Source organism: Chiloscyllium plagiosum, unplaced genomic scaffold (assembly GCF_037043375.1).
Source record: "Chiloscyllium plagiosum isolate Xiang-an unplaced genomic scaffold, Cpla_swu_hap1 HiC_scaffold_39, whole genome shotgun sequence".
Lineage (NCBI taxonomy): Eukaryota > Metazoa > Chordata > Chondrichthyes > Orectolobiformes > Hemiscylliidae > Chiloscyllium > Chiloscyllium plagiosum.
Window position 1 is genome coordinate 24,147,016 of NW_028270177.1, and position 280,977 is coordinate 24,427,992.

Below are 280,977 nucleotides of genomic sequence, written 5' to 3' on the forward strand. Positions count from 1 at the left end.
AAAACATACATGAGTGAGTGGTTCAATTAAACTAATATTATTTAAAAAGCAATAAAAGGTAATGCTGCCAATTAAATTAGAATGTCATTACTGGTACTTATGAGGTACTTTTGGCCCTGCAGTACCCATTGATTCCAAAGACAAGAATTGAACCTCGACCTTCTTGGTTGCTGTGTTTCTGTATCAGATCAAAAAGATCTAATGTTAATCGCTCATCCATCAACAGAGCAGTACAGACAGTTACAGAGAACTTCTGTTTGGTGCTAGGTTTATCACAAACCTGATTGGAATCCTATTACTCTCTTACTGTAAACTGTGCTGTACTTATGCTTCTATCTTGCTATATGCAGCTGTCGTGCTTACCTCATGACCTATTCAGTTTATGCACTACCCAATACTACACCTAATATCTCTGACCTGATCCTTCCATGTTCTTTTATGAATACATTGGAATCCCCATGCTCATGGTCTCAAGGTTTTGCTCACTCTTCCCTATTGTTGCTTTCCAATCACTGCCATTCACTTATGTGCATGTTGTGTCACTTCCACTGCTGTTGCCCTCCAATTCCTTATTCAAACATGCATGGTGAGAGTGTGGTGCTGGAAAAGCATAGTAGGTAGGGTAGCATCCAACGAACAGGAGAATGGATATTTCGGGCATAAGTCCTTTATCAGGATGATGCTTCCTGATGAAGGGCTTATGCCTAAAATGTCGATTCTCCTGCTCTTCAGATGCTGCCAGACCTGCTCTGCTTTTCCAACACCACACTCTTGAACCAAAAGAGAAAATGCTGGAAAATCTCAGCAGGTCTGGCAGCATCTGTAAAGGGAGAAAAGCTTTGACAAAGAGTCGGTTAGACTCGAAACGTCAGCTCTTTTCTCTCCTTACAGGTGCCAGACCTGCTGAGATTTTCCAGCATTTTCTCTTTTGGTTGCAGATTCCAGCATCCACAGTAATTTGCTTTTAACCACACCCTTGACTCTGATCTCCAGTATCTGCAGTCTCCACTTTCTCCTCAAACATACACATGCATTGCCAGCCACTGTGATCCTCCAAACTCTGTCACTCACTATCATTCATTCAAATCCTGTCCTCCAATCTCTGTACTCATTCGTGCTAATGCATTGCTGCTGTTCACATTATGGTTTGCTCCAATCCAAGCCCACATCATTATGCATTAAGACCATAAGACAGAAGCAGACCATTTAAGCACATTCGAGTCTGCTCCGTCATTCAATGAGATCATGGTTGATTTAATAATTCTTAACTCTACTCTCCTGTCTTTTCCTATAGTCCTTGACTTCTTTTACTGATTAAAATATCTATCTGACTCTTGAATATACTTAATAACCCAGCCTCTGCAGTAAAGAGATGTACAGGTTCATTATCTTCTGAGAACAGAAATTCTTCCTCATCTTTGTCTTAAATATGCAACCCCTTATTCTGAGATTATGCCCTCTGGTCCAAAAGGCTCCATTGCTGCACTCAACATTTTTGCTCACCTACTCTTGCCATGCACACATCTCCATGTCTGGTGCTCACATTATTGTTGCCTTCCAGTTCCTGTCATAGGAATGCCTCATGCATTGATGCTCACATTATTGCTACCCTCTAAAACCCTGTCAGACATACATCTCCATGCACTGCTGCCCACAATGTTGTGGCCCTCGAACCCTTATCTCCTGGGCATTGCAGCCCCTCCAATCCATGCCATGCGCAAATCCCCTCTCGCGAGGCTGCCCCGCAACCTCTGATGTGCCCTCGCGACTTTGCAAAGATCTCTTCCGATCACCCCCTCAGTCCGCGAGACCGCTGCTCCGTTGGCTGCGGGGCAGTGCGAAAGTAGGTCGCGCGCGCGCACCGCCCAGCCGCGGATGAGGCCGCCGCGGGGGTCCGGTGTTGCGGCTGGCCGGAGCGTCGCTCGCTCGCCCCCCCCCTCACCCCCACCGCCCCAGCGCGCGTGCGTGCGTGCACAGGCGCGGCAGGAAAAGAGTGCGCCGTGAGTGAAGGCGGAGGCTCTGGGAGCTGCAGCCCCAGAGAGCCGGAGCCAGGGCTAGGGGACAGGGGAGGGGGGGGAAAAGAAAAGGCTTCTGGCATGAGCGAGGAAACCGTGGATTAAATGGCGACTTTTCACGGGAGAACTTGTTGGGGGACAGCGCTGGTGGTTTTGCTGCTTCCTATTTCGGGTGAGTTTTTAAAAAAAATTGTTTTTGATTTTTGTTTTCGTTGTTGGATTGAGGAGGAGCTTTGATGTCCGGAGTGGCGAGTGTCCGTTAACCCACCTCATCTCCCCCCCCCCCCCACCCCTACACACACCAACCGCCACCTTTCCTCCGGCCCATTGAGGCTGATGTCCTCCTTCCTCTGGCTTCAGTTCGAATCCGGAGGGGGGGGGGATTTCGGGCTAGGTGGGGGATTGGAGTGAAGGGGTAGTGGTTTGTTTTGTTTAGTGGGTGTGAAATGTGTTTTTATTTGGTGGGGAGGGGGTGTGTGTTGGTGAGAAGATGTGGGCAGGCAGAGAGGGACTCCATCTCTGTCTGTGTGTGTGTGTGTGTGCGCAGCCACTCACTTCATGGCCGGCAGTGTCCGCACTCAGCCCCTGGCTTTTGTGTTGACCACCTTCCATGAGCTTCACCTCCTGTAATCTCGATGATTAATCCTCTCAAACACACTATTTAAGAAAAAGTTGCCTCTCGCTACAGCACGGTCCTCCGCTGCAACAGGGTATCGGTTCCTGCTCCCACGTGCATTTATTTATTTCGGTTTTTTTCCTTCGATAAGTCACTTTTTTTTTAAAGAGGCTCACTCTTCTCTCGGTCCCTCCTTCCTCCACAACAGTGTGGGGTCCGTGGCCACGCTAGCTCCTGTTCCCCCAGACTTTTTTTTTTCAATTTTTGACCAGTTATGGTATTTCGGACTTTTTTTTTAAAAAAAGTGTATTTTTATAATATGTAAATCGGTTGATACCAGCCGTGAAGTGACTTGATGCGCAGCACTCAACATTTGTAAACATTGACTTTAATTGTGCTGATACCAAATATCAATTCGATGAATATGTTGCTACTGGAAAATGAGCAATTTTCGTTTTGGTTTTTGGAAGAAGTGGCCCGGCGTCTTAATGATATCTGCCCCCCCCCCCCCCGCCCCCTTTCTAGCGAGGGAAAAAAAGCCAAGGCAAAGTTGTTCTCTCTTTCTATGAGTGTTGGTGTGATCCCCTGCCGAGTTACATTGTCCCTAAACGGAAGGATTCATTTGCATCCCAGAACCTGAACTGATTAATTCAAGTCGGGTTTTGTTTTGAGGGGGAGGGAGAGCAGAGCAGAGCAGACTCTCTGCAGATTCTGTGTCTGTATTGACGGAAAGGATTGATCAATTGATCGGAGTTCTTCTCGATCACGTACTGCAGATTCTCTCGGCACCTCTAACCGATCCCCTCTGTTGTCACCATAATACTGACAAATATACGGCAAATTAAAAATACGTTATTTCTCTGAGATTTTTTTTCCCTGGGACCACTAGACATGCACATCGATTTTCACGCATTGAAGTTCGACTTCAATTTTAATCCTTTTTAAAAAAAAATCTAGATTTTCAGTCGTACCATGAAAGCTGCTAAAAACCGAAGAATTTGATGTGAATGAATTGTTTTGCCGGGTCATAGGCACATTACTCAACGAGTCAACATACTTGAGTTGATTGTCAGACTGAAGAAATATTTGAAATCCTTGTCAAATCACCAACATTTAGGATGATGCTATTTCTGATTTTCCTCTTTTTAATGTCTTTTGGCTATCCTCGCGGAATGTATGTTGGTCAAGTGGGTTACATATGATAGGCAGGTACAACACTAGAACTAGTCAGTTCTCTACACGTGGTTTGCCAAGGTTTTAGACCAGAAGTGAAGGCTCAAAGTGGGGAGGGGGGAGAACGGCGGTCAGAGCTTATTGATACACAGGGACAGCCTGTTGCTAATGATTTCTCGTAAAATCAGACTTTTACGACTTCGCCTGTTCAGGCTCCTTTTTGACAAGCTTGTAAAATTAGCAAACATCTTGTGCGAAGTCCGCCCTGTATAGCAACCGGTTGCAACTTCAGATTGGAGCAAGTCTTTCTATCGACCCAGTGTTTAGAATCAAAATAATAACACTCTCTTTTACAAGAGTGCTCTTCTTTTAATTCGGATCTTAATTGAGTTTTCTGCTCCATATAAAAGCCCAATAAAACGTTACCACCATTGTAATGCACCCCTGCAGTGATTTTAACACCCACATTTCGGTGTACCTCGATTTGTTTGAATTGATTAGTGCTCGGGTTAGTTTTACACTCTTTGTAACGTTTGAAGGTTTAGAAATTCAGCACAAGGTGCTATCCAGCACTTGTAGTATTTCTCGTTGCGCAGAAAGGCGCTGTAGATCTGACAGTTTTCCACGTATTTTCGTGCATGTTTGAGAAGTATTTTTCACTCCTCCGCTCTAATTAGAGATAGTCACAGAAATTTGTATTCTCAAATATGACGTCTTAATTTTTGGTTAAGCTTAACCTTTGAACCCGAGTGCTTCTTTGGATCTGTGTGGTGTTTGATGCCACAGAACGATGTCGCAGTATTATAAACGTTATTTACAGAGACTGTTAGTAGGATAACTGTTCATGTTTTGGTAGGGTAAATGTATCTATTAAATCATCAAATTAATAATTCACTTCCTATTTTGGGGGGCATTACAAGAGAAACCCTGAAGACCCCTTCCACTTATAATATGAAGAGTTTGTAATTTTGATTTAATTAATGGAGCAAATGACATTTTTGTCAGTATCATAGTCACGAGCGAGACAACTAACAAGTGAACTTTAGTGGTATGAGCTTTGGGATTCCATTTAGTTAAAGTGGGGTTACAAGTTTTTTTCCCCTGATTATAATAAAATGATTACCTGGGTGGAGCTAATTGTCTTTGGTTGCCATTTATAATGGATAAGACTCAAAATCTTGCTTTAGAATTTGAGTCTCCGGCCCAGAGATTGTTTAAGGATGATCTAGTGGTTCTTGAATTCAGAATAATGATCCGTCTTAAATAGAAGCTTTCACCCTAAGAATTAGTAAGAAATTGATGTGAGACATTATGAAACATACATTTTACAATGTTTATTCACTTTATGATCATTGGAAGTCTTGAATTTATTTTGACTCCAGTCAGATTGTTGTGAAAGCTCAATTTCTAAGATTTGACTTCAATAATCATGCACCATTTCACACAATGGTTCTTAACAACTTGCTTTGCTTTAATTGTCTTGAAGGTACCATGTCCCTGGATCATAATTTTATTACTGGATTGAGAAGAAATTGTTTATCAAACATTATATTTTATAATAGTATGAAAACTTGAGGTCTTGAGTTTGGAATGAGTTGTGTTGTTTTCCAGGTGTTTGGTGCTTCTCTGAGCTTTTCTTCACCAGGGAGCCCCAGGATGTCATTGCGTTGCGGAAAGACCCTGTGGTTCTCGATTGCCAGGCTCGTGGAGAGCTCCCAATAACCATTGTGTGGATGAAAAACAGCCAGAAATTAGTTGATAATGAGCGGATATACATCTTATCAAATGGATCTCTTTACATCACGGAGGTTGAACATCGTAAAGGAGAGCGATCGGATGAAGGCTACTATGAATGTTTGGCTCAAAACAAATATGGGGCCATTTTGAGTCAGAAATCTCATCTCTCAGTGGCCAGTAAGTATTGCACATTTAATCTGACAGCATTTATTTTGGGGAAAATCTGTATTTAGCAAATGTAGTTCAGATCAGTAGGATTCTAGGCTCTTCAGTCATGTGAAACGGTATGATGTTTTTGAAGTTTGTTAACGAAGAACCTGATTGTGAAATGTGGAGAAGGATGGTATGGATGATAGTGTTCAAGGGGGTGAGGAGATGGTTTTTAAGTCTTAATAGAGGGACCGTTGAGAGTGCAGGTCTTGAGAGGGAATCTCCTGATATGGTGTGCAGGCTCTCCTCAACCCTCACTAGAATCCTGCTGGATTTTCCCCAATGCTTAACTGCTCTGCACTCTGCAAATATGTTTTGCATTTGGGATGCGGGGAAGCCAGCTGAGGCCTCACCTGCTCCCCACTTAAAACTAAGGTGAGGGCAGTAGGAAGACCACACAGCATATGTGTGCGTACCTCTGTCTTTCTGTCCCACCTCTGTGTGTGTGTGCGTACACCTCTCTGTCCTCCTCCTCGTCTCTGGGTGTTGGTCTCTCTCAAATTTCTTTGTTCATACCTTTTGGAACACAGAATTGTGGGGAGAAGTTTCTGAGATCTGATATTTATCTTATAGAAATTGGCTATTCCAATTTCTGCTGTTTACTATTTCTCGTGAGCAGTAAATGATATTTTGCTCATTCCTTGAGAAATGAGGGATCTAAAAATTACTGCATTTTAATGTTATCCAAAAATTTGCTAATTCTACCTTTCATGTTGATACCACTGAGTTTACTTGCTCACTTTCAAAGCAGTTTTTCACTTGATTCACTGATATTTCATGTCAAAATCAGATATTGAAATTGCATTATTAGATCCTTATGTTTCTTTGTTATACTGAAAGATGTGTATTTAATTCTACGAAAAGACCCAAAATGTTAATTTGTTTCAGACTGTGATGAAGTACTTTGATCTATTGTAACAAGATTACATTCATTGTTTCCAGTCATGTGATGTTGTCCACCAGTATTCAGTGATACTTGTGTGGCAGTGCTGACCACAGACTTGGTTTTCTCCAAATTGTTGGGGGATACAAGCAGAGAGATGTTGTGCAAAGACTTCCAAAGTTGTGTAACTGCCTTTTTCAGTACAACTTAACTGTGTAGACTGTCTTTAGTCATATGATCTTATTTCTGGTGCGTATGTATTGCACCTTGGTAAAAATCATAATTAAAAATTTTTATTCCTTTTGAAACTTTGCACAATGTTTTAACTCCTGTTATTTCACTGGGATTTGAAAATAATTCATCTTTTGCTGGTATGGGTTAATTGTGTTTTAATATAATTGTAACTAGCTATGATCACCCGAGTTTAAAGGTAATGTTTGTTATTGTTTTTATATTGACTATCAAACTTTCAGTATTAGTGCTTAAATTACATAAAATTTAATCCTTGGTCTAGCAACGTTAGCAGTTCTCATTGAGGGTTCCAACCAAGGTGTTCAGTAATGCTAATGGAAAGTGAAGAAATGATTGTGTTGGTTCTCCCTCCTGAATGTAATTTGTTAGCCTCTTAGTTGAAGATTGACCACTTCACTGAGATGTTGCTGGTTTGTTGGCACCTATGGACTACTACCTGAGCATTATCAACTTCAAGTGAGTATTAGAGGGAAAATAAACTAACATTGTGTTGATCATAATCTTGTAGGGTACTGTTAATCTTTCAAAGAACTTAGATTGCATTGGTTCGGCCAGAGTTTCAGCAGGCTTTGTAATTTAGAAATTTGCATTATTTCACAATTTTTTTTGTTCGATGAAAAATCCATTCCATTACATATTGATGTACAGTCTCTTTAATCCATATTTCCAAGGAAGCTGTTAAAGTATTATCTGTAAGTTTGCAGTTGCATACAAAACACTTGTAAAGCAAGCAGTGAAATTTACTTTTTAGTTGGAGAAATAAGATTCATTCTGAACCAGAGCTGATAGTAAGGTGCAGGAGCTTTCTTTCTAAAGTGTATTTTGTAAGTATTGGCTAGAGAGGTTGTCCTGTTATCTCACATGTAACTTATGGTATAATATTTAAAAGTCTTAATCTATTCAAGAATTGTTAGACCTGACCACACTGGGAGGTGTCACTGATTCCAAAGTTAGAAACTAAAAGCTGATACTTGTGCCATGGTCGAGAAATTGATTATTCATGTGCAAATTAAGAATTCTTTGGGTTAAAAGGTTAGAGGCTATGCAGGATGAGGTTTAGCCCTGTGATAAAGAGCAGATGACCCTTATTCATTGTCCATAGCTTTCATGTTGTTTCTCCACAAAGTTTGTGATTGCCAGGAATTGTTCTTGAGGAATGCAAGGAATCGTATGCCTTGCCTTTAGTGTTACTGTGGAGCCTTATCACATAAGGACATCACAGCAGGTCTTTAGGGACAGTTTCTAACTCTGAAACCCTCAAGGCTCTGTTTTCTGCCATTCATCCGTGCATTAAGGAATTTAGCTAATTTTACTTTCTTGGAATTGCTTAAAGTAACTTCTTGAGCACCAATGATTAAGGAAATTAAGATATCAAGAAAACGCTATACATTTAATAGATTTTTTTTCTGTCTTTTAACTAGGAGACAATAGGAAGTTCTTTTCACTGCTGCTGTGTTCGTTGTGGGGCACCCTGCTGGGGAAAATGTAAACTAAACAATTGAAAAGCCCATATGGGTTGCTTCAGGTCTGAGTAAGATCAGAAGTGAAGAGTACTTTGCTACTGATAAGTAATATGTTCAGGACAAAGGACTTTTTTTTCCCCTTTTTTTTAAAAGTAAGCCTGATTGTGATTTAAGAGGAAACTAGCATGTTTTCAACAAACTGATAAAATTACTTTAGAATATATTAATCAATTTGCAAGCTCTGACTGTACCTACAGTACACAACAAATATGTGTACTTCTGGGGAAGGAAGGATGTCTTGCCTTTGTAGAACAAGAACTGGAAATTGTGGAGTTTAAGTTTGCCCAACACTGAGAGTGTGATTTTCAAAGGAATATATTTAGATAAATATCAATACAATTTTGGTGTAGCTAGAAACTTAAGTTATATTTTGTATTTGATCATCTAAGGCTTCACCTTCTCTTTCAGTCTCTGTTTAATTCAGTGTTTCTTTTTGTGATAGGATTGTTATTCCTGTTGAGATGACCTTTCTCCTTTTTAAATTTTGTGAAGATGGGCGTTTGAAATTTTGTCCAACATTTTAAAGTTATTTCACAAAAGAAATTATTATTGTGTATGCTACTTTGAACTGCTTTGTGCATTTTGCCTTGTCTCAGTTTGGATACCATTTTGGATGCATGAGCACCTTTGAATCCTGTGTGTATGGACATTGCCATGTAAATCAGTAAATGCACCTACTTTGAATTAATCATAATACTGTTCTGACAAGAATAAGCTTGTTGGCAAAATTTTTTTTTGCCTAATGATCTCCAAATAGGAATTTACTATTCAGACATTTTAATTATCTTTCATTACATTGCAGTCATCATTGAATTCTTTAACATCTGTTGTTATGTATTGCTGTTATTTAGTCATGTTATGGTTTAGTAATCTGGCATATTCAAACTGACTAGGTTATAAAGATCTGTGGGTTTTTAACAGGTTAGCTTTATCTTTGTGCTGGAGGTTCTATCCAGAAGCCCATGAAATTTGCACATACCTGAGAAATGGCTGTGGACGAAGTGGGTGATGGTGAAGGGACTGTATCTCCTGAACATGTTGCCACCTTTTTTTTGTTGTTTAGTATCCTGCCAAAAGTTCCCTGTGTTACTAAGTGCCTAAATTGTAGTGTTTTATTGCAAGGCAACTTGCTGAAGCGTAGGATAGTTCTGGTCCAGCAATTGTTTTACACTCTAATACTTCAACGGGCTGGTGAAAAGAATTCATTCTAGTCCCATTGTCTGTTCTGATTATCCTAAATAAAAGGGATCTTTTCTCTTTTGCTTCTGTTTGTGCAGGGATTCTAAGATCTCCATAATTTAGCAGCTGGACCTATTGATTATGTTCAGGACAATCAAGGTGATGATTAAAGAGAAATGAGGAAAAGAAACCTCGTAATATGAATTGAAATACGTTGCTGTAAGATTGTGGGGATACTGTTTGAAGTAACACTCAGTACTTGACCAGGAATAGAAAAGCGATTGTGAAATATAAAAAAATTGAAATGTTTGAATGGCAGCTTAAATCTGATTCCAAATTGCTCAGCGTCTAGAGTGTGTAAGAAGGGAATTTTTGACACTCCGTTATTGTAACATAGGATAAAGAAAACAGTTGCTTAGTCTCTAGTGTGTAGAAGGGATTCTTAATACAGAAGCATTCAACTCTGGATAATCCAGGATTCCCCCTGAAGGAGCTGCTTATGCAGCACATCCTAATGGTCTTTTGTTTCAACTGCATGTACGTTGTGGACTATAATTTCATGTATTCAAATGACCTTGTACCATGTTGTGAAAGACATCTTTTCTAAAATAGGAACCAAAAATGCTGGGGCAACTTGGCAGTTTTGGCAACATCCATAGCTTTTTTTTAAAGCTTTTTCTAAAAGCCCTGCTCAAAGGGGTTAAGAACTACATAACAAAGATGTGTTCAAAATCACAATCTTTTTCAGGGTTTTTGTACTTTTCTGTATTTTTTTTAAGAGGCTTGAAATATGTAGCACCTTTTTATCTGAGGATGTCCCAAAATACTTTGCAGCAAAGTATACTCTTGAAGTGTAATTACTGTTATAATATATGACATCCAGCAGCCAATTTCACACAGTAAGCTCCCACAAACAGCAATGTGATAATAACCAGATAATCTGTCTCTGATTAGTATTGACCAGGACACCACCAAAAGCGCTCTACTTCTCTTTGCAAAACAGTTTTGTGTGAGAAGCAAGATGTTAGCTTTAATGGTTCATCTGAAAGGAAGCACTTCTGACCGTGTAGGAGAAAGTGAGCACTGCAGATGCTGGAGATTGGAGTCGAGAGTTTGGTGCTGAAAAAGCACAGCAGGTCAGGCAGCATCTGAGGAGCAGGAGAATTGACGTTTCATGCATAAGCCCTTTATCAGGAATTGCTTATACCCAAAACATCGATTCTCCTGCTGCTCGGATGCAGCCTGACCTGCTGTCCTTTTCCAGCACCCCACACTCGACCTCTGATAGCGTATCATGCCTGCAGTACTGCAATACAATGTCTTTTGTGTGTGTGCGTTTAAACTATGAGTCAAAAGGTGTGTATTGTCAACTGATGCAAAAATCTGACCATATTTAGCATGTAAGTGGGTTCCTCGGCTGTTAGAATATTTGTCACTTAGAGATTCTGTCATTAGATGTAGCTCCGATCAGGAATTAGGCTGATCGTTTTTATTTCTGTCCCAGTCCAATCTCTGTTTAGGGTCCCTGGCAAAGTTTTATGTCCCGATTTGGTTCAGAAGAAAGTTTGAGAAAGCAAAGATGATGGAATCCAGGAACTTGAAATTGACTGTGCATTCATATTTTTAATATGAAAATTGGACCAAGAGTAAACCATTTCAGCCAGTTAAGTATGCTGTGCCATTTAACATGATCACGGTTGATGAAGTATTCAGTGCCTTTTACCCACACTATCTGCATAACCCTTTATGCTATTGGTGATCAAAAGTTTATCACTCTCTCTGTTTTAAACATGCTCAGAGACTGAACTACCGTAGCTTTCAAAAGTCGGGAATTGCAAAGATTCATCACCTTCTGAACAAAAGAAAATCTTGGTCTTTAAAGGACATTCCCCAAATTTTTAAATTGTAACGCCTGGTTCTTTACTGCCCAAACAGGGGAAATATCTTGCATGTATCTATGCTGTCTATCCCTTTCATTTTTTTGCAGGTTTGAATGAGATCGCATATCATTCTTTGAAATTCAAGAGAATAATCTGCACAATCTCTCTTCATAGGACAGTTCTGCCATCCTGGGAACAAATCTGGTGAACCTTTCCCTTTAGTAGTAATAGCTATCCTGAAATGAGATAAAAGCTGCCTACGGTGCTTTGGGTCTGGTTTAGCCTAGCTTCTATATACTTGAAGCAAAGCTTCTCTGCTTCTTTACTCAAATCTTCTTGCATTAAAGGCTAACATTCTATTAGCATTCCTAACAACTTTCTGAACTTTCATATTAACCTTCAGTGACATATTGACAAGGGCACTCTGACCTGTTGTGCACCTACATTTTACAACCTCTTGCCATTTCAGATAAACTCTACATATCTATTTGTCAGGAACCCTATTCTTCTTACCAGTGTGGACAATCTCACATTCGTGCATGTTATATTCCATCTGCCACATTCTTGCCCACTCACTGAGCCTGTCCAAAACTTCCTGAAGCCATTTCTGCACAAGACCCATTCCTGCTTAGCTTTTGTATGATCTGCAAATTTTGAAATATTACATTTGGTTCCCACATCCAAATCATTGACACACATTGTGAATAGCTGACTCAAGTACTGATCCTTGCAGTATCCTACTAGTCCCAGCCTGCTAATGTGTTGGTGACCCGTTTTATTCTGACTTTTCTATCTGCTAGACAATCCTTATTCTGTTGTACAGTATCTCCTACCCTGTTGTGCTTTAATTTTGCTGACCAAAGTTAGCATATATGGATTAAGCATGATGTCTGTCCAGCTTCAGATTTGCATGTGAAATGGTTTTGGGGTAGTTTAGACACAGCACTTCAGAGGCTAGTGTGCAATCATAAAACTCTTAGTTTTGAAGCAACTGGATGTAAAATTGGTGTTTATGTTCAGGGCGACCCTATGGATGGTGGAAAGTGGCACTTTTTTGATCCTGCTGAGAGTTTCTCAGCATTGATCACAGTACAGTATATAGGTTGAGGCAAATGTATTTGGCATTGTTTATTTTGGGCACAAACCCCAATTTTTAAAAGGTTAGATTGCTATCTATCAATTTTCAAAGTGAGTCAAGTTGTTTGTTAATTTCATAAAAGAAACCTTTTTATTCTTTAAAAGAATAGGAGATTTTAAGATTGCAGTAATGTCTAATATAAGTGATCTGAAAGAGAAATTAGCTGGGCATCTAAGGGAAGTAAACTTGCAGGGCCGTAGGAGTACAGCAACCCTGCATTATAGAAAAATGGTGCTTTCGAAACAGCGCTTATTGTGTTGTAGCCAACACAGTTTGAATGTTTACACTTTAGAAACACTGTCCCCAATTCATCAAATGCGTTACAGCGAATTTGCATTAATGAAAACGTGCGTTACAGCAGAATGACCTGTAGGACTGACTGGATTTCAGTAGTGAGTAAAGTGAGCATAACGTCAGTTAGCCACATAGCTTCCTATGTTGTTTTGACTTTTAATGTGAATTTGCTTAGATTGTATTTTCATGTGGCACAGTTTGGGGCTTGTCTTATGATATCACAGCATATTTGAGATCTCCATCTGATTGTTTTACCAAGAAATGGAGAACAACTTTCACCTTCTTCTTGTCTTTTAATCATCCAATTCCTGTCTTAATGGAAAATCCACTGGATAAAAATAAAATGAAAAGAACTTGCAATTTGTTTTGTTTCAGATTTCTGGAAAAGCTCAGCAGGCCTAGTAGCATCTGTGTTCTGAAGAAGGGTCACTGGACCTGAAACATTAAGTCTGATTTCTCTTGGCAGATGCTGCCAGCCTTGCTAAGATCTTCCAGCAGTTTGTTTTTCGGAATGAAGAATCGTCCGTTTCAATCAAGTTGAGTAAGAAGCAATACAAATGACTTCCAGTAAAAGGTTAACAATTCAAAATGTTAACTCCGTTTCTATCTGCACACATGCTACTAAGACCTCCAGATATTTCCATCATTTTCTGTCCATTCTGGTTGATATAAAGTTTCAGTTGGGAGTGAAAAAATCGGTAATAAACGTGTTCTAGTTCATTCAATTCTGTGCCTTTATCTCATTTAAAGTGTCATATTTTTAATCTTTGATTTGGAGTTGAATTCAATAATTTATTGGTCTATTCGGTATGATTTGTTCCAGTCATTTAAACTGTAGTGTTGTGTAATGATGGTTGTTTTGAATGAAATATTTGAAACAAGCTGAATAATTTCAATTCGATACAAAGCAGTGAAGGCATTGGTTTCTTTGTAAACCAGTCCAAAATAAAAGTTAGTAAACAAATTGCTTTCTATATGTGATGGTTCTATAGTTCAAGCCAGCTGTGTGTGTATGTACTGCAAACCAAATTAGCAGCTGCTGTGTAAATGGGATATTAGATTAAACGTGAAGACGAGTCGGTAGCACCTGCTTGTTGTAATAGCAAATCTGATTCCCTTTAGGACAATTGGGTGCTTAATGGAAGATACAAAAGTTTCCCCTTCCTTTTGGTGGTGGTGGGGGGGGGGAGAAAGAACATGAAAACTCACCAAAAGAACATGTTTCTTTCCTCGTTCTTTCTCCTGGTTTTTGCTCCTTTTAAATGATTAGTGTTTGGAATATGCTGTCTATGTGAAATGTTTAGAAAGATGGATTTTGTGGAATTATAGACAATTGGTATTATTGGGCCAGATTTCTTTAACGTTTACACCAATTTGTTTCTCTTTTTCATCTTAAGTAGCTATGGCTGCATCGTTGCAATGTTTAACCTGCTTTTCTTGTGGTCCATAAATTGTATCTGTCAGGATTTGAAAGGTGGGCACCTGGACAGAATCTGCACTGCAGCCTGAGAGAATACCTCCATTTCGGCACTAGCTTTTTATTTTGCCTCTTTAAATTAACAATATTACTTTACCTTTACTTCACCAGCATTATACTAATTTTCCCTTTTCTTTGATTAGAATTTGAATTGAAGTCGCTCCATCATTTCTCATTGGACCTCATGCCATCAAAGGCGACCTTCAATATATTGAATGTGAACCCATGTTAAAAAGATAAAAAGCAGGAGGACACCTACGTTACAATTCTATCTCTGTCATTGCCACTGTTCTGCCCCCTCACCCCCCCTCCGATGTTGATCAGTTTAGAACAAGCTCTTTTTGGATTCTTGGTAAATGATACTGAGATTACTTGGCTTGGTCAGCTGTTTCAGTATTGAAACCCAAAGTAGTGTTGTTTCTGCTGAACTCCACACTTGACTGGTGAGGAGGAGGAGGTATGTTTAGCAGGCCTTATACAGGGTCAAGGTTTACTTTTTTCCAACTTAACATTGAGGAGCTTCCCCTTTTTCCCTTTTTATCAATGATGGGTTCCTCTGTGCCCTCAGTTGTTTTATCTTTGAAGAATTATGTTCTTTATAGTCACTTATAGTCACTTAATGTGGAAATAGTATCAGTGACATTTTCAAAACTGGACTATGATACAACTTTAAAGACTGTTTCATACATTGGTTTGACTCTTCTTGTGCGCCTCCCCCCTTGCCAAAACACTACCACCTCTCCAAGGTCTTCACTTTGTCAATGCAAGCACAACAAAGTACACTGCCTGAAGGGAGATTAATGTTGGTGACTCAAGGCGGTGTCATTTATAAATTACTTCTTTTGCAAGCTTTTAAATAAATCTTTTTAAAAGAACTAATAATTGAGCAACACATCCACAAAGAAAGCTCCCAGGAAATGCCTGAAATAGTTTTGGGAAGCATTATGGTGAGGTAGTCTTAGCTATTTGAAGGAGAAGCATGGTTAATTGAATCTGCTTGTATATAATATTTTCAAAGTGGTTAAAAAGATACATTATTCTAGCTTAATTGAGTTTTGTATTTTAATGGAATAATACTAAATCCGGTGAAGAATGGGGTCTTGAGCATCATGAAGTTGTGATATGGCAGCTGGTATAATTTCAATCTTAAGTCATACTCTGCAGAAAACCTCACTTGTGGATGAATAGTGTGTCTGAACACTGTTATTTGCAGTTGCATTAAATTATTTGGATTTTCTTTTGCTCACCTGACAGTTTTATGGTAGCACTGTTATGGTAGCCAAAGACTAAAGAGAGGAAAAGGTGCACCATGGCCCCAGAAGTGAAATTTTGGGTGTCCGGTTTGGATATGTCTTTTTAAAATCACCTGATTGGTTGTGACACTTGCTGTGATACTGTTACTGAAAGAATGGCTACTTGGCCAATGTATAAGGAGGCTTCTGGTACCTATACAAATGTGCTGCTCCGCATGTCGATCTGAAAGGACAGCAAAAGGGAAGACTGAAAACTCATCTGGAGAATGGTTTTATGTTGAAGTCCAGCTTACACTAAATAGTGAGACGACATATGGGACCTTTCACCTCCTGGGACTTGAATTTGCATCTCCCCTAGACTAATGGGATGAAAGTCTCCAGTCTTGACCAAAAATGGTCAGTCAAATGAGTTTGGGCAGTGTGAACTCTGCTTCTAGAGGTGCAAGCTTGTAACTGCCCAGTTGATTCTTGTGTGACTGAAGATTTACTGCTGAATTTACCCTAGGGGCTAAGAAGATGGGTAGAATAGGAAATGAAAATTTAATGGATGCTGTAAATATAGTCTAGTTAGGTTGTGTTAGGAAGTTTAACTTGCATCTAAGCCCACTGTATAATTTGGGAGTCCTTTAATGAATCTGCATCAAAAAATAAAAAAACTCAATTTTCATTAATAACATAATGTTCTGTTGGTGTTTGACTAGTAGATAGCCCACTAAACTTATAAGTTAGTAAAAATGGTAATGCCAAATCACATTTGATATCATTTCATTACTTTTTTGTTACATTAGCCTGGATTTAGTTATACTGTGTGAAAATGTGCATTCACTTTGAGTTTTCTATTTCTAGTCTGACTAATTAATATTTATAAACATTATCAACTCACAGCTTGGTTGATCTTTGCAATGAATTATGTAGATGAATTTCTCAACTTTTCTCCCTTTGCTGATTTTCTAAAACAATTTTAAGAGAAAGCAATTGGATGCATTTTATTATGAGGTTTGCCATATGATGTATTTCTTACTGCAGTTTTTGAATGCGTAGCAAATGTTGCCAGCAGGGTAACTAAGAAATACAATTTAGTAGCCTGGCTATCAGGTTGCTGTGAATTTCAAACACTGATGGGGTTATTGACATTTAATCAGTATAACCTTTTGGCCTCGTCAGGAAAAATGGCTTCCGTTTAGGATGCTGACATTTTGGCAAAAATGTGAGATTTCAGAAAATCTTTACGAGGAATATTCATTGATGGTGAAGCTTATTTTCTTAACTGGCATTTATGGTTACATCTTTTTTAGAGCAGCAAAACATTGGCTTAACGGAGAATTTGAGTTACTGTACCCATTTTTAATTTGTAGTTTTCGCACAAAGCCCTTTCCATTGTTGGCCTAATAAGTGTAACATAGCCCCAAGGCTATAACTTGTGTTATCACTGCTCCACTTCAATAGCAGTCATTGAGTTTATCTACACAATGACAGGCATTCATCATTTTATGTATAAAGCTTGTGTATGTCATTCAGCCATGGGCAAAAACTGGAAACGTCAAGCTTTGTTAAATCAGTCATTGGCCTTTAGAGCTGCTTTTTTTTTTGGATGTCATCTTCCTGCATTTTGGAATCTGGCTACTAATGAATTCCTATAAAGTTATTAATTAAGTGGCAACCTCTTTGTTTGGAGCCAAACATACAAAGCATTAAAATACTTCAAAATACTGATTATAGGTCATGTTGAGCATGTTTGAATGAGAGTGGGAGGAAACTGGGCTAATAAAAGTTATACTTCTAGATTAGATTAGATTAGATTACTTTACAGTGTGGAAACAGGCCCTTCGGCCCAACAAGTCCACACCGCCCCGCCGAAGCGCAAACCACCCACACCCCTACCCCTACATTTACCCCCCACCTAACACTATGGGCAATTTAGCATGGCCAATTCACCTGACCTGCACATCTTTGGCCTGTGGGAGGAAACCGGAGCACCCGGAGGAAACCCACGCAGACACGGGGAGAATGTGCAAACTCCACACAGTCAGTCGCCTGAGGCGGGAATTGAACCCGGATCTCTGGCGCTGCGAGGCAGCAGTGCTAACCACTTAACAGTGAGTTACAATGAAACTTTGAGTGTCTCCATTATCTGAAATCAAGTGACTCTCTGATCTTAATATGCTAGCTGCACTTCTTGTGGACTACCTAAATTTAAAGTGCTAGTGTTACAAAATGCATCTTCTAAATTTTATTGATCGCAAGTATCAACAATATACTAGATATACTTAGGTTCGGTAACACCTATAGAGAGAAAAAAGTTTTTTTTTTAACAATTAACTATATATAATATTAAGCTAGAAATGTGAATCAAGTGATGGGAATACTTCTGACTAAATGATATAAATGCTTCTGCTTTGGCGGCACAGAATCTAGTCTCAAGTTTTCTACCTATCAATCTTGAAGATTCAAAACGAGTCCCATGGGCTCTGTCTGTCCTCTGCTGTCTCTCCCTGTGGGCATTTCTTGCGTATGAGCTGATAGGCTGTTTTCAGTTGTGACAGTTCGTGATTCTGTTCCCATTCTTGTGCAAAAACTGTGTGCAATTTTATCACTAGACAGCAATCCGTATGGGTGGCTTCTGGTACAACTGCTCTCCCTCACCCATTGCTGTCAGAAGTGCTGAATTTCTGGGTCACTAAGCTCAATTCTACATATGTGGAAGCTTTTTGGGAAGAAAAATTGCATTTGAGACCATCTACTGCATCATTGTGTGATCTCTCCTATGATGTGAAAAGTAATTTCACTTACAATTTATTTTGAAAAAAGTGGCAGCATCATTTTGTTTTTCTTGAGGGGTTTGTTATTTATATGTTTGTGGAAGAGCTGTCTGAGGATGTTAACACATGAGCTGGAAAATATGCAGTGTGTTTTAAGCAAGGCATACTGGACAGCGGAAATTGAGAGTTTTAGTTTTCTAAAGACCATAGTTACTGTAATTGATCTAGCTATTAAAGCTAATTGTAGACTAAATCTTGTAAATTTATCCTTCTTGTACCGCAGCAGTGTTATACTGTTCCTTTGGTCTATAGATATGTCTCTACACCATAATGAATGTGAGGAAAAAAAATCGAAGTGGGTAAAATCTAGTGTATGAGAGCAAAATTCTCAAAGATCAAAAATTATTTCATTTTTACATTGTGTTTTCAATAAAACAAAATGCCATTAGTTTGAATGGTACTACAATTTTTTTTAAAAAAAAGAAATGTTTTCTCTTGAACAAAAGAGCTTGAGGAAAGTTGGTTCCTGCCCCTGTGGCAAAGTATTGACATCTTAAAATGATGGCATGGCCAGCACAATAACCTGAAAACTTAGGAACTGCCACAGAGCCTTTTGCGGGGACTGCCCGATGACCTCTCGGTTCTGGGGCCAGGCTATTCATGGGAGAATTGGCTTTGTTATCTTTTGGCAGTGGTCAATGAACACTCGAGCAGGCTTTGCTAACTATCCTAGCAACAAACTATCAGCTCCATCTATCTCTTGATTTAATTTAGTTTATTCCACCCACACATTCGTTCCTTCGGTACTGTTTTTTCCAGAATGAATCAGTTTTTAAGAAACGCTCTCAAGCTAGAAAAGGGATGCTGTTTGATTTAGGTGGCTTTGTTGTTTTGTAAACAAATTTAAAAGTTTTAAAATTGTCAAAGAAGGCTATTAATGACTCGCTTAATCATAAGTCATTGGTATTTTGGTAGAATCTGTGATTGAGCAGGAGCAATTAACTAGCAAAAGATAAGTTCCCAATTTTCGCCTGGTCATACATGAGGACTATTCTTCTGTGCCTGTTTGCCAGTCTCTCATTTTCCTTCTTCACAGCATGCAGTAGGTTTATGGCGATTTGCATGTGAAGTGACAAAATGACCCTTTTGAGTCAGCTCAGATTTGTGGAAGATCAGGCTGCATTCCATTGCAGAATTAACTCAGTTGCAGTCAGGAAAATGCAATATCTTGAGCTTTTGCAGTGAGTGTGCTGGACTTTAGGTAGTGGTGTTCATAAAGCAGCGTGCTAAAAGTCAGCATACTGAGCTCTGTCCACTGTTGTTTGGTCATATCTATTTATAATGAAATGGAAAGGTGGAGTCAAAATACACTGTTTACCAAATCAACTGCTTGTAATAAAGACTTCATGAAGAATTATCATTTGTGAACTGGAAACTGTGATATGAATACTTTTGACAAATTTGTATTGTCTCCTTTTTAAAAATGGTAAATAATTTCTGATAGAGTCACTGTTGAAAGCAATTTTTGTCTTTAACTAGGAAAGTTTAAAAAATATATATTTTGTTGTAGCATTCGTACAACAACTAATTTTCAAATCGTGAAGGGACCCCTCCTGTCTATAACAAAGTTTTTTTTTACTTTTTAACAAAGCAGAACAGTTGTAAGAAGGGTCACAGGATCCAAAATGCTAGCTCTGATGTCTCTGCACAGATGGGCCAGAGCAGTTGAGTTTTTCCTACAATTTCTGGTTTTGTTTCTGATTTCCAGCATCTGCAGTCCTTTTGGATTTTGTTTCCATCTTTTTAAACTCATTTACCAACTCCTCAAAAACATGATGAATAAAATGCCATTTGCTACACTGCTAACTCTATAAAGAAGGTGTAACTTTAAAGAATTGGTCTATACCGACTTTGTTAGTCTAAGCTCCAATTATTTGTGATGCATTATAGTTGCCCTCAACCAGGGATGGATGGGGTGGGGTATTCTTTTCCTGAAACTTTACCTGTTAGAAAGTGTAACCTGTCTAGTAATTCTCAGATTTATGAAAACCGACTCCAAATTAAATTATAAGATCTACATAAGATTTAAAACCATATATAATCTAGGAAGTGGTTGAGGTCAACAACAGGCTGAATTGCTAAAACTCTCATCAAACTGTTCAGTGATGTTTGCTTATTCAAATCTCCCCTGAAGAATAACCACATGAATGAAGTACTGAAGGACTATCTCTGCTCAAAAACAAACTCCAGCTACATACAGTTTATTCAGAAATGAGGAATATTGGCCAAGCCACTGCTTGCATCTTTTTCAACATGAACATTCGATTTAAATTTCCAAATGTAATGATCAAAACTTTGTGAAAGACCAGAATTGGGACTGAATTTCACTTGATTTTAATATAAATCTCAAAATTGTCAAGGCGCATCATCACAGATTGACCAGAAACTGATCCAAGTATTTCAATGTTCTGATTTGTAAAAAAATTTGGATCACTCTTAACATTCAGTTAGGTTGAATATATAACTTAGAAATTGCTTAAAGCTTGCTAGAGAACGTAAGTAAATTGTTAAGTTATTCTTTCAGTAGAAATATCTTTTGATTCTTGAAGCAACATTCTTAACAATCTTCTCTGGACATTGGTCAAGTGTGTGTGTGTGCATAAATATTAAAAATAGTCATTACATTTTCTTTAGAAGCTCATGTTGAATGATCACAGATGTGGTTTTGTGTAACATTGATGAAGTTGATGTTTTGCTTAGTGTTCAGACTAATGCTGATGTATTTTATTGATCTTTGCAGATGGTAGCTAAGCAAGTTGCTTTTTCCCCTTTTGTTAAGCCTGAATAAATCTCAATGGCAATGTGTGCTGCTTGGTCACTGGTTTAGAAGTGGATAGTTGTCAATGATTAATTTCTCATTTTTGCTCGTTTTTGCTCCTTTCTTTTTCTAAAGTAACTTAGGGTTGAATAACTCCTGCGAGATTAATTTGTCAAGTTTTTTAAAAAGGTGCTCTTGGGCATGCGTATTGTATGAATTTCTTATTTTTAAAAGGAGGCATTCATTGTTGAAATAAATAGTTTATTTTAAGGATCCAGTTTCCTGCCACTTGCTTATCCAATTGGTTTCTATTTTCCAGGGAGGGCTGACATGTTACTGCTGAGAGCACTGATTTTGGATTTAAGGAACAATCTATCAGCGGTGTCATTTGTCAGCTCTGAAGTGCTGTGGCAGCAGATAGTTTCATTCTCTCTGATGTAGGTTTCACTCAAGCGAAACTTATGAGCTGCTGAAGAAAGAGATGCTAGCTTTTCCTTCCAGTCGACCTAATGAGCATTTAAAGGCAGATCCAACCATTTAACCTCCTGCCTTTTTTTTGAATGAGTATGACAAGCATCTTTAGATGAAATATGATCTACAATAATTATTTTTCTGTAACATTTTTTGTGTATTGCTTTATTTGACTTATTTAAGGTGTTCAACGATGCTGACTAGAGCTGATCCGCATTGTGATTCAGAAACTTTGTTCTGGTTGTTAAGAGATCATATTAACAACTTGAGATTTTGTTTTGGTAAATTCCTTTGCTAATATTTTTCTATTGCCCATTTTCCCAGGATAATGTATAAGGATAGCCCTTATTCTAAGACTATAAGAAATAAGAACAGGAGTAGGCCATTCAGCCCCTTGCCTGCTCTGTCTGTCATTTGGATATTAGGTGAACCATTCCTTGCATTCACTTTCCTTTATTTTCCCTGTAATGTTAGATGTCCCCTCCTGATTAAGAAACTGTATATTTAAGGCTAATAAGGAATCTACCTCTCAACTATCTGCGGCCAGGAGTTCCTCAATTCCAAGACGCTCAATTCTGAGAAGAAATTCTTCATTTCAGTCTTAAATTTACACCCCTTTTATTCCAGTTCTGGACTCTGAGGGGAACCATCCTCTCAACAATTGCGCTGTCAAGCCCCTTAAGAATCCTATATGTTTCAATGATATTACCCCTCATTCTTCTCCAATGAGTAGCATCCCAACTTATTTAAACCTTGCTCATAAGATAATCCCTCCATACTGGGGATCATCCTAGTAAGCCTTCTCTGAATTGCCTCCAATGAAATATTTTTCATTTAAGAGAACCAAAACACTCTGCTCCACATCTGGTCTCACCGGCACCTTGTAAAGTTGCAATTAGACTTTACTCTTGTACTCCAACCCCCTTGGAATGAGGGCCAGCAATCCATTAGCCTTCCTGATTTACCTTTGTGCCAGCTTTGTTTTTAAGCCCCTCTATGTTGTAGCTTTCTGCAGTTTTTCTTCATAATACAATAATAATTATTGCTAATTGGTAATCTTTTGATGCAAGGGCTAAGACAGCTCAGTCTTTCCCCAATATATAAATGCCCTTTCATCAGTAGCTGCTGAATAGCAAGTGGAGGGCAACATAAGCCAATTTTCATTCCATAGCCCTTGCTCTATCATTGGATTAGCTGACAGCACTGACCTGCGAATTAGATTTTTTTTTAAAAGCTGCTGTTCAATAATTGATGAACAACCGGAGAAGTTGTAGGTTTTTGATCATGTGTGTTGTGTAAAAGTGAACACAAAGACTGATGGTATATTCTTCATATTCTTTTAACATTGCATTTTCCATTTTTGATTCTGAAATTGAAGCTATTGGTAGAAATTGATTGGAGCTAATCACTAAACAGTATTGAGTCAAAAATGCTTTTTAAATTGTCTAAATTCATTGCACTATTCTCATTCAGAACAAAGCTCCAGTGACTTTTTTTAAAAGCATATACAAATGCATGATTCACTACTTGCTGAATGTGTATGTCTTTTGAAGATGTTATTGCGGGTGCTGAGTAGAAAAATTCAATGTTGCAAGTTTCCACTTTGTTGCTTTCTTATTGGTAAGGAAAATTTTACTGCAATTTAAACCAGCAGTTGCACTGAAATCTGATCAACTTGTTTAAACCAAATAATATAAGCCTTGAAGAAATGTTCTTTCTCATCAGCTCAAAGGTTATACAAGAAAAAGTTAGTTACATAATTTGATTTCAGAATAAACACATTCAGGACTTGATCAATAAGTCATGGATGATTTGCAAACTTGTGGACTGGTAAAACATGAGAATAGTGTTTGATTACAAGGGGATAGAGATGGGTTGGTCAGATATGCTGATTGTTGTAAAATGGAAATCAACTGGGATAAGTGTGCATGATGCACTTAGGCAACACAAACCCAACAAGGGAATATGTAATGAACAATAGGACCCTGGGAATGAAGATCAGATGTGCACATCCACTGGACCTTTAAGGTTGCAGAGCTGTAAGATCAAATGGTCAAGGAGGCAAATGGGATACTTGCCTTTATTGGCCAAAGCAGACAGTTTGAGCAAGGAGGTTATGCTGGACATAAAATGTTGGTTAGCTCACAGCTAGGGTGTAGTATGCAGTTCTGGAATCCACATGGGGGGGATGTGTTTGCATTAGAGGAGTTTTATCAGGATGTTGCCTGGGCTCGAGACTTTTAGTTGTGAAGAGGGTAGACCAGGACTGAGATGTATAAAATTGAGGGGCCAGAAAGAGTGGTTGGGAATCTGAAATACATTACCTGCCACGATGGCAGAGGCTGAAACTCTCATAACATCTAAATATTTAGAGTCACAGAGTTGGAGATGTACAGCATGGAAACAGAACCTTCGGTCCAACTTGTCCATGCCGACCAGATATCCCAACCTAATCTAGTCCCATTTGCTAGTACTTGGCCCATATCCCTCAAAACCCTTCTGATTCACATATCCATCCAGATACCTTTTAAACGCTGCAATTGTACCAGGCTCCACCACTTCCTCTGGCAGCTCATTCCATACGTGCACCACCCTCTGTGGAAAAAGTTGCCCCTTGGGTCCCTTTAATATCTTTCCCCTCTCACCCTAAACCTATGCCCTCTATTTCTGGACTCTCCTATCCCAGGGAAAATACTTTTGTCTATTTATCCTATCCATGCACCTCATGATTTTATAAACCTCTATTAGGTTACCCCTCAGCCTCTGACGCTCCCAGTGAAAACAGCCCAAGCCTGTTCAGCCTCTCCCTATAGCTCAAATCCTCCAACCCTGGCAACATCCTTGTAAATCTTTTCTGAACCCTTTCAAGTTTCACAACATCTTTCCGATAGGAAGGAGACCAAAATTGATGCAATATTCCAAAAGTGGCCTAACCAACGTCCTGTACAGCCGCAACATGAACTCCTGACTCCTATACTCAATGCTCTGACCAATACAGGAAAGCATACCAAATGCTGCCTTCACTATCCTATCTACCTGTGACTCTACTTTCAAGGAGCTATGCACCTGATATTGACAAAAGTAAGATTCTGTAACCAAATTTTATAAAAGAGGCATACAAAGCTATAGGCCATGTGCTGGGAAATAGAATTAGAATAGCTAGGTGGTGGTTTTTGACTGGCATAGATTCAATGGGCCAAAGGGATTTTTTTCTGTGCTGTAGGACTCTGATTCTGTGATTCTATTATAGAAAGTAGGTTGGTGACTACCCTTTTGAGTCATTAAAAATTTAAAAGAAATTTTGTCTCAAATTTTCTTTTCCCTTCGCATTTTAATAGAAAGGTCCTGTGCAGATGTATGATGTAATTATTGTAACCTTTCCAGTACTTCTACCCAGGTGTCTATTGTCAGTGAGTGGAGATAGTTTAGGGAACATCTCTGGGCCACCCGCACAAATCAACCACACTGCCCTGTGGCCCAACATTTTAACTCCCCCTCCCACTCTGCCGAGGACATGGAGGTCCTGGGCCTCCTTCACCGCTGCTCCCTCACCACCCGACACCTGGAGGAAGAACGCCTATCTTCCACCTCGGAACACTTCTATCCCAGGGCATCAATGTGGACTTCAACAGTTTCCTTATTTCCCCTTGCCCCACCTCACTCCAATCCCAAACTTCCAGCTCAGCACTTCCCATGACTTGTCCTACCTGCCTATCTTCTTTCCACCTATCTACTCCACCTTCATCCCCTCCCCCACTCACCTAATGTACTCTATGCTACTTTCTCCCCAACCCCACCTCCTCTCATTTATCTCTCCACCCTTCAGGCACTCTGCTTGTATTCCTGATGAAGGGCTTTTGCCCGAAATGTCGATTTTACTGCTGCCTGAACTGCTATGCTTTTCCAGCACCACTAATCCAGAATCTGGTTTCCAGCATCTGCAGTCATCATTGTTTTTACCTTATTGACACTGTCTCAGCCCTGAGCCATCATAGTTGCCTGTCCAACCTCCTTACGCAGTTGGTCTCCTGCAAAAGTCACTGGATAGTGACCAGTTGTGTGGGACGTTCTGATTTATCTCCTTTCTTCTATGCCCTCTCACCAAAGATCAGAGGCATGGGTTAGTTGTTCTGCTCTTTCTGCTGCTCTGCCTGAGATCAGTTCATTCAGTGAAGATTTTCTTGATCTGCATAACTCTGTATTCCATCACATTTAAAAACACCTGAGTTGTAAAACAAAGACCACATTTTCCTTTGTTTTAAACATATTCAGTAATGAAAATTTATAATTTGTATTATGCAGTGTCAGTTCCATCTGTACGCACATGGACAGTACAACCTGGTTTGACTTCATGGAAAAGTTATCTCTGACTGAGATCTTTTACCCATTTCTTAAAGAATCTTGAAGGTTCTTAAGTTTTTAAATGTGCTTTTGGGATGCTTTATTGAAATGTCTGTTTTTTATACACGCGCAATTGTTCTAATTTTGTAACATGATTTTACTTTGGATGAGATGCCCTTTTTTTTCCATGTACTCAATTTCCAGCATTCAAACACAGAATTTCACCATTTGTAATTCTGCAAGGTCAACTTATTACTGAGCAGTGCACTTCAAGATGAGTGGAGAATGCTAAAAATACTACTTGATTAATAAAGGCTTCTTATCTAATTTGTCAGTTAGAATGCTAAAAGAAACACAGTTTCAAATTAGTATTGGTTTCTTTGAGGTTGCACAGATTCTTGTGAATCATAGGTCCAAATACCTGAAAATCAAAGACTGTGCTCATCTGCTGTATGAACCATTCCAACAATCACTTTGGAGCACAGTAAATAGACCAGGCAGGGTAAAAGCATGTGAATTTCTTGACTGACTGACTGAACAGCAGCCACACAAGTTGAACTACTTTGATGCAACCTGATGTGGCTTATTGGGTGTCACTGCAGCCGTTTCCTGCTTTTTCACAGCCAAGGAAAGAATGAAAAGAATTCTTGATTAGAGAATCAGTTTTATTGGCCTTTCTGTGCCAACATATTAGTGCCTTGTAAGTAGATGGGATGAAGAGAACAGATGAAAACATGAGGCTAAACATTCATTATGAATTTTGTCAACTGCAGAAATGCTGATCTTTCATCGCATTCATATGTGATGAATCTTAATTTGCATGCAGAACTGTCTTGGTCTGAGGGCAATATTAGACATATCTTCCTTACTCAACTACAATTCTAGATGACTAATTGAATACATTTTAAATGGTCATTTCTAAATTTATACAGCCTTTTTTATTGACCTGTTTTAGTTCATATCTATTCTGGTGACAAACTAAATGCTTTTTGGGTGAAATTAATCAGCGTTTTTGGATTTAGGCGACAATAGTTTTCTTCAGGCAATTCCTTTTGAGAACTGCTGAAGCAAAAATCTCCAAGAAAATGGGTAGGATAGCATACCAGTATTGCAAGAAGAATAATGAGATTGCCTTTGACATCTCTGAGGAAACCTTTGTTCTGTGCTGACCTGGCAACTGACCTCTTGTTTACTCTGTTGCTTTGCTTAGTGTTTCAGCTTCTCCGGTTACAGAACAATTGAGCAAATTAGCAGTAGAGTTTCAATGAAGAGAGCAAAAAAGACTTGTGTGAAAATCTTCAGAGATACCTCTCGTTGCTTTCAGTTTGCAAATATGAAAACAATCAAAATTTTATTTAGTAAGGCATTGGAGGGTTTACATAAGTGATTGGATAATTAAGGCAGTAAAGGGATTTAGATGGGTTTTTTTTGTGCATATCACAGCTTTTCCTTCAATGTGTCTTAAGAATCCCAGTGGAGTTGGGCCCCTGCTTGTGATTGGCAGTTAGTCAGGAACTAGGAAGCTTTATGTAATAAAGCCTATGAAGCAACTCTGCCTTTGGTTTACTAAGTATTGCTTCAGCAAGGATTTGTGGAGGGCAGAGGTGATGGGGCAGGGGCAGCAGAAGGGGCAGATGGTTAAATCCTCTTTCAGTGCACATGGAATTCTCCAAATGATTACCTCTGAAAGGTTTCTGAAAACACGTTTGAACACCATGCACATTTTAGGCTGCTAACCAGCTCGGAAATTAGACAAAGTAAGATGTGAGAGAAAGCCACTAACCAGTTAAGTGTGCAGTTTCAGGTTATTGCAGTCAGGCCATGTGAAAGTAACATTAACCCAGGTAGCTGAATCCAACTTACTCTAAACCACTTTCCATGTTAACTTCTAAGTGATAACAAGCATTTGGTTAGGAATATGAGGATTTTGAAGCAACTTGTGGTGAAATTAAATGAGTAATGGTTAACTGCAACTTGAAAACAGTTATTGTGAATGGGAAAATAAAACACTTTGATTTGCTTTGATATGTTTTTGAAAGCTCCAAAGTACATTTAATGTGCAAGTTTATCATACTGAACACTAAATGCAACTTAAAAGGAAACACTATCTTTATCCAATTAGCTGTCTGAAACCAGGAATAAGTAATTTGTGAAGCTATTATTTACAGATGGATCACCTCTTGGTAAGAAATTTCTTAAGATAAAATAATTAACTTGTCTAAACTTCTCAACAGTCCAGTCATTACGACAAATGTTGGGTCTGTGCTTAGTTGTGATATTTTGGTGATCGTTAAGAGCCCCTCTATCTTTCATTAGTAGGAATCTTCATCCTGTGTTGTATCTGTAAGGTTCTTCTGTAATAACATCCCTGTGTTACCCTCGGGGCTTGTGCTGATTTGATACCTGCCTGGTGAGAATCTGTTGTTGTGTAGCAGCAAGGAATTTCCTTTGAAGTTGATTAAAGGTCTCTACCCTGTTCTTTACATAGTGGGGTGGGGGTGGTGAATGGGGAGGATACTGGACAGGCCGCTGTGTTCTCCCCACAGTTACGATTTCAGGGTGGTGAGAGAAATGTAGGCTTCAAAGATCATGGGACAGTTAGATGACGGAAGACATTCAGAAAATCCAAAATGGCAGAAAAGTGACTGGCAGAAGACAGGCCAAATGTCGTCATCTCTGCAGATAGTGGTTGTGCAATTCAGAATATCCATGATTTGGAACTGTAGCTTTCACTGAGAAATCATGTCTTTTATATATGCCACCATATCAGAAGGGCTGTTTGCGTGCACTTTTTTTTAAAAAGCTAGTAAATACAAAAATAGATTAAATCATCTGTCTGACTGGAGCTTTAGACAACAGCATATGACTAATCTTGGTAAAAAAAATCTCAAAAGTTTCAGGATTGTTATAACTACTTATGGAACAGTAATCTGCCTCTGATCTAAGAATGAGCAAGTGCTTATGGGGCTTGTACTGCTGTTATTGAGACTGTATTGTTAGGAGTTTTTTTTTTGTGAATTGGAGAGCGTATAATTCTTGTATATTTAAACAACACTGGCATTGGTGAGAAGTTGTTTTTGCTGTGGCTGTCTTGTAAACACAGCTTTGCTGTTTACAGTTTGGACCTAACCTGATGCTGAAGCAGAGTTTCTACAGCACCATAGTTGGGATAGAGCAAACATTACTTAACATTATGCAAAACTTGGAGCATGTGTATTCCTTTACAACCTGAATAAAAATATTCTATTCTATAGTGATTTTAGCACAAAATATCTGAGCACTGTTGTGTAGTATAATTTCCGTTTGAGAATTCTAATGTGATTTTAAGGTAACTTTGGAACTTCTAAATTTCTTCGAGAACTGTTGTATTGCAGACAGTACCTTCAGGTAGTGTCTTGTCCATGCTTGTGTCTATCTTTTCCTGTCTTTCACTATGAATTACCTTTTGAGTTATCTCACTGAAATATGGTGAAAGACAGCTCCCACAGTGAAAGCCATTTCTAAATCCTAGTGGGAGGCTATAACTAATTTTATTAACTATTATGATTTTGTCAGTCAAACATAACTTTTTTATGCTGAATAGAATGACTTGTGAAACTGTTTGTCATTGTTGTAGTTCTTTGTACCTTGGTGAACATGAAGTTTAAAGTAAAAGCCCATCAGCTGCTTACTCCATACCTTGTGCCTAAAAGTTTCATGAATAGTTAACTGCCAACATGCTGAAAATTTTGTTATTTTATTGAGCCAGGTAATTAGTCATCTGTTGTGCGATTCTCATCTGTTTTTTTTTCTCTCTTGTTTCTTCTTCCACTCCTGCCTCTCCTGACTGGCTCTTCACTGAGCAATGGTTCCATTGCTGCTGATTTGACTGGTTTGCAGATGGTTGTTTCGCCTTGAGTGTTGGAACCAAACACATCCTGATATGCTTGTGAAATGTACAAAAGTTTGTTTCTTTCTAAACTTGAGCAGTGAGGCTAGTTTTGAAGACCCCATTGCTAAGACTAGCTGACTATAGTAATTGGAATCCAATCTTATTGACTGAGATCCTTGCTTGGGCTTGTTAACCTAGGCCAATCAAGGAGTCCTGACTGATTCAATCTCCTGACTTCATGGACCGACTCCCAGCTGGCTGGTGTTAGCCATTGTTCTGTGCCCATGTAAATAAAGGATGACTTGATGGGATACCAGCCTCTGTTGAGTTACTTCACTGACCCAGCATGAAATGAACATTGAACTATGGAGTTTCCTGGCCTGTCTTATTTAGTCACCAAGTAATCTGCACAGCCATTGGGAGCAATGGGCAGGACTGTTCAAAGATTCCACTGCCATGCATTTTTAAAAAATATTTTTGAGAAATTTTTCTTTACAAAATTATAATATCAATTACAATAAACTAACAACTACCCTACTCTACAAAACAAATCAAAATTATACTCACTACAATACAAATCAATACAGAAATAATGCCATTCAGCGCAACCAAACCAAAGCTCCCAACCTTTGGAGAGCATTAATTGTTACATCCATATTTATTCGGGATTTGTCCTTCCGGGGCATTAGGTTCACTAAACTTAATCATCATGGCTAAACAAAGGCCCGAATTAAAACAGCAGACAAATCTGCTTCCAGATAATTTAAAAAGGGCTGCCATGTCTTATTTTAAAAATTCTATTTTATTGTGCACCGTATTTGAGTAAACACAAAGGAATGTGTTCAATAATTAACTTACACCACCCTGATAGGCCCCGGGGGTTCTCAGACATGCAGCTCATCTGAATGTTCTTCCTCGCATCATAAGTGAAGATGTTAAAAGGCTTTTTTCCATATTAATCTAAGGAAGGTAAGTTGGGCAAGCCCAGGAGAAGAGAGACTGGGTATACTTTAACTTCAGTCCCCAAGACCACCTCTGTTACTCCTGCCACAGTGCTGCAATACCTACGAAACTTGTGGCATGGCCACAAACAATGAGTGAGATACCTGTGCTTATTTTGCACTTGAGGCACATTGGAGATGCACCCTCTTTCAATTTCACGAGATGATCTGGGGCCAAATGAACCATATGAAAACCTTCAACTGCATGACATATTGTTCTGTTGCACATCATGATCTTTCTCATGTTCTCGCAAAAGTCCTCGCGTGTCTCAGATCTCAACTCCCAGACCTCCTAGTTGCTTGATATCATCCAAGGCACTGCCCCCCCCCCCCAGTAGGCAGTAGAGAGTAGTAACCGAGAGAGAACTTTTGGCATGAAATGCACTCTGCTTTCTATCAGATCTATAGGGGTTGGTAAAAAGCATAGTTCCTTTTTTGGATAAGTCCCTGACCTGGAAAAAAGAACTGTTAGATAATTCATACTTGCGGCTCAGTTGGTTAAAGGACATCATGGTCTCCCCCTCAAACAAGTCATCCACGTGGGAGATCCCCTAGTTGCCCAAAATTAAAATCCAGGGTCTATTATCTCTGGCCGGAATCCTGGCATACCATCTGTAGGGGTGAGAAAGGAGGTTTTGGATTTCTCTCACTCTGTCTCATTACTCTCCATGCTTTGACAGTATTAATAATTGGATTCTGACAATACTCCATAACTATCCTCATCTTATCCATAAACAACAGATTAGTAAGAGGGCACTTTTCCTGGGAGGCCTTGATATCCAACTAATTTGATGTCGGGTCCTCACAAGCCCAGTCACTCGAAAGACAGAAGGGAGCTTAGCTGGTGTCGCTTAATATCTGGGAAGTCTACTGCTGACAATCCTTGGGGTAGTGGCAAGTTGAATTTGGGGGTGGTGGTGGAGAGGGAGGTTTCCTGGCCAGATATGCGAGGTATTTGCCTAGCTATCACCATGTTCAAATGGCATTTGTTTTGTGAAAGAGTTATTTCTCTGCTGTCTGAGCATGGAGTTCAAAGTAACATGAAGAGTTGTTGCAGTTTAGTCAACGATAGCATATTTTGATAGACCCTCTTGGCTGCTTTCAACTGTGCCTCAAGCAGACGCTGCTGCTCTCCCTTCTGTTGCTTCTGACTGGCTGAATAAGAGAATTATTCCCTTTGCATAGGCCTTGGCAGTCTCCCAGAGCATAGACTGGTTGCCATCTGTACCAGAGTTAATAGTCAAAAACACTTGAAACTCATTCGCAGTACTCTCTAAACTTACTGTCCTTGAGAATAAAAAGATTCATTCACCAATGCCGCAAATCTGTCTCATTGCCCTTAATTTTAGCCTCCAATTACACTGTGATTGGAAATGGCAGGGTTTCCGATTTTACAGGACACCACTGAATCCAAAAAAATGAGGGAGCTAAGAAAAGTTCAACCCTGGTGTGACACTTGTGCGGATTAGGGAAAAAATTGTGGGTGGAGACATCTCCCAAATGTCTACGAGCCCCAGTTCCACAGTCAACCAGTCGCTTAGATTGCAAGAAATGTTTGGGAGACCTTTTGTATATTCTATCCACTATGGGGTCCATGAGGCGATTAACCTCGTACAATAGTGTATCACGTTCCAAGGGCAATCAATTTAGTGCATCAGTCAGGAATTTGAAGGGATATACCTGGGGACAATAAACATTTTAGAATGCATACTCTTCTTTGTGTGTATTAAAGCTTTAAGGATTAAGAACCGTCTATACTCATCGTTTAAAATGACATATTAACTTAAATGGGAGATTGTTCTGAACAAGTATGGTGACTCCCTTTGCTCTAGTGTTAAAGGCCAAAAAGAACACCCGGTCAAATCCATCCTACTGTAACTTTAGATGCTCCTTAGCATCAAGGTGGATTTCCTGCAATAGGGCAATATCAACCCTCTCCTTGAGACTCGAGCACTTTTTTTGTCTTGACCACTAGTAACTCCCCTTAATATTTCAGGTGCACCATTTAAGAAGACACTTAGCCATATCCCTCTATAACAACCTGTGAACCCCTGAGCGGAAGAACCCCACTCTCATTGCTGAATGCAAATAAATAAACGCATGGAGTCTAGAAAATGCACACTAATGCTACATTAACAACATTTTCAAAAACTACACCTACTAAAAAATCAACAAACTAAGCCAAATATAAAATACAAAAAATGCTTCATGGGAGGTTCTGCCCCCTGCCTACTGGGTGCGCTTACGCTACCCACATAACCTCCATAACTCCTCCTAGCTTGAGCTGTGTCCCAGACTCCGGATAAAAGAACAACAAGCATTATAAACAAAGTAACTCTAAGTGGGAATTCCACCCATCCCCAACCATACATTGACCTTAATTAACACTGTCGGGGTGGGGGGGGGGGGAATCCAACAACACTTTCTGTAATAAAGAGAAAAAGGAGAAGTAAACAGGGAAAAGAGAAAAACCATTATTGTCCATCTCCTTTGGACCATCCAATCAATTTTAAACTGTCCAGAAGTTTTTTTTTGCTTTTTGAGTCAAATACATGCACGGAGCACCGCCAGGTACATTTTACGGAGTACTGAATATCCAGATCCCTCGGTCTCCTCTTCATCTCATCAATGGACTTAGTCTTGCGGATCATGGCTGCAGAAAAGTCCTGAAAAAACATAATCTTGGATCCTTTTCTAAATCAGGGCCAGTGGATCCTTCCCCAGAGGATCTAGAGGCTTCCATTAACTTTTGTTTGTCCCTATAGGACTGGAATCAAACTAGGAATAGGCAGGGGCACTGGTCCGAACCGGGCCTGCGCACCGCAACCCGCTGCATTCTGTCAGTCTTCACCTGGCCAGCCTCTGGGTGCTCCCAGCCAAGAAATTGAGGCAGTCTTAAAAAAAATCTGGCTGGCTGCGTACATTCCTCTCCCTCAGGCAGCCTGACAACCCAGATGATTTTCTCTTTGCCCCCGATTTTTGAGGCCGTCGACCTGCTTTATTAAGGCCTGTACCTGCTTCTCGAAGGCCTGGATCTGCCCCGACGAGGACTCGGCCGCAGTCTCTGTCATCTTGGTCCGTCGCTCGATGTCCTCCACTCGCTTCCCAAGACACTCCTGCTCGTGCTTCTGCAGCTTGGCAAAGATTGGTTCTAGTGTGGTGTGATTGTCTTGAATCAATGCTTTGATCTTCCCCTGGAGCTTCTCTAACTCTGCAACAAAGGCTTGTTAAGTTGGTGAGTCTATCTGTTTTCATTGGAGACAGAGGTTGTGATTGGGCCTGATGCTACAGGGAAATGTCTTGCCTGTGCAGTTTGTTTGGTCCCTTGCTTAAAAGGTATGTAGCAATTATGCCAATATTTAACTATCTATTTTCTCCAAAATAGTTGAGGTGGGAAGGGTAAAAGCACCACTTGGTCTAGGTTGTGGTGCAGACCTGTTAGATCTTCACCATCTTGGATTCCCCCGTGCCATGCATTTTAAGCAAGCATTAATTACAGTCTGCAGTCTTTGTATTTGTTCATGAATTGTATTTCATTTATAACCATGCATAGAGGCACAGAAGTATTCAAAGCCCCATAGTAAACATGTCTCTGGGACTATTCTACATCTAGTGCCTATATTCATAACAATGCCTGGTACCTTCCAATGAAGTAAAAATAACTTTTTTTTTAAAGAAAGTGAATAAAACACTATCAGAATTAAATATTCTGTTAAATTAATTGGCTGAAACATGCCACTGACAAAACACAAAGTAATCAAAATCCTTAGTGGCATTAATAAGACAGTAACACAGGTAGAAACAAGCAAATCACTCCATTTTTGTTTTCAGATTTAGTCATCCAGAAAATTATTAAATGCTCCCACAAAATCAGCCTGTTAATATTAGGGCATGTTTTCTGTTAAGCCTATGGTGAGTATTTGGGCCTTGGGATGTCAGTGAAATCTGACTTCAGGTTATGGTGTTGTATATGTGCCTCTCTGTATGTCGTGATAAAATGGGTGTTGGGCATCATGGCAACTATTGCCCCATAGTGATGCAGCTATTATTCCCAGGCTATGCTATGTCCCCCAGTGAAGGTGATGTTGCGTTCTTCACTTTTGTTTTGGAAGTACTTGTGTGATAAATACTTAACATTTTGTATATATTCAGGTAAGTAAAAACTTATATTAAAGGTGCTATATGAATGGAATAAAATATCTCCAGATGTACCACATTGTTCTAAAAGTATGACACTGAGCCCCATAGGAGACTGTGGATCAGCTGACTACAAGCTTAGTCGAGTTTAGGTTTTGAATGCTTTAAGGAAAGCAAAATTGAAAGGTGTATCCTAGAATGTCAGACCTATGTAACTGAAGGAATGGTTTCTAATGATGGAGCAATTTTAACTTAAGAATGCACATGAAGTCTGAATTAGAATTACAGATACCTCTGCTAATACTCTTAGGTTATGGGGATGTGGAGTAGGGTGTCTTGCTGCTCAGGTGTGTCTCTGGAAGCCTGACTGAGTAGAGGTACTGGCAGTATTAGTTAGGTGTGTGTTTTGCTTTTATTTACTTAAAAGGTTAGTAGAGTGCAGAATGGGTAAAGTGACGATCAGTACAAAAAGGGAAGGATAAATTAAGCTAATTGTTCATGAGTGAAATTGGTCATTGCCAGGAGTGTGAAGTTGCCAGGCTGTTTTATACCACACCCAACTTTCTTTTCCATAGAAATCAGTTCTGTTCTGGCTTTGTTACTGGAATTGACTGATTTTCATCCTTTACATTTCGGACCTCATCTCTGTAAGCAGCAGTAGGATACTCAGATTTAGGAAATAACTTTCGAAAGAGATTCTTAGTAAGAAAATTTAACTATGGAGAAGGAACCTATTCTGGAGCTCATGTATATTTTCTGTACACCACTATTCAGTGCAAATATGAAGGCAAACCTGCTGGTCTGGGATTTCATTATTGCTAGTCAGCTTTTAGTTAAGCGCAACTTCCTTGGTTCAGTGATGTCTGAAGATTACAGAAAACACTATTGCTGCCTTCCTATTGATGCACCACCCCCTCACCTCTGCCATGAGCTGAACAGGAGGATAGAAAGAAAGACAATTAAAGGATAATTTAAAAATTACATAAGAGATAGTAGCTAGAAATATAAAGATAAAAGTAAATGGAAGGTAAGATTTCTAAAGCAGTAATGGGTATGGAAGTGGAAAATTAAAGAGGATACCAGCTGTAGAAAGTCAATTATATAAATACAATACAGCGTTTTAAAGATGTGTTCAAGAAAGTGTTCTTTTTAAAAAAAAAAGGAAGTAACACATCTCCCATGTGCTTAGTTTTTAAAAAAAGTTTCAAACTCTATGCATTTTAAGGATTTGATTTCTTTCTCAACCCCAACCCCCATTCTCCCCCACCACCTCTATTTAGAAATCCTCCAGTAATTATCCTGTTGACAGGAAATAAGCTCCTGCATTCCTGAAGGCTCTTTAGTCAGGACAGTTACAAAATGTTTTCAGATGCAGAGGGCTTTTTTGTCATTTGAATTGAATTGCCACAGCTGAACAATCAGACTAGATAAAATAGAATTAGTGCAACTTTCATGCATGTGAAATTCAGAAGATCCTTTAATCCTCTTTCTTGGCTGGTTTCTCTTTCTCTCCCTTCCTTCTCTCATTTCACTATATATATCCCATTAGCGCACAAACTTTGGTAGATGGCTTTAAAAAGCAAACACTGTTGAATACTTTACATTTTTAACTTAACCTGAGTTAGTGCAGATATCAATCAGCTCAGTGGTTGGAACACAGGGCAAAGGATATTTCTGATTTTGTTGTGTAGATTAGTTTCTATGGATCTTTTGACACTTGTATTTTTTTAATCATCAATTAAGGCTTCAGATCCCAGTGCCTGCTAATCTGGACTGGTGTCATTGGATCTTGGGTGACTGAGAAAAACTCTAAGCCATTGCCTCTGTTTGAAGATAAAGCTTCTTAAAGAAGCACTATGATAGATGAGCTAAGCAGATAAACAACTAAACACCTGATGTGTAGATAGTTCTTTGTTTGCCTGCCATTTATGATGAGGGGTATATGTTTATTTGCTATTAGCCATGAATATGCTATCTTTCCAGAGGTGGCTAGATTGCTTGTAGCAACAAGCTTATATTTGCAATCATATATGGCTAAATATTGCTTGTTGCAATTGAAGAGATGCCGACTACCCTATGCCATATGAGTAAATCCCATGGTGTAAACTTTGGGATGTTGTGATTGATATCTTTGTTACCTTAAAAATAAACGTAAGTAGTTTGAGGTTGTTCCCTGAGGCAAATTTTAAAAAACATTTTTCCATTAGATCAATTATTTGAAGACTTATTGTTTCAGAGCAAATCAGCTTAGTGAATTGTTGCTTTTCATTATGTAGCTAATTTCTTTCATTTATTATCATTCTTTAGGTAATTAGTATATGAAATAGCAAAATTACAGCCTTCCAATGCAGAGGCCAATTTAAATACACAATGTATTTGTTTATATTATGAAACACATTGAAGTTTTGCATTGTACAAAATTGTGGGCATTTTCAGTGGCTCAGTGGTTGGCACTGCTGCCTTACCGCTATGGACCTGGGTTCAGTTCCACCCTGTGGCTACTGTCTGTGTGGACTTGCATGTTCTCCCCATGTCTGTGGGGTGTTTTCTCCAGATGCTCTCGTTCCCTCCACAGTCCAAGAACGTGCACATTAGGTGGACTGGTGATGCTGAATTGCCCATAGTGTCCAGGGATGTGCAGGCTTGGTGGATTAGTCATGGCAAATGCAGGGTTACAGGAGCAGGGTGTGGGGATGGGCTTGAGTAGTGGGTGCTGTTTGGAGGGCCGATGTGGACTGGGTGTACCAAATGGCCTGCTTCCATGCTGTGGGAATTCTGGTTTAATTTTTATGATATTACTTCATGTGATTTGTGATCTTCCTGCATTTGGGACTATTCAAAAGTTGTCTTTTTTAAAATTTGGACGTTTTGGAGCATTGAAAATCTACTCTACCTCCTGGATAACTACTAAATGGAACCTACCAACTAAAAAACCCTAACCGCTAGATCTGAAGAAGAGTCTCCTCCACAAATCTGCAACCTGACCCCTCAACCTCTCCTACATGGCCATCCACCTTTCCTGGCATCCTACATCTTCCCCTCCCCCAACCCTGATTCACTTGGAAAAATAACCATTGCTCCAAACTTGAAACTTGTTTTACATCTTTGCTCTTTCACAGGTGTCTGAAGTGTTGCTGAAAATTTAAATTGAGGAGCACATCGCATTATATACGCACACGCAGACAGATGCACACGCTGTAATGATTCCTCGACTACTTTCCTATTTTTGTGACGGGAAGTTCTTAACCAAGAATTGTGTGGGGACCCTCCTAAGTGTAACTTGGCCCGATTAGTGTCAAAAATATGGTTTCCAGTTGAGATTGGAATCTGTGTCAATATATCAAATAGTTAGTGTATCTGTAATGCAGAACATATTAAAATTTAAAATGGGTAAATGTATTTAAGCAAATGCAGGAAGATTGTTAATTTAGTAGTTGTTCCAATAATGCAAGTCATTTAATTGTGAACCTGCTTTTAAGAGATCATTGTTTTATTGACTGATTTCCATGTATTCCATTGTAAAAAAGCATGGTAAGAAACTTAAACAACCAAGAATGAAATACTTATCAGCGGACAATGAACAATTATGAGTTGTATGGAAAAATACAATTGTTCAATGTGATCAAATCAAGAGAACCCAAATTTATATTTTCTTTGTTGCTTTTAGTGTCAATTTAAAATATTAAAGCAAAGTTTTTACAAATATATTCACCACAGTTAATGCTTCTGAGGGCAAGAAGTTTAATTTAATAAATTGCCAATTTCTAATGATATAATCACAAGTATTGGAAACTGGTCAATTATTTTGTAAACTGTCTTTTGGGATTTACTAATGACTTTCTGGAAATTGTTGATTTGTGTAAAAGTGAGAACACGAAACTGAATCTCCTTTATGCAGGTTTGTTGTCTCATCTCTGCCTAGGCAAGACGGTAGCTGGAAGAGAATCCTGAAAAGAACTAAATAGTATGGTAATAGATTTTGACAGGCATAGGAAGTAACTACTGTGTTTTAACTGTTTTGATTTGTAAATCACAAAGTGGATTACTGTGTTGATTGAAGAGTTATGTCTTGGAAATTAAATCTATTATAGAGGTTATTACCATGGGTTTGGGTCATTGAATTTTTTGGCAGCATTCCAAGCTGTCACTTGAACAACTATGGCATTGCCAATAGATTGAACTTTGCTTCATTTGGTATTTGAGCTCCTGCTTACTTTGAAAATAATATTCTGCCTGAGGACCTGAGTTACATGGAGTCAAAATGATGCTTTGCTGCAGTTTGAAATTAATGCCCCTGAAGTGCACCATTTGATATTTATTGATAAACTCAAATATGTATATTCAATTTACAATGGAAGCAGTCCAGTTACCCTATGAATTGACTACTTGGTTAAAAGCATCAGTGGTAATCAGTCCTGAATTTGCACTGTTTGAGCCTTCTAGGAAATAGAGATCAAACATATTGGTGTGCAGCTCTATCCAAATGTTGCTATTATTCTGATCCCAGCTGATGGTAATATTAGGCAAGCCTGTGGCTAGCTTGAAAGATCATTCGGAGTTTATTTTTTTAAACCCTGGAGGTCAGGCACTGAACATATTCACAAGAGGCTGCCAACGTACTTAGGTTCTTTTAAGACATTTGTTACACAAGACAGTGCAAAGTGTATTAATGTATGAGCGATCTTAACATCGTGGCATAGACAGAGAACACAGGGGGCTATCACCCATTGTTACAGCAAACCTGAAAATGCAACTTTTTAAAAAAAAAGGTTTGTGATTTACACATGAAAGAAGTGAAGCTATCATGGTATTCAAACAGATGAAAGACTCTACAGACAATCAAGGTATTTTTCAATGTATAATTTCAGTTACATCACGCTGTAAATGTTTGCTATAAATTCTGTGTGTTAGGAATGAGCCCTCCACTATCACCTGATGAAGGAGTGACGCTCTGAAACCTAGTGTGCTTCCAATTAAAACTGTTGGACTATAACCTGGTGTTGTCTGATTTTTAACTAATGTATGAGAATTATTTGAGTAATCTTGTTACAAGCATCAAAATAAAAAAATTCATCCCTTTTCACCCAGGCACTCAAACCTTAGTGAAGTCATTCCCTGTCTCAGGTGCTTGCTCAGATGGCACCACCAATCCGTTTCCTTTTGACAATTTTTTGTGCATTTATTCAATGCTGTTTTCTTAAAATAATGCATCTCCCCAAGATAACTTTTAAAACAAGCCATTAACTCTGATCACTTATCACTTAATATAGTTGACTCAACTCATCTTCAAGAACCTTGATAAATATCTTCCTCTGACACAATTTGAAGAAATGTGGGGAATAATTATTGACTAATTCCTTCCTAAAGCTGTGCATATCAGAAAGAGGCACCTAACTTAGTTATTGTGGAATGTTATGGATTAGTTGTGACATTTACCTGGAAATAATCACACTTTATTTCAAATATGGGTTTTTTTTTTAGCATAATTATTACAGTATAGGAAGCCATTCAGTCCATCTCATCTGCACCTTTGAGCATTGCACTTTGTGCCATTTTTCTGCTGGTTTCCTGTAATCCTGTTTCAGTTACCACTGAATTTCCTTTTGAAAGCTTTTTGGATCTAAATGCTTGCTGTGTGAAATTTTCCTTTCTCATTTCATTTTTTTTCTTTTGCCAATTACTTTAAATCTGCACCTTCTGGCTTTGATCATTTAGATCTTGGTCAGATCATCTGTTAGTCTACCGTGGAAAATTCACCTGAAGTCTACAGTCTATCGTCCTAACTGAAATTCCTCATCCCTAGAACCATTCTCTCAAATCTTTGAATTGCCTTCCCTTTGTTCTAAAAATGTGATGCCCAGAACAGGAGACAGTACTCAACTAAGGCAGAATGAGGGTCTTTTTAGATGTTGTCGTTGGAGATCAGACATTGCATTTCCTCGATTCTTCTCTTTTTCCCTATGGGAGCAATTATGTGAAGCTCCTGTAGCTTCATTTCACCCTAATTTAGGGAATGAAATGCCTCCTGCTTGCAATAGTCTTCATGAACGAAAAACCATCCTCAACTAATCAGGGAAGCATGTCATGTCTTTAAGCATATTTGCCTTTGTACCAAATTTGGTTCTTTGGGCTTGTGAAGAAAGGTTCGGCAAATTGGGCTGCATTAGGCTTTGGAAAGATGAGGTGATCTTCATGAGCTACAAGATTCTGAGAGAATGTTGGGGATTTTCTTTTGTGGGTGTTGATTTTTAAATAATTACTACAGGTTGGGAGGAAAGTTTTTAAAATGCATTTATTTTGGAAACTAATTTTAAAAATTGGCAAGTAAAAAGCAAATTAGCCAAAGGGTTTCCAAGTCAAATCACACCTAGGTTGTTGTCATGTTATAATGTTTTACTGGATGCAGAATTGTTAACTCATTCATATTTCTATAAACATTGAGTGTTTATTCCACAGTTTGAAGGGAGATAATCCATGCCAGAAAGCATTGTCTGAGGGAAACAAATGTGCGCTTCATTTTTCTCTTCAAACCAGTAGTTCAGGTATTGAAAGGTTCACCTCTTATTATATAATGCATGGATAAAGCATTTCTGGCATAATACATGCTTTGAATTTGGGTGCCGGATTGACTGTGGAGGATTTTCAGAAAATGAAGGAGAGAAGGGGGCAGTAGGTATTACTGCTTCCACCTCTGCCTGACCTTATTTAGATTGCTTAATTAGCCTGTCACATGGAACATCCCAAGAAAGGAATTGCCTCTTGATGCGGAAATAAATCCTGGACATTATTAATCTGTAGAAAGGTTCATGTTTGAGTGATGTTTTAGTGGAGGGGGTTGCCCTGAAATATCCAGGATCTGTAGTTCTCACTTCCTCCTGAAATGAGAGGCAAATTAAATGGCAAATGAAATAATTTGTACTAACTCTAAACTCATGAATTATTTGTAAAATCTAACTAGCTTTCATCACTCACCTTTAATATGTTTTATTTTTGTACATATTAGCCATATCTGTAACAGCTCCCCCTCCTCGCCTAGATTTTAAAAATCTTGTCAGTAATGAGTGAGGTAATGTTCTGTGATATTCCTTTTATTGCTAGTTTTAACATTTAGCTTATGCAGATCAACAGGGAAACATTCACTTAAGTAGCCACTTACATTAAGATTTTTCTTTGTACTTTAATTTGTCAAAAGGTAAAGTGCGTTGTAGGTAATGTGACCTAAATTTGAGCTTGACTGTGGTGTTTGTCTTGCTTGGATAGCTTTGGAGACACTTATAAGCTTATTGATGTCCTGCTTAAAGCTACTTTGCTTTGTAAACATTTAACTATGGATAGCATCAATCATACAGTATACACTAAAACTGTCCTGATGGACAGTTAATAATTCAGATACAATGCTTCACAATACTGACACTTTTTTTTTCAAATATGAAATGGAAGTATTTTATACTGCAGTCCACTGGCTGGAGCTGTTGTATTTGACTTTAACAATGAAGTGATCTCTGCTTTTTGCTAATTGTAGTGTTGTGAATTAAGGTTAAGGAGTAGAATTCTTGATGCCAATCAACCGTATACAGAGGAACCTTGATTATCCGAACAAGATGGGTGGGTGCTATTTCGTTTGGATATTGATTGTTCGAATAATCAATTTTAGTTCAAACAGGGGAAGCCATACTGATCTAACGCTGTGTTCTATTGGAGAATTTGTTTAAAGCTATAATTTTAATGAGTCTGCTGTTTAAACAAATTAATCTTTGCAGTATGCAAATTACAGGTTAAAATGAGAACTAAACCCTTACCATGAAATCTAGTACTAAACAAGGTTCTGAACAGCTTCCACGATTGCAAGACCCCATTTACAGTATCAGTTTCCGGGAACGCTGTCTCACCATGGAAAGGCGGAAGCCCTGCCTCGTTTATGTTCTCTACCTTTTTAAAATGGCCTGGTAAAGTGCCAGGAATACTGTAAAACATTACTTTTGCAAAGGGCTGTGTAGCAACCCTTACGTAAAAAAAAATCCAGTCACTAATGCTTGATTTGCTTGTGTTTCTTTTGTTTTTGCCAGCACTTTCACATTTCAGTACAGGTAAATTGAATCCACTTGCTACTTTGATATAATGTTTTTGCGGGAGCTTGAAATCATCTCTGAATAATCTGATGTTTGGATAATTGAGGTTCCTCTGCAATCGGTCTCTAATTTTCAGTTTAGACTATTTGTATTGTATTTTATTGTACTTCGGCCTTGTATTTAGAGTGAACCAGCAACAGTACTACTGAGTCAAGAATACCAGCTTGTAATATCAATTCTCATTCATTTGAATTTTTTTTATTTTTCATGGAATATGGGCATCGCTTTAGGACAACATGTATTACCCATTGCTAATTCCCGTGGAGAATGTGATGGTGCATTTCCTTCTTGAATCACAGACCCTGAGGTCTACTGAAACTCATGGTGCTGATAGGAAGGAAGTTCTGAGATTTTTGACTTAACAATTTTATAGCTCCAAGCCAGAATGCTGTGTGACTTCGAGGGAACTTGCAGGTGATGTCTCCATGCATCTGCTGCCCTTGTCCTTCTAAATAGAGCTTGTGGGTTTGAAGGATCCTTGGAGCTACTGCAGTGCATTTCATTAATGGTACATCATGCTGCTGCCACGCAGGGAAAGGAGTGAATGTTGAAGGTGGTGGATGAGTATTGGTTAAACATAGTGCTTTGTCCTGGATGTTGTGCTTCTGAGTATTTGAAGTATATGCATTCAGGCAAGTGGAAAATATTCAACCAACTCCAGACTCATCTCATAGATGTGCAGGCTTTAGGAAGACAGGAATTATTCATCAGTGGATTCCTGGTGTCATGATATTGTAGCCACAGTATTTGCATGTGTAATCCTGTTCAGATTCTGGTCAATGGTAACCCTTTGCCCCAGTGGCAACATCCAATCAGCTTTGGTAATACCATTGAACATCAAAAGGTGATGGTTAGATTTCTCTCATTGGAGACAGTCATTGCTTGGCATTGGCTTTGTATGAATGTTACTTGCAACTTTTAAGCCGAAAACGGGCTATTGTCCAAATTTTGCATTTGGAAGTAGACTCCTTCAGTATCGGAAGAGTCGTAATTGCTGGATATTGAGCAATGATTAACAAACATTGCATTTCTAATCTTCATGATGGAGAGATGAGATTGAGTCTTGTTTGTATGACTTTAGATTTTTCGTTTTGAAATGTTGCTGGTACTGGTGGGAAAGCCCCTAAATCAGTGCATAATTTCAGGTGTTACTTTCCATTATAATGCCACATGGGCATTTTGCAGTTTTATGTGAAATATTACTGGGATGACACTAGCATGTTAATTCTGTCATTGCATCAAATATTCTACATTTTCAGAACAAATTGTGATGGTGTGCAAACTGAGGGAATATTCAAAGATAACTATGTTGATCGTGACAATATTGTGTTGGCTTTCATTGTAGCATAATATTCTAAGGCAATTTGCAAAAATATAATGAGACAAAAATGGATGTTAAGCCAAGGAAGGGAAGAATTGGGAGCTATGACCAAACCTGTTCAAAGAAGTGTTTTAGCATGGAATCTTAAATGAGTTCAAGGAAATGGAGGGATTTTAGGGAAGGATTAGCAGAATATAGAACCACTACAACTGAAGTCATCCATGATGGGGATAAGGCCAAGTGGAGTTCTGGGAGACTTTAGCACAGAGGAAGAACACACTCTTGAGGGAACCATTTCCAATATCATGTGGGAAGTTAAGCCTCCAGTAGTTTAATTGGGCTAAGGGAGTAGCTGATGGGCCTCATCAATGAGTGGAACTCAGAAAGGTCATTGGAGGGAAACCTGAAGCTGTTGGTTCAGGGCTGGAGATGGGAAGGGTTTACCATAGTGCGAAAACTGAATGATGCCTTCAGAATACTGCCAGATATGTTCAAATGCTTTATGCATATTGAAGATGGAAGGGACAGAACAGAGGGTAGTTGGTAATCAGGATAATCGTTTCTTTTCAGTTTGGCCCTGGCGTAATGGGCAGTTTTGGCAGAAAAGAAAGATAGCTCAGCCATGCTTGAGATGGCCAAATGAGAGAAGCGCATGTTCAATTGAACAAACATTGCAGCAAATAGAGGGTCAATAGTTCAAGAATTGGAAGTTTGAAATTGTGATTGACTGACTCGGGATAGGATTTTGTGTACTTCTCAAGAGTGAGAAGCAAGGTGGGTAGGGAATTTGCGCTATAAATCCACTGACAGTGGGATGAAACTGACAAATTCTGGGAAGCTTCAGAATGTGCTGTCATGCTCTTTGGCAAATGTCTGGAAGTCTGCTTGTGTGTATTGTTATGTATGCTAATTTTACGAATTTCACTGAGCGCAGAGGCTTACCTGGGGGATGCTGTGCAGAGGTTTCATCTCTAACAGCAAAGTACCAAGGACCTGAGCTTTTACATGTTCCATCTGCTGTGCTCTGTCCATCATCTTTGCTTACTCAGAATTTCTCTGCCAGAAGATGGTACAGGGAATGTCATGATAATGCATTCTGAGGATTTGATCCCTCATCCTCTGAGGTTGTGATGGAGTTTGGCCTGGGCTTAGATTGTCTGCCTCTTTTTGTTTTTCTTGCTGTTCTGGAAACCTGAAGAAAATAGAATTGGTCCAGCTAAGTTTCATGCATTAATCCAGTAGATGTATTGGTCATCACAAGACAGGACAAATCTTCACGGACTCTGGAGCTTGTGGCCTTTACATCATGGATTCTTGCCTAGGGTCCTTCCCTGACATCTGTGGCCTATAGTTTGGCTGAATGAGGAGCCTGATGTCAGGGGCACTTCCGTTAAGACTTTTCTCACTTACATTGATTGGTCTGCTGTGGGCAGCAAAGGATTGGGTGTCAGTCCAAAGGGTCAATAATCAGTGTAAATGAGCTTGCGTGCCTATGATGTGTGCTCCTGTGCCCTCCCTAGTAAGCACATACATTCCTGCAGTTGGTACACCTTTCAGAGCATTAACTGCCCCTCTCAGTCCACTTTCCCATTCGATGCTGAGGTCTGCAATCCCCTTTCCTGTCTACAATTCAGCTGCACTTGTGTATGCCAGCTTGCAGTGTAAACTAAATGGTCATTACTGTTTTTTTAAAGTGTGCAGATCATCGATCTCTTGCTGTGTTTCACCCAGGACCTTCTGTGGGCCATATAGCCCCGAACATATGCTGCCTATTACCAAGCAGGCTGCCTTGGACAAATGGGAGAGCCTCTTGCTGCCAACCCTGGAAAGCAAGACCCCTTGATGTTCCTGAACGGTCTGCAGGAGAATCTGCAGAGGGGGATTTCTAAAAAATGGTACCGGTCTGTGTGGTTTTATCGGGCAGGGGTTTGAAGTAAGGGAATCTAAATAGGATGGCAAGTGAAGAGAGGGCATGCACAGCTGCAGAGCCAAATACAAACCCAAACATGAGAGTCCATTGAGACACCTGGGTTGCAGGGAGTGAATGTCTGTCTTGGCATCCTTTTAAATATGTTGTTCAATCATAAATGTTGAAAGGAAACAGCTGGGCATTGACCTCCTACCCACCCCTACTGGAAGATGTGTTGCATGGTTATGTATCCAGTTAGTTAACTGCCATGTAATTGTGTGAGAAGTGAGGATTGATGAGGGTAGAACAGTGGACGTGATCTATATGGACTTCAGTAAGGTGTTCGACAGGGGTTCTCATGGGAGACTGGTGAGCAAGGTTAGATCTCATGGAATATAGGGAGAACTAGCCATTTGGATACAGAACTGGCTCAAAGGTAGAAGACAAAGGGTGGTGGTGAAGGGTTGTTTTTCAGACTGGAGGCCTGTGACCAGTGGAGTACCACAAGGATCAATGCTGGGTCCACTACTTTTCATTATTTTATATCGATGATATGGATGTGAGCAAAAGAGGTACAGTTAGTAAGTTTGCAGATGACACCAAAACTGGAGGTGTAGTGGACAGTGAAGAAGGTTAACTCATTACAACGGGATCTTGAACAGATGGGCCAATGGGCTGAGAAGTGGCAGATGGAGTTTAATTTAGACAAATGTGAGGTGCTGCATTTTGGGAAAGCAAATCTTAGCAGGACTTCTACACTTAATGGTAAGGTCCTAGGGAGTGTTGCTGAGCAAAGAGACCTTGAGTGCAGGTTCATAGCTCCTTGAAGGTGGAGTCGCAGGTTGACAGGATAGTAAAGAAGGCATTTGCTATGCTTTCCTTTATTGTTCAGAGTATTGAGTACAGGAGTTGGGAGGTCATGTTGCGGCTGTACAGGACATTGGTTAGGCCATTGTTGGAATATTGCGTGCAATTCTGGTCTCCTTCCTGTCAGAAGGATGTTGTGAAACTTGAAAGGGTTCAGAAAAGATTTACAAGGATGTTGCCAGGGTTGAAGGATGTGAGCTATAGGGAGAGGCTGAACAGGCTGGGGCTGTTTTGCCTGGAGAGTCTGAGGCTGAGGGGTATCCTTTCTAGAGGTTTGAAAAATCAGGAGGGGCATGAATAGGATAAATATTCAAAGTCTTTTCCCTGATGTGGGGGAATCCAAAATTAGAGGGCATAGGTTTAGGGTGACAGGGGAAAGAGATGAAAGGGACCTAAGGGGCAGCTTTTTCACGCACAGGGTGGCACATGTATGGAATGGGCTGCCAGACGAAGCGGTGCTGGTACAATTGGAACATTTAAAAGGCAGCTAAATGGGTATATGAATAGGATGGGTTTGGAGGGATATGGGCTGGGTGCTGGCAGGTGGGACTATATTGGGTTGGATATCTGGTTGGCATGGACAAGTTGGACCAAAGGGTCTGTTTCTGTGTTGTACATCTCTATGACTCTAATGCCCTCTTTTGCTCTATTGAACTTCTACAACAGATTTGAAGACCTTGCTGAATGCTGTTTATCCTGAGCAGATTCAAGAGGAAATGAGGCATTGGAAGAATGCAAGGGTGGCATGGTGGCTCAGCAGTTAGCACTGCTGCCTCACAGTGCCAGGGACCCAGGTTCAATTCCAATCTCGGGTGATTGTCTGTCTGTGTGGTGTTTGCACATTGTCCTCTTGTCTGCGTGGTTTTCCTCCCACAATCCAATGATGTGTAGGTTAGGTGGAGTGGCCATGCTAAATTACCCATTGTCTTAGACAATAGGTGCAGGAGTAGGCCATTCTGCCCTTCGAGCCAGCATCATTCATTATGATCATGGCTGATTGTCCTCCATCAGTACCCTGTTCCTGCCTTATCCCCATAACCCTTGATTCCAATATCCTTAAGAGCTCTATCCAACTCTCTCTTGAAAGTATCCAGAGACTTGACCTCCACAGCCTTCTGGGGCAGAGCATTCCATACACCCACCACTCTCTGGGTGAAGAAGTTTCTCCTCAACTCTGTTCTAAGTCACCTACCCCCTTTTTTTAAAAAAATATGTCCTCTGGTTCGGGACTCGCCCATCAGCGGAAACATGCTTCCTGCCTCCAGAGTATACAAGCCCAGTCGCTCCAATCTTTCAGCGTAAGATAGTCCCGTCATTCCGGGAATTGACCTCATGAACCTACGCTGCACTCCCTCAATAGCCAGAATGTCTTTCCTCAAATTTGAAGACCAAGACTCTGAGGATGTACAAAAGTAAAATATTCCACTGCCAATTGTTATTCTTAATCTGGTTTTTAGCTTCAACATTTGTTTTTGCTCTACCTAATACATTATTAAGTCAACTTAGTTTTTAACCCCCAAATAAACATTTCCTACCCTGTCAAATTCCTTGCATCTTTTAAAGGTTGCTTGCTTAATTTTTTCACGTTGTTTGATGCCCTTTTTCAGAAAAGTGTATTTACAAGTAAAAGACAACTTTCATGTCCTCCGCTTATTCCGAAGCATTTTGCAACCAATGATGTAGTTTTGAATGATTAGTCTTATTTGTGAGACCAGACATCAAAATTTCCACCTTGTGTTTATTTAGAAGAATTTAGAACCTATTTAGAATGTCTACAGTATGGAAGGAGTCCATTCAACCCATCGAATCCACACTGATCTGCTGAAGAACGTCTCACCTCGACCCAACTCCTACTTTAATCCCTGTAACTGCACATTTGCTGTGGCTAATCCACCTTAGCTTACACATTCCTAAACATCTCAGACAATTTTAGTCCGCCTAACCTGCACATCTTTGGACTGTGGGAGGAAACTGGAGTAAATGTATTATACTGTTTTTGCATTCAGATACCTGCTTCTCAGATAAAACTTGGCCAAGTTTAATTATCAAGTTAATGAGATAGTACAGTCCAAGCGGGATGGAGATTCTACTTTCAGTTGAGGTAAGTAGTCAGTCATCAAAAACCACAAACCATTCTTGGTAGAAAGCAAGTAGACAGTAAGTACACTTTCTCCTGTTTATGCATTCCCCAGAATGAAGTGTTTATTTTTATCCATTGTTTTTCTTGTTTTCACAAAAGTCTGGGGACAGTGTGGCTCTCGGCCAAATAAGAAAATAGTACCCCAACCTGAATTGCTGACATTGCTACATCGGAAGAAATCAGCCAGAGTTTCCACTCTTGGTTTATATTTTTTTAAATCCCCTGCAGCAACTGTACATTGGACTATCTGAGGATGTTAATCTTGAGTGATTTACAGCTGATTAATTATCACTACCTAGGCAGGATTCGCAAGGTGTGGGTTACATCAAAATGTTTTAAGGTCTGCCAGTGTCAATAAAACTCTTTGGGGACAATAAGTTGATAGGGAAACCCACAAAACTGAAGAAGAGGGAATGATGAATATAGAGGTAAATTCTCCACTCAGCACAAATGAGCTGGTGTTGATATCCAAAAGATTGCAAAGTATTATTTACATAATCACTCTAGCCATTGCCCAGTAATGTAATTGCGTCAAGGGTGAGGAAATGATGATTCTGCTTTCTGTAGTATTTCACAAATGTTGTTTTAACTTCGGAAAACTATCCTCCAGCTAAACTCCTGGAAATCACCTAGCAATGTAATCTTGCTTTCTACCAAGAATGGTTTTTGATGACTGACTACTTACCTCAACTGAAAGTAGAATCTCAATCCCTCTTGGACTGTACTATCTCATTAACTTGATAATTAAACTTGGCCAAGTTTTATCTGAGAAGCAGGTATCTGAATTGCATTCTTTCAGGTCTTGGATCTTATGCACAACCTGACAATTTGAATTGTCACCCTGTGAAAATGGCTGTGATCTGTCTGAAATCAACTCATCTGTTATCTCCTGTGTCAGCCTTGGCTTATTGTTTGGCACTATAGTTGAATACTGAGGGCACTGTCAAAATCCAACCTGAATGTTTGTGTTGTAAGACTCTGATAGGTAAAACATGGCCTGTCTATTTTCTGATCAAAATAAAATTTCTCTCGCATCTTAATAGCTTGGACTTCTACTGTGCATGCAGTACGAGAAACACTTATTCACTTTCCCTGCACATTTTCTTAGTTTGTAATGTTTTATTAAATTCTTTATAAGGGTAAGAAAGTACTGTGTAAAAATATAAATTATGGTTATTTTGTACACACTTTTGCGCAAATTAAAGTTATTTTCTTCGCACAGTCAGTAAAGCTTCAGCTTGATCTGCGCAAGTTACCCACAGTATTTCTTATCCTGTAATACGTGCATTGAGTGTTTGTGGATGTAGAGGGAAGTATCTCATTTCTTATTGAAATCCTTGTATTAATTTTGATGCTGTACATCTCATCCAACATCTGCTCTTCTGGACCATGAGTAAACACTAATGTGTAGAGTGATGTGAGCAAGTACCTCTCATGCAGCAGGGGTGTAAAATGCTGTTACATATGGGAAACCTTAACTGTTTGTAAATTGGATTAGCATTGGCTAGCTTTTTGGCTTTCATCTCTCAGGAAGATAATTTTGTTGTAGTAAGAGAATGTGACAAGGCACTTTTCTTAGTTGACCAAGAGAGCGTCAGTGGTATTGTGCTCAGACAAAAGCTGATAGCAATTTATGTTCACTAAAATCAAGTGCATTAAAATTGCTTAGTGTGAAAGCCATTTGGTTCTCAATTTAAATTTCTGCATGAAAATGAGGTGGAGGAGCCAGTGTTGGACTGGGGTGGATAAAGTTAAAAATCAGGAGCAAGTGAGGACTGCAGATGCTGGAAATCAGTCAAAATGTGTGGCACTGGAAAAGCGCAACTTGTTGGGCAGCATCCAAGGAACAAGAGAATCTACCTGATGAAGGAGCCGTGCTTCCAAATAAACCTGTTGGATAATAACCTGGTTTTGTGGTTTTTAACTTTGGATAAAAATGGAGGTGAATATGATTTCACCTCTTGTAAATAAATTGAAGGTTGATTTTGTTAAATTACCCATAATATTTGGTAACTTGTTCCTGACGGGGGATATTTTAGTTTATGCTGCAGATACTGGGAATGACTTGTTATTCCTGTCTTGAATAAATCTGTCATTTTGATCACCATTTTCTTGGATTTGCCAATAAACAACTCTCTCTCGTGTATTGCATCAACTGGTACTTCTAGGAGTTTCAAGGCAGGAAGTTTTTTTTTCCCCCACTAGTTCCTTCCCTCTCTGTGTATCTCTATTTGGATTACAGTTTCGCAGCTGACAAGTGTGTTGCCCTAAGTCTCCTCTGTTCATGTGTGAAGTTTCAGTGAATGTCAGTAAGCTATTGTACCACTGAGGCATCACGTATGTTTCCAGCAGTGGTCCTGCATGATGGTCAGGAATTAAAACGATGTTTCCTTTTTTTTTTGACCAACCCAGGAGAGATGGGGCCAGTTGTGATGCCCTGGATTAATGTTTTATCAACCAACACCAATCTTTGGTTAGTGGGGTGTGGCAATTTGCTGAATAGACTGTGAACCGATGGAGAAGCTAACTCTCTGAAACTTTATTTTTGTTCACATCAAATTTCATGCAGTGCAGGTGGTCTCCTAGTAATTGTGTGCGCGGTGGGATAGGCTTTTTAATTTCCAGTGGTAAATAGTGTGTATCGTTTACAAAGAAGCATGATTGATCTCATGACTGTTATGGGACCCTCTGTGGACTGGTTGGTTATTAATTGATTGCGATCTGTATTTTTACACTGATTGGGTTTTGAGTTTCTTTCATCTTTAAAGATTTCTATTGATCTACAATCATGTCTTTGTTTAAGACATGCAAACTTGAATTTAATCCATTTTTACATATTGATGAGGTACAGATTTCCAGAGGTGTGCAGTATTTATGAGCTGTAATGTTTTTCTGCTTGTTAGTGACACTGGTGTAGGTTGCATGGTAAGGCTCAGAATGATCACATCCTGAAGGAAGTTTTATATCTGCAAATGTGCAATCGTGCAAGGGTTTGGCATCCCTTTCAGATCCTAGTGTGAGAAATGACTCCTCACCAGGTTCTTTTCAATTACTGCTGGTAAAAACACCTGTGTGATGGGGACAACTTACATTGAAAAGGTCAACCTCCTATCAATAGAGCTCATTCTGTTAATCAAATGAGCACATTTGTGCAGAATTCAGAAAACATCAGTCAAAAGTTTTAGTTGCATGTTTTCTTGCATCTAATTAGTTTAAAAATGACACTCCTGAACTGTATCTGTAGGAGTAATGTTCTACCTAGTAACCACATTTATGCATAACCATATTTCTGCTAACTCATTCATTGATCTTTTCTGGCTTGAAAGTAGATTCCGGGCTTGTTTTTGATGTTAATAAAATTTCACAAGATGGAAATGTAGCCCAATTTTGATTCTCTCTATAAATGAGTAATAAAAACAAATTTAAGCTATCATTCCTATAAAAGGAGAAAACATAGCTGGTACATGCAGAACCTCGTTTGGAATTTCCATTTTCTTAAACGTGAATTCAAGTGGAAATGCCAGAACGTTTTAACTTAGCGTCCCATTAAAAAATTAAACAATATTTTAATGGGACACCAGGTTCTTTGGCAGGCCAGATTTAACTGGATATTTTAAGAATTCCCCTAAAATATCTCCTGAACTTTTTAAATTCTATCCCCTAGATCCACATTACCTTTCTGCTTTCTCCTTTGAGAACCATTCATTAGTTTGTGATCATCAGTGTATGTAAACAGTTTTGTAGATAGTTGGTCTGGGAATCTAACTATGTACCTGGATTTAAAGGTTGTAGTGAAAAATGGCAAACGGTTTGTTCTACTTCGAAAAATAAGTTGTGGAATTTGTCTCTATGTAATGAAAGAAAAATTTATAAATGCTGTTGTTTTGGATAATTCTAAAAGTTAATATTTGATCATTATTTACTGTAAGCTGTTGAAACTATTCAGTACTCCTTTTGTAAAGTTGTGGGACATGATTGCAGTTTATATTGAATTCGGAGTTCTTCGTTTTGGAGTTCCCTCCATGAAAGAGGAAGCAACTTTACAAATGTCTAACCATTAGCAATCTCCCTTGAATTTTCAGGTATGTCACCATTTGAGGTTCAGCCAACCCATACAGTGGTCAATGAAGGTGAAGTAGCAAGGTTTATCTGCAAAATATATGCAAATCCTCCACCAATCATCACCTGGGAATTCAACCGTACAGCACTACCGCTTGCTACTGACAGGTAATATCCATAGCAAAATCCATAGCTTTACGCAATCATATGCAAAGAGTGATTGGGACATAATGCTGTCATCGTTCACTAGATGTAGTTTGATTTCTTTTTCAGCAAAAATGTTACCTGTGTTAAAATGCATTGGCTTTGAATTTATGGGTGATAACAGAAAAGCAGTCAGTGTTTGCTGACACGATGTAAAACTGAAAGGTGAGCATCTAGAAGTTGTTGTCCATGATGCTGTGCACCTTGGTGTACTGTTTCAGTCTTGCACCTCAGAATCCATGAATTGAAATGAATTTCAATTTTCAAAGTATTATTCTTGGTGTTAAATATCATTGAAAATATTGAGCCTTATTGAATGAGGTACAATTGTATTTTTCATGCAGTAGGTAGTGCCCCTACAGAACAAACTGCCAGAGGAAGTGGTAGAGGCAATGTACAATTACAACATGGAAAAGTCATTTGGATAGGAAGTCATTTGGATGTATGGATAGGAAAGGTGTGGGCAAATGCAGGCAAATGGGACTAGTTCAGTTTCGGCAACTGATTCAGTTTCATGAGGCAGTTCAGACATTTGAAACACTTTTTAAAATTTTGAGATATTGGATAGACTGCAGTTAAAAGTTGACAAGGCACTAGGACCAGATGAGGTGTATTTAAGGATTTCCGAAGGGAGAATGTGGAAATTGTGGAGGCACTGATCATAATTTTTTCAAACCTCTTTAAACTTGGAGTGGTGCCAGAGTACTGAAAAATTGCAAATGCTAAATCCTATTCGAAAGAAATGTCTGACCACGGCAACTACTGCCAAGTCAATTTAAGTTCGAGGAAGTTTTTAAGAGATGATAATTTGGTATAGTTTAATAGTCGCATGAGCAAATGGAGTTGTAATTGAGAGAAGTTGACAGTGACTTGTTGAGCGCAAATCATGTTTGAGTTGCTTGGATTTCTTTTGAAGTGTTGAGGGCACTACTGATGTGTTGCACTTGGACTCCAAAAGGTTTTTGGTAAAGTGCCAGGCTACAGACTCTGAGCAATGTTGGAATTCGTGTAATAAAAAGGACACCAAGCAACATGGTTACAACATTCACAATGTTAGGAAACAGACCTAGTCGGGAAGACTTCCATTAACTAAAAGATGACGTACAATGAAGTTCCCCAGAGATTGCAGTGGTGCTCTTCCTGATATATTTTAATGGCCGAGAACTGGGTTAGCAGCACAGTTTCAATTCATATGGTAGATAGGATAGTGAAGAAGGTGTTTGGTATGCTTTCCTTTATTGGTCAGAGTATTGAGTACAGGAGTTGGGAGGTCATGTTGCGGCTGTACAGGACATTGGTTAGGCCGCTGTTGGAATATTGCGTGCAATTCTGGTCTCCTTCCTACCGCAAAGAAGTTGTGAAACTTGAAAGGGTTCAGAAAAGATTTACAAGGATGTTGCCAGGGTTGGAGGATTTGAGCTATAGGAAGAGGCTGAACAGGCTGGGGCTGTTTTCCCTGGAGCGTCGGAGGCTGAGGGGTGACCTTATAGAGGCTTACAAAATTATGAAGGGCATGGATACGATAAATAGACAAAGTCTTGTTGCTGGTACAATTGCAACATTAAAAAGGCATCTGGATGGGTATTTGTGGGCTGGTACAATTGCAACATTAAAAAGGCATCTGGATGGGTATTTGTGGGCGGCACGGTGGCACAGTGGTTAGCACTGCTGCCTCGCAGCGCCAGAGACCCGGGTTCAATTCCCAACTCAGGCGACTGACTGTGTGGAGTTTGCACGTTCTCCCCGTGTCTGCGTGGGTTTCCTCCGGGTGCTCCGGTTTCCTCCCACAGTCACAAAGATGTGCAGGTTAGGTGAATTGGTCATACTAAATTGCCCGTAGTGTTAGGTAAGGGGTAAATGTAGGGGTATGGGTGGGTTTCGCTTCGGCGGGTCGGTGTGGACTTGTTGGGCCGAAGGGCCTGTTTCCACACTGTAATCTAATCTAATCTAATCTAAATCTAATCTTTTCCCTGGGGTCGGGGAGTCCAGAACTAGTGGGCGGCACGGGGGCACAGTGGTTAGCACTGCTGCCTCACAGCACCAGAGGCGGGTTCAATTCCCGCCTCAGGCGACTGACTGTGTGGAGTTTGCACATTCTACACCTGTCTGCGTGGGTTACCTCCGGGTGCTCCAGTTTCCTCCCACAGTCCAAAAATGTGCAGGTTAGGTGAATTGGCCATGCTAAATTGCCCGTAGAGTTAGGTGAGGGGGTAAATGTAAGGGAATTGGTCTGGTTGGGTTGCGCTTCGTTGGGTCGGTGTGGACTTGTTGGGCCGAAGGGTCTGTTTCCACACTAAGTAATCTAATTCTAATCTAATCTAATCTAGAGGGCATAGGTTTAGGGTGAGAGGGGAAAGATATAAAAGAGACCTACGGGGCAACTTTTTCACACAGGGTGGTACGTGTATGGAATGAGCTGCCAGAGGAAGTGGTGGAGGCTGGTACAATTGCAACATTAAAAAGGCATCTGGATGGGTATATGAATATGAAGGGTTTGGAGGGATGTGGGCTGAGTGCTGGCAGGTGGGACTAGATTGGGTTGGGATATCTGGTCGGCATGAACAGATTGAACCGAAGGGTCTGTTTCCATGCTGTACATCTCTATGACTCTGACTCTATATGAAACTTGCAAGTATTGTGAGCCATGTTGTCACTGTAGCCTACTTTATTTTGCTAGAAATGCACACAATTCAAATACTTGAGTGTTTTAAAAGGGTATCGTTTTTTCAGAATAACTGCTCTTCCAACTGGGGTTCTTCAAATCTATGGTGTTGAAGGGCGGCATGCTGGACACTACCGTTGTATTGCAACCAATGTCGCGAATAGGCGAAGGAGCATGGAAGCCATTTTAACTGTTATTCCAGGTACACAATGAGTTGTTTCTCCTACTGAACAATGTCCAATAAGTGATACACTTCTGCTTTGTATTCAGCTTCACAGCTGAAGATGTGCATAAGCATCACATTTGATCTAAAGTGAGCACATAGTATATATGTGGCAGGGAAATGATGTAAGAAATGAGAATGCAAGTTTCACTTGATGTGAGAGTGAGTAAAGTGTGGGTGGCTGAACTAATCAGGCAATTCTTAACTCCTTCCTGTTGTAGTCAATGTTTTTGTTTGTTTATAGGGAATGGTTCTCCAACGGGTTTAAATTTGGTAGTGTCCATTCCTGTGGGTCAGAAGGCCTGTATTTAAATCCCACCTGCTCCAGGGGTGTTTCATAAAATGTCTGAACAAGTTGATTTTTGTTTTAAATCCAGAAAGGTAGTGTCCCTTCCTCTCGGTCAGATTCTTGTCCAGCTTGCCACAAATTGTTGTAATCCTACTTGCTCAGCTAGGTTTGTAAGAAAGTTTGGGCGGTTTGGTAATATTGCTGTATGCCATTTGCAAACCAAAGTGGCTGATAACCAGAAGATGTCATACAAGTAGCAGTGATAACTAAAAATATGACTGTATTCAGTCATTTTATCAAGATACTTGGTTAGGACTAAGAGGAGTGAATTGTATGATTAAAATGATGTTGGTTTCATTGTTGGCAAGGAATCTTCTTTGCAAGTAGTGATCAAATGGCCAAGAAGGCTGTCCTAATTAGATTCCAAATTAATTTGAAACTTGAAATGTTGCATGCAGTTAACTTTATAACTAGAAGAAATTTATAGTTAACAGCTTCCCCACCAAACTTAGTTGGTTTAGTTATGCTAGTTTGTTTTTAACTGAGGTTCCATATTTATTCGAAACACATGATGCCATTTTATTAATCTTATGTAATGAAATTTAGTTTCCTTTTTTTTTTCAAAAGAATTTCAGCTTTTGTTTCCTGTCTAGTTGTCCTGGAGACTCTTACCCTTGGAACAGTTGCTTTCCCAGAGGGTTCTGAGAGGTAGTTTCTATTTCGCTTAAAAAGCCTAGGATTCCTTCACTAAGTGACAACCTCATTTTCAATAAAATTATTGTAGAAATGTAGGATGAAGCAAGAGAAAGTAATTTCGTTCTTCATATCTACTCTTCAAAAGATCATAACAAATTCTAGTTACTTTTTCACCATTTATTGGGGAGCTTTGTTTTCTAATATTCATTGATTTGCAGGGTAGTGCTGTTTAAAACATAAGCTCTATTAATACGCTTAACTGCAACAATTGATTAATGTTTAAGTGAAAATTTTCTTTAATTCAAAATATGTGCATCCACTCATGATATGTTTAAAACCTAGCTGAGCCACTTCTATATTACTTTATTTTGTTAATATTATTCCTGTACTCTAAATTATACTTTTTTCATTCTTGATTATTTTTGCTCGTCAGTTGAACATTTTTTTGTGTTCTACACTAATTATAATGGAGGGCCATTATAACACAGATGTTGGGGTCCAAAACTCAAACTGGGTTACTGTTAGACTGTGTAAATAAGAAACTAATTATCCTATCCTAACTTGTTAAATGAAAAATTATCTTTGTACTGAGACCCTCTGCATCATTAATGAAGTCATGCTATCTTGAAGCATGTTGTAATAGCTTTCAATTAGCGATTATTTGTGCTGACAATTTTTTTTCCATTAATAGCTTGGGAGCCAAAAACTTTGCAGAAACCAGTGATTGTAGCAGGTCCCCAGAATCTCACTGTACCTGTGCATCACACTGCCATGCTGGAATGCGTAGCCATTGGTTCACCGAAGCCTCTTGTTTCTTGGAGTCGTTTAGGTGAGTTGCACACTTCTTTTGATTCCTCTTACTATTCAGGCAATAGTTGGACAAAATAGACAATTTAAAATACCGCAACTTTCTTGTTTATCAAATATAACTTAGTATTGTTCTCAGCACTAAAGAAAAATGAAACCATTATCATTTAATAATGCCAAGAATTTTCTGAAGAAATATATTAACATTTAACCCGTTTTTAACAGTTTGAGTTAATCTGTCCGATGTTGACCTGGTTTTAGTGATTTGATATAAATATCTTTTTCCAAACAGATCACCGATCTATTGATGTCTTCAACACTCGGGTTCTGGGGAATGGGAATTTGATGATATCTGATGTGAAAGTGGAGCATGCTGGAATATATGTGTGTCGGGCCACCACACCAGGCACACGCAATTACACTGTCGCCACAGCAATGCTTACTGTTTTGGGTAAGCTAACCAGAACTAACATGCAGTCATAATAGCCAGTACTGTTGGGCTCCTTGGAGCCAACAACTTCAGTAACAGAAATTGTGGTCAGGGACTTTGTGGTCATGTCTGTGCTTCCTGTATGTGCAGTATCTTCAGGTGCAAGTATCTTAATGAAGCAATGTTTCAAGTTGTTAATTTATGTGTCAGTGTTAGCTGCTTGAAGTTTTTAAATAAAATCAAATTATGAAGATATTGTATAGCATTCAACATTTTTCAGAAATAATCCAAGTATTTAATATACAGTGACACTTTTTGGAAATGCTGACATCATTACTAAATCCTTTCACCTGTCATTCCTATACTTACTGACCTCATTGGCTCCTAGTGAAGTGCCTCGTGTTGTAAAAAGTTTTATTGTCGTTTTGAAATTGTGCAATGGCCTTGCCCCCATCCTGACTCAAATCTACAACCCTTGGAGATATTTGTGTTACTGTACTTCTGGCCTTTTTGATTCCTCCATTATTGCCTTGCTTTCCATGCTTTCAGCTGCTAAAACCCTAAGTACTTAGAATTCCCTCACTAATTCTTACTCCCTGTCTCACTGCTTCATCTTTGACATAGCATTTTGGTCCTCTATTACAATATTTCCTTGTGTACTATATTGATTATTATTAGCAATCCTGTAAATCTTGGGCTTTTACTTTATTGGAATTGCTATATAAAGACATTTGTAGTAGTGGAGGTAGAAGTTGATGAACGCAGCAGTATCCAAGTATACCATGAGAATGGGGTGTTCAGTTAATCTCTTTCAATGTCCTTTTGAGGAAAGAATAATGACCAAGAAAGGTACACTGTCACTTCAGCATCTTGGATTTTTTATTTCAAAAATATGCCTTTATATATATACACATTGTCATGAATACAGTTCAGTTCTGTACAGTTGTACATCAAGTAAATGAATAGATCATTGGACTTTGACTCTATCCAAAAACCATAGACATCTCTTACACATAAAGTACTAACATTTACAAATATCTGATGCGCTGGGAGACCCAATAACTGAACCGACTGGCATTACCTTCAGCAAGAAGACCTTTAGACAGTGGTCTTCCCCACTGTGCCTTGGTGGCGGCTGCCCCAAGTTTTAGTGTCTCTCTCAGCACATACTTCTGGACCTTTAGAATGTGACCGTCTGCACCACTCACTCGGGGTCAACTTCTTGTTCTAGAAAACTAACAAGGTTTGGGTAGACCAAAGAGCATCTTTCATGAGGTTGATGGTCCTCGTTGCACAGTTGATGTTTATCTTGGTGTGCATCCCTGGGAACAGGTTATAGAGCATAGAGTTCTATGTCACTGAGCTACTCGGGACGAACCTTGACACAAACCACTACATCTTCCTCCAGTCAACTTTTGCAAAGGCACATAATAGCATCCACTAGGAAATGGTCTCTTCAATCAGAGCACGAGTTTCCAATTGGATTTTGTGTGGCGAAAAATAGAGACTGACTCTCAGTCTGCTCGAGCACTTGCTCTCTCACTCCCCTTAGTGATACTGCTGCAATTGTGTGCTCCGGTTGACAACTTGGTGTTGCCAACCTAACTGACACACAGCTGAGATTGTGTTTACGCTAATTTATGTAGAGTAAAACTTTTAAGGTAATGAGTCAAAAGAATACAATAAGATACTAAGCATTCTGTAAGAGATATGTGAGCAATAGAACAATGGCTAATTCAATATACTCACATAGCTTGGTTGTTGTGAAAGGTTTAGTTGGTAATCAAAGTAGTTTTCTCATAAATAAAAGAACAGAAGTGCGTATTTTAAACCGACTCTGATTGATTTTTCTCTTGCATTGAACATGGGTCTTCTAATTTATGGATTCCTTTTTATCCCCTGTTTCTCAGCTTGTATATCTGATTTACAACATGTAAATAGACGTTTGGGCCATTTTCAGCTTTTTTTGACTTATGACTATTGTCAATATGAAGAGTTCTTAGTGCTGCAAGTTGACATGTTTACCTAAATTTAGGAGAATAGCATCTGTGCTTGCAGATTTAGTTACAGCTCATCAGACACACAATAAAGCTGACCTGCACATAGGTCAGGGCTGGCGCACTTTAGACCAAAGACAATCTCTGTTACATTAATATAAGATTTTCATTATTTTCACCAGCCATCCTGTGGCCACTGCATTGTATAGCTAACAATTGCCTAATTAAAACCAGTTATTGTGGGGTACCGCACTCATTAGGAACTGGACTGAGCACCAAAGCACTTAATACTGTTGCAGTGGCAGACAGGAGAAGTCTGTTCCTCATGGCTGGTCTTGTTTACACTCCCAAGGCAAAGAACATTGAAAGAATCTTGGTGCTTTGAATTTATAATCAGGTGACAGTCATTTGTTTTAATTAAATACCTTTTTAAGAGGACCAGAGAAGTTAGTGTTTGTATATAAACGTTGTTGCGAAGCTATCCACTGTCTTGTAGCAGCTCATCCATCATGATGCACAAAATCAGTCATGTAATGCAGAGTTACTATTTGCATTGACCTATCCCACCAAACGCAAAGTTGATTCAAACGAATTGAAACAGTATATTGCCTTCAGTTTCTTCAAATATAATTTTTCATTATCTATGACCAGAGAAGTTCTTTCACTATAGGATGTTGGATTTCCACTGAAGGTGTGCTTGACTTTGCCACTGAGATTGCACTCCACGCTATGAATTTTTATTTTTTGTGGTGTTTCCTTGTTATTTAAGTTTAGTTCTTTTGTGAGGTAAGATGCATGACACTTGTAAAGATTGCAAAATAAGCATAAAACCTAACTAGGTATTTTTCAATGTTCCAATCTAGCCCCACCTTCCTTTGTGGAGTGGCCTGAAAGCCTGACACGGCCACGTGCTGGCACAGCCAGGTTTGTGTGTCAGGCAGAAGGTATTCCTACACCTAAAATTAGCTGGCTGAAGAATGGACAAAGGATTCACTCCAATGGCCGCATCAAAGTCCAGTATAGCAGGTACTTGGTTCTGTGTTAAGTTTCTTATTTGTAGAAATAAGCATGAAAAGTTGCAACTATTTTCTAAAGTATGTTTAATTTTGATTTTATGGTGTTAAGTGCAGTTTTTTTTTGTCCACTCTATTTCTGTCTAAATTCAGTAGGTAATGACTTTTACTTGCACGGTAAAATAAATTGATTTTTTTAGGTGGTCATGCCTTATGGGTCTGTGCAGTACTAATTCTTAAATTATGATTTTCTTCCTGCTTATTTTTCAGTGATTACGCTTTTCATGCAGTCAGAGAGGCCAAAGATGTACAGGTTAGGTGGATTGGTGATGTGAAATTGCCCTGTAGTGTGTAGGCTAGGTAGATTATCCATGGGGAATGTGGGGTTATGGGAATGGGATGGGATGCTCTTTGGAAGGCCAGTGCAGTTATCTGGGTCAAATGGCCTCTTTGCATTGTAGAGATTTCAGATTCTATGTTTAAAGATACATTTTCAAATTTGTTTAGTTTATATGCAAGTCAATTTGAGTAACTTGTTATTTTTAAAATTGATTTCAAGGTGACTTGATACAACTGTATACAGGGCATAACGTTTCACATTTAAACTTGGTGATGCCGGTTGGTTAATAGACCGCATAGTGTATACAGAACCATCAATATTGGGAAGAGTTGGAGGGGAATGGAGCTCCATTTTATAGGTTCTGTGTTGCAAGATCATTTAAAAATCGCAACACCAGGTTATAATCCAACAGGTTTATTTGGAAGCACTAGCTTTCGGAGCGCTGCTCCCTCAACAGGTAGTTGCGGAGTATAAGATCGTAAGACACAGAATTTATAGCAAAAGTTTACAGTGTGATGCAACTGAAATTATAGATTGAAAAAGACCTGGATTGTTTAAGTCTCTCATCTTTTAGAATGACCTTGTTGGTTTCAGTTGTTTCATATGTAAATCGCAAAACATTTTTAAAAGTTACATTCTCAAGTGAACTTTAATATTTGGTGTCATGTTGGCCCAGATAATGCATTTAAGGTGTGAGCTGCCCTGTGTGAGACTGTCTCTGTTTGTGCCATAATGGTCAGATTGATTCCAATCTAAAAAACAGATTTACAAAATCTTACATGGATTCATGCAGTTTTTGAGCAAAGTAAATTGTAATTCTGCAAGTACACAAGAGTTTGTGGGGTAAATTTGTATGTATGCATGTGGCAGGGTTATGTGATGGGGTGACACTATCTGAGAGAGTGTATCTATGTGTGAGAGTGTAAAGGGATAGAAGTTTGAGAGGGTGTGTGTGTCTGTCAGTGTGTGTATAGTGCAATGGTGTCACCTTTATTGTGATGTGAACCCAAGATCCTGGTTGAGGCCATCCTCATGAGTACCGAACTTGGCTTCAGCCTCTGCTTGGCCACTTTTCGTTGTTGCCTGTCCAGAAGTATGCCTTGGAGGACGGTCACCCGAAGGTCCGAGATTGAATGTCCCAGACCACTGAAGTCTTCTCCGACTGGGAGGGAACACTCCTCCTCTGTTGATTGTGTGGTGTCCATTCATCCATTGGCGAGACCAGAGGCTATGGCAATGTGCTGTGCCTCAGGGCATCCTTGCCTGCAGCCTATGACATAGGCAACTTTGGCTGAGTCGCATGAGTACCTGCCACTTGTGAGAGGTGTCCCCATACGTAATAGTGGTATCCGTGTTAACATTCTGACACGTCTTGCAGCACCTACCGTGACAAGATTGTATGATATCCTGAAAGCCGGGCAGTTTGCTATGAACAGTGATCTGTTTGAGGTTTGATGGTTGTTTAAAATGCGAGAAGAGGTGGTGTGGGAAAGGTCTTGGTGAGGTGCTTATCCTCATTGATAATGTGTTGCAAAGAACATGGCATAGTTTTTCGGCTCCTGGAAAGTTCTGGACAACCATTACGGTTTCTCGCTATTGCATGTCGGAACTGGCAGTCGATGAGTTGAGTATGAATGGGGTATGATTTTTAACTTTGTACACCCCAGTCCAACACCAGCATCTTCAAATCAGGATCATTTACAGCCTTGTATTGCATTTGTTGTATTGACTTGTTACAAGTGTCTTTATTGTCTTGTAGAGCATGGAATTTCAACTTTGAGAGTAATGGAAACTACTGCACAGTGCTAAAGGGCAATATGCCATTGATTCAGTTTTAAGCATTAATATTGGTTTCTGTAAGGGGTATCCAAACTTGTCTGACTAGCACAGTAGTTGCAATTGTTGACAGGCCTAAAACATTATATGTAGACACTTTTACGTCAGGTTGCTGTACAGGGCTCTATTACCTGTAGATCATTGCTACAACAAGAAGTGTGCAATTATCCTTTTTGAGCTTTTGTTTATGCTGCATGAAGTCTGTCCAAACTAATGAAAAGTTGTGGTTGACTGTGTGAATACCTGTAATAGATGACTTTAGTCTTGGAGGTTTTGTGGCTCCTTTCTGCATTGGAATTGTCCTAGATTAACTTTGGAATTATTCTTTTATAGAAATAAAATCTGTAAGTAGATTCAAAGCATTTTCTCACAAATTGTTCACTTTGTTAGTTTTTCAGTTTATTAAATGTACAAAGTATTGTCTCCTTTTAAGTTTTACGTTTACCAATGAAACAATTATTCTATTAAAGAACTGCACTTATTTATTGATTTAATAGTTTTTTGCTTAAATTGAAGTAATTAAATTTTTTTGTTGAAGCAAACTGGTGATAAACCAGATCATTCCTGAAGATGATGCAATTTACCAGTGTGTGGCTGAAAATCAACAAGGATCTGTTCTTTCAGTGGCTAGGCTGATTGTGATTATGTCTGAGGACAGGCCTAGTGCACCTAGAAATATCCAGGCTGAAACTGTGTCCAGTTCAGGGATTCTTCTGTCTTGGGAAAGACCCATGTACAATTCGGATAAAGTAATTGCGTACTCTGTCCATTACATGAAAGCTGAAGGTGAGTCCTGAATTTTATTCATACAATTCAAGCTTGTGCTGCTGAAGTATATTTTCTTTCATCAGTCAGATAGCTAGAATTGTTCATTTTAAAGCAGCCTCCTGGGCAGTAAAGCAATCTTTAATGCAGTCAACCTACAAGATGCATCTTTGCTAGAACTTTTAAAGGAGCAGCTGTTTAAATGTAAATGAAGTAGCTTGTTTTAAAGCTAATCTGCAAGTATCATTTTTTTTTGTTGTGTGGGTTTGGACATTCTCCATTCCCAATGTCTAATTGGAATGTGAGAAGTTGACCATCTGTTGTTAATATTCTGTTGTTGGGCAGAGGTCACAAAGACAGAATAGCCTCTCTAATGAAATGGGAATAGCAGCCTTCTCTGTACAAATAATGTGATCTGTTGAGATGATTAAAATTGGGTAGTAGGTTTACCTTCTCAAGGGAAAGGTGTTTATTATGAGTTCATAGAACGGAGTATAGAAATGTGTGAAGGTATAATTAAAGTGTGTGATGAAGTGTGTACAAGCAGTACCATTAGTTTTCTGAAGGTATTAACATGTTGGCTGTGGAGTGCAGCTTGCAGTCGAATGGTTGCTTTGTATTCCATTATAGTTATTTCATTAAGCCCCAGCATGAGTTCTGTTGGGAGTATTCAGCAGGGTAACAAGACTCTTTAATTTTCCTTCAAGGATTTTGTTTTCTAGGTCAGAAATCAGAACTTTTGAAATACATTATTAGCTGGTAATTACTACTAGTGTATGGGCCTCTTAGGTTTTGCACATTAAGCGGCGATTAAGCTTATTCATGAATGTGGGAAAATGTAATTGGGAATAATTTTGCTTTTGGCTGGGATTTAAAATGCAGTGTTTTGTTGAAGGAGAAAAGCACTGGTAAAGTTCATGATGGGAAGATCGACTTTTTAACATGAATTATGTGACTGTTATCACAGTGGATATGGAACAAAAATTCATTTGTCCTAAAATGATATTGAAAATCAAAAATGTTTGTCATTTTAGACAATGTTCAGATATTTTGTTACTTTTCCATCACATCTCTGCCTTCTAAAGAAATGCAGCCATAATCTCAAGCTTACATATTGAGAGAGGATTTTCTTTCCCCAGGTTTAAATAATGAAGAATATCAGGTGGTTATTGGGAATGACACAACTCGTCACATTATTGATGATTTAGAACCAGCCAGCAATTACACGTTTTATATTGTGGCATACATGCCCATGGGAGCTAGTCGAATGTCGGAGCATGTTATTCAGCACACATTGGAAGACGGTAGGAAAAGTGATTCTGAGATGTGGCATGTAGACATTGGCTTTGATACAGAAATTATGTAATGCAATAAGTATTTCATACACATTCCTACTTGTGGAACAGTTGTACCCCTAGTTTGTTTCTCCACTAGGTTACTGGAAGAGTTTATTTCAATGCAGGATTCCTTCAGTTTTACAACACTTGGAAAGTGGCTAACCAACTTTTCTGTTATAAATTTGAAAAATGTTTACTTTTTTGCAACTGCAGTATATTAAATGAATCACCTGATATCGTTAAATGTTGGAGAATTGGTGTTGTGGATGGTTTTGTTTTTTTTAATGTAAATCACCAGCTTTCTACAAGCATGTATCTTGCCTTCTTCCACTTCAGATGAGACATCTGTTCCATGCAATTCCTATTTTTTCCAACCACAGTCAAAAAATATGCAAGCTATTTTCTTGGTTCCCATTTAAGTTTTTCCTCAGGTTTTCTAAAGCAAGCTGTGAAATACATCAGCTGTTCAGTATTTCACTGTGAATATTGATTTTTAGTTACATCTTGGTGAATCTTGGTCAACCCACTTAATTGAAGTATAAAACTTCAAAACGTTTTGCCCATCAGTTGCATTGTATATGGCCCCATGAATTTGAGTTGACTTCTCCTAACAAATAAATACATATACCAAATGAAGACACCATTTTTTAGAAGCTGTTTGTTGAATAGTGTGCCATCCATATTGTTAAAATAAGCTTTTGATCTCCATAGTTGGCGGTATAATGTACAATTTTTTGGCATTTTGTGCTGCTTTTTCCTTTGAGAAAAAGGTATGTCCTCTTGTTGCTAATTTTGGTGGTGTTGAAAAGTAAGATTACTAGTATTAATTTAACACTTTATTTCTTTTCAATTCTTACTCAGTCCCTTTGAGAGTGCCAGAAATCAGCTTGACTAGTCGCAGCCCAACCAACATCCTGATTTCGTGGCTTCCCATTCCAGTCAAATTCCGAAGAGGGCGTATTATTGCATATCGCATTCATTACCGTAAGAGCACAGAAAGTGCCGTCCATCTTGTGGAGCTTCCAGGAATCATATCAGAACATCTACTTGAAGGTGTGGAGCCTGACAGCACCTACCTTGTACGTATCTCTGCAGCAACCAGAGTGGGGTGGGGAGAATCTTCAATCTGGACATCCCACAGAACTCCAAAAGCTACGAGTGTGAAAGGTAATGCATTATATTGATAAATATCGATGTTCATATTGTGGAATTACAGATTCTGACTGTATAAGATTTGGTCATTGGCTGTCTAATGGCAGCATTGATGCCTGTTGTGATTGACCACAGTCTGTCAGGTGTGAAATAATCATGTATTTGGAATTGGGATGCCTGTTCTGAGGTGTAAGCATATGTTTAAACTTGGTAACTCAATTAGATAGATAGTTGGTGTATTATGATTGTGAAAATGTATAAGAGAATAGAATTTAGAAGCAGGAGTAGGCTATAGGGGCTTGTCAAGCTGCTCCACCATTCAACTAGAGGTTGATCTGCCACAGCACCATTTTCTCACACTATTCTCCTATCTCTTGATGTCTTTAATATCTAGATATCTATTGATATCTGTCTTGAATATGCTCAGTACGTGAACTTCCACAGTTCAATGAGGTGGACAATTCCAACGATTTGGCCCCCTCTGAAGAAATTCCTCCCCTCAATCCTAAATAGCATTGGTTCCCATTTATTCTGAGACACTTTCTTTTTTCCTCTTGGTGCCAGAGCCAATCCTCTTATACTTACAGGGACTAAAATTATACACAAAATGGGTGAAGTCTCCCCAAGACTCTACACAATTCTAGGAAAACATCTTTACTCCTGTTCTCAAATCTGCTTGCAATAAAAGCCAGTGTGTCATTTACACACCTAATTGCTTTCTGCATCCGTATGTTGGTTTTCAGTGACTCATGAACAAAATAAGCCAGATTCCTTCGGACATCAACACTTCCTAGTCCCTCACCATTTAAGAAATAATGATGTTTTCACTTTTTTGCTACCAAAGTGGATAACTTCACGGTGTTTTTCTGCATTATATTCTGTCTGCCATGTTCTCATTCACTCATTTTGGGGGTAAATCCCCTTGAACCCTCTTTATATCATACAGAGAATTCATGTTCCCCTTAATTTTGTCAGCAGTAAATTTGAAAAGTTCAACTTTATTACTACATCCCAATTTTTGATGTAAATTGAGTTGCAGTGGCCCAGACAGTCTTATGATATCCTCTAGTCGCAGCCTGTCAATGTGAGGAAAACTGGTTTATTCCTGTTTTCAGTCCATTAACCAATTCTCTATCCATTCCAGTAAAACATGTGCACAAGCTGTAGATATGAGGTCAGTCATACAGTTATGAGATGAGAACTTCACTCAAAGGGTATGGAATTCTCTACCCCAGAGGGCTGTGGGTGTTCCATAACAGAATGCATTTAAGGTTGGGGAAAAAAAAGTCCCACTCCTCTCCCTTCAGATCATGGTTTCAATTGTCTTGTGTAGTTTGGTGTCAGTTTTGTTCTTCCGATTAATATTGCTGTGAAGTGGCTTAGGAAATTTTGCTGTCGCTCAGGGAATTGAGGGTTATTGGGAATAGGTAGGAAGGTGAAGTTGAAGCCTTCGATCAGTCATGACAGTATTAAATGGTGTACCCTGTGTGTTTTGTTTTATGTTTTCTCATTAGTCCCAATCCTACCTGTCTAATTTTGTTTGCAACCTCTTGTGTATGACACTATGGAAATTCTGCTGAAATTCCAAATGCATCATATCTATGGATGTTTCCCTCCTGCCTCACTCCTGCTAGTTATACTCTCCTAAATGTGTGGGGGCAATATCAAATTTTAATAGACCATGTTAAACAACGTATCTAGCTTAGTTTTGCTTTTGGGAAGCCCTAGTTTTAGTCCTACAAAATTGTGTATACCTTTTGCAATCTCAGGATTCTCAAACATTGGACCAGTTGTGCTGAACACACCTGTAGTATTATGTGCCATCTACCTGTTAGTATGAAGTTGCACTTGCTCATTGTCTTTGGCATGGTCAAATATTCCAATTCTCTTCAGAAGTATTAATCAGAAGGTTAAAAAACAGCACCAACCTCTGTAATGCATTAAAGTGACTGACTGAAAGCTTGGTCAAGAAGGGGGCTTTTAAGGAACATTAAGAAATGCGAAAAAGATGACTAGTCAGGGAAAAAGTTTAGGGAAGGAATTCCAGAGCTTGAGATATTGGCAGCTGAAGGCACGATCACTGCTGGTGAAGTGATAAAATCGGATGCCCAAGAGGCCAGATTTAGAAGCGTACATACAACTGAGGATTGCAATGCTGAGGAACATGAGAGGTAACGATAAGAATTTTGGTGAGGTTTGCTTAACTTGGTTGCTGTGTAGGTCAGCTAGCAGGAGTGATGGTTGAACTGGAACTTGGTATGAGTCACCAGCTGAGATCTGCATCACTTGATGCTTGCAGAAGTTAGAATATTTGAGACCGGCCAGGGGCGTACTTTTGTTAGGACTAGAGGTGTGATAAAGACGTGGATAAGGGTTTCAGCAGATGAGCTGAGTTAGTACAAGGAATTAGGAAGTGATATGGTAATGGCACAGATATTTGGTCAGAAGCCTTGTATGAATCAAATATCCTACCACTCTGGCAATTGAACAGATTCAGCATCAGTCCGTGCCATCTACTTCATCCCTTTCCCTGGCAATGATCTAAGGTCGATGGGTTTGGTCCAATGAGCATTTCTTTGGAAGGGATTTTTGCCAATCCAGCATTGAATGCTGTGCAAGCAGACTGATAATTTAAAAACGGAAGGGGAATGAGAGATGAGGTCATAGTTGTGTTCATTAGTGTGCTTATGAAAATTGACTGACAACCAGGGATAAAGTGCAGATGGAACAAGGTAGGTGGGGGTTTAAGGATAGATCTTAACCCTGGGAATATTTAAGTGGAAACAAACCAAGTTTGTCCAATCTCTCCTCATAGCTAATATCCTTCAAGCCAGGCAACATCCTGGTAAACTGTTTCTGTACTCTATCAGAGAGTAAGGACACTTTGGATAATGTCATGACCAGAGCTCTAGACAGTAGTCCAAATGTTGCCTAACTAAAGTTCTATGCAATATGACTTGACAATTTTTATACTGTATGTCCTTACTGATGAAAGCAAGAATGCCATATGTCGCTTTGACCACCTTATCCACTTGTGTTGTAACTTTCAGGGAACTATGAACCTGTATGCCTAGATCCCTTGTATGTTGATGCTACCAAGGGTTCTGCCATTTACTGTGAACATCCCTCTGCATTGGATCTCCCAAAATGTATCACCTTGCATTTGTCTGGATTAAACTCCATCTATCTTTTCTCTGCCCAAGTCTCCAGTTTATCTAATCTTGTAACCTCTGGAAATCCTCATCGTGATCTGCAGGTCCCCTGATGTTTGTGTCATCTCCAAACTTACTAATCAGGCCACCTACATTATATGCTGGCCCTGAACTCTAATCAATGGCTTTTAAAAGATTTCAACATACCAGATGTGGATTTATCCTCAAACAGCCACCCCAATCTACATTCCCCAGTTCCTGCCTAATATTGTGGTAGCTAGTCTTCCCCCAGTTTAATACTTTCACCTGAGGACTATTCTTGTCCTTTTATCCATAATTAACTTAAAACTTACAGAACTATGGTTGCTGTTCATGAATTGCTACCTCCATTGAAAACAACAGTCCATTTAGTTTTGATGGGAACATAAAGACTTTCTCTAATAGTTCAGTCCATACTTAGGTGAAGCACAGTGGAAGGCTGTGTATTTCATTCTGTTACATAATTACCATAACTCTGACAAGAGTGTTAAAATGATCGTTCATATTTTCACCAATGATGAAGAAAATTCAGGGTTTCCGTTCTTGTCAGCCTTTTTGTCATGCTCACCAGGTCCAGGCAAGAGTGTTGCCTCACACCTGCTAATGAAGCCAGGGGTTTTAAGATCCTGAACCCTTTGCTAAACGTGTTTGGGCTTCCACTCCAAAAGAAAATCATGAGTTAAAATCAGAGCAGTAAAATTGAAATTGACTCAACCTGAAGGCTTATTTGGCACATTAATACTTCTGTTTGCTTTTCCCTGGTCTAAGTTTGGCATTGGAATTAACAAGAGTGGTGAGTCTTTTAACATGGAAAAAGTAATTTTTTTTACATACTGCCAATAGCAATATTGTGGTTTTGCAAGATGAACCATGTATCCTGAGGTGCAATTCTATTTCATTAATGTAGCTATTAAGTCCATTAGAACAATTTTTAAATTTTAAAATGACACAAACTGTGCACAGTGGATTCTGTTACTCAGCAAAATAGATCTGCATGCTCTTTTCTCATTGAATTGTCCAATGTATGAAATAAATCTATAAATAAGCAAGTATGAGTTAGTTTTGTACAATGCATTTTTGTAACTGAGATACAAGATGAAGCTTTTCTGATTTTAGGGATGGAAATTAAAACCACCTATCCTGAGGGAGAGCATATGGTGATCTGCCTGTTGTCCATAAGAGATTGTTGCAATAATCTTGTTAAGATGTTGCTGCTGTTACCCTAGTAACCTTTGCCCTTGTGCCAGTAACATTAGGGTGGGCCTCAAATCAATGGATCATGAATGTTTGCAATGGTCTGCTTGCCCCAAAAATAAAGATGAGCCTGTGTTTAAGAATAACTGATTCTGCAACTGTGGGAGGAGAAGATATCTTGTGTTTACCTTTTGATTTTGGTAAGTGGTATCCATCCAAGAATAATTCAGTTTGGGCACAGACAAAGAGATGGTGTGTTTATGTGTGCTGATACTTCCAAATAAACAGTCAAAGCACCAGTATTTCATTCGGTGCATGCTATCTTAAGCCATCAATCTTGGAGCTGTCAGGCCTAGAGCAGGACATATCCCTGTGGGGCTCCAGGCCTGTTGTTTTCATCAGATTAGGGGAATAAGCAGCAGGGTGGACAGCATTCCTTCCCTTAAAAGAAGAAAAGCAAGACTTGAAAAAGCTCATCCTGAGTTCTGCTTATACTTGTGTTTTTTCTCTTCCCTTCGTGTAGCCTCCTGTCTGTCATCTCTTGATTTCTGTAACTTTTTTGAAAAGCCTATTGTTTTGTGACTACTCAGCACAAATCATGATCTGTGTAGAAACTATGACCTAAAGCAGTGTTTCATTTTTAAAAAAATACGCATGGTTTTTTCAAATCCTGAAAGTTTGGATTTCCAATTTAAATGTTAGTGTAAGGGGCAAGTTTAGCTGTTGGAAAGCAATAGATATTTTCTGAAGTAGCTTTACTGACTGAGATTTGAATACCTGACTTAAGTCACAACTGTACTGCAGTCTTTCTCAAAATAGAGACAGTGGAAGTGCTGCCTGAATTCACCAGCCACTTGTTTTCAAGTTTCCTTCACTTTTTTGACATTTGTGAAGATGTTTGTTTATTTATGGGACTAAAGCTTTCTATAACAGCAAAATAAGATAGCGTCAGTAGCTTTTAGCTAGTCGTAGACATAAATAGTGTTCTAAGAACTAATGCAAGTGCTATGGTGCACATTGACTCGATTGATCTTTTTCTTATGATGGTGTTTGCATTGAATGTAAGTATTTGACTCACTCCCAGGTGTATAGAAATAACTGAGTTCGTTTCTTGAATATTTAAAACAATGATGAAACATATTTGAAATTTGTTGTGCAACTCAAGTAAACATACAATGTAACAGAAAAGGCATAAATAATGTTTCCCATGTCCTGTTTCCACAGTCCCCTTGGCCCCAGAGCTGCGTTTAGAGCCATTGAACTGCACAACTATTACAGTAAGTTGGAAGCAAGCAGAAGAAAATAGTGTGCACATCCAGGGATACAGACTGTTTTACAGGGAGGAAAGTCAACAGGAAACTGGGCCAATTGGACTTGGCATGCAAGATTCCCATTACACCATCAGTGGACTTGGTATGTAATTTTCAAATCTTTCACTAAGCCTTAACTTACAGCCTCTACTTTAGAATATTTGGTGCTGGTACTTTTGACTTTTCATGTTGATGTTTTCTTTATTCTTCCCCTGAATAGATTTGTTCAAAATGCTTTGGTTCCAAAGGTACTTGGTTATCAATATTTGCTGTGCTTGTATTTTACTTACTTTCTGAAAGTCTTTCAATGTTTTTTACTGACCATACACCCCCATTGCCCTGTTAATAGTTCATTTTGTTTCCTTGTATACTTATTCGAGGCTTCAGTTGTGCTGGAATTCCCCAAGGGTGGGGGAAGGGTGAAATCTAATTTTCCCTCTGGATCTGCTCCACAGTAAAGTTTATGAACAACAAACAAGTTGCTTGACACTAGGTACAGAAAGGTCTGAGAAAACTATCCCCATGTTTTGTTCAGGGAAACCTATCCAGTATATTTGAATGGAAAACTGAAATTTATATTCAGCCAATGGACAGAAATTAGGAAACAAAATCTATACTGAAATAGAAACTAATCAAACATTTTCTTAGGTATCTAAGTAACAAACTCAACATACAACTTGCATCTGTGCTGTGAAGGTGTAATTTTTGTTTTTAAAAAGTATACAGCTAGTGCAGTGCTTGCTACTAGTGTATAACTACTGTAAGTAAAAATTCAAACTTCTGGATGCTGTGCCTGCTTTTCCAAATAAGTATAATTGGATTGTTCATGAGCTTGAATAGTATATTTACTTCTTTGTCTCCCTTGGCTCCACTAAAAGGGGGGCAATTTGAATCAGCACAATTCCCGAGAGAAACTTATTTCAATAACTGCAAAATTGTCCACCTTCCATTTGAAAATGCCATTTCTGAACACTTGCATGTTCCTGTTAAATGCTTCATTGCATCTCCTTTTCAGTGGTGATGCAGAAATCATAACCTTTTTCTTAATGTAACTTAGAAAACAAAGGGTTTAGTATTACATTGTATCATTTTACACCTCAGCCCTTCCTGAAAGAATTTTTTTTGTGTTGTGAGAATTATTTACACAACCTTTTCTGTCAACACAATCCTTCAGCACAGTTGTTCGGCATTTATTTTTTGTTTCCAGACCACCTGAAATGATCTGAAATCTAGTTCCTGCAGTCCCATGTAACCATTTCAAACGTTAATCAAATTGTTAAATCAGCACTAAGGTTTATACAGAACCAAATTACAGTGAGGGTATAAATTGGTTTCTGTGCACACAAGAAATCTTTTCACATGCCACTGTAAAGCTTTAGACTTGTATGATAGGCAAACACTATGCTACCTTTTAGTTTTTTCTTTAATGCACATTTGCTAATGGATATTATGTTACTATTAAGATTCTATTTATCTGTTTGGGAAATATTTTCTGCATAGTGCTTTCAGTTGTAAGTTTTTGAATATTTTAGTATATGCTTGGGACTGCTACTGTTGCAATTTAAGCAATGTAGTCCCTATTTGCAAGCATGATTCTTCAGAAAAGAAAAGGAACAGTAATATTTGAATATTATTACATTTGAAATTCTTAGTCTGAATGATCTATTAGTGTAAGTTATTGCAGGATTATTAAGTCTGACCTCAGTCACTGTTTGGCTGTGGCCCTTGACTGTTGCTTGGTGATGAGCTTAGATTCACGGATCCCTGTCAAGGGCCTCAATCCCCGTGTGATGTGGGAACAGCAGCACATTCTTAACTACTAACTGGACAACTGACCATCTGTGGCCATTCCAGCCATAGCAGGTGGCTGGCAGCTGACCATTTAACCAGGCAAAAAACTGTTAGGGACAATGAAGCACGAGATTAGAACAAAACCAAATCATTGATTGGATTCTGTTTCTATTCTAGTGTTTTGGATGTTGTTAATCCTCCTTAATGTAGCTACTCTGGCTTTGTTAAAAAGTCAAATCAGACAAACCAAAATAAATGTAACTTTAAGAAACACTCATTTTTATTCCCCTGTCCTTATTTTCTAGTCCCATTTCTTCAAGTTAATGTTGTTGTAATATTGAAATGCCTAAACCCTTCCTGAAAGGTATCTATCCAAGCTCAAACAGTATTCTTAAAAAGTTGCCTAATTGAATTGCACTTCAGTTGACTCAGCCTCAGTGACCATGTTTTCTAAAATACTTTGAGGATAAGTTTGAATGTAATGGCTGAACTCTGCAATACAGTTTATTGTTTGTAAACGTCTCTGTCAAAAACATAAGCAAAAAATAAATATGTAAAGCTGGTAGGATTTTAAAAAAACTTGCTTAACATTTTGCTCCACACTCTTGTCTCAAAGATGCAGCTCAAGAAAGATAATCTTTAACTTTGCACTCAAATTAGAAAGCATGAACCCAGAAACACCTGTATGCCTTCTAATCCTTTCATTTTAAATTTTAGTTTATCTTTATTTTTGGCATTTTATTTCTATAAAACTAATTTGGGTTATTAGACATTCTCATGATAAACAGTGTGGTTTTATTGACTGTAAGTCTCTGTTTCCAAAAAGTAAACTCATTCCACTTATTTCATTCTTATGCCTTGTCACCAAGTTCCAAATGGAGGTTTTAGACGGAATGGTTTGCTTAAGGCACTTGTCCCAGTCACTGGCTTTTGACCTCTTGAAGCCCATGATTTTATCTCTTCCCTGTGAACAAAGATAAAGCTCTGTCTCTACTCTAACAGACACTGGCAATTTATAAATGTGACCTTTTTGCCACCCTGACCCACTTTAGGAATAAAGTTTAATCAGTCAAGGCTTGAAGTGATACTAAGAAATTTTTGTGTGGGTTTGATTGCCTCATCTAGCAACGAGAGCATATCACTAATGTATTTACCACAGTAAATTACAACTGAATCAACTGTGAAGTTGTGTTCCGCATGGAAAAGTGGAATTACTTCAATTGCTAATGGATAACTCAAGCCTGCAACAACTATGAAGATGAAAAAGGTTTTAATAAGTTTTTCAGGTACAAGTTTAGCATTACCATTTTAAAATCTTTAAATGAAAAGAAATTTCCATGGCAACACCTGTTGACAACAAATGGTCCTACAGGATAAAAATTAATTTTTTAGGTTCTGTCTTCACTGTATTTTCTTTAATACAGTACTGAGGAACCGTAAACTTGGTTTAAGTTCAAGCCTCATCTGCTCCAGAGATATGGAATAATATCTCTGAACAGACTTTTTAAAAATAAAATCTGCACTGGAAAGGTGGAATACAACTTAATGAAGTCCTAGATGTTTAAACACTTGGGTTTGTGGATCCTTACATTAAGGAACTCTGACTGGAAAGGTACCTTGCGTATGTATGGAGCTTGCACATTCTCTGTGTTTGTGTGGGTTTCTGCTGAATGTTCTGGTTTCCTCCTGCATTCCAAGCATGTGCAGTTTAGGTGGATTGGCTATGCTAAATTGTCTTGTAGTATCCAGGGTTATGTAGGCTAGTTGGATTAGTTATGGTAAATGTGGTTAGGGTGGGGGGTGTTGGGTCTGGGTAGAATGCTGTTCGAAGGCTTGGTGCAGATTGGATGGACCGCTTCTGTCTGCATTGTGGGAATTGTATAATTTTAATTCAGCTTAATAAGCATTAGAATTGACAACAAGATTTTTTTTAAAGATCATGAGCACCTAAGCAATTTGCTGTGGCACTTGGATGATAATGCTTATTTATGCATAATTGGTGTTCCCAACTAAACTGTACTTTTTAAAGCAGACTTAAAATTTTAAATGTTGATGTTTAAGCCATAGGAAATTTGCTTTGTAATGATAAACTGAATTTCAAAATAAACCCTCATTCAAAAGATTTAAGGTTTAAAATAAACATTCTTCAGTACAGACATTTAAGAAAATTTACAAGCATGTTCAGTTACTTTTATCTTTTCATCTGTCAAAATTCTATTCTTATCAGAAACATTAAGATGAATTTTTACAGTGGGTTTAGACGTAATATTTTAGACGTAATTAATATTTAGATGTCCTATTCTTTTTATCTTTAAATGTGTTTCACTGTAGACTTAAAAGTACTATGTGCAGTCATGAGACTAAGGTCCTATTACACTATTGCTAATTTTACAATGTCTTTTTTGAGAAAAGAGCAATTTGTCTTCTTTGTTAGTTTGCCACCTGTTACAGCAAAATTGTTTTTCATATACCTGCCACATAAGCCATTGATTACCTTTTTTTTCTTTGCACATGTGTAGATAAGAACAATGTACACTGTGGAAGGTGACATTTAAGAATTGACCTGGTCATTTGTATATTATGATGGTCTGATTAATGTACCAATTGGACAGCACTGCTAATAATGACTTTTGAGCATTGATCCTCACAGGGCAAATCACTAAATAATATACTGTGCAGTGCAAACAGAAATGTGGTAGGTGGTGCTTCAAACATTGGATTTCCAGGGTTGAAGGAACTTATCTTGTCCTGTTAAGATGGGGCATTTAACATACTACTTAACACCGTAATGTAGAGTCTAAAGTGATCTTTGTGGTCAACTGTGCAGATCAGAAAGTTCCAGGTTCTGATCCTTGGACATTGCTTAACTGATCCCAGCTGGGTTATGTTTAGTTAGTGAGATGCAGGGGCTTCTATGCTGGAATGTACTGGGGGGCCTTAACATTAGGAGGAGGAAAGAAATCGTTCACATTGCCACTTCTGATTTGATTTTTGTAATCTAATAACCTCAGCTGGAAAGCACGTGTAATGCTCATGAAGTTGGAATCTGATTCTGCTTTGATACCTTTATGGTTGAATAGCGAAACAAAATCGGTGGAAAAACTCAGCAGATCTGGCAGCATCTTTAGAGGGAGAAGTAGAGTTAACATTTCAAATCCAGTCTGGCTATTCAGAAAGGACAGGTTTCTACACTTGTACCTGAAAAATGGTCATTTGCTAGGCATTTGCATCCAAATGTGAACCTACTCCCGAGAACCACTTCCTGTGGGATAAGGAAAATAAAGGTACAGAGAGACATTTAGAAAAGTACAACATTGTATTGAGTCATGTTTCACCTCTTGCTGGTTTTTTTAACAGTACACCAATTTTAGGCTCTTGTTTTTTGGTGTAAAGTGAAATTTTCAGGTTTGTTTTTGTTTTCGGCAGAATATGAATTAAAGAACAGGAGTTGGATAATCACATTGGGGTGGAGCTTATGTCCTATTCGTAATTTCAGCCTATGCACTTGAGGCCTGCTTTAATGATGGTCTCCCAGGGTGCAATAAAGTTATACAGGCCAGGGTGGACCTGAAAGACAACACAAATTGAGCTAAGCACTATGAAAAGGGGAGGCAAATTGGTAGGAAATGGAGTCTTTTACTAGCTGTTTGTGTTTAAATAGTTGCTGTGAGTTAACAAGGTGTGAAAATGTAATAAAGTTAAGAACACCTGTATGGAAGCGTGCCATTTTACAATGATGTGACCCTTTTTAACCTTCTGAAAGCTCAGTTTGGAAAGTTGCTGTGCTAACTTTAAGATGTGCACTAATCTTTGAATCATTTCAACATAAAGATTTAATCAAGCTGTCTTTAAAATGTATCCTCTGACAATTGATACTTAAAGATTTGTTGAAAGTTGTCCAGGAATCCTAAGAAGATAACTGAACTGCTTTTAATGTCTTTACTTCATGCTTTTACTGTTTCATGATACAGAATTCAATGCATTAACGGTATTTATCAAGAGTCCTATCTGCAAATTATATGCAAATATCTTGATAATTTATGGGCATTAATATTCTGAGGAGGAGCCTATCTTGCATACAGGCCAAAATGTTAGATATTTTAATTGCTATTATATATGATAACTAGAAGTTGTGATTATCTCTTTCTTAACATGTCATAATCAACTTTGTCTTTTACTTAAACACTTGTATTTCAGAAGTTTGAAATTATGCCTCACTCCAAGTAAAATCCAGTATTTGTTACTATGCTCTCCTCTCCCGCTCCCTCGTGCTCTTGCAAGTTTGTGTTGTGCCATCACAGGTGCTTCTCCATTCCAAGGGCAGGATTGCAATTTGTAGGGGAGGACAATGAGAAAGTAACATGTAGTTCTTTTACGTAATATTCCGAAATATGAAATGCCTAAGACTAAACGTTTAAAACTGATTTGGGCAATTACATTGGAATCTATATATTTTTAATACAAAATAACCCAATTTTTAACTAATTCACTCAAAAACTGATCCATTTTGGTAACTAAGCAGCATTTGCTTAGTTACCAAATGTGATTTTCATGAACCAAAGTTTCCTGGTCCTTCCTTTCATTAGAGAATGTTTTGTTTTTTGCAAGTCAAATACTCATGTCCGTGTTAGAAATAATTATCTTAGACACCGATGGTGACAATTACTTGAAGAGTATAAGAAATGATAGGTCTGAAATAACAATGTTATAAAGGGATGTGTGGTATGTATGTTAATAATTTTTATGTGACTGCACCAATATTGCAGGAAATCTTCTTGTCAATTATGGAATTTTAAAAGCGATGGACTGATCTAGTAATTGGCTTTAATAGCTCTGTTAACTAAGTGAAGAGCTTTTGTGTTTACAGTATAGGCATGTTCTCGTCTCTTTGTAGACAGAGTTCAATGATACAACTGAGGAGTAAGCCATTGAGGAATCTTATCTCAGGGGAGCACTAAATTTACAATGGAATGACCAGTCTTAAATGCAGTAGGTTATCATAGGGCTGTGAGTTGGAAGCTTAAGGCTAAAGAGGGACAGAAAATGATAAATATGATTTATTCTCTGCTGTGAGCTTAACAATGTCAGACTTGTAATGTTTGTAGCTCTTGAAATTTGTATGTGATTCTCTAGTCATTTTACATTGCTGATGACCTCCTAAATAATTTGTTGGAGTTAAATTTTACTCTATGTCCATTCAAGCGTTTTTAGTTAATTTTACTAAGTTGTTGATTATGAAGATCAGGTGAGAGTGAAGTGGCTGAATCAGTGAATCCATTCTGCTTGGATTTGCTTATGTACTTTATCTTCAAGAGAATCGTATATATCTGTAAACTGTTATTACCATAAGATGATACTGATTAATTTTTTCCAGTTTCTATTCCTAGTGATTTTTCAGCTCTAACATATATTAAAGGTCTATTGAAAAGAAGACTAAGGCTCTGCTATAGATTTAAGAAGGCATTTTAAATAGATGTAAGGATAAAACCAATCACAACTGGTCAGTTAGTTTGGTGGGGGTTGTTAGCTGGAAGGCTGGTTTGCAATGCAGATTGCCAACAGTGTGAGTTCAATTCCAGCACTGGCTGGTGTTCCACGCAGAACACTCGTTTTCAACCCGTCCCCTCTCCTGAGATGTGCTGACCCTCTGGTTAAATCACCACCAGTCATCTCTGTCTGAAAGAGCAGCCTAATTGTCCTCTGCGACTATGGCGACTTTACCTTTTTACCTGGTGGTGGGAGCACTTTTTTCAAAGTGAGAGAATCCAGCACAAACTTAATAGACACTTACTCAAATGTGGATGAATTAAGGAAAACCAACCCTTTTTTTTAAGGCAAGTTGAGCTTACCTCCAGCACGTTAGTTAACAGTGAGGGATGATGGTGATGTAATTGATGTGGATATAGACTTCTAAAAGTTATTTGTTAAAACGTTGCACAAGTGTTAGTGACAGAAGAGAGCAGTGGCAAATTGTTTTGAATTGGAAAATGGAATATTGTGGGATTTCTGTGGGCCAGTATTAGGACAACTGCTTTTTTTAAAACAAAACCTGTTAATGACCTTATCTTGAGCATACAGGGCACAGTTATTTGAAATTTACAGATGATACTGAACTTTTGACTGAGAAGAAGGTAGTGTTGGTCTTCAAAAGAAAACAAGCTGGTGAAATATCTGGATATGTGGAATTATTTTAATACTAAGAAATGCGTTTTTTTGCTATGAACAACAAAAGGCAACATAACGTAAAGAATACATTTCTAAAGTGGATGCAAGAATAAACATACACATTATTGAAAGTAGCAGGGCAGGCTGAGAAAATATTCTTTACTCTTAATAGGAACATGTCTGGAAAGGCCAGCGTGCCACTCCAAATTAGCGTTGAATTGAGTGAGTTCTAAGCCATTTCATAGAGCAGTTAGGGTTGCTGTGGGTCTAGGGTCACAGTAGGCCAGATAGGTAAGAGTAACAGATCTTTAAAGGACTTCAATGAACGAGATGGGTATTTATGACTATTATAGTTTATTGACACAATTGGTAAGACTAGTTTTCAATTCCAGATTTCTTAATTGAATTTAAATTCCACCAGCTGTCATGGTGGGATGTAGGCCAACATCCCTAGACCGTTAACTTGTCTTCTGTGTTCATAAGGCATGCTACTTCATGGGCTTATAAATAAAGGTGTGAAGTCTAAAAGCAGAGAAATTAACTAACTTGTTATGTAATGTTTGGCTTGAACTCAACTAAAGTATTGTATTCAATTCTGAATGCCATCTAGAAGATATAGAATAGATTTGCAAGCATGGCTCAAGGGATGAGAGACTCTGTTACATGGATAGATTGTAGAAACTGAGGTGGTCTTTTTGGAGGAGATTTGATAACATTCAAAGTTGAGGGGGGCCTGGACTAAACAACTGGGAAGAAACTATTCCCATGAGCAGAAGGCTTGAGAAATAAAGGACACTGATTTAAGGTGTTTGGCAAAAGAATTAGAGGTGATATGAAGAAAAATTTTGCAGTCAATGATTACAATCTCTAATTCAGTGTGTGTCATGAAGGCAGATTAAACCTTGGCTTTCAAGAAGGAAATTGGTGAATCTGAAAAGATTTGCAGAACTATGGGCAAGGCAGATAAATGGGACTAATGGAGTTCTTAGAGATGGTATGGAAATCGTGGGTCAAAGGGCCTTTTTGTGCAGTGAATGTTCTATCAATTTATGATTTAAGATGAGTGTTATTTGGAATGCATTAAGGCAGTTTGTTATCCATCCTGATTAATATCTTGATTATTATCAACAAAATAGTATTTTCAATGTGACTTTGTCTTGGTTTTCATTGCAATATTTTTACATTTAAACACTGACAGCTAGAATCTTTTATAATTTGAGTGCTGCCACTTACTTTTGTTCAGTATTTGAAGTGAAATATAAGCAGCTTTAGATATGTTGAAATTTAAATCAGACTGACTTTGTCTCCTGAATTTCAGATGCTTTCAAAAGAATGAAAGCTTTCCATTTTAAAAGAAGTCTTCTTTACTGAGTTGTGGTATACTGTCCAGATTATAACAGCATATGTTAGGGTTCCCTAAATCATTGAAGAAAATTGGGGAATTCATGCTGGTTTGACAAACTTTTAAAACTGCCATTCTTTATTAAATGTGAACTGGTTTTGTATTTATTGCACACCTAAATTGCTTATAACAGATTGTTCTGTGTTTTGTCTAAAATACTGAAAGTGTCTTTTTTTGGCGTAGATCGAGCACAGACAAGGTGTCAGTTTTTGTGTCGTGGTTATTGTCCTTCTGAGTCAAAATTGAGAATTTAGCCCCTAGGCCCTTTGGAGATTGAACATGTAATTAAACTTGCTTCCCACAGTACTGAGAAATGTTGTTGTACTGTTGGAGATGCCACCTTTCAGATGATGGTTGAACTGAGGTCCTATCTGTAAAAGATTCCATCATGCTATTTGTAGATGAGTAAGGGAGTTTCCCTGGTATCTTGATGATCGTTTATCCCACAATCTGAATGTTTGGTCAGTATCACATTGCTGTTAATGGGATCTTTCATAAATTGACTTCCTCGTTCCTTACTTTATAGAAGAATATACAGAAGAACCTTGATTATTCGAGAGAGATGGGCGGGCAGTATTTTGTTCTGATGATTGATTATTCAGTTAGTTGATTCAATGCCTCTCCTCTGGGGCTTGAGTTTTCTAAAGTTTCATTTTTCCTCTCTCAGCCTGCCTTGCTTCCTCTCCCTGTCTCAGGGTTTGTTTCTGAGCGCGCACAGACTTTTGTATGTAAGGGAGATGCAGCATTGCTGAAGCCTTACGCACACGCACATGCATGCGTGCGCACACACGCCCCCACCCAAATCCGTTCAGTGGGATTGACGCAGCGAGCACTTGCTAAGTCCGTTCCCTGTTCAGGAGACTGGCAGCAGCACCACCGTGCGCACCCAATCCTGCCCACCGTCTGCACTCACGCCAACCCTGCACCCCTGTCCGTGCCCCAGCCTACTGTCTGCATCCCCTGCCCCCTGTCTGACCTGCCCCACCCACCTTCCAGAGCAGCAGGTCTCGACATCAACAGCAGTACTTTGGTCAGTACTTGGGACTACGATGTTGTGGCCATAATGGAGACGTGGGTTTCACTGGGGCAGGAATAGTTGCTTGATGTTCCAGGGTTTAGAATGTTTGAAAAGAACAGGGAGGGTGGAAAAAGGAGGGGGTGTAGCATTGCTAATCAGAGTGCATCACAGCTACAGAAACGAAAGTTGTTGAGGAAGGTTTGTCTACTGACTCAGTATGGGTGAAAGTTAGGAACAGCAAGGGGACAGCCACCGCATTGGGGGTTTTCTACAGACCACCTAATAGCAGTAGAGAGATTGAAGATCTCATAGGCGGGCAGATTCTGAAAAAATGCAAAAGTAGCAGGGTGGTTGTTATGGGCAATTTCAACTTTCCCAATATCGACTGGAACCTCCTAAGTGTAGATGGTTTGGATGGAGCCAATTTTTGTCAGGTGTGTTCAGGAGGGTTTCCTTACTCAGTATGTCAACAGACCAATGAGGGGAGAGGCCATTTTGGATTTGGTGCTCAGCAATGAGCCAGAACAGGTGTCAGATCTCACGGTGGGAGAGCACTTTTTGGTGGCAGTGATCACAACTGCCTCACATTTAGCATAGCCTTGGAAAGTGAAAGGAGCAATTACCGAGGAAGATATTCAGTTGGAGAAAAGGAAATTATGATGCTATCAGACAGGATTTCGGAAGTATAGGCTGGGAGCAATTGTTTCACAGAGGACACAGCAGACATGTGGAGACTATTTAAGGAGTAGTTGTTGCGAGTGATGCACAAATTTGTTCCTCTGAGGCAGGTAAGAAGAGGTAAGATTAAGGAACCTTGGATCCCGCGAACAGAGGAACTTCTCGTCAAAAGGAAGAAGGCAGCTTACGTAAGGTGGAGGAAGCAAGGATCTAGCACCGCTTTAGAGGATTACAGGCTTGTTAGAAAGGAGCTCAGAAATGGACTGAGGAGAGCCAGGAGGGGCCACGAGAAAGGCTTGGCAAGAAGGATTAGGGAGAACCCAAAGGCGTTCTCATGTGAGGAATAAGAGAATGATCAGGGAGAAGGTAGGGCTGATCAGGGATAACGGAGGGAACGTGTGTGGAGTCTGAGCAGATAGGGGAAGCCCTAAATGAGTTTTTTGCTTCGGTTTTTACCAAGGGAAGAGAACTTGTTATCAATGAAGACTTAGAGGAGCTGGGATACAGTCTTGACCAGACCAAGATTGATGAGGTTGATCTGCTACATTAAGACTGAGTCCCCAGGGCCAGACCAGATTCATCCTAGGCTGCTCCAGGAAGCGAGAAAGGAGGTTGCTAAGCCGCTGCCGAAGATATTTGCCGCCTCACTCTCCACGGGAGCCATACTGGAGGATTGGAAGGAGGCGAATGTTGTTCCTCTTTTCTAAAAGGGTAATAGGGAAATCACTGGCAATTATAGACCAGTCAGTCTTTTGTCTGTGGTCAGCAAAGTTTTGGAAAGAGTTCTGAGGAATAGGATTTATGAGTATTTGGCAAAGCATATTGTGATGAATGAGCCTACCATGGAGAATTCTATCAAATGCCTTGCTGAAATCCATATACACCATCATCAACCTATCTTGACACCTCCTCAAACAGCTCAATAAGATTTGTGAAGCATGACCTGCCCCTCTCAAAGCCATGCTGACTGCCTTTAATCACAATATGCTTTGCCAAATACTCATAAATCCTATTCCCTGGTGAGGCCACACTTGGAATATTGTGTCCAGTTCTGATCGCCCTACTATAGGAAAGATACGGAGGCTTTGGAGAGGGTGCAAAGAAGGTTTACCAGGATGCTGCTTGGACTGGAGGGCTTGCCTTATGAAGGAAGGTTGAATAAGCTCAGACTTTTCTCTCCGGAGAGAAGGAAGAGAGGAGACCTGATCGAGGTGTACAAAATAATGAGAGGGATAGATAGACTCAATAGCCAGAGACCTTTCCCCAGGGCAGAATGGGGAGAAGTCATAGTTTGAAGATATTAGGAGGAAGGTATAAAGGAGATGTCAGAGGTAGGTTCTTTACGTAGAGAGTTGTGAATGCATGGAATGCGTTGCCAGCTGTGGTGGTGGAAGCGAAGTCATTGGGGACATTTAAGTGACTGCTGGACATGCACGTGGATAGCAGTGAGTTGAGGGGTGCATAGGTTGTTACTTTATTTTTCATTAGGATTAAATCTCGGCACAACATCGTGGGCCAAAGGGCCTGTTCTGTGCTGTACCTTTCTATGTTCTATGTAAGACGGCTGCTGCCTTAGGAGCTTAGTCTCAAAATAGCGCACATGCGCACGCACACATACAGCCCCACACAACTTTTTACTGCAACATTTTGACAAGTTCCACCTTTGTCCTATACATGACAATGTGAGAGAGATTATCTGGGGAAGGCTGGTTCAGGGTACACCCAAGTTCATTTTAATCATTGCAAACAAAAGATGTGATTGGTGTCGTAAACACCTCTTTGATGTAATGTTTCTATCAGGATCTTGAGATCATTTTGAGATAATCCAAAATTCGGATAATTGATATTCGGATAAGCGAGATTCCTCTATACTCAGTAAAATTGTAGTGCATTGGCTGCAGAATGCCTTGGGACATACTCAAGTTATAAGAAATGCTGTATCAAAGTTCTTTTAACACTTTTAACCTACTGTGTTCAAACAGTAGTAAAGGAAATGTGGCCAAACTTCAGCTAAATGTCTCTACACTTTTGCAAGGTTTGCTACCATTGTAGACTATAGGGTACTTCGTAGGAGAAAATGAGTGCAGCATCAAAGCAGCTGTTGCACTTTGCTTCAGAAATGAGGCCATATGTTTGTCAGAAATCCAAAGGTCACAATTAGTTGATGAAGGGACATCTTCAAAACATTACACCTAATTTATGACATTAGGCTTTCACAGTGCTGTGAGATCAAAAACAGCCCAATTTTATCTGATTAATTATCAGCAAGACTGTAAGATTCTGTTTGAATAAATAAAAGATAAGACTCATGGATGAGCAAGTAATGATATAAGTAAATATTAGAATGACTTGTAAACAGTGTTAATAGCTAGCTGTATTTATCTTGTGTGAATCATTAACATAATACACTTTTCTTTGCAGTGACCTAAATGGTATGGTATGGCAATGCCCATCTGTAAGTGATCTGACCATTGTTAAACCTTTAGAAATGGCCTATGTCATATTCATTTTACATGTTGCTTCATTTAATGAAAATCTCTGCATTGAATAGATGTATCCAAAATCAAATTGTCAGCAACAGTTCTGTGTAGGAAGCCAATTCTCTTATTAGCTTTAAAGCACATCTGTGCAAGCCCATTTTTGCTCATAGAGTAAGATGTACACAATATAATGCCAGAAAATTGGCAAGAACATGTTTAAGCGAAAAGTTGCCTGCTTAGTATTTCTCAAATAAGAAATCTAATGTTACAAGAAATTACATAGAATAGTTTTCAAGTGTTTGTGAGCAACTTTAAAAATTGCTTTCACCTATTAAGAAAAGTTGAAGATAATCTAAATGTGAAGCTTGCACTGATTTCGCCTCATAATCAAATTGTAAGGCAAGATGTGTCTCTGCATTGATTTATCCTCAGAAAAATGTGAGACCCTCCGATGTGTGATTATCCTGTAGGGTGCAACCAAGTCAAAGCTTTGAAAAGATGCTTCAGCTTGCAGAGCTCTTTCATATGCTAAGTTTTTAAATACTTTCGCAGTCATAGCAGAATGTTTTCTAAAGTGAAATGTATTTATTTAAAAATAGAACTGTCAGCAATTTGTTTTCCACTTTAAAAATACATGCATTGTGTTGCACAAGTTCTTTAAAGGCAACTCATTCGCACTTTTTATTGATTGTTCAAGTAATGTACTTTTGAACAAGACTTGTGCAGTAGCACCTCTTAAAAATATTTTTAAGATTTTCCTGAATTAATTAGCAAGTATATTAAACAAATGATGGCAAAATTGGGGAAAGCAGCACTGTGCACTACTACCTGGGTGGCCAACGCAGCAGTGTTCAATGATATCAATGAAGCAACTGTGCAGGCAACCTATCTCCAAGAAATTGACACAAGTCTGCATAGCAGCAGAAGTAAACAAGTTTCTCCAACCCCCCCCCCTCCCCATGAAGCCTAATTTTGTCCAGTTGGCTTTGAAGCTGCTGACCAATACTGCTTTCTCTGTTTAGTATGAGTTGAGCATGTAAATATTTAATAAGCATTTGCTTTTTGATAGTAAAAACGAAGTTTAACATCTATTTTCAATGCTTTTTTTTGTACACCAAGTGGAGATAGACAGACTTACCCTGCCTCTTTCTTCTCTTCAAATAGTGACCCGCTTGCTACTCCCAAAATGTGTTAAGGAATATTTATGCAACTTTGACTACAGATCTTGACATTCGTCTCAAATTTTAATTAACTTATCAGCCATCAATCTTATCAATAAAAATTATTATTCTGATTTATTCACAAATACCAGGGCACAATTCTTAGAGTTCATATTTTCTTATTAAGAGACTTTTGTCTAGTTGCCAGATGATGGGAGGTGGGATGTGTAGATGAAGGAGACATAATTTGAAATTACCAAAATTTATTCCAGTAAAAGGTTTTAGCTTAAAATTCTTGAAGTTTTTATAGTGGTACCTGGACTCTCCTCACTTTCTCCCTTCTTTCCCTGCCTAATACACAGAAACGTATACATATGCAAATACAAGTATCTGAATAAAATTGAGGGGGAATGAAAAATCCAAGCCATTTTACATAATTTATTTTGCAAACAGCTGGAAAGTGCCACGTAGAGGCACTAGACTGCCAGTACTGGCAGGAGGCTATTATCACAGTGCAAGAAGCCTTACTATTTAGGTTTTTCTTGGCAGAGATATTGAACAAAGCCCTGTTTTCCTAGTTGGAATTTATTTTTTAAAAAGTCACTTCATAACATGAATGTTTAGGGTTCTCTTGTTACCCTGCCTAATGTGTTGACTATCCCCAGCATTTTCTCTTCATAAATTAACCATTCACAGAATTGTGGAATTATTTTGCCACATTAGGAACAAACTAACAGCAATTATTCAGCCCCTTGAACCTGTTCTGCCATTTAGTGAGATCATGGTTGATCTGTGGTCTAATTCCTGTTGGACCATATCCTTTAATATCATTGCTTAACAAAAAAAACTAACAACTGATCCAGCATCAACTACTGTTTGTGAAGGTGTGTTCCAAACCTCTACAACCATTTGTGTAGAAGTACTTCCTAGCATCTCTTCTGAATTATTTGGCCCTAATTTTTCGACTATGTCCCTTTGTTCTAGAATTCCTAACCAGTGGAATAGCTTATCTTTACCCTGTGTATTTTCCTGTTTAAAATCTTCAAGCTATTAATCAGATCACCCCCAAACTTTTAAATTGTAGAGAGAGCAAGCCTAAATTACATAATCTCTCTTCCTAACTTCACCCCTTGAAGTTCACATCTCATTCTTGTAAACCTATGTTATACTCTTAAGTCCAGTATATTCTTCCTAAGGTATGGTGTCCAGATCTGTGCTCAGTATTACAAGTGGGGTCTAACCAGGTTTTTGTACTGCCTCGTAACTTCTGTGTCCTTATAAACCAGAGGACTGGAGATAAAGGCCAGCTTTTCATCAGTTACCCCAATTATTTTTTAAATCTGTCACTTTAAAGATCTATGCACCCAAACCTCCCACGTTTTTTTCAGACATCACTGAATTTAGCTACTTGCCATCTAGAAAATACCCTGATCTATTCTCTTTCAGTCCACATTAATCATCTTTTTGGATCCTGGCTGTTGCCAAATTGGCTTCATCTGCCTCCTTAACACTAATGATCACTGTCAATAAAGTAGTTTTGGAGTGTAAAGTGCTTTAGGTTATTCTGAGGAAGTTTAACGGGACAATATTTTCCTGTTTCTAATTAAGGTACGTAACCAAAGTGTTTCGAAGACTTATTATCTAGCTATTAGAGAATGTGGAGCTGATGACCAGCCTATTAAATTTTTAGCTTTCAAATTGAGTGTTCCATTTGGATTGGAATCCTGCCTAAATGCAAGGTCATTTTCCTCAATTGTAATTCCCATCCTCATTACTTCTGGAGCGTAGGAGGTACTTACTTTGGACTGTGGTTTGAACACCGGTATTAGTTTTTAGTGGTGAGATATGAAATTCCTTGTTTTCTGTTTGAAGTCTTCACATTCTGTAATTATTAGTGCTTGCGCTAGAAATTTTACATGTGCTTGTTGAGATCTTTTGCCCGAAGTTCAAAGAACTTCAGAGAAAAATCTTGACATAAAATTTCATTGTAATTAATCAATCTTAAAATTTAGCTTTAGAAAGCAACCCATTTTGGAGAGTTTGGAAGTACTGTTATTTTCTTTTGTGATTGATGTTCCACTCTGCAAAATATCATTCTTGGGTGCTAAATGTAATTGACCAGTATCTTGTAGTAAAGCAACCTCATTGTGTCAGTTTGATTTGTTCTAAATGGTGTTTGCGCATCAAACAATTCTAACTTTTTCAGATCCATTACTTGTTTATACAATTAGTTTTGTAGAATATAAGGAAGAAGTTTTGGTTAGATTATTTTCATAATAAATTCTCTCTCAATGCTTCCTTTCCATTATACAAAAAGGGCAGAGAAGTTTCCTTCGTTTGAGGGATTTGGATACTGTTAGCAATTTTATAACTCTCTGAAAAGTTTCATGTTCAGCTGATGGACCTTTTAATGGACAATAAAGAATTGCTAATTTTCCAAAATTCACAAATGATAAACGTGCACTGAACATTTTTGGGGGAATAACTTCTGATAACTTGTCCCTTTTAATCAGATACCTACAAAGCCAAATGCAACAACAGATTGGCAAATATTTTTTATTTAAAGAAATATATATATTATTCATAAAAATCATCTACAAGCACATACAAATATTCTAAGTCAGTTCTGTGTAGTCTTTGCAGAGACAAATCATTGGAATTTTGACATATATATCCAAAGTTTCTCTGCAGTTGCCAAAAAAGGGCATTTCTACTTGAGCAGGAAAATGGTTATGTTCATTTTAAGGCATCATCTAAGAGAGTCGAACAACTGAACAGACCCTTGTTCTCCTTCTGCAGAAACACCTTTAAATAATGGCCTTTATCCACTGGGCCTTGGTTGCTGCCCCAAAGGTTGGCAAGTATTTCCTCCATGAGCCTCGGGGAAATAATAATTTACACCTTTTCATCCTTTGGATGCTGGGAAAACTGATACAGACTGGTCACCTCTGACTACAAGTGATTGAAGAGATGTCCCACCCTTCTGCCAGTGTATCAGGAGAAAAGATTTGCTTTCACCAATGTCATTAATGGCCCATGCTTGACTCATTTGAACCAAGTCTTTCTACAGCTGGAATTGGATCCAACTCCTAACTGTAGCATGAAAGGACTATTTTACTTATGTTGCAATTACTTGAGGGTACTGATGACAACCATTTAAGTCTAAATTAACTTTAAAATTGGATACTAAGAGTCAACTTTTTTTTAAACTTGAGATTGGGCATCGAGGTTTATTCACTTTTTGTATAACTTTTAATCCCTTCTCTGTGAGCCGATTTTGTATAAACCATATTGAGAACCATAAATTTCCATTTAGCAGTTTGAGTAAAGTTGCAGACCCTTATGTACTGTCAAATCTACTGAACAGGTCACAGCTGTGCAGAGGCAAAGTACTGTTGACAAGGTTATTGCAAGCAACAATGCTGTTTAGTTAAATTCAAATACTTGTATCCTATAGTTCTGTTCTCTGTATCAGCCACAAGCTTTGTTGTCTCAATTTAACCAATTTGATAAATGTAAGTTTTCATTCTGTTACAAGGTCACAATGGTAGTTAACCCATGAAAAACTAATACAGCCATGCTGATTCTCAAAAATGTATTTCTTGGCCTGAGGGTATATTTTGGAGAAAAACAGATATCTCCTTTTTGCAGTGTCCTGACACTGCTATTTACATTGGTTAATGTTAGTCACTGAAATATCAGCTGGACCTCAATTACCCTATTGAATGAGTTATTTTTAATGCTGTAATTTTTAAATTATCTATTAATGAGTTTTTTCTCTTTTTGGTGTTCTCTTGATTTAAGATTTCTCACCTCCAAACAACACTGCCCAACAGAAAAGGAACCATTTACTTTGGAGTTGGGGGTGGGTTGGAGGGGTAAGGGAGTGTTTGACCCGAAGGCCTTCAAAGAGGGCAGAACAAAGGCTTAAGATAGGCAGGATTACACAAATAAATCATAAACATCAGGTGACCATGAAGAAGTGGAAGGATTTACAATGGGGGCAGCAATTAAACCTCAAATCTGGTTCACTCTACAATTGTAAATTTGATTTTCTTCATCCACAATAAATGGTTTGATTGTACACAGGGAGGAATTGTTCATTCTGAGTTTGATTTGGACAATAAACTCACTTTGGCTGCTGTTGCCAGATCAGAAACTTTTTGCAATCTGAGAATTCTGTTTAGCTCACGATGTACATATGTCTCCTTTCTCTGGCAAATGTAAATATAGTATGTGTTAAACTGATCATTTCATGTTAAATGAAGGCAAAAGTGAAAATCTGAATGGACAATACATAGTTTGAATCACTTGAACATGAATGGGCTGTATGTAGCCTGGTATGGTTTTAATTTATTCCAGTGTGCTTTGAAAGTTCACCGAGCTGCAAAATGGGGTAATTGTTTAATAGCATTTTATGGGGATTGTTGTGACTACGTCCGAGGCATGAATAAATTCCTCTCTTCACTCTTTATGATAATATAACAGAGTTTGAAGTTTTTAAAAAGATGTGCTTTTTTGCCCCAAACACTAAGTGGTTGATTGAGAGTAGATGTTGCAGCTACTCTTGAGATTCAGATTATCTCTAGATTTCTTTCAGCTATTACATGAGTATATGAATAAGAAATATTTGGAGGGATATGATCTGAGCCAGGACAGTGGGCCTAGTTTAATTTAGAATTATGGCTGGCATGCGTTGGTTAGACCAAAGGGTCTGTTTCTGTGCTGTATGGCTCTGAGCAGGATTCATCACTGCTTTATGAATAACACCTTGATAGACTTGCACTGATTTTCTGCATTTGAATGCTGCAATATCTGAAGTCTGGTTGTTATGAATAGGAAAAACTGTTTTCTAGAGGTTTCTGTAACATCATACGGCCTTACTTTTGGCTTTGTTGTGTCACTACTCCCTTTGCAGTCCCCCAGACTTCAGTCTCTTATTGCTTCAAAAGCAGACTTTAGTCAAGGCAGATTCTAACAGTGTCAAAGGGCATGGCCCAGATGTCACCATCTAACATGGTTGGATTCTTTCCTGCATAATTGCTGCAGCTTTATTGTGTTCTAAGAATGGGCTTGGGGCACTGTATTCCAGCAGGCTAGCCCCACTGGATTGCTTCAGGACAATATATTGTAAGCTCACTCAGAACTGGGCAACCACTTTTTTTTGTTTTGCTTGTAGTCAAAATTTTAGCCTGGATTACAGACAAATATTATGTATGTCTTACTCTGGATAAATCTCATCTTATATTAAGTAATCAGTTTTTTTTTAAAAAGGAACAGCTGTAAATCTTGCGTTCAGGCACTGTTTTTGTCTTGTCTAGCCAGCTCTTATCTGTTGCTTGGTCCCAGAGGGGGCCTTTTTAGAACCGGAGTGGTCTGATTTTTCAGGGGTTTGTCTTTGTCTTTATCACTACAAAATGAATGTTTTGGTGGAATGACCCTTCAGGGAAAAAAATTTTCTTCATGGCTTTGACCCCAGATTTATTTTTTTCCCCCTTTTTTATCGGTGACCCGTTAGTCACCTTTTTTTGTTTGAATGACCTTTTTTGAGATTCACAAATATTTCTGACCAACAAGGAATCACCTTTTTGAAACCAAGCTATTTACAGCTTGTCAACGGTAGTGAATGGTCAGCAAACATTTGCTGGCAATGATGCATTTGGCAAGTCATCTAAAATACTTTGACATGTTTGTGAAACTTTTTAAATGAGCAGTTATCAATTTTCAAGACTACAGTGTGATACCAAAAATGAAAAGTTAAAATACAGTTTTCATTTACATCACAATTTAAGATTCTTGTTTCCATCATTCTAGATCTTTCATGATAGAATGTAAGGTTTTATGCTATAAAATAAAAAGCAATTGTTACATATCCATTTGAGAATGGCAAACAGTCGCCTGCACAGTACCAGTTGTATGAATGGACTAGCTGGCTTCAGTGGCTTGAAGTTGAGGAATGCAAACTCGAGTTCCTGCTTCTGATTTCTCACTGCTGTAAAATTATGTGGATATCTGACACTGGGTTTAGTGTTGGATCCCAACAGTATGTTCTGTTGAGGTATATGCTGAATTATAAATCCTTGAACAAAGTTCCAGAGAACTGGTGTAGAAACAAAGTGTTGGAGAAAATCAGCAGGCCTGGCACCATCTGTGGAGACAGAAGCAGCTAATTTTAAAGAGTCCAGATGTTATGTCTGCTTCTGTCTCCACAGATGCTGCCAGACCTGAGTTTTTCTAGCACTTCCTAATTTCATTTCAGACCTCCAGTATCCACAATATTGTGCTTTTATGTGGCCAACTATTTTTTTATTTTAAAATTCATTCATGGAATCTGGACAGCATTGGCCAGACCAGAATTTATTGCTCACCCCTAATTGCCCAGATGGTCTGAAGTCACATAGGCCAGACCAGGTAAAGATTCCAGATTCCAAAGGATGTTAGTGAACAAGATGTTGTTTCGTGTCACTTGGCAATAGTCATCCCAGATCTTTTAGAACTCAAATTTCTCCATCTGCTGTGGTGGGATTTGAAACCAGCCCCCAGAATATTATCTGGAATTCTGTGATGATAATACTAGGCCATTATCTCCCCTCTGCTGTTATTTGTGTCTCAGATGCAGTATAATGTCTGTGGAAACCATGAGGTTGAAAAAGCTTATAAAACATCTGAACTAACAACTCAGACACATTATGGTCCAGTTAGGATTGTTTGATTGCATACATGCACCACACTGGACATGAAAAACACATGTTCATTACTATTGGATACTAGTTCAAAGCTTGGATATGTGGAGATGTCGTTCTTGGCTACCATGAAGCTTTTGCAATGCTAAATTTGCCATTCTCAGCGATATGAATACCGAGACGCTGTAGGCCAAAAAAGGTCCGTGCTGTTCCTGTTTAACAAAATTTACATCTGAAATCTGACACATGCCAATTAGTATTGGGAGCTCTGAGAAATTTGTGCTGCTGTCACTTCTCTTACCTAGCAGAGCGATGCTTGGCTCATTGGCTGTTCAGCTTGAAATCAGGAACTCAGCACAATCGGATATTAGTGTTTTGGGTCTGTATTGCTTTGATTAATATTGGGCTATCAGTGGGTTGATTTTGGTTTGTATTCCTTAGAGCAGAGATGGCTGAGGGAGGATTTGATTGAGATGTTCAAAGTTTTTATAATGAGCATAGATATTGAAGATAATCCAGGATAAACCCTCTTTTAGTTGAAGGGTCAGTAACTAGGGGATGCAGTATTAAGGTAAGGAGCAGCAGGTTGGGTGGAATTGAATGGTGAGTATCTGGAACTTTTTGCTTAAAAGGTTGGTAGAGGCAGGAACTCTTAGATGTTTAAGAGTTAATTGGATGTGCACTTGGAAGTGTCATAGCATGCACAGCTATGGACCAAATGCTGGAAGTGGAATTGAATATCATAGGTGCTTGATGACCGCTGAAGGGCCTTTTTCTGTGTTGTAAAAACTGTATCACTCTGCGTGATAGCTTTAACCTACTGAGCTTTGAGAGCTTAAAATTGAATTTGTCTAAATCTCTCTTTTTAAAAAGAGTGTAACCCTAGCCTGCTTGTCTGGAAGACTGGTGCTAGAAACCATGAACCATTCAGACTGCAGCAAAATGTTGCCATGGATAATTGCAAGGATCGTAAGAATTTCCCCAATAATATTATTTGGTTTTAAAACATATGTCATGAATGCCTTACTGATGATGCAGCTGAAGCAAACCTATACCATGTGAAAATGCAATTTTTAAAATGTAATTCCAATTATCTAGCTTTTGGTGTTCTAGAAGAGTGTTTTTTCCTTTTTACCTTATGGAAACCAAAATGCATTGTAACTTTTCCACTTTATCGGTTCTCAAACTGTCTTCACACCTGATTTCTAAGAGTTCCACTATTGCAACACTTAGTGGGGGACCAATACAAGCTTCTGAACTAAACCTGGGAAGGTGCTAAGAGCAGCAACCAAGTCACTTCCTAAAAAGGATGGCATAGTGGAGGTGTTCCATGCGCTGTTATGGTTGTCTGAGGTGTGGACTAGTTTAGATGTGAGAAGTAAGGGAGAAATAATCAAAAATGAGCATGGGGCATTGCACTAGCATGACTTGATTTATTTCTTTAATTCCCACTGGTGTAAAGTAACAATTGGCAGTCTCAAAAATAAACAAGGCTAAATATTATCCTGTCTGAAAGTGCATCAAGATGCTGCAAGGTATTGCTGGAAGCTATTGGATAAAGAATTGTGCCACATTAGAGAGTTCAGTGTTGTCAATTATTGTACCAAGTAGGATATCTAAGAATCACATAGAAACTTACAATGTGAATTTTCACCTTGTGTTAACTTGATTACTTCTCAAATTCCAACTTTTTCTGTTTGACCACAGATGGGTAGTGAGTTTATTTTTGTAAAACATTTTGTTTCTTTTAAAACATTGATTTTTGTGAGAAGCATATCTTTCTCATTAGTTAATTCAAAAGTAAGCAGTTGTGTGGCTAATGTGAATAATATACTTTGTGAAAGGACACTGAATGAGTAGTAAAATAGATCTTCATAATACAGAAAAACTGACCTGTATTTCTTCAACTACACAATCTTTAAAATCAGACTTACAGGTAGAGAAAGCCCTAAGTGGGATTCTGGCCTTACATATTAACATAATAAATATAACATCCAGGAGAGAATAATCAATTTTTTTTTTTGCAGGACTGTTATTTAAACGTTAGTCACATAGTTTGTGTAGCTTGGGGTATCTCACATAATATAACTGGAGAAATGCAATGTTGGAGTTTGAGATGTTATTTGTTGCATGATTATTTCCACTGGCCAGTGATTTCGTATGAAGGGTGCATACATTTTAAGATTAGCACTTGAAGCATGAAAGGGAAGGCTCTTTTCAAAAAAAGGAAATATTATTACATCGTATAATCACAAGTGACCATTGAAATCAGCTGAATTAACTCATTTAAGGGGGCATTAGATAATCACGAAGAAAAAATGCCCAATGCATAGGGGGAGGGAAAGTTGCAAAAGTACCTCTGAAGTGAGGCCTATAATAAGCACTATGGATCAAATTAACCTTTTATTGTGTATTAAATTTCTGTGACAAGTTCCTCAAATGAATAATTAATATTTCAATTTTAATTTGCATTAAAAGCACTGAGATTTTGGGCCTAAATTTCTTCTAAAAAGCTCTAAAGTGAAATAGTTAAACAGATTCCCAAAAGATCATCAGGTTACGTTAAGTTGTGTGGAAACATTAGTAGTTCTTTAGTGTTTCACTTACAGTTTGGATATGCAAAAAAATGTATCTCCAGATTGATGCTGCAGAATGCATCGAAGTATCTCAATTGATGCAGAAGGTTGTCTAATGAACTGTGACATGCTTTAAAATATTCAAGCTTCAAAAATCCTTTGAGATGGTGCCTCATTAGTTTGGGAGATTCAACAGATTATTTTGAAGTCTCTGGAGTGAGGAAGCAAGCAAATTCAATCTGCAATTCTAGAACATGTCTCCTAGATTACTCTGCAGATTTTAATATTTGTTCTTGGTTTTCTATTCTACAAATTTAGTTGTTTTACTTAAATTCTAGATGGTTTTTTTCCAAGTGCGTTTCTTGTTTATTTTAACCAGGTCTAAAGTGTAAACAAGTAGAAAGAAAGTTTTTTTGCTCATTTGGAATTAAGTGAGCAGCATTATGGAAGTAAATATTAAATTGTAAACCAAGATCCAAAGTTTGCTTCTGGACTTGAAACCATAGTGTTTTTATTCTGTGTATGATGTCTCAACCAGTGTGACCTACTGTGGAATGTTTGTTGGTACATTGAATATGTAGTTTGATGTTTGTGAAATTGTAGCTCTGATCTGCGATTATGCCATTTGTACTTGATGATAGAAAGGTCCTGTAACTTTTGCAGCTGTTGGCAAGATCAATGGGATCTTCAGTGATGGCTTTATTCTGGGTTTTAATGCACCAATAGTGGGATCCTGAGCCATGTGGTGATTTGTTGCTGCAAACCAGCTGGTTCTGGAATTGATTTTTTACATAAACAATTTACTACTGAACTATTAATGATGTTCCTCCTTCTTCATATAAAGGACAGTTTGTGGATCTTTAGACTTTGTGGCCAGTTTCCTTTTACTGTCTGAGAAAATAACTCTTTGGAACCTGATAGCAAAAAGTTTCATTCACTGTTTCTTGACCAATTTTATTGATTTCTTGTTAGTGTGTATTTACTTTTCTAATGTTTCCATAGGGATACATGTGAGTAAAATAGTTCAAGATGATTTTGGGTCTGACATTGCACTGTGGTGAGCCATTAATTGGTTCATGTCTTCAGGACAAAATTGAGGAGGAGCAACATGTTTCTGAGTTCTATAGTGACCACAACTGGAATTGTCTGTTGGATCTCAAGTGAGAACAGGAGTCAGTTTATCTGTGATACCCTTACAGTTGAATAGCATGTTAAAACTTGATGTTGGGCTCATATGTGAAAACAGTTACTGATTGAGGAATGTGAAGGCTCGTAATCCTTCCAGAATTGTATCCCAATATGTATCTTTACCTTTACGAAACAGGCAAAGTCAGAATTATAACAGCACAGAACTATTTAATTGTTTAAGACTCCTAATAAACCCACTAAAGTAATCTTTGATTTGGTTACAGCTGACCGTCCAGTATTTTTCCTCCTTCCTTTGTGGCTGCACAGTTTGTATTGGGTCTTATTTCTCACTATTTCCACCATGTGACCTTCTAAACAGTTGAATCTAATTTTCATGACTCTTGTTTTAGCATGTCTGTAACTTCGTTTTTCTGACCTTCCGGTCCATTCCTATTTGAACTGAGCTTTTGACAGACCACTGCAGTCTTTCCTTTCCCACCCCCCCCACACACACATATATAAACGCTGCTGCACAGTCTTCATTACCTGAGAAACTTTGGCACAGAAAGCCATATTTAAAGTTGCACCATGTATTGAATCCCACAACACAAATTACATCAATGTAACAATGTACCACTGCTCAAGTCATTTCTATCAAAGACTCTATTTTGAAATGAACATTAAAAAATTCTGTGACTTTACAGCATTTTCTGAAAATTAAATTGTAAATCTGATCGTGTTCCAGTGTCACTAATTTGTTTTTCCTATACCTTTTAAGTTTGGAAGTGCAATACAAATTCCAATGGCTGCCTGGTGTTAAATGGCTGTATGTTGGATTACTTAGAGTGGATACAAGAAATTTTCATTCCTTTAAAGTTGTAGTTACAATTTTTGAAGTTAAAGCCACAAGAGGACAGAGGGTCATAACAAAGGTCATTTCAGGAATGATGGAGACAATAACAGTGCAGCATTAACTCTCTACAGTCCTTTTACTAAGATGGTGTTATCTTAACGTAAAGATTTCCACTGTTACCACTGTTTGAACTTTTAACAAAGATGGTGTATAATAAATAATGGGTCTGTAGCAGATCTCCTGATAAGTGGTGGCTCTCAGGTTTTATGGGGATTATTTGAATGCACTACAAGTGTTCTGCATCTAAGCCCTCCTGTAGGTTATCTGGTTTCCAGAAACCATTAAAACAGCAAAAGCTGTGCTTTTGTTTTAGGTGATCCATTAACAGCAGCAGCAAAAGTAATGCTGTGTAATGAGAGCACTGCATATCCAAGTTAGAGGAGAAACTTCACCATTTATTCACGCATTTATTTACTTAAGCTGATTTTTATTGGGTGTTTCACTATTGCCATTTTTAAAAACTGTGCTAATAGACCTAAAAGCAAAACCTGAGTTTTTTGATTTTTGAATCCAAGTTTCTGAGAAAGTACTTCTGTTGTTTTATAATGTACTTTACTGACTCTTAAAATTCCTGCAGTGTCTTTGATAACTTTATTTTGATTTTCTCCCCCTCCCAATGACAATTTAATGTGCTATGATGTGCTTATCCACCTCATGCCAATAACTATATCTTCTCAGCGGTACATTATTTTACTGAAAAGCTAAGTGGAGGTGCTTTGCATTATAGAGTCTGTAATTTGTCAACATAATCATTTAATCTTTTTCAGTGAAAAGAATTTGCGCAGTCATGCACCTTCAGGTTTTCCCAGCATTTGCCCTGTTTAATCCTTTTGAACCCATATGTCAAGAGAGACAGAAGGACTGTTTAATTCCAGACACTAAATCAGCAGCCCAGTGAATCCTCCTCCAGTTATTTTTCTGACTAGATTATTTGGATTATGATTGAGTGCCAGGGATGAATCTACATTTCACTTTGTGGAGCTGTTGTGATAATCATAGCCCTGTTCACTTTGAAAACAATTTGTAAGTGGAGATCTTTGTAAGGAAAGTTATGAAAATCTGAATTTCAGCGTTCATTTAGGATTAATTGTATAATAATAAATTATGAGCATGATGAATTGTATAGTGTTAATTAATAGGTATGTAACAAAAATTAAAGCACTATTCTAATCCTGTCACCTTGTCATATGTTGCGGACCTACACAGACTGCTCTTAGCTTATCTTGGTAAGAATGGTAGTGGTGGTGCTACATTTATCCATGGTGCCTCTGGCTAAGGAGGAGAAATATCAGCTTGGTTTGTGCTCCTGATTGCTATCTAGTGACCTCTGCTGGAAAGTGCTGTGGCATGGATATTCTCATGATCAAATAGTCTTATCGACATTGATTCTCAAGTCTCGCTTTGCAGAAATGCCAGGAGGCTTCTGACACTGAGAACTGTGCCCCACTGATTCTCACTGACATCAGAAGAAAAGAGAATGAAATTTGGGGTGGGGGAAGCAGAAAAGAAGCAACCTTTTTATTCAGCCAATCTTGATTTTAAAACCACGTGAGTTAAAGTTTTATAGGACAATAGTTTTAATCCACATCTCGCTGACTAAATTAGAATTCATTAAGCAAGCTTGAAATATCTTTGAGGGGATGTTTTAATATTGTGTCTTCATTTCTAGCCTGTTGTTAAACTGATTCTTTACCCATTTTGAATTTTCTAAAGGAAGTGGGGTTTTGAATTGGGAATTGAATAGATTTACAATTGTACAAATTTGTCCATATAGAGCATGTTAAAGGTCATCAAAATGATAAATACTAGTGCTTTGCAATCTTGGATAAGAAATTCTTAGTTCATAGAGCTGTGAGGTGATGGATTGGTTGCATTTACGACAAGAGGCCTCGTATGTTAAGATGCATTGTGTAAACTACTGCTGTGTGCAGTATCTCTTTCTGAGGAAAGGCAATTCAGTGTTGACATTAGACCTTCAGTTGTCTCCATTTAATGGAACAGTGACCGGTTCTGGATGACCACTCGGGAGGCCAGCAGACATTTTAAGCCATTTGACATTATGATAAATTGTTCGTGGGGCCATCCTTTGGCATTCAACAAGTCAGGAGGGATCCCTTATAGATAAGTTGTTTTGTAGAAAGATATGTGACGTTGTAAACGTTTGGTTTTGTATTTCATACTCTTAAGAACAATGTTTTTGGTTTTAATGCAAAAAAAATGGTTGAGTATGCAGATGGACGACAGCTTAGCAACAAACATTAACAGCAGCATTTTACTTTCACTCTTGAATGAGTGTTCAAATTAATGTTCTTCACAATTGAATACACCTTCTTGAATGTGTATTACATTTGAAAATGGTGTGCAAATTTCAGAGAGATCAGGTTTGGCACAGCATTGGAAGCATGAATTTCAGAAAAATATTCCAAAACAGTGAATCAATTTTTAAATGAGTACATCATGAAAATGGCCTTACTGCCAAGAAGTAAAGCTAACTAAAACCTCAGATTTTTGGTTAAAAGAAAAGCTAGAGAGAGATGGACTGGGTCCCAGATCCTGGTCACTAGCAAAGGAGGTGGGACTGGCACTAAGTTAAGGAGTTGGATTTTTTTAACTGACAGCAGGATCTCCTCTGATGGCATACAGACTCAGCAAGCCTTGGTGGAATTTGTATGAAAGTGTGGCTTAGAAGCAGGTTGCCTTTCAATCTCCTTTACAGCCTCCTTTCTGGATAGTTTTTTTAGAGAAAGAGAGAGGAGATGGTAAAGGGTGTTTGGGTCCATCTCACTGTCTCCAGTTTCTCTCTCGCACACCCCTTTTTTTTTTTTGCTCCCTCATACAGAATTTGCATCCCCCAAGTCTTTGTTCTCTACCATCCTTTCATTTGTGTTTTCTTCCCCTCTCTTTCTTGGTCTTTCACCCACTCTCACCCTTTTTCCCCACTCCTCACTATCTCCTTCCCTCCATCCTTTTCTCCTCTTCCCTGTCACTTTTTTTTCTTTCCCTCCCAGCCCCCTCGTGGACTGCTGCACATCTTGACTGCCTGCTTCAAGGTGCCTTCAGAGCAGAGTGTGGTTTCTGTCTGCCTATTGTCTCCATGACGTGGAGCTGCCTGTTCTCCTGCAGTAGCCTTGCAGCTCCTGCTGTGCAGGTCTTGTAACTTGCCACTCCTTTGCATCTTCATCCACAACTTCCACTTGTGTTTCCTACATTTATAACACTGGCCTGCACCAGGAGAGACATTAGCTTAGTGGTATAATCGCTGGCCAATTGATCCAAAAGACCCAGTTTAATTATCTGGGAACCTGGGTCCAAACCCTGACATGCAGATTGTGAACTTTGAGTTCAATAAGATCCCAGATTTTCTAATTCTTTATCTTGAATTAAGAGTCTAATGATGATCATGAATCCTTTGTCTGAGAAAAGACATCTAGTTCACTGTTCTCCTTACCTGGTCTGACCTACATGTGACTCCAGACCCACTGCGATATGGTTTACTATTAACTGCCCCCTGGCATTTTACAGGTGGGCAATAAATGCTGGCCTCTCCAGCAATACCCGCATGAATGAGTTTAAAAAATAATCTGTTGCCGAGAAGTGGGATCCTCTTCCTTGGGTGGTTCATCTTGATCAGTTGCTTCAACTCCAGTTCAGTGGGTTCTGAAATAGCGAACTGTTCAATTCCCCATTCACGGACTTTCTTATGCACAGCTTCTGGTGCTTGAATGATTGATTGGGTAGATAGGTTCAAGATTAGTGCACTCCCTCTGTTTTGATTTAGCTTTACACATTAATGCTGTTTTTGGATTAGTGGTGCTGGAAGAGCACAGCAGTTCAGGCAGCATCTGAGGAGCAGCAAAATCGAAGTTTCGAGCAAAAGCCCTTCATCAATCCTTACCTTCTACCTTTTAAAAATGTCCCCTGTCTTGAAATCACCCACTCTAGGGAAACGACACGTGTATTAACCTTCTCTATACCCATCATGATTTTATAGACCTCTGTAAGATCACCCCATAATCTCCTATGCTCCAGTTAAAAAAAAAGTCCCAGCCTTTCCTTATAACTCAAACTCCATTCCAGACAACGTCCTGGTAAATCTCTTCTGAATTCTCTCCAGTGAATCCTGAATGGTGCTTTGCTGGGCAAGTTGGCATAGGAGGAAGTTGCTGTTGGACTGTCTTTCTTTCCACTTGATTTGGGGTTCTTCTAAAGGCACCATATTTAGTAATTCTCAAATGCTTTGGACTGCCTATTGTAGGTCATCCAAGTCTTAAAGACAGAGTGATGTGTCTGACTGCTACCTGGTAAGCCATGAACGTAGCCTTGGGCTTGAGATCCTGGTCCTCAAGTGTTATTCTCTTTTTAGTCATCTGGCACATTGGAGATGGTAATGAAATTTGTCACCAATGCCCTTCTACAGGAGGAGGCTCCAAAGGTACTGCAAATGGTTCATGTTTTCTTGGAGAGATGTTATGCTGTGGGAGCTAGTTGAAAGAGGACCATAATTTCTCAAGTATTTTAAATAGCTCGCTTTCCAGGTTGTCATTTTGCTTTGGAGGAGTTAACAATGACCTGCAGCTCCGAGTGAGGGTATCCAAATGAATCGTCTGCATTCTAGAGCTCTGTGACCAATTCAGATGAGATAGGTTAGCTCTCAGCTAAAGGTGAGGACAGCAGAAAGTTTGACTCTTAGAGCATAAAGTAGCGCTTTGTGGCAAAATCTTTAGTTCTGGGACCGTTGGGATTTTGTCTCTGATGTTTTTACTTCCTTATTGCCCATATCTAGACTGTTGTAAATGCCATGAAGTCTGAAATCATCTATCTTGTCGAGAAATTATTCTTTTTTTGCATTACATTTGTAGATTAAACATATATAACCTATAGATTTTCAAAAAAAATCATTCCTAACTTACACTGATTCATTCTTAATTACTATTGATAGCACAACAAAGCTTCTATGCAAGGAGTTGCTTGACAATATATGAAAATATATAGTAACCAGATAAAAGATCTTTTCTAAGTTCTGCTTTTCTAATTTTAGATCCTCGCAGAAAATATCATATGCGTTTGCTGGCATACAATTATATGGGTGAAGGCTACCAGGCAGATCAGACAGTAAGCACCCCAGGATGTGTGTGTAAGTGTTTTGATTTTTATTCTCCATTAGAATTGTATCGAGTATCACTAACAGTGAGTTAGTGAACTTCATCTCCACCCCCAAATAGCTAATCCAGATAGCTAAATGTTAAATGAAAATTCTTTTCATTTGTGCTGTTTGCAAACAAAGACCTCTGGTCAAAACTAAAACAGTCAGTTATTTATTTTAGAGTCACCAGCTCCCATCAATCACTTGAGATTTAGAGGAATCTGGAACCATGATTTTGTATTATTATAATTAAGAGTTTAATTTTGGCTGAGCCAAAAGTGAAAGATAACTTTTGTTTATGAAGGAAAATAGGTTAGACTTCCAGTTCTCAAGCTGTTGAGAAGTATAACTTGTCACAAAATTCCAAATTCAAGTTGTCAGCAACAAAACCGTATACTGAGGGCACAGTAATTCAGTAAATTGTAAATTCTTTGTCACTTAAGATCTTTTTTTTTGCTTGTGCTTTTTGTATGTCTTCAAGTTACAAGACTGCTGCTACCATTTAGGCTGGCAAAATCTTCACAATTTTCCTAAAACGTATTTACTTTCTCAAAAGCAAGTGCTAGCATGAATAAAATATTTATTTTGCTGTAGCATTGAATAACAAACCCCTGTTGTTCAACATCTTTGCTTCAGTATGTCTGGTGGGGGGAGAAAAGCTGAATTTTTGACCAAAGTTTATGTATTGTTCCAATTCCGATAACATTAATAATTTGAAGACTTTTCTCGGTGAATTCTTTTTGGTCATTTTGAGGGGTTTGCAATCATGTCCCTTGAGCACCGTATTTGCTTGCAGCTGTTCTCCATAGAAACATGTAGGCTTTTTTCAAATTGATAAATACTTGTGGAAAATACACTTTTTCCTGGCAAGTGAAAGTTTTTTCCTTTGAATGAAAAATCAAACTTCATTTCTGATTCAGTTAAATATTGCAAGTACTTAAATATGGTTTTTAAAGCCCAAAATGATGAATAAGCAATATTTTTATTTGATAGCTGTCCGGGATCGCATGGTGCCTCCTCCACCTCCACCTCATCATCTGTTTGCAAAAGCCAACAGTTCATCATCCATTTTCTTACAATGGGGAAAGCCGGCTTTTACTACTGCAGCAATGATCAACTATACTCTCCGTTGCAATCCTGTGGGACTGCAGAATGCTTCCCTTGTTATGTACCTTCAGACGTAAGTGGCAACCACTGCAAAACTAACATTACAAGATGATTTAGCTCAGTAACAGTTTAAAGTTTGGAGTTAATTGTACAGTAGAATGACAGCATATTCCCATGTAGCAGTGTGTCTTTAAAATCAAAAAGTTCCGCTGTAAATTTTCACCAGATCAGGCAGCATCTGAGGAGAGAAATAATGTTTCAGATCAATTACCTGATTGAACTTACTCAGACTCTGTTCTGCTGGAAAGTCACTGACCTAAAATATCAACTGTTTCTGTTTTGTAAGATTTCCAGCATCTGCTGTATTTAACTTTTGAAGCAATGTATTAGAGTTCTTTCACAGACACATCTGAGCTCTGCTGATATGATCGACTAAAAGCAATATAATTTTAAGAGAATTGTCAATTATTGTACACCACATTTTGCATCAAAGCCTTGCATTTAATTCAGACCCCTCTCTCACTGCCTTCTAAACCGAGTGTGTTTGCAATTCTTAATATAAACTACTTGGAGTTGAAATGGAATTGTTCAAGAAAGTTGTTTAGATTTATACTGATATATATTAAATGACTGCCTTTAGGCTTTGCAAGCATGTTCAATTGTTATGCCTTGCATTTGTCTATGTCTGCCCAAGGGGATTCGAGATAGTGCTGTCCGGTGTCAATCTCCAATTGTCCAATCTAATCTCACAGTAAACAAGAATGTCAAATAACAAATTCTAGTCTCCATAGTACTACTTGTTGTCTCGCAGTTTGAAGGAGAAGATTGGGTCCCTCTGGCAGATAATTGTTTACACTACATAAGTATGGAAGTTTCAACCAGCCAGTATCAATGGAGCTTTTAATTAAATAGAACTTCTGAAGTCCAGCACCATAAACCTTCAGTTCTGATTCTTTTTTTAAGATATGGTTCTAAACCAGCTTTTGTTTAATAATTCTGAACTTAATTTTTTATTACAAATGAGAAGCTCACATTGTTAGCACTTTGTGACTGCTGTGTTGACTCTCCAAAGGAAGAGAGCAATCAACTTTTCCTCATACCTTTCTTCTATTCTCTCTGAAGCAGTGAAGAGGGGGTCTTTTCATTGTGCTATGGTACTATTGCAATATTGCCAATGCTACCAGCATGAAATGTCTTCTGAATGATTCAGATCCTGAAAGATTACTTTGCAGTTGTCAAACACTGTTAAAACTGACAAAAGTATACATGAAAGCAAAAATTGTATTTCCCTCTTTCAAGTCATCAAATTGACACCCCCAGCTGTTTATAGAGGGTGCCAATGTTGTCAAAAATTTTGTTCCTTTTTGTAGTCTGCATAAATGAAAGCTAACATCTTATTCTCATGTTCTTGATACACTGAAGGAGACCATTGTTTTTTTTAAAATCTTTTTAATATGAGCCTCAAATTCTGGATTGGCTTAGTGGAACTTGGGAGATATAGCAGCAGCCACAAACTGACCACAACTAGCAATTTCAAGTTTAAACCTGAAATCCTGTTTATTTGGTAGTCCTGAATAGATCTTTGTGCTTTAATGCAACATCACCCTGTCAAGCTTCTTCCACATTGGAATAGGATAATTTGTCATAAGTGAACCCAATCCTCTGTAACTATGGGTTACTTAATGTCAATCGTTTAGATAAATATTGTTCTGATCCAAGGATAGAATTACAGTATTCCAAATTGCTTTATATTTAATTCCTTTGGAGAGAATTTTAACTTCCAATCTTAACCCCTAAATCCTTTTTTTTTTAATCTGTAAGAACAATGAGGTGTCAAACTTTACCATCAACCATTTTGAATGTCATGTGAATGAATTGTGCCTTATTTTGGTTCATGTTGAATTGATGAATGATATTTGTCCACAGTTTGTTAGATATCTCCACAACATTAGAAGTTTACAATAAATTCAAAATGCTTATGGGCTGATTTTAAGCTTGATTTGTCAAGAATTGGTTGGCATTTATAAATACGGTCAGAAAAGCCATCTAAAAATTGACGTTTCTCTATTCCAATATATTTAGAGCTGCATTTTATTTTAATTCAAATAGGTCAGAAACGCACCTGCTTGTTCACGGCTTACAACCATTCACCAAGTATGAGTTTGCTGTACGTCTTCATGCAGACCAACTCTCCAGCCCCTGGAGCCCTGTGGTTTATCAGCTTACATTGCCAGAAGGTAAAGACAGTGTCAAGCTCCTTAGTCTTCCAGAACTTGAAATAACCCAATAGTACTCCACTTAAAGCAAATTGTTGCATTGCTTTTGGCAATACATAGTGTACTACAGCATTTTGATAAGTAAGTAATTGCTTGGTAGTACAGAACTTAAACATTGTTGAAAGGAGACATTAAGTCAAAGCTCAGGCAGGGGATGTTGCTTGGTTAGGATGTTGCATTAGGAATGTAGCAGAGATTAGTAGTCACCATCACCCCTTTCCCAATGAGAGAAATGCAGCAAATGTATAAATTTTGTTGTGCCTAAATAAAACCGGCTCCTATGTATTAATATAATGTTGTTTCTAGCATGCACGAAAGTCTACTGCCTTGTCTGAGGCCCAAGGCACATGATGACCTAATCAATCAGCACCCTCTTGATCTGCTGTATGAATTGGCATCTCTTTTCCAAGTCTTGTTTCTTCCATCCATATTTTGATCAGTGCTGTATGAAAAGGTTTCATTTTTGTCTCTATTTAGCAATGTTTTTCAGATTTGAGAAATGAACAAAGTATTAATTTATCATAGATACAGGAGAATATCAGGAAATTTACTGAAAATAGCAAACTTGTCACAATTTTTCAGATTCATAGACTATAACCCCATCCAAAGGAAATATTTAGCCAACTAGTCTTCACAATTTGTGAAGTCTATTGAAGGTCTTAAGCTGTCACTCTGATAGCTGCAATTAATACTAAAATTGTTTTTAAAAAAAAAAAATTAGCAACCTGCCTAACTCTGTTCCCAAAAATTCTAGTTCTTGCACAAAATCTATCTGTATTGTGACCATTATTTCAAGGATTCTATAAGAAGTTCCTCAGAATTTAAAACCAGTTCATTAGAAGTATGTATAAACTTAAGTTTATAATATGAACTATTTCTGCCACAGCTCCAGTCAATCCACCTTCTAGTGTAAAAGTCACATTAATAGAAGAAGGAACTGCTCTTATATCGTGGAAACCCCCAGAAGATACCAACACTGCTATCACCCGTTATACCATCCTTTATGCTTCCAGAAAGGCCTGGATTGCAGGCGAGTGGCAAATGCTTCATAGGGAAGGTGAGCTTTATCTAGCATGCATACATTTATTTTGCCTATATTCATCTAACTCTGGAAACTACTGAATCATCAGTTCCATTAACTTTAATAATTAGAACTACCTGTCTGAGAATTATTTAATAAAATATAGCTAATATGGCACTAAGAGGACGATCTTGCTAACTGAACCTGTGCTTTTTTGAGAGCTTCCATTCCAAGTTGACAGTGATGGTGACACAAAGGTACCTACTGATGAGGAAGGCCTCTAGCCATAAACTAGTTTATCCATAAGGCCCTAAAACTGTGCCTTGTTGGGCTCCTAGTACCTTTCTGGATGGACTTGTATTCCAAAATGTTGGCCTCCATGATCCAACGCATTTTCTGATCACTGAAGAAAAGCTTCCTAATATTAGACTTAAATTTTTCTTCTAGTTTGACTGTCCCCTGTCCTATTTTTTTCAATAAGTTGAAACCCAGATGGAGAAATCAAACTTATTGACTAAAAGAAAACTGGAGGAATGTTAGGACAGTGACCTTGGACAGGATATAGTGTACGCTCAGTGGAATGCAAAATGGCTCAGTGCCAGAGACCATAATATTCTTGATCAATGACCTGGACTTGAATGCAGGACTAAAATAACTAAATTATGTTAATTATTGCATTAGTGTCTGCCCAAGTCAGATAATCTTCGATCTCTACTAAGACAAGAAAGTGAGGACTGCAGATGCTGGAGATCAGAGTTAAAAAGTGTGGCGCTGGTCTGACCTGCAGTGCTTTTCCAGAGCCACACTTGTCTCTTCTAAGAGGGCTATTGAGTTCAGTTACAGAAAACAAATAACATTCTCCAGGACTGTTGATTAGATACATTTCCTTGGTCAGGATGGTGCAGCACATTGGTATCAGATGTAGAAATGTGCAAATTGATACTTTTTGAAACTGAAATTAAAATAAGTGATCTGTTAATTTTGAATCTCCATATGTCATCTGCTGTGCTGTATGCTGATTCTGCGCTCACAAATTGTTGATCCATTATTGTCATTTTTGTTTTTAGGAACAATTACTATGGCTTTGCTGGAGAACCTCCTTCCAGGAAATGTCTATCTCATTCAGATATCTGCATCTAATGAAGTAGGAGAAGGACCCTTTTCAAACGCTGTAGAGCTAGCAATCCCTGTGAAGGAAACTATATACTTTAGCCAGGGGCCTAAGTGGTCTGACTCTCGCAGTAGTGGAGATGCCAAAGGTCAGTTAACAGTTTGCCAATAGGCAGGTGTGTAACGAATGTAATGGCTTAGGCTTTTCTTTCAAGATATCTCTAAAGGTCGACTCATTGGGCATACTTGTCAGTGAAATGCTGTTAGAATGGCTACAAAGAATCTAAATCGAACAATCTATATTAGAGGTTGGACTTCATATTATCTCACTGGAAATAGCAATTATGCTTGAACTTATTGCATGTGTAATAGCTTCAACTTTAAAGTTTTGTGAGAAGATTTGTAGCTTGGAGGAAAAATCACAGAAGCGCTTCACAGGAGGCTTCCAGGCACTGAGGATGTCACCTAGACAGGGGACGAAATGTCTGCAACACAAATTCCCAGCTCAGCGAACAGAACCACAACAGCTTCAACTTTAATTTTGTGCTGTCTGTACAGAAGTAAATCTCCACCTTTTAACATCATTGGGGGAGGGAAATAAAGCAGCCTTGAAATAATCTGAAGGCTGTCTGACTGGGACATAGTGTTGGTAAGAGCTAGAGGGAAACTCTTTGTCGCAAAACCTCAATGTTTCAATTCTGTGCCTCCAGTCATCTTGCTATATACCTGTACAGAAATCTATCTTGTTTAACTCTGTCCAAGAATTAGTTATTATTTCTGTCTAGATATCCTACATGCTGTTGGTGACAGCAGAAATCTTTTCTAAAAATGATTATTTCAATATGCAAAATGCTCTTTTCATAAAGGTCTGACATTTAATTGTCTTGTATTTGAGGCTTCTGTTCTAATATTGATGCTGATATACTCAATATAACTGTATGGTGGTAACAATGAGATCTTGTCACATCTGCATGAATGTTTTATTTTTACCACTGAAATCAGTAGTTGAAATGAGATAAAATGACCACTACAACTGATGACATTTGAGGCACTTTTTAAATTGTTGTAATGTCTATTATCATTTTTTTTACTCAAGTTAAGTCTGATGTATTTTACCACCTGGACCAAAAGTCAATGACTGGAATTATCGTTGGAGTTTGCATAGCCCTAACTTGTATCATCATTTGCGTACTTATCCTCCTTTATCGAAGCAAAGCCAGGTATTGTTTGAAAGCATGCTATTTTAGGACCGTATATCAAGTATTATCATTAAAAAGCAATGATTATATTAGATTTATTGTAAAAGTATTTAATCTAATTGTGTAGGAAACCATATTGTTCAGTTAAATTTTGGCCTTGTACCACACATCATCAAATCCTGCAATTCCTTTCATTAACCATACAGCATGATGCTGTTAAGATATAATTTGTACACTAATTTAATTTTAGTAGTTTGTAGTTGGATCACCAATCAAGCAAATACAAACTAACACTGCAATACATTGTTGGTGCACTTAATATTAATAATCCAAGTTGCACATAGGACTGGTCATCTACTAGTATATTAGAATTTTTCCTCTTCTACAATATCCTTAACTTAACTCATCTATTTTTCATTTGAATCAAGGATTATGTAAACCTATTATGGTCAGAATTGAATACTTGTCAATAGATGTCATTATTAAATATTACATTTGAGAAGTTACATTTTCATGGAAAACTTTATTTGCCCAGGAAATCTTCTGCAATCAAGGCTGAGCAACAAGGAAATGTACAGATGGCACATGTTACAAGACCACTGGTTAATGGTACCCATCTTATTAAGAGTCAGATTGAGCAGCAAACTGTGGAAACCTTAATGCCAATGATGCCTGAAAATGTCTTTCTGGATACCAAGGTAATAAACATTATATTTACGTTAATTTCTAGTTTCCCTAATTCTTGCTTTTGGTTGGGAAATGCCTTTTGCGAGCAGCTTACTCTTGAGCTGAATGAGGAAGCCCTTTAGTGCGTGTTCCTTAGGATTGAAACTGTGAGAAATCACGTGTTTCGTTTCCTAAATTGTGACTGTGGTCACCCAGGGGTCTCACCCTTTCTTTCTGACCTGAGATCCATTCCTCACCCATCACTGCCATTTATAACTCTGTCATCTGATATTGTTAAGTGGATTGTTAACCCTTGTGTCAATCTATAGCTGTTTCCTCAGTCATCAGAACTTTTTTAAAAAAAGTCTCTGAAATGGAAATTGTAGAATTCCAGTCAGGGATACTTTAGGGTTTTGATATTTTCAGGACTACCTTTTGGTATTCAGGGACTCCTTTGCATTGCTGTGAACTCATTGGGTGATGCAAAATCATAGTAAACCATACCTTATGTATTTATGTTGAGAAGATGGGCACTGATTTAAATAGAGGCAGAATTTGAAGAATCTATCAATAGCCTCAATTATTACCACTACACACCAATGAAAGTATTCACTTCTGGCACCCTATCATATTTCAGTTGGGAGTATGGTGTTGGAAAAGGGCAGCAGGTAAGGCAGCATCCAAAGAGCAGGAGAATTGACGTTTCGGGCAAAAGCCCTTCATGAGGAATGAGGCTTGTGGGCCAGGGAGTTGAGAGATAGGGGGTGTGTGAGAGAGAGTTGGGGGTTAGGTAGCTGAGAATGCAATGGGTCGATTGGAGGTGTGGGAGAAGGTGATAAATCGGAGATGGCCTGAAGAAGGTTTAATATCCAAAATGTTGACTTCTCCACCTCCTGATGCTGCCTGGCTTGCTGTGTTCATCCAGTTTCCTGTTTGTCTACTTTTCCTTTATATGGTGTTGTTTATAATCTGTAACTTAAGTCCATGGAAATACTTTCAAAGTGTAGTTATTTCTACTTGTAATATAGGTTAACTTAATTCAGCCTGCACTGGAGATTGGACCTGGAACTTTCCTGGTTTGCTGTTTATGCCAGTTTCAGATCAGAAGAGGCTAGAATGAGCTCTCCTCATCTCTAATATTTTTTAAGCCTGCCTTAGGGTAGCAGCAAGTGGACATTTTAGCAAGGACAGATCAGAAGGCTGGGAGGCAAATTATATGTAAGGAGTGGAAGTGACTTGCAGAACACAACTATAGGGAAGGAAACAGGCACATTAAATTTGGGAGATGGGAAGCAAGTTAAGAGCAAATATCTGAATTACAACCCTTACTAAATTCTCACCCTTGAAAATGTGTTTATTTTTTGTTTCATCATGTGTTTTTCACTTCTATAATGGTGGAATATTTTGTTATTTATTCTTCTGGTCCAATTGTGGTATTTTCTCTATACACCAGAAAATGAATGTAAATATTGGGATAGGGCAGAAATTAAAATCAAGGAAACCTTTATCAGAATATCATCATGCTATTAAAAACCATCAGAAGTTCAGTCAGCACTAATTTCATGTTCTTCCCATCTTGTGGCTGAAACTGAGTTTTATTATTGGTCAGATGGGTTGGAAGAGCTATCCTTTCTGGAACTTGGATCCACAGAAGTAAGTGTAACTCAAGACACTGCTTCTCTATAATAGCTATGATTGAGCAAAAAGTATATCATCTGAATGTATTCTATTACATCCACAGGGTGGATCTGATATGATTATTCGCAGCTCTACATGTGTGAACAAAAAGGTGAAAAAATGGTCGTTTTTTGGGTCAACAAAGAAATCTGTGAAGGTGCACAAACAGAAGCAGGTGAAGTTTGAAACCAAACTCTCTTGAAGTGACTAGCTTCCTTTTTAAAAGCTTCAATTAGGTAGACACAACAGGGAAAGGAATTGAAGGCCATGTTTATTGGGGGTAGAGATGCATGCAGAATGTTAGCACCGGTTGGCCTGAATGGTGTGTTTCTCCATTGTACATCTTGTCTCGTAACTTGTGGTATGGAAAACACATTCTTCTTAAATGGAAATTACTCCTCTTTACATTTCAGCTGGTGGTTCTTGCAGAACAAACAATTGGGTTTACTGGTGCTATCTGAAACACTCTGAACTTAATGAGCTTGACAATTTACCATCATATGAAAATCAATCTGAGTTCAGTAGATTTGGCTGTGAATCAAATGCTTCACCTGGTTTAGCAAATATCCTGTATTTGTATACTCTGGAGGTGATTATTCTCAATCACCAAATGAAGTATCTGTTGAAAAAGTTATAAATAGTCCAATAATGGCTGCCTGCAGTTGAAGGTGAATCAGTCATCTTGGTGCAATACACAATTCTTACCATCTAATTGTTTTAAGTTTGGGAGAAGATTTGTAGCTCGGGTGCTCGTTGTTGTGGTTCTGTTCGCCGAGCTGGAAATTTTTGTTGCAAACGTTTCGTCCCCTGTCTAGGTGACATCCTCAGTGCTTGGGAGCCTCCTGTGAAGCACTTCTGTGGTGTTTCCTCTGGCATTTATAGTGGCCTGTCCCTGCCGCTTCTGGTTGTCAGTTTCAGCTGTCCGCTGTAGTGGCCGGTATATTGGGTCCAGGTCGATGTGTTTGTTGATGGAGTTTGTGGATGAGTGCCATGCTTCTAGGAATTCCCTGGCTGTTCTTTGTTTGGCTTGCCCTATAATGGTAGTGTTGTCCCAGTCGAATTCATGGTGCTTGTCGTCTGCGTGGTTGGCTACTAAGGATAGCTGGTTGTGTCGTTTCGTGGCTAGTTGATGTTCATGTATGCGGATCGTTAGCTGTCTTCCTGTTTGTCCTATATAGTGTTTTGTGCAGTCCTTGCATGGGATTTTGTACACTACATTAGTTTTGCTCATGTTGGGTATCGGGTCCTTCGTTCTGGTGAGTTGTTGTCTGACAGCCAGACTATTGCGACCACTAGGACTTATAACAGCACACAAACCAACAGCCACCCTCAGACAACAACTCACCAGAACGAAGGACCCGATACCCAACATGAGCAAAACTAATGTAGTATACAAAATCCCATGCAAGGACTGCACAAAACGTTATATAGGACAAACAGGAAGACAGCTAGCGATCCGCATCCATGAACATCAACTAGCCACGAAACGACACGACCAGCTATCCTTAGTAGCCACACACGCAGACGACAAGCAACATGAATTCGACTGGGACAAAACTACCATTATAGGGCAAGCCAAACAGAGAACAGCCAGGAAATTCCTAGAAGCATGGCACTCATCCACAAACTCCATCAACAAACACATCGACCTGGACCCAATATACCGGCCACTACAGCGGACAGCTGAAACTGACAACCGGAAGTGGCAGGGACAGGCCACTACAAATGCCAGAGGAAACACCACAGAAGTGCTTCACAGGAGGCTCCCAAGCACTGAGGATGTCACCTAGACAGGGGACGAAACATTTGCAACAAAAATTTCCAGCTCGGCGAACAGAACCACAACAATTGTTTTAAATTTGTTACGTGCTTTCCCTCTCTGCAAACTTGACTTTTGGCCTCCTGCATTTCTTTTGAAACAATCAGTTTTCTAATGCACGTGTTCAGATTTAGATGTACATATATTGTCCCCACAACACTGTATCAGCAGTCATCGTAAAATCGGTTTATATTGCCTATCATATAAAAGGAGTTTGAAATACTTGCTCAATATAACTGGTACAATTCTTTTACTAGCAGCCAGTAAGAAGACATGGGCAAGGCATGAGTTCTTACCAGCTGACTGGCTTGATCTGTGAAGAATCAGGTGCCTCCATACTCGTTCCACCGATATCGTTGCAAGCGGTGTTTGGCACTACAGGGGATGCGGAATATTCTCATAACAGTGACGGAAGTCATGAAACTGGAGATTCGGGCAGATACTCGCATGATTCTAGGGAGGAAATGGAAATGGCTCACCTTTCTTCTGTCACATGTACTACACCTGCCTTCTTGGGACCATTTATTCAGGCAGAAACAGCCAGGGTTCCTGACACGTCTACCTCAGAGGAAGCTCAATGCCTGTTTGGTTCTCCTTCTACCTCAGACCTGCTGGCACCACCTGAAGTACATCAAATGCCTTCTCCAAAAACTGCTCATGAAAACGCTGACACCGAATTTCCAGTTTGAGTTACCTGATCCAGTTTGACTGTAATTTATCTGTACTATGGACAATGTGCAGTGAGCCAAAGAACATTCTGGAATGGAAATCTGGGTTTTTTTAATCACTCCTGGTTGTTACATGCTTTTGTTTTGTGAATGTTACATTTTTTGTTTTACCCACCATGAATGTCTGTATGTCAAAAATGTGAAAAGGACCGTTACATTTCTTTTGATTTTATTTTGAAAGGTATATCACTGGAGCAGAAGTAATATTTCGGGCTTTCTGCTTAAAAAATCTACCTCAATGTACCTGATGGTAAACTCCAGTATTTATCAGATATTTGATTCCATCATCTAATTGCTGATACTTCCTTTAAAAAAAAATGTCGTTTTGCTGAAAGAAATGTTTGTTGATGTTCTGCTGTGATTTGGGGGTTGTAAGGACATTGCCATGAGAGTGTTTAACTAAAGCTCTGTTTACATGAACAAGTATCATTCTAAATGAGGCCCAAATGCAGCACCTTTTTGAGCTGGAATTGTCTTGATTCACCTGTGCTTCAATTATTTTTGTATATAAGGTAAAAGCAGGATCCAGTCATATGTTTGAATGAGAGTATTTAAGTTACAGTCCCAATTTATGAAACTTAACTGCTGTGAAAAGTGATCATATTATGTTTGTATGTAATACAGATTTACAGAGAGCTGTGAAAAATGCAAAGCATGTTTGATCAGAGGGAAGAGGATAGCATTCATTTGAATGATTTGGAACAGAAGAGATAGACATCTGTGCCATATAGCATCCATGTGCTGAGTAACCTTGCCTCAGCTGTGAATTTTGAAAAGCATCTGAACTATGAAGTGATGCTGAATAAGCAGAATGAATGAATTCTTATCCAATCTGAGTCCAAATGTTTGAGTACACTTCAGTTTCACTGTCTGCTAGGAAGTACAACAGCCAAATTGAAGCAGGCCAGGATAAAAGAGGATAATTACTGAGATGCTTCCTATCCTAGCAAGTGGAGAGTACAATGCAGGGGAACAGCAATAGCATTTGAGTGACTCTTTTCCATGGCCCAACTGTCCTTGTTGAATTCTGATTTAATGTATTATGTTCGATACTCATGTTGTGTGTCCATTCCAGTACACACATGATGTTCATTGGGCTAGTTAATGTGTCTAGTCATTCACATTTATTTTCTAATCATTTATGGACACCTTTTGTAGTTTATTGTGGCATTCTTTTACATAAATTTAAAATTCCCTCCCTTTTTTAATGGTGATTCCTAAGAATGTCACTTTTTTAAGAGATTAAACTGAATTTTTTTTATATAAATGAAATTATTACTCCAAGGGAAATTCAAACTGATGACTTGAAACAATCATGAAAAACTTCATAAGTAGAAAAAAAAAGCTAGAAATACTTATTGATGCTGCTAGACTAAAAGGGAGAAACATGAAGAATTCCTGCCACTAGCTAACTTTATTTATTTCTACTGATTATCTAAACTAATTAGAGCTTGAAAACAAAAAAGCAAATTTTTATCTCCCCACCCCTGTCAGTATACCATAGTTATAACATGGAGTACGTAACTCTGTTCCCCAGTTGTGTATGGATTTAGTTATTTCAATAACCTGGCAAAAGCAAACTACAGTGGTAACCGTATGACATTTGGTTGTTACGAAAATGTGAATTGTATTTAAGTACACAAGAAATAATCCAATAATTTGATTTAATTAAGATTTTTAATTTAAATAAGCAGAATTATCTTTTTTCCTATGATTAAGTTATTTTAGTATTGCTGCTTCATAAAACCCAAATTTAATTTTAATTTATTATCTGAACGTGTGGGACAGAGTTACTTTACAATTGTTAAAATAAAATGGTAAGTTTTAATTGGTTGTCTATGGACTGGGGTAGAGTGGTGTTCAATGACTGTGTGTGTGTATCCCTGTTTGTTAACAGAACTCTACAATTCCGATGAGAATGTTTTCATCTTCCAATAAAAACACCTTCAGCCTAAAGGTATTATATTAAGTAACTCGTTGGAGAGTTGCAATCCAAAGACACTCATTTGGTGCCTCACTGTTTTTAGAATTGCTTGCGTGAAACAGAGCTTTATTTTACCAAAAAATCTTCATAGAGAATAGAAGCTGCTACTCTCATGAGCTTTACCTTGCAACTCCTGTTTGATACTACCTCTTTTAAAAACCTATTTTAGTGTTATTCTTTATATAACCTCAGGGATCAAATAATTACATTTGAACTGCCACGCTGAAACGTGTGGTGTACTGACAGGGTATCTTGTTGATTTTTTTTTTGATTTTGAAGTAGTTACTGTGTAGCTTTTAAGAGTTAGAACAGATTACTAGAAATATGTGCCAGTAAATGTTCACACCACTGTGTCGCCGATATATCAAATTTATTTTAAAACAAACTTACCAAAGAAAATGTACATAAACTTTGTTTCCCTCATTAATGTCTTTTTAGGCCATTTAATTACAATTAAATCTCTTGAATTTCATTGTTACTAATCAATCAAAAGCAGTGACATGTATGTGTTTGAATAGAAATTGATTTTTCTAATCATGTTACACTCTTAATTGGAAAACTGATTTGAGGAAGAAACTGTATTGATGTGTAAACAGCCAAAGGCTATTATAGTTCATCCTTTACTAGAAATATAGAATTATATTGAATAGATATCCAATACTTTTATGTCAAAAATTAGTTAAAGGCAAATTCAAATCTATTCAAATCTAAAGGGTTTTAATGTTTGAGTTTATTTCTTGTATCGGCTCATTGAAAGATCTTTAGTACTATCTACTGAGTACTACTTCTGGTTAGCTGCACTCTGCTCTTTATAGTGTAGATCAGAATTAGAGTAATAGTCAGTTTAGCACTTGTCTTTCAAATTAGTGTCATCCTATAGTAGTAGAAATCAAGGTGGTATGCATAGGTAAATGACGTGTGTCTATATCCAAAGATTTACTTTCCTTGTTGGACCTTTTTTAATATATCTTGACAGGGCACTGTGTCTATACAGTATCTGAATTCAAGACCTAAGAACTGTGTCACTTTTCATCCAACCTACACAAGTTGATGAATGAGAAAAAGAATTTTCTTGTCGTTCCAAGTGTAATTTATAGATGTATATTGCTCCTCAATATTGCAATAAATTGTTTAATATCACTGGATACAAGATTATTCCCTTTTTCTCAATAACGGAAGCTTTATTGGATGCTTCTGGCATTGTTAATTGTTTAGCATTTTAAAAGGAAGCAAACTTTTTCTTCCCCTAATTAACATAGGTTTTACTTAAAAATGTTTCTAAAGAAATACCAAATTTCTCTTGCGCAAACCAAAGTGAAATACTCCAGCTGCTTGTAACACTCAGCAATTTCTTGCACGATTCAGTTGAATAGCAACCATCTTCTATAAAGATGACTGCTTCAGTGGCTTGTTGTCACGTTTGTAGTGGTTACTTACAGATACGTATAATAAAATGGCAGTTCTGGAGTATGAGGGAGGTGGGGGAGAAAAGGGCCTTGTAATAGCTTTAAATAGAATCTGTTAACCAGTGTTGAGCAATAAGAAGGTTCTGTCTCTTGTTAAGTTCCACAAAAAAAGAGGAGAGTAAATAAACTGCTTCCTCCTTAATAAATAGTGTTAATATTTTCAGTGTCAAATACAGCTAGATCAGCTGCCCATAAAAACCAAAGATTACTTTTTATTCACCTTTGTATCAAAAGTAGGAGTTTAGCTCTTCACTCAGAAATAGATGGTCTTCTCTTTAAATGATGTTGTTTAACCATTTGTTTTATTTTAATGCAGCAAAAAAAGTCCATGTTAAACATCCTCAGTCAAAGCCAGCATCTTCTCACTATGTACAGCAGTCATTTTGAAGTACTTTATACATTAAGGTTGCAGTATACAGCTTCCCTGTATCTTCATTCCAGTGAGGTGCTATGTGGTTCAATGCATGATTGGTGAAACTGTCATTCTGCTGAACACTACAACTAAACATCTATATTTCTTGATTTTGATGGTGCTTTTGGAAATTTTGAAGTCAATCTTTTACAGAATAATATTAAAAAAGTCAAAAGCCCATTGGCCCTGTGTTCATAATGCCATTAACTGTTGAGAATTTACAATTCATTTTCATCAGAGTAAATCTAAAATGTTGGACCACTGCTCTATTCCTTATGCAACCTCAACCCACTTTTCTTTCCAGCTTTGCATTTGATCGAGCATCAAACAAAGCAAAGCCTGTTACCTTTCCACCCCATTCCTACAATCCATGGCATGACTCTAGCTATCAGTAATTTTTTTTCCAGAAAATGTTGTGCACATTTTGGTCATTAATAGGACTTGAAATTATGGTTCCAAGTTGAAAGTCTTTTTGGTCATTGTAGTTTTCATATTATGGATGGTCTTTTTGATAGAGATCAAGATATAGCCAGTCAGTAGAAATACCTTTAATGCAATACCTTTGATATGTAATGTATAGTACTTCAAGACTAGACTGCTAAGAGCCACCAGCATATTTTGTCATTTTTCAAATGTTTCCGATATTGTGTAGTTAGATACGGATTGAGACTGAGACTGAATCTCTATATAGGATATAGAGATTTTCATAAACAAAACCCTTGTTTAACTTCATCTTGTCCATAAACTCTGTTGCATTGGCCTGCATCTACAGCAACATTAAATGTTACAAAGTGCTTTTGACTGATCATATTAATTTGTATAACTACCTTTTTTAGGTTTATTAGGGTGATTTGTCTCTGATAAATCTGATGCTACTGACATCACCAACTGATTAGAAAAAGTTAGCACTAATCTTGAGATCCTATCTATTAATTCAGTAAAGGCAGAATCTGATAAATATGCTGGCCTGGTGATGAGTTTTTGCTGAGTGAGATTTGAGGTGTTAATTACAGACAAAAAAAACTACTGCCACACTTATTTTGATGCTCATTAATCTGGAATTTGTTAAACTGTCTGCATTTGTTTTCATTTTGACTTGTTAAAGTTATGCGACTACTGTAATGGGTGCTTAGGTGACATGTAACTACATCCATTTGTTATGTAACTGATGTTGTAGTACTGAAGGATGTCACCTAAGGACATATTACATCGATCTGGTAGGGCGGAAAAACAAAACTCTACTGCTTTTGTATTGCTATTGTATTTTTTCTTTGAGAATAATATTAGTTTTTGTTTTGATTTAGATCATAATGTTAAGATGTGAACTAAAGGGAAGAAGTGGAAGGTACAGTCTAATGATGTATCTCAGGTGTTCTGAACCTTCTATCTTCAGTTGCCAATTGTCTTGTAAAGGCAGTGTTTGTAATCCTGCTACTGGATGGTGGACCTGGATTATATCAAATTTTATTTGTCTCAGGGGATCAGCTCCACTTTGAATCCATTGCTGTAGGAGAATGAACATTTGCCTTGATTTGTGAATGTACCTCATTTATGTCTTTAACTACTTTTCCTGAGAAACTGTGTTTTCCTATTTTATAAAAGCATTACGGTGAATGCTGCCTAGAATTCAGGTGCCTGATCTGTAATTTTGCGAAGTCATGCCAAAAATATAACTAGTCTAAAAGCCAAAATGTTTTAAAACTGTTGTAAAATAGTCTGAATTTTGAACGATTGCACAGTTTAAATAAAGATTTTCCATAAAATATATTGTCATGCATTTAAAGTTCTTAAGAAAAAACTTCTGCAAAACAATTCAAGCTAGTCAAACTCATTAACAGTTTCAAGTGATTATCTTCCCTGGGACCGAAATCCTGTGCACTTTTAGCATCAACTCAGTTTAAATTAAAATCTTTTCTTTGCAATGTTATCTTCATGAGACATTGGCACCAGTACTGGGGAAGGAGGGAGCTAAGGAATCTAACCAGTTACAGTGGATAAGTGGCCAATTATACGAAGGTGGGTGGTCAGTGCAGGACTGAGGATATTGTACTTAAATGCATGTGATGTATGCAACAGTTAATGTGCTTGAGAAAAATATTAGCCATGATTGAATGGCGGAGCAAATTTGATGGGCCAAGTGGCTTCATTTTGCTCCTGTACTTTCTGATCTTATGGCCTGAAGAACACTACTTCCATACAAAGGTGCTGTTCCACAAGTGTCCCATGTACTTGAATTGAGTGCCTGTTGTTCATGTGGTGCCCACTGGCAGCAACACGTTCTTAGCTGATATCCACTTGAGACACCTATCAAAAATAATTGGATAGCAAATGCGAGTGAAATTTTCTTCAACAATCTCATGGTTTATCAAGAAGCACTAAAGCCTAATTATTACATAACTTGGATCAGCTAAGTATCAATCCGACCTCAAACCTTTCCAGTTGGTATGTAAATGAACTCTTCCTTTATCTCGTTGTACACTTTGACCTATTTTTGACCTATTTTTCTAACCAACCTGTTCAGAGATGATATTACACACCTGGAGCAGGTGGGACCCGAACCTGGGTTGCTTGGTCCAGGGGCAGGGACACTACCATTGCACCACAAGAGGTCCCAGGGAGAGTTTATTGAAAGCCATTTTCTTTTTATAAACCAAATCCATGGGGCTCTATTTTATCTTTTCTTCTAAATTAATCTGCTAATTAATCTGTTCAGAGATGTTCACTTCTAGAGCAGGTGGGACTTGTACTCAGCCACCCCTGCTCCATGGGCAAGGACACTCCCACTGCAGCAAAGAGCCCCAATGAAAGCCATTTTCAAGCAGATTTAACTGGAACAGGTTTGAGTTTAATTGGGGCTACCTAAAACAACTGTGAAAATCTATGATTTCTGTCCAGAACTGGTTTATTGTTTTAAAGCAACTTTCATAGACAAAACTGAACGACAGCAAGCAGTGTGACTGCAACTGAATTTTCACCTGGTCCAAAGGGGATTCCTTGTTGAATTCAGAGCCTGGTGAAATGTACCAGATCCCTAACTTTGTGAGCAATTGGAAGAATTGCTGAATAATTGAAATGTTTCAACATTTTCCCATGTTCCTTACTAATGGCTTTCTTTCCTATCTTAATCTATCATTTTTAAAAATCCAGTTGCTAAACATCACTGATACTAAATACTCCAAAATATGTGCAATATTGGATATGAGTAATGAACACTCCAATACTTTTAATCTTACCACGTGCTAAAATTGGTGGGCCCAGAGTTTGTGACCATCAGCAGTAGGATAAAAATCAAAAGAACTTCTGGAATATTGCATGTAGTTCTGGCCTCCTGTCCATTGGAAGTACGTTGTGAAACTTGAAAGGGTTCAGAAAAGATTTACGCGGATATTGCCAGGGCTGGAGGATTTGAGCTATAGGGAGAGGATGAATAGGCTGGGGCTCTTTTCCCTGGAGCATCAGAGGCTGAGGGGTGACTTTATAGAGGTTTATAAAAGCATAAGCATGGGTAGAATAAATAGACTGCTATAACTGCAGCTGTTGTAAATCGGAAACAAAAGCAGAAATTGCTGGAAAAGCTCAGCAGGTGTGGCAGCATCTGAAGAGAAATCAATTAATTTTTCGATTTAAGTGACCCTCCTACGGATGAAGGATCTAGCTATTTATTTGACTTGCATTTGCCCACAAGCTTCCTTCTGACTTTTGCAGTGGAACTTTCAATTGAATTCCAAAATGGTCTAGTGTTATCATCTAGATCATTTAGAATATGTGAACAAATTGAGCAATGTGAGACTCCTTAATCAGATAGAATGAATCTCATTGAGCCATGAAGATTAGAATTTAATTCAATTTCTTATCAGACAAAGCAAAATCAAGAGGAGGAAATATGGGATTCAGTGAGAGATAGCTAACCACATTTTAATCTTTTCTGAAAACTTGCTGTGTGCAAATTGCTGTTTTCGATACTAAGCTGTGACAAATCTTCCAGTGCTTAATTGGCTGTAAAGTATTTTGTGATATCAGAGTGTCTGCAATCCTTCCTGTTTTAATTAGTCATAGAGATGTACAGTATGGAAACAGACCCTTCGCTCCAACTCATCCATGCCAACCAGCTATCCCAACCCAATCTAGTCCCACCCGCCAGCACCCAACCCATATCCCTCCAAACCCTTCCTCTTCATATACCAATCCAGATACCTTTTAAATGTTGCAATGGTACTAGCCTCCACCACATCCTCTAGCAGCTCATTCCAGACATGTACCACCCTCTGTGTGAAAAAGTTGCCCCTTAGTCTCTTTTATATCTTTCTCCTCTCGCCCTAAACCTATGTCCTCTAGTTCTGGACTCCCCCACTCCAGGGAAGACACTTTGTCTATTTGTCCTATCCATGCCCTTCATGATTTTATAAACCTCAGCCTCCGACTCTCCAGGGAAAACAGTACTAGCCTATTCAACCTCTCCCGATAGGTAAAATCCTCCAACCCTGGCAAAATCCTTGTAAATCTTTTCTGAACTCATTCAAGTTTCACAACATCCTACCAAGAGAAAGGAGACCAGAATTGCATGCAATATTCCAAAAGTGGCCCAACCAATGTTGTGGCTGTACAGAACACGACCTCCCAACTCCTGTACTCAGTACTCTGACCAAGAAAGGAAGGCATCCCAAACGCCGCCTTCACTATCCTACCTACCTGCGACTCCACTTTCAAGGAGCTATGAACCTGCACTCCAAGGTCTCTTTGTTCAGCAACACTCCCTAGGACCTTACCATTAAGTGTATAAGTCCTGCTAAGACTTGCTTTCCCAAAATGCAGCACCTCACATGTACCCAAATCAAACTCCATCTGCCACTTCTTAGCCCATTGGCCCATCTGATCAAGATTCAGCTGTAATCCGAGGTAACCTTTTTCACTGTCCACTACACCTCCAGTTTTGGTGTCATTTGCAAAACGTACTAACTGTACCTCTTATGCTCACATCCAAATCATTTATATCAATGACGAAAAGTAGTGGACCCAGCACCGATCCTTGTGGCATTCCACTGGTTACAGGCCTCTAGTCTGAAAAACAACCCTCCACCACCACCGTCTATCTTCTACCTTTGAGCCAGTTCTGTATCCAAATGGCTAGTTCTCTTTGTATTCCATGAGATCTAACCATGCTCACCAGTCTCCATGGGGAACCTTGTCGAACGCCTTACTGAAGTCCACATAGATCATGTCCGCTGCTCTGCCCTCATCAATTTTCTTTGTTGGTTCCTCAAAAAACTCAGTCACGTTTGTGAGACATGATTTCCCAAACACAAAGCTATGTTGACTATCCCTAATCAGTCCTTGCCTTTCCAAATACATATACATCCTGCCCCTTAGGATTCCCTCCAACAACTTGCCCACCACCGACGTCGGGCTCACTGGTCTGTAATTCCCTGGCTTGTCCTTACCACCTTTCTTAAACAGTAGCACCACATTAGTCAACCTCCTGCAAACACTTCACTTGTGACTATCGATGATACAAATATCTCAGCAAGGGGCCCAGCAATCACTTCCCTAGCTTCCTACAGAGTTCAAGAGTACACCTGATCATATCCTCAGGATTTATCCACTTTTATGCGTTTCAAGACATCCAGCACTTCCTGCTCTGTAATATGGACATTTTTCAAGATGTCACCATCTATTTCCCTACATTCTATATCTTCCATGTCCTTTTCCACAGTAAATACTAAGGCAAAATACTCTTTTAGTATCCCCCCCATCTCCTAAGGTTCCGCACAAAGGCTGCCTTGCTGAACTTTGAGGGGTACTATTCTCTCCCTAATTACCCTTCTGTCCCTAATGTATTTGTAAAAACCCTTTGGATTCTCCATAGCTCTGTTTGCCAAAGCTATCTCATGTCCCCTTTTTGCCCTCCTGATTGCCCTCAAGTATACTCCTACTGCCTTTATACTCTTCTAAGGATTCATTTGATCTATCTTGTCTGGATCTGATATTTGCTTCCTTTTTCTTTACCACACCCTCAATTTCTTTAGTCATCCAGCATTCCTTATACCAACCCAGTCTTTCCTTTCACCCTAACCGGAGTATACTGTCTCTGGACTCTTGTTATCTCATTTCTGAAGGCTTACCATTTTCCAGCTGTCCCTTTAAATGCAAACATCTGCCTCCAATCACTTTTGAAAGTTCTTGCCTAATACTGTCAAAATTAGTCTTGCTCCAATTTAAAACTTCAACTTTTAGATCAAGTCTATCATTTTCCATCACTATTTTAAAACTAATAGAATTATAGTCACTGGTCCCAAAGTGCTCCCCCACACTCACCTGCCCTGCCTTATTTCCCAAGAGTAGGTCAGGTTTTGCACTTTCTCATGTAGGTACATCCACATATTGAATCAGAAAATTTTCTTGTACACACTTAACAAATTCTTCTCCATCTAAACCCTTGACACTATGGCAGTCCCCCAGTCTATATTTGCAAAGTTAAAATCTCCTACTATAACCACCCTATTATTCTTACAGATAACATACCTCTTTACAAATCCGTTTCTCAATTTCCTTCTGAGTATTAGGGGGTCTATAATACAATTCTGATAAGGTGATCATCCCTTTCTAATTTCTCAGTTCCACCCAAATAACTTCTCTGTATGTATTTCTGGGAATATCCTCCCTGAGTTTAGCTGTAATGCTATCCCTGATCAAAAATGTCACTCCCCCTCCTCTCTCACTTCTGTTTCTGTCCTTTCTGTAGCATTTGTATGCTGGAATATTAAGCTACCAGTTCTGTCCATCCCTGAGCTATGTTTCTGTAATTGCTATGATATCCTCGTCCTATGTTCCTAACAATGCTCTGAGTTCATCTGCCTTCCCTGTTAGGCCACTTTCATTGAAATACATGCAATTTAATTTATCAGTCCTACTTTGTCCCTGCTTGCCATGTCTGTTTGACTCGATTCTTTTCTCAACTGTACCAGTCTCAGATTGATCCCTTTCCTCAGTCCCACACCCCCACCTTACTAGTTTAAATCCTCCTGAGCAGCTCAAGCAAAATCTTCTTGCCAGTATATTAGACCCCTTCCAATTCAGGTGCAATCTGTCCTTCTTGTACAGGTCACGTCTACCACAGAACAGATTCCAACGATCCAAAAATGTGAATCCTTCTCCCATACACCACCTCTTCAGCCACACATTCATCTGCTCTTTCCTCCTATTCCCACCCTCACTAGCTCGCAGCACTGGGAGTAATCCAGATATTACTACTTTCGAGGATCTTTTAAAATTCCTGCCTAACTCTCTCTCTCCTTTCAGAATCTCATCCTTTTGAATTCTTATGTTGTTGGTTCCAATGTGTACAATGACCTCCTGGCCCTCTTTCCCCTTGAGAACACTCTGCACCTTCTCTGAGACATCATTGATCCTGGCACCAGGGAGGCAACACACCATTCTGATTTTTCGCTGCTGGCCACAGAAACGTCTATCTGTGCCTTGGACTAGAGAGTCCCCTATCACAACTGATCTCTTGGAAACCGACATACCTCTCATTGCATTAGAGCTAATTGCGATACCAGAAACCTGGCTGTTCGTACTACATTCCCCTGAGAATCCATCACCCCCTACATTTTCCAAAACAGCATACTTGTCTGAAATGGGGATAGCCCCGGGAGACTCCTGCACTACCTGCCTATCTCTCTTACCTTTCCTGGAGTTAACCCATCTACGTGACTGTATCTGCAACTTTTCTCCCTTCCCTTAACTGCCATCCATCACATCCCCTTGCTCTTGTAAATTCGTCATTGCCTCTAACTATCTCTCTGACCGATCCATTCGACATGATAGGATTTGCAACCAATGGTATTTATTGCAGATATGATCCTCAGTAACATGTAAACTCTTCCTAAACTCCCACATCCAAGAAGTGCATATCACTCTACTAAGGGCTATTTTTTGCTGCTTCAAATCTACAGACCCAGAAAATAGCACTGTCTTATTCCTCTACAAAACACTGCTCCAGGCTAACTTAATACTTATGGCTTATATTTTTAAGTTTAATCAAAAGACAATATCTCAATAAAACATTTAATCAAGAAAGAACCCACTCAACTCAGTACTGCAGACCTTCTGTAAGGCCACACTTAAAAATATTCACTTCTTTCTTTCTGTGTTGTGACCTTTCCCAAACAGGTTCCTCCAAGATTAGTTGTGAATTTCACTGTTTGTTAATTTTCCCAAATGCACTCTGATGTCCAGCTATACATGAATTCAAACTGCAAAGGCAGTAACTGTGCAGGTTCACTGTGCTGTTAGTTAACAGTGTGGGTCTCTCTCTCTCTCTCTCTCTTCTCACTCTCTCTCTCTCTCTCTCTCTCCTGTACAGATCTCACCATGTGCTGCCTTTGTCTGTCCCTCTCCCTTTTAAAAGTGCTGTTGTTTTGACTTTCTTTTTCTCCAAAGTTCCAAAACAGTGCAACATCATATAGTATTTAGTGGGTTTCTATCATGCAAGTACCCAATGTACTTTAATGTATTTTACTTTTGATTTGCTTGCAATGTGCCAGTAGCGAAGCTGTTGAAGTAAGGCAGCATCATATTAAACACATTCTTCAATGTTTTGTGTACCAACGGTTCAATGATATAGGAGTCTTTAAGGGGAGTGAGTGTTTCAGGCAAGTCTTTTCTCGTTTCACCTGGCATCATGTTGGGTTCAGAAGAGGCTGCGCTATTTTCAAGAAGAGATATGTTTTCATCCATGGATGCATTTAACTTGGGCAACTTCTTACTTCAGTGTATCAAGCAAAAGGGTATGGATGAGTATTTGCACTTCAGAGCTAAATCAAGGATTGGATCTCCCATAAAGTGACCTATACTAATACTTGAACAACAGCCAGATCTTTAGAACTAATTAGCATGTGGATATTCACATTGTTTCATTAGATCTATCGGGCAACATGTGTTTAAAAATAAATGAAAAATTAGGGAACCTTCTCCAATTTTTATAAATGAATTGTAGTTCCATCTATGCAAAAAGAAATGTTGCAGGTTTCCATTCCTTATATGAACTTTCTTCTACAAATGCTAAACCAACCTTCTTGTTTCATTTACTCTATTGTATCATGTAAGTGTGTGCCATCTTTGTGACCTGTAGACAGTGAGAACTGCAGATGCTGGAGAGTCAGAGTGGATAAAGAGTGGAACTGGAAAAAGCACAGTAGGTCATGCAGCATCAGAGGAGAAGAGGAGTTGACGTTTCAGGTCAAAACCTGATGAAAGGTTCTGACCTGAAACATCGGCTCTCCTTCTCTGATGCTGCATGATCTACTGTGCTTTTCCCAGTTCCACTCGTTATCCACCTGTAGACAAAGCAACTTCACGCTTCTAAGCTGATCTGCTGTACAGTTCTTATTCAAAATGATTTATCTTGATGATCTTTTTCATGCCACCAAATTTTATTCAACATCTCTTAATTCACTCAGGACACACTATACCATCACCACTGTCCCTGTCTGAAGTGACAGCTTAATCCAAACATCAATGACACGTTTCCTTTATCAAAGAGATGATATCACCTCCACATTCCTCTTTCTTCAGTTGTTCGCTACATTATCAGGAATTTTAAGACACTATAGAACCCAGGATTGGTTGTTTATTCTTTCTGGATTTACAAACTGTACGGTCAATTCAATTATCATCTGGCAGAGACCTGACCCATATTAATTATTGACTTTGGAGATTTTCCTGATAAAGCTACTAACCAAGTAATAGGCTCAGGTAAGAAATGACTGGGCTTAACTGTGACTCTGTGCAAAATGTAAAATTTCTAATAAAAATATCTATTAAAAAATTGTGACTCTGTGCAATAAGCCTCTAGCATTCCCTGAAACCAGGAGGGCAAAACTCAAATGCGTGTCTCACCTTTACCAAATCACTAACCAGAAAAAGTAATCATTCACCATTGTCACCTCATATCCTACATCAAACCACTTAAGACAGTAGTAGGAAAATGATTGCAATTTTGGAGTCCACTTTATTATAAATATGTTGAGACAATTTTATTTGCAAACTTGCTTGGATACTCTGGTGTGACAATATACAAAATGGGAACTGGAATATTCATAGAATACCTACAGTGGGGAAGCAGGCCATTCAGCCCATCAAGTCCACACCGACCCTCTGAAGAGCATTCCACCCAGACACTCTAACTTGTCCCTGCATTTCCCATGGCCAAACTGCACATCTTTGGACTGTGGGAGGAAACCAGAGCACCCAGAGGAACCCCACACAGACACAGGGAGAATGTGCAAACTGCACACAGTCACCAGAGGGTGGGATTGAACCTGGATCCCTGGTGCTATGAGGCAGTAGTGCTAACCACTAAGCTGCAGGAAAATAGCTAGCTCCTCCACTCCATAAGGTCATGATCAAAATGTATCAACCTAGAGATATTGGATATTAAAGGTGTTACATAAAGATATTAAATTTCTGAACACTTTGGGCCAGATTTTCCTCTCTGAACGTAGGTATGATGTGAGTCAGGAAACATTGAATAATATTTTCTCAGCGAAAAAGAATCTTTTTCTTTGCCTTCCCAACATCACAACATTTTTGTCTGGCCTTTTCAGAAGTCCAGAAGGCGCTGGCCAAATGCATGTGCACCTCTTCTGAGATCAGAACTCCATTGTAGGGACCATGACATAACTGAATTACTGTCTGTGCATTTTTTTCTTCCACTGATATAGTTTTGGTAAACCTAAAATATACACCACAACTTGGCTATTGATGACGATGAAGGGAAGCCTGCTAAGAAGTCTGGAACAATCTGAACTGTAATGATAAAATATTTTGCCACCTTTAAATTTCACTATTAGGTATTATGGTGTAAAATAAGAATGTTTTAATGCATTGATCAAGCTATGGCTCTGTTTTATTTATGTTGATCTGTATTACAGGTATTTTCTCCATTGAAAAAAATGCCACAATTCATTCAAAAATGTATGAAAAGTATTGGTAATTCTATTTGTCATGTTTGGGATTTAAATGCGCAAGACAATTTTGACTGTGATGAAAAACATCCCCTCCTTTTGAAGACCTTTTACAAAATCTTCGCAACTATTGCCCCTCCCCCACAAGATCGACAGGCAATTAGCTTTAAAATGGAGAGGACAGACTTTATTCTTCCAATTACAAGTACAATCAATAATGTTTTAATCACTGTGGTCATTATGACTGCTTGGCTGAATTGCAAAAGAAAATGGTGTAATCATTTCTGCAGACGTTGGGCACACGCAGCAAGTCAGTCAACATCTGACGGTGTGGCACAGTGGTTAGCACTGCTGCCTCACAGCACAGGATCCCAGTTTTGATTCCAGCCTCGGGCGACCGTCTGTGTGGAGTTTGCATGTTCTCCTTGTGTCTGTGTAGGTTTCCTCTTGGTGCTCCGGTTTCCTCCCACAGTCCAAAGATGTGCAGGTCAGGTGAATTAGCCATGTTAAATTGCCCATTGTGTTGGGTGCATTAGTCAGAGGGAAATGGGTCTGGGTGGGTTACTCTTCGGAGGGTCGGTGTGGACTGGTTGGGCCGAAGGGCCTGTTTCCACACTAGGAAATATAATCTAAATCCAAGCAACTCAAACATGATTTGCGCTCAACAAGTCTTGGTCAACTTCTCTCAATTAAAACTACATTTGCTCTTGCGACTACTAACTATACCAAATTATCATCTCTTAAAAAAAAGCTTCCTCAAAGTTAAATTACTTGGCTGTAGTTGCTGGGGTCAGACGTTTCTTTGGAGTGGCATGGTGGCTCATTGGTATAGTGCTGCTGCCTCGCAGCACCAGAGTCCCAGGTTCGATTCCAGCCTTGGGCAACTGTCTGTGTGGAGTTTGCACATTCTCCCCATGTCTGTGTGGGTTTCCTCCCACAATCCAAAGATGTGCAGGTCAGGTGAATTGGCCATGCTAAATTGCCCATAGTGTTAGGTGCATTAGTCAGAGGGAAATGGGTCTGGGTGGGTTACTCTTCGGAGGGTCGGTGTGGACTGGTTGGGCCAAAGGACCTGTTTCCACACTGTAGGGAATCTAATCTAATGTGGAAACAGATGAATCAATACTTTGAGATTGCCTTTCACAGAAATAAAAGACATTATGATTGAACAGAATTTCAAAAAGGTACACCGCACAGAGGTAGGCATGCATGTAGTGTGTTGAAGTGGAAAGCAACAGATTAAATTGTAGACCTGACGTGAGCTGAAGTCAACAGGGACATGCTGAGAGATCATAGAAACAAGAGAAATATTGGACACGACATACAGCTGATCGAGTTGTGGAATGAATCTGGTAGGAATTGAAGAACCTAGAATTAATGTTCTCAAACCTATTATGTTTATCCACCACAGATCTTCCCACACTCCTAATCTTGCTATGTAATCTTCCACTACCCTTCTCACAGATTATTACCCTTAATTTGCTCCTAGCAGCAGATTTTAGAGTAATTTTGTCATCTTATATCTGAATCATACAGATGGAAAACTAGAGATTCTTTGGGAGATGTCATTAGATATAGTTCATCAATTTAAGAAAATCCTTTTAGTCCTAATCTCTTAGATTTATCACTATCGTTTTCCCATTAATTCTATGTCCAAAGCTGTTGTATATTGGTGGTTTTTAAAGGCTTAAATAAATGACATCCAGTCCATCAAAAATGGATAATGTTCCCTGACTATATATCTGTAGGCTGATATATGTTCAAATATGCAGTAGTTTTTCTATTCATCTGACAAGGCTTATTGGTTTATTTTTTGCCCTTTCCCTACAGTGATGTGATGTTTATACTCTATGCTTCTTTGGTATAGTGTCCATCTACAACCAATCACTTTGCTGGGAGTGAAGCTAGTGGTCTAACCACACAAATGCCTGTTCACATTGGTTCACTTGAGCTTCATCAAGCCAGTTAGAAATCTTGACCAAAAAATTAGAACAAAACTGACAATTGTTTCACCATTTTTAGCTAGTTCACACCAAATCCTCTGCCTTGCACAGCCTCCAATAGACGTTCTGGAACTGTAGACTATTCGAGTCAGGCAGTTCATGAATTCTCTGTCTGATTAAGCCCTTAACAGTTCCTTTCTATTACTCTCTCTGCTAGCTGGAAGTTTTTTTTTGTTGACTCTGTCAGACATAAATTTAATCACTCTATTTTGCTTCTTCTGTTTGACTGTGGTACTTCTCCTGAATTTCTTTTGTTGGTTTTAATTTTTAGGACATCTCCTTAGACATTTTTGTTGTAACTAATCTCTTCTTAATTGCTGGAACGCTGGCTTTGGCCTAGTTTGGATATTTTAGTCCATTGCCATCTCATAATTCACCTGTCAACTTTTACATTAATCTGGTCCCGATTCCCTTCCCCTTCCCTTTGCAACCAAATCCTCTCCCTAAATGAGTTGGTCTTTTCCAGTTCAGTAGTATTGGTTTCCACTTGGATTTTTCTTAACTGTTCTGACAGTGTAACTAATTATGTTATGATTTCTGACTCCCTTTCCTGTCCTCTGTCAGAACAGACTGGAGCTCTTATCTCTAGAAAAATTAGAAGTGCTAACCTAATTGAGGCCTTTTCAAATTATGGAAAGGTTCGATAGAGTAGCCAACGAGATGTTTCTTGTGTGTGGGGGAGCTGAAGGCTAGGGGACTCTAGATAAGACAGTCAATGATAAATCCAGTAGAAATTTCAGAAAAGCCTCCTTATCCTGATGCATTAAAGGGGAAACAATACTAACACACAACAGCGAAGAGAATAGAATGGTTTAAAAAGCCTCTGGGGAAGACATTAAAACCTGTGGAAAATCTACTCATGAATGCTACTGTGGAACTTGATAAACCTCAGTTAAATCTGAAAGGCCATGAGCAAATTCACATCCAGTATTGAAAGAGGAGTAGGTCAGGTAGCCACTGGAGCTTGTTCTGCCACTCTGAGATCATTTGCAAACAGACTCTTTGTACTCTCCTTTGCTTGATATCCCATAATACCTTTGGATTAACAATTGAACAATCTTACATTTAAATTGAAGCCACACAAATTGCCATTTGCAGAAGGGAGTGCTGACCTTGTACTTCTTGCATGTACAAGTGTTTCCTGGCTTCACTGCTTAACCTGGCTCTGAGTTTCAGGCTATGCCCAATCCTCAATCCCCTAACCTGAGGATATATTTTCTCTCTATAAAGAGTAAACAGAGGAACCTGCCTATTATCCCTACTCTGCTGTTCAGGATGAAATAGAAAACAGATTACTGGCCATCATTTCAATATTGTTTGGGAGTGCTTGCTGTCAACAAATTTCATGATCATGTCTACAATCTTCTCTCGTTGTATTAATGTTGGTTTTCTACTTGAATAGGTATTCATGAAAATGATCCAAATGCGTGCAAGACAAAAAGCTTTGATAAAATGTCTTTTCAGCAATACCCAACTTCTCTATTACAAACAAGTATTTGCAAGTCTTTATCATTCTCAACCAAATATGCGATGGCTAGGATTGGAAGTATTAATGCAACACCATTAACGGAGGGAGACAGAAAGCAGGAAACTATAGGCCAGTTAGCCAAACAATTGTCATTGGAAAAATTACAGAGTTCATTATTAGGCAAAAAATTGCAGGACATTTAGAAAACCTTAACATAATCAAGCAGAGACAACATTGTTTAATGAAAGGATAATCATGTTTGACAAATTTGCTCAAGTTCCTTCAAATATAAAGATTAGAGTTGATAAACCTGGGAGATTTGGATTTCCAGAGGCATTCAATAAAGTGCCACATAAAAGGTTAATGCATAAGATAGGAATTGATGTATTGGGAGTAATGTATTAGCCCGGATTGAGAATTGGTTAACATACAGAAGCCAGAGTTAGGATTAGTGGGTCTTTTTTAGGTTGGAAAGATGTAACAAGGATCAGTCGTAGGGCCTCATTTATGTACTGTCTATGCGAAAGACTTGGAGAAGGAGGCAGAGTGTAATGTATCTAAATTTACAAATGGATGATATAAAAATAGGTGGGGGACATGTGTGAAGATTTAAGAAATCTGCAAGAGGATCTAGATAGGTCGAGTGATTGGACAAACATTTAGCAAATGGAGCTTGATGTGAGAAAATATGTGATTATGCAATTTGGTCAGAAGAATCAAAGGCAGATCTTTATGAAAATGGATGGAATTTCCATAAACATGCAATGCAGAGGGATTTGGGTGTTCTTGTGCATGCAACATAAAAACTGAACATGCAGGGGCAGCAAGACAAATGGAGTGTTAGTCTTTATTGCTAGGGAGTTGTAACTTAAAAATAGGGTAGTCGCGTTACAATTGTACAGGGTGTTGGTGAGGCTGGACCTGGAGGACTATGTACGGTTTTAGTTCCTGTATTTGAGGAGGAATACTTTGGCACTGGAGACAGTTCAAAAGTGATTTGCTAGACAGATTTCTCAGATAAAGGGGTTGACTTATCAAGAGAAGATAAGTAGGTTAGGCTTTTATTTGGAGTTCAGAAAAATGAGGGATGTTTTTGAAACATACAAGGTTCTGAAGGGTTTGACAAGATGTTTCCACGAGCGCAGTATCTTGAGCTAGGAGCTAATTACAGAATAAGGGAACCCTCATTTAAAACTGAGATGTGAAGGGATTTCTTCTCTGAGGAGAGTAAATGTCTGGAGTTCGGTATCCCAGAGAGTTATAGAGGCTATATCATCAAAATATTTAAAAAGGAGGTAACCTTCAATTCATTATTTCAAAAATCCATGAATAGCTTGTACAAAGGAAGAGTTGAGGACAGTGGTAAACTAGCCATATCCTGTAAAATAGCAAGGCAATGTTGAGGGACTGAATGGCCTACTCCTGTCCCTATTTCTTATGGCATATTGAAAGCAAGTATGGAAAAATCTTTGTATGTTTAAAGTAGAAACTAATTCTCAAATACGTAAGACATCAACAAAAATAAGGAGAAACAGGGTCTTCAGTGTTAAATGAGGGAAAAAAGGACAAAACAAAAGAAGCAGACGATGCATGTTCTGAGGGTTGAAGCATGGAGTCAGCTATTCATTGTGCACTGCAGATTCCGTCAAACAATATATGAGCAAGAAAAGACGATCCACGATTCTGAATAGCACAATAGGAGAGTAATTTTATGCAGGAATGAGTAACAGAAGCTGGATGTAGACATTAAGCTCTGGAAATTTGCAACGTGTAAGTAGCTGTGCCTCTTTAACAGGATGAAGATTAATTTTGCACAGTGATACACACAGTCATTATTGTTTTTAAATATGTGTTCTCAGTCCTCCTGCTGATGGTGAGAAATCCTATGGACTGCACACAGTGAGCTCTCAATACAATGTTCACCCCCACCAATTTGTTTTTTTTAATATACATGTTTCTGTTTCCAGATGATTTGAACCCATGTATTTACTTTATTCAGTAGGCATGACAATTTATTGAGGTTGCATAGTATTAATTTTCTGATTGGCTTATAATGATTTCCATAACAACAACTAGAGTTCCTGCTGTGATAGGTCATTACCATGGAAGCCAATCTGGAAACCTAGGAACGCATGCACACGTGTGGTCAGCGCAGTCTTGCTTAGTCAGTTTCTTTTCATAGGAGTTTATATTCAACTGAAGTGAGCTGGTAATTGTCTTTTAGTTTTCTTTTAAATGATTCCAGATAAAATGGAATGGTTTTTAATTTGACACAATTTTAAAATGAACAAGGATTGCTACAACCCCACAATGCGGAGTAAATTCTGATTGAACTGTATCGCCAAAGTACATCAATTTGGCTTATTTTCTGACTTCTATTTACTGAGCAACAAGCTTCACCTAATCAGAGGGACTTGGGTTCCATAGCACCTTTCCTTACTGCAAGATGTTCCAAAGCATCTAACAGTGAATTTTGTTTTTGAAGACTAGAAAACACAGTTGCTGATTTGGGTGTACCAAGGTCCCACAACCGCTAATGTGATCATGACCAGAACATTGCTCTTTATGATGTTGATTGAGGGATAAATAATAACCAAAACCCCAAAGTGCACTCGCCTGCTTGTCTTCAAGGTCTAGCTTAAATGATCAACTTTGCCATTTTGTAAAAGCAGAAATGTTAAACATCATTGAGACTGTGGGTTGAACCATGTGCCTCGACCTTTGGGACAATATTTATTGATAAGACACCCAACTGCCTCATCCATGTCTACACTGTATTCAAGACTAACATAGACTGCTCCTGGAGGACCATTAACTTGGTGAAAGATGTTCTTTGCCTGAAACTTGTTGGTTTCCTAGAGCAAGAAATTGACCCTGACCAAGTTTTGTAGACTGGTACATTCCATGGTACAGGACTAGGGACACAATAAAGCTTGGACAGGTGTTGTCAAAGCACAGTTGGGTAAGACCACTGTCTGAGGTCCTTCTGCTGAAGTTTAATGCGGGTTTGTTCAGTTGTTGGACCTTCCCAATATCTCAAATATATGTAATTATAGTCTTGCATAAGTAAGAAATGCCTGTGGTTAGTTTGTTGGATAGAGTCAAGCTCCAGTGTTTGTTTGTTCTTTCATATGCAGAACCAAACTATGTATAGATGCATGTACATAAATAAAGTACATTTTTGAAATAAAAGGTATTCAACACAATCATGTAGATTATCCACAAGCATGATTAAAATAACTTCATAGCAACTATCTGTACTGACAGTGATGTTGAATCTTCAGGAAAAATGAGTCACAATCACTCTCTCCTCTGGTTTTGAGGATAGGGGGAGAGAAGGCCTGACAGAGGGGAAGAGGCCGTCTGTCGTATATTTAAACTTATTCCGAATACAGCAGTTTTCAAAAGTCTGGGTAGAGCAAAAGACCACTTACCAGTTCTCCACCCTGGTCCTGCTGCTTCTATTACCTAATGGCATACAAGGCAGACAAAGCACATCCATGGCCAGGTTTTACTGGAACAGCTTACCAGCCTGTGGCCAAAGGCTGTAGCTGGTGGGCCAACCCCAATCCAATATGGCTAACCAGGAGACTGTCCTGCTCTCACCACCTGCCACAGGAGCATATCAGAAGGATTTAAACATTAATAATTACGCTGTTTGGAATGTAAGTTGAACCCAGAGTTTCTGATTCAAAGGCAGTGATGCCACACCATGAGATTTTCTCCTGTATTTGCCTGCCACCTTTAAACAAAAGCCTGAGGAAGAATGGCGCTGCTTTTGGAAGAGGCAGCAATGAGGTGACGTCCAGTTTGAAACTGGAGACACTTCAGGTTCATATTGAGATCCATATTTAGCTGATTCTTAATAAAACCAAAAGAACTGTGGATGCTGTAAATCAGAAACGAAAACAGAAGTTGCTGGAAAAGCTCAGCAGGTCCAGCAGCATCTGTGAAGAGAAATCAGAATTAAAGTTTCATTTCTAATTCTGAGTTCTGAGACGTTAACTCAGATTTCTCTTCACAGATGCTGCTAGACCTGCTGAGCTTTTCCAGCAACTTCTGTTTTTGTTTCAGCTGGTTCTCCTTTATCTTCAACACCACAAATGGATGCTGTGCTATGTTGCAACAGTAAGGGAAACTTTTCTTATAAAACAACACGGTTGTTACTCAAGCCTGGGCAGACACGTGTCAGAGCCAGTCACTTGACCATTCCCAAACAAGGAGAAAAATTTAAATTATTTGAAATAAACCTTCTGTAACTTTAATTAAAGGTGCTGCTGTTCTGGGATCATTGGCACTGTATACCTCTTGTATCATCTCAGCATTCCAAACTGAAGGTAGATCAACAGACAAAAGGCAGAACTTGCTTATGTGAATGATGTCCTTAGAATTCTTTCTATGTGCACGTATGTTCCTGATACCTAACGGTGCAAGACAAATGCAAGTTGTTGTTGCATTTTTCTTGTTCTCCTTGATTGTCGCTCAGACAATGAGCACTAATTCAACCACTCGGTGGTACAGGACATAGATATTAGCAGCAACTAAAATGAAAAATGCAGATCGTTATCAGGAGTGACCCTTTGCCCACTGACGCCATCCCACCCCATCCTCAGGGCAGTTCATTCCACTCTGCACTGGACACTCTCACAGAAACAGCACGGCTGATAACTAAAGATATCAGACAGCACACATCCCCTTGCTGTGAGAAAGAGAGTTGTATGTAGGATAGCCAGTGACACATTGCACGTTCACATCAGTCAGTCTAGAGTACACATGTAGTGACCTCACTCTGTTATAGCACACTGTTCAGTTATTGACTATTCCTTTCCTTATTCCACTAGAATGTTTAATGCTGAAGCAGAGGATTAAATTCAACTCTTGTCTTCAGTTGTGCTGCAAATCATTCAAAGTTACCTTACGGCACAAGGCATTAAGAGATCTGAATTGCTGTCTGTATTTATAAGAATAATTATACTGCTGTGGACTGCAGCACATTAAGGAGGCAGCTCACTCCCATTCTCTCCAGGGCACTTAGGAACGGGTAATAAATGCCGGCCTATCACTTAGGAATGGGTAATAAATGCTGGCCTACCAAGTAATGCTCACATTCATTAATATCAGTCAGTTAGAGATAGCTTTGGTTTCTTTTTCCATTTTGCTCCCTGTTAAACAGAGGGATGTGTGCTGATCATTTCGTGTTGACGGTTTTTCAGAAAGATCTGGAAACATTTGTAGGTTTGACAGGAAACATTGCATAAAAAAGATGGAGCTGTGTACCAAACAGCAGATGTTCCTTGTACCCTCGCCACCTCACAACTCCTGGGGGCTGAATGGGTACAAAGAAGCCACTGAGTTTTCCCACTGACGATAGATCAGGTGCCATATTAATGGAGTTTGAGTCAGGTACTGTTTACTCAGCTCTGCTTCTTTCCCTTAGACAGGCAGCAGACAGTATCAAATTACTGCAGTGACACACACACACACTCTCACTCTACTGGCTATAAGTTACAGAGAAAAAGGCAGCGGTGATTTGAATCCAATCACTTTGGAGCTGTTTAAGAGCCAACGACAGGAGGTGGAAAGTTTTACTTGCAGCCCACATCAGAAGTTAATTTCTACAATTTACAAGGGGGGCATTTTGATTGTAAACAGCTGCAAAGTTGGAACAAATCTGATTGTACAGCTGTGGGTTTCAACAAAGCTTTTGACCCCGTTGGTCATAGTGACCTCTGTACTTAGACAGACTGAGGTCTGCTCCCTGTGTGATGATAGTGTGAGACTAGACACACAATAGATGGTGGAACTGTCACTGATTGATTGAGGTGGGAGGTGGGGGGAATGGGTGGAATGTCCAGCCACAGTTATTTCCTCTCGGTGTACGTGCTAAGCCAAGGAGGAGGAGAACCCTCTGTGTATCAGGGACAGCCAAGAGCAGCAGCCTCCTTTAAATCTTTTGTCTTTTCAATTTCTTTGTTATAATTTCATGGAAGGACCGTTATTTTGAATTTTTATTTCTTTATTTTTCTAATTTATTACTATGATTTTGTACTTTTGAGGGTCTATAATGCTGGATTTTTAACTTGTTTATTTTTCTAATATTTTCCCGAAGAATTTGTATTCAAGAACTTGTACCTTTGTACCTAAGACAATGCCATAAGGTGGCAACTTGTAAACTTTTCACTGTACTCAAGTGAATTCAGTTCCATTCAATTCAATTCAGTTCATCCCAACAACTAATTCTGTAATTGGAAGAAATAACATCTTCTGATTTTCTCTAGCAAGTGATGTGATTGCACATTGCAATAAATGCAGTTGGCCATTGCTGAGAACTCAAGGGACAGGCACAATGCAGATGATGGTACTCTGAGTGTTGGAATTCAAATGAAAAAAACATTTTGTGAGCGGATTTTAAGTGTATGTTTCAGGGTAATGATGGCTCAGGGAATTGTGCACAACGTGGGCAGCACGGTGGCACAGTGGTTAGCACTGTTGCGGCACAGTGGTTAGCACTGTTGCCTCACAGTGCCAGAGACCCGACCTCAGGCGACTGACTGTGTGGAGTTTGCACGTTCTCCCACCCAAGGAAACCCACGTGTCTGCGTGGGTTTCCTTGGGTGCTCTGGTTTCCTCCCACAGTCCAAAGATGTGCAGGTCAGGTGAATTGGCCATGCTAAATTGCCCGTAGTGTTAGGTAAGGGGTAAATGTAGGGGTATGGGTGGGTTGCGCTTCGGCGGGGCGGTGTGGACTTGTTGGGCCGAAGGGCCTGTTTCCACACTGTCAGTAATCTAATCTAATCTAGACGTAACAACGAAATAGTGTGGATGCTGGTGATCTGAAGTAAAAACCTCAGCAGATTTGGCAACATCTCTGGAGAGAGAAACAGTTAATGTTTTAAGTTGAAAATGACTTCTGTAGAACAAAGTAATTCCCTTTTTAGGAAGACCCAATGTAGGTGTCCCTGTGCCCCAAGGATTGCAGTGGTTCAAGAAGGCAGATCACCACTACCTTCTGGTCAATTAGTCAATAAATGCTTGCCTACGCACTGCCATCCACATGCCACCAAGAATAAAAAAGTCAGCATGGCTACACAATGAGTTAATAGGCGACAGGATGTCATTGCAGTGATGCAAATATCCATTTAAAAAATCACTTTTGATAAAACTGACATCCCTTTCTTCTACCAGCACTGAAATTAAACATGATTCAGAATTCAATTTGGTGTCATAGCAACCCAAACAGCCCACCTTCGATTATGAGTTTTAAACCAAGATGAAAATCGAAGGTTTATTCAAATCCTGCTGTGTGTTTTCTCTCCTGACAACTAGGAATGCCAGTGAGCACATTATCAACCTTTCGTCATTGCATGGGTCTTGTGATTGTTACAATCTTCAATAATGAAAGTGGTGCTGCTGACCCCAGAACAGTGCACAGTGCGTGAGCTGTGATTCCAGCTGTACATTCATTTTCTATGAACAATATAACTTCACTTTCACTTCACTTCAATGATGACCTCTAAGAAAGGTCATAGAAGATAATCAGATTGTTAATATCTTAAAAAGAATGCTTCCTTTCAGTGCATCAATAACATCGACGACACAGTTTGTGTATCCCTGTTATCTGTTCACTGGAAGTGAGCCGTGTATCAACTCACTAATCCTGATAACTCGTATTGAACCCATAATCTCTGTAATGCTGGTCAGTGGTGCCTGTTTATAACAAAGGTCCTTTTCATTTATTAAATAGTTAATGGACAAGCCTGATTTGTACTTCAATATTAACTTTCATTCAATGCTTAATCAAACTTATTTATTTTACCTGAAAGATGTTCCTTCCCTGTATTTCAAAGCAAGTCATGAAGTGCTTTTAAGATGTTTTGGGAAGAAGTGCTAAGATGTTGTATAAAGTCTCTCCTTTTTCTCTCTCGAATTAGAATGTAGGCTGGAAACTATGGGGCAGCATGGTGGCTCAGTGGTTAGCACCGCTGCTTCATAGTGCCAAGGACCTGGGTTCAATTCCAGCCTTGGGCAACTGTCCGTATGGAGTTTGCACATTCTCTGTGAGTATGCGTGGGTTTCCTCCCACAATCCAAAGATGCCTGGGTTAGGTGGATTGGCCATGCTAAATTGCCCATAGTGTTCAGGGATGTATAGGTTATGTGCATTAGTCAGGGATAAATGTACAGGACTGGGGAATTGGCTTGGGTGGGATACTCTTCAGAGGGTTGGTGTGGACTTGTTGGGTCAAAGGGCCTATTTCCACACTTTAGGGATTCTATGAAACTCAGAAATGCACTTTTTTTTTGTCCACAGGACATGCACTGAGGTAGCATTCTGAGCTATTGGTTGACATTTGCCAGGCAGGGAAGTTTTTTACCCTGAATCATCTTCTGTTTTTACTTGGGCTGGTTCCCCATATGGGAATACCAAAACAAGGCAACTGTGGAAGAAAATGTCTGTCAAGCAGACCTTGTATTTAGGGACCACATTTAACAAGATAAAAAATTACAAAACTCTTTCCAGGAGCTTTATAAAGCAAATTGCAACACTGAGAGGCAATGTTGTGGTAGATAGTCAATAAATTGGTCAAAGAGATGGTTTTATGAAAGGTAGAGTGCTGTTCAGGGAGAGAATTCCAAAACCAGCTCAGTAATGGACATGTTACCAATGGCAGTGATTGTGTAGGTAACTTGAGACCTTTTAGACTTCATCAACAGTGGCTTCCAAACCCTTGACCATGACCCACCTAGAAGAATGAAGGCAGCAGAGGCATGTGAGAACCACCATCTGAGAAGTGCCCTCCATACCAATCACCATGCTGACTTGGAAATTTATCACCTTCCTTCACTGTTATGGGATCAAATTGCTGAACCTCCTTTTCTGACAACTGTGTGTGTGTTTGTGTGTGTGTGTACCTACCCCACCATGGACTGCAACAACTCCAGGAACTAGCTTACCACCATCCAATTAAGAATGGGTAATAAATGCTGGCTGACCAAATAATGCCCATTTCCCATAAAATGTCACCTTCTGTCACTGGAAGGATGAAGCTGAGTTGCACCATAGAACAATTGACAGGGACTTGTGAGTACATTTCCCCACTCAGTTAGGACACACTATCAGTTAGGACATCAAAAAGAGGTCTGAATAAACCTAAGTTTATCCTAAAGGAAACAGTAGAGGCATAATCATTAACTTCCAGAAGAACAAGACTTGCTTGGTGGTTCAAAACCTACATATTGCTAAAAGGAGATAAAAGGTTGAAACATTTTACTTTGCACTCCTAACGAGGGTACAAGAAACAGAGTTGAAAAATGGGCACCATTTTATAATTTAAGAGTATGAGACGAAGGAGGTGATTGGTTGACTCACTGTTGGCATGGAGATGCAGCAGGAACGGTAAACTGTCAATCTGAATTCTCAGACCAGGCAGGTTGACTAATCAATATGAAAAGTTTCAACTTGCTCTCTACTTTTTAGAAATATTTAACTTCCAGAATAAAGAATACTGACCCAGCTCGGAGTGTGATGACTGGACTGAATAATAGATGTCCTTAAATTGGGATGATTGTTCCACTGATGCACCAGCTGAGAGCTGGAGAAATATTTCACATCAGGAGAACAGATTTCCAGTCCTCAATCTGCCAGAGCTTAAACTATGATCACAACCACATCAGCATCACTCACAGGAAATGGTATTTCTGAACATCTTGCAAAATGAAGTAAGATATTGTAAGTAGGAACTGCTGAAAAGGAAGCTACAAAAATACTCAAAACACTCCTATAGAGAAGAGAGGAGTCTAAATGAAAGGAATGAGGTGTAAGTGATTTGGGAAAAGATCTTGTCATTGAACACCTGAGTAGAAAGGGACAAAGAGTGAGAAACCCACCCAGGATCAATGTACTGAGGCCATAGAAGGTTTTGAAGAATGACCTTGAGAATTATCAATATCCTGAAGCAATAAATGAATGGAGATCAGTGGTGCGAGCTAGTGACAGTAGGAATAGGAGGATAGAGCAGATGAATGCATAGCTGAGGAACTGGTGCAGGGGAGAAGGATGATTGGATTCTCTTCTGGGGTAGAAGTGGCCTGTATAAAAAGGATAGGTTGCACCCGAATCAGAAGAAGACTAATATACTGGCAGTGAGATTTACTACAGCTTTTTGGGAGGATTTAAACTAGTAAGGAGGGGGAACCCAGGGAGGTAGTGAGGAAAGAGATCAGTCTGAAACAGTGCAGTTGGGAAATGGAGCAAATCAAACAATCGGGGCAGGCAGGAATAAAGCAGAGAATGAGGTAGGACTGATAAATTAACCTGCATTTATTTCAATGCAAGAGGCCTAACAGGTAGGGCAGATGAAGTCAGGGCATGATTGGGAACATGCAACTTGGATATCATAGCAATTAGAGAGATGTGGCTCAGGGATGGACAAGACTGGCAGCTTAATATTCCAGGATATAAATGCTATAGGAAGGATAGAAAGAGGGGCAAGAGAGGAGGGGGAGTGGCATTTTTCATTAGGGATAACAGTACAGCTGTACTTAGGGAGGATATTCTTGGGAATATATCCAGGGGAGTTATTTGTTGGAACCGAGAAATATGAAAGGGACGATCACCTTATTGAGATTGTGCTATAGACCCCCCAGTGGTCAACAGGAAATTGAAAAACAAATTTTTAAGGAGACCCCAGTTATCTGTAAGAATAATAGGGTGGTTATGGTAGAGGATTGTAACTTTCCAAACATTGACTGGTACTTCCATAGTGTCAAAGGCTTGGATAGAGAGGAATTTGTAAGTGTGTGCAAGAAAACTGATTCAGTATGTGGATGTACCTACTAGAGAAGATGCAAAACTTGACCTACTGTTGGGAAAAAAGGCAGGGCAGGTGCTGAGGTGTCAGTGGGGGAGCACTTGGAGCCAGCGACCATAATTTTATTAGTTTTAAAATAGTAATGGAAAAGTATAGACTGAATCTAAAAGTTAAAGTTCTAAATTAGAGGATGGCCAATTTTGACAGTGTTAAATTTTGATGTTATCATGCAAGGACTTACAAAAGTTGATTGGAGGCGAATGTTTGCAGGTAAAGGGATGGCTGGAAAATGGGAAGCCTTTAAAAATGAGATAACAAGAGTCCAGAAGCAGTGTTCCTGTTAAGGTGAAGGGCAATGCTGGTAGGTGTAGGGAATGCTGGATGATGAGAGAAATTGAGGTTTTGGTCAAGAAAAAGAAGGAAGCATATGTCAGGTATAGACAGGATAGATCGAGTGAATCCTTAGAAGAGTATAAAGGAAGTAGGAGTATACTTCAGAGGGAAATCAGAACGGCAAAAAAAGGGACATGGGATAGCTTTGGCAAATAGGGTTAAGGAGGTTCAAACGGATTTTGTAAATACATTAAGGACAAAAGGATAACTAAGGAGAGAATAGGACCCCTCAAATATCATTCCTGATGAAGAGCTTATGCTCGAAATGTCAACTCTCCTGCTCCTTGGATGCTGCCTGACCAGTTGTGCTTTTCCAGCACCACACACTTTGACCCTCAAAGATCAGCAAGGCCGCCTATGTGTGGAATTGCAGGAGATGGGGCGGATACTAAACAAATATTTTAATCAGTGTTTACTGTGGAGAAGGATATGGAAGGTATAGAATGTGGCGAAATAAATAGCAACATATTGAAAATGTCCATATTACAGAGGAGTTGCTGGATGGCTTAAAATGCAGAAAGGTGGATAAATCCCCTGGATGAGGTGTACCCTAGAATTCTGTAGGAAGCTAGGGAAGTGATTGCTGGGCCCCTTGCTGAGGTATTTGTATCATCGATAGCAACAGGCAAGGTGCCAGAAGACTGGAAATTGGTTAACGTGATGCCACTATTTAAGAAAGATGATAAGGAAAAGCCAGGGAACTATAGACCAGTGAGCTTGACATTGGTAGTGGGCAAATTGTTGAAGGGGATCCTGAAGGATAGGATTTACATGTATTTGGAAAAGCAAGGACTGATTAGGGAGAGTCAACGTGGCTTTGTGCATGTGAAATCATGTCTCACTAACTCGATTGAGTTTTTTGAAGAAGTAACGAAGAGGATTGATGACAGCAGAGCAGTGGATGTGATTGATTTGGAATTCGGTAAGGCATTCGACAAGGTTCCTAATGGTAGGCTGTTTAGCAAAATTAGATCACACTGAGTACAGGGAAAACTAGCCATTGGGATATAGAATTGGCTCAAAAGTAGAAGACAGAGGGTGGTGGTGGAGGGTTGCTTTTCAGACTGGAGGCCTGTGACCAGTGAAGTGCCACAAGGATTGGTATTGAGTCCACTGCTTTTTGTCATTTATATAAGATGATTTGGATGTGAACCTAGGAGGTAGAGTTAGAGTTATGACTTGGAGGTCCAATCCCTCTGCTAATTAAAACTAAATCACCCAAAAAAGCTTGCCTTGCCTCATAATCTGCTAAACCGTGAGTGAATAAAAGAAAACCCCTGATTTCCACTGTTTACAGAAAAAAATAACAAAAACTATTAACAAATCTAAATATCTTTCTTAGCTAATCACTATCTGACCCCAACTCTGTAAAATACTGCTGTAATAACATAACTATTAAACATTAAATTAACTTAATCTCTCAAACGTCCATACAATCTCTAATGTTATCTTCCTTCTAGTCTCCCTGCTGTTTCTTTCTGTCTATCTGATTCTGCTGTCTTCTCCCTGGGTCTTTTTACTTTTTTATGCCAATGTCTTTGTATATAATTTCTTGGTACCTTTAAAGATAATGCCTTCTGAGAGATTTATTTTGAGAGCTTTGAAAGACCATATCAGATGACATGTGCTCTCCAGTTCAATGGGCAGTTAGCTCTGAATAATTTTCAAAGTGCCCTTCCTTTTTGAAACCCAAGACTCATACTTCTCACTGATCTGATGTCAATACAATCAAATTCAAATTCAATTAGTTTTTGGTACCCTGGCCATAATATAAATTAATTGATTAAATTCTAATCCAGTTGCCATAACATTAAAACACAACCCCAAGCCGATTGTTACAAATTATCAATTTTCATCAGTCTCTGCACCTGTCAGCTAGTCATAGACACATGTGCTGTCACAATCTCTCAGCTCAAAAAAGGCTTTCTCTTAAAGTGACCATACACTCCTTCAACTTTGTAACATTTGGACGTTTGCCAATGACACCAAAATCGGAGGTGTAGTGGACCGCGAAGAAGGTTACCTCAGAGTACAACGGGATCTTGATCAGATGGGCCAATGGGTCGAGGAGTGGCAGATGGAGTTTAATTTAGATAAATGTGAGGTGTTGCATTTTAGAAAGGCAAATCAGTGCAGGATTTATATACTAAATGGTAAGGTCCTAGGGAATGTTGCTGAACAAAGAGATCTTGGAGTGCAGGTTCACAGTTCCTTGAAAATAGAGTTGCAGGTAGATAAGAGAGTGAAGATAGCATTTGGTATGCTTGCCTTTGTTAGTCATTGAGTATAGGAGTTGGGAGGTAATATTGCAGCAGTATAGAACATTGGTTAGGCCACTTTTGGAATATTGTGTGCAATTCTGGTCTCCCTCCAATGGAAGGATATTGTGAAACTTTAAAGGGTTCAGAAAAGATTTACAAGGATGTTGTCAGGGTTGGAGGGTTTGACCTATAGGGAGAGGCTGAATAGGCTGGCATTATTTTCCCTGGAGTGTCAGAGGCTGAGGAGTGACCTTATAGAGGTTTATAAAACCATGAGGGGTATGGATAGGATAAATAGATAAGGTGTATTCCCAGGTGGGGGAGTCCAGAACTAGAGTGCATAGTTTTAAAGTTAGAGGGGAAAGATTTAAAAGGGATCTAAGGGGCAACGTTTTCATGCAGAGGGTGGTGCGAATATGGAACGAGCTGCCCGAGGAAGTGGCAGAGTCAGGTACAATTACAACATTTAAAAGGCATCTAGATGGTATATGAATAGGAAGAGTTTCGAGGGATATGGGCCAAATACTTGGAAATGGGACTAGATTTATCTAGGATATCTGGTCAGCATGGACAAGTTGAACCGAAAGGTCTGTTTCTATGCTTTACATCTGTGCTGGAAATTATGGATGTGTAGGACTGGATGTGGAAGAGAACACAAGCTACAGAAAAAGAATCAAGTTTGGGAAAGGTGAATTCAGAAAGACCAACTAAAAGAATGGACTCAACTCTCCAATTTCAAATAACTCACTTTGGCCCTCAATCCTGCCCCCCCCCCCCTCAAGAGAGGGAATGGGTTGGATACAGCTAAGGCCCTGTGAACCAATGTGGTGGTAATCCTTGTTTGAGGAAAAAGCTGGACATTGCAGAGACCCCTTCTGTAGAAGCTGGCATCATTGGAACAGATGCAACAGAGACAGAGGAACTGGGAGAATAGATTGGAGTTTTTACAGGAAATGGGGTGTGGGGATATATAGTCAAGGTAACTGTGGGAGTTGATGGGTTTGTAGTGGATATTGGTGACCAGCCTAACCCTAGAAAGGGAAACAGAGCTATCGAGGAAGGGAAGAGAGAAGCCAGAGATGGACCAGGTGAAGGTGAGAGTGGGGTGTTTGATCTAGTTGAATGACAAAGCAGGTTCAGGGGCCTATTCCTACACCTATTTCCTGCATTCCTACAGCAAAAATCCAGCAACCTCTGATTTAAACTTTACAATTGATCTAGAAGGATAAGAGTTCCAAAATGCTGGCACAACAGTTTGTGTGTAGAAATCTTTCCTTAACGTCACTGCTGTAAGGCCTGACTTGAAAGTTTAATCTATGCCTCCTCATCCCAGTGGAAGTTGTTTCTGTCCACCTACCCTACCTGCTCTCATTCATATCTTGAAAACCTCAGTCATCTCACTCCTTAACTTTTGAAATTCTGGGAATATGAACATAGTTTGTGTAATTTTATTTCGAATTTAACCCAGTGAACTGATTGCCTGTAACTGACTGGCCTTTCAAACAGAGGTCCACAAGGGCTCTGGACCTTATCATTTCTCTTTCCATTACACTGTCCATTTTCTTCTCTATTCATGATTTTGCTCAAGCCCATTATTTCTCTTGCTGTACACTAGTGAGAATCCCTGTAGGGATTGCCATTTTGAGTTTAGCTGGCTAGTTCCTTGTGAGTTAATCTTCATTTATTTCCTACAGAAATGCCACATCCCAAGCCATGAATAAATGTTGATCCATCAAAATGTCTCACTAAATTACCTGGAGACTATGTTGAGAATGTGATTTGTTTTGGGTATTCATCTCAGCCGCGGTGTTAATAATGTGGAGGTGTTGCTGTTGGGCTGGTATGGCAAAAGTCAGAGGTCACACGACGCCAGGTTATAGTCCAACAGGTTTATTTGAAATCACAAGCTTTCGTAGCATAGCCCTTTGTCATGTGACTTCTGACATAGACTTAATGGAGGATGTTGTAGTGGAAAACCTATGAGTGCTATGCCAACGAGGTGGTTCTAGTCAATTAAGCTCCATTTATTACTCATACTTTGTAATTTTAAATCCTGGGAAAGTGGGGAAAGAGTGTGTACGAAGAACATGTGTGTGAAAACCCTAGTTTTGTGAATTTCTCAAAATGTTTGCTTTGGGTCACACTGATGGGTTTCATCGAGTGTCAGGTATATAAGTTACAGATTCACAAGGCAGTACTGACCTCTACAGGTTATCAGCAGAACCACAACAGGCAAACTTTTCAAAATCACTGGCAGAGCTGCTGTCAATGAGGCCACCAAACGGAGTGCTGTATTCTGTGGGAAAGCATACTGCCTCTTTTCTAGTGTCATGGGAACATGAATTGTTCTGCAAAACCCAATTAGCTGCTATGTGGTTTGTAAACTATTGAACTGACCTCCACATCTTTTGAGCCTGAACAGTGGCCTTTCATAGAATCCCTACAGTGCAGAAAGAGGCCATTCAGCTCATCGAGTCTGCACCGACTGTCTGAAGAGACACTCTGTTGACCCTCTCATACTGTCACATTCCATATTATTAGACTGCTATACAGTTAAATTCTCATAGAATAATTCTCCCATTATTTTACATTCCTTTAGTGTTTTGTCCGATTCTTTACACTTCTACAGTGTCTCACTTTTATACTGTCAAACTCCTATGTGGTACATTTCTTATATTATTACATTCCTCTGTTATTACATTCTTATATTATTACACTTGTTGCAAAGGTGTATGGTCCAAATATTAGTTCCTAATATAATTGACCAAACCGAATTATACCTTGAACTTTGGAAAACACACTTTGCAAAGCAAAAAACCCTGTTGCATTTCTGAGGAACACAGCATTTGGATAGTCTATGATACTTTCAGAGTGAGGTCTTATGATCCAGTTTGTGGGTGTAATACAGCTACTGAAATTTGTACAATCAGAGTCTGAGATATCCCTTTACCCTTTCTCTCTTTCTCGGAAACTCATTGAATCAAAATGCGTGAATTGAAGACCCATCAGAAGGCTTCATCACCAATCCAGGAGGGTTTTGATAGAAGAGTATCTACCTCATTGACTCCAGAAAATAGAATTTAACCAGACACTGATCCAGGAACACACCCCAGTTTCAATAGCTTGTTTGTGCAAAGTGACTCTGGCTACAGATTCAAAATCAACAAAAAACATTCAAAGATGCATGAATATTCTTTTCCTCTGAAGTTTCCCTAAACACAAACAACATCCTGCAGAGTTTTAATTTTTTTCCTCAGATTAGGTAGAGGTAGGGGTAGGGGTAGGGGTAGGGGTAGGAGTAGGAGTAGGAATAGGGGTAGGGGTAGGGGTAGGGGTAGGGGTAGGGGTAGGGGTAGGAGTAGGAGTAGGAGTAGGAGTAGGGGTAGGGATAGGGGTAGGGGTAGGAGTAGGGGTAGGGGTAGGGGTAGGGGTAGGGGTGTGTGCATGCATGCGTGTTAGTTTTACGAAAAAGTAGTCATATATATTTGCACAGACTAAACTCATTGTTAGTAAGCATTACACCTTTGTTTGAGTAAGTTTCATCTGTAATAACTTAGTTGTTATTTGTTAACTGCAGAAACCTGGCTGACTTCTTATTGATAACAAACTAAATACAGCCTTTGACAAATAGAATTGGTAATATAACCACCAAATTAAAATTGAAACTTGTTTGTAACCAGTGGAGGATTGGGAAAGGGAAAGGAATCAGTTCATCCTTCCAGTATCATTTGCAGTGTCCCTTATTCATAAGAGGTTAAATCACATTCACCTCCAACAGATGTTTTGGAAGCACTAGCTTTTGGAGGGCTGCCCCTTCATTAGGTAGACTCTCCTGCTCCTCAGATGCTGCCTGACCGGCTGTTATTTTCCAGCACCACAACCTTCGACTCTGAAAACTTACTAACTGTACCTCTTATGCTCGCATCCAAATCATTTATGTAAATGACAAAATGTAGAGGACCCAGCACCGATCCTTGTGGCACTCCACTGGTCACAGGCCTCCAGTCTGAAAAACAACCCTCCACCACCACCCTCCATCTTCTACCTTTGAGTCAGTTCTGTATCCAAATGGCTGGTTCTCCCTGTATTCCATGAGATCTAATCTTGCTAATCAGTCTTCCACGGGGGACCTTGTCAAACGCCTTACTGAAGTCCGTATATAGATCATATCTACTGCTCTGCCCTCATCAATCCTCTTTGTTACTTCTTCAAAAAACTCAATCAAGTTTGTGAGACATGCTTTCCCACGCACAAAGCCATGTTGACTATCCCTAATCAGTCCTTGCCTTTCCAAATACATGTACATCCTGTCCCTCAGGATTCCCTCCAACAACTTGCCCACCACCGAGGTCAGGCTCACTGGTCAATAGTTCCCTGGTTTGTCCTTACCACCATTCTTAAACAGTGGCACCACATTTGCCAACCTCCAGTCTTCCAGCACCTCACCTGTGTCTATCGATGATACAAATATCTCAGCAAGAGGCCCAGCAATCACTTCTCCAGCTTCCCACAGAGTACACCTGATCAGGTCCTGGGGATTTATCCACCTTTACCTGTATCAAGACATCCAGCACTTCCTCCTCTATAATCTGGACAGCATCTGTGAAGAGATCCTACCATCAGTTCTGAGAAAGGGTCACTAGATCTGAAATGTTAACTCTGATACAGATGCTGCCAGAGGTGCTGAGCTTTTCCAGCAATTTCTGTCTTTGTTTCTAATCTGAGATATATTTGCTTTTTAGTGTTTTTCGCAGTCTTTCCCTCATCTGGTCACTCAATATTACTTTTTGTAACATAAACAATGTGTTGTGTATGGACATTCAAATTAGATTAAGGGTAATTCTTGAAGCCACCAGGGAATATATGTCACTAAGTAGATAAGTGTTTCTGATCCAATATTATTATTCTTCATAATAAGAATAAGACTTGTTGCTTTATATTGGGAAATAAAGTAACAATCATTTGATTATTTTTAAAGTTAAGTAGATCTTTTGCAAAGGGTTTGCAAAGAGCACCGAATGGTCCATTTAATAAAAACTCTATTAAAATGTGGATTATGATGTGTTGTAACAAACACTTGAAAAAACACTCTTATTCACAAAAATGCCTACAATTTAACAGAGGCAATGTTTTAAACTTATACAATTATCAGTCTCTGGACGGGCTTTCCTTTATTTTCCTTAGATTTGCTCCAACTCCTTATTCCAATAGTCAAATGCTGCCTTAGTTTTCAGGACAGTTACATCTGTCTGTCCTTTAACATTTAGATGTTGCATCTGTCTATTAGGAGGAGAGGCAGGGTGCTTCAAAACACTTCTACAATTTGCAGTTATGGTGAAGAAGCAATTTATGTCAAATATAGACATTTAAGATATACAGATAATAATAACTGCCTACATGTAACCAGGTATAGTATCAATTAAGGAAGCACATACAATTTGGCAATGATTATTGTCAAGCCAGAGGATTGGGAATGTTTTAAAACCCAACAAAAGATGACCAAAAAATAACAAAGAGGGGAAAATAAACTATAAATACAGACTACTAAGCAATACAAGTATATCCATAGAAGGCATTACTCAGACCACAGCTGGAATACTGTGAACAGTTTTGGTCACTTATCAAAGGAAACATTTGGGCAGTGAGTTCCAGAGCAACGCACAGGCAGCAAGTCTCGGGCTGAGACCGATGCGGGGGAGGCAGTTTTGGAACTTATCTTGGTGCAGCCAAGTGTTGCTGCACCAAGTCTGGAGACTTGGAACAGAGCGGGATGACTGTTGGGCTGGGGTCTGGCGCGAGCGGTCAGACTACATACGAAGGCCCTGCGCTGAGCTGCTGCAATGCAATGTTTATTTGAAATTTTCACCTGACTATAATGTCAATCCTGTAACAATATCTTATATATAACTTAAAGTCTGTAAAGTAATGCAATGACTTTTTATTTCTCTTTCGTATCCAAGATTTGTACTGGGTGCTTGTACCTAAGATGGCACCATAAGAGACAGACATTGTAAAAGCTTTTCACTGTACTTCAACAATGGAGGACACGTGACAATAAAGGATATTCTATTCTAAGGAAAGATATAGTAGCATTGGAGATAGTCCAGAGGAGATTCAGAAAGCTGATTCTGAGTATGGGGTACTTTCCAATGAGGAAGGGTTGGGTTAGTTGGGCTTGTACTTGTTGAAGTTTAGAAGAATAAGAGGAGACCTTATTGAAACATACACGATTCTTTAGGAGGCTTAATAGGGTAGTCACAGAGTTATTGTTTCCCCTTGTGTGAGATTCTCGGACATGAGGGCACAATCTCAGAGTAAAGGATTGCCCAATTAAAACAGAGATGAGGAAGGATTGCTTCTCTCAGTTGGCAATGAGTCAATGGAATTCTTTACCACAGAAGCCTGTTGAGGCTGGGTCATTAAGGTGAGATAAACAAATTTTTAATCAGAGAGGGAATCAAGCATTCTGTGAAAAAGACAAGAAAGTGAAGTTGAGGTTTATCAGATCAACCAGATATGATTGAATTGCAGAGCAGAATTGATGGCCAAAAGGCCTACTTCAATGTATATCCATTAAGGTCATGTAATATAGATGAACATATACATGTGGAAATATGCATTTATCGAGTACTTCATAAAAGTGTTATTATTTCATGTACTTGTGCAAAGTTAATTCAGTTCTTCATATTCCCTGGTGACAGAAGACTCAGCGAAGAGCTCTCTGTCACTCCACCCCTCCATATACAGTGTAATTAGCCCTCTCCTCTCCCCTACACTTGCACACACAGATACACATATTCCTTTTCCCAAACCCCCACAAAATCCTTCAAACAGTAGTTCCTCTTCTCAAACTCCCAGACCTGAGTGGGAATATTTTCTCCCTATTTACTCTGTCCAGACTTCTCATGATTTTGAATCAGATCTCCATTTAGCCCTCTCTTCTCCAAGGACAAGATTCCCAGCTTTCCAATCTTACCTTGATTACAGAAATTCCCCATCCCCTGAAGCCACTCTGATAATCCTCTTCTTCACTGTGTCTAATCCTTTACATCTTCCTAAAGCATGGCAACGGGAAATAGTCCAAGTGAAGCTGAAGTAGTATCTTATATCAGTTCAACATAATGTTCAGTGTCACTGGGTCAAAATCATGGAATTCCCTCCTTAACAGCACTGTACATATACTTTCGCCAAATGGACTGCAGCGCTTGAAGAAGGCAGATCATCACCAACTTCTCCAGGGCAACTAGGGGTGGGCAATAAATACTGACCCACCCAGTGATGCCCATGTTCCACGAATGAGTTTTTATTAGAAATAGAAGAATATACACAGTTAGTTAAAATTCTCAACTCTCTGGAGAAAATCATTGAATATGACTGGTTGAATGGAGAATTATCCCATAGGTATGAAAAAAAATGTTCTGGAAATAGAATAGAATCCTTACAGTGTGGAAACAGGCCATTCGGCCCAACAAGTCCACACCAAACCTCCAAGGATCATCCCACCCAGACCAATCCCCGTACTCTGTAACACTGCGTTTCCCATGGCAAACCTACACATCCCTAAAAACTATGGGCAATTAGCATGGCCAAGCCACCTAACTTGCCCCACATCTTTGGACTGAAGCATACTAAGAAATGACAGCAATGGGGAAGATAAAGGAAACTGTGTTTCAACTACTGAATTTCCCTAATACTGAAAGAAGGGAGAGATGTTTTGGTCTGTAGTTAGTTACAGAGCAAGCTCTCCCTCTCTGTAATTCTGACTGCAGATTGCTGACCACCATTTTAATGAGTTGAAATTTCATTGCTGGCTCTCAATCCCACAGATGCTGGTGCTAGGACTAGTCCCACATTGTGACTTTCAGAGAGGTGGCCAATTAAATGGGGGCCTCTCTGACCCCAATCCAATTAAGAACAAGAAGTAGGATCCCAAGTCTGAAGAGGGAGAAAGTGAGGACTGCAGATGCTGGAGACCAGAGTTGAAAAATGTGATGCTGGAAAAACACAGCAGGCCAGGCAGCATCCGAGGAGCAGGAGAATCGACGTTTTGGGCGTAAGCCAATTCCTGAAGAAGGGCTTATGCCTGAAACGTCGATTCTCCTGCTCCTCAGATGCTGCCTGGCCTGCTGTGCTTTTCCAGCATCACATTTTTCAACTCCAAAGTCTGAAGAGCCAACAGGAGATTGTCCATCACTAAAAGATTGGCCATTCCACTGTCAGAGTATTGCACACGTCTTTTTGATTAAAATTCCACAAGTAGTGAACTCAGTGGGAGCTGTTTAGCTGAGCTGGATAGATGGTTGTGTGTGGCTCAGATTGTTGGCATCAGCTTTGACTTTGTTCCTGATTCCAGACAGTTAGCTAGGTCCCATCCTCCCAACTGCCTTGACAGGCCTGAAAATCTTCGCTAGTCCCATATGATGACTCACAAACAATTATTTCAACTTTAAATCCTTCCCAGAGGCTCAACCATAGTGCTTTAAAAATACCAAGCAATAAAACACCTGGTTCAAATCAGATACTGGGCAAGGCAGAGTCAACCTGCTTAATGAACTGTCAGGCATAAAACCAGAGGACTAACTAACAACGAAAAGCTCAACAGGTCTGGCAGCATCTGTGAATAGAAATCAGAGTTAATGCTTTGGGTCTAATGACCCTTCCTCAGAACTGAGGAAAGGGCACTGGACCCAAAAGGTTAACTCTGATTTCTCTTCACAGATGCTTGCAGACGAGCTGAGCTTCTCTAGCAACTTCTGTTTTTGTTTCTGATGTACAGCATCTGTAGTTCCTTTGGTTTTTATTTACAGAGGACTATCTTGTTGCAGTCACAGAAGTAAACGTAAAATTCCAATGATTCTACTTATATAACTTAGCCAGCCTTGTAGCTTCTGTTGATGCCAATGTGACGATGAAGCTGCAACAGTTTTACATTGTCACTTGGCCTGACAAAGCATGATCCAGAATAGAACAGGTTTTCCTGATGTTTGTCAAATGCATTTGAGGTTTGTTAAAAGTCCCAGGTAATAGAATGATTCTGTAAAAAACAGAAAGTATTAGAGAAACTCAACAGATCTGGCAGCATTTATGGACAGAGAAACAGAGTTAACATTTTGAGTTTAACATGACCCTTCTTTGGAAGAAGAAGATCTTCTGCATCTGCAGTATTTTGCTTTTAGCAGAATGATTACATCTACCTCCCAAAAAAGTAACATAAAACTTTTTTTTTTGTGTTTTGAATGTTAGTACAGCTTGACAGTTACATTGAACAGTTTGTTTGGCATAAGGGGACGAACATCAATAGCCTTATCATTCAATTTACAAAAATCATTTTGAGTACCTCAATTTGAGTAAGGGTGAACATTTCTGTTAGAATTTTCAAAGAGCATTTGTATTCTGCATGTATGTTGTGCTTTATGATGTTACTCATTACAGAACAGTGAGAGGACACCGCTGACATAATACCATTGGTGAATGCAATCAGCAAAGGATTCTAACACAAAAAAGTGACTTAGCCTTAATTGCCCTTTGTGAGTCCACAGTTAATTTTGGTCAGTTAACTTTATTTCAAACTTGATAAATTAAGGTACTAAATCGTATGCTTTGTTTTGGTGTCTATCTATGATAAATCAATGAAGTGCTATGAACAAATAGCTTTAACTGCTGGTGTAATTAGTCTAGGAATAAAGAATGGATAAAATAGGTCATTATAGATCAGAGGATCTGGGAGATACTGATGAATAGTCAGGCTGTTGTTACAAGACAGTGATAGTGATCACGTGTAAAAAATACCTGATAACACTTGAAGTAAGTTATTTTTCACGACTTATTAGCTCGAAAAAAAATTTACACCTTTACTTTGATCTATTTAATAAAGACAGACTGAACTATGTCTCACAAAGAAATTAGAGATAGCATTAGATCCAAAAGAGGCATACAAAATGGCCAGACAAAAAAAAAGACCTGAAGAATGGGAGTAGTTTAGAATACAGTAAAGGAGAACAAAGAGATTAAGAAAGGAAAAATAGAGTTATAGAGTAAACTTGCAGTGAATACTACTGCCTATAGAGTTTCTATATGTATGTGAAGAGAAAAAAAATTGTTCAAGACATATGTAGATCTCCTATGACCAAAAACAAGGGAAGTTGTACTGGGGAATAAAGAAATATATGCTTTTGTTCTGTGTACATAAGGGAGGACACAAGCAACATATCAGAAATGCTGAGAATCTCAGGTTTTAGTGAGAGGGAGGAACTGACGGAAATCAGCATTAGTACGGAAATGATGTAAAGGAAAATGATGGGACTGAAGCCCTAAAAATCCCTTGGTCCTGATAGTCTACATCCCAGAGTACTTAAGGAAATGGACCTAGAAATAATGGATGCATTGGTGGTCATTTTCTAAGATACTAAAGACTCTGGAACAGTTTCTACAGATTGGAGGGAAGCTAATGTAACACCACTGTTTAAAACGGGAGGTACAGTGAAAACTGAGAATTATAGACCAGTCAACCTGTTGTTGGTAGTGGGGAAAATACTAGAGCCCTTAATAAAGATTTAATCGCTGAGCATTTGGAAAACAGTGACAGGATCAGACAAAGTCAGCATAGATTTATGAAAGGGAAATATACTGGAATTCTTTAATCATGGAACTCTGCAAGGTGGCACAGAAGGTGGGAATACAGCACAGCAGAGTGAACCTGGGTGTGAACAGCGAAAAGATAAATAGCTGAGGGGTGGGTCAGTCAGTGTGAGTCTGAAGACAGGCAGAGCAGGATTGAGGACAGTAAAAATGGGACTGAGGTCAGTCAGAGCAAGACTGAGCACCGTCAGGGTGGGGTGGAGGACAGTCAGGGTGGGACAGAGGACAGTCACAGTGGAACTGAGGTAAAAACAATGACTGCAGATGCTGGAAACCAGATTCTGGATTAGTGGTGCTGGAAGAGCACAGCAATTCAGGCAGCATCCGAGGACAGGCAAAATCGATGTTTCGGGCAAAAGCCCTTCATCAGGAATAAAGGCAGAGAGCCTGAAGCATGGAGAGATAAGCTAGAGGAGGGTGGGGGTGGGGAGAGAGTAGCATAGAGTACATTAGGTCAGTGGGGAAGGAGATGAAGGTGATAGGTCAGGGAAGAGAGGGTGGAGTGGATAGGTGGAAAAGGAGCTGGGCAGGTCGGACAAGTCCGGACAAGTCGAGTTGCTGGAGGTTAGAAACTAGGATGAGGTGGGGGAAGGGGAAATGAGGAAACTGTTGAAATCCACATTGATGCCCTGGGGTTGAAGTGTTCCTCCCTCACCTCCATCCAAGGCCCTAAAGGAGCCTTCCACATCCATCAAAGTTTTACCTGCACATCCACTAATATCATCTATTGTATCCGTTGCTCCCGATGCGGTCTCCTCTACATTGGGGAGACTGGGCGCCTCCTAGCAGAGTGCTTTAGGGAAAATCTCAGAGACACCCGCATCAATCAACCAAATCGCCCAGTGGCTCAACATTTCAACTCCCCCTCCCACTCTGCCGAGGATATGGAGGTGCTGGGCCTCCTCCACCGCCGCTCCCTCACCACCAGACGCCTGGAGGAAGAACGCCTCATCTTCCGCCTTGGAACACTTGAACCCCAGGGCATCAATGTGGATTTCAACAGTTTCCTCATTTCCCCTTCCCCCACCTCATCCTAGTTTCTAACCTCCAGCAACTCGACTTGTCCGGACTTGTCCGACCTGCCCAGCTCCTTTTCCACCTATCCACTCCACCCTCTCTTCCCTGACCTATCACCTTCATCTCCTTCCCCACTGACCTATTGTACTCTATGCTACTCTCTCCCCACCCCCACCCTCCTCTAGCTTATCTCTCCATGCTTCAGGCTCTCTGCCTTTATTCCTGATGAAGGGCTTTTGCCCGAAACGTCGATTTTGCCTGTCCTCGGATGCTGCCTGAATTGCTGTGCTCTTCCAGCACCACTAATCCAGACAGTGGAACTGAGGTCAGTAAAAATCGGACTGAGGACAGTCAGAGCAGGGCTGAGCACAGTCAGAATGGGATTGAGGACAGTCAGATTGGGACTGAGGTTAGTCAGGGTGGGACTGAGAACAGTCAGGACAAGACTGAGGTCAGTCAGAGCAGGAGTGAGGTGAGGCAGAATGGGACTGAGGACAGTTAGAGCAGACAGCTAACAGATGGAATGGGACTGTGGACAGTCATAGCAGGCTTGTGGACAGTCAGAGTGGGACTGAGAACAGTCAGAATGGGAGCGGTGTCAACAATGCAGCTGAATTCAGAGGCAAAGCAGCAAAGGAGGTGTCACAACTCAATAAGTGACATAAGTTTGGCTGTTCAGGAACCAGGTTTAGAGACTGAGTGAGTAGTGTCAACATGGGATAGAATATAAAGTACTTACCTCTGCTGTAGTTTGTTAGGAATAGAGAGCGAGGGTGAGAAATCTGATTTTGGTGAGTAGTTTTGCATAATTTGTTCCTAGATTATTGGCTGCAGTTGGTCAGGATCACAATGGCAGGAGAACTCAGCCCTTTGGGATGTTCCTCCTGCAATATGTGGGAAATCAGGGACACTTCCAGTGTCCAAGGTGACAATGGATGTGGAAAGTGTGTTCAGCTGCAGCTCCTGAATTTGCTTGGAGCTGTGGATAGACTCATTACAGAACATCCTTGAGACTGAGAATGTTGTGGACAGCATGTTTAGCAAGCTGGTCATACCACCAGCATGGGGTACACCAACAGAAAAGATGGGTGACCACCAGGTAGACTAGTAAACTTGGGCAAGCAATGCAGGAATCCCCCTGTGACCAATCACCTCTCAAACAAGTATACTTTTTTGGATACAATTGGGGATGAATGAGCGGAAAGCTATTGCTGCAGCCAGATCAGTGACACCATGATTGAATCTGTTGTATGGCAGGGAGGGTTGAAGTGTAGGCAAGATGTAGTGATAGGGGGCTCTATAGTGATGGGCACAGATAGGTGTTTCTATGGCTGTGTGAGATGCCAGGATGGTGTGTTATCTCCCTAATTCCAGTTCAAAGATGTCTTAGAGTGGGCACAGGATACTCTGAAAGAGGAGGGTGAGAGGCCAGATGTCACTGTCCACATTGATGCCAATGACAAAGGCAGAAAGATGAGGTCCTGCAAAGGAAATTTAGGGAGTTCGTAGGAAGTTAAAAAGCAGGACCTCGAAGATTGTAAACTTGGGATTACTCCCTGTGCCATATGCTTGTGAGGAAGATAATACAGTTGAGTGTAGTAGCTGTATAAGAATAACAGTTTGCACCGAAACTGACAGGGAAGTTTGCTCGTGTCACTCAGAGTATTTTAAACTACTGTGGCTGGGTGGGGCTGGTGGGATCCAGAGCAGTAAGTCAGCATCTTGAGTGTTTCAAGAGAAGCAAAGAGCTAAATTAAGTAAGTCTAGCAGGAAGAACAGACAGGCCCAGTTAAATGAGCATGGCAGGACTCAGCAGCAGTTTATTTATTTTAATGCAAGGAGTATAATAGACAAGGCATTTGAGCTAGGAGCCTGGATTAGTTCACGGGACTACGGTGTGGTAGCCAAAGCAGAAACTTAATTAAGAGAGCATAGGACTGGGAGCTCAACATTCTAGGGTTTCAATGTTTCAGGCGAGCTAGAGTGAGATATAAAAGGGTTGGTAGAGTTGGATTATTGATTAAGGAGAATGTCATAGCTGCACTAAGAAAGGACATCTTGGAAAGGTCATCCACTGAGGCAATATGGATAAAACTCAGGAATAAGAGCAATCACTCTTATGGGATTATAGTATAGGGCCCCAGGAGCCAGCAGGGAACATATGAATAGATATGTAAGCAGAGCATGAAAAGGTGTTAAAACAACAGGGTTGTTGTAGTGGGTGATTTTAACTTCCCCAATATTGACTAGGACTCCTTTAGTGCCAGGAGCTTAGATGGGCAGAAGTTGTTAGGCCCAACCAAGACTGTTTCTTGGAATAATATGTAGATAGTCCAACTAGGGAAGGGGCCTACTACACATTGCATTGGGGAATGAGCCCGGCTAGTTAATCAAAATCTTAGTTAGGAGTGTTATGAGAACACTGAACACTGAAGTTTTAAGATAGTTAAGATAGTTAGAAGAGGATAAGATTGGTCCTCATCAAGAAAGGAATAGGTTGATTAGGGAGAGTCAACATGGTTTTATGAAGGTTAGGTCATGCCTCACAAACCTTACTGAGTTCTTTGAAAAGGTAACCAAACAGGTAGATGAGGGTAAAGTAGTTGATGTGGCGTATATTGATTTCAGTAAGGTGTTTGATAAGGTTCCCCATGGTAGGCTATTGCACAAAATATAGATGCAAGGGATTGAGGATGTTTTAGCAGTTTGGATCAGAAATTGGCTAGCTGAAAGAAGACAGAGGGTGGTGGTTGATGGGAAATATTCATCCTAGAGTTCAGTTACTAGTGGGGTACCGCAAGGATCTGTTTTGGGTCTGCTATTGTTTGTCATTTTTATAAATGACCTGGATGAGGGCATAGAAGGATGAGTTAGTACATTTGCAGATGACACTAAGGTCGGTAGAGTTGTGGATAGTGACGAAGGGTGTTGTAGGTTAGAGTCATAGAGTCAGAGAAATGTACAGCATGGAAACAGACCCTTTGGTCCAACCCTTCCATGCCAACCAGATATCCCACCCCAATCTAGTCCACCTGCCAGCACCCGGCCCATATCCCTCCAAACCCTTCCTATTCATATACCCATCCAAATGCCTCTTAAATGTTGCAATTGTTCCAGCCTCCACCACAGCCTCATCCCTCATAATTTTGTAAACCTCTGTAAGGTCACCCCTCAGCCTCTGACACTGCAGGGAAAACAATCCCAGCCTGTTCAACCTCTCCGTGTAGCTCAGATCCTCCAGCCCTGGCAACATCCTTGTAATTCTTTTCTGAACCCTTTCAAGTTTCACAACACCTTTCCGATAGGAAGGAGAGCAGAATTGCACGCAATATTCCAACAGTGGCCTAACCAATGTCCTGTACAGCCGCAACATGACCTCCCAATTCCTGTACTCAATACTCTGACCAATAAAGGAAAGCATACCAAACGCCTTCTTCACTATCCTATCTATCTGTGACTCCACTTTCAAGGAGCTATGAACCTGCACTCCAAGGACTCTTTGTTCAGCAACACTCCCTAGGACCTTTCCATTAAGTGTAGAAGTCCTGCTAAGATTTGCTTTCCCAAAATGCAGCACCTCGCATTTTATGAATTAAACTCCATCTGCCACTTCTCAGCCCATTGGCCCATCTGGTCAAGATCCTGTTGTAATCTGAGGTAACCCTCTTCGCTGTCCACTACACCTCCAATTTTGGTATCATCTGCAAACTTACTAACTGTATCTCTTATGCTCACATCCAAATCATATATGTAAATGACAAAAAGTAGAGGACCCAGCACCGATCCTTGTGGCACTCCACTGGTCACAGGCCTCCAGTCTGAAAAACAACCCTCCACCACCACCCTCTGTCTTCTACCTTTGAGCCAGTTCTGTATCCAAATGGCTGGTTCTCCCTGTATTCCATGAGATCTAACCTTGCTAATCAGTCTCCCATGGGGAACCTTGTCGAATGCCTTACTGAAGTCCATATAGATCATATCTACTGCTCTGCCCTCATCAATCTTCTTTGTTACTTCTTCAAAAAACCTCAATCAAGTTTGTGAGACATGATTTCCCACGCACAAAGCCATGTTGACTATCCCGAATCAGTCCTTTTCTTTCCAAATACATGTACATCCTGTCCCTCAGGATTCCCTCCAACAACTTGCCCACCACTGAGGTCAGGCTCACCGGTCTATAGTTCCCTGGCTTGTCATTACTGCCCTTCTTAAACAATGGCACCACGTTTGCCAACCTCCAGTCTTCCGGCACCTCACCTGTGACTATCGATGATACAAATATCTCAGCAAGAGCCCATTACAGAGATACATAAATAAGCTGCAGAGGTGGGCTGAGAGGTGGCAAATGGAGTTTAATGCTGAAAAGTGTGAAGTGACTGACATTGGAAGGAGTAACAGGAATGTAGAGTACTGGGCAAATGGTAAGATTCTTGGTATTGTAGATGAGCAGAGATATCTCGGTGTCCAGGTGCATAGATCCTTGAAAGTTGCCACCCAGGTTGATAGGGTTGTTAAGAAGGCATATAGTGTCTTTGCTTTTATTGGTAGAGGGATTGAGTTTTGGAACCATGAGATCATGCTGCAGCTGCTCAAAACATTGACGCGGCCACATTTGGAGTATTGCATATAGTTCTGGTCATTTATAGTATTGCATACAGTTCTGATCACCGCATTATAGGAAGGATGTGGAAGCTTTGGAAAGGGTTCAGAGGAGATTTACTGGGATGTTGCCTTGTATGGAGGGAAGGTCTTATGAGGAAAGGCTGAGGGACATGAGACTGTTTTCTTAGAGGGAAGAAGTGACTTAATTGAGACATATACGATAATCAGAGGGTTAGATAGGTTGGACAGTGAGAGCCATTTTCCTCGGATGGCAATGGCTAGCATGAGGGGACATAGCTTTAAATTGAGAGGTGATAGAAATAGGACAGATGTTAGAGTAGTTTCTTTACTCAGAGAGCAGTACGGGTGTGGAACGCACTGCCTCCAATAGTAGTAGACTCACCAACATTAATGGTCGTTGGATAGGCATGTGGACGAGAATGGAATACTGTAGATTAGATGGGCTTCAGATTGGTTCCACAGGTCGGTGCAACATCGAGGGCTGAAGGCCTGTACTGTGCTGTAATGTTCTAAGTTCTATTAGTTGAAAAGGAAAAAAAAGTATCTGTAAGGTTTAGGAAACAGAAGTCAAATGGGGTTTTTGAGAAATATAAATGAAGCAGAAAATAAATAAATTAGGAGGGCAAGAAGGGACCACGAAATGTCCTTGGCAGGTCGGATTAAGGAGAATCCCAAGACACTTTATACATATATTAGGAGCAAGTGAGTAACTAGGGAAAATGCAGGTCCACTCAAAGGCAAAGGAAGGAATTTATGTGTGGAGCCAGAGGAAGTGGGTGAGATCTTTAATGAATATTTTCGATTAGTATCCATCAAGGAGAAAGGCATGGATGATTCTAAGTTTAGAGAGGGGTTTGTGGTTACTCCAAAGCATGTTGATGTTAAGAAGGAGGAGGTTCTGGGTGTCTTGAAAAACATTAAGATAGATAAGTCTCCAGGCCTTGAAGCGATCTATCAAAGGATCCTGAAGAAGACAAGGGAGGAAATTGTTGGGGCCAAGACAGAGATCTTTGTATCCTCTTTCTGTTGCAGCAGGGAGTGGTGCTGTCGAAGAAAGCTCAATAAGCTGCTGTAGTGCATCCTATAAATTGGTTCATATTGCAGCCATGGTATAGTATTGATGGAGGTCATCATGACACAATGGTTGAAATAACTTAAACAAAGTTGGCCTCTTCCTGTTAATTTTACGAAAACAAGTTTGTGAACACTAATTTTATTTCTAATTAAGATAAACTACTGATTCAGGATGTCATTGTAGTGTTTTCAATTTATTTAGTGCCTTTTTTTCTGTGCACTTCATGCATGTTTTTATTCTATTGAACACAGCATTAAATGGTATTATGAAATTGCATACATGTATAATTTCTGAATAAGTGATTGGCAGCACTTACTTAAGCTTCTGTAATTCCACAATGGTGATACATCTCAAACCTTGTAAACATTTCTGAGACAATTGCTGATGAAAAGTATCAAACATGAAATTTCAAACTAAAACAGTTTGTCAGATTTCATTTATTTTCCCTTCCAATAGCTGATTAGTGTATAATTAGTCGGGCTGGAAGAAGCTGGCACTGGAATTGGATCTTCCTCCTTTCCATTACTTCATCAAACACTGCTAATTTACACAAAACTCATGTAATAAATATTTCACCAGTAAAGAGGGAGATAGCACAGGGCAGGGTGACACTAGATACACGGACACACAAGATGGCCGCTGAGCCATCAGTTGGCCAACTTGATACACAAGATGGCCACCGGATCACAATATGGAGAGAAACAGCAGAGCAGATACGGATACTGCCTGGGGCCACCAGAATGTCAGCACAATGCACTCACAACCCAGTTGATTAGCTTAAGACGAGTTGGGGAGAGAATACACATGAGTAACGAACACTGCCCGCCAAAGTGTCTGGGTCTAACCAACATCTCTTATAGAAATGCTAACACCTTGATACAGACTCAATACAAAATGCTAATAGACATTGAAACTGACAATGTCTACACTGAAACTGACAATGACCATGCGGAAATTAACGAAGGCTGAGCTGGAACTGACAAAGTCTGTATCGAAACTATCAACAATTCTGCAATGATTGCCATAAACAAACCATGTTACAAAGACAATAATCTCATCACTGACCTATTGTATCACAAGATGTATAAAAATTTCTTGACATGTGCTCTGGGTCAAGAGAATACTCATAGCTGACCACTGTGCTGTTGGTGTCTTTCTCTCCATGGAGCTCCGGTATTTCCTTATGCAGTAAGGAACCCTGAGTCTGACTCTGAGACCGGTGTTTTTCCCCACAACACCAGAATTGGCATTTGGCCAGTTGAACATTTATATACAGTTCAGTCAGAAGGCTAGGAAAAGTGGGTGGCATGGTGGCACAGTGGTTAGCACTGCTGCCTCACAGTGCCAGAGACCTGGGTTCAATTCCCGCCTCAGGCAACTGACAGTGTGGAGTTTGCACGTTCTCCCTGTGTCTGTGTGGGTTTCCTCTGGGTGCTCTGGTTTCCTCCCACAGGTTAGGTGAATTGGCTATGCTAAATTGCCCATAGTGTTAGGTGTAGGGGAATGGGTCTGGGTGGGTGCGCGTTGGTGTGGAGTTGTTGGGCTGAAGGGCCTGTTTCCACACTGTAAGTAATCGAATCTTAAAAAAAGGCAAACAACTGTCTTATAAAGCTAAGCAACAAGGACATAGTAGGAATGGATAATTATGGACAAATAGTATTTAGCAGCTTTAGATGAATCAGTTAGGGGCTCGAATGTGGTTCATTTAATGTTGATGACACCATTGTTTCATATCTTGATCCAAAGACTCAGGAGTGGTCCGAAAATGATGTTAACATCCAAACACTGCTCCAGAAAGCAGATTTGTAAACGGATGGATAGATATACCAAACTAGTAGCATAATACACACATTGTTGAGTCACTGGACTCAAAACGTTAACTTTGTTTCTTTCTCCATTGATGCTGCCAGACATGCTGAGTTTCTCCAGCACTTTGTGTTTTTCTGTTTCAAATCTCCAAGCATACACAAATGTTTGTTTTAGCTACATCGCTGAATATTAGTTTGAATTAATTTTCATCAGAAACCATATTGAATCCATAAAAGTGGCAGTGACTCCCTAAAAACTCTTCATAAAAGTCTTGAACTGAGTGAAGAATCTGGAATCTCAGGTTCAATGTGTGGAGGGTATCCATGGAAACTGTCACTCATTGATCCGGAAGTAAAGCCCATGTCACCCGGAAGGACCAGTGAGCGGGACGCGCGTCGCTTAGCAACGGGCTGCTGTCCGTAAAGATGCCGCTGCAGGTTAAGGGTTACACTTGGGACCAGGTGGACAGCCAAGTGTTTATAACGGTGCCGCTGAAGGGAGTGAGGGCTGGGAAAGCGGACATTTTCTGTACCGAGGATTATTTAAAGGTGAGGGATCCCCGTGGGCGGCTGTGCTCGGAAATGGAGAGGGGAGCTGCCTGTACCCCTGGGCTATACATTTGTTTCACAAGGAAAGCACAGGCTGTCAGCTTCTGCTGTTACCATCTTAATTCTACCTTGTGAGGCCAGTCACTTTATCAAAGTGCTTTAAAGCCACAAAACTATTTTCGTTACATAAATTGTTGGAAAAACTCACCAGGTTTGGCGGAGAGAAATCACAGTTGACGTTTCGGATCCATTGACCCTTCTTCAGAACTGATGGTAACTAGGAAAAGATTGAAAATCACACAACACCAGGTTATAGTCCAACAGGTTTAATTGGAAGCACACTACAGTGAAACTATCACTGTATTCTAACAGATGAAAGGCTTAACAGACAATCAATTAAACCTGTTGGACTATAACCTGGTGTTGTGTGATTTTTAACTTTGTACACCCCAGTCCAACACCGGCATCTCCGAATTAGGAAAAGATTGGTATTTATATAGAAGATGGAGAGGGGAAGAGTAAACAGCAGGTGGAGATAGAGCCCAAAAATGGGCTGCTACCACACACAACCCATTGTCAACTCCTAAAAGCTCCAGTAGCTGCTATTCATTTCCACAGACAACCACCTGATGAAGAAGCAGTGCTCCGAAAAGTAGTGCTTCCAATTAAAACTGTCAGACTATAACTTGGTGTTCTATGATTTTTAACTTCCCACAGACTGACCTTTAATCACATGAATGTGGCATTGGTGCAACCCTTAGAATAGTCCTCATCCACAAATCATTTAAAAAGATTGTTAATGTATTGAGCTACATTAAATTTCTGTTTTTAGTTTATAAAAGAAGTAGAGAATGAATACACTTAATTTACTTTGGAATTGCGAACCTGCATTTAGATTCATAGAGTTATGTAGATATACTGCACAGAAACAGACCCTTCAGTCCACCATGTCCATGTTGACCATTTGGCCCAAATCCCTCTAAAGTCTTCCTATTCCTATACCTATGCCTTTTAAACGTTGTATTGTACCAATCTCCATCACTTCCTCTGGCAATCCATTCAATACACTCACCACCCTTTGTTTGAAAAGTTAGCCCTTTTGGTCTCTGTTAAATCTTTCCCCTCTCAATTTAAACCTATGCTCTCTAGTTTTGGACTCCCTCACAATGTTTACCCTCTCCATGCCTCTCATGATTTTATAAACCTCCTATAAGATCATCCCTCAGCCTCTGACACTCGATGAAGAATAGCTGCAGCCTATTCAGCCTCTCCCTATAGCTGAAACCCTCCACCCCTGCCAACATCCTTGTAAATCTGTTCTGAACACTTTCAAGGTTCACAACATTCTTCCTTAGCAGGGAGACCAGAATTGCACACAGTATTCCAATAGTGGCCGAACCAATGTCCAGTATAGCTGCAACATGACCTCCCAACTCCTATACTCAATGCACTGACCAATAAAGGCAAGCATACCAAATGCCACCTTCACTATCCTATCTACTTGTAACTCCTCTTTCAAGGAACTATGAACCTGCAGTCCAAGGACTCTTTGTTCAGCAACACTCCCGAGGACCTTACTATTAAGTATATAAGTCCTGTCCTGATTTACCTTTCCAAAATGCAACACCTCACATTTATCTAAATTAAACTTCATATGCCCAGCCTTTGCCCCAATGGCCCATCTGATCAAGATTCTCTTGTACTCTGAGGTAACCTTCTTCGTTGTCGACCACACCTCCACTTTTGGTGTCATGTGCAAACTTACTAACCATACCTACTATATTTACATCCAAATCAATGAAAAACAGTGGACCCAGCACCGATCCTTGTGGCACATTGCTGGTCACAGGCCTCCAGTGTGAAAACCAACCCTCCATCACCACCTTTTGACTTCTACCTTCGAGCCTTTGCCTCCAGATTTTGATTCTAAATTTTTTACTTTAACAGGTGAACTTTCCTCCATTTCTGTTTGAGGTAATATTATTTGCTTCTATTGATGAATCGAAAAGCTCTGCTAAAGTTGGCAATGATGTTGTTATCTTCACCTTGTGTAAGAAAGAATCGCGAATGTGGGAGCAACTTACAACGGTTGAAGGTAAGCAATGATTTAGATATTTTGCTATATATTGAATCCTATAAAATTAAAATGGATATGAATTGCATTAGCAGTACTGCTCATGACAGTTACTTTAAATTTTGTAGTTAGACATAACTAGTTTTTCTTTGCATCATATAATTACATTGACTGTTCTTTGATAGTTAGTAAGGAAAAGTTGCAGAAAAGGAGGGAGAATGCAATACTTGCTGCTCAAGAAAAGGCACAAGAGGCAGCAAAAGAAAAGGCAATTAAAAAACGAGAAAATGAGAAGTACTCATTGGAAAAGACAATGAAGGTAACTATTGTAGAACCTGTTAAAATATTTAATCTTCTTGTTGTGCACAATATTGTCTACTTAAAATAGACTTACTGACAGAGTAATTTGATATAAAACTATGAATTCAAGCCATTTGTACAATAAAGCTAGAAAAGGAATTAAAGTCTCGAGTACAGTTCAAGATGGCCAGCAGTCATGGTAGTGTAGTAACATAGTAATTTAATCAAAACAAGACTTATCTCCCCTATGCAGATCTCGCACATTTTCTGTAATACTCTTTTCCTTTTTGACAATGCTACAAGATATAAACTTAAAACTTGAGGATTGATAGTCAAAGGCTTGACTAATATAATCAAATGGAGTGGTGGTAATGTGAGACAATCATTCAAATGTTACAATCTCATTAATTCAAAGAATATAAGATTGTATACATATACACTTTTATCCTTGTTAGGCTTCTCTCATAGTTGTATGAAAAGCTTGTTGTATTAACCTTTTGTTTGACTTTGTTCCAAAGATCTAAAAGTTGAAGTTCTAAATTGGAGGAAGGTTAATATTGACGATGTTAGGCAAAACTTTCAAAAGCTAATTGAGGGAAGATGTTTTCAGGTAAAGGGATTGCTGGAAAATGGGAAGCCTTCAGAAATGAGATAACAAGAGTCCAGAGACAGTATATTTCTGTTCGGGTGAAAGGAAAGGCTGGTAAGTGTAGGGAATGCTGGATGACTAGAGAAATTCGGGGTTTGGTGAAGAAAAAGAAGGAAGCATATATCAGGAGAGATCGAGTGAATTCTTAGAGTATAAAGGCAGTAAGTATACTTAAAAGGGAAATCAGGAGGACAAGAAGGGGACATGAGATAGCTTTGGCAAATAGGGTTAAGGAGAATCCAAAGGGTTTTTACAAATACATAAGGACAAAAGGGTAAAAGGGAGACAATAGGGCCCCTTAATGATCAGCAAGGTGGCCTTTGTGTGGAGCTGCAGGAGTTGGGGGAGATACTAAACGAGTATTTTGCATCAGTGTTTACTGTGAGATGAACATGAAAGATATAGAATGTAGGGAAATAGATGGTGTCATCTTGAAAAATGTCCATATTACAGAGGAGAAAGTGCTGGATGTCTTGAAACACATAATGGTGGATAAATCCCAGGACCTGATCAGGTGTACCCTAGAACCCTGTGGGAAACTAGGGAAGTGATTGCTGGGCCTCTTACTGAGATATTTGTATCATTGATAGTCACAGGTGAGGTGCCAGAAGACTGGAGGTTGGCTAACGTGGTGCCACTGTTTAAGAAAGGCGGTAAGGACAAGCCAGGGAACTAAAAATCAGTGAGCCTGATGTTGGTGGTGGGCAAGTTGTTGGAGGAAATCCTGAGTGACAGGATTTATGTGTATTTAGAAAAGCAAGGACTGATTAGGGATAGTCAACATGGCTTTGTGCGTGGGAAATCATGTCTCATGAATTTTTTTTGAAGTAACAAAGAGGATTGATGAGGGCAGAGGGGTGGACGTGATCTACATGGACTTAAATAAGGCATTCAACAAGGTTCCCCATGGGAGACTGCTTAGCAAGGTTAGATCTCATGGAATACAGGGAGAACTAGCCATTTAGATACAGAACTGGCTCAAAGGTAGAAGACAGAGGGTGGTGGTGGAGGGTTGTTTTTCAGACTGGAGACCTGTGACCGGTGGAGTGCGACAAGGATCGGTGCTGGGTCCACTACTTTTCGTCATTTATGTAAATGATTTGGATGTGAACGTAGGAAGTATAGCTAGTAAGTTTGCAGATGACACCAAAATTGGAGGTGTAATGGACAGTGAAGAAGATTACCTCAGAGTACAACGGAATCTTGATTAGATGGGCCAATGGGCTGAGGAGTGGCAGATGGAATTTAATTTAAGTAAATGTGAGGTGCTGCATTTTGAGAAAGCAAATCTTAGCAGAAAGTAAGGTCCTAGGGAGTGTTGCTGAACAAAGAAACCTTGGAGTGCAAGTTCATAGCTCCTTGAAAGTAGAGTTGCAGGTAGATGGGATAGTGAAGAAGGCATTTGGTATGCTTTCCTTTGTTGGTCATAGTATTGAGTATAGGAATTGGGAGGTCATGTTGCGGTTGTACAGGATGTTGGTTAGGCCACTTTTGGAATATTGCATGCAATTCTGGTCTCCTTCCTATTGAAAGAATGTTGTGAAACTTGAAAGGGTTCAGAAAAGATTTATAAGGATGTTGCCAGAGTTTGAGGATTTGAGTGTAGGGAGAGGCTGAATAGGCTGGGGCTGTTTTCCCTGGAGCATCGGAGGCTGAGGGGTGACCTTATAGAGGTTTACAAAATCATGAGTGGCATGGATAGGATAAATAGACAAAGTCTTTTCCCTGGGGTGGGGGAATTCCAGAACTAGAGGGCATAGGTTTAAGGTGAGAGGGGAAAGATATAAAAGAGTCCTAAAGGGCAACTTTTTCATGCAGAGAGTGGTACGTGTATGGAATGAGTTGTCAGAGGAAGTGGTGGAAAACAATTGCAATATTTAAAAGGCATCTGGATGTGTATATGAATAGGAAGGGTTTAGAGGGATATGGGCCAAGTGCTGGCAAATGGGAGCAGATTAGGTTGGGATAACTGGTTTGCATGGACAAGTTGGAATGAAGGATCTGTTTCTGTGCTGTACATCTCTATAACTAATTCTTCATTCAACATACATTACCCATGAATACAAACTTGGAACAAATTACATGCTGGTGGATGGTTTGGATTATGTCAATAATTTGCCTCCATTTTTCATACTTTAATTCTTTTATCTTACATTTATAATTCTAGCAAAGGTGTAAACTACATCAATTGTAAGAGGATTTATTTATGGTTGTGTCGGTAGCCTAATTGCATTGTGAGGAGAGAGAATTCTCCAAAATTTACTCTGTAATCAGTACCTTCTGTCATCTACTGAATCTGATTGTACAGATTAACATTTCTTCTTTCTTTCACACAACGTATACCATGCCTCAGTTTTTTGTGTTTCCACTGACTCCATCCGCTGTCTAAAATTATAGTCATTCCTTTTCTATCTGAAGTATGCTTATTAGATTTACATTTTCTATGCTAGCAATCCATAAAGTATTAATGTAATTTTCATTTCTACTTTTCCCACCAACATTGCAATATGCATTACTAAAAATGTAGAAATACTTAAAACACTCTTTAAGCTTCATTGTAAAGCTAAAGTACATTCTGATACGAAGTTCGTAGATTTAATTAGAATGAAATTTTTATAAACTTGTGTAATGAACCAGACCAAACCCCCTGAAAATATATCAAGAAGATAGTCTAGACCCTAACATCTTCTTACTTTAAAGGTAAGTGTAAGGGGTTGCATTCCAGCTGCAATTCAATGGGTGAAACTACTTGACTTCAAGCCAAATACACTTTATATTTACACTATAGTTAAAATACAGATAGAATGAAAATAAAAGAAAAGAATTGACTTAACTGTAACTCTACTGAAATGGTTAACAAAAGAACATATATATTAACAACCACTAATTAACTATTTCAGTATAGTAACATGCCAAAAGCACATCCTTGGCAAAGGCAAATTCGGTAAAATAGATTGTCTCACATGCAATTCTAGCAGCAGGAAGAGAACCCCAGCTTTTAACTAAAACAGAGAGGAAAAAAAATCAGAGCTTCCACATCCAGCACCTGCAGAAAACCAGAACTAAAGATCCTGGTTCTGTGGGAGCTTGACCCCACCCATTCAAGCTGCTTCTATTGTTCCAACTTGAGAAAACACCCAAGGCCTCACAACCTGTTTGCTTTATTGGCTTTCAGCAGACTGATTTGTGCCTCTATCTCAACCTTTTTTCATTTATTAAAAAAAAGGACAAAAATACCTCTTAAAGCTGTAGTATTGTTAAATGTGAGAGTCAGAAACTTGAAAATTTGACATAAACATGATGTTTCAGAATAATAAACTTGCACGACAATTGTACAGATAGAGGAACATGCCAGAAAACAGATTGAAGAGATGAAAGAACAAGAGCGAAGAAAAGCTACTGAAGAGTTGGAACAGTGGAAGCTGCAGAAGCATGAAGAAGAGAAATTAAAGAGAAAGGAGGAACTAAAGCATGCAAAGCAGAAAATTGAGGCAGAGAAAAGGAGGATGAAGAAGAAGGAAGAAGCCAAAATACAGAATTCTGACTCACGAACTTCAAACAAACATTCAGTTAAAGGAGGTAAACCTATTTCAAATCAGCGATTTAATTCGGATTTCCTTTTACATAAAGACAAAATCAGCAAGAGAGAATTTAAAATAACATTCACCCAAGTCTTAAGAATACCCATAAAAGATGCAGCATGTGACATTAAGCTAAGTGGATTTCAGATTCATTGTACCTCTCACTCATTTTAAGTTTTCTCCCTGCCTTTGGTTTCCTCCTTCCCTTATGCTCAACTACACTCTTAGCCAAGAGAGACCTTAGGTTAGCCCATGTTAGTTGGAACAAAGTAACTTGTTTGTTGGAATATTCAAATGTACTGCCAGCATGACTGACCTGAGTCATACGGTAGGCGATTGGGTCTGGGTGGGTTACTCTTTGGAAGGTAGGTGTGGACTTGTTGTGCCAAAGAGTCTGTTTCCGCACTGTAGGGATTCTATGATTCTATGCTGATTTGCTGATTTTGGGGATAAGTTGGGGGGAATGGGTTGATCTCTCTTTTGCAGCTTCTTTGCATGACTGAGTGTGGAATTTGATGTTTGGGGCTTTAAATTGGAATTTAGAGAATAATAAACCAGTACTCGATCCAAAAATCATGTTTATATTATGTCATTTTTTTGCTGTATGTATAAACAGGTATTATAGAAGTGTATTTCTTTCTTTTGGATATTTGTTAAAGATACTTTATTATTTAGCTAAACAACTTACTTCACCAAAAAGCACTTTTTATTCATTCACGGGATGAGAGTGTCACTGGCTAGGCCAGCATTTATTGCTCATCCCAGAGGACACTTAAAAGTCAACCACACTGCTGTGGTCTGGAGTCACATGTAGTCCAGGCGAAGTAAGGATAACAGTTTCGTTCCCTAAAGGACATTAGTGAACTAATGGGTTTTTCCGACAAGGGACTCTTAATTCCACATTTTTATTGAATTTAAGTTCCATAATCTGCTGTGGCAGGATTCAAACCCAGATCCCTAGAACATTACTGGATCTCTGAATTAACAGTCCAGTGATAATACCACTATACTAATGCCTCCCCTTTATTTGAGAGAAGACATTTCATCAATATACTGAGGACTGAGAAGTGAACATGCAACTGTACAGAATCTTCTGGTGCGATGTTTGACACTGAATGTGTTTAATACCTAATATGTGTAGCACTGTGACTTAACATCAGGATACAGCAGCTCAAATGTATTCAATTAAGATAAGCATTCCTTTTTATACTGACACTGTTGATTTTGTTTAACCAAAAATGTTTTTTCTTACCTGCTCAAACATCATACTTTCCATCCATGCTACTCTGCTTATGGTTTGACCTCAAGATGGTGCTCTCCTCCAAAAAGGGACATCGTTCATTACAGGACCTACAAAGCCTGCCCACTAAAAAGGGTCATTCTGTCCAGAACATTTTCTGGATGAAAAATAATTAGACTATTCACGAGCAGCCAAAAACTCATCAAGAGCAGAAGAATAATGGTGTGAAGTTGTTACATCTAATCAAGCAGGTGTAATATGCCATATGTAGCGTTGAAATATGCAAGTTGGCTGACCTCGCATTTATTTTATAAGTTGACATTGTGACTTAGTGTTTAGTACTTTGCAGTTCTAGTGCCACCTTGACATGACCACATTATCAGCTCCAATATCTTTTGTTTAAATAAGGTTAAATAAATTGGATTGGCGCTAACTTTTGGTTTTATTCATTCTACTTGACAATGCATAGTTCAATGCCTTGAAATTCCTTTTTCCGTATCGTAAAGATTTGTTTATCAAAGAAGTCAGTTGTTTCCTGATATATCTGTGGCAAATCTGTAGATCATATTAATAAAGATACCTTTTCCTCCTACTTTAGTTCCTAACTGCAAACAAAAAGTATAATAATTTTTGCAGGATGGTATTTAATGGTTAACTTTTAACCATTGATTAATTGCAGGTACAGCTGCCAACATGTTTGCTGAAAACTACAATGACAAAATCATCCCAGATCCCCGTTCAGCTGGCAATATTGAAGTACAATTCACACCACGAGTTTTTCCTACAGCACTGAGAGAATCTCTTATTGCAGAGGAGGAAGAGGTTTGGGTTTTGTAAAAGTGAATACATTTCTTCAAACACATGCCATAATCAATGGAGAAATTGTTTCTGGACCTGTGAATCTCAGAAAACAAAGAAGTATTTATACATTGTTAACTCTGATGGTTTGGCAGCTCACGTAATTAGTTTAAATATCCGGTTAGAGATGAGTTTCAAATTGAAAGGATAAGGAAATTATGGTGGTTTTGTATTGATTTTAGTAAAACCTGTTGTTTGCAGAATAAAATAATAGGTAGAAAAAAATATTGCATCTGTAAGTAGGTGCTGGGAATTAATATTTTTTCTAATTTATTTTACATTTTAATTATCTTTTTCTGTTCTTTGTACTCACTTATACAGAGTTCCTCTTCAATAGCATGAATAGGCAAATTTATTCTGGGTTTCTGCCAGATTTTAGTTTGTTATTGCTTGGGGTACAGGAATGCCATGATTATACTTGGATTACAATCTTACATTGATGAATGTCATGTCTTAATCTTGATCAATTTTTAATGTAGTTCAAGTAAATTCTGAAACTCACTGTGAGGAATCCTAGATATGATTCTGTGTGGTGCTGTTGATTAGTTGCTGTTGGTTTACATTTGAGCTTTGGTTTAATTTATTCTTGTTTCTTTGTTGTCCATATATTATAACCGAAAATCTAGGATGTGATCAAACGTTTACACTTAAAATGGTCTTTATAGATTTGATTTAGAATTTCGAGAATGAAGTTGCTAAGTTTATAAAGCAGCTTTGTATAAGTTATGATGTGGAGGTGCCAGTTTCGGACTAGGGTGGACAAAGTTAAAAATCACACAACACCAGGTTATGGTCCAACAGGTTTATTTGGAAACACTAGCTTTCGGAGCGCTGCTTCTTCAGGTAGCTGTGGAACAGGATCATAAGACACAGAATTTATAGCAAAAGATTACAGAATCATGCAGCTGAAATGAAATATTGAACAAACCTAGATTGCTGTTAAGTCTTTCATCTTTTAGAAAGCTTTGCAGGTTTCGGTTCATTAATATGTTAATCCCAGAACTTCTTTTAAGTCACATTCTTGAGATATCGTAAGGTTTTATAAAAAAAAAGTGACATCTCAGCTCATACAATGTATGAAAGGTTTCTGAGCTGAGACATCATAAAACTTTAAGTTATCTCGAGAATGTAACTTAAAAGAAATTCTGGAATATACATATTAATGAAACGAAACCTGCAACCCATTCTAAAAGATGAAAGACTTAACAACAATCTAGGTCTGTTCAATATATCATTTCAGCTGCATGACACTGTAATCTTTTGCTATAAATTCTGTGTCTTATGATCCTGTTCTACAGCTACCTGATGAAGGAGTAGCACTCTGAAAGCTAGTGTTTCCAAATAACCTGGTGTTGTGTGATTTTTAACTTTGTGTAAGTTAAGATGCCTTAAGAAATATAATATACAATGAAAATTTATGAACTAAGGTTCTTCATTTGTTTACAGTGGTTAAGAAAACAGGCAGAAGCTAGACGAGCTAAAAATGCAAATATCCCTGAGCTTAAAGACCTGAAAGAAGAGGAGAAAAATCCAGACTGGCTGAAGGATAAGGGGAAGTAAGTTATGACAACATTTTTAACAATTGATTGTAATATTAAAAAACTTCACACTTCCCTAACTCATCGGTAAAATACAAGGAACAGGACCAACTGCTGTACTTGGCCATTTTCAAACACTCAAAAAGTCTTTGTCTCCACCACCTGTGAAGACTTATGGAGTATCCTCCTCCAGTTTTCCTGCCATCAGAAGTTTTTGCCATCCTCCACCTACTCCATGATGACATGTAAGCCTTAATCCTCATCAATGGAACATCAGAGTCTCTGTCAAGCAAGGTCAGGCAAGGCTGTTTCATTTCATTTCGGAGGAGGAGCGTCTTATCTTCCGACTGGGAACCCTCCAACCACAGGGGATGAACTTGGACTTCACCAGTTTCTTCATCCCCCCTCCCCCCACCTTGTCTCAGCCGAATCCCTCCAGCACGGCACCGCCTTCCTGACCTGCAGTCTTCTTCTTGACCTCTCCGCCTCCACCCTACTCCGACCTATCACCCTCACCTTGACCTCTTTCCACCTATCACATTTCCAACGCCCCTCCTCCAAGTCCCTCCTCCCTACCTTTTATCTTCTCCTGCTGAACACTCTCTGCTCATTCCTGAAGAAGGGCATGTGCCCGAAACGTCGAATCTTCTGTTCCCTGGATGCTGCCTGGCCTGCTGTGCTGTTCCAGCAATAAAGTTTCAGCTTTGATCTCCAGCATCTGCAGACCTCACTTTCTCCTCGAAGATTTCAACCTACTGCGAATCCTCTTACAAGGATGCCTTCCTTGAAGAAGCTCTCTGCCTCTCTCTATAAAGATTTCAGTGAGTCCCTCTCTCACTGCACACCCCAGGTCATCTCCTCTGCACAGAAGCTCTTCAGCCACATTCTGAAGCAGACTCGTTACCACAGCCATATCTCCTTTCTCAGCACCTGCCTACGGAACCGACTGATCCCCCATGGACTCCAGATCACCTTCCGACCAACACAATTTGGACCCAACCAGGACTACCAGTACCTGCAACAAATCCGCAGCCTCCAGCAACGGACCCCCCTCCGGATCCTCCACTCCACGCTTGCAGCCATGCGCCCGTACCTACACTCCCTGCAGCTCGACCTACCCCAGCTCAGGACAACTCTCTCACAGACCTGTAAAGGACCTCTACTGTTCTTCATTTACAGAAGAATCCATAGACTGAACAAACAGTTCTTTCTAGCCATATCAGAAATTAAAGGCAGTAAGTACCAAAAACTTTCATGCACTTACCCCCAAACTCCGGATTCCTCAACTGTTCCAGAACCTTCCATCGGCCTCCAGTCCGGCGCCATTACACACGCGGCCGCTACAGCGCCCGCGGCAATAGCTGCAGACGCCGCAGACGATGACGTCACTTCCGCCCCCACCGACCTCGCAACGTTCATGATCGCGGCACAGACAACCTGCTCTGCGATCGTCATGAAGACAATCGCCAACAGATTGGAAACCTCCGCGAGTATGGGGAAAAACTCTGTCTCCGTGGTCGCCGCAGCTACTTCCGCCCCCAGTGACGTCAGCGACCTGCATTCGGACATCGCCGCATGTGTCTCCGCCCCCCCGCCGCGTTCCGTCACCACGCCTAACCCCGCCCTCCGGCCGCGTTCCGTCACCACGCCTAACCCCGCCCCCCGGCCGAGTTCCGTCACCGCGCCTAACCCCGCCCCCCGGCCCAGTTCCATCACCGCGCCTAACCCCGCCCCCCGGCTGAGTTCCGTCACCGCGCCTAACCCCGCCCCCCGGCCGAGTTCCGTCACCGCGCCTAACCCCGCCCCCCGGCCGAGTCCCGTCACCGCGCCTAACCCCGCGCCCCCGCCGACCTCTGTCCCCGCCCCCAGGCCTAACCCCGCCCCCACATCCAGCTCCAGTCCCACACCAGGTCCTAGCTCCCCGCCCTGCCGTGTGTTCACCATCCCTCCGGACCTGCCCCTCTCTGAGGATGAGAGATCAGTCCTCAGGAGGGGTCTCACCTTCGTTCCCACACGTTCTCGGGTCAATGAATTCAATACACGGAGTGACATTGAACGATTCTTCCGCCGCCTTCGCCTCCGTGCCTTCTTTTTCAATCAAGACCCTCACCCACCCTCTGACGACCCCTTCTCCAACCTCCAACACACCCCGTCCACCTGGACACCCCGTGCTGGCCTCCTACCTGCCCTCGACCTCTTTATTGCAAACTGCCGCCGCGATATTAACCGCTACCTGAACTCCCACACCCCTCCCACCCACTCCAACCTCTCACCCTCGGAACGCACAGCCCTCCACTCCCTCCGTTCCAACCCCAACCTCACCATCAAACCAGCTGACAAGGGAGGCGCAGTAGTAGTTTGGCGCACCGACCTCTACACCGCTGAGGCCAAACGCCAGCTCGCAGATACCTCCTCCTACTGCCCCCTTGACCATGACCCCACCCCCCACCACCAAACCATCATCTCCCAGACCATCCATAACCTCATCACCTCAGGGGACCTCCCATCCACCGCCTCCAACCTCATAGTACCACAACCCCGAACCGCCCGTTTCTACCTCCTGCCCAAAATCCACAAACCTGACTGCCCCGGACGACCCATCGTCTCAGCCTGCTCCTGCCCCACCGAACTCATCTCCTCCTACCTCGACACGGTCCTGTCCCCATTAGTCCAAGAACTCCCCACCTACGTCCGTGACACCACCCACGCCCTCCACCTCCTCCAGGATTTCCGCTTCCCCGGTCCCCAACGCCTCATCTTCACCATGGACATCCAGTCCCTGTACACCTCCATCCCCCATCACGAAGGACTCAAAGCACTCCGCTTTTTCCTTTCCCGCCGTACCACCCAGTACCCTTCCACCGACACCCTCCTTCGACTGACTGAACTGGTCCTCACCCTGAACAACTTTTCTTTCCAATCCTCCCACTTTCTCCAAACAAAAGGAGTAGCCATGGGCACCCGCATGGGCCCCAGCTATGCCTGCCTCTTCGTAGGGTATGTGGAACAATCCATCTTCCGCAACTACACTGGCCCCACCCCCCATCTTTTCCTCCGCTACATTGATGACTGTATCGGCGCTACCTCGTGCTCCCACGAGGAGGTTGAACAGTTCATCCACTACACTAACACCTTCCACCCCGACCTCAAATTCATCTGGACAGTCTCGGACTCCTCCCTCCCCTTCCTAGACCTTTCTGTTTTTATCTCAGACGACCGAATCAACACGGACATCTACTACAAACCGACCGACTCCCACAGCTACCTGGACTACACCTCCTCCCACCCCGCCCCCTGTAAAAACGCCATCCCATTCTCCCAATTCCTTCGTCTCCGCCGCATCTGCTCCCAGGAGGACCAGTTCAAAATACGCACAACACAGACGGCCTCCTTCTTCAAGGACCGCAATTTCCCCCCCGACATGATCGACGATGCCCTCCACCGCATCTCCTCCACTTCCCGCTCCTCCGCCCTTGAGCCCCGCCCCTCCAACCGCCACCAGGACAGAACCCCACTGGTCCTCACCTACCACCCCACCAATCTCCATGTACAGCGCATCATCCGCCGTCACTTCCGCCACCTCCAAACGGACCCCACCACCAAGGATATATTTCCCTCCCCTCCTCTATCAGCTTTCCGTAGAGACCACTCCCTCCGCGACTCCCTTGTCAGATCCATACCCCCCACCAACCCAACCTCCACTCCCGGCACCTTCCCTTGCAACCGCAGGAGGTGCAACACTTGCGCCCACACCTCCCCCCTCACTTCTCTCCAAGGCCCCAAAGGAAACTTCCATATCCGCCACAGATTCACCTGCACCTCCACCCACATTATCTACTGCATCCGCTGCAGCCGGTGTGGCCTCCTCTATATTGGGGAGACAGGCCGCCTACTTGCGGAGCGATTCAGAGAGCACCTCTGGGCCACCCGGACGAACCAACCCAATCACCCTGTAGCACAGCATTTCAACTCCCCCCTCCCACTCCACCGAGGATATGCAGGTCATTGGACTCATCCACCGCCAAACCACAACAACGCGACGGTCGGAGGAGCGTCTTATCTTCCGACTGGGAACCCTCCAACCACAGGGGATGAACTTGGACTTCACCAGTTTCTTCATCCCCCCTCCCCCCACCTTGTCTCAGCCGAATCCCTCCAGCACGGCACCGCCTTCCTGACCTGCAGTCTTCTTCTTGACCTCTCCGCCTCCACCCTACTCCGACCTATCACCCTCACCTTGACCTCTTTCCACCTATCACATTTCCAACGCCCCTCCTCCAAGTCCCTCCTCCCTACCTTTTATCTTCTCCTGCTGAACACTCTCTGCTCATTCCTGAAGAAGGGCATGTGCCCGAAACGTCGAATCTTCTGTTCCCTGGATGCTGCCTGGCCTGCTGTGCTGTTCCAGCAATAAAGTTTCAGCTTTGATCTCCAGCATCTGCAGACCTCACTTTCTCCTGTTTCATTACACCAAACTTATTCTCCAACTTCTTGTCTGCAATACTGCACCTCACCCCCAAATTACCCACTGACGGAAGTAATTTTCCTAACAGATGGGAAACTGTTTAATTCATATCACCTTCCATCCAATACTAAAACCACTCAGCTCCGGTGAGTGGGTGCAGTAAACAGATGATGCTTGTGTGTGTATTCACTTAAAAACTGTGTCCAAAGTGATTGTTGATTCCTTCATTGAAGCATTTGAAACAATAGGCTTTTCACTAAACTCAAGAAAATGTAAGGTCCCCTCTTCCAGTCAGCTCTCATGCCACAATAATTTGTTAATTAAGATCAACGGTGAGATCCTGAACAATATGTCCATTTCTATATCTGGGGAACCTCCTCAGGCCATTTGAGGCATTGGACAAATGCTACCAGTGATACCTTTGCAAATTCTCCAAATTCAATAGCAAGAAAGGTGATCAAACAGCAGTATTCTCTCCCAAGCCAACATATCCACAATGGAAGACTTAACCACAAAACCATTTCCGCTAGGCAGAGCATATCATTTATATGCCTGACAGGAGACTTCTGAAACAAGTATTCCACATGGTCATGGCATGAATCCATTGTCGATTGTTGGAAACAATTGTTAGGGACATCTTCAAAGCACTCAAAAGCTCTACTGAACAGCTCTACTAATTCACGGGAGTCTCTGCTTGTGACGAACGAAAATTAAGAAAGTTAATTCGAAAAGGCACCAAATAAATGGAGACACTTCATTGGGAAAATGTAGAAGTAAAGTTGAGACATTGAAGGGAATTAGCTGTATGATCTTCACACAGTGACTGAAAGGAGTCTTAACTGCCTTTGGTTAAAAAGGAGAGAATTACCCCGTGTTTTTGCTTTGGTCACTATACAGTAATTCTTGCCAGACATGTATATGCATAAAAATTGGGTGAAGACACAAAAAGAGTTGGTTAGAGTGTGGAATTCTCTGTCTCAACCTGCTGTCAAAACAACTGCTGCTGAGCGTATAAGAGCTTTTAAACAAGAATTAAGGTAGATGCTGAAAAAAAGAGACATGGGCAGAAAATGAGAGATGATATGATTCTGCCAAAATATCTTGACAAATGATATTGTGACATTTGCTTGAATAAATGCCACTCACAAGATGTACTTGACTGGTGGAAATTTATTTGCTTTAGCAGCAGTTTGTGACACAGAATATTACAATCTCACCATCTCTGAGGAAATACTTTATTTGAAGTACTTCTGCAATTCTCCAGGAAAGTGTTAGTCAATGAGATAGGAAGATGATTTGAGGATTAAAAAAACTACTCATCATTGCATTTGTTTAAACATTATTTTAATATCCAGAGAAAACAGCCAGTACATTAATGACGGACTACTGATTGAAACAACTTGCTCACCCATTCAATAACTGACCCATCAGTCTAGAAGCCATTCTGGTCTGTTGCTGAAGCCTTTCAATGATTTCTGCTGATCCTGATGCTAATAACATAATAGTTGGAAAAACGGTGATATAAAGTGCTGAATCTCACCAGAATTGGCTAAATACCAATTTTGGTGAGTGTCATGGTGATGTCCACAAGATCTGGCAATTTTTCTCATGCTCTCTTCCCAACCTGCCTCATTATTTTGCATCACACCTCTATGGTTTTCTGCTTGTTGTATTCTTCCACTTGTCATAGGTAGCAATACTTACCTGTGCTGGACATCCCAAGATTCCTATTGCTAATGCTGTATTTAAAGCCCAGCCATGCACTCAGCCAAGTGGTGGCAATTTTGAGCTACCATTCACCATGCACGTAGTGGGAGGGCAAGCAAAAGTAATGCTTTTCTTAACACATAGATGGTACAGCTGATGCTTCATTGCATTTACAAGTGCATATTCAAACATCTATTGCTATTTAAGAAAAAGCTGCACAGCTTATCTGTCCTTAGCTTCATTCCAACTTACAGTCCTATCTTAGGCAGTGCTACTCTTTCCCCAATGTCCTTTGTAGCCCAACAGCTTATCATTGTTCAGTGTGGTTCCATCACATACAGGAAAGCCTTCAAAAGTTTCACATCATTCACTTTTAATCAGCAATGGTAAAAGCAAGCAATAAAACAAGCAGAAGATACATTTGCGAATGGCAGCAGTCAGGGATAGCTTGCCCTTCAAGAACCAGCACACCTACAGTCAATGAGTAATCACTGTAACCAGCTCTCAGTTATTGGAACTGGTGTCAGTTAACCAGTGTGTCTTATTGCACTCGATGCTTCAGTGCTCAGTCATGCAGAACGTGATGTTCCTCCTGTGCTATGTCACCATCTTCCTCCTCATATGACTGCTGATAGTCTCCCAGCTCTTCAGAATCCATCATTTTTTGTTTATTCATTCATGGGATTGCCTAGAGGGCATTTAAGAGTCAACCGCGTTGCTGTGGGTCGAGAGTCACATGTAGGCCAGACCAGGTAAGGATGGCAGTTTCCTTCCCTTAAGGGTATCAGTGAACCTGATGGGTTTTTCCAACAATCGTCAATGGATTCATGGTCTTCATTAGATTCTTAATTCCAGATATTTATTGAATTCAAATTCCACCATCTGCCATGGTTGAACTGGAACCCGGGCCTCAGAACCCTATCTGGGTCTCTGAATTAACGGTCTGGCAATAATATCACTAGGTCATCACCTCCCCTTGTTGCCTACTCCAGTTGTACAGAATACAGCATCTTGGGATAATGTGATGTACTCTGTCTGGAGTGAACTGCAATGCCCTTCAACGCTGATCCAAACATTGAATATCATCCTCTGGAAGTTTTTATCTGCTTCACCATAGTCTTTGTGGAAGAACGGGCTGCATTGTATTGATGCCCAATTTCAGTCAAGGGGTTGCTTAATGGAGTCATCAGCCAAGGTCACAAAAGTTAGATCTGGTCTCCCAGTAACCATATTTATAAGGCATCTGGCCCTTGAAACAAAGCAGGAACTACCTAATTCCAAATTTTTATTGAATTAAAATTCCACCAACTGCCATGGGGGGTTCTGAACCTGAGTCTCCAGAATATTTCCTTGGTTTCTGGATTAATAGCCTAGTGATAATACCACTATGCCATTGCCTTTCCTGCATTTGCCTTTCTATCTGCTACCTAATTGGTTGAAACTTACTTTCCACTCAGAATGTAAATGTTACAATTAACCATATTGTCCTTTGAAAACAATGCATGCATCTATGTTAGGTGAAGTCAGTGATGCCGCAACTCTGTAGCCCTCCATATTCAAATTGTTTATGAACAGGAACTGTTTGGTCTTTCACATAATTATGTGGCACTTGGAAAATTAATTCAATGATTTGCCTTTTCTATGTATCCTCTGAAAGAAATTCTGGAATATATTACATTGTTGTCGATAATAAAGTAATAACTAACTGCAGTAAGTGATCTTCATTTGTGGCAGTCTGTACATTGTTAGCCATGAAGACCTGTTTAATTTCCCTGTAATACACTTCAAATCAGGTTATCATATTGTTCAAATATTATTTTTCTCTTCCAGCAAGCTGTTTGCATCCGGAGATTATCTTGCAGCAATTAATGCCTATAATTTGGGAATACAATTGAATAATAAACTTCCAGCCCTATATCTGAACCGGGCTGCAAGCCACCTTAAACTAAGAAATTTACACAAAGCCATTGAAGACTCCTCCAAGGTTAGTTCATGTTCAGTTTCTGGGAAATTAGTTAATGCTGATCAATTGAATAAGGCAAAATTAACCATAATTCAGTTTGTGTGCACATTTAAGAACCTTCCTGTGTCCAAGTCACTTTTTGCATCAGGGTCAGTTACAAAATTAAGGTAAATCATAAAATTCCATCTGTTACAGAACAATATGAAATTATATATTTGTTATGAAGGGATTGGCGTTTGGTTATTTGTCCCACATTTTTATTTCTCTGATGTGGAATGCATTGCTTCCTGTGTCAGGGGATAAACAGGGGCCACAATCATTCCCTCTCTTATGCTAGAGCAACTCATTAAATTGAAGGTTGCAAAATCATCCAGCCAAAATGACAGTATTCTTTTTAAATAGATACGGATTAAATTCTGTGGCAGTCACCGGGACTTGATTTGCTATTTTAATCTGTGGCCTGAGTGGAAACACTGTGATTGCTAGGTTGGTGCATGATGCTTTAAGTTACTTACTACTCTTGGAATATTTTACACACACTTTTTAAACATAACCTACAGCTCTTTTTATATTATATCTTTTTACTTGCTTAACTATATATTTTTCCTTTAGGCACTTGATTTGTTAACTCCTGCTGTTCCAGATAATGCAAGTAGCAGACTGAAAGCCCATGTTCGAAGAGGAACAGCATTTTGTGAGCTGGAACTCTACGTAGAAGGTAAGAGAACTTTTTGATACTTTGTGCACTGAAATTAGGGGATAGTGGTAATTTCACTCGACTAGTAATCCAGAACTCTCGCCTGTTGTTCTGGGGATATGGATTCAAAGTCTATTATGGTAGTTGGTGAAATTTGAATTTGTTAAAAATATGGAATTAAGAGAAAGCCTTTTTATTGTTCATAAATTATGGTAAATTATAAAACAGACTTTTGGGACTTTCGGGAAGAAAATCTGCCTCTTTACCTCGTCTGGCTCATGTGTCTCCAGACTCTTGGCAATGTAGTTGGCTCTTAACCGTCCTCTGGATGAGCAATAATTGCTGGTGAAGCCAGCAACATCCCTATCCCACAAACATATGAAAAAAATGTAGTAATATATAATTAGCAAATATTAGATATTGGAATTAAAACAGGGCTACACCAGTTTTTCCCTTCCCAACTTTTTTCCTCTTTCTCATTCTTTCCTTAATACTGTAATATGTGAAGATTCAAATACCGCACCAGTTAATGAACTCTGAAGTTATTTAGAATTAACTTCAGGTATGGCAATGTACAGATTAGTGTGTGTTTAAGAATAAATTTTAACCACAGTCAGCAAAACAATAGCATATAGCTATTTCTTTGTGCTTCGCTCTTTCCCTTATTTTCTCACTTTTCAGGTCATTTATAGAATTATAGAATCCCTAAGCTGTACGGAGAGGCTATTCGGCCCATTGAATTTTCCAGAGTCCTCCAAAGAGCATCCCAGCCTATTTCCGTAACCTCACGGTGACCACAGCTAACCCAGGACACTATGGGCAATTCATTTTGGCCAATCCACCTAACCTACATATCTTTGGACTTTTGGAGGAACCCAGAGCACCTGGAAGAAATCCACATAGACATGGGAGAGCATGCAAATGCCACACAGACAGTCACCCAAGGCTGAAATTGAACCATGGCCCCTGGCGCTGTGAGGCAGCAGTGCTAACCACTGTACCACCATACCTTTATATGCCCAACATCACAAGGAGTGAGGAGATAAAACTTCATTTTTTCCCAACTCAACCTGTCCATCTAAACCTTAACAAAGTTATGTTGGAACATGGAGCTATGGGATTTAGCTGTGTGGTTGTCAGTGTTGGTGAACTATGCAATTTGGCATGTGTTCTAACCAAACTTCATCTCGCCATCATTGAGGGTGAAGAGAAACACACTCAGCAAATGTGCAAAATCTGCAATTGCTTGCTAATCATAATTTAGAATTCTGATATTTTTTCCTGTTAATAGTCTAGGCACACTGAAGCCAATTATATTTTCCCACTGCTTCTTCAACTGAGATCTTGCAGACATTCTAGTAATTCAATATGAATTTTGTGGTTTACAATCACATCACAGCAGATTTGATTTATTCAAGGGATTATTTAATTTATGGTCTGGCAGGCCTTCAGGATTTTGAAGCGGCTCTCAAGATTGACCCAAATAACAAGACAATACAAGACGATGCAGAAAAGATACGACGAGTGATTCAAGGAACACCTCCAGACCCCTAAAAGCAAGGTAAGAAATGTCAAGAATTTAGAGATCTATTCACAGAAAAAAAAGCCCTTCAGCCCATTGTGTGTGCCCTGGTCAAAAACAACCACCTAACAATTCTGTTCCCGTTTACAAGCACTTGGCCCATAGCCTTGTATGCCTTTGCATTGCAAGTGCACATCTAAATATTTACTGACAGTTAGTGTATTTCTGTCTTACACCTTCTGTTGGGACATAAACATTGTTTTCGGAGGGGCAAATAAATCCAAAGCAATAATCCAAATCAGCCTTTGTTCGATTTTCTGAGGAAAATTTGAAGTTAAATCAGTTTGAACTAAAAGATTTCTAGAGTCCTTGACTAATACTGCAATGAATTAATTAATGGTGCAATTGCATTTCTTTCTTTATGAGAAGCTGAAGTCTTTTATTCATTTGTGGTACTCCTTTTAGAATTGAGTATATGCCTTCACAGTTATGAGGTTGGAATAGTTAATCGTATGCCTGTTACACAACCATTTTAGATCTGTTAGAACAGTTGCATTATAAAGTCTTCACCTGCTGAACAGCTCCAGTTAAAACTGCAGCTGGCAGATGTACTCATTCACATGACTTTGGAATGACTATATCTCTGCCAAGAAATGTTGTTATTTGAAATTACTCGCTTGAGTCTCCAGTCAACCTTGCATCAACCTTGACTCCATTGTAGTGAAGCTTTATGGAATAACTCCACATAGGCTGTTATCCACCAAGTCGCCCTTTGTTTACCATGAAGAGTCCTTGGCACTGATTCAGCTCTGTAAAAGCCAGCTGTCAGAGTAACAGAATCTCTGACACTCCTGTTTATTTTTTTAAATTTTTTTTTCTTTAGAGTGAACAGAATGTCTGACACTCTTGTTTTTTTTTTACCCCCACACTACCGCCTAACTGCGGTAGTGCTTATTTTTTCCCCAGCACCATGTTGTGTGTGTGCAGGTGTGAGACACAGCGAAAGACACAAAGTGCATGAATCTTTATTCAAATTTCCACCACCAAGAAGAAAAGAAACACCCGAGTGGCCTGTGATAAGCCGTGTCATTACACTCCTGTTTATTTTTTTTCTCCTAACTGCGGTAGTGCTTATTTTTTCCCCCAGCACCCATGTTGTATGTGTGCAGGTGTGAACACTCCAGTTTATTTTTTTTTCCTGTTAATTTTTTAAAAAATTAACCCCCACACTACCGCCTAACTGCCCCAATCAGGGAACTCATTCTATGAGGTTCACCTGGCTGACATTGTTACTATCACTACATCCCTCCCCCTCTGATTCCAAGGGTATACGTTGGTTGTTTTTTTTGTCGCTCCTCCTGGATCATTTTCGCACCAGGTCAGGTTCCTCCAACTTTGCCTTGCATACGGGGGCGTATAACGCACAATAGCTTGCCTCTTGCACCTGGACCGTCTTGGGAAAAATGCATTCTGCACTTCAGTCAGCAAAGGTGTCGGCGGCAACACCTGCATGTCCATTTCAGATTCTGAGGTATCTGAGTTCCAGAACAGTCAGAAAAGCAGTCAAGAAGCCGGGAATGTTTTGCTCCTGCACCATTTGTGAGTTTGCGGTTTTCATATGGTCAACATTCTTTTTCAGGACCGTCACAACTGCATGAACTTTATATGTCACTGGACCTGATCTTACATTAGGCAAAAGTGAGAACTGCAGATGCTGAAAACCAGAGTTTAGATAGAGTGGTGCTGGAAAAGCACAGCAGGTCAGGCAGCATCTGAGGAGCAGGAAAATCGACATTTCGGGCAAAATCCCTTCATCAGGAATATTCAAGCCCAGTGCTGAATTTTGCCTGAACCTACGGGCGGCACTGCCTTGTCTTCTTTAAGTAGACGTAACAAGGTTTATTAATATGTTATTATTTCAAATTTACGTCTGTAAAGATATTGGTAGAACTTCCTGACTTCAAATATGATTGCCAAACCTTCCTTGTCTATCTGGGTATATTTATGTTCTGCATAAACTAAAGTCCTGGATGTATATGCCATTGGGTGTTCCCCTCCATTGGGCCACCTATGAGCTAATACTACCCCGATGCTATGTGGGGAGGCATCACATGTTAATACCAGAGCTTGCTTGAGATGATAGTGTGCCAACACCTTAGAGTATGATAGCTGTTTCCCTTCTCTATGATTATATGACTTGGCTATGCAACCATTTCCAAGGCTGACCCTTTTTTTAAGAGTTGATGCAAAGGTGCCAGGATGGAGGCCTGGTTATGTATGAAATTTCAGTTAATAGCACATCATCTAGGTAAATGGTGACCTGTGGTAAACCTCATAAAACATTCTCCACCATCTGCTGAAAAATTGCACAGGTTGATGATACCCTTAAACAGCAGACTTGTATATTGATACAAATCCTTATGGGTATTAAGTGTGGCATTTTTCTGGGAATCCTCTTCTGACTGCAATTGCAAGTACACATGGCTTATATCCAGCTTTGTAAAGGATAGCTCCCCTACCAGCTTTGTGTATAAATCCTCCATATTTCTCCAGCTGTGAAAAGCAGTTTATCGTTTGTTTAAAATAGCCAGAAAGATGAATCAACCTTCACAATCAGTACAACTGGTGCTGCCCATTCCACAAACAGGGCTGGTTTGATGATTCCTTCGCTGTCCAATGTGCTTGTTTATGTCTCTACTTTTGCCCGTAAGGGAAGTGGCACTGGGTGGACCTCTCAGAATTGTGGAATTGCTTCCTGGTCAATGTGCAAGGTGACCTTGGTGCTTTTGATTGTTCCTAGACTTCCTGAAAAAATCCAGGCATTTAATTAAGATTTCACTCAGGCTGCCATTTTCTATGCAAAAAATATTGAGCCAATCCAGGTGACTCTTCCTCAACCAATTTTGCCCCATCAAGCTTGGGCCCAAGCATTTTACCTTTGAGGAGAAAGTGAGGACTGCAGATGCTGGAGATCAGAGCTGAAAATGTGTTGCTGGAAAAGCGCAGCAGGTCAGGCAGCATCCAAGGAGCAGGAGAAGAGCTTCTGTGCAGAGGAGATGACCTGGGGTGTGCAGTGAGAGAGGGACTCACTGAAATCCTTGTAGAGGGAGGAAGAGAGCTTCTTCAAGGAAGGCATCCTTGCAAGAGGTTCCTGAAGAAGGGCTCATGCCCGAAACGTCGATTCTCCTGCTCCTTGGATGCTGCCTGACCTGCTGCGCTTTTCCAGCAACACATTTTCAGCCCCAAGCATTTTACTACAATCAGTGGTAACTGAACCAGCTGTTTCTCATCAGAGACCAAAGCTGAAGTTGCACCCTTAATATGTAAAGATTCCCCAGTATAGGTTCTCAGTCAAGCTGAAGTCTTGTGTAAACTTAAGAGTTGGATTCCAGAGTGAATTTTGTTAAAGACTGGTTCTGTGATCACTGAAACGGCCACACCAGTATTGACCTCCATTAGAATTGGACGACCATTTAACTAGACATTTTAATTTGATTGGTGCTGATTTGGATGTTGCTAAGCAATTTAACTGTTCCAAACCAGATATAGGTGGTCTTTCCATGGTGTATACTCTCCTGGATACCAGCCTATGAGTTCACTTACTCAATTTAAAGTCTAGTAAGACTCTTTTGCTGTGTACCAGCAGCAACTACAATGGTTTTCTGGCCTGGATTCTGAAGAAAATTTCAACCATTTGGTCGAGACTTGGCTTTGTTTTGGGGTTTTGCTGTGGGCTAACCAGAGTCTTTCTGTTCAGGATATGTCCTGAGTGAGGCTGTGCAATTGCCTTTACTCAAGCGATGTTTCCCCCAAACACAGTTGGATGGCAAGAGTGTCCAATTCCTTCGGAATACTCTGCAACTCACATGCTCCACTTTCTGCATTTTCTAATGACACAGCTAGTTGGAATACCATTTGAAGTCCTCTTGGGCTTCAGCTAGATGCTTTTGCGTGGTTACATCATTCATTCCGCATACCAAACAGTTCCTCAGCATCTCATTAAAGGTTTAAACCAAAGTCATGTGCCTCTGCCATCATCTTAACCCAGTCAGAAATCCCAATACAGATTACCCTGGTTCTCAAATCACCCAGTAAAACTGATAGCATCTTAGAGTTAGGGGATGCTGGGGTCATAATATTCCTTATCTAAATACGTCAACTCTTGAAAGGTGCCTCAGGAAAGGTTAGGCACCTAATAACTGAAAAAGCTATGGGTCCACAAGCTGTCAGGGAAATTACTTGTTGCTTGTCATCTGCCCCAGTGCCATTTGCCTGAAAAGAAACAAGTCTCCGACGGCAGGATTGAATGAGTCAAGTTTTCCAAATAGCAACATGATGCCAGAAATGCTTACTCCAGCTCAAAGATGACTGTTGTGAGCCAATTTCTTTAGGAGCATGTTTTTCTCTCATCACTGCTGAAATAACGCCACTTGTCACCAACTCGCCCATTATTTACATGTGAAGAGTCTTGCCACTAAGCTAGCTCCTTCAGAGCCAGCTGAACAGAATCTCTGACACTTTTAAAAAAAAATCTATCTGCCAGGGCTTCCTAATTGGATCTGATTACAGCTCCAATCAGGGAGCTCATATTCTATGAGGTCCACCTGGCTGACCTCATTTCTATCATTACACTTTACACTTGATTTCCAACTGGACTACCGTGACTGTTCAGTTAGTTTTTCCTAAAAGTGTCTGTGGAGAAGTTAAAGACAAAACCAAGCTTAATTGAAATACTCATGATAAAGTAATTGGTGCCAATTAAAGATATAAATCACATTTTATATAGTGGCATATCATGTTCAATACCCAGCAAATGGACAAATGCAACTCATCTCCAACACATTGAATTCCACATTTCACTGCAACATGATAGACTGCATGTGAACAACCCCCTTGGGAAGGTGGAGTTGACAATTTCAATCATTAATCAGTCAATTTCAGTGTAATTAACACTGCTTTTTCAATTTTACTGTGGATCTCAAGTGTTTGCGAAACTTCTTCGTGAAAATAGGGTTAATACACAGCAATCAAGGGACTGAACACATGACAGGAAAACCTGTCCTGAAATCTTACAGCTGATTTCCTGCCTGTTTTGTTACATAGTATTTGTGTTGAGATGCAACTTTGACAACTTTGGAGGTTTGTTTATCTGATCCTCATTTTTTGAAGCTCCGTACTATCAGATCAACATGTGTGTCCTTTCTACTGCATTATGTTGGACCTCAGATGAGGACCAAAATGATTAGCAGCATCAGAAACAGCATTAGCCTGTTTCTCACAGATCTGCAGCTCCACAGGAGCGAGGTTATGAGCAGAAAGATGCAACTCACAGGAGTACATACTTATTACCACATGGTCCACAGGTAGTGTTTAAACTTCCAGCACATCACAACAGCAGTGTCTCAGCTGGCTGAATATGTTGCATCAGGTAGTGGCTGACCTTTCAGCTGGCTGGAACTTTATTAGTTGCCAAGTGGACCTGATAATCACTTTTTACCCGAGACGGTCAAAAATCATTATCACCCTCATTGTTTGCTTCTTGATCCTTCCAAGGCTGTGATGGAGAGATTCATGGTCAGCAACCCATAAATGCATAATGCTGGTGACTGATGATTTGTTTGGCAGGGCAGGCAATTATGTCAACTTTGCCCATGATATTGCCGGATAGAATGGGCAAGTACTTTGAGATCCTGACTGAATTTTCACAGGTGCAGTAGATTATTTACTGCATGGGTGTATTAGTTAATCTACTCAGTATATCCTGGAACATTCATCAATCGCAAGGGCATTTATTCTATCATCTTTTTCTTGGCTCCCCCACAATTCCCTACTGGCAATAAATTAGAGAGCACTTTGCTGCAGATCATAAGAGTGATGTTTATCCAAGGCTAGAATATCATGCAACCTTTTTAAACTAGCATTCAAAATTAGCAAGCCATTAATGTCAGGTTTGTACACACTTGTTTGATGTTCTATGCAGTTGGCCTATTGAAGTGTCCATAATAAAAGCCAATCTATAATTTTGGCCTATGGAACTCTCTCCACATGTTATCAAGAATAGCTGAAGGCACTTGATTTTGGAAACAGTGTGGGCTCTGACAACATTTCAGAAACAGTACTGAAGACTTGTGCTCCAGGAAAACTGTATCTTTAGCCAAATTATTCAAGTGCAGATATAACTCAGAACTGACAATATAGAAAACTGCCTCCTATGCCCTGTCAACAGGGACAGACCCAATCTGGCCAATTGCTTCCCCATAATCATCAGCAAAATGATGGAAGTTGTTGTTAGCAGTGCTACCAGGTGACATTAACCTGCTCAGTTATGCTCAGTTTGAGTTTCACAAGTTGGGCTGAATGGCCTGTTTCAATGTTGTATGACTCTTTCTTGGAGGCCTGCCACCCCTCACTTTGCCCCATCCTTACGGAATATTGTCCCTCAAGCTATATGTAGCCAATAATCTTTCTGTAATGGAGATACTTTTGGTCCTTTGTGGACAATGGCTAATTATCAAGTCAACATGTCTGAGTTGGTTTGCCACATGGTTGTAAAATATTTAATTCTGTAACCAGGTGTCTAGGTGGGTCCCCAACTTGAATAGCTAGACACGTTAAGATTCTATTGATATCCAGCGATGCCTTCTCTGGAGTTGTCAACGGAGAGATGGCTGGGAACCTGCCATTGGTCTGCATCTCCTCCGTGTGTTCTGTGCTTCCTTTGCAAAACGGGAAAGTAACTAAAGTGACATTGCATTTAAAGATGTGTCAGTGGTGAATGTGAGGAAGTGTACAGGCAGAAAGGGATAGGTAGAACTTCAAAGTAGTGTGAGGAATGAATTATTGAAGTATGCTTGAGAAAGCAGAGCAAAGTGTTGATATAATATACCTCACAGGATGTCAGTGAAGTGCCATTCTCACCTTTTCTACTCTGCTTATGTCATTCCTGCTCTTCTTTCTGAACACGTGGGCTTCTTCCAGCCTGCACTTTTGTTTCATGGGCAGACCTTTTCTTCTCACAATAGGGAAGAAAATGTTTATGTGGACTCTTACATTGCTAGCATCTCATCCAAAGCAGCATCACAAGATGAAACAAGAGATGAAACAAGGCACAATCTTTGAATATCTGATTTAAATTCAGTCAGTTCCTTTTGTTGTGCTGTTGACTCCAAAATCCATGGTTGGCATGTTGCTTTAAATTTTGAAGTTGAAATTAACACATAGAGTCATAGAGGCATAGAGATGTACAGCATGGAAACAAATCCTTCGGTCCAACCCGACCAGATATCCCCTGTCATTAAGCTGGCTCATATAAATTGGTTGGAAAACCAAGAGTGACACATTGGCTGGGTTAAAAAGCCAATGGACACACCTGTTGTCAACATGACAGGAATTTAAATTCTAATCAGACGTTTCAGAGACCAGCAGAAACGTACGTCAAATAAAATTAGCACTTTCTAGATAGGTTATGGGGAAAAGTAGGAATAATTCTAATTTACTTTCTAAACTGCACAGTTTCTTACTTTGTAATCATCAAAAAAATACATTTTTTACTGAAATCAAGCAAATTGAAAATATTGAATTCACCATTTTTCATGTACTCTACAAATGTGACTCCTCTCCATTCAACAAAGTGAATGAGTTATTCAAATTTCATTTTATACAGTCTTGCTATTTTGTGATGAATACATGTTAAACTCACTTTGTCAAGCACACAGACCAAATAAAAGGTAAATCTTTCCATATTTTCCTTCTTGTTGTTGTTGGCTGCCCTTCGATTCAAGAATGACATCTACTCAAAATTGCAAATTTTTGTCACAAATCTTTATGTGACTGAACAGGCTGACCCTTGACCTGTAGGTCTTTGGGCCTATGGAGTAGGATCTCCCATAAGATGGCAGGATCTGGAGCACAAGAATTGCTTCCTTTTCTTTCCCTTAAATTCTGCTACTCTGTCTAATCATTAAGAAGTTGAAGCTCAAATCATGATTTTGCTTGATGATCAAGTTGTCACCATTTTGAACACTTTATAGCAAACCCCTGCAAATCATAAATGTCATTGCTGCCAGTCTTCAGGGAGAGCTTAGGATGTTGTTACAACACAGGGTAAACCTCTCTGCTAATTTAAACCAGCCACACAGAAAAAGTTCACCTTGCGCTGTAACCTGTTAAAATTTGAGAGGCAAACATCTATCCAAGAGGTCACTGTTTAAAGTAAAAATTACCAATTTTATTCTTGAAGTCCAACAAAGAATATTAAAACCAACAACTATTTACAACTCCTTTATTTTAAACCTATCTTTTACCTCCCACTCTACAATACTGGTCCGATAAAACAAAATCCTGATTAAGATTTACAAAAAAAAACATGGTTCAAAAACCATGCTTTGTCGATTCTCCTTTGTACATTTTCCTCTGTAGATTTTCTCTAGGTCAGTTTCAGTGTTCTGCTGTGCAAACTTCTTATAGACAGGTATCTTTCAGAGAGCTCTTCAACCAGCAGTCTATATTTGTAGATGGCCTTGCAGTTCTTCTTCTACTTGTTCAAAATGTCCGGTTTTATATCCCAAAACATCAGATCGTTTCACTGGTTTTAATATTATCAAAATACTAAATTCAAATTTGATTGGATTTCGTTTTCTTGGGGCATAATTTAAACTGATTGGCTGAATTTGAATTTGTTTTTGTTTCATGACCACTCAGTTGTAGCTATCAGTTTCCCAAGTGTTACATTCTTACTTTGTTCAGGACTCTCTGTGCTTTGTCAGTCCTTGCTAGCTTTTCAACTCTCTTAAAGGTACAGTACACCTCTATACCTTCATAACAGTGTTGTTATAGCATTTTCTTTGTCCTCCTCTGTAACAGTGGCCATCTGAAATTTATGAAAACAGGACCTGATGGGGTAGATACTTTTCAGCGATCCAGTTTATTTTAGTTGATTTTGCAGATGTTTTGCATTAGTAATTGCAGAGCTGGCTTAAAATATTATTCATGCACTAACATTTATTCAATCGTCCTCCTATTGATTCCAGCAAATGGGGAAGATACATTGCTGGTGGAATTTCTCTAGAGCTCTTATGTGTCACTAATATACAGTCCCATTCTCATTACAGTATAGCAGTTTTATGAACTATAGCAGTGAGTGTTTGACAACCAAGCGCTCCACTAGTCAACGTAACGCCTAGTGAGAAAGCTGGTTGCCATCACCGCATTCCTGTACTGCAGTGAGAACTAGACTAAGTAATGCCAGTTGGGTTGCTCCGATATCATGATGCTATGTGTTCAGTTTCAAACAAACGGTATTGCTTTTTCCATTCGTAACTTAACAATGAAAATTCCACGTTTTGGAAATAACTACTTGAAAAATGCAATGGAGGCTTTTAAGTCAGATTAAACAATAATACAGTCCTGGTAGCCTGTTGTTTCATTTGAACATCATTTCTCTAAAGCATTAACGATTTTATGTGAATTTTAGAATGATAATGTTATGATAAAGCTAGAATGATAAATTGGAATAGCGTTTTATTATACTGCCATAATTGTGTTTTCAAAGACAATTTTAAACCTGAAATTTTAATTTAATGGTGAAATTAGGTAACTCATCTGGAGCAGAAAATGGGTGTAAAGAGAGTGTGAGAATATGGAAAATAGAAAACGAAAATGATTATTTAAAGAGGAAAAGGGAATGGATCCAACAATAGCCCAATGCTTTCAATATCACTGAGGTACAACAAAAGAAGAAACCAGTGAACAATAAGGAGAAGAGAATGAGATTCAAAGCAATCTGCTGAAGAACAGTATCTTAAAAGAAGACATGATATCCACATTAAAGTGTCACTGGACAATGGTTATCTGTTGTTATTCTGAAATAATATAACAAACTTTCACCGGAGTTGTTTTATTGTTGATGATTACCATCTTATTTGCTTTTCTAAAAAAAAATTCCAAAATATTTACCATGATAAATGTGGTGTACTAAGGAGAACGAGGATTGAGCAAATTTTACACTTTTTAACTTGTACTAAGTTACTATGCTTTAATTATTAAACTGTCTGATGTTATCTCATTTAACATAGTTAGATGCATAATTGTGTTTGTGAAGTACCTGACACCTCAGAATCGGCAAACATTTTCAATACCTCATGTAATAATGATTCATACTTAACAGTGCCCGATCTTTTAATTTGATTGAGTTTATATTATTGAATCAATTTTAATACAATATCTTAAATTAATGTACATTTTGATACTTCTGTTTTAATAACATTCAGGCATCTTTGAGACAGTTGCTGTATGCCCACAATATGCATTCTGACTCCATAAATGTTCTGGTGATTGCTGGTGAAAGACTAATGTGTGAATTAATTCTGGAATTTGCATTTCATGACTAGGTTGTTACATTTCCATTGTGTCAGACAGGTATGCATAGTAATTGGAAAACTTTTTTCAGTCACCCTATTCATTTTAAATAATAGAATTTCCTATCAGAAGGATGGTGTGAAACTTGAAAGAGTTCAGAAAAGATTTACAAGGATGTTGCCAAAGTTGGAGGATTTCAGACATCGGGAGAGGCTGAATAGGCTGGGGCTGTTTTCCCTGGAGCATGAGAGACAAATGGGTGATTTTATAGAGGTTTATAAAATCATAAGGGGCATGGATATGGTATACAGATAATGTCTTTTCCCCAGGTTGGGGGAGTCCAGAAGTAGAGAAAATAGGTTTCAGGTGAGAGGGGAAGAATTTAAAAAGGACCTAAAGGGCAACTATTTCACACAGAGGGTGGTTCATGTGTGGAATGATCTGCTGAGGAAGTGGTGGAGGCTGGTACAATTACAACATTTAAAAAGCATCTGGATAGGTATATGAATAGAAAGGGTTTAGAGGGATATGGGCCATGTACTGGCAAATGGGACTAGATTAGGTTAGGGTATCTGGTCAGCATGGACGAGTTGGAGCGAAGAGTCTGTTTCCATGCTGTGCATCTCTCTGACTCTAAGAGCTCAGACATTCTTTGCTCAGAGGCATTCAGGCATATTACACTCTGTATATCCTAAGAACAGTCATATTCAACTCAAAACATTGACCCTGTTTCTCTCTCTGCAGATGCTGCCCGAGCTATGAAATTTTTCCAGCACTTATATTAAATCTCAGTTTTCCAGCTTCTGTTGCTTTTTGTTTTCATGAATAAAATTAAAACAACCAGGTTTGGTAGATATGAAGTATATGGGGCAGGATTTTTTGGGTAGCAGGGTTTGCCACTGCAAGATCTAGAAAGTTAGTGGTGAATGGACCCCTGCCAATTGCTACATCCCTCAGCCATTTACTGTTTTAAGAGCTGCTGGCTTATCTGATTGGCTGGTAGCACTGTGATTCCAGCAGGAGCAGTGGCCAAGACTGGAACTATAAGTAGTCTCCTGATTCTGACCTGACATCCAGGACATAGTAAGTGTGGTGGGGGGGATCTCACAGCTGGGAGGAAGCTGATTCAGATGGCATAGCAAGAACACGATGGCACTTTCATTTGATGAAATCTGTCAAGATTTCCCTCAATCATTCCTGTCCAGCTGCTTGCTCAGTTATTTTTGGTGGTGGTTAAGAATCATATAACTGTATTGTATGCCTGGAGTTACAGGTAGGCCAGACCGGATAATAATGGCAGATTTTCATCTCTAAAGGTTAATGGTGAATCAGAATTGCTTTTAATGACAATCTCCTAGTTTTATTTTTATAGATATTTTTATTAGAAATTTAACATTTTTACAAGTTTACAAAAATAAACAAAACTCTCAAATATAAACATCGATATACAATTAAATCAAATATACAATAGCCAAAATTTAACAAAAGAAGAAAAAAAATACCGAAAAAGAAAAAAAACTCAACTATCTACTACTCTAACCTATAACTAACCAGAGTGTATATTTAAGTCTCTTACATGCTCGGAATGTTTAAACATCAGATGTAATAAAACCCGTATTCGTGCAGGATTCCTCTCCTAAGGGGCCCCGGACCAGCCAAGTTTGTAATTTCAATTAAATAAAAGCCCTTGTTCGGATAGCTGAGATATCTGTATTTATGTAATTCAAGAAGGGCTGCCATATTTTATAAAATAATTTGGTCTTTCGGTGCACCATATTTGTAAGGAAGTCAAGGGGAATACATTCCATAATTAATCTGTGCCAATTTGAAAGTCCAGGGGGGCCCTCAGCCACCCAGTTCACCAAAATATTTTTCCTTGCACAGAAAGAAAGAATAGAAAATAGTCTTTTCCCATACATGTCCAGGGAGGGAAAGTTCGAAAAGCCCAAAAGGAGAGATACAGGGTCCACTTTAATTTCTGTTCCTAAAATTTCTGTCAGGGTACTTGCTACTTTAGTCCAATATCTACGGATCTTATGACAGGTCCATAGGCAATGTACAAGAGTGCCCACCTCTATTTTACATTTGGGACACATTGAAGATGCTCCTGCCTTAAATTTTGCCAGTCGAACCGGTGCTATATGGGCTCTATGAAGTATCTTCAGCTGGATAGCCTGGGTTCTGCTACAGATAGTAATTCTTCTAGCGTTTTCCCAAATATCATTCCACGTTTCTATAGAGATTTCTAGTCCCAAATCCTGATCCCATGTTTTAAGCAGATTATCCATATCTCCCGATACTTCATCATGTAGTAAATGATAAATAGTACTGACGGAAGATACCCCCACTGGTCGTAGGACACGACATTCTCTATCTGATTTATAAAGACTATCTAATAACGTAGTCTTCTTCTGTATATAATCTCGAATTTGGAAGTATCGAAAGAGGTCTCCATTAGGTAATCCAAATTTCTGACGCAGCTGTTCAAAAGACATCAGGACCCCATCCTTAAATAGGTCCCCTAGACATGAGATACCCCTGGATCTCCAGAGTTTAAAAGTGGCATCTGTAAACCCCGGTTGGAATCCCCATGCTCCCACTATCGGTGCATAGGGGGTGTTTTATGTGAATTGCCCTCATTTTGCCGCATTATATTCCAAGCCTTAATTGTGTTTAGTATTATAGGGTTTTTATAGTGATCTGTAATGATTTTCCTCTTGTCTGAAAATAAAAGGTTAATAAGTGGGTATTTTACTTAAGAGGCCTCGATGTCCAACCAGATTGATTGTGGATCAGACAAGACCCAATCAGCTATGTAACTTAATAGGGAACTTAACTGATATTTCCTAAAGTCTGGGAAGTCCAATCCTCCCCTTGTCTGTGGAAGCTGTAGCTTCTTCAGCTTAATGAGGGGCCGTCTATGATTCCAGATAAAGGAACCCAGCCAGCCATATAATTTATGTAGAGCCGTCCTCGGCAGCATCACTGGAAGCATTCTCATAGGATTTAGGAGATGGGGCAGGACATTCATTTTGATTAGTGCTATTCTACCCAACCAGGAAATTGGAAGGTCTCCCCATCGCTGGAGGTTCTGCCTTATCCTTTCCAGTAAATGCACAAAATTAGCCTTATACAACTGACCAAATACTGGAGTAATAAAAATGCCTAAATATAAGAAGCCCTCCAGGGACCAACGAAAGGGAAAAAGGGATCCGTCCATTAAGTGGGGTGTCATAGCAAGGCCACCCATTGGCATAGCCTCCGATTTTGAAAAATTAATTTTATAGCCTGAGAATACGCTAAATGTATTAATAACTTGGATTAGGCGAGGTACGGACATCAGAGGATTACTGAGGAATAGAAGAACATCATCTGTATAAAGGGTAATTTTATGTTTACCTGTACCAATCCTCGGGGCCGTTATATTAGGATCAGCTCGTATAGCTTCTGCCAGTGGTTCAATTATTAGCGTAAATAACAATGGCGAGAGGGGACATCCCTGACGGCAGCCCGTACCCACACCGAAGCTATCCGAACCTAATCCATTGGTAACCACAACTGCTTTGGGATCACTATACAATGTTGAGACCCATTTGGTAAACACCTGTCCAACGCCAAACCTTTCCAATGTGTAAAACAAATATGACCATTCAACCCTATCCAATGCCTTTTCCGCGCCTAATGAAACTACTACTCCTGGTATCTTTCCGTGATGGCAGGCTTGAATCATATTCAAAACCCTTCTAATATTATTGGATGATCTACGGCCCTTAATAAACCCCGTCTGATCCTCCTTTATAGTATGTGGCAGTACCCTTTCTAGTCTCAGTGCTAACGTTTTAGAAAAGATTTTAAAATTTACATTTAGCAAGGATATTGGTCTGTATGGCATACAATCTTCTGTATCCTTTCCTTTTTTAAGGATAAGAGAGATATTTGCCTCTTTTAGCGAAGGCGGGAGACATCCCTGACTATATGCATAGTTATACATGTCCATAAGTGGACCAGCCAGTATTTCTGTAAATTCTTTATAGAATTCAGCGTGAAAACCATCTGGGCCCGGTGCCTTACCACTCTGAAGTTGCCTAATTGCATCAAGTATTTCTTGGACTGTTAAAGGAGCATTAAGGACCGATACGTGTTCCGGAGTTAGGCCTGGAAAGGTCAAATTTTTAGAAATGACTGCATCCTCCTCGTCCTATCTTCACAATCCTGCGATTTATATAACTGAGAATAAAATTCTCTAAAGATCGCATTAATCTTTTTATGATCATGAGTCAGAGTACCCGTACTTTCCTTGATAGACGTAATAATCTGAGGGGCCTTTTTTTTCTTTGCAAGAAATGCTAAGTAACTACCCGGTTTGTCGCCATATTCATATAACCTTTGTTTTGCAAATAATATTTCCCTCTTCGCCGTTTGAGTAAGTGTAGTGTTTAGAGCTGTCCTAAGAGCCGTAATCCTTTGCAATTGAATTACAGAAGGTCTATCAGTGTATGCTGTTTCAGCTGCTTTTAAGCGAGCTTCAAGCAGACGCTGTTGTTCTCCCTTCAAATTCTTCTGGGTCGCTGAGTAGGAGATGATCAAACCTCGCGTGTAAGCTTTGATGGTCTCCCACATCATTGATGGGTTGCTTGCTGTACCTGAAATAATTTCTAAAAAAGTTTTAAATTCTTGAGAGAAGTACTTTACAAATTTACTATCTTTCATTAGGAAGGGGTCCATACGCCAATGCCGAGGGGATGTCCCATTGTTCCTCGCCTTAGTTTCCATATATATAGCAGCGTGGTCGGAAATTGCTATACTACCTATTTTACAGGATGATATAGAATTTTAAAAAATTGAGGGGGCAAAAAACATATCAATTCTGGAATGACATTTATGTGGATTGGAGTAGAAAGAAAAATCTCTGCCCTGTGGATGAAGACATCTCCATACATCTACTAATCCTAATTCTTTGTTCAGATCCATCAATTGTCTAGATCTGGGAGATACTCCTGCAGTACTCTTGGGAATCCTATCTATTTCCGGATCCATAATACAATTAAAGTCTCCCCCTATAATTGTATGACGGGCACCAAAAGCAATCAATTTTGAAAAGGCTTCCGTTATAAATTTAAAGGGGTGTGCCAGGGACAGTACAAATTTAAAATTCCATATTCCTCTCCATTTATGAGGGCTTTAATCAAAATATATCGTCCAGACTCGTCTTTTATCTGCTTTAGGATTTTAAAAGGGAAATTCTTCCGAACAAGAATAACAACTCCCCTGCTTTTTGAGCTAAAAGAAGAAAAAAAGGCCTGATCAAATCCACCCTGTCGTAATTTCAAGTGTTCTTTATCCGACAGGTGTGTCTCCTGTAGGAGAGCTGTATCAACTCTTTCCTTCTTAAGATTTGATAATATTTTCTTCCTTTTGACTGGCGAATTACTCCCCTTGACATTCCAGGTGCACCACTTCACCGACTGATCAACCATAATCATCTCGGCAAATCCGAGACCCCTCGGGAGGGGAAACCCTATCCAGAACATCCCGAGCATAGAGCATATAAAATTTACAAAAATAAAGCCTCTCTAATACACTCAACACCAATACAATAAAAAACTATTTCTAAATAAAAAAAATATAAAATGTATCTAAGTGGAGATTTTCTCCCTTGTTCCCAGGGGGTGTCACTTCCTCTCCAATAGTCCATCATATCCTCTCCCAACCAATGCCCCACCCTTGACCCAGGCACTCCTCAATAAAATGAGGAGAATTCAGATATAATACAAAGCTAGAGTTAACAGTGAGCACCCTACCCCCACCCATACCAACACCTGGATATATTTGGTAATGTTAATACCATATATAAACATTTAACTATAAAATTATAAATAATAACAAATAATAAATAAATATACTAATACAAAATAACAAGGGAGAAACAACCCCACTCCTAAAGACAAAGGTAAAATTGAATAAGGTAACCACCTCCCCCCACCAACATTAACCAAACCCCCCAGCTTATATATATACACATACATACACATACATCCCACATATATGCACAAAAAAAAAAGAAAACAACCCCAAAGTGGGGGGGGGGGGAGGGGGGTAGAAAATCAAATCCCTCTCCCCACGATAATATTAATCTGTAAAGTAAGAAAAAAAAGGGGGATATAAACCAAAGCGGGAGGAAAGGCAAACCAACATCCATTATGTCTTACAATTTATCTAAGAGAGTCCAAGAATTCCTTAGCCTTTTCTGGCGATCCGAAGTTATATACGGATCCTTCATGATTAAAGCGTAGCATCGCTGGGTAGCGTAAGGAGAACTGAATATTTAAGTCCCTTAAACGCTTCTTCGCCTCGTCGAATGCCTTCCTCTTTCGGACCAGAGCTGGGGAAAAGTCCTGGAATAACATGATCTTGGATCCTTTATAGATCATAGCTTGGGGGTCTTTTCCAAGATTTCTAGAGGCTTCTAGGAGTATCTGCCTCTCCTTGTAGCTCTGCAGCTGGAACAGGACCGGGCGTGGGCGCTGGTTCGAGCCGGGTCCGCGTATTGTGACCCGGTAGGCCCATTCCACCCTTACCTGGCCTGATCCAGCTTCCAGATTTAAAAGCTGTGGCAGCCACTTCTCAAGGAACGCTGTAAGCTGGCCTTCCTCTTCCCGTTCGGGAAGGCCCAGCAAACGAATATTTTTTCGACGACCTCGATTATCGATGTCGTCAATGTAATTCTCTAAGGTCCGGACTTACTGTTCGAGAGTCCGGACTCGATCCACGGCCGATTGCGCTGTGATTTTGGAGGTCGCAGCCTTTAACTTCGCCCCTCCGACTCGGCGCTCGATCTCCTTAATGTCTCGGTCGTGCTTCTGCAGTGCGGCCGAGAGTGAGTCCCATCGACTTCAGGACTCCTCGATAAAAGCATCAATCTTCGCGTCCAGCTTGGAGATCATCTCCACAAGGCTTGTCACTGTAGGTAAGTCCCCCGGGGCGGCTGTGGACACCTCAGCTGCAGCTGGAGAGGGGTTCCTGCTTGCTGAGAGCTGCGGGCTCCCTTCCCTTTGGTCATTTTTACTAAATATCAGACTATTTAAATGTAATACTAAGCAACTAATTAAATTAAACAGCTATTATGAATGATTTGGTGAGTGTGATGGGGGTGGGTGACCCACTTTACCCGAGTCTTGGGAAGAGCACTATAGACTCAGACTTGCTGGGTCGCCACCATCTTGGATCCCCGACAATCTCCTAGTTTTATGTTTACTATTAGTTAAACTAGTTTTTATTCCAGAATTACTCAATTAGTTAATTAACTGTATTTGAATGCCCAACAACTGCTGTGGGATTTGGATTCACAGATTACTGATTCAGTGATATATCCAGAATACCTTGGGTATCATCAATTATCTATCAATATTTGAATAAAACATCTTCCATAATAAAGTAAAAGTTTATCATTTAACAAAGAGATTCCATCCTTTTTTGGTATATATTGATGAAGTTTCTCTGATCTACCATTTTGGAATTAAGAGCTATTTTAAATTATACAGTACCAAGGACTTAAAGTTTTAATTTTGTAGTGAGATTAGAAACTGATATTTAAAATCATTGAGGACTATAATTTATCACATTTAGCACAGTGCTTTGGATAACAAATTATACCATTCAGGAAAATAAAATTGTACTGTATCGATGATTTGTAGTTGCAGGATCATTTGATACCTCAGTGTGGTCATCCCTGTCCTTTTGCAAGTTGCCCCAGGCCTAGGTCAGAGTTCCCTGCTCAAGGTTACAAACTAGGTCAGAGTTCCCTGCTCAAGGCTCAGTGATGGAACCAGCAAATTTTTGGTGGTGATGACGGAAGAGCAAGAACCTCAAGGTTACAGCTGTTTACAGGCAGAGGACACCTCAGCAAAAGTGGTTTTGTTTCCTTTAAATGCACATGGGAAAGATAACAGGAAGCCACCTTGTATTCTTTTCCGTTGTTATATTGCTCATTGCTATTGGTAGTTGTCAGTGTCAGGTTCTTATAAACAACTGAAGAGCAATGCAAGGCAAAGGGAAATGGGCACAGGATCTATCCTTGGGATGATTCACACTACACAAGAATGAATACTAATTTTCTAAATTGTTTAAGAGGACACTAAGTAGTATCAAAAGAAGTGAAGGAATATTCAGAAAAATGTGATTGTTAACGAGGTTTTAATATCCTTGGCATATGCTTCATTTCTTTGGAACTGCTTCAAGTTTCACTTTATCAGCTTGTTGTTTTAAAGAAGTAGCTATATTATTATGGGCTAGCTATTTGATAAAGAGATACATTTTGTGATATATAAAACCAAAAGAAAGACAATGTGTAACTGAACTGTGACTCTCTCTGCAGATGTTGGTTGACCTTCGGGTATTTGTTTTGCCTATTCTGTTTCTTTAATATATTGTAGGCATTATTTGGAGAAATTACAATTAAAGTGCCTTTGTTCTGTTTAATGATTACTTTGAAAGTAGGTATAAGCAAGCTGGCTTTCATTTACACATTTCAACTGCTAACTTATTGAAATTTCAAGGGAATAATGTGAGTCAGTCAGGATTTATGCCTTTTTTCAAGCAATTAAATCTCCTGTTAAAGAAAATCTTAGGGACTTCTGTTACATCAATAGCACATAACAGCATAGTTTCAAGAAAGTGAAGTAGTGTGATCCATAACTGTAAAGTTGCACATACAGTATTGGTATTTGTGTTCAGACAGTATGTTGTCTGTCGATAAATCTTGTTCAGATAGAGGACAGGTTAGAGATCACATGTAGAGATGGGCAGTGTGAGACACCAATAGACACATTTTTGAGGAGCTAGAACATAAATGACAGGCTGAAGGGACCCCATTTTGTACTGTAAAATTTGATGATTCTTATAGTATTGAATAGGGTGATGTTGAGCAATGTACTGGTATTTTAAAGAAAATATTTAGGGATGTGGGTCTCACAGGGTGGGCCAGCATTTATTGCCTGCTCCTAATTGCCTGTGAGAAAGCGGTGGTGAGCAATCATCTTGAACCACTGTAGGAACATGTGCAACACATTCGCTCGGGACTTCCAAGATCTTGACCCAACAAAGAGAATGTATGATGATATATTTCCAAATCTGGATTGTGAGTGGATTGGAGAGGAACTTGCAGGTGGTGGTGTTGCTGTGTTTCTATTGTGTCATCCTCTTTGATGGTAGATGTCATGGGTTTGGAAGGTCCTAAGGAGCCTTTATGAATTTTGGGAGTGCATCTTGTAGATGGAGCACAATGTTGCTAATGAGCATTGGTAATAGAGAGAATGAATGGTTATGGATGTGGTGCCTGTCAAGTGTGCTGCTTTGTCCTGGATGATGTTAAGCCTCTTGAAAGTTGTAGGAACTATAGTCACCAAGACAATTAGGGAGTATTCCATCACTTTCTTGACTTTGATTTGATTTGATTTATTATCACATGTACCGAAGTACAATGAAAAGCTTTGAGTACAAGCAGAACATAGGAAGCACAGATGTACAGGCAGGATGTACAGATCAAAAAGACTTAGACAGAGGCATACAGGTTACATTGCACAGGGTGTGCTCTAGGTGAGATCAACATTAGCTAGATCAGCATTATTTGAAGCAAGAGAGTCCATTCATCAGTCTAATAATGACTAGGAAGAAGCTGTTCCTGAACCTGCTGGTGCATGTGTTCAGGCTTCTGTATCTTCTGCCTGACGGAAGAGGTTGTAGAAGATCTTTACTGGGATGCAATGGGTAGCCTTTCCGTGGTTGCGAGCAGTGTAAATGGAGTCCATGGATGGAAGTCAAAAAGTGTGGTGCTGGAAAAGCACAGCCAGTCAGGCAGCATCCAAGGAGCAGGAGAGTTGACGTTTTGAGCATGAGCTCTTCATCAGGAATGAGGTGATGGCCCAAGGGAGCTGGGAGATAAATGGAGGAGGGGGAGGAGGGCTGCTGGGGGAAGGTAGCTGGAAATGCCATTAGTAAATGAAGCTGGGGGGTGATGGTGATAGGTCGAGGAGGAGGGTGAAGCAGATAGGTAGGAAGGAAGACAGACAGGTAGGCCAGTTCAAGAGGGTGTTGCTGAGTTGGAAGGTTGGCTCTGGGATAAGGTGGGAGGAAGGGAAAATGAGAAAACTATTGAAATCTACATTGATCCTGTTTGGTTGGAGGGTTCCAAGGCAGAAGATGAAGCATTCTTCCTCCAGGCGATGGGTGGCTAGCGTTTGGCAGTGGAGGAGGCCCAGGACTTGCATATCCTTGGTGGAGTGGGAGGGGGAGTTAAAGTGTTCGGCCACAGGGTGGTGGAGTTGTTTAGTGCGTGTGTCCCAGAGATGTTATGTGAAATGTTTCACAAGTTGGTGTCCTGTCTCTCCAATATAGAGGAGACTACATCGGGAGCAACGGACACAGTAGATGACATGTGCAGAAGTACAGATAAATCTCTGTCGGATGTGGAAGGATCATTTGGGGCGTTGAACGGAGATGAATGGGGAGGTGTGGGTGCAAAGCAAAATAGTTGGTCAATCTGAGCCTGGATTTAGACTGTACTTTTAGCATTGTGGGATAAACAAACACTTAATTGTAATTTAATTTAAACTGGATTTTATTGACACACCAAATCCCAATAGCTTCACTCACAGTAATTGAATTACATGCTGTTTAAATTAGGGAAGTTATGAACAATTTGGGACCAGAAGCAAGTGTGTCATATTCAGGAGCTACATAATATATGCAATAATCTTAATACATTACTTAGTCAGCGAGAGCAGGGCTGCCAAAATGGGTGGTCTTTAAAATTATAGGATGGTCTGGACAGTATTAATTGTTGAAGTAGCACTAGTCTTTAAATTGTTGAAATTTGGAGGTATTTTAAAGTTAAACAAGATAAATCAGATTGGTATTTCAGGTCACAGATTAGAAATTGAGCCTAAACAAATTACTGACAAAGAGTAAGAGAATGAGACATGGAACTATTTTATCTAAATTACAAACATAGGGACAGAAATGTAAGAGTGGGTTTGGGGGTGGGGACGGAACCATTGTTTTTACAAGTTGCTGCTGAGAAAGGAAATGGTGAGATGGGGAAGTGGTATTGTGCTGGGAGGCTTTTGAAATGCATCTGTAAGAGCCAGCAGACTTTGCATGCTAAACAAATACAAGGTGCAACAGCACTATCCGGTGTAGGAGTTTGTAAGATTTTACGTGAAAGAAAACATTTGATTGCTCGTTCTTGACATTTGTTGGGTCTGTCTATGTTCTTCCGAATGCTGCTTTATCAAGCATGCCTGAAAGAAATTATGACAAGAATACAGTTGTATACGTGATACATTTACATAAATTCTAATTTTGCACAATCTGTCCCCAGTCTCACAGACAAAACTGAGATGTTCTATTCATGGTGCCAACAAATATTAGCAGAAAATGTCATCAGTTGACTATTACAATACCACATGCACTCTCGAACCACGACGGCTTGCTCCCAGTCTCTTGAAGTCAAAGGGGGAGTAAATCGTGCACTCTCCTTTTGTCCGACCCAGTATTTAGGGAACGGTTACGGTACATCCCGCCAGTTTGAAGCACTGCAGAGAAGGACTGCGTTAGTGGTTTGTAGACTGAAGGTGCAATTTCACATGTCGGTTGGTTGGACCCATATGATGCACTGGTGGTTCTGAAGAGTGGATTTTGAGGTTTAACGAACGGAACGGGGGAATATGCCGCCGTCGGGAATTTCGCCATGCAAGAAAAGACAGGGTTACCAGGATTCGCGCAGGGAGACCACGGCTTCTCCATATCCTCTGCTTTTGCAGCAGTGGCTGGAATAGGACTACTTTCACTCGTTTCCTTTTTATGTTCAATTTCTGGAGCTAGAGATTGACTGCGATCATCACGGACTGAGTTCTTACACTCACCCTTTGGAGCAAAGGATAAACGGACATCATCACACACACTGTCATCACATGGTTTTGCAACAAAAGCTGGATTGAAATCATCCCGCACTTCATCACACTGAACCTTCTGAGCATGGGCTAAATCAACATCGTCACACATTATGTCCTTAGATTCAACCTTGGGCGCAAAAGATTGGTTAAAATCCTTACATATTGAGTCTTCAATCTGATCCTTCTGAACAAGGGATGAATTAGGATCAATTTCACAATTTGTAGGCTCAACTTTTGAAAAGGGCAGTTTGGGATTGTCACACACCGAGTCTTCAAAGTGAATCTTTCCAGCGAGGGATGAGTTGGTATTGTCATCTCTGGGCTCAGCCTGGGGAGCAGTGGGATCATCATCACAGTTCGGGTCTTTAAACTGAACTTTTCGAGCAGTCGCTCGAGTGGGATGACAGCTCATGGTCCCTTTCAATAGGAAAATTCAGGTCTTCCCAGGTAGAACACAGTTTTTACACGGTCCTTTCTGCTCCTGATTTCCAGCACCCGCAATTCTTTGTTTTGTTTTCCCCCTTTCTGGGGCGTTCACAGATCCCTGCAGCTCCCCTTTGGCCAAGTACCAGTTTGACTGTGAAGTGAAGCAGTATCCAGAGGGAAATATTGTAACCAATGCAGTCAGCTGAAACCCTTAGCCCATGGTTACCATGGAAGCATTATTCGGCTCGAGCTGTTTGTTGTGGCAGCGGAGCCTTGGTAACGGCGTCTGATTGGTTGTTCGTCATGACGGAGGCGTGTTCGACGGGTGTTTGTGCGGTGCATTCTGGTTGTAGTCCGGGGGCGGGGGAAGAGGCTGGTTTGGTGAGCGGGGAAGCGGTTGGGCTTGGGACTGCAAATCCCAGAATGCCGCGCGGTGAGGCGGGGTTGCGCGCAACCGCCCTGCCGGGAGGGGGCGGGGCTTCGTTCGGCAGCGTCAGTCAAAACATCACAAGAGGAGGGGGTGGGGTCGGGGCTGGCCGCAGCCCCTGGAGGCTGTTGTTTTTTAACGGGTCAACAACAGCGTTTTACTTATCGCCGGCTGAAGGGAGAGGCGGCAGGTAAGGCTTGCTGGGGCCTGGTTCGAGGCCTGGCGCGGGAGGGAGTCGCGATCGTCGCTGTCTCCCGGGGTGACGGATCGCGGGCCCCAAGGGGGGGAGGAATTGGTCTGAGCTGGGAAAGGCCGCGGGCGGGCGGGGGGCTGAGGGGCCTCGGGCTCAGGTTAACCTTATCCTGCCTCGAATGACCCATTTCCCCGACTCCTCCCCCGGTTTAAACCGCTCCGGCGCCGTCCCTGTTATTATTGCTGCGCGCTGGGGAGGAAGCTTCGCAAAGTCACTTGTTTGTTTTTGGTCCAACCTCTACAGGCTTCAGACCCCACTGGCTCTGGTTTTCCTTCACACAGATTGCAAACGATTGCATGATCTGACTGCACTCTCACTGACGTAATTCCCTCCTCCCCACCCCCCACCTTTCCCCCGTTTCTTGTGGAAATGGGAGTAACGCGCACCTCTCAGACTGCACGGTTTACTGAGGAAGGCTGGAATTAAACCGGACCTCCGCCAGCGCCTTCTTCACAGCCAAATCTTTGATCGCAGTTGTTGATGAAACCGTCCTCTCACAGCAACAGCCGACGAGGAACAGTTGCTGCTGTTGTTGACATTCTCTTTTTTTTTGTTTTGCAAACCATGATCTGCATTTTGGGCAGCGCTTTCTGCACTTCCCTAATTTCCCTGGGAAGGCAGGTCACAACTAAGTCATTGCTCCCTAACTTTTCAACACTATCCCACTAGCCGTTCCATGAGCCATTCCTTACAGTAGTGCTGACAGTAATTACAACATGGGCCTGGAAGGATCATTAATGAAGATTTACTATCTCAAACTCTCATGAAACACCTAATTCTTAAAACATGATTGCTATGAGATGCCAGGGAACAAACCATAGAATGGGGCTAATATGATTTAAGGATGCAATATGTGCATCTAAGTCAAAAGTCAAGAATTTCTTAATTCTGCTATTAGCCTACCAAGGATTCAGATAGAAATCTCAATCTTTTATGGAATATGCTATGACTGTCTTGGGGAACAAGGATATCATATCCTTCTTATGTTTGAGGTTGCAAAGCCTTTTATTTTGTTAGCTCTGAAGTGGTCCTGCTTCTTTTCCCTCCCCCATATGACTCCTGGTTTTTGTCTGGCATTTTTCTCCAGCAGCACAACTGTCATTGACAGTTCAACAAAGTGGAAAATTATATCATTCCATGGTTACAACACAGGAGGAGGTAATTCAGCCTGCTGGAATGACTGTGGGATACAGGCGGGCAAACAATGCATTATCTCAATGACTATAATTTCAGTAACTATTTTTGGTTTTATTCAAACAAAAAATTTGCTTAGAACTGGAAGAGAATTTGGGCTAAGGAGGTCTATTTTATTCTGAGTAATTTCAATCGTGCCTCTAGTATTATTCCTTCATCTCTACTAACCTATTTGGTTTTATTTTCAACTCGTTTATAATATTGACTTTTGTCACTTGTTTGAGAACTTATTTTGCTGTTATTTTTAATGTAAAACCAAGTTGCCTAACTGCTGTTTTTGCCCCAAACTCGTCTCCTTTGCGTCAGAGAATGATTTGCCTAAAACATTTTAGTTAATCCCTTCTGTCATTTATGATTGTGAATTTAATCTTTAGATTCTCGTTTGGTTTGTGATTAATGGATGTTATAAGTATTCTTGTGGTAATAACTATTAAAACAGTGCAGAATATTTAGCATCTTGAAACCAATTTTAAACTGTAAGTATTTCACGGAATCCTGACAGTGTAGAAAGAGGCCATTTGGCACCTCCAGTCAGCACTGATCCTCCAAAGATCATCTCTCCCAGATATAACCCCTACACATCCCTGTGACCCCATTTATCATGGCTAATGCACCTAACCGGCATGTCTTTAGACTGTTGGAGGAAATCAGAGCACCAGGAGAAAACCTAAGTAGACACTGGGAGAATGTGCAAACTCCACACAGACAGCCACTCAAATCTGGGTCCCTGGCACTGTGAGGTAGCAGTGCTAACCACAGTGCCATCGTCCTGCCCTAAATAGAGTGCTGAGATTAGAGTAACATTTCTAAGAGGCACAAGTGCATGCTCGCAGTAATAACTGGAACACGGAAATAGAGGAGGATGGTTGAAACAGCCCTTAAAACAATGACCAATGTGTCTTATCCAGTTTTGTTCCTACTTTGTATTTCATTTGTAACTTTCTGCCCTATATCATTGGTATTTTTCTATGGGTTTATTTTTTGTCTATTTATGTGTTTAATATACTTGGTTAATCCTTGTTTTTACTGTTTTGGATTGTTGCCTTTTGGAAATGGAAGCTGTATATTGTTATTTTAAAAAGCAGGGATATTCTTTGGCTGGGAACTACTGATCCTCCAATAAAAAAAGCCTAAATTTGTCGTCCTTTTTATCATAAATGTGTAAAATGGAACCACTGCAAACCAAAGATGAATTCAGAATTCAAAATATACTATTAACTAAAATTAAACTTCCGTTTGCAATGTAGTCTTTTCAGTTCTGTACAACACCTTTCCAGTTTTTAAGTTCTAATTTTTTTTTTAAAAGTGCAATTTTAGACTTTGTAACCTAATCTTATCCATATGTTTGTTTTCCTTTAAAAATAGTTTATTTTTCTTTTTGATGTCAGTATTTGGAAGAAACTTTCAAAATACATTGTATCCCAGTCAAAAATCAGGATCATCCATGCATGGAATAAACGCTGAAGATTCACTTTTTAATGTGTATATTATCAACCACTACTGAGTGCTGGATGAGTGAACATTGTATTTTGAACTTAAATTGGTAATTAAACAGAAAGATAGATATTTGTGGGTATATGAAATTTAAGATTTTTTGACATGCCACATTTAACATTGTGGCACAATAGGCTATTTACAGAACAATACATGTAATTATTCCTGTCCTTTTGTTTGCGGTGTAATTTTTGCTATGAAGTTTCACTACTGATTTCGCAATTATTGAAAACACTTTTCCTCAAAATATTGCATAATGTTGCAAACTTTTTAACAAGTGTTAACCTTCTTCTTATCTGTACTAAATACAACCCCAGTTTTGATTATTTCAAAAATACATATTACAAACCATTATATGAAAACTGGATTGTTACGAGTTGGGGGTTTGTAGCATGTTAAATCTTTTAGCGTTTGAGCTGCAATTTCACTTGGGTCTTCTATAGACCTCTATAAAACTTCCATGCATACTCATGTGACACAGCTAATCACTTGCTGCCTGATATTAAATCTGTTTGGAATAAAGTTCACTGCATGATATCATACACCTCAGAATGGGTCCTGTCGTTTGCTGAGACCATTTTAAAATTTGAACTGTCACTTCTTCTGTTCAAGGACTATAGTGTGGAATAGTATCAGCATTGAACTCCAATTTAATTATGTACCAATTATGATTCAACTGCCCTTCATCATGCTGGACAATCAAGGTTCCATTGTAATTTGTAGAAGAACATATGGTGCTGATCTGTTTTGCTACTAGCACATAATTATTATTTACAAGGCGTAATAAAGGGCATCTAATGGTAAAATTTCAATCCTTGTCAATCCTTCCTGTATTTTGATTTGATGCCTCCAGGATTGGATTCCTGAAAATTGGATTTGATAGTTTGAATGGGTGCTGATCTAAGCAACCATGATTCAATATGTTCTCCATGTGTTTACAGAACACATGAACAAATAATCTAAATGCTTAGCCTCTAATAGTTTTCTAGTGCAAAACACTGAAGTTAGGAGCATCAGTAATCCACTAAGCCTATCCAGGTTGCTACACCATTCAGTAAGATCATTGCTGCTTTGAATATGTGCCAGAAAGTTTGATTTATTGCTCCCATAACTGATCAGTAACAACTAGGATGAGCCATATAGTATACATTTGAGATCCATGTTTTTGCTTTCAATTTAATTCCATACAGTAGTTACAGTACAGTTAGGAATACCATATGCATTGAGGATTCGGAGATGCCGGTGTTGGACTGGGGTGTACAAAGTTAAAAATCACACAACACCAGGTTATAGTCCAACAGGTTTAATTGGAAGCACACTAGCTTTCGGAGCGGCGCTCCTTCAATCACCTGATTAAGGAGCGTCGCTCCGAAAGCTAGTGTGCTTCCAATTAAACCTGTTGGACTATAACCTGGTGTTGTGTGATTTTTAACTATATGCATTGAGAGCAGTGTGGCATTTTTTTTTTGTCACCAATGCGATTAAACATATAGAGAAGGTGGTAAAAGCTTTTGGCATCTTTCAGATCCCATGGTGTACCTGTTTTCCATTTCGGGTGAATAATGCTGAAAGCTGTATTGCACTACAAAATTAATGCCTGTAATCTGCACAATCCTGAACAATTGCAGTAAACAGGCTTACGTAGTAGTGTACTCTTAATAGCAGTTTCATGAGTTTCTATGTTACTTTCACTTTGAATGCAAAGTATTAATGGGTGGCACAGTGGTTAGCACTGCTGCCTCACAGCGCCAGAGACCTGGGTTCAATTCAGGCGACTCTCTGTGTGGAGTTTGCACATTCTCCCCGTGTCTGCATGGGTTTCCTCCGGGTGCTCCGGTTTCCTCCCACGGTCCAAAAATGTGCAGGTTGGTGAATTGGCCATGCTAAATTGCCCATAGTGTTAGGTGAAGGGGTAAATGTAGGGGAATGGGTCTGGGTGGGTTACGCTACGGTGGGTCAGTGTGGACTTGTTGGGCCGAAGGGCCTGTTTCCACACTGTAAGTAATCTAATCTATTACACAATTGAAAAACTTTCTGAAATATTAGGCAAATCTGGGTTTTATGAATGGGGTAGGATGCAAGGAGGGTGGGTAAATAAGTTGGGTAAACATTGTCTGAGTCTGCATCTTGGGTATGACATTTAGTCTATGAAAGAAAATCAAATTAAAAAGAGTTTGCCCTTGATTGGCTTGAGGAGCAATTTAACCCATTCCTGTTCCTTTTTTGTATGTTTGTGATTAAAATAACTCCACGCCTAGTTGTCTTTCAGGTTTAAGTTCAAGTTCACATTGGTAGCTGCTAGGACACTCCGAGTTTTAGATTGGCTTGTACATGCAGTCTAAAGGTGTCGTCACAGGGATAAATTTAACATCTATATATAAATATAATATTGTTGAAAGCCCCAATTTTATTTTAAGTTTGAACTGTGCTGTGCAGCTGTTCTTGTGAACAGTGACCTTGCCATCTAGATAAGGTGCAGGGAGGAAAGATGGGTCACATGATTACTCAAACAAAAACAAGCTGTTCTTACTATATACTGTGTGGTGTACTATTAATCCAAAGTTTTGTTTTTAAAATTGGCATAAATTTTAATTATTTCCTAGTTTTAATTAAACAGAATAGAAAGCTTTTCCTTTGGCATATACGTGTTGGCTTTTTGAGTGCCATTTGAGTTTAAAGAGTGTTGTTTGGGTTCCAGAAACATTTGTTTACATGTGTTATTAATAACAGACCAAACAAAATGATTGTGGTGTGGAAAAGTATTGGACTTAAACTTTGATTTTCTTTTGCTAATTTTGGTATTGTTTGTTTTGCAGTTACCTTGGCATAAAGATGTCAGAGAGTTCCAGCGATAGTGAATCATCCTGTGGTTGGACCATAATTAACCATGAAGTATATTATACTTTTCTTATTCCATTTCTTAAGCCCTGTGATATATTATAATTGTAGTTTATCTGTGCACTGAAGAATTGAGTTATTAAAAATTGAGATGTAAGAACTAGTTATGCAATAACTTGTGAATTTTTTTTTAAAAAGAAGGCAAGATTTTGCTTTGCATACTCTGTTACAGAATCATGTTCCAGGTATTTTATAAGTGTTTATGACTTTGGTGCACATAAGGGAAATTCCCCATCCCTCACTATTCTTTCGCATTGGATTATATAGACTATTGCACAATGTCTATATTTGCATAGTTTTCTTTGGAATTGGTCACTTAATTAACAATCTTGCCACTATTTTATTTTCTTCCCAAGTGACTAGAAAAATATATTTGTGCATACCTATGATGTAGTATTTCATATATATTGTGAAAGTCCTAACTATGTTCTACTTGGAGTACAGAATTTGTCTAGATTGATGTCACAAATGCAAGATCTTCACAATTATTTAAAAATAAATCCCTCATTGAAAAGATCTATAAAGAGCTTCTGATTAAAATATATCATTAACATATGAGAGAAAGTCCGTCGTATTTTTAAGAGATAAAGTAGTTGTAATGAGAAAAATTGGATATTGTGTATTAAATCTTTATTGAACAAGCTATTTAAAGTAACACTGCAAACTTGTTATTTTTAAATGTCGTTCATCTATCCTGGATGTTTACTGTTGCTGGGTGATTGTCATTGACAGAAACTGATCTTGACTAGCTGGTCACATATTGTTGTGACAACAGCAGGTCAGAGGCTAGGAAGTTTAATGAGAGTAAACCCCAAAGTCTCTCCATCATCTACAAGGCAGAAGTCAAAAGGATGATGGAATGCTCTCCACTACCTAGATGAGTACATTTCCAACAACACTCAAGCTAGAAATCATCCAGGAAGTCCACTACTTTGATTATTCACTCCCTTTACCACTGATGCAAAGTTGCAGCAGTGGGTAATTTCTAAAAAGGTGCACTGCAGTAACTCCTCAAGGATCCTTTGACAGCACTGTCCAAACCTTTGACTTCTGCAATTAGAAGGACAAGGGCAGTACATACATGGGGCCCAAACCAACTTCGACTTCCGTTGTAAACCATACACCTGACTTGGAAGTATATTGCCATTCCTTCACAGTTGCTAGGTCATAATCTCAGAACTTACTTTAGTGCTATTTTGGGTGTTCCTACACCTCAAGGACAACAGCAGTTCGAGAAGATAGCTTAAATTTACCTTCTCTGAGGCAATTACAGATAAGCAATAAGTACTGGCCTAGCCAGTGATGTCCACATTGTGTGAAAGAATGTTATTTTTCAAAATGAAATAGACCCATCATATACAGAATTAGGGCACAATGGTTTCTGTTCACTATTAGGAGAAAGTGAGGACTGCAGATGCTGGAGATCAGAGCTGAAAATGTGTTGCTGGAAAAGCGCAGCAGGTCAGGCAGCATCCAAGGAGCAGGAGAATCGACGTTTCGGGCATGAGCCCTTCTTCAGGAAGAAGGGCTCATGCCCGAAACGTCGATTCTCCTGCTCCTTGGATGCTGCCTGACCTGCTGCGCTTTTCCAGCAACACATTTTCAGCTCTGTTCACTATTATGTTTGTTGTAACTGTCTGGTATAGTAGAAACATCACAAGATGAAATGATATGTGATTATATGCTGTATGTTTCAATGTGCAAGTATACATAAATGTCTTTTTTTTTAAAGATTCTGAAACAGCAGTGAAAATAAATCAGAATAATACTGAGTATATTTTGGGAGATGTTATTTCTAGCTAAAGTTATTGTTCTTTGATTGTCTGCCTTGATGATGGAGAAATTTGCCATAGAAAGTGTGTCTTTCTGTCCTTCCTAACCTGAGTGAAAATTATTTGGTATTTTAACTGGAAAATATAGATAAGCATATGGAGTGGTATTAAATTAATCTGGCAATACTACCTTTGAGTTGATTTCTTATTTTGGTATCAGATTAATAAATTATGCTGATTTGCATTATTTATTGATGCTCTTATCTTAAAGTCCCTCTTGGGACAGATCTAAAGTTTGGTTTTCTGGAAGAAACGGTATCTGAGGTCAATCTCAACCACAAAGCTGGTGGTAATGACTTGTTTTCGAAACTTTCCAGACAAGTGATCATCTTTTTATATTCAAAATACTTGCTCCTTTTTTTTTGCTGTTAACTTCCATTCCTAAGTGGAACCCTGGAATTAAAGCTGAAATAACTGCTCTTTACATTATTTTGCACTTTACATGAAAAAATACTGTTCTACGAACCGTGGAGCTTTAATCCAGTATATCACTGCAATTTTCATATACAGTATTATCTAAAAGTTTTGATCAATCGAAATGTGAAATTTCTCTAACAATATACTAATTGCATTGTGGCCAGAAATATTGTAGTAATATGATACTATTCTTTTTAAGACCCTCTTTTTCTAATTGATGTTATGCAATATACATATTGAAATCATCCAACCTTTAATGTACATTCGGTCCTGTTAAAAATTGTGGAAACCTTTCTCATTTCATTGTAACAGGATATTTTGCATCACAAAAGATGTAGTTTATAATGTGGATAAAATGTTATTAATTTTCATAATAAATATCAAGAAGAGGCACTCAATCCACTAGAGTGCCTTTAAAGATGGATCTGTTAGTAATTATTAATATCTTTATAGTTGTTTTCACCTTAGTGTCCATATATTGTTAGTGTACTGGTAAATAGTCTCTCCACCCCTTTTGTTTGAGCACATATTCCCTATTTTTCTTAATGAATTGTTGAAAGTGACCTCATATAAACGCATTAGTTAAATGTGTTTTCACTGTCTTACTTCGTGCCAGGTTAACTTTCTGTGAAACAAATCCATACATACTTAATTGAAGGTTAGTTGCTTTCTGAAGGGAATTTCCATTGCAGCCCAGCTGTCAGTTGAAACATGAATTTATTTTGGGAAATGTTGGTATAAATGGTGCGTTTGATGCAATTGTGTGTGGCATGGATTTGGGAATCTAGATGATTCCTGAGAAATATTGGAATATAGAAACAAGTAGAGACCATTTAACCCCTCAATCCTGTTTCACTGTTCTGTGAATTCATGGCTGATCTTCAGTGTAACTCCATAGACCTTTCTTTGTCCAATATCCTTTAATATCTTTTGCTAACAGTTACCTTTGGATGACAGAAGTAATGGGGGATTATTAACATAACAGTGTTCCTGCTAAAAGGCCCATGTTGTTTAAATGCAAAGTCTGTGGGTGCACTGTTTGGATTGGATTACTAGATTTGATGGTTCTCCCAACTATTACAAAAGTTTCAAATTGAGACTAATGTGTCTCTTTAACGCATTGGTTGAATTGCTATGAGAAATGCAGCATTTAATGATTTTTGTTCTGATTTGTCTTCAAAACATCTTGCAAAAAGTGATTTGAGGTATCTGGCACAGACTAGAGAATTGAGCCTAGCTTCCCGTTAACAGAAACCTTAAGGAGTGGTTTGACCTCATAGTTGCTTGGCATAGGAAACCAAGCTACCATTTTCAGGGATCTATACTTATGACGAAATATAGTTCAGAATATCATTTTCTTCTATAAATATTTTTATTAAAGACCTTTTTTACAAAACATCTATGTACACAAGAAAAATCCACCAAAAGACTGAAAAGTAGAGAGACTACAACAAAGTCATAATAGAACATAGAACAATACAGCACAGAACAGGCCTTTCGGCCCACGATGTTGTGCCGAACGCTTGTCCTAGCTTAAGCACCTATCCATGTACCTATCCAATTGCTGCTTAAAGGTCACCAATGATTCTGACTCTGCCACTCCCACAGGCAGCGCATTCCATGCCCCCCACCATTCTCTGGGTAAAGGACCTACCCCTGACATCCCCCTCCTATACCCACCCTTCACCTTAAATTTATGTCCCCTTGTAACACTCTGTTGTACCCGGGGAAAAAGTCTCTAACTGTCTACTCTATCTATTCCCCTGATCATCTTATAAACCTCTATCAAGTCACCCCTCATCCTTCACCGTTCCAATGAGAAAAGGCCTAGCACTCTCTGCCTATCCTCGTACGACCTATTCTCCATTCCAAGCAACATCCTGGTAAATCTCCTCTGCACCCTCTCCAAAGCTTCCACATCTTTCCTAAAGTGAGGCGACCAGAACTGCACAGAGCACTCCAAATGTGGCCTTACCAAGGTCCTGTACAGCTGCAACATCACCTCACAACTCTTGAATTCAATCCCTCTGCTAATGAATGCTAATACACCATAGGTCTTCTTACATGCTCTAACCACCTGAGTGGCAACTTTCAAAGAGCTATGAACATAGACCCCAAGATCAATCTGCTCCTCCACCTTACTAAGAACCCCACCGTTAACCCTGTATTCTGCATTCTTGTTTGTCTTTCCAAAATGGACAACCTCACACTTGACAGGGTTGAACTCCATCTGTCACTCCTCAGCCAAGTTCTGCATCATGTCTAAGTCCCTTTGCAGCCGACAACAGCCCTCCTCACTATCCACAACTTCCCCCAATCTTTGTATCGTCTGCAAATTTACTGACCCACCCTTCGACTCCCTCTTCCAAGTCAATAATAAAAATTACAAACAGCAGAGGACCCAGAACTGATCCCTGCAGAACTCCACTTGTAACTGGGCTCCAGGCAGAACACTTACCATCTACCACCACTCTCTGACTTCGACCGGTTAGCCAGTTCTCTATCCAACTGGCCAAATTTCCCACTATCCCATGCCTCCTGACTTTCCACATAAGCCTACCATGGGAAAGCTTATCAAATACCTTACTAAAATCCATGTACACTACATCCACTGCTCTACCCTCATCCATATGCTTGGTCATCTCCTCAAAGAATTCAATAAGACATGTAAGGCAAGACCTATCCCTCACAAATCCGTGATGGCTGTCACTAATCAAGCAGTGTCTTTCCAGATACTCATAAATCCTATCCCTCAGTACCCTTTCCATTACTTTGCCTACCACCGAAATAAGACTAACTGGCCTGTAATTCCTGGGGTTATCCCTATTCCCTTTTTTGAACAGGGGCACAACATTCGCCACTCTCCAGTCCCCTGGTACCACCCCCGTTGACAGTGAAGACGAAAAGATCATTGCCAACGGCTCTGCAATTTCCTCTCTTGCTTCCCACATAATCCTAGGATATATCCCATCAGGCCCGGGGGACTTGTCTATCCTCAAGTTTTTCAAAATGCCCAACACATCTTCCTTCCTAACAAGTATCTCCTCTAGCTTACCAGTCCATTTCATACTCTCCTCTTCAACAATACGGTCCCTCTCATTTGTAAATACTGAAGAAAAGTACTCATTCAAGACCTCTCCTATCTCTTCCGACTCAATACACAGTCTCCCACTACTGTCCTTGATCGCACATACCCTCGTTCTCGTCATTCTCATGTTTCTCACATACGCATAAAAGGCCTTGGGGTTATCCTTGATCCTACCCGCCAAAGATTTTTCATGCCCTCTCTTAGCTCTCCTAATCCCTTTCTTCAGCTCCCTCCTGGCTATCCTGTATCCCTCCAACGCTCTGTCTGAACCTTGTTTCCTCAGCCTTATGTAAGCCTCCTTCTTCCCCTTTACTAGATATTCAACCTCCCTCATCAACCAAGGTTCCCTCACACGACCATCTCTTTCCTGCCTGACAGGTACATACATATCAAGGATACGTCGTATCTGTTCCTTGAAAAAGTTCCACATTTCAATGACATCCTTCCCTGACAGCTTATGCTCCTCAGATCCTGTCTTGCAGCATCGTATTTACCCTTCCCCCAATTATAAAGCCTACCCTGTTGCATGCACCTATCTCTCTCCATAACTAAGGTGAAAGTCACAGAATTGTGGTCACCATCACCAAAATGCTCACCCACTAACAAGCCCATCACTTGTCCTGGTTCGTTACCGAGTACCAAATCCAATATGGCCTCCCCTCTGGTCGGACAATCTACAAACTGAGTTAGAAAAGCTTCCCGGACACACTGCACAAACACCACCCTGTCCAATCTACTTGATCTAAAGAGCTTCCAATCAATATTTGGGAAGTTGAAATCGCCCATGACTACTAACCTGTGGCTTCTGCACCTTTCCAAAATCTGTTTCCCAATCTGTTTCTCCACATCTCTGCTGCTATTGGGGGGCCTAATAGTAAACACCCAACAAGGTGACTGCTCCTTTCCTATTTCTGACTTCAGCCCATACTACCTCCAAAGGCAGATGCCCCTCGAACTGCCTTTTTGCAGCCATTATACCATTTCTAATTAGCAACGCCACAGCGTGCAACCCGTCCTGCTTGTACAGGTCCCACCTTCCCCAGAATGCAATCCAATTGTCCAAATACCTGAAGCCGTCCCTCCTACACCATCCTTGCAGCCATGTATTCAACTGCACTCTCTCCCTATTCCTTGCCTCACTGTCACGTGGCACTGGCAACAACCCAGAGATGACGACTCTGTCCGTCCTAGCTTTTAGCTTCCAGCCTAACTCCCTGAGCTCCTGAATGACCTCCCCACCCTCTTCCTACCTATGTCGTTGGTGCCAATGTGCACCACAACTTCTGGCTGCACACCCTCCGCCTTAAGAATTCTGAAAACACGGTCTGACCCTGGCACCCAGGAGGCAACAAACCAACAGAGAGTCTCGCCCATGTCTACAGAACCGCCTGTCTGTCCCTCTAACTATAGAGTCTCCTATAATTAGTGCTCTCCTCCTCTTCCCCCTTTCCCTTCTGAGCCTCAGAGCCGGACCTCATGCCAGAGACCCGGTCACTGCAGCTTACCCCTGCTATGCTGTTTTTCCCCCCCCAACAGTATCCAAAGCGGTATACTTATTGTTGAGGGGAATGACCACAGGGGATCCCTGCACTGCCTGCTTCCTCCCCTTCCCACCTCTAACTGTTACCAGCTACCTCTGTTCTCTGGCGTAACTATGTCCCTGTAGCTTCTATCTGTCACCCTCTCAGCCTCTTGAATAATTCTCAGTTCATCCAACTCGAGCTCCAGTTCCCTATCGCAGTCTGTGAGGAGCTGGAGCTGGCTGCACTCCCTGCAGGTGAAGTCGGCAGGAGCGTCGGTGGTCACCCCTACCTCAAACATCCTGCAGGAGGAACATTCCACTGCCTGCGCTGCCATAACTCTACACTTTGTCTCCAAAACAAGAACACTAAGTAGCTTACCTTTTTTTTTTGTGATACTATTATTAGTGAACGACCTATTATTCTACCAGAACAAATGTATCTACTTAAACTAAACTACAAACAAATTAAATAATATTAACTTAAACTAAAATCAAGTAACTTAGAATACAGTAGTGAGATATAATTTAATTTATTTCACTCCTTGAACCTCCACTGAGGCTCCCATCCCTGGAAGCACCAGCTATAGTACCTTTCCCCTTTTTTTTTCCCCCAGCCTCCTCCTCCCAGTGCCCCACCGGCACCCATACTGATTCCCACAGCTATACCATAGCCCTAATTAATATTGCTGATAAGTCTGCGTGAATATAATTTAAAAAGGACCACCAGATCTTAAAACTGTTCAGTTTTGAGGTGCACCATATTTGTGAGGTAGTCTTGGGGGAGATGCTCATCACCAGCCTACACCACCCCATAAGACCTGGTGGTTTTTCTGACGTCCAATTCACTAGAATGTTCTTCCTCGCACAGTGGGTAAGAATGTTACACGATCTCTTCCCATATTCCCCTCGAGAGGGCAAATTTGGCAAACCCAGAAGATGAAATACTGGATCCATGTTAATTTCAATCCCCAGGATGTCCTTAAGCTCCCTTACTGCAGCATTCTAGTATCTCTGGATCTTACAACGTGACCAGGAGCAGTGTATAAGAGTGTCTACACTAATTTTACATTTGGGACATCCTGATGACACTCCTCTTTTGAACTTAGCTAGCCTCTTTGGCGCCATATGAGCCCTGTGTAAGATCTTCAATTGTATGCCCTGCGCCCTGTTAGATACTGAAATTCTCCTTACTTTTTCCCATATATCTTTCCATACCTCCGATGAAATATCCTTTCCTAGCTCTCAATTTCACTTCCAACAGTGTCCTTCCATGTCCCCCAAGGCACAACCTTTCTGTAAATGATACAAAGTACTGGCTGAAAGAGCATCTGTACACCCGTACTCTTTTCTCCATGTCTGACTTGTAACACTGAGCCGAGAGCGTGGTCTTCCTCTGTATATAATCCCTTATCTGAAAGTACTGGAAAAGGTACCTATTAAATAATCCATATTTCTGGCTTAACTGACTAAATGACATCAAGACCTCCCCCTCAAACAAATCTCCCAGACATGTGGTTCTCTTATTCTCACATAACTTAAAGCCGGAGTTCATTGCCTCAGGTTTAACTCCTTGGGCTCCCAGCAACGGGGTAAACGGCGAGGTCTTAGACCAATTGCCCTCGTCTTGTCTCATTATCCTTCAGGCTTTCACTGCATTTAAAATGATTGGATTCTTACACTGCTCTGTCATGGATTTCATCTTATCCATAAATAATAAATTAACTAGAGGACATCTTGACTGCGAGGCTTCAATGTCAAGCCAAATTGACTCCCAATTCTCCCCTACCCAGTCACCAACATATGCTCACAGGGCGCTTATTTGATATTTCTTCAAATCCGGAATATCCACCCCTCCCTCGCCCTGTGAAAACTGCAATTTAGTAAATTAGAAGGCGCCTGTGGTATAAATAAAGGACCCTAGCCAGCCATTGAGCCTCCGTAACACTCGTCTGGGAGCATTCTCATGGAGTGTAACAGACGAGGAAGAACTTTCATTTTAATCAGGGCTATTTACCCTACCGTGATAATGGTAAACCCACCCATCGCTGCAAATCCTGTTTTATCCTCTCCAATAGTTGTACATAGTTAGCTTTATACACCTGGTGGAAGGACAGGGTAATAAAAATTCCCAAATACAAAAAAACCTTTTGACAGCCATCTAAACGGGAACTGCATTCCATCCTTCAGATTAGGCACCTCCACTAATCCCCCCCTGCTGGCATGGCTTCTGATATTGTAGAGTTGATCCTGTAGTCCAAGAAATTAATTGTTTTGAACCAGTCAAGGAACAGACTTCTCCAGATTGGCCAAGAACAAAAGGATGTCGTCAGCATATAGGGTGATCTTATGGTTCCCCCATTCCCACCCTTGGCACTACTATTTCAGGATCAGTCCTGATTGCCTCAGCTAACTGCTCAATTTCCAAGGTGAATAACAGCAGTGAGAGAGGAAACCCCTGTCGATAACTTTAACATTGGGAGAGGTTATCTGACTTAGCACTGTTTGTAATGACTGCTGCCTTAAGATCATTATACAATACCGCCAACAATCTGGCAAAGGATTCCCCCCAGATCAAAGCGCTCTAGGACCTGTTGTGGAGAAAATGTAGAGAATCACCAGGAGACGCAGAGAGTTCTTCAAGAAGTAGGTCTTTTATTTGCAAACAAAAAACTGTGACACTGAGAAAGCAGATTCTCAAATGCCCATGAACCTCGGGGTCTGTGGTTTTAAAATTTTTTTTAATCATGTTTCTGTTTGTTTATCAGCATGTCCAACTATATTAATCAAAGTACCTCACTCTGGCTACACAATAAACCAGTGATGTTCGTTCCCATTATCTGTTTAGTTGTACGTTCTACTTAACATAATTCTAATGTCACTTAGATATTTAGTGTTAACTCTTGCAACAATGGTCTTTCATTCCAGACTCTACTTAATTTTCCTAATGGCATGATTAGATATTTATTATCATCTCTGCTACAGTGATCTTCCATTCCAGACTAACCTGTCGTGATAGATATTTAGCTATTCCATCTATTACAATAGTCTCCTTTCTCAAGCTGGCTCTACTAAATATTAATTAGGTATTTCATGTCATGTCCCAAATATTTATGGTCCTAATCTTGTCATAATGACACTTAACAGGGAAACTATCTCTACTAACTGTTATCTCATCTCACCATAGTGACCTTTCAGCCTTAATCTTACTCTGCTAATTGGTGTAAGAGCATTCCACTATTCTTATCCCATCCTCCCTTCCACAGACCACAGATTGCCTGTGGTCTTCGTGCTTTAACCCTTCCCATGCTTTCATGCTCTTTATTTTCCATAGACCCCAAATAGATACAGCCATTCTTTCCCATTAAATGCCTTTTCTGCATCTAGGGACGTCACCAAACCAGGGATCAATCTTTGCTGGCATACTTGCACGATATTCAGTACCCTCCTGATATTGTTGGATGAGCTACAGTCCTTAACAAAGCCAGTCTGATCTTTTATAATATGGGCAGGACCTTTTCCAACCTCACAGCCAGCATCTTGGATAGAATTTTAAAATCTACATTCAACAGTGAAATTGATCTTTGTGAAGCACATTCTTTGGGGTCTTTCCCCTTCTTTAAAATGGGGGAGATATTAGCCTCCCTAAGACAGGGCAGCAGACAGTCCTGTGCATATGAAAAGCTATACATCCCCATAAGTGGCTCCACCAACACATTTATGAGTTTCTTATAGAATTCACTTGGGAATCCATCTGACCCAGGTGCTTTGCCATCCTGGAAATGTCTTTTTACTTCCTGTACCATTATATTTGCATTCGATAGGAAAGCTTGTTCCGTGTTTATACTGGGGAGGTCCAGATTCTCAAAAAAGGACTGCATTCTCACTGCACTGTGTTCGCCTCCTTCTGACCAGTATAGCTCTGTGAAGTATTCCCTAGATCTAACATTGATCTTCTTCAACTCACGTGTAATTGTGCCAGCCTTCTTCCTAACAGACCTAATAGATTGGGGAGCTTTTTTCCATCGAGCCAAATATGCCAGATTTCTACCTGGCTTACCTCCAAATTCAAATCATCTTTGTTTAGCAAAGGAGACTTTTTTTTAGCCACTTGTGTGTGCAATGAGTGGAGAGCCGCCCGGAGGGCCATGACTCACTGCAACTTGACCAAAGAGGGCCTATTACAATATGTTTCCTCAACTATCTGCAACCGGGCCTCCAGCATCCATCGTTGCTCCTCCCTCTGCCTCCTTCCAGGCGCATAATATGAAATAATCAGGCTTCGTAAATATATCTTAGTGGCCTCCCAAAGTATTGCTGGATTACTGGTAGTACCTGAGTTGATATGCCAGATGTACTTCTGATGTACTATCCCTTAAAGAAACGGGTCCACCGATTCCACTACCCTTGATTTTAACATCAAAATCCATTGGTGCATGATCCGAGACAGCTATATTCTCAATTTTGCACGTCGATGTTCTGGCCAAACTGTCAGTTGGCATAAAAAAATGTCAATTCACGTATTGCACTTGTGTGGGTTGGAGTAGAAAGTAAAGTCTCTTCCATTAGGGTGGAGATGCCTCTACACGTCCACTAGTCCAAGTTTTCACACATAACCACCAACTGCTTAAATTGTGCGGGCGTACCTGCCGGGCCCTTTGGCACCCTGTCAACTTTGGGATCTATTAGGCGATTAAAATCCCTCCTCTGATCATGCGGTGCACCCCAAGATTCATTAATTTAGCGATTGCATCAATTAGAAACTTAAGAGGGTGCGCCAGGGGACAATGTACATTGAAGACGCCATGTTCTTCTCTTAGAGCTTTAAGAATGTTAAACTGTCCATGTTTGCCTTTAATCTGCTCCCTTATCTGGAAAGGGAGGTTCATTCTTACCAGTATAGCCACTCCTCTACTCTTGGAGCTGAAGGAGGAGAAGAATACCCTGTCATAACCTCCCTGCTTCCAGTTTCAAATGTTCCTTTTCAGTTAGATGCGTCTCTTGCAGTAGGATGATGTCCACCCTTTCCTTCCTAAGGCTAGACAACACTTTCTTTCTTTTAATAGGGGAATGGCTCCCTAGAATATCATTCTTATTGTTTTGACATGTGATGTGAAGATAGTAGACTTTGTAACTACACTGTGGAATGAATATATGATACATTAAAATATATTACCTGTCAGTTTAAAGCTGGAGTCTTGGTTTGAGAGATATTTAAGTTGCATATTGAACAGAGTTGAATTGATTTGTGGCATATTATACACTTTCATGGGAAACTGTTTTGGAGTTTCCCCATCAATTACCTACCATTTGGGCAGATAAAGTCATGCACTGATTTTTAGGTATCATTGCAATCCATCTGAGGAGCGGTTGGTACGACTGAACCCAAGTTGACAGTCTAATGTAAATGCAGTGTCAAGATGTGCACACCCTCAGGTTGATCTCCAACAGAAAAGTTGCAAACTGTAGCTGATTGATTAAATGTACTTGCTTTTAAAAGTAAATGATTAAATGTGACTTGTTAATTGATGATCTCCTTTGCTTAGGGTTCTGATGTGGAGATACTCAGCTCAGACAAAGGAGAAGCTGAAGGCATTTCACAGCCTTCACCAGATCAACAACTTGACAAACCTTTTGAATTGCAAGGTAAGCAATATAGCAGCTAATGGATGCAATTAGAGAAGTTGTTGTTTTTACTCTTCTGGTATGAAGGAGCTGTAAATAAATATGCTGTCAAACGTTGCTAACAGGAAACAAGAAGTTGAAACTATTTATCTTGCATTCATCAAAACAAGAATGCAAGAAACAGACTTGAACAAGGGGACTTTTTTTTAAACAACATGAGAAGAGGGCGCTGATTGGTTTAGCCATCATTGCCATGGAGATGCAATGGGAAAAGTTATCTATCAATTTTAACTCTCAGACCAGGAAGGTTGTATCTAATTCATCAAGGTGTTGTTATCTTGCCATGCAGCAGAGATTAGTTGTCAAGCTTGTTTGTTTTTTTTAAGAAGGTACAATGTATGTATAAATTCCATTTGCTTACATAACCAGGTCCTGTGTAATTGTTTATGTAGCTTTTAGCATGTGCAAGTTTATCATACTGAGACCAATTAATGATGTCAAGTTCAGTATTACCAAGCAATTATTTACATAACTTCTCCTGCTGATGGAATACTGTTCCATGAAGATTGGATACCCACCAGCAGTTTTCCCAAGTGACTGCCATTCATATATGGGCAGAGATGAAATTTTTCACTTGGAAAAGGTCAGTTCTTTGCCTATTTTGTTTTTCTCACCTGGTTTATGCTTTCCCTGCAAAATTCTGTATCAGGAGTGGTGACCCTGGCTAATTTTCCCTAATTTTGCCTTGTTGGCATTCCCCTGTTGAACTAATTGTAGAAATGGTTCTGGGATGTTTCTGGTGCTTGTGACCCAGCTGTTCACTAGATAAGCTTTCTGTCCCTTTTGGGGTAATGGAATTATTGTGAAACATATGCAAAAAACAGATTTACTGCGGTGTAATGAACTGTGATTTGTGAGACAAGTTTTGAAGGAGGTATTTCATTTCTCACTTTTGTATATTTCAGTATATAAACATTTTTATTAGCAAAAAATTAAATATTTAAAAATTATAAGTGGATGGATTAGTTGGTGACATAGTGTATATATTTTTGACTTTTCGTGTACATTTATGCTGAGTGGAACAGCATGTTCCAGTGCAAACTTAATTTTTTTTCTCTCAAGCTGCACAGTCTTTAATCTTCTCGCTCACTCCCTCTAATTTCTAGGTTGAGAAAAATTGTGTATGTAACAACTATTTACTTTTATTTATGTTGATTGGTTCCTGTAAAATTTAGTCCAATAAATGTGACTGCTGTAGCCAGATGGATTTTAGATGAGGAGAGGGTTTTATGGTAGAATGTCCCTCCTTGTCCTTTCCTTTTATTGAGTTTTGCATTTTTCTGACATGTAATCCACCTAGCTTGGTATCTGCCAAGCGCTTCTAAATCTTGTGGACCACTGTCGGTTTATTGCACTAGCTGCAAGCTGGAGCAAAGCTTTCAGCTACTTTTCCCTCAAGATTACAAGCAACACTGAGGTAAATTGGAGTGAATTCCAGAGGTCTGTGACATACCTTTGTTGACCTTTAATGAAGTGAATGAATTTTCAATATTTCAAAAGAGAGTGGAACTCCTGTTCGGGAGGGAAAGTAACGGGTAGAACTGAGTTGATGATGCAGTTCTTTTTAAGAAAACTATAGTTTTCAGTTAACAATGCGTGCTTCATGTGAGTCTTTTATGTATAAAAACGTAGAGTTATGTGGCTTAGTTCTGTCAATTAATTATGGAGTGTTTGGATTTCTCTTTAAACATTAACATTCCCCAAAAGGATTGTAACAAGATCACCTCCCTCCTGCATCTGGCTTTAGTATCTTGCAAGGAACCTGTGGTTTCTTTTCTCTTTGACACTAACCACTATTTTTTTGCTCCATCTTTTACTTTCTGCCCAAAAGCTTGGAGCTGGCAAGTTTATTTATTAGCACAGCTATCCTTGCCCTTCATTCCCAGGTGTGAGAAATTTACACCTTGATCAATAAATCACATGAATTTAGCCATCCAGTTATGGGGGAGTTTTCCTGGTCTTTTGGTCAATATTTGTTCATCAACCGACCTTGCTAACATGAGTGGAGATGGTGGCATTGTGATAATGTCACTTGACTAGTGGCACTCTAGAGATGTGGGTTTACAACTCAGCGTGAAATCTGGTGAAATTTAAATTTAATTCATAAATTTGGAATTGAACACTCGTAATTGTGACCTTGAAACTATCATCAAATCATTGTAAAAACCCATTTAGCCCACTGGAAATTCACTGTCTTTGCCTGGACTGACTTACATGTGACTCCAGACCGACAGCAGTGTGTTTGACTGTTAACTGCCTTCTGAAATCTCCCATTTGAAGGCCAAATAGGGATGGGCAACAAATTACTTTGCCCACTTCCCATGATATAATTCCTTTACTTTTTGAAAAAAAATCAAAATCTTCTCAACATGTGATATATGGTGTGTGGTTTTTCTATGTTTTAACATTATGTATTTTAGAGTTTGGATTTTGTTCGGGACATGTAGATTTTGGTTAGTCTCTCTAAAAATGTTTATGCGTCAACTTGTGGGTGGTTTTGTAGGTGATTTTCTGATGTATAATGGGATTTTGTTTATATTATGAGATTTTCAGTGAATAGAGTAAATGTTCATTAGATGTTCAGTGTAAAAGGTCAAAGATTTTTTTTTGTTTTCTTTTTGATCAGGGAAATAACTCAGTGTTGGGGAAGAAAATTTTTTCAGTTTATTTTTAGCAGTTTTGCAGAAGTCTTGCTGAAGCTGGATGTGTAAAACAGTTGCTTCTAAAGAATGGAGATAGTTAAGAACTATTAAGATATAGATCACTGCAGTGTTAGGGTGTTTTGGTTTTAAAATTCCAGAAGTGTGTGGTTAAAACATAAGTGTTATTTGAAGCTGAGAAAGTCTAAACTTGGCCTCTTCCTGAGTCTTCATACAACTGTCAGATTCTCAATGAAGAGACAGTTAAATGAAAAACTATAGATCTAATAGAGGGAATTCACCCTGGTGTGAATACTGTAAAAGGAGTGCTTTTGGGATTAATGGGACTGAGTTTTACTGTGTGTTTGGAAATCATTAAACATGGTTTGTTCTATTTCAATTTTCATTTCTTGTGAGTAATAAACTTCTGTTTTGTTGTTAAAACCAAATCTGCATTGCATGCTTGTACTTCCGTTAAAGACCACTGAGAAAACATATGATGTATCAAGTCAAATTTCAGTCTAGCATCTGACTTGTCCAGTAAAAACATGAGCTGGGATTATAACACTATTTTCTGGCAGTAACTACAAGTTACAACTCAAAGTGTTTCATTGAACAGGAAGTAGGTTCCATGGTTCTCAATGAGGTCATTTAAGCAGTGGTTAGCACTGCTGCCTCACAGCGCCAGAGACCCCGGTTCAATTCCCGACTCAGGCGACTGACTATGTGGAGTTTGCACATTCTCTCCGTGTCTGCGTGGGTTTCCTCCGGGTGCTCCAGTTTCCTCCCACAGTCCAAAGATGTGCAGGTCAGGTGAATTGGCCATGCTAAATTGCCCATAGTGTTAGGTAAAAGGGGGTAAATGTAGGGGAATGGGTGGGTTGCGCTTCGGCGGGTCAGTGTGGACTTGTTGGGCCGAAGGGCCTGTTTCCACACTGTAAGTAATCTAATCTAATCTAATCTAATCTAAAGTGCAAGTTCATTTCTCCTCTTTCTTGCTTTCTCTTGTGACCTATCAAACAATATATTTCATTGGTTTCTGGTCTGCCATGTTTCCCAGACTGATATTTGTTTGTTGAATTAGGCAGTAAAAGACTTTTAGGGACTTCCCAGGGTTTTGCTGTAAATCTGTAGGTTAGCACAAATACCAGCTTCCACAATTCCCTTTCGAATCCTTTTAATAACACCTCTGAACAGGTTGATTTAAATATCTGAATGTTGCATTTAAGGAGAGAAAGTGCTTTTGTTTCAAAGGATTTTTACTGTTTTGTTTGGTCAGAGCTTTACATTTCAACTACTTCCGTTGTTTTTCCTGGCAAATAGGTGTTGCACTATGCTAATTTCCAAATATTGAACATGTGAAGCAGAAGCACATTATTGTTTCATAAGGTGAAATGTTTGTCGCTATGCTTTGAATGAGTCTCCTTCTGGTTAGGAGTAAGCCAGTTATGTATCTTACAAACTGCTAGCTGAAAAAAAAGTGGATTCTTAGGAATTTGCTAAAATTGTTCCAAGCTATAATTTATGAGACATTTTAATTTTGGAATGTATATTTAGTTACATGAAAAAATTAAGCTTGTTTGGGCATAGAAAAATACTTTGTTATTAATATGAATTAGTCATAATTTCTGTAGAATAAAATTCTTGCAATAGATACTTGATGTGTTTTGATTATCACTTAATTCATTTCTTAATATTTTCTATGATACACTATCATGGAATATAATCAGCTTCTATATTTGCCTATTATAATTAAATTTGAATTTGTAATCTGTTAGAATAATTTTAACTTTAAATTTATGAAATAAAAAACTTCTTTTGCACATTGTGTACTTTATTAAATGGAAACTCTGCATTGTGTTCTTTGGTTGCTGCAAATCCGGCAATGTGATATTTTACTGAGAAATGTAAATAATCCCGGCAGCTAGTCCTGTGTAAACCAGGAAACTTGTCCCTGGGGATTTCGCTGTGGCAACTTCTTAATTTTCATTTTTGAATAATTTGTTGTATGGTTTAAATTTAATGAAAGCTTGACGTGTTTTTGCACTGCATAATTTTTTTTCAGCAGAAGAAACTGAGCACCCAGAACTACCAATGGAAACTCTTACCACCTCGGTTACGTTAGCAGAAAAAGAATTATTCTCTGAGGTGAGAGTACATTGGAATCTGTTCTCTGTTATGAACACAGAGGCACAATATTTAAATAGTCAGATGTTAACACACAGCTTCTGTGGAAAGTGTAGCAAATTGCATAATATTGCCACTAAAGCTATTGAGGAAAGGTGATGGAATCATGAAAACCCTGATTAAAAACAGTTACTGTTTTAAATAATTAGTATGCAGGAATTTATCATTTCTGTGTAGCACACAGCCTCTAACTGTACATAGCTGATTTTAACTGAAGTGATGATGTGTGCATTTTATGAGAATAGTCTAAACAACAAACACTTAGAAAATATTTGGCATATGAAACAGTAAAAATACCTTAAACATAATCTCTCACGGTCATGAAAGTCAACTTTGTGGCTGAGGATCAGAAGACCAATAATCCTGGGAGCTGCTTTGTCAGAACTGCATTATACATCTCAAGTTTCGACCAATGTTAATTGAAGTAAAGTTTTAAAATCATGCTTTTTTTTCTAATTTAACATATTCTTTTTTTGAGATATGTCCTCGCACTCCTTATATTAATTGGCTTCACTTTCTATCATAGAAAGTTTGAGTGGTATATAGGGTGGTTGCATTTGTTTCACTCTCTTGCTCTTTCATCCATTTCAACTCTAAATGTACTGTTCTGCATAAACCTTCCTGGATCCTGTGTTGAACACAAGACATTGTACAATCTCCTCTTGAGTTCAGTGGTGTTGGGGAAGACAGAATTTATTACATTTAGTCAACATTTTATAAGCTTGATATCACCTAATCACTAGTTTTTGATTTACTATTTCTTTTCTCTTTTTTTTTAATTGATCTCTCTTGGAAGTCAAAATGTTTGTAATTCCAACTATTAAAAGTAAATTAAAATTATTCTACCAGAAGTGTACCAACAAAGTAACTTTTAAACACCTGGCAAGAGTGTAAGATGGTCAGATGCTGCTTAGTTGATTTGCTGGAATAGGTTATTGCTGATTCTGATTTTTTAAATGGAAACTTAACAAAAGACTACTGTTTGCTTGTTCTAGCCAGCAAAAGGTAAAATGGCTGATGACAGTACTTTTGTTGGTGCAACTAGTGATGATTCAGATATTGTTACCCTTGAACCGCCACCTGTAGAAGATCTTCAGGCTGTCCAGGAGGAAACTGAAGTTGCAGCACAAGAGCAAACAAACTATGATGAATTGAACCTAGGCTCGTCTTCCAGCAGCCAGTATACCTTTGCTCCACCAGAAACTGGTAAGCGTTGGTCGCTAGAGTTTAACTCTGTATGAGCTAACAGTCTCTGACCACAGTAATTTATTTCTCTGTTGTAGATATCTTGGAGTAAGTGTGAAATTCATAATTAGTAGCAACTGTTTGTTTTTGTTCAATTATTAGAATATTGCATAACTATTGAGGCTAAAACATAATTACTTTATAATCCTGTAAAATCATAAGAAATAGGATGAGGAGAAGGCAGTTCAGCTGTTCGAGCCCACTCTGCCATTCAGTAGGATCATGACTGAGTTGCCGTTTCTCCGTAAACTGTGATCCCATTATGGATCAAGAATCCACCTATCTCAATCTTAAATATGCACAAGGACTCTGCTCTCATAGCTTTGTGGCAGGAGGTTTCAAAAATGCTCAACCTTCAGAAAAGAAATTCCTCCTTATTTCAGTTTTAAGTTGGCACCCTTTCATTCTTAGATTGTCTCTGGTCCTATATTGTCCTATGAGAGGAACGTCCCTTAAATATTTACCATGTCAAGCCCTTTAAGATATGATCCCTCATTTTTCTTTAACTCCAAAGAGTAGAGTTCCGGTCTTCTTTACCTTAGCTCATAGGACGATCCTTCTTTACTGCGGATTGTCCAACTTTGTACATTTGTGAAGTCCGAGTTGGAGAGCCATGCAGCACAGAAGAGGTCCTTAAGCCTATCGAGTCTGCATTGACCTATGTACGCGAATGCCGCTTTCCAGCAGTTGGCCCATAGCCTTAATGTTATAATATTTCAAGTGCTTATCTGTATATTTTTTAAAGGATGAAATTTACAATCTACAGCCCTCCCAGGCAGTGCATTCCAGATTCCCAACAGACCCTGGATGGAAAAAAAATTCCTCAAATCCCCTGTAAAGCTCTTGACCTTCACTTGAAAATCATGTCACCTTGTTATTGAATCTTCAACCAGGCGAAACCATTGCATTCTATCCACTCTGTCAATGCCCCACATAATCTTAAAGACCTCAATCAGGTTCCCCTCAGCCTTCTCTGTTTTAAAGTAAATAATCTGAGCTTTTCTAGCTGATTTTCATAGGTGAAATGCTCCATCCTAGGCAACATTCTGACATAGCTCCTGTGCAAAAGAAGCAAGGGTGATGTGAGAAAAATATATTTTTACATAGTGAATAGTTAGTGTATGGAATACACTACTTGGAAATATAATGGAGGAACATTCAATTGAGGCATTCAAGAGGACATTGGATGATTATTTGGATAGAAATAGTGTGCAAGGGTCTGGGGAAAAGGCAGGAGATTGGCACCATGTTATGATGGTCATTTGAAGAGCAAGTGCTGGCACGATGGACTGAATGATAATCTTCTGTGATTCTGTGAACAGCTTCTGAATCTACACACAAGTTATGATATATATCGCTGACAGGCACAACTCTTTCCTTAGTCATGCTCTTGCTCCTAAAATATTGATAATACATTTTTATTTTTTACATGAAATATATTTTCAAAAATGTTTCATTCTCTATCCTAATTTTATTTTTCACTTCACTTTCTAAATTCATTTCAAACATCCTAAAGTATGACTTTTTTTGTTATTTAATCTCTATTTTTCTGCTTTATCTTGTCCTTGAATGGTTCTGGATAGTTGCTTCTAGATTTGGCAGTGCCATCCTTTTATCTTTGGGCACACAGAATCTAGGTTTTGAATGTCTCCCAGTGATTTTTGACTGACTTTTTTTTTAAGTAGCTGCATCCAGTTCACTTTTGCCATATCATCTCTCAGCTTTGTAAGATTTGTCTTACCATTATTTACTCATGTTCTATCTTTGTCACTTTCCTTAATGATGCTAAATCAGATTGTATTTTGATCACTAACTCACCCACTGCTATTTCATCCACCTGTCCAGCTTAATATCCAATGACTAAATCTAGAATTGTGCCCCCTTGTTACTGAGCTTATGTGCTCGTTTAAAAAGTTCTCTTCAATGTAATTCAAGAATTTCACACTGTCTGTATCCCAGTTGATATTTTGGATAGTTCACTTTTTTTTTTAATATTCACTTATAGGACACTGGTGTTGCTGACTGGGCCAGCATTTATTGTCAGTCCCTAGTTGCCCTTGAGAAGGTGGTGGTGAGCTGCCTTCATGAACCACTGCAGTCCACGTGCTGCAGGTTGGCTCTCAATGTCATTAGGGAGGGAATTCCAGGATTTTGATTAGTCCCCAACTATTATTGCCTTTTTTTGATTTTACACTCAGAAATTTGTTTCCTCTAACTCTCTGCTATTATGGAGTCTCCTGTATTTGTCTAGCAGTGTGGCTGCACTTTTTCTGAGCTTAACCCATCAGATCACATCTTATGCTTCATTTAGTATATCACCCCTCCTCACTGCTGTAATTGTTTTTTTTTTAGCAAATAATGCTACACCCCACCCTTGTTATCTTCTTCAACATGCCTGAAAACTCTATATCCAAGTTTGATGAGCCCCATATGCGTGACATTCTTGTTGTCCTTCACCCACACAGCTGAGCTCAATGCAGGTTTTTGTTTTTTTTCTTCTATTTTCCTAGGTCGCCACTCAAGTCACCTCTTGTCTTGAGTCCTCTAATTATGTTGGTAGACTTCTGTTTACATTCAGAAGTCTGAGGGTTACCGATTGACATGACTTTTGTCTAGCGTTGCACTATAGTTGTGACTCTAAGGGCTGAATTTTCCTAGGCTCTGACTGATGGGCAGTGGCAAGTCAGTTGTGAAACTATGGTGACAATCATCCAAGCTTTTAATGGCTAGATGAGAATTTCCCGAGTAATTGAGGAGGGGCCTTTTTTGTATGCATAGACATCTTATAATGACCTAACCTTTTATTATTTATATGCAAGTTGCTATTTCCCAGGCAGTGGAGAGAAAATAGTCAGTGACAATTCTTGATACAAGTCTGTGGGTACCTGGCCATAGCAGCTCACCAGCCTGTTGTATGTTGACACTTGTCCTTGCATTACACTGTTCAGACACAGTTGTCTACTTCAGTGTTTGACATAGTGTGCCACTGGGGTTTAAATATGGCACCCTTGGCATAAATATTGGAACTTCCTAGCACTAGTGAGCATTTTGCTGCTGCTGAGTGGAAAATTGTGTGAGAGCGATGCCATGGACTTGTGGTAGCTACTTAATGAGGTGAAAAATGCAGGGTTGATTGGGAAAAAGTACCTCAGGAATCACAGAAGGTTACGCTCTGTGAAGCTTCCTAAAGTTGGCACTTAAACAATTTTTGGTTAAATTCAACCCTATATTTCTGTCATGATCTCTCAGCTTCTAAAGTAAAGGGGTTTGTGGTCTTCCCAAATATTTCATATTTAAAAATGACACATCCTCCTTTTAAAAATGCCATTGATGTATGGCTTGTAGTTTAGGAACGTGGGTTTTTTTTAACAAAAATGGTTGAAATAAAGTATGCAGAAGTAGTTTTGGAAGGTTCTGGAACATGTGAAAGAATGGCTGACAGAGCATCTGTCTGGCAATTTGATTTTCCCAAGTGGCGTGATCAAACTGGAACCAGTAGGCATTACTTATGCAGGGTGACTAATAGTGATTCATATGACTGTTGTTTATGCTGCTTTTTTAAACTGAGCCCAGTGCTTGGTATTTTAACCTGCAAATTGCTTTACATTTTGTTTATACTGGCCTGTTCAAAAATTATAAATGATTTTTCAGGTATACTGTGAATGATGGAGTAAGAAAGCATGTTATGCAGGGAATGGGATTCATCAGAATAGGAAATATTAGAAATGGAAGGTTTTTTTAAACAATGAACAAGTATAGTAGGAGTAAATGTAATACCATTTGGTTGCAGGGTATAACTTCTGAACGGGCCCAACAATTGTCATTCCAACTCATAAGTTCAGAAGAGTAATGATTTTACTTTTCAGCAAGAATTAATTTATGTCGGGTTTGCTGCACATAGTCCCCAGTCATTGACCGTGGTGGTCAGTACCCTCTTGCGTGGTAAGTTTAGTGGTCCTGAACTATCTTCCCTGGTTGCTGTCAGTTGTGACTCTTGATAGATTACTCAATGCCAACTTAAGGGCTTCATACGGCTGCTACTTGAATTCACCTAGTGGTGGGTCGGGTTTTCACCTCACTGGAAGCTTGAACAGCATACCCAATAGGTTTTGTTTATGAAATTCTAGGAGGGTGGGTCCCTTGTTGTCATGGACTTAGTGTTTAATTGTAGAACTTGACATTGGAAAGGGAGAGCTGATGAGAGTGATCTTCCTAACTTTCCTGCTCTTCCATCCACCCGCTCCCCACCAAGCCACATCAGCTACTTGTGGCCTGTGTTTCATAATGATACTAGGCCTTAATGGGTGCTATTCTGCCAGCAACCATTGCCTCTTTCCTGATGCAGGGGTGAGGTGCTCACCTCTGATGGACAGTAGATTTTGGTGGGTGGGGCCAAGGCCCTTGAACCCAGGAAAGACCCATTCTTGTCCAGTTAAGTGCCTCAGTGGCACTTGATTTGGTGGGTTGTCTTTTGATGAGGCAATGCTTGCCGACTCTCCAGTTAATGGGTGAGACCTGATGCCTCTATTAAATACCACCCCATAACTACAAAATCCGTTCAGAACTGGCTGAGGTGATTTCGCTTGGAAGCAAAAACAACAAATAAAGGCAAGAGAATTTTATCTTATCATTGGGACAATTGAGTTCAAGTGAAAAGTATGTTCCAACCAGTCCACAGCCAATCCTTGGGAATAACGTGGATGCACACTAACATTACAATAATTGCTTCAGGAGTGTATCTTAATTTCAACCTTTAAACATCTTTAGTTATCGGTACTCATTCAGCATTTGCTTTTGTAGCTCATTTTGTTTCCATGCAAAATATGAAAAGGATGTTTCTCCAAACTATATAATAAAATAAAATGTTGCAGCAGAGCAGTTATTGATTTTCTGACAACTCCAAAGCTTTGAAAGTATTTCCAAGACCACTATTTGCCCCAAGTTTGTTTAAAGGTACAGTTGGAGGTACAAGTCTTATTTTAAAAGCTATGATTTTCTTTTGAAACAAAACTTAAACAATTATCCATTTCTATTTGTGTTCAAGCCAATGTGACTTGGTTTGTTTGGATGCCTATGTAATAGTGTTAAAAATCCCATAACACCATCCCATCGAACAGGTTTATTTGGAAGTACAAGCCTAACTTGGCAATGTGACTTGAAAGGCGTTCTTGGATTTACATATTAATGAATCAAAACCTGCAACCCATTCTAAAAGATGAAAGACTGAACAGCAATCTAGGTTTGTTCAATATATCGCATCAGTTGCATGACACTATGATCTTTGGCTATAACTTCTGTGTTCAGTGATCCTGCTAAACTAGCTACCTGACGAAGGAGCAGCGCTGCAAAAAGCTTGTACTTCCAAATAAACTTGTCGGATTACAACTTGGTGCTGTGTGATTTTTAACTTTGTCCACCCAGTTCAATAGCGGCACCTCCACGTCATATGAAATAGTGATTACATTTTCAAATGAGATTTGTTGGATATGTATAAGAAAATGAACAGGTCATACATATCCTCAAGCATGTTTTCTGTTTTAATAAGATCAAGGCTGATTCGTGACCTCAACCCCATTTTCCTTCTTGATCCCTGATTCCCTTGGAGCTCAAACATCTATCAGTCTCAACAGCTGAACATTCACAGGCCTCTGGAGTGCAGAATTCCAAAGATACGCAACCCTTTGAAATTTCTCCTCCTCCCTGCTAAAATAGTTGACTGTTCCTCTTTGTGCTTTCAGACTTGCTATGTATGTACTAGAAATATATCTGTGCTTCCTGAATATTTGTATCATTTCTCATTCTCACACTCATTTCAGTTTGTTTTTAATTTGTTCACCACTCTGGTTTACATATCATTGCTGTTTCTTTGTTAAACCCCCAATTAATTAATGTTAAGACATTGTGAAGGGACCTAACTGTGAATTTGTCTTATCTACTAGTTTAGAGTCTTAATTTGAGCTTGTGAATTCCAACTAAATGTGCATATTTCCTCCCACCACAGCAGAGACATTTGCTGTCATGTCTTGCATTCTGGAAGGCACACTATTAATTCATTGTGATATCTCGGTATCAACCCTAATGCTCCATAAAATCCTACCTTTTTGACCATTTCCTTTGCCCACTTCCTCCAAACTACTTTATATCTATTACCCTAAACTGATAAAGTGACTTGAACTAGCTTGCTAATGATAAGATCTTACTAATGTAAGTTCTTAACTGAACTGAATTGTGTTACATTTTTTTCCTCTTCAGTATTGTGTAAAAGTTCTGGGAAAGGAAGGATGTTCTTTATCATGGCCAGCTTGACAGATGTATTGCTTAAAACACTGATGTGCTAATTTGTTTGCCTTGCTTATCTAAGTTTAAAGTGAATTGGCCAGTATAAATGTTATCCCTTCTTGTGTATTTGACATTGTTGTGTGTAACTGACTTCAGTTTGGAAGAAAGTGGCTCAGGTGTCCAATGTTGTACAATCGTGGAATCATAAAAAATTTCTAATATTTAAGGGGGCTATTCAGCCTGTTGAGCCCTTGTGAGATTTCTACATGAACAACTTACCTCAGTCCACTCATCATTTCCTTTTTCCTCATAGCCTACTTTCTTCTGGGCAATTGGTTATCTAATTCTCTTGACTATCTCATTAGAATCTTCCTCTCCTTACCCTCTGTGCAATCTCAATCCTAACCACTTGATCCCTTAAAGGTTTTTTCTCCTGTCTCCTGTGCTTCTTTTGCTAATCACCTTCTTGATCCTTCAGTTAATGGGAGCAGTTTCTCTCTATAACTCTGCTAAGACCCCTAATGACTTTAAACATCTGTTAATCTTCTCTCCTGCTAGGACAATAGCTGCAGCTTTTTCCTTCTAGGGGTATTTCATTGTGGATAAAGGACAGGGCAACACCATCCAATCTATTTCTGAGGATCTTGCCTCATACTTCATAGTCAGCAAAGAGCTAGGATAGGAATCTGCCAGCAAATCTGGAAATAGAGCTTTTATTTCTTCTTAGAGCTTCATATATTATTCCTTTGCATCATGTGATAAATTGATATTAACATCAGGAAAAAAATATTGCGTTGATGCCTATTGCCCTAAAAAAATCTTCGTCACATCTTTCTCAGTGTCCACAATTGAAGAAAGCAGAGATGAATCAAGTAGTGATGAAACCAGTGGTAAATCGAGCCCCACACTGCGAAGACGGCGTATTAGAAAAAAAACTATGTCGTCTTCTGAAACTGAGGAGAAACCTGATGAGGATGTGGTGGATGGTGAACAGCAGCAGCAGCAGCATCGCTTCAATACCACTCTGAATAAATGCATTTTACTTGCACTGGTTATTGCTTTCAGCATGGGATTTGGACACTTCTATGGTAAGTTTAACAGAATCAGCTCATGTGTATACATAACATATTTGCTCTAGTAAGTGTTCCACAGTGCTCCACAGAAAGGGAAAAGAGAAAAGGAGGAGGACAATTGGCAATAATTAGAAATTTAGAAGAAAAGATTGAAGAAGGAAATTTTAAGAAGGCTTTGAAAGTAGTGAGAGAAGTTGCAGCATGACAAAGAGTTAGGGCAAAAACAGCTAAAGTCTAGTATGGATGCTAGAGTTGAAGGAGGGATGAATATGTGGTTGATCAACTCATTTAGAGAAGCAAACTGTGCTGTAACTGTCGATGGTACAGTCTTGTAGTTATACCAGTTTGGCTACTTTTCCATTTTACTAACTGTGAATCAACAACTGAAACTAGACAAATCTTTTTCAAGTCTACAACTTGTGCACAATATTCTGTAGCCTTTCCAGTTTCTTGTCGATCTGAGAAGTATCTGAGCTTTGCAAACTAAAAGGAGCATCAAAAGTATAAAAGAAAGCAAATACATAATAAACGACATTCAGGTTTATAAATATATTGTGAAGTGCTATCTTTGTTCGAGGTAGGTGGATAAATAGAATGTTTGTAACATCTTGGTCATTGTTGGATTCCAGAAGATGGAGGAGAATTTTCTTTCAAATTCTGAGTAGTTGTAGTTTTATTGGGAATTTCCACCTTGAGAATTTTCCAGAAAAGTACTATCTAAGTTTAACTGTAAAGGTACATATAATAGAGTTGAACTGGTGGTACTGTACTGGTGGTAGAATATAGTTGTTGTTGCTGGCGACATTGTACTAGGTATTGTGATGCCATACTTAACTGCTTCCAGTTTCTGAGAACCAGTTCCTTTTTATTTTTTGCTTTAACTTAGAGTAGAAGAAGGGAATGAGACACTTTTTATTATGAGCATGTATAATCTGACTGTTATAGTCAAGCATATTGTTCAAAAAATTGTGATGGTCATGAATTGCACAAGGAAAAGTTTCATTTGCTGTTTGTATAATTTTGTGGATTGAGCTGTTGCATCTTCTAAAGATGTTGTATATTTTACTTGAAATGCAGATGGTTTATAGATCATTTAGATATATTGTTCCCTTAAAATATTTGGCTTTATGGATAGCTTTTTTGTGTATTTTCAGGTGAATTTGAAGGTAAGAAAGGCAGTGAGTACAAGAACCAAAGTTATTTGAATTGTTTGGAAATATTTTACCAAATTTACATGCATTGGAGTGGTAATTAAGAGTCTTGATGCTGCAAGTTTTATTGCTCAAATGTGCTCCTACTGATTTTTCTTTTAAATGTCAAGCTAGATTTTCTTTTGTTTCATAAGAATGATTGACTTATTTCAAATTAAATGATCACCAGTGACACTCCAGTTGTTTAAATATATGCAATGCAGCAATGCATAATTCCTCTTACTTTTGGATTTCAAGGAATGTAGCACCTAATTGAGGACAAGCATGCTCAGATTTTCTACCTCTTTAGTGATGGTCTTCGAAGATATGATATTTTCAGCTTGCACCCTGCTCTACATCACCTCCCTCACCTCCATCTAGGGCCCCAAACAGTCCTTCCACATGAAACAGAGGTTTATCTTCCTCTCCTCCAACTTAATTTACTGTATCCAGTGCACCGATGTGGTCTTCTCTAAATCGGTGAGATCAAATGTAAACTTAGGCAATATTTTGCCAAACATCTCAGTCGGGCCCACAAAGGCTAGCCTGACCGCCTTGTACCGCCCATTTCGATTCCCCTTCCCACTCCCTCTCCAATATGTCCTTCCTGGGTCTCCTTCATTGCCACAGTGAATCAGACTGCAAATGGAGGAACAACGGGCAACTGTCTGTGTGGAGTTTGCACATTCTCCCCGTGTCTGTGTGGGTTTCCTCCGGGTGCTCCAATTTCCTCTCACGGTCCAAAGATGTGCAGGTCAGGTGAATTGGCCATGTTAAATTGCCCATAGTATTAGGTGCATTAGTCAGAGGGGTGTGGGTTGCTCTTCGGAGGGTCAGTGTGGACTTGTTGGGCCGAAGGGCCTGTTTCCACACTGTAGGGAATCTAAATCTAAATCTAAAATCTAACACCACCTCTTCCGCCTGGACAGTCTACAGCCCAGAGGAATCAACATTGAGTTCTGCAATTTCAAATAATCTTCCCACCCATCCCTGGATTCCCTTTCCAGCTCCGCTTCCTTCCTTCCATCCTCTAATCAACCCTTCCTTCCGGCTACCGACTGAATTCATTCCTCCCATCGACCAAACAGGGCGTACCCACCTCCTGTATTCCCCTTCCCCACCCACAACCCTTTCGCGCCCTCTCCTTCTTTATCTGCAGCTCTTCCTACCTCCATGTCCATTCCTGAAGAAGGGCTATACCCGAAACGTCGACTTCTCCACCTCCTGATGCTGCCTGGCTTGCTGTGTTCTTCCAGCCCCCTACTTGTCAACATGGAAGTGACAATCTTCTTGTACTCACTGAAAGCAAGTCAGCACAGAGTAAGTGGATCAGGCCTACATTCCAAATCATCAGAGCACCAGGTAGCAGTGCCTCAAAGTGTACTATGTATAACTAGGTGACACGTTTTTCAACAGTTATTTCGAGCAGCTGAATAGGTTATAAACATAATCATGTGCTGGAGCTGATGATAACACTTGCAGTAGCCAAGTTGAAGATATTTTATACTGAACATAGGATTTGAGTTGGTATTTGAAAGCATTCTGGAATGTATGCAGCATGTAAAGTTTGGTTTAATATTGGTTGGCTGTTTACACACAGCATCAAATGCCCCTAACATTTTTTAAAGTTTTCTGCTTAAAGCATGTATATATGTTATATCAGTTAATTACTACAAATATTACATTTGTAATTTTTTTCCTGTAGCATGCATTAAATGCAAATATTTTTCTATTGCAATTTGAATGTATCTGATGTAGAAACATATATTTTCCTTTGAAGTGTTTGCATGAATGTTCAGTGAAATGCAGCTGTGAAGTTCTATAAATTCAAAATGCATTGTTTTCTTCAAAAAATGAGCTTATTTGACTGTTAATTCTTAAATTGTAAGCAAAATTGGAAAATCTAAATATGACTAATATTACGATGAGTTAATAGTTGGTATTTGAATTTACACTATTTTTGTGCTTGAAGTTATTATGCACATTGTTTTATAAATATGCCACTGTATAACCATACAGTGACATACATAATCCAGGTTTTAGTTAGATCTTTGAAATTTCAATAATCTACACATTCAAAGGAGTTTTGCTTGTTTTACAATTGTAAATCAATGCATGTACTACAAACAATAAGACAGCTATATTAAGACAAATGTCCAAATTGACTAACTGGATTATAAACAGAACTCTTTTACATCATTCTTACCAGCTTGTGGGCGGCACGGTGGCACAGTGGTTTGCACTGCTGCCTCACAGCGCCAGAGACCCGGGTTCAATTCCCGCCTCAGGCAACTGTGTGGAGTTTGCACATTCTCCCCGTATCTGCTCTGGTTTCCTCCGTGTGCTCTGATTTCTTCCCACCGTCCATAAATGTGCAGGTCAGGTGAATTGGCCAAGCTAAATTGCCCGTAGTGTTAGGAAAAGGGGTAAGTGTAGGGGAATGGGTCTGGGTGGGTTGCGCTTCGGCGGGTCGGTGTGGACTTGTTGGGCCGAAGGGTCTGTTTCCACACTGTAAGTACTTACTTTATGTATACTTTTCATACTGTTGCATATATACTCTGTTTTTAGTTTGATGCACTGTTATTGCTTTTTTCTTGTCCTTCCTTCATTATAACCAAAATCCAAATACTCAAGCCAATTTGAAACTATAAAATTGGTTACTTTGTGACCCACAAATAGAACTGAGTTGTCAAATAGGCCTTTTATTTTTATGACTTGATTATAGAAATGAAAAGTAAACAAATTGACATGCAAGTGGTAAGTCAAACCTGCACAAAGTTTTAAGATTTCCAAACCAAGGAGTGGTTTAAAAATTGAAAGCTGCACTGACCTGAGTTCAGACACTGCAATAAACCTTTGATCATTGTGCAAGGATGCAATGTGAAGTTGTGTTTGTGTAGTGGTAAATGAGGTCATGCTTGCTACCCTTTCAGTTGTCTTTTTTTGTATTGAACTGAGACAGTAACATCTGTGTGTACACACAGATGATTGTGAACTTGCATGTATAGTTGTTGAAAAAAAAGTATATCAACTCTCTGTTGAAATAAATTGCATTTGGGGTTGAGACTAACGTGCAAATTTAATACTTGATCCCTGTTTAGGAGACATTCAAGATGGCAGCCAGTTGCCTCTGAAGAGGGGTGAGACGAAGCTCATTTGAAATAATGGGGAGTATGAGAGGGCCATCCTTGCTCTTGATAGCCCCCATTAAACTTTTTTAAAACATTGCTTTAAATGTATATTTTAAGTTTATACTTTAATTAGAATTTCAGCAGTGTAGAATATATTTGGGAATTATTTGTCACTTGGAATGCTACATTAGTGTACATTCATATATACATACACTCTGGCACTTGATCCTTCACTTACTTGCACATTTATTTTCTCCTTGGTGATGAGTGTCTCTTTGTAGTGTAGTTATATTCATTTCCTGATCATGCTGAAGCTCAGTAAAGTGCTTTAATTTTCATACAGTTGCCTACAGACCAGCAAGTGAACATCATTGTGTTTTGTTTAACTTTTTTCGATAACATATGCAAAATTGTGGGAATTTTCTGACGTATGGACCATGTTCACTAGAAGTTTGATGGTGGACATTTCATTTATAGTATAGGACAGTTGAAATTAGCAGAGGGTTCACTTCTTTTCCATCAGACAAAGCATGAGTAAAGTTAATGTATTGATGTGCTAACCTATTCATGCATCCCTGTTCCACCAGATAAGTTTTTTACAACAGTGTCGTCTAGTCTAGCCTGCTAGTAAGAAGCCAAGTGATTGTGGTTTGCACAGCCTTCAAATAGTATTACCAAATTATTTCGAGAGAGAGCAGCTTTCTTATTTTTAAGAAAGTCATTGTAATTTAGTTAGAAAGTAACAAGTGTTACTTTTCTTGGTTACTTCAGGGTGATAAAAAAAAATAGGAAGAAGCATTAATCTGATATGACTCAAATTAATTGATCTGAAATTACATAGCCATTGTTCAGTGTCTGTTTTATTATGCTCCCATTTTTCTCCTTGGCCTCCTTCAGCTAGAAGATTTTTCTTATCAGTGCTAAACAGCAAATTTTAATGTATAAGTTTGAATGGTGAGCGTTGCCAACTTTTTCAAGTGGTAATATCAAGCTAATCCTGATCTTGTTCTCATCTGGTGTCCTCACATATCCTTATGATCAGTTAGGTTTAAATCCAGAGTGTGCCTCTCAAATCAATACCAATAAAATTAATTTTGGGGCAATTTTTCTGATGGAAATGTTAAACCTCATGGCCCCCCCGTCACTTACATCTTGCTGCTCCCGTCTCCCGTATGTGTCTTGCAGTGAGCTGACAGAAGAATTCTTGAGGGATAATTTTCCTCCAGCTGCGAGTATGAGTTAGAGGAGCTGTACAAGTTAAAGGGAAAGGAGAATCGGGCATAAGCCCATCTTCAGGAATGAGGAGGGTGTGCCAAGCAGGCTAAGATAAAAGGTAGGGGGGAGGGGCGTTGGGAATGTGATAGGTGGAAGGAAGTTAAGGTGAGGGTGATAGGCCAGAGAGGGGGTCGGGGCGGAGAGGTCGGGAAGAAGATTGCAGGTCAAGAAGGCGGTGCTGAGTCTGAGGCTTGGGACTGAGAAAAGGTGGGGGGAGGGGAAATGAGGAAGCTGGAGAAATCTGTATTCATCCTTGTGGTTGGAGGGTTCCAAGGCGGAAGATGAGTCGCTCTTCCTCCAGGCGTTGTGTTGCCATGGTCTGGCGATGGAGAAGGCCAAGGACCTGCATGTCCTTGGCGGAGTGGAAGGGGGAATTTAAAGTGTTCAGCCAAAGGGCAGTTGGGTTGGTTGGTGCGGGTGTCCCAGAGGTGTTCTCTGAAACGTTCCGCAACGAGGCGGCCTGTCTCCCCAATGTATAGGAGACCACATCAGGTGCAGCGGATGCAGTAAATGATGTGTGTGGAGGTGCAGGTGAATTTCTGATGGATATTGAAGGATCCCTTGCGGCCTTGGAGGGAAGTGAGGGGGGAGGTGTGGGTGCAAGTTTTGCATTTTTTGTGGTTGCAGGGGAAGGCGCTGGGAATGGAGGTTGGGTTGGTGGGGGATGTGGATCTGACAAGGGAGTCGCGGAGGGAATGGTCTTTCCGGAACGCTGATAGGGGTGGGGAGGGAAATATATCCTTGGTGGTGGGGTCCGTTTGGAGGTGGCGGAAATGACGAAGTATGATCCGATGTATCTGGAGGTTGGCGGGGTGGTAGGTGAGGACTACTGGGGTTCTGTCCTGGTGGCGATTGGAGGGGCAGGGTTCAAGGGCAGAGGTGCGGGAAGTGGAGGAGATGAGGTGGAGAGCATCGTCAACCATGTCTGAGGGGAAATTGCGATCTTTGAAGAAGGAGGCCATCTGGGTTGTTCGGTATTGGAATTGGTCCTCCTGGGAGCAGATGCGGCGAAGGCGAAAGAATTGGGAATATGGGATGGCGTTTTTACAGGGGGCAGGGTGGGAAGAGGTGTAATCTAGGTAGCTGTGGGAGTCAGTCGGTTTATAGTATACGTCCGTGTTGAGTCGGTCGTTCGAGATAGAGATGAGAGGTCTACGAAGGGGAAGGAGGAGTCTGAGATGGTCCAGGTAAATTTGAGGTCGGGGTGGAAGGTGTTAGTAAAGTGGATGAACTGTTCAACCTCCTCGTGGGAGCACGAGGTAGTGCCGATACAGTCATCAATGTAGCGGAGGAAAAGGTGGGGGGGTGGTGCCAGTGTAGCTGCGGAAGATGGACTGTTCCACATATCCAATGAAGAGGCAGACATAGCTAGGGCCCATGCGGGTGCCCATGGTTACTCCTTTGGTTTGGAGGAAGTGGGAGGATTGGAAAGAGAAGTTGTTCAGGGTGAGGACCAGTTCAGTCAGTCGAAGGAGAGTGTCAGTGGAAGGGTACTGGTTGGTTCGGCGGGAAAGGAAGAAGCAGAGGGCTTTGAGGCCTTCGTGATGGGGGATGGAGGTGTATAGGGACTGGACGTTCATGGTGAAGATGAGGCGTTGGGGGCCGCGGAATCGATAATTATAACAAACCTGACTGCCCCGGCCGACCAATTGTCTCAGCCTGCTCCTGCCCCACCCGAACTCATTTCTGCATACCTTGACACGGTCCTGTCTCCCTTAGTCCAAGAATTCCCCACCTATGTTTGGGACACCACCCACGCCCTCCACCACCTCCATGATTTTCGCTTCCCCAGCCCCCAACGCCTTATCTTCACCATGGACATCCAGCCTCTATACACATCCATCCCCCATCACGAATGCCTCAAAGCCCTCCGCTTCTTCCTTTCCTGCCGAACCAACCAGTACCCTTCCACTGACCCTCTCCTTCGACTGACTGAACTGGTCCTCACTCTTAACAACTTCTCCTTCCAATCCTCCCACTTCCTCCAAACCAAAGGAGTAACCATGGGCACCCGCATGGGCCCTAGCTATGCCTGCCTCTTCATTGGATATGTGGAACAGTCCATCTTCCGCAGCTACACTGGCACCACCCCCCCACCTTTTCCTCCGCTACATTGATGACTGTATCGGCACTACCTCGTGCTCCCACGAGGAGGTTGAACAGTTCATCCACTTTACTAACACCTTCCACCCCGATCTCAAATTTACCTGGACCATCTCAGACTCCTCTCTCCCCTTCCTAGACCTCTCCATCTCTATCTCGAACGACCGACTCAACACTGACGTATACTATAAACTGACTGACACTCACATCTACCTAGATTACACCTCTTCCCACCCTGCCCCCTGTAAAAACGCCATCCCATATTCCCAATTCCTTCGCCTTCGCCGCATCTGCGCCCAGGAGGACCAATTCCAATACCGAACAACCCAGATGGCCTCCTTCAAAGACCGCAATTTCCCCTCAGACATGGTTGACGATGCTCTCCACCTCATCTCCTCCACTTCCCGCACCTCTGCCCTTGAACCCCGCCCCTCCAATCGCCACCAGGACAGAACCCCACTAGTCTTCACCTACCACCCCACCAACCTCTAGATACATCGTATCATACTTCGTCATTTCCGCCACCTCCAAACGGACCCCACCACCAAGGATATATTTCCCTCCCCACCCCTATCAGCGTTCTGGAAAGACCACTCCCTCCGCGACTCCCTTGTCAGATCCACACCCACCACCAACCCAACCTCCACTCCCAGCACCTTCCCCTGCAACCGTAAAAAATGCAAAACTTGCGCCCACACCTCCCCCCTCACTTCCCTCCAAGGCCCCAGGGATCCTTCAATATCCATCAGAAATTCACCTGCACCTCCACACACATCATTTACTGCATCCGCTGCACCCGATGTGGCCTCCTATACATTGGGGAGACAGGCCGCCTACTTGCAGAACGTTTCAGAGAACACCTCTGGGACACTCGCACCAACCAACCAACTGCCCCATGGCTGAACACTTTAATTCCCCCTCCCAGTCCGCCAAGGACATGCAGGTCCTTGGCCTCCTCCATCATCAGACCATGGCAACACAAAGCCTGGAGGAAGAGCGACTCATCTTCCGCCTAGGAACCCTCCAACCACAAGGGATGAATACAGATTTCTCCTGCTTCCTCATTTCCCCTCCCCCACCTTTTCTCAGTCCCAAGCCTCAGACTCAGCACCGCCTTCTTGACCTGCAATCTTCTTCCCGACCTCTCCGCCCCGACCCCCTCTCTGGCCTATCACCCTCACCTTAACTTCCTTCCACCTATCGCATTCCCAACGCCCCTCCCTCAAGTCCCTCCTCCCTACCTTTATCTTAGCCTGCTTGGCACGCCCTCCTCATTCCTGAAGAAGGACTTATGCCCGAAACATCGATTCTCCTTCTCCTTTATGCTGCCTGACCTGCTGTGCTTTTCCAGCAACACATTTTTAAGCTCTGATCCCCAGCATCTGCAGTCCTGACTTTTTCCAAGTTAATGGGAAATACTTGCTTGAGGCAAGTGTTTTAAGTAAATATGGGCAATAAGATATACATTGTAAAAATTGATGACACTTGCATTTTCTGATCGATTTTGTTAAAATTTAATACTTGTTGCTATATTCTAAAAGTAATTCACAATCAGCATATGTTTAGAACCAGGCCTCTTTAAGCAAAGTAAGGATGTTTTAAAATGCATACTGGTTGCTTTAATAAACCTTTTAAAAGAAGAGGCATGCCAATGTTAAGAACTATGTACTAAAATTCAGTGCTCAAAAGAATAGGGAGATGAGATGGGGGAAGTTGCAACTTGGGTATGAGCTCTCAGTGGCAGGAGGGGCAGTGATGGAATTCTAGATGTGTATTGTACTTGGCACAAACTGGAGAATTGGATAATGCAGGTGGGTAATCACAAGCATAATTTAGTGCAATATAAATTTGTAGCTTCATTATTACTGAATCATTGTTTATTTTGTGCAATTAGTATAGTGTGTAAAGATGACAACACAAAATCCACATATAATTATTTGTTAAAATGAGACATACCTCATTTATTTCATTCTGTGCACATTTGTGTTTTACTTGGAGGTTGTTAGTCATTATTAGGATTTAAAGGGGAGACAGGAGAGTGAATGAATGTTTTCGTACAGTTATATAAAACCTGGCGGGACAAACTACATCTAACTACAACAACCATTGGATTTATATGAAAAAAATTGTCCTTCACTTTTTACTTGTTCTAATCATGCTACATTTATTTCACAAATTAGTCTTATCATTATTTGCATGTGCTACTTATGAATGTCAAATATTTCATTTTTCAAATAACCAGTCAGCAATGCAATGATAAAAAGATAATCCAAAAGCCTGTCTTTTTGATAGTACCATGGTGTGTTTTCTTTTGACTCATTGCAGGAACGACCCAAATTCAGGAACAGCAAAAAATAGTGAAGAAAATTCATGAAGAGGAATTGAATGATGTTAAAGATGATCTTTTTCAGTGTCAAAAGGATCAAGTAAGTAAATGCCCTAAGTCATTACACAGTGTTAATACTACCTTCAACTTCAAGTGTACCCTCACTTCAACTGAAAAAAATGAAATCTTCAGTACAATGAAATCTCCAAACAGTGAATTATTCAGTATTATATTTTAGTTGATTTAGTGTTTTGTACTGTGTACATAGAAGCAGATTGGTGACAGAGTGGTGATTGAATCGAGAATAACATTCAGCACAGTGCAGTTTCTAGTTTTACCGTGTAATAAGAATCCAAATTGCTTCACATTGTTGCATGCTTTTGCTGTTACGCAATTTTCAGAAAAACATTGATGTGTTATCGAGATAAGATTCATGAGCATAGCTATTGAAAAGTTGTGGCCAAAGTTGCTAAGAAATTTCTTTAATTTTTGCTGCTTTGGAGTAATGTGCATGGCTGTGGATACACTCTTTCCCTGGTCTTGAGTATTACATTATTTTATTATTTCTATCTTTCCTTTCTATCTGGACTGTGTAGCCAACTTACTCATCTACTCATCCACAGTTAGTGTAGGTACTGTACTGTACTGCCCCCATAAGTTCATATGAACTAGGAATAGAAGTAGACTGTTCTGCCTCTTGAGCCTATTCCATCATTCAGTAAAATCATGGCTGATGTATTTGAGTTTTGAATTCCAAATTTGCATCTTCCAATAAATAACATTTGATTCTTCTGTTTAACGGGAATCTACCTATATCTGTCTTAAAAAATATTCAATGATTTTGTCTCCACCATCTTCTGAGGCAGAGTGTTTTAAAGTCTGTCACTCTTCTGAGGAAAAATAGTTCTCATCTCTGTCTGTAAAGATAACTCTTAAATTTAAAACAGTGCCCTAATTTCTGGACTGACCCACAAGAGGAAAATTGTTTTATATTCATCTTGTCAAAACCATTTGGGATCTTTATATACTTTAATAAAATCACCCCGACTCTTCTTAACTCCAGTAGAAGCCAGTCCAGTTTGTCCTCACAAGACAACAAATTCATTCATCCTTGAGATGAGGTGACCAAAGATACAAAGTATTTGGGATGTGGTCTCACCAATGCCCTGTGTATCAATAGCATAATGTCCTAACTTTTATGTTCAGTTCCTTTCATAATAATTGATAGCATCCCATTAGTCTTTTTGATTACAACTTATTATGACTCATGCACAAGAACCCTAAATCAGTCTACACTTTGGAATTTTGCAATCATTCTCTGTTTAAGTAATGCTGTTTCTTTTTACACTCTGGCCAAAGTGAACAACTGAACATTTTCACTTCATCTACCACATTTTTACCTATTTGTTCAAAGTATCCGTTAACTATCTGCAACCTTCTCATATCATCTTCACAACATACTTTCCTGTCTAACAGATATCTGTGAATTTAAAATCCATGCCTTTGCTCCTCTTGTATAAGTCAGTAATGTAAGTTGTAAAACATTGAGGCCCCAGCCTGGATCACTGTAGTCTCCATACCCTGCTAATCACCCTCCATACTCTGTTTACTGCCAGTCAATCTTCTGTTCATGATAGCATGTTACTCCCTAACTTTTATTTTCCACAATAACCTTTCACCTGCCACTTTATTAAATGCCTTCTGGAGATTATGCACTCTCCCCTTTACTCATTGCGCATGTTTGTCCTTCCAAGAACTACATTACATTAAATTGGTTAAGTATGATTTCCCTTTCACAATATCACACTGACTTCTCCTAATTACCTCGTTATTCTAAGTGCATAGCTAAAATCTATGTAATGAGCAATTTTAACACCTACTCCCCTTAGGTTTCAAGCTAACTAACCTATAGTTTCTTGCCTGTTTGAATAGAGGTGTTATATTTGCTCCTTCACAGTTTAATGGAACCTTTCCTGAATCTAGGGAATTTTAGAAGATTAATGCCGATGCATCTATTACCTCATTAGCAGCTGTTTTTTCAGACCTGAGGATCTGAACCCAAAGACTTGTCAGCCCACAACTACATCAGTTTACCTAGTACCATTTCCCTTGTGACAGTAATTCCACTGTCCCTTCTACCTCCTAATTTATAGCTATTGTTGGAATGTACTTTTGTATCCTTTTATAGTGAAGACAGAAGTAAAATACTTCATTGTATCTGCTGTTATCTACAATTAACTCCCCATTCTTGCTCTCCAGAGACAATCACTCACTTTGTTTTATTTTTCCTTTTTAAATACTCAGAAAAGCTCTTGCTCTGTTTTTACATTCCAAACTACCTTACTCGCAATCTTAATCTCTTCTTTCTGATGGATACTATGGTCATTCTCTGTTCTTTACACTCTGACCATCTCACCTGTCACTTCTCTTTGTTTAGTTATTTCACAGTCCTCTTCTGTCCTATCCACTGTCCTGGTTAATATTTATCCCAGCTCTTGTTAATTTATTCTGGCATTTCTGCACTTTTGCTCAATTCGTGCTGGAACTCTGTTTTTTGCTTTTTCTTTGGGCTAGCAGTCTAAAACAATTAATGTCAAAACACTCTGACTAAAGCAAGGAATATTGATTGAATGAGCAAGTGGAGCAACAATACTTTTGCAGATTCCAGGTTTAAAATCAAAGTCCCACTTTCCATGAACAATATGAACAGAACAAAGTTGCTCCTTGGAATTTAACTTTTTTGCAGGTTCTGAAGGTATTTTTCTGTTCAGAAGAAGACATACATTCTGTCAATTGTATCAAGCTGATCACGCAACTTAAATAGTTGCTGGTTTCAGCCATACCAGTATGTTCAATGGTGTAGCTGACTTGATGCTTCATATGTCCAGCTGGCTGAACTACAGAGTAGCAAAATAACATTCCAGTATGCCTGTCAATCATTCCATCAGTACTATCAGAATGTTTTTGACTTTCCCTAATATTTGACTGTTAAGTCAAATAAGTCTAATTTGTGCCTGTGAAAATTATAATCATCCCTTGAATGGAGATTTATCCAGTAAGGAGGGGAGGGTGGTCAGTCAATATGCTTCTGTCCCAAAAATGCTAAAGAATGCACATTTCTTTACTATTTGTTTTAGTATTTCTCACAATCTGCTATATTGGCGAAGACCAAGTGGAGTATCCCACAGATTTTCTGATATTCCCAATTAATTTTGATGTTTGTCACTGACCGTAATGTAATCCAGCAATGATTGACAGCAATCTATTTCACAATATTGCTGGATAGGATTTACAGCAACACAAAATGTAATTACGTAGTAGCTCATGCATGAGACTTTTTAGTGAGCACTGAATAATCCAAAATGTTTTGAACTATTTAACATTGCTTAGTGCCTCCATTGCAATGTTGCTCAGTGCTCAAGAGGCTTGAGAATGTGATCCTTAATGACCACTAATTAGCAAGAATGACAAAGTTAGATGTTTTTAAAATTAACTTGCACAATCTTTGTGTGAATGGTATTTTAATTTTGGGGAACTGAACCTCCATAGCTTAAACATTTTAGAGTTAAAATGACTTCACTGATGAATAACATGTAAATAGCTGCGTCATAAAGACTGGCAGGCGTTTGGTTCAACTCTTAGCTGTTCTAAGTGAACTAATCCCATGAAGCAACAGTAGGAATCTTTTTGTCCTGTACCCCACTTTATGGGAAAGATGCAGCGATTTGCTAAGGCTTCTTTGGCACCTTTCAAACCCACTACCTTTACCACCTAGAAGAACAAGGGTGACATCGGAACACACGATGTGTTTTAATGCCAGAAAAGAGAGAGAGAGAGAACGAGATGGTGGAGGGTTGTTTTTCAGACTGGGGGGCTGTGACCATGGGTTGGTGTTTGGTCCACTTTTGACATTTATATTAATGATTTGGATGAGAATATAGAAGTATGGTTAGTAAGTTTGCAGATGACAACAAGATTGCGGGATAGTGGACAGTGAAGAAGGTTACCGAAGATTACAAAGAGATCTCGATCAATTGGGTCAAAGGGTTGAAGAGTGGCTGATGGAGTTTAATTTAGATAAACACGAGGTTATTGCATTTTGGTAAAATAAACAAGGGCAGGTCTTGTACAATTAAAAGTAGAGCCTTGTGTAGTTAGGTTGTAGAACAGAGAAACAGAGGGTTTTGGGTCCATAATTCTTTGAAGTTCGCATCATACAGATAGGATGGTTAAGAAGGCGTTTAGCACACTTGCCTTCATTGCTCGGAACTTTGAGTTAGGATGTTATGCTGAGGTTGTACAGGACTTTGGTGAGGCCTCTTTTGGAGTACTCTGTCCAGTTCTGATTGCTGTGTTATAGGAAGGATATTATTGAGCTGGAGAGCATTCAGAAGAGATTTACCAGGATGTTCTGGGAATGGAGGGTTTGAGTTATAAAGAGAGGTTGGATAGGCTGGGACCTTTTTTCACTGGAGGGTAAGAGGTTTATAAAATCATGAGGGGTATAGACGAGATGAATGACAGATGTCTTTTCCCTAGGATAGGGGATTTCAGGACTAGGGGGCATATTTTTAAGATGAGAGGAAAAGAATTAAAGACATGAGGAGCAACCTTTACCCAGAGTGGTTTGTGTTGAATCAACTTCCAAGGAAGTAGTGGATGCTGGTACAGTTAGAATATTTAAAAGACTTTGGTGTAAGAACGTGAATAAGAAATGTTTGGAAGGATACGGGCCAAGCAGAGGTAGGTGGGACTAGGTTAGTTTGGGATTATGGTTGGCATGGACTGTTTGGACTGAGGGCTCTGTTTCTATGCTGTATGCCCTATGTCACCACCTGCAGGTTCCTCTCCAAGCCCTACACCGTCCTCACTTGGAACTATAAATTGCCATTCCTTCATTGTAAATATGTTAAAATCCTAGAACTCTCTTTCTGAGATCACTATGGGTATAATTACATCACAGACTACAATGGTTTGGGAAAGTAACTGACTATCACCTTGTGCAAGGGCAATTAAGGATGGACAATAAAAGTTAACTTTGCCACTGATTTTCCCCCATCCCATGAACAATAAAAGAAATGCCAGGAATTTCCACTTGTACACTGTTCACCAGTGGGAAGGGCAAGCAGGAGATGTTTGAAGATTGAATCATTATGAGCAGCAATACCCTTTTGCATTAATTATTTTGTTAATAATTGGTGCTAAGGCTCACTTGTATGGAATGACCAATTAAAGGAATCGGAGACGAGCAGTATCATACAACTATCACATTAGCAGTCAACACACTCAGAAGGGAAGCTTAGGTGGTTAAAGATGGGGAAAGTAGCCATCATAATTCATTTAAAATGCCAATTATTTAACACAAAAATATGAAAATAGTAGGTGCAGCAGTCATATACTCTCTGATAGCTGCCATGTTATAAATTAGGCTGGAACTGAGGAACTTTTGGAAGACATAAAGGAAAAACCGGACATGTTGCTTACACTGACAAAGCTTATGGATAAGATGAAAAAAGAAAACGAACAGCTCAAAGAAAAACAAGCTGAGCTTCAGGTAACTTGACCATTCTTGGTTATTTATGTGACTGTTCTCAATATTAATACAAATGATCTTGTAAATGTGCTTCAAACTACAGACTGATTGGATTTGTAACATCTGAATATATTTTATCTGATTGCTTCATTTGTTGAGCTCTAAAACTTGCGAGTATCAAAACATAAACAAATATAGTTATATGCTGTTATTGTTCGGATACTGAAGCAGTAGACTGGATTTTGCAACTCCTTGCTGGGTGTGTTTTCAGCAATGTATGACATTGCCTTCATGCCCACCCTTGAAATGGTCTCCATAATACAGTATGGGTAGGGTGCTACTCTCTTACATATCCTTAGGCCTGTTGAGACCACTTCTACAGTCTACTGTTTCAGGCAGAGTTGCAAAGGCAATGCTTACAGGGCATCCTCCAAATGACATACTCTTTAAAAAAAAAACAACTTCCTATTTTCAACTGCCTCCCGTTGCCCAGAGCATTGATTGTCATAATGCACTGGGCAACAGAAGGCAGTTAAAAATAGGAAGTCTGTTTTTGGGGAATGTCATTTAGAGGATATTCTGTATGCATTGCCTTTGCAACTCTTTGTCTGGCCTTCAAAGTCTACACCCTGTCCAAATCCCCCTCCCAAAATAAAGTGTACAGATGCACCCTACTCACCCAAAACACTCCGGATTCCCCTGTGTCCAATTACCACTACATGCTCTATGGAGTTGCTTGTAGTTCTACTAATGCCTCGTTGTAAATTCTGGCACTGCTGGGCAGCAAGAGATGCCAGCCAGCTATCAAGGATGGAAGTCCCTATGGCAGAAATCTGACCCACAGCTTTTCGAGGGCATTCACCGCACATTAATGTTACAGGGCAACCTTTTTTTACGTTTGCCAACTGCCTTTTCGTTGGAGGGAGGGTTGGTGCAAGTTGTAATTTTGTATCTGAAACTTTTAAAAGTTAAACTTCCTTACCCTCCTCTGTTTTTGTTTTCTTTTTCTTAAAATTGGCCTGATTTCGCAGGTTGTATGTTTCCAGAGGAATTCGAGTCCAGGACACCACCAACAATTCCAACTGTGGAGTCAGAAAAAAGACTTGGGAACAGAGAGAGAAAGCAATACAACCATGAAACCACAGGAGTGGAAAAGGAAACATGGGAGGGGGGACCCACAGTATTTAGATGGGGGACTTTTAGCCAAGGGGAAATTTTTAAGGAAGAGAGATAATAAGGGCAGACTGGAATTCTGGCATCCAGAACTGTGGGAAATCAATCTAGGACAGAGTCAGTTCCACAAAAACAGAAAACAGATTCATAAAGTGCACCAGAAAATATCCAGAAGAAAGGTTACAAGTTTTCCTAAGAAGGAAAGAACCAATAATACCTGCCACAATAAAAAGAAACGAGTGAAGAGCGTTCACCAGTGTTTCCAAAGAACCCACAGTACTCATCAAAAAAGCAGAAAAGGACCTTCAAAATTTGCCAGAAAAGGAAGAGCATGCTCCAAGTATGCCATAAAATCTGGCAAGGGTCTCCAAAATAAGCTCTCAAAAAAGAGTCTTCACAAAAATGGAAAAGACAGGAAAGTCTTCCAAAAATCCCCTAAGAAAAACACCCACAATACTAATCAGAGAGCCTACAATACTCAATCCAAATTACATAAAAAATCCTGCACCATATACCGTAAAAAGAGAAAACAGCCTGATAGTAAGAAAAACCCATGTCTACCCAAAGACACCCGGAAAACAGCAGACCGTGCTTATCATAAACAAATATGTAATCAAGTTCACTGTGAAATGCAGAACAAAGCCTCCAGTATCCAAACTAAAGTAGGTAAAAGCCAACAACACTCAAAGAGAAAACAACCCATAACTTTCAAAGAAGCCCATGTTTTCCCAAAGAAACCCAGAAAGGAGCCAACAATGTCTGCTAAAAAGAAAGGGAAAGTCTCACAATACTTGGCAAAACAAGTAGAAAGAAGTTTGCAATATTCAAAGAAAAAAAGGGCAACATCCATTATAAAAAGCTCCCACAATCAAATGAAAAAGTCACAGAAAAGAGCTAATAATGTCAAGCTGAAGACATCCAGAAACAAGCCCACAAACTTTGCCAGACAACCTGCAAAATCTAGAACAAAAACTAAACTTAAATAAACACATGATTCCAGAAAACTGCAATTAATGTTCTCTTGTCCTTTTATCTCTTCCTCTGCCCTCCCAGCTCTCACTTATTAGCTCATCTAGGTGGCTTGCGAAACATTTTTATTTGCACAATTGCCTCATTCTCTCTGCTCCATGGTGTCTCAGTTCAGTCTTTGTTGATTGTATTTTGCATGGAATGTGGTTTATTTTATCTATATATGTGCACAAACACATTCACAGTTTGTTTCCCTTAGTAAAATGCAGTGTAGCATTTTGTAGTTGGCCATCTTGATGAGTGCCAGATGCTTAAGGGGCAGTACTGATGTGCAGTTGCCCAGTAAGTGAATGCATTTGAAAGTACCGTGTGTAAATTGAGACTTTACTGCCAGTAAGTCAGTTTTAAAGCTTTTGTACCAATGACAGGGAATTGGCAAATTAAAGGGAACTCTTAAAGGGTAGATTTGGAAAAAAAATTGTTTGTTTCCTTTGCAACCTGATATTTGGATAGAATGAATGGAATCTCCTATTCACCTTTCTTTGTAATGATGTGGTACCTGCTCTGCTTGCTTTCACAGTACCGTAGATGAGATTGTTGGGGAGTGGTAGTCTTGGTTTCTAAGACTTATTCGCAATCATAATAGTTTGTAATGATTCCGGTGTATCCAGGATAGTATTCAGATATGTAGGGTAGTTATTAAAGTTTTCACATGCTTACTTCAGAGCTTACACAAATGTTGTTCTTGGGAGAATTGGAGCAAATAAAATTAATTCAAAATGAAGTTCAATGAAAATGTTTTTAATGTTCCATAGTAAAATAATACTATGAATATTCAAGAATGAAATAGAGCAGAGATTTATATCAAAATAGTACCTGGACTCTAACTGTTAAACTATGCGAAGGTAGATAAATCAGGGTTGTATTCCCTGCAATTCAGAAGATTATGGGATGATATAATTGAAGTTTGCAAGATATAGAAAGATGCTGCGAGGGCAGATTAGAATAAATAATTTCTACTAGTTGGGGCACATGGGACTGGAGCATTGTCTAGTAATGAGAGTCAGGCTTTTCAGGTGAGAAATTGCTTCTTCGCGCAAAAAGTGGTAAAACTTTGAAACATATCTGAAAATGCCGATTGATGCTTGATTAGTTGCTGATTTTGAAACTGCAACTGATAGATTAGTTTTAGCCAAAAGTATGAAACACAAGAGACAAAGACCCATGTGGAGTTAGATTGCCTAGCAGCTATGATCTAATGAATGGTAGAACAGTTTGAGGGTCTAAATGACTTAGTCCCATAGCCTGATTTGAGTCTGTTCAATATTATCTAAACTCGCACTAAGTAAGATACCTGACTTGAACTGTACATTGCTGAAGGTGAGCCATTATTTTGCTTTTAGAATAGGCATTAAACTATGATGTTTGTGTTTTTATTCTTTGGCAGAGAAGAGTTTTTTTAATTAATCGCTGCTTACATTTCTTGGTCCTTATGTTGATCATAAGGTTTTAGATTTTAGCATTTATTTCCAAATGCTTCTTGATCAACAATAAATTTCTAATGTTAAGCATGTTTACTTCACTACCAGGCTATAATTTCTATCACCTTTCGATTTGCTGTGGTGCTATTGAGGGTCTTATGACCAAATCATGTTTCTTTGTGTACTCCCCATGTCTTCTCCTTTGAGTATCTTTGCAAGTTCCACTCCCCTTGACACTCTTAAGATCCTCGTCATATGCTGCATCCTAAATTTCTTTGCAATATCTACCCTCCTTGTCTCTCTGATTTGGGAGTCCAACTTGAGTGATTTCACTATCCACCTCAAATTATCTCCTTTTTATCTGTCATCCTGTTTCCTATAACTGTCCCCAAGTACCCCCTGCTACCCCTACTTGCCCTGAATCTTGCTATGTCTTGTGACCTCTACTCTTATAGTTGTAATCACAGATGAGGCTATTTCTGATCACTACTTGGTATCGCTTCTCCCACACCCCCTTACGTACAAAAAAAAAGATGTGAATCACTAGAAAAACATTTCCCTAAATTTGCTTACTACTCTATTCTCAGTTTCTCAACTGCATAGCCTTGACTGCCTTTGCATAATGATTCAGCAATGTTTAAGTTGCTTAACTTATCCTTTTAGATAGCTTATGATGCCATTGTCCTTGATACAGGTTGGGAATCCTTTATCTAAAACCTTGGGGTCAGTTGTTTTTCAGATGAAGGATACTCTTGTTTTTTTTTCAGTAACATTTACGTTACACTCTAAGATCTTTCACTAATCATCTCACAGCCAAAAGCAAAATACTTATCTAACTCTTGAACTCGTATCTATTCTGTTGGGAATGGGTTCACATTATCTTTATTAAAAATGCTGATGATATCTGTAAATGTGCTTTTCGATATCTATGCACTTATTATTCTTTGTCGCCATTTGTTGCTGCATTTACCACAAGTCTGTTCAGGCCCCTTAGGGAAAAAAAATCTTCACTAGGCCTCAGTGGATCTAAAATTGAAGATTTGATCAAATATCCTGAACAGACCCGTATATGTACTGAGTTTGGGTTTTTGGAAAAGTAATCTTTGCTTTTAGGTCCATTTGGGTCAAACAAAGTTTTTTTTTTCTAAACTTGTTGCTTCTACAGGTCTGTTGGGGTCCCCTTTTGACAAGACCTTCAGTTTTTTCAGGTCTTTTCTGTTTCAAACCTGCAGACAAAGGATACTTGATCTGTAATACTTTACTATTTTTCATTCATTTTAATTACCCTGACATAACTAGCCACCATCTTATCCATCACCAGATATGGCAGGGCCAAATTAAATACCTCACTCTTAATAAGGACATCCCTCTTATCTACAAAGCTGTTCATTGTCCAGGGTCAAGTTGAAGAGGAAAATTAATAACCATGGCTTCTTTTTTCTGCTACTAACCATCTCCTTAAACCTTCCTCCTTTTTTCACCCTCCCCTCCAGCAAGTATAAGGAACTCGTTATCTTATTTTGTTACTAACACTGAGACTGCCTATTTAGCTGCGTCTGTTACTCCTTCCCTGTTCTCTCCAATACGCTGTCCCTAATTACGCATCTTTGTCTTTTCTATCCTATTGCCTCTCGTGGCTTACCACACTCCATTTGCTAACAAAACCCTTGACCCCATTTCCTCTAAATGCTAGCCACTCAGCTCCCTTTTTCTAATGTTGTGAGTGATTGAGTATTATTCTCCTGCCTTTCAAAACAGCTGCCATCAATCTCATTTTCAAAAGCTGCACACCTAACCCAATTAGCAGATAATTGTCTTGGCCTCAACTGCTTTTACTTTGTGCCTATCCTACATCTCTCTCTCTCTCTCTCTCTTTGGGGATGAGGGAGTTACTTAACTCTGTAGTTTTTAATGTGACTTGTTACTTTTCTTATTTTTAAATCTGTTTTCTAGATCAGCAGTCAAAATCCAATAGCCAGTTCAGATGTACATAATCTGTGCCTCACAACATGTGAAAGATTTGCCCTTTCCTTTCTTAAAAAATTGTTCATGAGATGTGCACATCAGCATATATTGCCAGCCCTAATTACCCCTGAGAAAGTGATATTGAGCTCTGCAATTTTTAACTTGGCAATAGTAATGAAACGACATAATGTAGTATTTCCAGTTCTGAATGGTGTGTGACTTGGAGGGGAATTCGCAGGCTATCTCAAAATTTAGCTGTGCCTTGAAGTACTGAATCCTGCAATCACTTTTGTTGCTGTTCTTTGAATCCTCTTCAACGACTCAATGTATTTTTGAAGGTAGGGTGCCAGAATAGCACATAGCTTCTCTGTTGACAGTACAAGGTTGAAATAACTTTTCTTGATTTAGAGTCATAGAGATGTACAGCATGGAAACAGACTTGTAGTCAAATGTCTTGATGGATTTTTAAAAGTATTTTGTGTAGAGACAAAATTTGTACAGACAAGAAATTTCTTGAATGATTACTTGTTACATCATGATATTTTCCCCTTTTCTGTTTTTTTTTCTTTAAAGGATTCTTTATTGTAAACACAATCTCTATGGCAAATTTATCACCTCAAATTTACTTACCTGCTTTGTAGTCTAGTTCATCTTAATTGTTTTATAACTTTTGAACTTTTCCCTTTTATATTTTGCACATGTGTTATTCAGGTAGGAAATATCAGAAAAGGTTATTTTATTGCAGGTGCTTCTCTTTTCAGACATTCAGAAATAGTGTAGTCAGCAAGTGCCTTTGCACAAATCCATGTGGACACCATTGTTTACTGCTATCTCGATAGTGTCTTTTCCCCAATGATTTATCACTACCTTCTCTTTTTTTTTAAATCTGACTCGAGCTAGTTTGAATCCAGATAACGAGTTTATCATTTCCTTTGAGAAACAGTTGAATTTTCACCTGTACAGTTTTATCTAATACCTTTTGAAACATGTATACTGGCCTGGATTCTGTGACAGGAAAGACACCAGAAGTGTCGGTGTTTATCATCATTACTCCTTTGTAACTGGAGGCAGTGGAAGTTGCTGACAGTTGTTCTATGCTTCTCCACAAGGGGTGTGTGGTGTTGAAGATGACATCCCCACATTGCAATTGAGTAGAAATCACTGATTTGACAATACCGTGGCCTGCTTATAATATTATTTACTTTTTTAAAAATGAAGTATCAAACTTTTATTTATTGCTTGAAAACCTCTAAGGCCCTGAAAAAAAATAATGTTATGTCTATGGAATATTGAATTTCTCCATTATGATAAAAAGTCACACTTTTTTTAAGTTTTTCTTTAAATTTATGATATTTTAGTTTCTTGTGGGTATGTCTCAATCATTTATTTTCAATGTCAGTAAGATTTAATTAAAATTAATAATTTAATATCTTTAGTTTGTGTTTTCACTGACCAGCAAATCCAGTCCATTATGAATGCCAATCATTATTTAATCAATTCTTAAAGAACTCTGGCAAACTGTACACTATTGCTTTTAAATCCATGTAATTGCTTCTTCACATCTATGATTTGTAAGCGAAGGATAATCCAGTATATCTTATTCTTGGGTATCTTATCTATTACAAGAAGTATATTTTCATATCTTATTCACTCATGGGATATGGATATCGCTAGCTGGCCAGCGTTTATTGCCCATCCCTAGTTGCCCTGGAGAAGATGGTGGTTGCACCTTTTTATGAATAATCAGATGACATTTGTATCCTTCTTCTAAATCCTCAGAATATATACCCAATTGATCTTTATTTGCTCCCTTATCTATACTTTAGAGACAGTTGTAATTTAAGTTAAAACATCTCACAACACCAGGTTATAGTCCACCAGGTTTATTTGGAAGTTGTGGTTTAAGATTTGTTTTTGCAACACAAAATTCGATACAAGTTTACTGTGGAGTAAAATATCATTCATCCTCTTTGCCTATACCTTTTTAGTGTCTGCTTATGTTTTTTTTATTTAAGAATCCTGAAGCATACTGAATATAGAGTTTGACTGCAGTTTTCTGTGAAGACTAGATTATTCAGTCATTTCCTGAGCCTCCACAATCTGTATGCAACATTTGTCTAACAGACTTATCTGGTTTGACATTGTCTGTTTCACTCACATCTACACCAATGTAAAATGAAAATTGCTATGCTTATGAAGGTTACTACATATTAGTAAAATTGTTATTTTTGTCATTTTTGTTTAATCTAGAGAACATTTTAACTTTAATAATAGTATAATGAAACCAGGCGTTTAGTTTTGGAGAACAAAGGCAAGGTTTATTTTTGGAGAAATTTGCAAATCAGTGTCATTTATAATGAAAAAGTGATTATATTATAACATGTGCAGCTATGAGTACACAGATACTTGATCCACCCACTGGAACTCACCAAATCAAATCAATCTGTTCTCCGTTCTCTGAGGCGAGATAATTTATTTGTGGTTGCTACACTTTTAAATAGTGTTCCATTTGACAGCCAAAACTCAGGCTTGGCACATGGAGCCCTTAATTGGTGATAAGTTTTCAGCAGAACTGGAAGTTGTATTTTTTCAACATGAAGCTGCTACATAGGAGTTTTTGTGAGGAAAGAGCTTAGATAAATCTTAAGATGTGCTTTCTCATCTGCATCAAGGATTCAAAATATTTTGGTTTCCAGCAAATATTCTTTGCTAAATGATTGCTGGTTAACTATAGAATGGCTGTTTGCTGAGAGTTTATATTATTAAATGAAAATATTTTAAAGTTCGAGTACATAGTACTCATAAATACCACCATCTTGTGTTCACGCTAATATGCTGCCTCCTCCATATTTAACAATTTTTTTGAAAAATCAATTTGGGTAAGAATTGTACAGTTGTAAAATTATTTTGTAAACTATTATGGATTACCTTCATGTATGTACATTTAACAGTTTTCTCCTTTTGGTTGTTTAGTCACAGGGAGAAAACTTGGAAATACGCTTGAAACAGACTGTGGATGAGAAGCTTTCTGTTGAGTCACGTCACCAAATACTTGCTCAAGAAAACCAGCGTATGAAGGAATCTCTGGAGCATGAAGAGAAAGCACTATCCTTGCTCCAGAATGAGCTTCGGAAGCTGAGAGAACAAATTAGAACATTAGAAGGAAAGGGAGTAGATGCTGAGATAATCATCACTGAAAATCAGAAGCTGAAGGATCACCTGGAAGAAGAAAAGCAACAGATACAGAATTTTCTTCAACAGAAGGGAAACCTTGTGAATGAGGCTCAGATATTAAGAAAGGAATTAGACAAGGAAAGAGAAATTACTGATGCTCTGCGTAAGGAGCTGGAATCTTTGAGTCATCTTCAGTCCTCTGCTAATTCAGAACAAGAAGGTAAAGATACAGAGAATTTGCAGTCTAGACTTGCAGAACTGGAAAAGAAATTGGATTTTGAGCAGCAACGCTCTGACTTGTGGGAGAGACTTTATGTTGAAGCTAAAGAAGAAAAGGATGATCCTGAATTTAAGAAAAATTCAAAGAAGCCAGACAGGAAGCCAAATCAGGGGTTTTATGGTACTCGTGGTAAAAAGCACCAACCGAAAGAAAGTTTTATGAGATCTGTTAAGAATGGTTTTGATGCTGTGAAAAACTCAACTAAAGAGTTTGTGCGTCATCATAAAGAAAAAATTAAATTGGCAAAGGAAGCTGTAAAAGAAAACCTTAAAAAGTTCTCTGATTCTGTTAAATCCACATTCCGACATTTCCAAAATTCAGCCAAAAATTTATTTCACAAAAATAAGAGACGTGAAGAAGCACAGGATGCAAAACCTAAACGTCAAGGGTTCTGGCAACGTCATGACCACCCTTGTGGAGTAAACCAGCATGGTGTTCATGGAGGCAAAGATTCCTGTCAGTATAAACCCAGAGAAACCGCTCATGCGCAGTACCAGTACAGTGATACAAGGAAACACAACAAAATGTACACCAAGGAGCCTATCAATTTTGAAAGGAGTACAAGTGAACATGACAACTTTGGAAAACACATCCACTATAGGAGCCCTAAGGGTTGCTCTGGTGTATTTGAATGTGCCCATCAAGAATCGCTGAGCCTCTTTAATAAAGTCCTCGATCCCATCAAGGTTGAAGATTTCCATAAGCTTCTACATAATTATCTTCAACAAGAGGTAGTTGAGTTTCAACGCTGGAGTGAGCTGGAAAAATTTATAAACCGATTCTTTCATAATGGCCTTTTTATACATGACCAAATGTTGTTCTCTGATTTTGTCAATGATGTTGAGGATTACCTTGAAGATATTGCAGAACACCAAGAAGATAAAGTTGATCCTTTTGATGACCTAGATGAATATATTTATAGGCACTTTTTTGGGGACAATTATTTCAATCGATTTGGACCAAGGTAAGTTTCTTTTTAATTAAATATTGACCAAGCTTGCCATTTTTTTTTCTGTAGAGGATTTGGATTTTTTTTTCTGGCATGCACAATTATTTTCACTTGAAGTGAAGAATTCTAATTGCACAATTAAGCCAAGATATTCATTAATTTTTAGGTGAAAGTGAGGACTGCAGATGCTCGAGATTAGAGTCGAGAGTGTGGTGCTGGAAAAGCACAGCAAATCAGGCAGCATCCGAAGAGCAGGAAAATCGACATTTCGGGCAAAAGCCCTTCATTAGTTTTTATTAGTTTTTAGTCTGGATTGTCAGCATTATTCTAGAAACTCTTTTTGTATTTTGTTTCAGGAATTGACTAAATTCTGGCCAATTAGAATGTGAAAAAAAGTTGATGTGGATTTAACTCCAGTAGTTAACTGTTGCGTACCACTTAAGGTTTGATATACTTGAATAGAAATGTACTGAATAGTATTCATTTATGAATTCTGATAATCCACAGGACAGTTTCCAAGAGGTCAGACAGATTGAAGTTTGCTGATTTGCAAAAATGTTTGATCTGATAAAATGCAGATTAGGCCTGTTTACTAGGTTTGATTGGTATGCCAGTGGCTCAGTTAGTTGTCTCATGATTGAGTGGTTCATGCAGACAAGGTAGATCCCAGGTTCACTCACACTTTTAATCCGACATGTATGCTGAGTTATCTGATCTTAGGAAAGGCAGTTTGAGGAGCACCGAAAATGATTTTAGAACTCCTGGATATTGCCAGCGAGGGTTTCCACTCCTAATCACTGTTCAGTGAATACTGCCAGAGGACCACAAGAGCAAAGGTAGTGAAGACCAGATGGGCCCTTTATGTTTTTTTTTCCCTCTGAGAGAGTCATTACAGCATGAAACAGACCCTTTGGTCCAATTCGTCCATGCTGACCAAATTTCTTAAAATAAAAACTAGTCCTATTTGCCTCTGTTTGGCCCATGTCCTTCTTTTTTTATTCATGTACTTGTCAAATTGTCTTTTAAATGTTGTATCTGTACCTGAATCTACCACTTTCTCTGGCAATTTCTTTCATATATGCACCACTCTGTGTGGAAAAAGTTGCCCCTCACATCCCTTTTAAATCTTTCCCCTCTCACCTTAAACCTGTGCCCTCTAGTTTTGAATTTCTCTACCTTAGAGAAAACACCTTGGCCATTAACCTTATCTATGCCCCTCATGACCGTATAAACCTCTAAGATCACCCCTCAATCTCTTACGCTCCAGGGGAAAATTCCCAGCCTATCCAGCCTCTCCCTATAACTCAATCCCTCCAATCCCAGGAAAAATCTTTGTAAATCTTTTCTACACCCTTTTTTAGTTTAGTCATATCTTTCCTAAAGCATGGCGACCAGGACTCTATGTACTGACCTACTTTTAGTCACTCTTGTTTTTGTATTGTATATCATTTTAATTGTATTAATTATTGTCCTCTGGGTTCAAAAGGCTGTGACTGGACAAGGTGATAGATTTGAAATTCCAAAAAGCAAAATGCTGCAGATGCTGGATTCCTGAAATAAAATCAGAAAATGCTGGAAGATGCTTCGAATGTCAGGCAGCATCTAGGAAGCAAAACAAAATTAACGTTTCAGGCTAAAGACCTTCTTCAAACTGTCATTGATCTCAAAGTTCTTTCTCAATAAATCAGACAGCATCAATGATTCCGATTGCTGTCTATTTGATGACCTGAATTGTTAACTTGGTTTCTCTCTCCATTTATGCTGCCTAACTGTTGATGCAACTGTTTCTGTTGTATTTGAGGTTCTACAATATATGAATAAAGTGGTTATAGTGCAAAAATCACAGTTTAAGAATAAATCTAGGGAACCTTTGCAAAACAAAAACTTATTCAAATAGGAGTACTCGGTCTCCCACTCTTCTTTGCTCGTTGGCAAGCTGCAGGTGCGAGAATAGATCTTGCTCTGATTCACTGGATCTCTGATTTTGTAATGTATGGTCCTTCAAGAATTATTTTAAGTAAATTCTGTTTGCCACTACCAATAATTTGTACATTCAGCAAACAAATGCTTTGCAACTTGGGCAACCAAGGTTCAAACCAGAAACATCAGTCAGCTCCGAATAGATGTATTTTTGCTCTGACAACGTTTGCAGGCTGATGGAATCAAGTGGCATCATGATTGGCACAGACATGGTGGGCCAAAGGGCCTGTTCCTGTGCTATACTGTTCTCTGTTTTATTTCTTCAGGGAACCAGTATTTTGTGAGGTAAGGGATAAAGCAATGGCAGAATTACCCTAGTGATGATGGGAGTATTTGCTTTGCAGTGGCTTTTCCTTGTTTTATGAGAATCTGGTTAAGTAGCAGATGAGGAAGCCTGGTGCATTGTACTGGATTTTCATGTTCTCAAATTTGAGGTACTTCATATGCTAGTCTGTGCAGATCCTTGCTGTACACAGAAGGCAGCTACCCATTGTTTCGCTGAGGCATAGCAGCAAGAGAAGAATGGCTCCATGATCAGAATGATGTCGGCTGAAATAAAACTTTTCGTTGAGCTTTTGAATTTTGAACTTTCAAAGAGAACTACTTGAAATGCATCATTTATATTCAGCACAACTTAAGCTGTGTAAGGATTTTGTTGGTCACTGGAAAGCAGACTTGTGGGCTCTGATTTAAAAGCTTGGGGGAGGTCCATTGTCCAGTGGTATGGTGAGCAATAGATGTAAAAATCCAACTGATGGGGTGACCAGACATCTGAGACTAATTTGATTGTAGTCCCGGGGCTGTCCTACTGACCGTGGTCCTGGGACTATTCTGTTGATGGTACAGGACCGTCAATCTCATTATCTTTGCGGGTTGTGGTCTAGAATTGCGGGTCAGTCTGTAACTAAGGTTACAGATGAGTGTGCGCACAATGTTTATTATAGTTTGCCACATTGGAGTGGTTAATGTCAGTTGTATATTTTTGGAACACCTCTAAATGCCTGCAAGATTTGGTATACAGGTCATTCTGTTATAGTGAGTGTTTCATTAATGTGAATTGGCTGTAACACGATTGACAAATTTGGGTCACTGTTTCTAAAGTGCAAATGTTTAAAACGTGTTGGCTGTAATGCGATTACATCACCAACACTTTAGAAACAGTAGTTAAAGTGCAATTTTTCTATAATGCAGGATTGCACAAGAATGCAACCATCATGCTATAGAAGAACTACCTGTAATCGCTCTTAGCTGTGGTTGAGATTTGATCTTGGCGCCATTCTTCCTGCACTGAGAGTCTGTCAGATGCCATATGTGTTCCCTTTGTTATTCTTTTCCAGTTAGAGATTGGTTGGTTGAGTTTGGAGATGCATTTGTTGAATTTGAAGAGGCAGCAGAAGAGGAGAGAATCAAACAAGAAATCAGGACCAAAGTATTGATAAAGTTGGAAATTGGACAAGACTGCAAATGTCGTCATAAAATATTATCCTCATGAACAAAATAACTGATGCAAGGGTTGGTGGGGCAGCAGGCAAGAAACATACCCACAAGTTAGTGTCCTGAGAATTGAAGTGGTCAGTAAGTAATAGATGTGAAAGCATTAACTGGTTTGAGGCAGCTACTGAGTATTGAATGTGCCAAGATTGAGACCAAAACTGCGTATTTAGACAGGGTACTGATGGCAGATCAGGGTCTGCAATCAGATCTTCATATCATAATGTTTACATGATTGTATGATACTGGAATGTTGACTCTGGTTGGAGCCCCAACTATAGCATCTGTCAGCTGTGAACATGGTTTTGTGCACTACCCACACTCCTTTGGCTTCAGTAAACTGTGCATTGTTTGCTGACTGATCTATCATCATAGACTATTTTGGACTTGCCTCTCTAACTCTCAGAAGCTCTAATTAACAAAATCTCTTTTGCCAATCTATGACTACTAGAATGGAATTTTGGGTGATTTGGGTGAATTTTCAGTGAAGCATGTTCCCGAAAGAGTCCATATAAATACAAGAGTTAGGTTCTGTAGGACCTTTCTTATTAGAGAGAAAAACAATTCAACCCAGAAAGATGAAATACCTATGATTATAATTTTTATATTGATAAATGAAATAACTTTCCAAAGAAAAAAGATGAAAGAAAAATGTAATTTCCTACTTTTGGTATCTTTTGCTCAAGATCCATCTTCATATTTTCCGGTGATTGGGTGCTAAAATATCCCTTCAAATGCTACTGCATTGGACAGTCATATTCCTCGTTTGTCTATACTTCAGTCCAAAAATGTCAAAAGTACCTTTTGAATGTGCTCATCTGCTGCTTTACAAATACAGGAGGATATTGCTGTTTGGAAAGTACTGAAAGCACTTCAACTATCTGCTGCAGAAATGCTAATACAGAATTAAACACAGGCATTGATAAGTCATTACAAGTAACATCTGTTATTGCACTGAAAAAATCAATAATTAACTTCCTTTTAATCTTACAGTCAGCTTTACGATGCTGGTAAATACAAACAGTACGGAAAGCAGTCATCTAGAAATGCAGATAGCTCCAGATACCAGAGGCATGAAAGGAAACACCAGCATACATATCACCAGAAAGAACGTAAATGGAACAAGCCAGGCCGTACCAATGGAAGACAAATGGCAAACGTTGAAATTGAGCTGGGCCCAATGCCTTTTGATCCAAAATATTAATGGTTTTTACATGTATCAGTGTGTGTTTGAAAAGTTCAGACCAGATCCATCTGACTGCTGTTTGTGATACACGCCTAAGAATGATGATTTTTTTTCAAACAATTTGCATTTCAGTTGACTTTGAATAATATGACTGTAGAGGTAGCCTAATAACTTTCCATCTCTAATTGCAAAGTACTGGTCAAAAACTTCCTAAGCAGTTGCATTGTGCAAGTATGTTATGCTAAGCACAGTTTAGCATTATGAAAAAGACTATAAAAAGTTGCAGGAGCTTTAATGAATTTACTATGTCTTTGTGTGTACTGGTGTATGTGCATGAGATTGAAGTCTCATTTCTTCCTTAGCAAGTTTGTAATTTGCTATCATGTGAACGTAAATTCCATAAGGTGTAAATTATTAATATTGGTGTGCAGAATTTCTTTTATTTTGGAGACTGTATTTTTATTCTGTGGTGAAAATTAGCCATTTCTGTTCTTCCCTTCCCCCTGTTGTGGAATGATTTTGCACAGATTCTATTGCGATTCCTGAAGGGGAAGAAATGGGTTATGCTTTTAATTTGAATTTAGTAACATTGCAGCTACATACCTTTTTTCCATTTGACAAAATAAGCAATTGTAGGCAAATTACAACATTGATAGTAAAGTGATGGCTTAACTCTGTTTGTTTAATAAACAGCTATGTGTTGAGTTTTTATGTGCTTCAGAATCCAACAACCAGGAAAGATCCGAAAATATTTTACATGTATACAAATTTCTCTTACTGACTAGCTGCAGGGCCAGATATGACTGCTGTTTTTAAAAAAATAAATTCTGTAATTTTGAAATAACCTTTTTTGTTGTTTGTAACTGCTTAGTTTGAACCATTTTTACAGCTATCGCTTGAATTTCTCGATCAATTCATTATTAGTGACTTAGAATAAACTCATTTCCAATAAGGGAAATTTTCATGTTGGGCCAAAATATTTGAGGAACTTCTTTAGGTGCGATCTTTGTTTTCACTGATATGGTTACATGATCTGCTAAGTGATAATAATAAAAAAACTTATTTAGGCACTTGGAGGGGTGGGGAGTGGTTATGAATATAAATATGCTGTATTGGTGTGTGGTTGAATATGGCCTCTGTAATTTAACTGCTTTTTTTGTGATGTGTGTTCCAACTGTTGAGTACAATGGTAGAGATTTACTTCTGAAACTGAGGAAAGGAGCAATGCCAGTATAATTTCTTGTTCAGAACCTTGTTTTTGAGGAGGATCAAAACTGGTTCTGGTGGAGCTGAAGCATGTGAACAGCAGTATTATTTCTGCTACAGTAAACACTTGCAACTTCCTGACTGCATAAAAATACATTTAAAAATAATGCTTTTATAATTGAGTTTTAGACTTGCAGTACATCTTTAGAATGTGCAGATTCTCAGCTAGTTCGCTCATCAATATAATTTAGAACCATAATTGTTATTTATTTTAAACTCCATCATCTCTGTTCTTGGTAAGTATCAGTCCCTTTGGAATTTCAGAGAACGCACACATACATAGAGTATGGCTGCACATGTTGGGCAATGAATAAGAGCCCATTCTGCCACTAATTTCCTGAGAAGAAAACTATTGGGAGTCTGTCCTTGCTTCTGATGTCATTCCTCTAATGAATCCCCTGTATTTATTTTAGAATCTTAGGTACAAATTGAAAGAGCCCTACATTTTTAAGAAAACAACCTGCTTGTGCTTTTTTGACCTTTTTTACATTAGTTAAATAAAGGTACTTCTTATTTTGGGGTGAGATCTTAGCTTTTCCGTGTTTCCTATGTTAACCATTTGAATTCTTGGACCAATACATTTTGCTTTGTGCAAACATATATTTAAAGAAACACCATTTGATATTGCTTTACTTTTTCTGTAGTAATTTACTCAAACCTGTTGCCTTTAACCCACAATGAGTATGCAATTCCAGATTCTCCTCACATTCTACATCTCTTCTCTAATTTAATCATATTGCTAGAGAGATATAGGTAAATAAGAATTAGCAATACAAAATAGAGACGAATGTTTCTATTTTTCTTCTATAAATATTTCAAGGATTTCTTTAAAAACAATTCTCACCTCTGGTTTGTCCACAAGGTTTTTAGGAAGGCTGATTTTGGTGCAATATATTTGAACACCTAAAAGCAGGAAAAGAAAACACTCCTGGCATATTTGACATTGCTGTATCATAAGTTTCAGGATGGCAGTGCTGCATAATGCATTAACGGGCATGTTTTCATCCAAATCTGTATCAATTGATGCTTCACAAAATTGTCATGTGTTCAATAAATTGGTCTAATATTTAGTGCCTCTGAATGTTATTTCTGAACACTGGAAACATAAGGGCTCATTTTCCAACTGCATGTGAATGGCAAAATGTGAAACTTCAATTTTTTTAAAGGAAACCTGAAATTCCTCTATATTCCTGAACCTGTACCATTTTTGTAAGTCTTTTTCATGGGTTGGAGTGCCTCCATTGTGAAAAGCACATCTCTACTGATCTCATGTTCCCCAGTATTAAAGAGGGATGAAAATCACATTGTAGAGCTCTCATCATTTTTGCTGGGACCTGAGTATTTATTGCATTGAGTAAATGCAAATCCTGTCCACCAAATCATACATGATCAGGAACCATTCATCGTAGAGTGAAGAAACATCTTAGTGTTTTGTTGCAATTTTAAAACTGCCAAATGCCTGCAAGCAGTTGAGTGGCAGGGATAGAGTGCGGAAGGAGTTGTCTCTTTAAGTTGGCACATTGGAACATTACTGAGTAGGACCCCTGTGCCTTAAATCTGAGTTTCCTGAACACTAAGGAAAAACACTTGAAATTAGAGTGGGAGCACCTGTATTCTATCTCTAGTACCTTGATACAACAAAGAGGCAATGTCAGATGAGGATGACTCTTCCCAAGAGGTGATGGATGACCTGTATGACATTTTGAGACTGGAGCACCACCCAAGAAAGCCATACTCTTGCAGACCCAGCCACAGTGAAAACTACCTACTTACATGAACAGGCCTTTTGAAGATGTGGGTTAGATGCCTGGGCAGTTTAGTGGACTCACTACAATATAATTCTCAGTTTTTAGAATGATTGTGGTGTGTTGGATGCAGTACAACTTGGTACCGAGAAGAAGGTTTCTTCTGGACTCAGAAGATGAAGAATGGGGCATTTCCTCAGATGAGAAATTGGCTTTCTGTCAAATGAGGAAGAAGGATTATGTATGAAATGTTAAATGGAAGGCCAACAGAGAGTCTGTAGCAATGAAAGAGCAGTTCATCACACACCAGTTATGAGGAATCCATGCAGAGTGCCATCATCACCGGAGATGTTACCATACATCTAATTGAGACTCTGCCATGAGGTTGAAAGCTAACCAGGAGTTAAGAGTAAATGCCAAAAGAACTGCAGATTCTGTAAATCAGAAACAAAAATGGAAATTGCTGGAAAAGCTCAGCAGACCTGGCTGAAGAGAAGAGAAATTGAAGTTAAAGAGAAATTAGAGCTAATGGTTTGGGTCCAGTAACCTTCAGAACTGAGAAAGGTTTTAATTGCTATAAGCTATCGGGATCATTGCAATGTGCAAGATAGCCATACTCTATCCCAGGAAGGTTTCTGCTATGGGGAATTACATAAATTTTAGATCAAGAGGGAGAGGGAGATTAATGAAATTACTGTATTACGAACAAAGTATGAGTAAAGAAGCTAGCTACAAAATGGAGGTTGAAAAGTTAGACAACTGGCAGAAACAAGAAATGGTGCTTCAAAGAAGTCTTCATTGGGACATGTTACTACTTAATTTGGATTTGGGTGGACGATGTAAAATTTAAAAAATTGAATTTCTTTGTTACAGTGGATAGCTGTGATGAAATAAATCTTTATTCAACAACAACTGGTAGAACACTTAACAGTAAAAATGATCTCTTGCTTCACCTTCCTCTTGTAAAGCAAAATTTAACACTTGTTGAAGTCAGCTTCAAGTAGGTGATGAAAATCTTGGTAAAAGAAAGAGGTAGGTAGGTTTTGGGGAGCATCTTGAAGGTGGAAAGTGGTCTGGAGAAATAATTCCTAAACTTTAGGGCTTTGGCAACTTATATGGTCGAACAATTAAAATTGGGAATGCTCAAGAAGCCAGGATTGGAGGGGTGTGGATAGCATGGAGACTTGTGGGGATGGGGATTTGAGATAGGTGAGGACAAAGAGGGATTTGAGAATAATGGATTAATACTTAAATGGGAATGAGTGTGGATTGGTAATTTTAATTTGAGGATTTAAAGAGCTTATTGGATGATTGTTTTGACAGAAATGGTGTGCAGGGATATGGGGAAAAGCACTGAATAATAGAACTGGCATAGGCAAGATGGATTGACTGGTTCTGTGTCCTATCAATTCTGTGATTCATTGAATAGTGTGAAGACGAATAGGTGAGAGTAAGGATACATACAGCAGCAAACTCTACAACTACCTCAAGTTTAGAATGTGGGACCTGAAATGTTAACTTTGACTTTTCTTCACAGCTGGTGCCAGACCTGCTAAGCTTTTCCAGCAACTTCTGTTTTTGTTTAATTTACAGCATCCACAATTTGTTTTTTTTAGAATGTGGGAGGTCTGCCAGGAGGGGGCCATTAGAGTAAGGAAAGCTAGAGACTTGACGAAGCAGAAGATGGTTTGATCAAAGGAAGGGATTAGCTCTATTTTGACAAAGTAGTTTCAACTTTGGTGGGACAAGCAGGAGCTTGCAAAGACGCAGCAAGCCAGGCAGCATCGGGAGGTGGAGAAGTCATCGTTTCAGGAGGGTTACACCCGAAAACATTGACTTCTCTACCTACTGATGTCGCCTGGCTTGCTGTGTTCTTCCAGACTCCTATTTATCTGCCTTGAATGCCAGCAATCTGCAGTTTTTTTCGCCTTCAACTTTTACGTGGGAGACGTCTCTGAATTTTGTCGCGAGGAATTGCTCACCTGCAGCAGCACAATGGCAACATACTGGGGCGGGGCTAATGGGATCCTAATGGGATTGGGAAGGCTCTGATTGGTTGAGGTATCCGGGAGCCTGATTGGTTCAGCGCTTGAGCTTGATTCGGTCCAAGCCTGGTGTTCACGTGACTGAGGCGGTTGAAGCGCATGCGCTCTCACGAGGACGTTCAGTGCGGTGTCGTCTTGCCCACCATTTTATTATCAAAGGGAATGTCCACTCAGTCCGTCCTCGTCCCCCTCCCTCTCCCTGACGGAGTCCGTTGCCGCTGATGGCCTTCAGGAGGTTGCCATTCCCTCAGCTGACTCTCGCCGCGTTGCTGGGGGTGGCGGGCGGCCTGTACGTATACAAGCCCCTCTTCCAGCGGTACAGCCTGGAGCAGCGCAAAGCCCGGGAGGCGGCCCTGGCTCAACTGCCTGAGTCTCACCGCCCCCAGAGCCCAGCCGAGAGCTGACCCTGGCCCAGATAACGGGAGGAAGGCGACTCTTCATCGAGGGCGAAATGTTAGAGCGTCTGTGAAATGGGCCGTGGGATATTTTTAGCCCGATTTCCAAAACGCTATTGACCTTTACAATGCAGAAACATGTCAACATTTTTTTAAAATGGTAATAATACTCTCACCTCGATGAAGACAAAGTTGTGGCTGTAACTCCCAATCCATAAATTCAAAGTGGACGGCGCGATGCATTGCTGAGGGAGGGCTGCACTAGTGGAGGTGCCGTCTTTTGAACTAAATACATCAGCCTTTGGTTTAGTGTTATCTCAGATGGAGAAGAAGCAGACCTTCACCTTTCTGTCAACACCTAAAAATAGACCATGTGGCCATTATCACATTACAGTAGGTTTCTGTGTGACTTGTTTCCTATAAGTGACTACTTAAAAAGAATTAGCTGCAAAGTGCTTTGGGACAAGGTTATTAAAAAAAACTCCCAGAAACACTAGAAATTGCTAAACAAAATTCCTGGGTTTATCGGGATTAGGTATTTTTGCTACTGAATTGTGGCTTTTTTTCAGATAGAAATGGAGAGTAAGTCTCAAGCCTTTGGTGATGGCTTTATCCAAGAGTATTGAGGTTGAATTTCATAAAAGCAAAGTCTGGATGTTGGTCCCCTCTCATCATCATGCAAAAAAATTGAGTGAAATTGAGAGATGTGCTGTAATAGTCTTTACGTTAATCTGTGATGTTGATCCTTCCAGAAGAAAGATTCCGGATTGCCTTCATATTTAAGGACTGATCTGATTGACATATGAACTAGGAGCAGGCCTGGGCCATTTGGTTCCTTGTCTACTGTGTAATTTGATAAGATGGCTGATCTGATTGGAGCCTCAATACAACTTTTCTGTCCATCTCCCATACTTTTGTGAGTCCTTATCAATGCAAAATCTTTAACTCAACCTTAAAAATATTCAATGGCTCTGCCTCCACTGTCTCTTGGGAAAATAGATCCAAAGACTCAACCTTCTGAAATAAGAAAAAATCTCCACCAGCTTGAAGGGAACTGCCTCATTTTTGTCTGCTGGTTCTAATCTCTCCCAAAAGGGAAAAAAATCCTCCTGGCATTCATACAATCAACTTCCTTGTCCCAAGAATCATTGGAGTGAATTTTCTCTGAACTGTTTCTGAACCATTATATGCTGTCTTCATTAGTACATGCTACGCAGAAGTTAAGACAATTCTGTAACTATCTGGTTTAGAACCTCAAGTCTATCTCTAATTGGCTGTGGAAAAGGAAACACAAATACGTGTATGAAGTGAGATATTTTCATTATTAAGTTCCAGTAAATGAATAAGTATCTCAATTGTTTATTTGATTTATTGAATGTAATTTCCAGAAAATATCAGTTGATGTGGAATAAAATCTGTTGGTATTGATGAATATCTATGAATACATTGATTGTAGTACTTTAAAAAATGCTCCTGATTTTGTGGGAAAAAGTCCTAGCAAAGCTGAAGTTGCTGCACAACCAGAAATTGCATTTCCGCATTAGCTAGTTGATTGAATCCAGCGTGTTGGTGAATATTTTGAGTACGTTTGGTCGAAAATGAAGATGTGCAGATTTTTCCATGGAATGAGGTCTTGTAATTTTTGAAGATTATTCACTTTTTTTCACTGAACTCATAATGTCTGCACTGACCTGCACGTTACCCTCGTGTTTGATTGCTGAAGGGTTGAGCAAAAACTAATGCCATACATCAAGTTTGCATCCCTGATTGTCCATCATGGTCACTGAAATGTAGTTTAGCAATTGATTAAACTTACACTTGGAATTTAAATATTTAAGTTATCCTTGTACTAGTTTAACTTTGCAACAATACATGAGTTTGTTACTGTGCAAGATAGAAAAGTAATCACTCTCCAGTGGATTTTGGAGTAAATGTGCAGTGTGTTTATGGCATCAAACATCCTAGGTTTGATGTGAGGCCTAATCACCTAATTTTATATGCAATGCAGCCAGGTCTACACATGTTGGCTGCTATTCAATAAATTGTGTTCAAAAATCCAGCTTCTTTTTGTCACTGCTTTTGCCTCCTGATTACAGGTAAGAGATGATATTTTGATTTGGATGGTGTTAATATAATTCCCTTAAAATGTCACTGGTGACTGCTGCCAGATATTTTTGGTGAATTTTCCTTGAGCTTTCCATAGGTCAGTTATATTTTCCCCCATTACAGAGCAGCCATGTCACAATTCTCATGCTTCTAAACCAGAAAGTTTGTGGGTGAAGTGTATCACTAGTAATTCAAGCACAAAATCTAGGCTGATATTCCACTGTAGTACTGAGTGAGTGTTGCACTGTTGGAGTTGCTGTCTTTTAGATGAGGGGGCATATATCTCATCCTAGCATCTTAAATGGATATAAAATATTCCATGGCACTTTGCTGTTTGCAGATTGGCTTTTGCTGTGTTACAACTTTACTTCAAAAAATATGTAATTGATTGCAAAGTACCCGGACTGCCTTTAGGGGCTGCATATTGACAGGTTCTTTCAAATAATCTCCATTTAATTTTAAGGGGGAAAGCAGAGATTGTGGTTTGAATGGCTACCAAAGATTAATTTTTTTTTCAGTTCTGCAAACTTAATTGTATTTAAAGAAA

General features: G+C 39.6%; 5 protein-coding genes across 11 annotated transcripts; 4 read left to right on the plus strand and 1 right to left on the minus strand.

Moving 5' to 3' along the window:
- Positions 1–2,086: 2,086 nt before the first annotated feature.
- Positions 2,087–121,258, plus strand: prtga (protogenin homolog a (Gallus gallus)). Of its 2 annotated transcripts, none has more exons than XM_043677488.2 (20): positions 2,087–2,187; positions 5,416–5,718; positions 53,477–53,621; positions 56,388–56,521; positions 58,219–58,356; positions 58,627–58,785; positions 61,625–61,787; positions 64,489–64,736; positions 65,855–66,019; positions 66,914–67,219; positions 72,814–73,002; positions 103,932–104,027; positions 105,030–105,216; positions 107,253–107,380; positions 108,306–108,476; positions 109,508–109,699; positions 110,647–110,770; positions 111,285–111,447; positions 113,157–113,267; positions 115,169–121,258. In XM_043677488.2, the coding sequence occupies exons 1-20, from the start codon at positions 2,121–2,123 to the stop codon at positions 115,598–115,600; spliced, it is 3,621 nt and encodes a 1,206-aa protein (XP_043533423.2). In that variant the 5' UTR covers positions 2,087–2,120; the 3' UTR covers positions 115,601–121,258. The 2 variants fall into 2 exon arrangements, with proteins under 2 accessions (XP_043533423.2, XP_043533424.2); XM_043677489.2 differs by having other exon boundaries at positions 115,172–121,258.
- Positions 121,259–166,987: 45,729 nt separating this feature from the next.
- Positions 166,988–198,043, plus strand: dnaaf4 (dynein axonemal assembly factor 4). Its single transcript, XM_043677046.2, has 10 exons — positions 166,988–167,110; positions 169,058–169,205; positions 169,370–169,503; positions 173,472–173,712; positions 175,634–175,776; positions 177,259–177,368; positions 185,353–185,506; positions 186,098–186,203; positions 187,627–187,743; positions 197,296–198,043. The coding sequence occupies exons 1-9, from the start codon at positions 166,988–166,990 to the stop codon at positions 187,734–187,736; spliced, it is 1,269 nt and encodes a 422-aa protein (XP_043532981.2). The 3' UTR covers positions 187,737–187,743; positions 197,296–198,043.
- A 9,286-nt stretch (positions 198,044–207,329) lies between these two features.
- On the minus strand, positions 207,330–210,699 carry pierce2 (piercer of microtubule wall 2). Its single transcript, XM_043677499.2, has 2 exons — positions 209,520–210,699; positions 207,330–209,357 (listed from the first exon to the last, which is right to left on the minus strand). Exon 1 carries the CDS (start codon positions 210,421–210,423, stop codon positions 209,566–209,568), a length of 858 nt encoding a protein of 285 aa, XP_043533434.1. The 5' UTR covers positions 210,424–210,699; the 3' UTR covers positions 207,330–209,357; positions 209,520–209,565.
- A 5-nt stretch (positions 210,700–210,704) lies between these two features.
- On the plus strand, positions 210,705–275,209 carry ccpg1 (cell cycle progression 1). 6 transcript variants are annotated; one of them, XM_087981154.1, is made up of 11 exons: positions 210,931–211,054; positions 216,622–216,697; positions 229,106–229,205; positions 233,952–234,031; positions 235,066–235,276; positions 242,434–242,682; positions 246,959–246,997; positions 252,692–252,792; positions 258,121–258,246; positions 266,787–268,231; positions 272,681–275,209. In XM_087981154.1, exons 2-11 carry the CDS (start codon positions 216,638–216,640, stop codon positions 272,889–272,891), a joined length of 2,622 nt encoding a protein of 873 aa, XP_087837280.1. In that variant the 5' UTR covers positions 210,931–211,054; positions 216,622–216,637; the 3' UTR covers positions 272,892–275,209. The 6 variants fall into 6 exon arrangements, with proteins under 6 accessions (XP_087837283.1, XP_087837282.1, XP_043533430.1 ...); XM_043677493.2 differs by having other exon boundaries at positions 210,932–211,054; positions 233,949–234,031; XM_087981157.1 differs by lacking the exons at positions 266,787–268,231; positions 272,681–275,209 and adding an exon at positions 259,257–264,150 and having other exon boundaries at positions 210,705–211,054; positions 233,949–234,031.
- Positions 275,210–278,045: 2,836 nt separating this feature from the next.
- On the plus strand, positions 278,046–279,758 carry pigbos1 (PIGB opposite strand 1). Its single transcript, XM_043677047.2, has one exon. The coding sequence runs from the start codon at positions 278,151–278,153 to the stop codon at positions 278,331–278,333; it is 183 nt and encodes a 60-aa protein (XP_043532982.1). The 5' UTR covers positions 278,046–278,150; the 3' UTR covers positions 278,334–279,758.
- Positions 279,759–280,977: the final 1,219 nt, after the last annotated feature.

Coding starts and splice junctions, on each gene's coding strand:
- prtga (XM_043677488.2), top strand. CDS start 2,121: ATGGCGACTTTTCACGGGAGAACTTGTTGGGGGACAGCGCTGGTGGTT. Junction 66,020..66,913: donor TCAGCACACATTGGAAGACG/GTAGGAAAAGTG, acceptor ATTCTTACTCAG/TCCCTTTGAGAGTGCCAGAA. Junction 105,217..107,252: donor CTTGTTATGTACCTTCAGAC/GTAAGTGGCAAC, acceptor TAATTCAAATAG/GTCAGAAACGCACCTGCTTG.
- dnaaf4 (XM_043677046.2), top strand. CDS start 166,988: ATGCCGCTGCAGGTTAAGGGTTACACTTGGGACCAGGTGGACAGCCAA. Junction 169,206..169,369: donor GCAACTTACAACGGTTGAAG/GTAAGCAATGAT, acceptor GTTCTTTGATAG/TTAGTAAGGAAAAGTTGCAG. Junction 173,713..175,633: donor CAAACATTCAGTTAAAGGAG/GTAAACCTATTT, acceptor GATTAATTGCAG/GTACAGCTGCCAACATGTTT.
- pierce2 (XM_043677499.2), bottom strand. CDS start 210,423: ATGAGCTGTCATCCCACTCGAGCGACTGCTCGAAAAGTTCAGTTTAAA.
- ccpg1 (XM_043677495.2), top strand. CDS start 210,741: ATGACGGAGGCGTGTTCGACGGGTGTTTGTGCGGTGCATTCTGGTTGT. Junction 211,055..216,621: donor GCTGAAGGGAGAGGCGGCAG/GTAAGGCTTGCT, acceptor TTTGTTTTGCAG/TTACCTTGGCATAAAGATGT. Junction 252,793..258,120: donor TTCAGTGTCAAAAGGATCAA/GTAAGTAAATGC, acceptor GTTATAAATTAG/GCTGGAACTGAGGAACTTTT.
- pigbos1 (XM_043677047.2), top strand. CDS start 278,151: ATGGCCTTCAGGAGGTTGCCATTCCCTCAGCTGACTCTCGCCGCGTTG.